At 39.9% G+C, this 288,358-nt stretch overlaps 9 protein-coding genes, 4 long non-coding RNA genes and 2 pseudogenes across 38 annotated transcripts; 8 read left to right on the top strand and 7 right to left on the bottom strand.

Moving 5' to 3' along the window:
• The first annotated feature begins 20,014 nt into the window (after window positions 1-20,014).
• LOC137249921 (protein transport protein Sec24C-like) lies at window positions 20,015-78,260 on the top strand. The gene is made up of 4 exons (XM_067782001.1): window positions 20,015-22,111; window positions 76,625-76,850; window positions 76,911-77,122; window positions 77,197-78,260. The coding sequence occupies exons 2-4, from the start codon at window positions 76,705-76,707 to the stop codon at window positions 77,292-77,294; spliced, it is 456 nt and encodes a 151-aa protein (XP_067638102.1). The 5' UTR covers window positions 20,015-22,111; window positions 76,625-76,704; the 3' UTR covers window positions 77,295-78,260.
• On the top strand, window positions 48,636-49,250 carry LOC137248546 (large ribosomal subunit protein eL8-like; the record flags this gene model as incomplete). Its single annotated transcript, XM_067779475.1, has 1 exon — window positions 48,636-49,250. A coding segment is annotated over one exon (615 nt), but the record flags the coding sequence as incomplete, so codon positions are not given.
• On the top strand, window positions 49,327-50,134 carry LOC137248545 (UDP-N-acetylglucosamine transporter pseudogene; annotated as a pseudogene).
• A 10,708-nt stretch (window positions 78,261-88,968) lies between the features above and the next one.
• RpS6 (ribosomal protein S6) lies at window positions 88,969-90,191 on the bottom strand. The gene is made up of 3 exons (XM_067778884.1): window positions 90,091-90,191; window positions 89,660-89,864; window positions 88,969-89,608 (listed from the first exon to the last, which is right to left on the bottom strand). The coding sequence occupies exons 1-3, from the start codon at window positions 90,094-90,096 to the stop codon at window positions 89,073-89,075; spliced, it is 747 nt and encodes a 248-aa protein (XP_067634985.1). The 5' UTR covers window positions 90,097-90,191; the 3' UTR covers window positions 88,969-89,072.
• A 6,313-nt stretch (window positions 90,192-96,504) lies between these two features.
• LOC137249914 (protein transport protein Sec24C-like) lies at window positions 96,505-233,959 on the bottom strand. Of its 9 annotated transcripts, none has more exons than XM_067781988.1 (10): window positions 104,694-110,058; window positions 103,555-104,156; window positions 103,264-103,490; window positions 102,974-103,203; window positions 102,631-102,916; window positions 102,306-102,571; window positions 102,068-102,246; window positions 101,879-102,012; window positions 98,188-98,579; window positions 96,505-98,128 (listed from the first exon to the last, which is right to left on the bottom strand). In XM_067781988.1, exon 1 carries the CDS (start codon window positions 108,875-108,877, stop codon window positions 107,606-107,608), a length of 1,272 nt encoding a protein of 423 aa, XP_067638089.1. In that variant the 5' UTR covers window positions 108,878-110,058; the 3' UTR covers window positions 96,505-98,128; window positions 98,188-98,579; window positions 101,879-102,012; window positions 102,068-102,246; window positions 102,306-102,571; window positions 102,631-102,916; window positions 102,974-103,203; window positions 103,264-103,490; window positions 103,555-104,156; window positions 104,694-107,605. The 9 variants fall into 9 exon arrangements, with proteins under 9 accessions (XP_067638089.1, XP_067638090.1, XP_067638095.1 ...); XM_067781989.1 differs by having other exon boundaries at window positions 103,555-104,032; window positions 104,818-110,058; XM_067781994.1 differs by lacking the exons at window positions 103,555-104,156; window positions 104,694-110,058 and adding an exon at window positions 233,094-233,959.
• LOC137247969 (uncharacterized) lies at window positions 123,116-124,694 on the top strand. Its single transcript, XR_010951968.1, has 3 exons — window positions 123,116-123,277; window positions 123,384-123,499; window positions 123,568-124,694. It is a non-coding gene; the product is annotated as an uncharacterized lncRNA (long non-coding RNA).
• LOC137249913 (uncharacterized) lies at window positions 125,059-126,661 on the top strand. The gene is made up of 3 exons (XR_010952602.1): window positions 125,059-125,257; window positions 125,810-125,888; window positions 125,960-126,661. It is a non-coding gene; the product is annotated as an uncharacterized lncRNA (long non-coding RNA).
• LOC137249912 (uncharacterized) lies at window positions 128,197-134,103 on the bottom strand. Its single transcript, XM_067781984.1, has 5 exons — window positions 133,991-134,103; window positions 130,837-131,608; window positions 130,526-130,738; window positions 130,312-130,468; window positions 128,197-130,249 (listed from the first exon to the last, which is right to left on the bottom strand). The coding sequence occupies exons 2-5, from the start codon at window positions 131,578-131,580 to the stop codon at window positions 130,125-130,127; spliced, it is 1,239 nt and encodes a 412-aa protein (XP_067638085.1). The 5' UTR covers window positions 131,581-131,608; window positions 133,991-134,103; the 3' UTR covers window positions 128,197-130,124.
• LOC137249911 (uncharacterized) lies at window positions 131,615-135,652 on the bottom strand. 12 transcript variants are annotated; one of them, XM_067781971.1, is made up of 3 exons: window positions 135,080-135,652; window positions 134,484-134,573; window positions 131,615-134,102 (listed from the first exon to the last, which is right to left on the bottom strand). In XM_067781971.1, the coding sequence occupies exons 1-3, from the start codon at window positions 135,142-135,144 to the stop codon at window positions 132,122-132,124; spliced, it is 2,136 nt and encodes a 711-aa protein (XP_067638072.1). In that variant the 5' UTR covers window positions 135,145-135,652; the 3' UTR covers window positions 131,615-132,121. The 12 variants fall into 12 exon arrangements, with proteins under 12 accessions (XP_067638072.1, XP_067638074.1, XP_067638075.1 ...); XM_067781973.1 differs by having other exon boundaries at window positions 135,041-135,651; XM_067781974.1 differs by having other exon boundaries at window positions 134,484-134,561; window positions 135,041-135,651.
• Window positions 162,474-166,720, bottom strand: LOC137248543 (uncharacterized; annotated as a pseudogene).
• Window positions 163,217-165,260, bottom strand: LOC137249910 (uncharacterized). 2 transcript variants are annotated; one of them, XM_067781969.1, is made up of 4 exons: window positions 164,866-165,260; window positions 164,625-164,806; window positions 164,393-164,555; window positions 163,217-164,300 (listed from the first exon to the last, which is right to left on the bottom strand). In XM_067781969.1, the coding sequence occupies exons 1-4, from the start codon at window positions 165,137-165,139 to the stop codon at window positions 164,242-164,244; spliced, it is 678 nt and encodes a 225-aa protein (XP_067638070.1). In that variant the 5' UTR covers window positions 165,140-165,260; the 3' UTR covers window positions 163,217-164,241. The 2 variants fall into 2 exon arrangements, with proteins under 2 accessions (XP_067638070.1, XP_067638069.1); XM_067781968.1 differs by having other exon boundaries at window positions 163,220-164,327; window positions 164,866-165,258.
• A 2,895-nt stretch (window positions 233,960-236,854) lies between the features above and the next one.
• LOC137247968 (uncharacterized) lies at window positions 236,855-238,472 on the bottom strand. Its single transcript, XR_010951967.1, has 3 exons — window positions 237,428-238,472; window positions 237,124-237,296; window positions 236,855-237,044 (listed from the first exon to the last, which is right to left on the bottom strand). It is a non-coding gene; the product is annotated as an uncharacterized lncRNA (long non-coding RNA).
• A 220-nt stretch (window positions 238,473-238,692) lies between these two features.
• On the top strand, window positions 238,693-239,760 carry LOC137247967 (uncharacterized). 2 transcript variants are annotated; one of them, XR_010951966.1, is made up of 4 exons: window positions 238,693-238,766; window positions 238,829-239,451; window positions 239,512-239,590; window positions 239,658-239,760. It is a non-coding gene; the product is annotated as an uncharacterized lncRNA (long non-coding RNA). The 2 variants fall into 2 exon arrangements; XR_010951965.1 differs by having other exon boundaries at window positions 238,710-239,451.
• A 7,049-nt stretch (window positions 239,761-246,809) lies between these two features.
• LOC137249909 (uncharacterized) lies at window positions 246,810-254,847 on the top strand. 3 transcript variants are annotated; one of them, XM_067781966.1, is made up of 8 exons: window positions 246,810-247,683; window positions 247,740-248,180; window positions 248,249-248,626; window positions 248,697-250,340; window positions 250,410-251,121; window positions 251,183-251,813; window positions 253,649-254,015; window positions 254,075-254,847. In XM_067781966.1, the coding sequence occupies exons 4-5, from the start codon at window positions 250,157-250,159 to the stop codon at window positions 250,661-250,663; spliced, it is 438 nt and encodes a 145-aa protein (XP_067638067.1). In that variant the 5' UTR covers window positions 246,810-247,683; window positions 247,740-248,180; window positions 248,249-248,626; window positions 248,697-250,156; the 3' UTR covers window positions 250,664-251,121; window positions 251,183-251,813; window positions 253,649-254,015; window positions 254,075-254,847. The 3 variants fall into 3 exon arrangements, with proteins under 3 accessions (XP_067638067.1, XP_067638068.1, XP_067638066.1); XM_067781967.1 differs by having other exon boundaries at window positions 251,183-251,347; window positions 254,075-254,838; XM_067781965.1 differs by having other exon boundaries at window positions 251,183-251,282; window positions 254,075-254,834.
• A 628-nt stretch (window positions 254,848-255,475) lies between these two features.
• On the top strand, window positions 255,476-280,989 carry LOC137249905 (uncharacterized). 3 transcript variants are annotated; one of them, XR_010952601.1, is made up of 8 exons: window positions 255,476-256,462; window positions 256,527-256,759; window positions 256,820-257,049; window positions 257,107-257,446; window positions 257,500-258,223; window positions 258,281-258,431; window positions 275,403-275,787; window positions 275,854-280,984. XR_010952601.1 is itself a non-coding variant. In XM_067781955.1 (2 exons), exon 1 carries the CDS (start codon window positions 266,743-266,745, stop codon window positions 268,198-268,200), a length of 1,458 nt encoding a protein of 485 aa, XP_067638056.1. In that variant the 5' UTR covers window positions 266,629-266,742; the 3' UTR covers window positions 268,201-275,794; window positions 275,854-280,989. The 3 variants fall into 3 exon arrangements, 1 of the variants encoding a protein (XP_067638056.1); XR_010952600.1 differs by having other exon boundaries at window positions 255,478-256,462; window positions 275,403-275,794; window positions 275,854-280,982; XM_067781955.1 differs by lacking the exons at window positions 255,476-256,462; window positions 256,527-256,759; window positions 256,820-257,049; ... (1 more) ...; window positions 257,500-258,223; window positions 258,281-258,431 and having other exon boundaries at window positions 266,629-275,794; window positions 275,854-280,989.
• Window positions 280,990-288,358: the final 7,369 nt, after the last annotated feature.

The following is a 288,358-nucleotide window of genomic DNA, read 5'->3' as shown; positions in this document are numbered from 1 at the left end:
GTGTACCCAATCACCCCTCAACTTTGTTTAGTAAAGACGCTGTCGGAATGCATGAAGATTCCGATCAGCACAGCTCAAAATATAATGGAGGTTGAAAAGGACGTGTTTCCAATCCCCCCTGCTCCAACTTTTGTTTGGCCTTATTTTGGTTACGCATCATATTTATTTATTTATTAATTAATTTATTTATTTAAAGTCGACGCAAACACAAAGCGGTCGACTAATTATTGTAATAGACAGATATATATGTACAATACAGAGCCATTCTTAAAATTAAAAAATTCAAAAAAGGTACATAGAAAATTTGTATGTGATAAACATTTGACATCGCATTGTATAAGAAAAAATAAAATTAAAATATCAGGCTAAACATAAGAGTATAGCAGTATGTAAAGCAGCAAACGAACATTCAAAGCCAATGCAGTTATACAAATCATTGTACCGCGAGCACCAATGGCGCAGGGGAATGTTTCTAGCAAAATTTTGCCGGCATAGAGGTAAATGAAAAAGCACAAAATGTCTGGACGCCCTAGCAGGAACCGCAAAATTTAGTTGACTGATTAGGTCAGGGGAGTCAATCACACCAATGATGAGCTTGTGAATGAACATAACGCCAAGTAATACTCTACGATTCTCTAGAGATGGCAAATTAATTAGAAGAAGTCTATTCCTGTATGGTGGAAGATGAGTACTTGATTCCCAGTTGAGACCTCGTAATGCAAAAATTAAAAACCGTCTCTGGACCGACTCAATCCGATCAACATGGAATTGATAGATCGGAGACAAGACACATGAACAGTACTCGAGAATAGGACGTACCAGCGAGGTATAAAGGATCTTTGTGAAATAAGGGTCATCAAACTCTTTAGCCCAACGTTTGATAAAACCTAATACACCAGTTGCTTTCTTTATAGCGGTTGAAATATGTGTGGTAAAACTTAATTTCGGATCAAAAATAACTCCTAGATCAGTTACAATAGATATCCGCTCCAAGGGGTCGCCGTTAAGTGTATAAGATGATAGGACCGGCTTCACACGGTGAAAAGTCATTTGCTTACATTTAGAGTAATTCAAAAAAAGTAAATTTGCAGTACACCAGCTTTGAAATGAGTCAAGATCGGCCTGAAGCTGATTAAAACAGAAAAAGTTCGAAGGCAGATATGTGTAACAAAGTTTTACATCATCTGCATACATAAAAACTCTGGAATGTAATATAACCTTTGGTAAGTCGTTAATGAACAGGTTAAAGAGTAATGGACCCAAATGGCTACCCTGGGGCACGCCAGAAGTTACATCAAACGACTTTGAAAGATTGTTGTTAAAGAAGACTCGCTGAGTCCTATTTTCAAGATAACTTGAAATCCAACTTAATAAAGGCGCTGGAAAACCCAGAAGATCAAGTTTGGTAACTAAGAGCTCGTGATTAACAGAGTCAAATGCTTTACTAAAGTCGGTGTAAATTACATCTGTTTGTTTGCAAACTAAAAAACCATTCATAACAAAAGACGTAAATTCAAGCAAGTTGGTAGTAGTTGATATCCGATGAACAAAACCATGTTGACAAGGCGATATTAAAGAGCTACACAAGTATTGAAGCTGGTATGTAATTATCTGCTCAAAAGTTTTAGGGATAGCTGAGAGCTTAGCTATGCCTCTGCAGTTCTCAATATTAGACCTACTACCTTTTTTATGCAAAGGTATAATAAACGATTGTTTCCAAATAGATGGGAATGATGCGGATTCCAGAGACAGTTTAAATAATTTAAAGATAGGCTCTGATAAGCTGACAGCACAGTACTTAAGTACACAACTAGGAACACCATCTGGACCCGGTGAAGATATCGGTTTCAATGCAAGAAGTTTATTAAGAACAGTATCTTTATCAATAAATGGGTTTAAAATATTATTAGAACTTTCCAAGCAATATGGATAAAGATTAGACTGGCAACATTGGGATGAATAGGTTGATTTAAAGAATTCAGCAAATAAATCTGCGATTTCGTGATCAGAATTTGCGTTTTTGCACCCATAAATAAAAGTAGATGGGAAACCAGAAGTTTTCCTTTTGGAATTAACAAATCTGTAGAAACGTTTCGGATTATTAGTAAATTGGAATTTGCAACATGATAAGTAACCTTTATAACACTGCTGGTTAAGACGATGAAAATTGGAGCGCGCCACTAAATATTTAGATAAATCAATAGCTTTACCAGATCTTTTGAAACGTTTATAGAGTCTAGATTTAATATTATCAAGTCTTAATAGTTGCTTTGAGAACCAAGGTGGTTTACCCGTGGTGGTACTGGAATAACGAAGGGGGACACAGCTTTCAAACAAAGCATCAAGAGAACTATAAAACAAGGAAGTCGCTGTTTCAACGTCTGTACACGCATAAAGACTCGACCAGTCATGGGCAGAAATCAAATTATTGAGCTCACTAAAATTCGTCATATAATTTTATTGTTATATTAGTGCTGTCGGAATGAGAGTGATTCCGATCAGCAACAGTAAATGTAGGCTAAAAATACCGAATTCCAGCGAAATTAGTTGTTGGAACTGTCTGGATTTACAGGTGGCGACTGATTTTCTTTTCCTTAGGTCCGGGTGCATTGTATTTTGCTGCTACCAATATTACCATTCCCTTTTCGCGCTCCAGTATCGGAGAAACAAACTTTATCTTATTGGAAGGGTTTTACAATGCTCCAATAAACTTGTTTTAAAAGTATTGAAGTTGTTACTACTTTTTATGTGATTAGGAAGTTCATTGAAATATTTCAGGCCCTTATAAAATGTATTTTGCTTGTCCACTTCTGTTTTGAAAAGAGGTAATCTAAAATTATTGTTTTCCCTGATTACGTATGAATGTGCATCATTTACATATATAGCTTTCGCTTTATTATCAATCTGAACCCCTAGGTACTTGAAAGTACAAGATTCCTTATTCATCGCTCTAGATATGACCATAAAATGGGTTTTATTAACATTAAGTTTAAGCTTATTGTTACAAAGCCACCTGTATAGGGAGTCCAAGTCTTCCTGCATTTTGCTCCTAGCTAACATGATATCAATTTCACTTACTTCGAGCAATGCGTCATCGGCAAACAGCCTTATTTTACTATGTTTAGCGCCGAAGATATATCATTTATATATATGTTAAATAGGACCGGTGCCAAAACCGATCCTTGTGGCAATCCAATTCCTGTCAATACCTCATCCGAGACAACCGACTCAATGGCTGTTTTTTGTCTTCGGTTACCTAAAAAGCTATGAAATCACTGCAGCTCGTTGCCCCTAATTCCAATTTTTTCTAATTTTTTAATCATTATATTTCTGTCTATAGTTTCAAATTCTCTCTTTAAGTCGATAAAAACCGCAAGTATACTTTTCTTTTGATTTAGTTCTTCTTTCCAACTCGATATTACATAATTTAAAGCCGTTTCACAAGAGTGGCCTTCTCTGAAACCGGATTGTTCTTAAATTACTATTTTATTTATTTCCAAGTAACTTATGAGCTGATTGGGCACCGTGTTGATCGGTCTCAGATCCTCTGCTTTTAATGAATTTTTTACCTTCTTTGTTGGCACTATTGTTGATATTTTCCATGCGTCGGGCACTATTCCCTCTACTAATGATTTATTTATGATATCCGCATAGAAATGTCCCATGTATGACACCGAATCCTTAATTACTCCTTCTAATAGTAAATTTGTTCCTACGATTTTATTTTTTAACCTTTTAGCTACCAATATGACATCATCAACCGTAACTTCTTGGAACTTCAGACATGTGCTAACCGTGTATTGCACACTGTCGCCACTATCAAAAGTTTCGATATCTCGATTTATGTCACCAATACTATCAACAAAGAAGGAATTCAATGCTTGAGCTATATCTTCGGGTGTTTCATATCTTATACTATTTACAATCACTGTCAGGATATTGTCACACACCTCAGTTAAGTTTACTGCTTGCTTGAGGTGTTTCCACATTAACTTCCTATCAGAAGAATTTAAGGCGATATTTTTCTCCATATACTTAATCTTTTTAATTTTGATTGGTTTCTTATAATACTTCGCAACCGTATTATATTTCGAAAATTCACCAGATCTTCTGGCTTGTGAGTGCAATTGGATTTTTAATTTGTTAATTTTGGTCAGTTCATGATCGTACCACTTATTTCTCAACCTCACTATCCTGTCTTATTCTGATGTTAATAAACCCATGCAGTGTGATAAGCAGGTATTTATATATTCAACCGAGTCATTGAGATGCATATTTTTTAATACGCTGAAATCATAGTTTCTTAATAAGTAAATGAGGTTATCAGCAGAATAATTCTTCCAACACATTGTGGGTATCATTCTCCGCAGAGGATTTCAATTACACAATTAGTTGTTGGAACTGTCTGGATTTACAGGTGGCGACTGATTTTCTTTTCCTTAGGTCCGGGTGCATTGTATTTTGCTGCTATCAATATTACCATTCCCTTTTCGCGCTCCAGTATCGGAGAAACAAACTTTATCTTATTGGAAGGGTTTTACAATGCTCCAATAAACTTGTTTTAAAAGTATTGAAGTTATTACTACTTTTTATGTGATTAGGAAGTTCATTGAAATATTTCAGGCCCTTATAAAATGTATTTTGCTTGTCCACTTCTGTTTTGAAAAGAGGTAATCTAAAATTATTGTTTTCTCTGATTACGTATGAATGTGCATCATTTACATATATAGCTTTCGCTTTATTATCAATCTGAACCCCTAGGTACTTGAAAGTACAAGATTCCTTATTCATCGCTCTAGATATGACCATAAAATGGGTTTTATTAACATTAAGTTTAAGCTTATTGTTACAAAGCCACCTGTATAGGGAGTCCAAGTCTTCCTGCATTTTGCTCCTAGCTAACATGATATCAATTTCACTTACTTCGAGCAATGCGTCATCGGCAAACAGCCTTATTTTACTATGTTTAGCGCCGAAGATATATCATTTATATATATGTTAAATAGGACCGGTGCCAAAACCGATCCTTGTGGCAATCCAATTCCTGTCAATACCTCATCCGAGACAACCGACTCAATGGCTGTTTTTTGTCTTCGGTTACCTAAAAAGCTATGAAATCACTGCAGCTCGTTGCCCCTAATTCCAATTTTTTCTAATTTTTTAATCATTATATTTCTGTCTATAGTTTCAAATTCTCTCTTTAAGTCGATAAAAACCGCAAGTATACTTTTCTTTTGATTTAGTTCTTCTTTCCAACTCGATATTACATAATTTAAAGCCGTTTCACAAGAGTGGCCTTCTCTGAAACCGGATTGTTCTTAAATTACTATTTTATTTATTTCCAAGTAACTTATGAGCTGATTGGGCACCGTGTTGATCGGTCTCAGATCCTCTGCTTTTAATGAATTTTTTACCTTCTTTGTTGGCACTATTGTTGATATTTTCCATGCGTCGGGCACTATTCCCTCTACTAATGATTTATTTATGATATCCGCATAGAAATGTCCCATGTATGACACCGAATCCTTAATTACTCCTTCTAATAGTAAATTTGTTCCTACGATTTTATTTTTTAACCTTTTAGCTACCAATATGACATCATCAACCGTAACTTCTTGGAACTTCAGACATGTGCTAACCGTGTATTGCACACTGTCGCCACTATCAAAAGTTTCGATATCTCGATTTATGTCACCAATACTATCAACAAAGAAGGAATTCAATGCTTGAGCTATATCTTCGGGTGTTTCATATCTTATACTATTTACAATCACTGTCAGGATATTGTCACGCACCTCAGTTAAGTTTACTGCTTGCTTGAGGTGTTTCCACATTAACTTCCTATCAGAAGAATTTAAGGCGATATTTTTCTCCATATACTTAATCTTTTTAATTTTGATTGGTTTCTTATAATACTTCGCAACCGTATTATATTTCGAAAATTCACCAGATCTTCTGGCTTGTGAGTGCAATTGGATTTTTAATTTGTTAATTTTGGTCAGTTCATGATCGTACCACTTATTTCTCAACCTCACTATCCTGTCTTATTCTGATGTTAATAAACCCATGCAGTGTGATAAGCAGGTATTTATATATTCAACCGAGTCATTGAGATGCATATTTTTTAATACGCTGAAATCATAGTTTCTTAATAAGTAAATGAGGTTATCAGCAGAATAATTCTTCCAACACATTGTGGGTATCATTCTCCGCAGAGGATTTCAATTACACACTTTGAAAGCAAATGAAATGGTTTCGTGATCAGAAATTCTGTGATTTTCAAGATTAGTACAGGACAGTACATCAGCATTTGCATATAATAGATCTATTCTCGTTTGGGACCTCTCAGCAATCCTTGTATTGAAATTCACCATTTGTCTCATCGCGCTACGTGAAAATATCTCATTGAGCTTAGAACTCGTTGCGGTATTAACATTCATGTTAATGTTAAAATCCCCAATTAACAAGGAGTTTGTATCACTCTCCAGTTCCTCAGAAAGTATAGCTTCCAAGTGATTTAAAAATTCGATATCACTAGAGCTTGGAGAATGGTACAACACACCTATTTGCCATTTAATGTCCAACTTTTTTAATTTAATTATAGCACACCAAACATTTAAATCAATAGATCTATTATACCTGACTTTGTACTAGATACCTTTTATTAATAGTAAGACTACACCTCCTGTGTGTCTACTATGAGAATCGCAACAAACCATTGTATAATAAGGAATGTTTTTTTTCGCATCACTAACATCCGGTGTTCTACATGCTTCTGAACATAGAACGATGTCCGGATCTAACTCTTCTATAATTCTTTCGAGTTCAGCTTTGTTGGCTAGAAAACTACAAATATTTAGGTAAATGCACTGTAAGTTAAAAGCTTTTATCCCCCGATCAGCTAGTTTTGGTGGCTATAAGCCCACGCGTTGTCTTTCCAGCTTAAGTTTCCTTAAATAAACTGGGCATTCATGACTCATGATGTTGTGTTCTGTATTAATATTTAAACCTAACCGATTATTACTATCTATGCAATTACCACATTTATTTACGGGTGCACTCTCTGTACAGTCTTCGACTTTATGTTCCCCGCTGCCTTTACTACACCTCTGTTTAGGTGTACAAGTAGCCGCTATATGGTTAAACCCTAAGCATTTATAACATCTTTTTACTGTTTGAGCATCATAAACTGGACAGCGGTCCCAACCAATATTGATTTTCTTGCATTTCAACACGTCTTCATAGTACTTGTGCTCAATCTCAATGACTGCATTGATATATGAGGCTCTGTTGTCCTTCCTTGATTTATTAACTCTTACACACCCTTCAAAAAACGCGAGTACTCCATAAATAATGTAAGGAATACTCCTTTGGGAGTATAGAAGTATTCCAAAACTAATCTGTATTCATACAAAAAATGTGCTCCAATTAACATTGCGATGTCCTAGGAGAGGAGTAGGTGATTCCACTCTCGCTTTGGTTGTGAGTAATCCATAGAGTACATGCGTGAGAGTACTTTCCAAAGTACTTTCACTGTAGTACTCCATGGGCACCCACAGAGGCTCATATGCCAAAGTACTAAAGAGGAATTGTGCCGGAAAGAATTATCGGAGTGAATTTAATTTAAAATGAAAGTAAATGAAGAGGGGCAATACAACTTTTATATTTTTTACTATGAATATTCTATGTTATCTATGTTATTTAGCATTTGCGTGAATAAAGAAACGTATATTTGTTACGGTCTGCTGTTATGGTCTACGGTTACGGTCCACTTGGGAGCGTTTTCGTGCGAACACACCTAGTGACTGGTGATTGGGCGAAAGTTGCGATACAAAAGTATCGAAAACAAGAAAAAGGCAGATCTGCGATCACTAGCGAAAATTGCCACGAGAAAAAGATACTTTGGTGTAGTGATGGACGATATGGCGATTTTGAGCTATCAGTGAAAATAGATATGGCTATTTTTGAATATCGGCTATTTTTTATAGCTATAGCGATCGCTTTATTTCAACAAGCGATTCCATACAGAACAGCGATTTTGAGCTATCAGTGAATATAGGTATGGCTATTTTTTACAGCTATGGCTATTTTTTACAGCTATGGCGATCGCTTTAATTTATCTTTAATAAGCGAATCTGCAATTATTTGTATACTTGTATATAAAAAATGAATGTTTAAGTCTTTTTACCAGAGTAGATTGTATGTTATACATTAATTTATACAAAATTAAATTTTATTAGAATATCTGAACCAAAATTGGAATAAAAAGAAAAAAGTATGTACCTTTAATTGTAAACTAATGTATTGTGAAATTCTAATTTTCTGAGATGTTATAATATATATTATTAACTGGCTGACGACAATATGTTCAGACTCGTATTACACTCAATGAGATGAAACTAGCTGAAATAAATGTATACGCATCTTTGTTTTATAAATTTTGTTAATTGAAAATTTTGATTTTTAAATGTAAGATGAATCAACCCGAAATAAATCTGTATATGTAACACCATAAAAACATGATTTATTTACTATATTATACTACACCGATGTATTCAGAAATACTCCGTATGAATTTATTCTGAAAGTTGTATTTGGATGCATAAATTTGTACAGTAAAGTGAATCAATTTTTAATGAAAAATACAGAGGAAAAATATAGCAAATTCTTCAAACTATTATAAAAATATTCTTTAGCAGAAAATTAGCCACCCACTGCAGTGCCCTAGAAATTAGCCGGAGAATTCAACCATATAAAAACCATATGACAAATTTTGAATTGCATTCTCCCAAAAACCTTAAATTTTGAGTTAATCTGTTTACAATAAGACGAGTGATATATGTTTCTATAATTCTTTTATTTTACCATCAAAAACACAAATTTTATAAAACTGTTAACGGCTACTGCCTAGAAGTATGAACTTATGAATAACACAGGCAATCAATCTTAGGCCAAATCTAAAGACCCATGTCTATTTGGCGTTACATAGTGTAATTAAAAACAAAAAAATTCAGTCATTCCATTTCTTTTATACATTTCATGAAATTAAAGTTTTAAAATTAACTTATATTGCTTGTTTAATATTTTAACAAATATTAATTATTTTATTATAAATACTTAAATATAAAATCAAAATATAACGAATTTTATATTTTATGATTGGCGTTTAAAAAGATAAGCATTTTAGCCTTTTCATCATCTAAGCGCATTCTTCTCTCGCTTAAAATAAGGCCGGCTTGAGAAAAAAGTCTTTCACAGGGAACCGATGTTCCTAAACACCCCAACTTTTCGCGAGCTATAGGAGATAGATTGGAATACTTGTAATTGTTTTTCTGCCACCATAAAAAAGGACCAGCTTTTCGTGCAATTACAGTTTCTTCTATATACCTCTGCACTTCGATAATTGCTCTTGAATGAGTTGTGCCTTGCGGTCTCTTTGATCTTTGCGTTGATTATTTTTGAGTTCGATCTTTCGCTTGTCTGTAAAAATTACCCAAACCACGTGGCTGCTTTTCTAGCCGACTTCACAATGTCGTCGTTCTAGTTCTTGCACAAGTTTGCTTTGTTCCGTTCGCTGTTTCGGAAAGTAAAGCACACAGATGAGCAATGATGAACGATATCTCACTATCGATGATTGCATCGCTGCTATTAGTATTAGAATTTCATGCTGAAGGAAAATCGCCAATCGCTATAATCGCTATTGGCGATATTCTGCCAGAGGTGATTGTCATTCAAAAGAATCGAATGAAGGAAAATAGCCAATCACTGATATATTTGGATTGCAATAGCTATAGCTATTAGCGATTTGTCAATAGCGGCGATGCAATCACCAATAGCGAAATATCGAGCCATCACTACTTTGGTGGGTCTTTTCCTTTTTGGTTTTGGAAAGAAGAGGTGGTTTTTGCAAGCGTGATGGTGGTGAAAGAACGCAGGTGGTTAAGTCGCATGTATCGAACGGGTTGAACCGAAAAAGGCAGTACTGGGTGAAAATTTAGTAAAATCAACTTTACTACGGTGCAAAAAGTCGGAAGAGTGAAGAAAACCGCAAAAAATTCTGTTGTGTCCTGGCTGGCAGTAACCTGACGACAGCAACATCGACTTTTAGGTCATCCGCTCGTTAGGAAATTGCTCTGTGCTATTGAGAAAAAGCAAATACTTTCCATATTTAAGTGAATCGTCTAGCTACATCTGCGTAACCTTCTTTTTGTGGAAAAGTGGATGGGTCTAATTAAAGAGGGTGTGAAATAATTGGTGGATATTACGTATGCGACAGCCAGGCTGGCGAAAATATAATCGAGCGAAAAATTTAATAGAGAAGGAGCCAGTCAGTCGCCAATATAGTAGGTACGCCTACAACTGAGTGCAGTAATTCGCAAAGCACAATTTCAAACTCCAAGAGACATAAGACTTATAAAAATAAAAATTTACGGCGCCACTTCAAATCCTAGAACTTTCCTGGGTAGCTCACTACGTATAATACATATTTTGGTCTTTCGTAAAGCAAATGGCGTATGCTTTTAGCTCAGATTCCATAACCGCGCTCGCTGGCTGATGAAACCAAAGAGTCGACGTTGAGCAACCACAACAACAATACTGTTGGTCAAGAAAAAAGGGAACCGCTGATACACCCTTAATAGAGTCATCGAGGACAAAGTCGAATAAAATTCATAAAACGCAGCAGGGAGGGAACGTAATAATCAGCTCCCCGGCTCATATAGTTCCAAGGCAACAACAACCAGCAGACCCAGCCGGGATACCAAGACCAGCACGAAAGCTGTGAGTTCGTTCCGGCTACGGACAACCGATTTTTTTCCTACATTTAAAATTAATAACTTATGATATATTGAGTAGGTAATACTATTTAAGATATACTTAAAATTATGTATGTACATGAGCTGTAAAGGGGTGGAATACTTGCCAGTTATACCCAGTCAGCATTTTGGAAGTGTATCAGGAAGTGGATTAAAAACGTAAGATGTAAAGTGTTCCTTGTATTCGAAAATCAATGTACCGTCGGGAGAAGGGTGTACCCTGGTTGGGAATATTCCTGAATGACCATTTGTAAGCCAAATTTTCTTTTCCCCTTTATTCGTTTTATCATCATATTGGCTATGCCATTCCATTAGCTTTCACAATATTTTTTTTTTCCTATTTAACCACAATTATCAATCTTATGAAATGTGTGTTTGGAATCATTTGGGAATATGCTTACGATTCATTTTTCCATCATATTTAGTGCGTAATCCAATATGATATTATAAACGTATTTCCTCAGCGGATGAAAGTGTCAGGAAGCTCGAAGGTGAGCTAATTAAAACCTCAGGTAATTGCCGATAGTTAACTTGAACGAGGTTCACACACGACTACAACATCCAACATTGTCTATGGTCATCCTCTTGAATAATGGTAGTGTGATGTTTTAACAAGGATAGCCCATGTGGGATGTTGAAGCCGGAGCATATCGAGCTTAAATTACCAGCGGTTCAACCACATCGGAGCTTCCGTACTACGGTTTCATACACTGTAACCTTTTTCTTTTTTTTTGACGACCTGTGCTGTCGGTCATCGTAGTCTAGGAACGGCATCCACCTTTCTTTAGGTCCAAACATATTTTTGTGTAGCTATAATTATTATTTTTTTTTTACTCATTTGTTGAGAAGTGTGAGCTTAAGAAGGCAATCGGATTTTCAATGAATAGTTGGTTCCAATTGTTTAACTAAATCGATATTTAGCTGCAAGGAATAATCAAGGCGTATTGATACATAAGTAAATTCGTCATCTAGATGCTGGGTGGGTTTGAACTCCATTTAAGAATGTTCATGCATAAAAGTTAAAGGCGTGAACTAGGGTCATTATAAAAGCGTAATTAACTACGGCATAACCAATTTGAAATCTCAGATTATTTATTTTTAAACTAAGGTTAGCATAGTTAAAGAATTAATGTCAGCGGCTGAAGCATGATAAGCCTATTAGTGCGTAAATACATACGAACTTTAAACGTAGACTAGGAATAAAAAGAGTGCTTAAATGTTTTTGAGAAGAATAAGAAGCGTAAATAAGCTTAAAATCTATAGCACTTGCGTTGTTCGCAAATATAAGGATATGCACACCTACCTGGAATTACATACATAAAAGTGCATGTGTTCATAGACATGCAAAACTTATTATAACTAATAGTAAAAGTAGGCAATTTAAAGACAGTTTCTGAAACGGTCAAACACCGATACAAATAAATGTTACATTCTAAATAATTAGGCGAATAAGTTCAGACACATTTTCTTTGTGGATAGAATAAAACTAAAATCCAGTTCAATAAAATTAAGCAAAATATACAAAAAAAAAAAGAAAAAAAAATTGAAATAAATTATAATAAAATAAACTTGGATAAGATAATAAAGTCTAGAAATAATAAAAATAAAACTAAAAGAAAAGAAGACCCAGTAAAATTAAACTAATTCTTCAAGAGAAAGCATAAACTACAATAAAATGAGATAAACTAAAATAAAATAAACTATAATAAAATAAAATACACTAAGATACAACAATTTTTTTTTTTTTTGTCTTCTACTCTTCCGCCCCTTTATTAATTATTAATAACTGTACTTACCCATAAGCTTACCACTAAAATCTACAGCTAAAAGCGTACAATAAGAATTATTCTCTGTTTTGCTAGTAGAATAGATGAAAAATCGAAATGAATTTTTGTAACCATTTTTTTTCCTTAATGTATCTTAAATAAATTGTACTATAAATGGGAATGCTGACTTCCATATTTATTTAGAAGGCATAGGGTAATGCAGGTAAGGGGCCACCGAAAATTTAGGTGCGTCGGTGGCCATGGATTTTGAGGGTGGGTATAAGCACCGGGCCTCGCAACAACACCCATGCCCCCAAGTTATATTCTGCCATTCTCTCTCTTTTATTTCTATTTTCAGCTTGTTTTTTTGACTCTTAGCTTTAGTAACCGGCCATGTCCGGTTCGGTAATTTTTTTTGCGTTTAGTTTTTTTTTGAATTTGAATTTAAATTTTTCAATGTTTAACGGTCTGTCCGTGACATCCGGCTCGACCGGATGTTGTTTTAGTTTGAATTTATGAGCGTTTTGAGTCGGTCTCTGCGCTTCTGTCAGTTTTTTTTGAATTTGACAGCTCTTGGTTTTGATAGGCATGATAGGAACTTTTTTTCTGTTTATGGCGCAGGAACAGTAAGGTTGGCAAGGACCCGCCCCAGCCGACAATGACTAGCCACTGTGCACCACCACATCATGCCGACCGCCTTCCTTACTGCTCCCCGTAGAAATTACGATTCCATAACAGATGGCGCCCAACGTGATTTTTTGCCCGAGGCGCTGTCGCGCTGGTCATTTTGGTCAACTTGTGAAGTTGACCATCCCATCAGTCCGAGGTGTGCAGCCGCAGGAGCAGCCACCGGCGTTGCGGTGGGATGGTTGGACGGATCAAGTTGTCCAGAGTGATCATCGTTGACAGTTGCTGAGGGCGCCATAACAGATGGCGCCCAACGTGGCACCTGAGGCGCTGGCCGCGAGGGTCAGTCGGGCCAACTGTGAAGTTACCATCCCACCAGTCCGAGTGAGCTGCCACCTACGTTGCGGTGGGATGGTTGTACGGATCATGTTGTCCGGGCTGGTCATCGGGGGCAGTAACTGACGGAGCCATGTGACTTAACGTCAGTTATCCGGATTTTTGTATTCACCCGATGAGGCAGTGCTGCACGCACTTAATTTTTTTGTAAGTGGGATGTTAGTTTGCCGGATGTTGTCCGTAGTCGGCTAGGAATAATTTTGTCCGCTAAACTGGGATTTTTATTTTTTTGGTAGTATTTTAAATTTTGTAACTTTTCTTTGCCGAATTTGTGTTGTTAGTGTGAGTGTGTGTGTATGCCATGAAAGGACCCCAGCTCATCCCACGTCCCAGGTGGTAAGGTTGAATACCACCTGGATTGTGACGGGTTTAGCTGGGATTCAAAGTGGCACTCCTTCCTGTCCCACCAGACTGGGGAGCGGTTTCGAAACCGCTCCACCCATTGCGGCCGAGGCAGGAGGAGTGTCCCGGGTGAATGGACGGGAGGCCTTAGCACCCCCAGCCAGTCCCAGGGGCAAGCCCCTGGAGACTGCCCCTGCGTTGCGGCTGGGCGTGTTGAGACCAACCCGTGTGTGCCTGGAGTGACCCTAGTGGCCCCAACCAGTCTCGGAGGGGGCCTTAAGACCCCCTCGCACTGCGGTTGGGAGCACTACGGACAAGTATGAATGGGTTTGTGTTTTTTTTCTGCCGCTACCCTGTGCCTTCTTGAGGAATCGAACCATCAGCATTCCCATTTATCATACAAAATATATATAACTGAGCATTTCTTTCTTGCAGCTTTGACTTTTTTCCCTAGGTACGGCATTTATGTTAGTAATTATTATTTGCGAGTGTTTTTTTGTATTTCCTCGCGCACCTTTTTTATACGTATAAATAATTTTTTTTTATCAATCACCGTTCGGTATATAAGGTGAAGGGGTGGACTTTAACTTTTTTTTCCCTCCCTAACTGCCTTACGACGCAAAAGTTTTTTTTTGATCTACTACTTGACCACTTTTTTTTTGAATATGTCGCGCGACCAGTCTTTTGGGCAACCGGGCCGGAATACTCCGTTCGGGAGTGCGGGGAATTTCCGGGGAAACCAGAACCGGAGCGTTAATAATAGGGGGGCTTCCTCCAAGGCCAGGCGTCCCTTGGTGGTGCACACCCCAGTAGGGGGACAATACGGAGATCCCGCGGTAATGAACATGGGCTCCGACCTGAATGTCCCTCGCGATAAAATGGACAGACCTGAAAGCACCAGTAATCTTAATGCGCCCCTATTAAACGCGCATGATATCTCGGGGCTAATGACCAATGTGTCGACCTATGCACCGGATGGAGCTGGTGCCTTACCATTACACCAAGGAGTTGGAAACTCTAGAGAAGCTGCAGGGGACCGGGCGAATACCCCAGGAATGCAGAACGAAGCTACTCGTGGAGACTCGTGGGTGGAAGTGCTACTCCGTCTGTTCCAGGCTTCGCAGGAGGAAATGCGGAGGGAGATGGGGTCAATCAGAAATAATATGGACCAGCTCAACGCCGCTCTCGAATCTGCGCAGCAATCAATTTATCAGAACCGGAACGCAAATAGAATGGACCGTAACCCACTTCCAACAGTAATACCGCCAATATACCCTGATCCGAGCAGCATAGTAGTGAAACCGCAAGAGTGGAAAATCGCGGTCGACGGCACTGGAAGCGTAGCGGATTTCCTTTTTAAGCTGGACACCTTGTGTGATCGCACACAATGCACGGACGAACAAATAATGGCTAGTTTCCACCTGTTTCTTTCCGGGCGGGCCGAAGAATGGTACTGGCTGTTAACGAAACAAACCCCAAATGCGACTTATGCCTTTTTGTGCTACTCATTGAAAAGAGAGTTTGGCACTTTGAAAACTGACCACGAGATCATGATGGAGATCTCCTTGCGGAAGCAAAAAGCAAGCGAGTGCTATGACGTGTTCCACACGGACATAATCTCCTTGAACGCGCGCTTAAGAGAGCCAATGTCGGAGGTTCTACTGATTGACATAATAAAAAGAAACGTCAACAGCAGCCTTAAGCTGATGCTTTTCAACGCGGATGTACGAACCCTTCATGATCTACGCGATGTAGCACGCAGAGGCGAACAAGTGCTGAAAGAAAGCAAGCTGTTGGGAGACATTTACCCAGGACGGCATGTAAACGAAGCACGCGTGACAACCCCGGACATGAGGATGGAAGGCGAGGATTGTGAAATGGATCCGCAGATAGAGGCGCTGGAATATCGACGCAACAGGAGAATCGAATGCTGGAATTGCCAGGCAATGGGCCACTCATACATATACTGCGAGGAACCCATTAGGAATCCTTTTTGTTTCAAATGCGGCCATAGGGGAGTATTAACTCCAAAATGCCCTAGGGACCATCGCAGGCAGGGAAACCAGTACCCGAGCGAGAAGGCGGGGAACCTCGTTCGGCTTCATAGCTCCCACACCAGCCAGTGCTCGAGGCGTCGTCCCATGTACTGAACCAGAGGGTGAATCTCTGCATGGAGGTGGTGAGCTTCCGAGATGCAGTAGTACCCTGGCAGAAGAACCCTCAAACGTGATAATAACTTACCCTGACAGTACGGACAATTCGAATAGTTCTGAATCCGAGAGTCAAACGTTCTCCTCAGCGATGGGCGAACCGACCAGAATTCTGCAACGCCAGCATAGGGATGTCGCTTGCCAAATGCAATTTCCACCAAACCTAGAAGAAAGGGAACATAGGTATGAACAAATAAGACATACCATTTTCGAACAATACCCGGTATCGGACAATACTTTGAAGTGTAGGAAGAGATACCACAGGAGAGTACAGGAGCGTAGACTGCTGCAAGCCACCACGTTAACGCTTACAGAGGATGAAAGGCCTCTCGTAAAGGCTAAAATTAAAGATAGTTTTCTTGTAGGGTTGTTGGACTCGGGAGCCAACGTCTCCATCTTAGGAAAAAATGGATTAGAATTCCTAGAGCATAACGGCTTCAATTATAAGCCCTTACATGCGTTCGTATATACCGCGGGCGGCAGCAAGCAAAAAATTTTAGGCTCAGTATCTCTACCGGTCACCTTTAAAAATATTACAAAGTTTATTCGTTTTTACCTTGTCCCTTCACTTCTCCAAGAAGCCTACTTCGGGGTAGATTTTTGGAGAGCATTTGCGTTAGCTCCCGAAATATTCCCAAGCGTAGAGTGCATAGAGATTAGACTTGAAAAGGAAGAGGAACTTAACCTCCATGAATTGTCACTAGATCGGAAATTAGAATTGCAAAAGGTCATCGAGACGTTTCCTTCGTACGAGAAATTAGGCCTAGGGCAAACTAAATTAGTGGAGCATCACATCGACACCGGTGATGCCGTTCCCATAAAAAGCAAACATTTCCCTCTTTCGCCACCGAGGCAAGCCGAAGCTTTTAGCGAACTAGACAGGTTACTCGAATTAGGAGTTATAGAAGAATCAAACTCCCCGTGGTGTAGTCCTGTAGTACTGGTCCGGAAACCAGGTAAAGTTAGTCTGTGCATAGATTCGAGGAAGGTCAACGCGGTGACTAAGAAGGACTCATACCCCCTTCTTCATATCAACGGCTTATTGAGCAGACTAAAGGATACGCATTTTATTAGTGGCATTGATCTGAAGGACGCGTTGTTCCACATCAAATTGACGGAGTCCTCCAAGGAAAAAACAGCATTCGCAGTTCCGGGGAGGCCTCTGTACCACTTCAATGTAATGCCATTTGGTCTGTGCAACGGACCGCAGACTATGAGTAGGCTGATGGATAAGGCAATCCCTTCGCGTTTGCGAGAGAACGTCTTTGTCTACCTTGACGACCTGATGGTATGCAGCGCTAATTTTGAAGGTCACCTGAAGTTGCTGGCGGAAGTGGCAAAGTGCTTAACCGAGGCAGGGCTGACAATAAACGTGAAGAAAAGTAAATTTTGTCAGAAGGAAATACGCTACTTAGGGTACTTGATAGGCAGCGGGTGTTTGAAGGTGGATCCGGGAAAAATAGAAGCAATGCAAAATTTCCCGATCCCTAAATCCCCTCGGCAAGTGCGTAGGTTTGTGGGCATGGCGAATTGGTACAGGGCGTTTATTACCAATTTTGCTGACTTGGCAGGTCCCTTGACCGACTGTCTCCGTAAGTCATCAGGCCCGTTCAAGCTTACCCCTGAAGCTATAGAGGCCTTCGAAAAACTAAAAGTAGCCTTGAGTTCCTCTCCTGTCTTGGCACAACCCGACTTTTCCAAGGAATTCGTAATACAATGCGACGCTTCGAAAATAGGTGTTGGCGGAGTGTTGTTCCAGGTCGATGACGAGGGCGCTGAGCATCCGATCGCGTTTGTGTCGAAAAAACTGAATAATGCTCAACACAATTATACGGTAACCGAGCTGGAATGTCTCGCCGCCATAATCAGCGTGAAGCGTTTCCGACCCTATGTTGAGGGATTACCGTTTCGTATTATCACGGACCACTCCAGTCTCAAGTGGTTAATGACACAAAATGACTTGAGCGGGAGGTTGGCGAGGTGGTCGCTCTTACTGCAAAGATACGACTTTAAAATGGAACATCGTAAGGGCACCCTGAATGTAGTACCAGATGCGCTGTCACGGTTTGATGCTGATGAGTTGACTTTCACTACCACACCCGGGGAAATAGATTTAATCTCTCCCGAATTTAGCAGCAACGAATATTTAGACTTGATTCGGACCGTCACCGAAAATGAGGAATCGCTTCCGGATTTACGAATGGTGGACGGGGTAATTTTGAAAGGAGTTAAATTTCGTAAGGGAGTGGAAGGGGAAGAAGACTCGCTGTGGCGTTTGTGGTTGCCAAAAGGGTTGACTGAGGAAGCAGTGAGATTAGCACATGACGCTAACCGGAGTAACTATGGCGGGTGGCAGAAAACCTTAGAACGCGTTAGGCAAAAATACTTCTGGCCGCAGCAGGCTAAGGACGTCAGGGACTACGTCCAGCGTTGTGATACCTGCAAATCAGTAAAACCTACTAATCAGCAGTCGCAACCGCCTATAGAAAATACCTTTGCATCCGAGAGGCCATTTCAGCGGCTATATTGCGATTTCCTAGGGCCGTATCCAAGATCTAAGCGGCGCAACCAATTTCTTTTTATAGTATTAGACCATCTTTCAAAATACGTTTGGCTAAAGCCCATGCTGAGAGCCACCACTGTTAACGTTATAAATTACTTCGCTTCCGAAATTTTTCCAGCTGTAGGGGTCCTTGAGTTTATTCACAGTGGCAATGGTAAACAGTTTATCTCAAAGGAAATGAATCAATTTTTTGCAAATTACGGGGTGAAGCACGTGAGGACGGGGTTATATTCTCCCCAAGCAAACGCATCCGAGCGCGTTAATAGAGAAATTGTTTGGAAGATTAGGATTTTCCTGAAAGATAAACCCGACCATACCGATTGGGATAAGCATATACCTGAGATTTTATCAGTTTTGAGAAGTGATTTCCATACGGCGATTCAGTGCTCTCCATACTTTGCATTATATGGCCAAAATATGGTTCAACATGCCTCAACGTACAATGTTTTAGAGAAACTCGGCAGCCTTAGGTAAGACAAGGTTACGATATTGAGCAGAGCTGACAAGTTGACTAATATTCGCGAGCTAATTCGTAGGAATTTAGATCAGGCAAAGGATAGGGGAATAAACACCTATAGCAAGCGCTTTAGGCAAGTCAACTACAAGGAAGGTCAGGAAGTTTTCCGGAAAAACTTTGCTTTGAGTAACTTCAAACAGGTTATTAACGCCAAATTCCTGCCAAAATATCTTAAGTGTCGAGAGGTCCGAAAAATAGGCAATGTATGATCTCGAGGACCTAAACGGGAAATTGATAGGTCGCTTCCATGCTTCGGATATTCGTCCACAATAAACCAACCAGAACGTTTTGCTAAATTTACAAATTGATTTTTTTTCCCACAAATTTAATTTTTTTTAGCTGTCTGGGCGTTTTGCGGTCGGGGACATCTGGCCCAGTATTCTCCCCGAGCAATGATATCATCGGTTGTTCACACGCGTACTCACCGGGAACAGCCTGGCTGTCCACGCTTGGATTGGACTAGCCTTACGGAGTTTGGACGAGTTCTCTTTATCAAAATGTCTACACATATGTTTTTTTTTGCCTTTCTGTGGGGGCGACAACCACTAGGAAGTACCATACGGAGTTTTGACGAGTTCCCCATAACAAACGTCTAATTGCCAAGACCAAGTTACGATAGTAAGCAGAGCTGACAAGTTGACCAATATTCGTGGGCAGATCCGTAGAAATTTAGATCAGGCCAAGGATAGGGGTAAACACCTATAACAAGCGCTCTAGGCAAGCCAACTATAAGGAAGGTCAGGAAGTTGTTCGGAAAAACTTTGCCTTAACTTCAAACGCATTAACGCCAAATTCCTGCCAAAATACCTGAAGTGTCGCGTGCTTCGAAAAATAGGCAATGCACTGTATGATCTCGAAGATCTAAACGGGAAATTGATAGGTCGCTTTCACGCTTCGGATATTCGTCCGCAATGAACCAGAAAGAACGTTTCTTTGCCAAATTACAATTTGATTTTTTTTATATCTACCTACCAATCGGACTTTTTTTGTGTGGGCGTTTTGGGGGTCGGGGACATCTCGCCCAGTATTCTCCCCGAGCACTGACCTCATAGGATGTTCACCCGCGTACTCACCGAAGACCGTGAACATCCTGGCAGTCCACGCTTAGGTCGGACTAGCCTTTCGGAGTTTGGACGAGTTCTCCATATCAAAATGTCTACACCTTATTTTTTTTGTTTTGCCTTTCTGTGGGGGCGATAACCACTAGAAATAATCTTTCGGAGTTTTGACGAGTTCTCCATAACAAATGTCTAATTGCCGCAAAGCCCTTTTAAACTAGGAAACAGAATTAATTCCCAACTTGACTTAACCTTTTTTTTTGATGGACCCATGTTGCCCGGCTAGCTTCGTAGTAGGACTTTGAGACTCTTATCTCAGGGGTGAGTCGTGCCCCACGTTGATTGGCATCGGAGGCCCCTGGCAGTGGCTTCCCACAGCGGATCCGGTTTCCTGTTCGCTTCATCGTCAGGTCTTCAAAGCGAAGCAGGTTTGTTACGGTTTCCTGTTATGGTCTACGGTTACGGTTCACTTGGGAGCGTTTTCGTGCGAAAACACCTAGTTACTGGTGTTGGGGCGAAAGTTGCGATACAAAAGTATCGAAAACAAGAAAAAGACAGATCTGCGATCACTAGCGAAAATTGCCACGAGTTTCCGGAAAAAGATACTTCTGGTGGGTCTTTTCCATAGTGTACCTATACAAGTGTGTTCACTAAGCGATAAACGTCAAAACTACAAACAGCCTCGCTCACCTGATGGAAATCTCAGGTCTAGAGTCGCATTTTTGGTCTCAACGACAACATTTTTGTCTACCAATCGTCTCGACTTTTTCAATTTTTCAATCATTCGGCGCATTCGGTAATGGTATCCATTTTGAATTCGCTGTCATTTTCGGTCTGTCGAATCCAGCGAGTGCCTGTCAGAATGCTTGACAGATAAGTCAACACACTTATACTTATACACTATGGTCTTTTCCTTTTTGGTTTTGGAAAGAAGAGGTGGTTTTTGCAAGCGTGGTGGTGGTGAAAGAACCCAGGTGGTTAAGTTGCATGTATCGAACGGGTTGAACCGAAAAAGGCAGTACTGGGTGAAAATTTAGTAAAATCACTTTACTACGGTGCAAAAAGCCGGAAGAGTGAAGAAAACCGCAAAAAATTCTGTTGTTTCCTGGCTGGCAGTAGCCTGACGACAGCAACATCGACTTTTAGCTCATCCGCTCGTTAGGAAATTGCTCTATGCTATTGAGAAAAAGCAAATACTTTCCATATTTAAGGAGTGGTCTAGCTACATCTGCGTAACCTTCTTTTTGTGGAAAAGTTGACGGGTCTAATTAAAGAGGGTGTGAAATAATTGGTGGATATTGCGTACGCGACAGCCAGGCTGGCGAAAATATAATCGAGCGAAAAATTTAATAGAGAAGGAGCCAGTCAGTCGCCAATATAGTAGGTATGCCTACAATTGAGTGCAGTAATTCACAAAGCACAATTTCAAACTCCAAGAGACATAAGACTTTTATAAAAATAAAAATTTACGGCGCCACTCCAAATCCTAGAACTTTCCTGGGTAGCTCACTGCGTATAATACATATTTTGGTCTTTCGTAAAGCAAATGGCGTATGCTTTTAGCTCAGATTCCATAACCGCGCTCGCTGGCTGATGAAACCAAAGAGTCGACGTTGAGCAACCACAACAACAATACTGTTGGTCAAGAAAAAAGGGAACCGCTGATACACCCTTAATAGAGTCATCGAGGACAAAGTCGAATAAAATTCATAAAACGCAGCAGGGAGGGAACATAATAATCAGCTCCCCGGCTCATATAGTTCCAAGGCAACAACAACCAGCAGACCCAGCAGGGACACCAAGACCAGCACGAAAGCGGTGAGTTCGGACAACCGATTTTTTTTTCCTGCCTTTAAAATTAATTACTTATGATAGATTGAGTAGGTAATACTATTTAACATATACTTAAAATTATGGATGTACATGAGCTGTAAAGGGGTGGAATACTTGCCAGTTATACCCAGTCAGCATTTTGGAAGTGTATCAGGAAGTGGATTAAAAACGCTCAGATGTAAAGTGGTCCTTGTATTCGAAAATCAATGTACCGTCGGGAGAAGGGTGTACCCTGGTTGGGAATATTCCTGAATGACCATTTGCAAGCCACATTTTCTTTTCCCCTTTATTCGTTTTATAATCATATTTGCTATGACATTCCATTAGCTTTCACAATATTTTTTTTTTGTATTTAACCACAATTATCAATCTTATGAAATGTGTTTTGGAATCATTTGGGAATATGCTTACGATTCATTTTTCCATCATATTTAGTGCGTAATCCAATATTATATTATAAACGTATTTCCTCAGCGTATGAAAGTGTCAGGAAGCTCGAAGGTGAGCTAATTAAAACCTCAGGTATTTGCCGATAGTTAACTTGAACGAGGTTCACACACGACTACAACATCCAACATTGTCTATGGTCATCCTCTTGAATAATGGTAGTGTGATGTTTTAACAAGCATAGCCCATGTGGGATGTTGAAGCCGGAGCATATCGAGCTTAAATTACGAGCGGCTCAACCACATCGGAGCTTCCGTACTACGGTTTCATACACTGTAACCTTTTTCTTTTTTGACGACGTTTCGGCATAAATGCTGTCGGACATCGTAGTCTAGGAACGGCATCCACCTTTCTTTAGGTCCAAACATATTTTTGTGTAGCCATAATTATTATTATTTTTTACTCATTTATTGAGAAGTGTGAGCTTAAGAAGGCAATCGGATTTTCAATGAATAGTTGGTTCCAATTGTTTAACTAAATCGATATTTAGCTGCAAGGAATAATCAAGGCGTATTGATACATAAGTAAATTCGTCATCCAGATGCTGGGTGGGTATGAACTCCATTTAAGAATGTTTATGCTTAAAAGTTAAAGCCGTGAGCTAGGGTCATTATAAAAGCGTAATTAACTACAGCATAACCAATTTGAAATCTCGGATTATTCATTTTTAAACTAAGGTTAGCATAGTTAAAGAATTAATGTCAGCGGCTAAAGCATGATAAGCCTATTAGTGCGTAAATACATACGAACTTTAAACGTAGACTCGGAATAAAAAGAGTGCTTGAATGTTTTTGAGAAGAATAAGAAGCGTAAATAAGCTTAAAATCTATAGCACTTGCGTTGTTCGCATATATAAGGATATGCACACCTACCTGGAATTACATACATAAAAGTGCATGTGTTCATAGACATGCAAAACTTATTATAACTAATAGTAAAGGTAAGCAATTTAAAGACAGTTTCTGAAACGGTCAAACACCGATACAAATAAATGTTACATTCTAAATAATTAGGCGAATAAGTTCTGACATATTTTCTTTGCGGATAGAATAAAATTAAAATCCAGTTCAATAAAATTAAGCAAAATATACAAAAAAAAAGAAAAAAAAAATTGAAATAAATTATAATAAAATAAACTTGGATAAGATAATAAAGTCTAGAAATAATAACAATCAAAATAAAAAAAAAGAAGACCCAGTAAAATTAAACTATTTCTTCAAGAGAAAGCATAAACTAAAATAAAATAAACTATAATAAAATAAAATACACTAAGATACAACAATTTTTTTTTTTGTTTTCTACTCTTCCGCCCCCTTTGTTAATTATTAATAACTGTACTTACCCATAAGCTGACCAATAAAATCTACAGCTAAAAGCGTACAATAAGAATTATTCTCTGTTTTGCTAGTAGAATAGATGAAAAATCGAAATGAATTTTTGTAACCATTTTTTTTCCTTAATGTATCTTAAATAAATTGTACTATAAATGGGAATGCTGACTTCCATATTTATTTAGAAGGCATAGGGTAATGCAGGTAAGGGGCCACCGAAAATTTAGGTGCGTCGGTGGCCATGGATTTTGAGGGTGGGTATAAGCACCGGGCGTCGCAACAACACCCGCGGCGCCCCCAAGTTATATTCGGCCGTTCTCTTTCTTTTATTTCTATTTTCAGCTTGTTTTTCTTGACTATTAGCGTTAGTAACCGGCCATGTCCAGTTCGGTAATTTTTTTTGCGTTTAGTTTTTTTTTGAATTTGAATTTAAATTTTTCAATGTTTAACGGTCTGTCCGTGACATCCGGTTCGACCGGATGTTGTTTTAGTTTGAATTTATGAGCGTTTTGAGTCGGTCTCTGCGCTTCTGTCAGTTTTTTTTTGAATTTGACAGCTCTTGGTTTTGATAGGCATGATAGGAACTTTTTTTTCTGTTTATGGCGCAGGAACAGTAAGGTTGGCAAGGACCCGCCCAGCCGACAATGACTAGCCACTGTGCACCACCACATCATGCCGACCGCCTTCCTTACTGCTCCCCGTAGAAAATGCGATTCCAAAACATATTTCTCTATACTACAGTATGTATACATAAAACCAGTTCGCGGTTGCATTTTATCAGAGTTCCCATAGTAAAATTTTATTATCAATTATTTGTATGCAATATTTTACTTTTGGCAACTCTGTTCGATCGTCATCGTGTCGTGATCACGGTCGTTAAAAAACGAGCAATGATCGGCTAATGGTGGTCCACAAACGCTTTGCAAAGGAGTATTGTTAGAGTACTCCAACATGAAGAAAATGGAACACGTAATCCAACAATTTTTGCAGGGCATTTCATTTTAGCATCTCGCAGAAACTCATTTTGGTTGGTGATCTTACCAACTATTTCCTCTTCAGGATGCTCAGTACTAATGTTAGGCAAGGTGAACACGAGGCTACGCGTATTAGACGCTGCAGGCGAAATCTGTACGCTTTGATGTCGAACACATGTACTTGAATGGAGAGCTGCACACGAGACGTAAGCAGCATGAAAACTTCATGTAGCTAAGCGTACAGCAATGTTGGTCGCTGAGCGTACGTACGCTTGAAAAAAAGGAAGAACAAGATGTTTGTTTTAATTTTTTTGTATGCAAATTTGTGTAATTAGTTAGAAAATGTTATTTTAGTTAATAAAAGTGCGTAAAAGGACATTGTTGAAGCGATTAAAAGGCTGAAAAGTTTTGGAAACGAGAAATCACTTGTTTCTCTAGTCCGCGGTGGTGTAAAGTTGCCTTTCATAATTTACAAAGGCACGGGGATGCAAACAACTTTTAATACCTATTTGCCTTTCGTTTCGGGGACGGATATACCAGAAGAAATGTAATCTCTTATTTTTTTTCAATAATGGTTTGCCTTTTGTAGCGCCGCTCGAAAGTAGCTTCGTGTGCAGATCTTGAGGCGTAGAGAAATCCAAGCTACATGTGATATCTTGTACGCGTCTATGAAGCTACACCTCGTGTGCATCTTTCCTTAGTCACCATGATTTTAGGAAAATATATTTTCGGTTCAGCTATATTGTATTTACTTTTATCTAGCCTTTCTGTTAGATTGTCCTTCATTTTATCCTTATCACTAGCTGACTTCGCACTAATAATTATTGTACCATTGTTTTTATTTTGTACCCTACCTATATTCAAATTGGATGGATCGATTTTATTCAAGTCCGTTTTTGTTTTCTCTAATGCTTGTTTAACTTTGGGTTTAATTACTATTGGGGGAATTCCCTTAGTAATATTGGCATATGAATTGACTTCTTTAGCAGAAACAGCTTTATTTTGGTTTGCAACCTTTTTAATCTCTCTTATAATTTCCTCCTTTTGCTTATTAAACGCTTCATTCGGGGTATTGATCTTATTAAGCATTTCTTTGTTTGCTTTGCAAAGACTCTCTACATGTTTAATCAACTCTAATTTTTCCGTGTTCACCCTTTTTATATTATCCACAATTCTTTTCATCTCTCTTTCGCTGTGCATTATGGATGTGCTTATCTCCCTTTTGTGTTCATTCAACATTTTTTCAAGTTCTCCCTTCTGCTCCCTTAAATTTACTTTGTTAATTTCTGAAATAGAAAGTATTTCTCTGAGGGTATCATCTACATTGCAGATATATGTCATACAACCATCGCACATAAATCTTAAAAATTGCCAGCCTTGCAAGAATTTCAAGCTATATTCGTCCATAGATGCACATGCAATTGTTTTGTGATACACTTTACCACACACACCCTCACATCGTACACCTGTCTCCCCCTTTATGTTTTTGTGGCATTTATCACACACCTCCATTCTCTTTTATTTTTCTGTTTTCACCGTTACATACATATATATATATATATATATATATATATGTCGAACTGAACAAGCAAAATATGGTAATAGTCTAGTTGAGGGGTCGACTGCTAATACGCTACCAATATCGAGAGAGGTGTCAAACGACGCGTCTGACATCAGTATTAATAATACGAAGGCGGAAAATAAAAATATTAAATCGTTCAAAAGATATTAACCAAAAACCGAAAAAAGACCCGCGGGTACCTCCGAAACCGGGGGTGGGATCCACAGTATTTTTGCGCAGAACACCTTTCGGTAGTAGTGCAGTTTACGGTACCCACCCTAAAGTTGGGCCAAGATTTTCGAGTGAGGTATCAAAAGACGCTTATTAATCTCGAGAACAATAATCCGAAGGCGGAAAAGAAAAATTGTATCTCTGTACCGAAATATTTGCAGTTGAAGTTGGCGATTTTAATGTGGTTGTTGTTGTGTTTGTACCCACAAAAGAAATCGTGCATCACCGTGGCAATAGCCATTGTTATACCACACACCCGGACTTGGCATGGCGTAGCCCAGGGCTATTTTTTATAAGCGCGGCCAAAGGCCGCCAACGCAGAAAGGTGTTCTGCGCAAAAATACTATGGAACCCACCCCCGGCTTCGGAGGGACCCGCGGGTCTTTTTTCAGTTTTTCGTTAATATCTTTTGAATACGCGTCTTTTGATACCTCATTCGAAAATTTTGGCCCAAATTTCGGTGGGTACCGTAAACTGCACTATTACCCACCTTTCTGAGTGGGCGGCCTTCGGTCGCGCTTATAAAAAATAGCCCTGGGCTACGCGATGCCAAGTCCTGGTGTGTCGTATAACCGTGGCTACCGCCACGGTGATGCACAATTTTTTTTGTGGTTACAAACACAACAACAACCACATGAAAATCGCCAACTTCAAGTGCAAATATCTCCGGATGTAGATAAAATTTTTCTTTTCCGCCATCGGGTTATTGTTATCGAGATTAATACGCGTCGTTTGACACCTCTCTCGATATTTTTGGTAGCGTATTAGCAGTCGACCCCTCAACTAGACTATTACCCAAAATATATATTAGCACAATACCATTTGAAAATTTCACTTTAATGTTTATTTGTATACAAAAACACTTTATTTTTTGAATGTTGGTACATCACCTCCCTACAAGACAGGTACGCGTTACCTAATCGATTACTTAATAGTCACCAATAACTTGTTCACCAATTATCGTTGTTGTTGTTGTTGTAGCAATGCTCGCCCCACCTAATAGCCGCGGTCAATCACAAATTGTCATCAATAGCCTCTAACGGGAGTCCAAGGAAACATGCCGTTTCAACAGGGGTGGACCATAAGGAAAGGGGTGCTAGAGGCGTTGGTTCCACATTACAATTGAAGAGATGGTTGGTGTCATGTGGGGACACATTGCAAGCGGGGCATACATTTTGTATGTCGGGGTTGATTCTGGATAGGTAAGAGTTTAACCTGTTACAGTATCCAGAACGAAGTTGAGCAAGAGTGACACGCGTTTCCCTGGGGAGTATGCGATCCTCTTCCGCGAGTTTTGGAAAATTTTCGTCAAGTACTGGATTCACCGGGCAATTCCCGGCATAAAGGTCCGACGCCTGTTTATGGAGTTCACCAAGGACCTGCTTGTGTTTTTTCACTTCATACGGCTGGTCAGCATCTCATTTCTCTCCCTGATGGGGAGTATTCTCGCCTCATTATGCAGATGGTGTTCTGGGGACATTAGAAGACAGCCCGTGGCGATTCTGAGAGCAGTATTTTGGCAGGCCTGTAGTTTCTTCCAGTGGGTGATTTTTAGGCTTGGCGACCATATGGGTGACGCGTAGCACGTAATCGGCTGGCTAATTGCTTTGTATGTAGTCATGAGCGTTTCTTTATTTTTTCCCCAAGTACTGCCAGCGAGGGATTTGAGGATTTTGTTACGGCTCTGAATTCTCGGAACAATTGCGGCTGCGTGCTCACCAAAATGTAGATCCTGATCAAACGTCACACCCAAGATTTTGGGGTGTAGGACAGTCGGTAGCGTAGTGCCATCGACGTGGATGTTCAAAATGGTCGACATTTGGGACGTCCACGTTGTAAATAAGGTCGCGGAAGATTTAGTCGGTGATAATGCAAGGTTTCGCGAGGCGAAAAAACTGGAGAAATCAGGGAGGTAGCCGTTTATTTTATTGCATAGCGCATCGATCTTTGGGCCTGAGCCTATGGCCATTATTGTGCAGTCATCGGCGTAGGAAACGATTGCGACTCCTTCCGGTGGTGAAGGTAGCTTAGATATGTAGAAATTAAACAAAAGTGGGGATAGGACACCACCCTGTGGCACCCCTTGTTTAATTCTCCTTGGTTTTGATGTTTCGTTTCTAAATTGCACCGAAGCTTGCCGACCACCCAGATAATTTGCGGTCCACCTTTTAAGACATGGGGGAAGGGTAGACCCTTCCAGGTCTTGCAGTAACGAGCCATGGTTGACCGTATCAAAAGCTTTTAATAGGTCTAGCGCTACGAGTACTGTTCTGTGGTGGGGGTATTGATTTAAACTGCAATTTATCTGGGTGCTAATGGCATTTAGCGCGGTGGTAGTGCTATGGAGTTTTCTGAAGCCATGCTGATGAGGGGCTAGCTTGGAAATAAGGGAGCAAAATGGCTTCAAGCGTCTTTGCCACTGGCGATAGGAGAGATGTCGGACGATACGACTCACCTATGTCAGCTGGTTTCCCAGGCTTTAGTAGGGGGACCACCTTGGCCATTTTCCATTTCTCAGGTATGACAAAGGTGGAAAGAGACAGGTTGAAGACATGCGCTAAATATTTGAAACCCTCTTTGCCTAGGCTTTTAAGCATCGGCATGGCAATGCCGTCTGGGCCCACTGCTTTGGATGGTTTAGCACGACCGATGGCGTCCTCAACCTCTTCAGCGGTGATGGTGATTGGTGACGCGCTTAATTTGTGTTTATGTGCGTGTCTATTGGCTCTCCGTCTATCTTTGTCGACCGTAGGATGCATTATATATTGTCGGCAGAAAGCGCTCGCGCATTTTTTCGCGTCCGACAGCACTTTGTCGCCAAAGGCGATGGAAACTTTGTCTTTGTGCTTAGTCGGATTCGATAGGGACTTTACGGTGGACCAAAGTTTACCCACACCGGTAGAGAGGTTACAACCTCTTAGGTGCTCCTCTCATTTCGACCGCTTGTGTTCATCCACAAGCAATCTGATGCGTTGGTTTATATCCCTTATTTGGGGGTCGCCTGGATCAAGCTGTCTTATAAGGTCACGTTCTCTCGCTATGTTTGCGGCCTCCGCCGGGAAGTGGGCCGGATTCGGGAATTCTCCCGGCGGGAATGAAATGTGCCGAGGCGGATTTAATGACCTTACGGAAGGCACGCTCCCCTTGGCGGGCATCAGTCGGGATAGGGAGTGCAGCAAAGCGGCTGTCTGTAAAGGATTTATATTCTTCCCACTTTCCTTTTTTGAAGTTTATGAAAGTGCGTTTTTCAGTCACGATGAAGTCGGCGGTACGCTCAAGCGAAATAAGTATTGGCAGGTGGTCGGATGCCAATGTTACCATCGGCTGCCAGTTGACGCAGTTTACGAGTTCTGCGCTCACGATTGAGATATCTGGCGAGCTGTGACAGCTTCCTACCATACGTGTGGGGGCGTCTCCGTTTATTGTGCAGAACGTCGTTTCTTCTATTTGATCCGCCAACATCTCACCCCTACTGTCCGCCCGCAAGTTTGAATGCCATAGATCATGATGGGCATTGAAATCGCCTAAGATAATGCGAATGTTGCCAGTGAGTAAGGCTCTGATATTAGGGCGGTATCCACTGGGGCAACAGGTGGCAGGAGGGATGTAGATGTTGATGATTTCTAGGTGTGCATCGCCTGACCGGACAGATAGGCCTTGACGTTCTAAGACATTGTCCCTGCGGTCGATGCCAGGATCAAATATATAATATTGCACAGAGTGGTGTATGATAAACGCGAGACCGCCTCCATTTCCGCTCTCGCGGTCTTTCCTGTGGACATTATACCCAGAGCAGGTCTGCAATGCAGATCTCGCTGTGAGTTTAGACTCTTGAATCGCAGCAATGCGGATGTTGTGCCGCTTCATGAAATCGACTATCTCCGTAATCTTCCCTGTTAGTCCATTACAGTTTAACTGCAGAATTCTGAAGTGCATAAGGGGAGACGTCGCCACTCTGGGGGTAAGTGGCGGGTGACTACGCCTGGGTTGTGGAAGGCCAAGATGCAATTGCTGTTGTGGCCCTGGGACTGGGCGTCCTTGGGCAAGCATTGGGGTACCCGGATGATTTGGGTTTGCGACCTGGCAACATGGCGCGATGAAACCCCTCGGGGGGTTGCCGTCGCGGAGACCAGAACATCTAGGAAAGTGGCACCACCCAAGGCAGGAGCTGCATTGGGTGGATGTCGCAAACCTATATATTCTGTGCTGGCAGACGGTGCAAACGGAGGTAGGGACTAAGAGTCTGTTTCCCTGACCTGCACGATTGCTGCCGGAAAAGAGGAGGAGAGAAGACGGGGGCAGGGGCTGATGCTCAGCATTGCTACCAACTTTACTACGAAGGTAGTAGTTATGAGTGGTATCACCTGTTTGAGTTGTTGGCGCCGTGGGGCCGAGCAGCAGCGGGTACTTTTTGTGGCTTGCTGAGCAGCGGGGCTGCTGGAAGGTAGTGGGGGGGGGGGGCGCTTAGGCGTAGACTACGGGACGCCGTTGGGCGTCAACAGCAAGGAGCCACAAAAGATTTATAAAAGTTACGTGGACGTCGGGTTTTGGGATCAAGCCCAGAACAACCTGTCCGATGCAACCATCCCTTGCACGAGACACACTGAACAGAGTATGACCGTCCTAAAAAGATTCTTTTCCGGCAGATGCAGCAAAACCATTCCTCAGGACCGGGGTCAGGGACGGACCCGGATTGGATTCGATGCCTTCCCGGAGTAAGAGAATATGGAGCAGTCCTGCTGCAAGGAGCTGCTGGGAGGATGACAATTTGTGGGAGGGACGAAACAAATTAGATGGGGTCACACTGAAATGACAGTCCTTGGTCAGGAAAAATCCCAAGTCGCTCCGGTACATAGAACCGACTGCCTTGGGAAGCGCACCAATTATCGTCTTAATGACTTTTGCATTGCTGTCGTGAAAAAGGTAACGCATGCGCTCAAAATAGCGTACGTGTGACTCGCTTTCTCGCTCTTACCTATTGTGTTTTCGACATTCCTTCTCGCTCGATGTTATTTACATTTTTGAGTTACTTCATCAGTTATGTTTTCGTTATCGCTAACCAAAACATATGCAACAACAACAACACGGGTAACTGGCCTATCGGTTACCCGTATCGGTTACCTTCTGTCAAATCGCTTTTTCCATGAATGAAACGCGTCCTTTATGTTCAGATAATATTTAATTATAAATAATTCATATATACAATATATTTTTACAATTTAAATTATTCCCTTATTACTCTAGTGAACTTTACATATGTGTATATTGATATGTACAAGCTAATTAAGCACAATAACGTCTATTAATAGCTGTGCCCTCTGAAACTTTCGAAGCTCAGTGATGATGCCCAATTTTTCCTGCGCTGGTGGTGTTGTTCAACATCAGTTTGCAGATCCATATGAGTTTTGTAGGGATAATACCGGAAGCCCCAATTCGTGCTATCAAAGTCGATTTACAGGTGATATTGATCCTTTGGTCTTGACCCTTTCCCATAGTATGCTTGTTAGCGCCTTATCTGTGGTACTAAAAAGGCGAGGGGATAGTTGTTGCAGTTTTCTTATAATTTGAGCAAATTTATGTTCTTCCTTCAGCTACAGCTGGAATATTTGGAATATTGCTATGCGCACATCGTCAAAATCAAATTACCTAGAATGAGAAAGAAACTAATATCAGCAAGGATAGATTAAAGTTTTTAATATATTTAACCCGAAAAGTGTTCTATAAATAGGGCTCCACAATTAGCTCTTTTCTGGGAGGCCAAAGGCACAAGGGACTCAAGGAGATTTCAGATAACTAGAATCAGGGGTACCCGAAAATACTTCACTGTTGCATTCATAGAGAACAGAACATTATAACAAGGGATAATTGATTGATGTTACGAAGGAAATTAGACGTGCTACAAAAACAAACAAATGCAGATGACTGTTTAATTCAACAACAACAACTGTTTAATTCATTATCCAAAGTTCTTGTATGGACGTGCAGTATGAAAAGTGCAAAGTACTGCTAAAACTGATTTCCCCGAGTAACCCGGGATCGAATTGATGTGACTACGCCTATCCTTCTTTAGCAGCAGGGTCTAGAACCAGTTCCCTGTTGGACAGGAAAATAAACGTTTGGTTATCTCCAAGTTGATCATATGCTATTACAGAATATACTCGTTTGCTGCATCCGACCAGTACATCCAACTTTCCCATATTTTCTGGGCTCAGCAAGGGTATCCTCCTGAATGGTGCATTTGTTGCACGCTGCTGCCTGGCCGCTCACCGAACAACACAAGACACGACGGAACTTTCCTTGGGACACCCAAGGTCACTAACGCTTCTCATGGCTCCAGCGGGTTAGGGAGCTTAGAGTATACCCGCGGTAGGCATGCCTGCGTAAGAGGCGATTAAAATACCAAATTGGTTCAGGGGGTTGTATAGCGCAACCCGATCAATGGGTTGCCAGCGCAATATATAGCTTCTCCAACCCAATTGTGAACCTCACCTACCCGTGGCGAATCCTGTTTCTTTAACAGCCGAGGCTCTGGCATGTTCCACATGTTCCTTATGGATCTACATTTGAAGGCACTTAGTTAGCTGACATCGCTTACTTAAACGGTTGATTCTAAAGTAAAAACCAAAACAAAATAGAGGTTAGGTTGAACTGGCGGGTTCATGACGACCTCACATAGGCTGAATGAGTCCGTAGTGTTACCAGAAGTTTGTTTTAACGACAAAGCTAAAAACCCTATCAACAACCAGGACATGTTATAAATTAACTCCGTCCTCTTAACAAATACCAGAAGCTTCCTAGAACTTAAGCCACTTGCTGCTTCCAGATCTGACAGCTGTCAGCTGGAGTCTTAGCCTGGCAAGCGCAGGGCACGAGCCAGAACTTAATCGATCGTTTCCACCTCCAACCCGCACTTCCTACATCTGCTATCACTGACCAAGCCTAATTTAAGGCATGTGACGCCAGAAGTCAGTGTCCAGTAAGAATACCCGTCATGAGTGTACAGTCTACAGTTTAATGATAATGAAAATATAAGAATCAGTGTTTATGAATAACATATTTTAATTAATCTCTTACAACAACGTGATCGGTGGCTACATCGCCATGTAGATAGTGTGGTGTTCCACCTGGTATAAACGTAGGTAATGTATGTGCTCAACCGTGCAAATGGACATAGGCAGTAACATTATTCACATAAACATAGCTTGGTATTTGTGCAGGTATCAATATAGCATACATTGGTCCAGTTCGGTGTGCACCAGCCACTGGTACAAACACTTTTGAATGCATAGCTTTCATATAGATTGGATGTCCAGCAGTGCTCCGGTTGTGCCAAAATGTAATGGGCTGCTCAGTCTCTTGGTACGGCTGTATAGGTATGGGCGGGTGCAATGTATTACTAGTCTGCTCAAGATCGTATGGTACATAGATGGCTCGAAGACGCCAGAGGGGTTGGAGCCAGAGTTTTCGGACCCAGAGCCAAAATATCAGTAACTCTAAAAGCACATCCGAGCATTTTCAAGCGTAAGTATTCGCCATAAGTTAGTGCGCTAAGCTGAACCTTCAGCGCTGATACGCCAATGAAACAATTGCCATACTCAGTCAGACAGTCAGGCCCCACTAAAGGCATTTGTGGCGTTCGAAATAAAGTCAGCACTGGTCCTTCAGTGAGTAGAAAAGCTAAATCAATTAGGAGCACACAACGTAGTACTGTTGCCCTGGGCCCTAGGCCACAGGGGAGTAGAGGGTAATAAGCAGGCGGACTCAGTGTTTAATTTATTGCGTCCCTCCCACAAATTGTCGTCCTCCCAGCAGATCCTTGCAGCGCGTCTGCGCCATACTCTCCTCTTCCGGGAAGGTATCGACCTCAATCCGGGTCCTTCTCCTGACCCCGGTCCTGAGAAATGAGTTTGCTGCGTTTGTCGGAAATGAATCTTTTTAGGACGGTCATATATATAAGGGCCTGAAATATTTCAATGAACTTCTTAATCACATAAAAAGTAGTAATAACTTCTATGCTTTTAAAAAAAGTTTATTGGGGCATTGTAAAACCCTTCCAATAAGATTAAGTTTTTCTCTTATTTTTTACATGATATATCCGATACTGGAACGCGAAAAGGGAATGGTAATATTGAAAGCAGCAAAATACAATGCATCCGGCCCTAAGGAAAAGAAAATCGGTCGCCACCTGTAACTCCAGACAGTTCCAACAACTAATTTCGCTGGAATTCGGTATTTCCAGCTGATATTTACTGTTGCTGATCGGAATCACTCGCATTCCGACAGCATTAATATAACAATAAAATTATATAATGTGTAACAAAAATAACGAAAATAAGGCCAAACAAAAGTTGGAGCTGGGGGGATAGGAAACACGTCCTTTTCAACCTCCCATTATATGTTGAGCTGTGCTAATCGGAATCTTCATGCATTCCGACAGCATCTTTACTAAACAAAGTTGAGGGGTGATTGGATACACGTTATTTTCAATTTCCAACATCCAAAGACATGTTTAGCTGTGTTGATCGGAGACTAATACATTCCGACAGATTAAGATAAGACCTATTAACACGTTACAATGTGATGAAAAAATTTTGGAAACAGTGGTAAAAAATCAGCTGGTAAAATATTTAGAAGATAATGTAATTATTATACCTCAACAATCTGGTTTTCGAAAAAAACATTCATGTGAAAGTGCTTTGAATTTGGTTTTAGCTAACTGGAAAGAAGACTTAAGCAGGAAAAAACACATATTAGCTGTGTTTTTGGATTTAAAGCGTGCATTCGAGACGATCGACCAAAAATTAATGCTGAAAAAGCTTTCTTGCATTGGCGTTTCTGGTATAGAACTAAAATGGTTTCAAGACTTCCTAATTAACAGATACCAAAGAACAGTGATTGGAACGTCCGTATCGGATAAAAGGGAGGTACCTGTTGGTCTACCTCAAGGGTCTGTGCTGGCACCCATAATGTTCAATATATATATTAATGATATAACTAGCTCCATTAAGCACTGTGAAATAAGATTGTTTGCTGATGATACATTGCTGATGATAAGTGGGAACAATATTACTGAAATATATGCCAAGCTACAAGAAGATCTTAACAGCGTATATGGTTGGTTATGCGTAAACAGACTAAAAGTGAATGTCAATAAAACGAAATTTATGGTTATATCTAGACGCAATTTTCAAAACAATGAGCTACAAAACTTAAATATAAATAACGAACTAATTGAAAAAGTTAGCATTATAAAATACTTGGGAATAAAAATAGATGATAAGCTGAATTTCAACGAGCACGTGGATTATACGGTAGGAAAAATAGCGAAAAAGTTATATTTTACACAACGAACCTGCAAATATTTAAATAGAAGGTATAAAATCATCGTCTACAGATCTATAATCGAACCTAATTTTATTTATTGCCCAACTATATTTTTCATTTTGCGAGATAGTCAGATATACAAGCTACAAAAGCAACAGAACCGCGCTATGAGATTCATTCTCAAAAAACGGTATGACACACCTATCAGAGACATGCTATGCTCTCTTAATTGGCTTAGAATTAGACAGCAACTTTTTTATTATACCATAAAATTTATTAAAAACATAATAGAAGGAACTTTGCCTGCGTATTTGAGGACTAATATAAAATATGTAAAAGATGTGCACTCTGTAAATACTCGTAATAAAAATGATTTTAATCTGCCGGCTTATAAAACTGAAGCAGACAAATGTAATCTGTATTATAAAGGTCTTAAATCATATAACGAACTACCGATTGATATTAAATCATGTCATTCCAATAAATTTAAACAAAAATTGTACAATTATTGCAGAACACTACCAATTTAGTGCTGGACAGGCGGACTTCCATAGCATCGATAGAAGTGCAGCGAAACTATACTGCTGTGTAGCGAAACTATACTGCTGTGTAGCGCCAAGACTTCCAAGCTCTTGTGCGCATACAAAAAAGGTTGCCGAAGCACATACTGAAACGCATCACTCGATTAACTCAGTGCATCGCCGTGCAGATGTTGCCTTCGCGCTTTACTAACATGCGTAAAATGCCTACATACTACATAATCACAACGCTTTGTTCGCATGATCTGGAAGTCTCCCATCCATAGTACTCCAAGGTAGGACATAGATGTAACTATTCTAGATTGCATAGTCCAGAAGATAATTATAAACATGTAAAATAGATTTAAGTTAGGCTTAGGAAAGCCGTAATAAATAAATACATTACATTATACATTACATTACATTACATTACATTATATAAAATACACATATAATTAAAAAATATAAGTTCCAAATTTTGTTGCCTTAAGCTGGGAGCAATGGAGGATTGGAAACGCGTCCTTTCCTACCTTCCTTAAATGAGTGGCTCCCAGACTCGCCCCTTTGTCACGCTAGTAAATATGCTGATCGGAATCGCATGGCATTCCAACAGCATATTCAATAGAAATAAGTGATTATAACAATGAATTGTACTTAGTAGTTTAAGTTTTAGGCCTAAACAGCCGTAATAATGAATAAATTAAATTAAAAAAATAATACTCTTGTCAGTGTTTCACGTGCAAGGGATTGTTGCATCGGACAGGTTGGTCTGGGCTAGATTCAAAAATCCAGCGTCCTAGTAACTTTTATAAATCTTTTGTGGCTGTTGTTGTTCAAGGCCTCATTACATTATGAGGAAATACGGCACCTGAGAACACAGCCGTATGAAGCTAAAAAACACAAGCATGTCTTCAGTGAACTCCACAAACAGGCGTCGGACCTCTATGCCGGTGATTCCTGTACTCAAAGAACAAAACTAGCAGAGGAGGAACGCACTCTCACTAGGGAAACGAGAGTAGTCACTCTAGCTCAACTTCGAGCTGTATAACGTAACAGGTTAAACTCTTACCTATCCAGAATCAACCCCGACATACAAAACATTGTCCTGCTTGTAATGTGTCCCCACATGACACCAACCATCTCTTTAACTGTATTGTGGAACCAACGCCTCTAACACTCCTCTCATTATGGCCCACCCCTGTTGAAACAGAAAGTTTCCTTGGACTCCCGTTAGAAGACATTGATGACAATTTGTGATCGGTCGCACCTATTGGATGGGACGAAGCACTGCTATAACAACAACAGCAGGTGGACAACCCGGAAAGGGAGGCAGCAACTGCATGACCCATCGATCCCGAGCCGTTCCTGGCAGTTGGCTCACTCAATAAATGCCCCTAATAGTAGAAGGGAGGGAAAAGAGAGAACACTGGCCCAATATGCCAGGCCTGAGTCAATCTAAGTTACTGTTAGGGGGTTACAGCACAACTCGATATAGGGCATTAATAGGCTTCTCAAAAAGATAACCTAAGAATCCTAACGGCTATTCTTACAAGACAATGTAGACTGAACAGTCCCATGCAAATCTGGGTATAATATCGAAAAACACATACCGATTTTGTGATGGATCAGCCGACGGCGGACCATATCCTTCTAGATTGCGGCGCAATTTCAAGACGTATGGCTCAGTCTATGGGGGCACCATGGCCAGAGCATTCCCACATTTAATCCCTCAAGCCAAGAACACTACTGGGGTTCATTAAGAAAGTCGGCTAGGATGAGATGCTGCGAAGGAGATGTGCAAGTCACTGTGCAATCCTCAATAAATTATCTATCTATCCACGTTCCGGTAACAAGCACCATTGTGGTACTAGCCCCACCATCTCGGGAACTATTGACATGACTACATTAAACCTTCTAGAGATTGAATATTAATAATGACCGCAATACGAAAGTCTGCTAAAATGTACCATTCTCCATGGAATGCTCGATATATAACTTTCCACGTTTTGAAACAGTGATGAAAAGAGCAAAATTTACTAAAAATTTTAACTGGCTGTGGGTAGTAAGGTGTTGATGTCCTCTGTTAACGCAATATAATGACAACTGCCACGCAGGGAAAATGACAAAAATCTTGTAAATCTACTGATAATAATTAATTAATTCCTCCCCTTCTATGCAGTTCTATGCATACATACATATGTATTTTTCTCTCCAAACGCTAATTAAAAAAAATCAATTGGTTTTCACATGAACTTCGAACTCTGTCGTATTTGCATTCTTCAGTTGATTATCAACAAAAGCAAGACAAATTATTTAATATGGTAGCCAATTTACTTGCCCTTTCTGGTGCGATGATTCCTGGACAATCGGGCCGGACTAGACGTGATTTTTTTTGCTTTAAGAGAGCGTGCTTAACGCGAACAATATCATGTTATGGCACACCTTTGGTGATGCAAACAATCAGACATTTCTGCTTCTAATGCTTCTAGGATAGCAGCAGCAGCTCCCGGTGGCGCCACATAAATAACAGTTGCATGCCGATCAGTTGCCTTTTTTGCTCTGGCTACCTATCCAAGTTTAATTCACATTACATTACATATATACTATTGAAATTTTTAATCAATACAAATCAATATAAATTACCGAAGCAAATACTGGCAAACCAAGATGCGCAGTTCCCCCTTTTTTAGGGAAATACATCCAACCAGTTTGGTATCGTATTCCAAAGCATGTTGGTTGTAAAGTACCTTGTATCCTTGGCAAATGACACGTGAATCTGCATTTAATTGTAGATTTCCTCTGATTTTGGCATATTCTGAGCTGCATCGCAACCCGGCGGAGATGCTATCTATTAGAATAATATAACATTTTTTTTATTATTAAAAATGCACATACGTATGAATGAAAATCAGAAAGTAAAGGAAGTAGTGCAGTTTACGGTACCCACCCTAAAGTTGGGCCAAGATTTTCGAGTGAGGTATCAAAAGACGCGTTTTAATTTCGAGGACAATAATCCGAAGGCGGAAAATTGTATCTCTGTACGGAGATATTTGCAGTTGAGGTTGGCGATTTTAATGTGGTTGTTGTTGTTTGTACCCACAAAAAAAATTGTGCATCACCGTGCGTAGCCACGGTTATACCACACACCCGGACTTGGCATGGCTTAGCCCAGGGTTATTTTTTATAAGCGCGACCGAAGGCCGCCAACGCAGAAAGGTGTTCTACGCAAAAATACTATGGATCCCACCCCCGGTTTCGGAGGGACCCCAAGGGGCTTTTTTCGGTTTTTCGTTAATATCTTTTGAACGGGTAAAAAAAGTTAACTTCCGCGTTCGGATTCTTGATCTAGACGTGAATACGCGTCTTTTGATACCTCACTCGAAAATTTTGGCACAAATTTCGGTGGGTACCGTAAACTGCACTATTACCAAAGTAAATAATGTTGTTGTTGTAGAGATAAGGACACTCCCCGTTATCGACTTTGTTGGTCCGGTAATAGTCTAGTTGAGGGGTCGACTGCTAATACGCTACCAAAAATATCGAGAGAGGTGTCAAAAGACGCGTATTAATCTCGAGACGGAAAAGAAAAATTTTTTCTATGTCCAGAGATATTTGCAGTTGAAGTTGGCGATTTTCATGTGGTTGTTGTTGTGTTGTACCCACAAAAAAAATTGTGCATCACCGTGGCGGTAGCCACGGTTATACCACACACCCGGACTTGGCACGGCGTAGCCCAGGGTTATTTTTTTTTAAGCGCGGCCGAAGACCGCCAACTCAGAACGGTGTTCTGCGCAAAAATGCTATGGATCCCACCCCCGGTTTCGGAGGTACCCGCGGGTCTTTTTTCGGTTTTTCGTTAATACCTTTTGAACGAGTTAATATTTTTATTTTCCGCCATCGGATGGTTAATACTGGGGGCCTACTCTGTATTGCGATGCGAAAGAAAAAATACGCGAAATCGCAAAATCGGTACTCTGTATCTTGACATTCGCATGTATATTTTGACTTTCGCATTCACATTTTGCCCATTCGCAATTTTTCTCCCTTTTCGCATTGCCGGCACTCTGTAAAGCGAAAGCGAATGTCAAACAGCATTCATTTTCGCATTTTTCTTGCTACAAGTAATAGGCATTCGCATTGTTCAAATATGTAAGCATTAATTGATGATTTTATAAATTGATACCTTTATATTCATTTAAATATATATAGGACAACTCAAAAAATAAAACAAACACAAAAGCAACAATTTGTAATCCTAGTGGACTTAAAATACATAAATAAATAACAATTAAATCGAAACCACTTTTTTATAAAGCATTTCTATTGGAAGTCATGTCATTTTTTATTTGTTCTCTGATACAACTAGCAATATTTCCCATTCTATGATTTTCCACGTTTTCTGTAACGTTCACTTCTTCCAGTTCAATTTCTGAACTGGGAGGATTTCTTCATTTAAATCAATCCTTTCTTCATTTAAATCGTTCCATAATGCTACAGAATCTTTTTTTTAATTTGTTCAACAAAAATTAATCGTTTGCCGAAATTGTAATCGCCTTGTTTCTTTTGTTCTCTATCTTTGAGTTTGGTCAGTGATGCATACTCAAGCAAAAAATTTGCGAAAAATTATAAAAGCGCCATTGTTAGCGATGCGATAGCGCTACAGAGTTCCAATTACCTTTCGCATCGCAATTTATTTTCGCATCGCACTGCCTTTCGCATCGCAATACAGAGTAGGCCCCCTGATGTCAAGACGCGTCGTTTGACACCTCTCTCGATATATTTGGTAGCGTATTAGCAGTCGACCCCTCAACTAGACTATTACTGTTGGTCCTTTGCCGGATGCAGATCGGATACGTTCCGGGAACAACTAAGGTACTAGCCCGAACATATCGGGAGCGATTTAGTATTACATGAAACCTTGTAGGCCATCCCGTCGATTCTATACAACTTAATATGGTAACGATTTAAAAGACGGTGCACCACCTAATTTTTATAAAAAATTATCAAACGAGGAATGAAAAGACGCGCCTCGAACTCCGTTTTTATTATTATTTGATATTTTTAAATTAGGTGGTGCACCGTCTTGTAAAACGTTACCCTTAATATTATTTTGGGCGAAGGCCGCCAACGCAAAAAATGGTCTCTGCAACAAAATTTTTAATTTCCGTCACATGTCACAACTAAAATAACCATAATATTATTTTGGGCGAAGGCCGCCAATGCAAAAAGGTGTTCTCTGCAACAAAATTTTTAATTTCCGTCACATGTCACAACTAAAAGCACAAGATATTTTTCGTTGTATACAATACTATTTTTTCTCCGTTTCAAAGTTTCCCGGAATAATTAATGAACTGTCATTTCGATGACAGCATGAAACGTCGATGGGTTAGTGGAGAGCGAAAAAAGCTTTGAATGTGTGGGTGAACTAGTTACCTCCGTTGTTGTTGTTGTTGTTGTAGCAATGCTCGCCCCACCTAATAGCCGCGACCGATCACAAATTGTCATCAATATCCTCTAACGGGAGTCCAAGGAAACTTGCCGTTTCAACAGGGGTGGACCATAAAGAAAGGGGTCTTAGAGGCGTTGGTTCCACATTACAATTAAAGAGATGGTTGGTGTCATGTGGGGACACATTGCAAGCGGGGCATACATTTTGTATGTCGGGGTTGATTCTGGATAGGTAAGAGTTTAACCTGTTACGTTATCCAGCTCGAAGTTGAGCTAGAGTGACTACTCTCGTTTCCCTAGTGAGAGTGCGTTCCTCCTCTGCTAGTTTTGTTCTTTGAGTACAGGAATCACCGGCATAGAGGTCCGACGCCTGTTTGTGGAGTTCACTGAAGACATGCTTGTGTTTTTTAGCTTCATACGGCTGTGTTCTCAGGTGCCGTATTTCCTCAAAATGCTTACGGGAATGACTCCTTAAGTCCCTAGGCGGTGCTGGTTCATCAATCAGATGTCTGTTGGAATGCCCAGGTTTCTGGGTATTCAACAGGAACTGTTTGGTCAGCATCTCATTTCTCTCCCTGATGGGAAGTATTCTCGCCTCATTATGCAGATGGTGTTCTGGGGACATTAGAAGACAGCCCGTGGCGATTCTGAGAGCAGTATTTTGGCAGGCCTGTAGTTTCTTCCAGTGGGTAGTTTTTAGGCTTGGCGACCATATGGGTGACGCGTAGCACGTAATCGGCTGGCTAATTGCTTTGTATGTAGTCATGAGCGTTTCTTTATCTTTTCCCCAGGTACTGCCAGGGAGGGATTTGAGGATTTTGTTACGGCTCTGAATTCTCGGAACAATTGCGGCTGCGTGCTCACCAAAATGTAGATCCTGATCAAACGTCACACCCAAGATTTTGGGGTGTAGGACAGTCGGTAGCGTAGTGCCATCGACGTGGATGTTCAAAATGGTTGAAATTTGGGACGTCCATTTTGTAAATAAGGTCGCGGAAGATTTAGTCGGTGGTAATGCCAGGTTTCGCGAGGCGAAAAAACTGGAGAGATCAGGGAGGTATCCGTTTATTTTATTGCATAGCGCATCGATGTTTGGGCCTGGGCCTGTGGCCATTATTGTGCAGTCATCGGCGTAGGAAACGATTGTGACTCCTTCCGGTGGTTAGATATGTAGAAATTAAAGAAAAGTGGGGTTAGGACACCACCCTGTGGCACCCTTGTTTAATTCTCCTTGGTTTTGATGTTTCGTTTCTAAATTGCACCGTGTCACGTACACATACGCGAATGCATATGTGTACCCTTGGTAGGATCTCAAGACGGTTACCCTGGCTAGCTCAGAACTTCGGGTCGCGATTCTTAACCCTGCCGCCTTGAGAAGGGTGCATATTCTGGGTCATTCTTAACGGTTGTTGGCATGAGTTTCTCCCACAGGATGCCCTCCCTTCCTTGAACCGCTCCTTTTCCGGTTATACTTACATGCAGTTCCCTTCAGCTTCTGCTCCAACCATCCGAATACCTACGTCCCTTTGATCATCTTCCCCTCCCCTGTTGTTCGGCCTGAGTGCGTCGGAAACCGGCAATGGGAAAGGCGCACACGGGTCGACCTCGGGTTGATGGGTTTCTCGAAATGGAATAAAGAAACACAAGAGGATTTCCTCGTTATATTATTGTATTTAATTAGAAAGTAAAAGGAAAATATACAATTGGTATAATGTTACCTTAATGTCGCAGAAATGACGATGGTGATCCTGGGCGTTGTGAACTGCTTGGCGGTCGATCATAAAAGAGGCCGGTTATCCCGTTGAGGACAACCGCTAAGCCACGAAAAAGTCCTCTGGTGTTAAGGAGGGGAAAGCCCACACATACAACCACCCCCACATATACGTGCATGGGTGCTGACAACCTGCACACGCACACGTGCATGTGTATGAAACGCATGCATGTGCATGCACGAACACAAATGTAGGCGTCAGTGTGGGTGGATGGAAATATTATTAAAACATTAGGGAGGGGCGCCGTCAATCAGGTAAAAGTTAGGCATTGGGCCTAAACATGCCGCCCCCTTGCGGTACGCAACGTCACAGTCCGCCAAGGATCACCGACCGCGAAGAAGAGGGAAAAAAATAAAAAACTTATAACTAACATAACCTAAAGACGGCCAGTCCGCCGGCTTGGCAGCACGCACGATGAGTTGCATAGCGTGCATGCATGAGTGTTGATGCCTCGGTCATTCGCCACTCTTCCCGTCCTGGTTAGAGGTTGATGAGCCATGGTTGCCTAAAGCTAGGGATAAAGAAAAGCAGTAAGAAGATATATGTATGTGTTGATATATCTTGCCGTTTAAAAAGACTCCATTTATTTAAAAAAAAAACGTACTATTTAAATGTATGAACTTAAACAATAGGCTAACATGTTGAAGACTCCAGGCTGGTTACGTATGAAACAAAAGATTTTTTTTTCACTCCATAAATAAAAAATATAAATAAATAAAACATGTAATATATTCTAATTTACGAATTAGGCTTCTGGCCGTAATGAATATATAATAATAATAATAATAATAAAAAGTAACCCCTAAGGTGTAGTAGTACCCACCCAATTACAGGGTTTTAATGTTTAATTGGGTTTAACTGAATGAGGTTAGGAAGATGCAAAACCTTTTCAATTAGCTCCTGCGGGAAAGTCAGATCGGCTGGGTTCCCGAGAGCACCCACCCGAATATGGTGCTCTGCGCAAGCAGGGGTCCGAACGAGGGCGGCAAAACTCCTGGTGTTATCACCTCGGCATATACGTCGGCGCCAAGAACCAGCCGGATCGGTTTGGAGGCATAAAACTGCGGGTCTGCCAGGCGGATATGCTCGTAGGGAGTCGCTGTGCTGGAGTCGATACTGTGCGATGGAATGACGCGCTGAAAATCGCAGATGCACACCGCATGCTTCTTCACCGTCTTGCTGTTTCCGTATTTTCCGCGGAATCGGATAAAGCAGCCGAGCTCTCCGGCGGCGTGGGTGGTCGGCAGTGCTAAGTCCTGCGCCAGGCTGCTGTCGATCGTTGTGCGGGGGGAGCACGCATCAATAAGTGCACGAATAAGATGTAATCGCCCCCCGGCTTCCACCTTCACGATCGCAGTCGGCGTAAGAATAGCCATCGGTCGCAAGATGGAACCCGAGGTAGTGTTGCTGATGGGATTACCGTTACGGAATGTCGTACGGAGAGGTAGCTGGCGCGGCCGTGGGGCCAGTCTACGCTCTTGGGTGCTGTCGTTGTGAGTGGAATTACTCGTGCGATATCGCTGGCGTGGCCGAATGGCCAGTCGACGTTCGTGGATGATTGGATGACTTTGCGTGTGTCGTTTATTGAGTGAGCGGGAAGGCCGTAGTTCCGCGCCACTCTGGCTCCGTCTTTCATGGGCTAACAGGGGTCGGAACGGCCGTGGGTCCGATCACCCGATGTACGGTTGTGGCGACTTTGTGGTTGCTTCTGCCTGGTAATTTTCCGGTGCGTCGCGATAAAAAGCTGACTCTGAAGCGTGAATGGATAGCATTTCATCTGTCTCTTCTCCTGCGTGGTGGGACCTACTCTCTCTGGATGCCCGTATCATTTCGCGCTGTTCCTCTTCCTCCTCTTCCACTTGCTGTGCCCAACTTTTATAGGGCTCTGGTTGTCGTGGAAGATCTTCCATAGGTAAATGTAATGTAGTGTGGTGTGGTGTGGTCGACCACATCGTCGACACCTGCCGGCGCTGGAACAATTTTTAGCGCGATATACCATCGATAAACAATTTTGGCAATAGTTAAGGCGGATGATCTCGCGCAACCGCTGTAGAGGGGTCTTCGCCCCGAATGGGATGTTGAGCGTCACATAGAGGGCACGGCTTGGGGTAGCGACCGGCCTGGCGTTCGGTTCTTTTGCGCAACGATGCTTAGCGAGTCATTCTATGCAGAGTGTGAAAGAAAACAAAAGGAAACTCGTTTTACTTATAATGACAGAGTCACGCGTTCTGTGGCGAGTAAGACCTAATTTGATTATCGACGTTAGGCAATTTTATTAGCGCGTGTGTAGGGGGAAAAACATCTGTTGCTGCAAAAAAAATATTTGGCGCACATTATGTCCATGGCCTCTTTCCCTGCACGTTATGTGCCTGGGTCTTTAGTGCCTTATTTTGTGTCACCCGGTAGCGTTTTAGTTAAAGCCTTCCGCGATTTACAACCAGATTGACTGAATTTTTGTATGTGTGCGTGTCGGGTATTTGACGTTTGCCCCGCGACTATCAAATAAAAAGCCATCAATCAACATTTGCGTTGAGAAACCGTAGCGTTCGGACGTGAATATGTCGTCACCGGATGATGACTTTTTTTTACTTGCAACTACAGCAGTTTTTTTAAATAATAAAAAAATTAATAAAAATTTTATTAAATAATAATAAAAGCTTTACATTCCATAAAGCTGGTAAACATTGATAATTTTCAATAAATTTTAATATAAATTGCTGTTCTTCCGCGCACTTTTTCATTTTGAATGTCGAGACAAACTAAATACAACACTGCGTTTTGTCAATCACACCCCGCGACTATAAGCCTTCCGCGATTTACAACCAGATTGACTGAATTTTGTGTGTGTTAGTGCAGTCGGGTGGCTTCGTGACACACGTATTTGTTGTCGGCTACACGTTGATGAAAATCAAAAATTTTTGATTTTTTCATTTGACGCTAGCTTATTTGATAGTCGCGGGGTGTGATTGACAAAACGCAGTGTTGTATTTAGTTTGTGTCGACATTCAAAATGAACAAGTGCGCGGAAGAACAGCAATTCATATTAAAATTTATTGAAAATTATCAATGTTTAGCAGCTTTATGGAATGTAAAGCTTTTATTATTATTTAATAAAATTTTTATTAATTTTTTTATTATTTAATAAAACTGCTGCAGTTGCAAGTAAAAAAAAGTCATCATCCGATGACGGCATATTCACGTCCGAACGCTACGGTTTCTCAATGCAAATGTTGATTGATAGCTTTTTATTTGATAGTCGCGGGGCAAGCGTCAAATACCCGACACGCACACATACAAAAACTCAGTCAATCTGGTTGTAAATCGCGGAAGGCTTTATCAAATTAGCTAGCGTCAAATGAAAAAATCAAAAATTTTTGATTTTCATCAACGTGTAGCCGACAACAAATATGTGTGTCACGAAGCCACCCGACTGCACTAACACACACAAAATTCAGTCAATCTGGTTGTAAATCGCGGAAGGCTTTTAGCCACGGGCACACTAGTGCTGCAGAAAAATTTGCATTTACGATTTTCGGTTCGCACATTCTGGTACCGAACCGGGTAGAAAGTGTATAGCGTGGGTTCTTTTGATTCGCTGTTATTTGTGTTGTTGGTGCTAAAAACCAACAATTTTCCTGCCCGCCACAAAAAATGTTTGGACAGCAAAATTTTATGCGATATAAAGGAAAATTTTATATTTTTATTTCGCTGTATCTGCCAGAAACAAATTTTGCTGTATCATCGATACTTCGTAAATATCGTTTTTTTTTTTATAAATAAGTGGATTGACGGTATTCGGCCCCTTATTGACCTTATTGATTCCGGTTCGTCTTCTGTGTCCCGAACCATGGCTGTTGACAAGAGGTGTAGGACACCTTACCTAGATCGCGTCCTAAACAATCGGACTTGTTGCGCTTAAGGATCCCAATCGTGATTCCCGTGGATCGCTTCCAACGTGTTCACGGCCGGAGGAAAATGTTGTACGAGTGGCAACCTTTCTTTGTTCATTCAGAAATGTCATTCATTCATGAAATATGGATACACACATATTGAATGAATTTACATCCGGATGAGTATAACGTGATTTGGTAAGTATATTGATAAATTCTTATAATGTCTTCCTCTTGTACAGCTCTACTAATTTCTTTTTTATTTTTTATTTCGTTTCAGGTATCTATTTAAGCAATGCGCCCCAAAAACAGCAGCACCCGCTGAAAGTTCGCCCAAAGACAAACAAAAAACCATTTGCTCTGCCTGCGGAAAGGGCTCCTCACATTTGGGAGAAATCAAGAGAAAAAATGTCGACACTTTCCGAGTGAGCATTACCCCAGAAGCTGGACCCATTGAATCCTTACCAGCAAAGCATACAAACAGCGCTATGGCCAATGAATCATCGCCGGCACGCTGCCATAAGATATTAAAATACCGGTTGTACCGCAAAATTTTGGGTTTTTTTTTTTTTTGAGTTCTTGGGTGTGCAAATATTCCTAACCTGTAAAATACAAACCATTTGACATGTCTCCCTTATGGTTTGCAAACCGCTTCGATTTCTGGTGGGTACATTTCAAAGGTAATTAAGGTTCAATAATCATTCGCAAGAGTATGTCCATACGTAAACGTTCGCAGCCAAATAATTTTTCTAAAAGTTTCCTCTTTGCCTAAACAACCCTAATTGTAAAACACCCCAGTTGCCTTATGCAGAGAGCAGTCGTCATTCCAGCCGGCAGCACCAACTGAGCAGATGTTTGTCGGACAGCTGCCCATATGCGAATTGGCAAATTTCAACAATACGTGCAATACCTTTTTGACAAGCAGAGAGAAAAGCAGCTCTTAACTTTGAGCAGCTAATAAAATCTTTCAATTTAAAATGTTTCAATTACATCGCGTTCAGAAAGCAATCTGAAATGGTGGCGAAGAAGCCCAGGCCAAAGAAGAAGCCAGTTACCAAGAAGGTTGCGTCGCACCGTTGGCCGTCAAGAAACCTGTTGTAAAGAAGGTGGTTAACCAGCTCTTCGAAAAGCGTCCCAAGAATTTCGGCATAGGCCAGAATGTCCAACCTAAACGTGACTTATCTGGTTTTGTAAAATGGCCCAAATATATTCGTGTTCAGCGCCAAAAGGCTGTTTTACAAAAGCGTTTGAAGGAACCTCCACCAAATCATCAATTTAGCCAAACTTTAGATACAACAACTCACGACGTTGATCCATTGGAGTTGGTGCTGCTTTTGCCTGCTCTTTGCCGTAAAATGGGTGTACCTTATTGCATCGTGAAAGGCAATGCCCGTTTGTGTTTGTTAGTGCGATGCAAGACCTGCACAGCTTTGGCGCTGACAAGTGTCGAGGCCAACGATAAGGCTAACTTTGCTAAGTTTTTGGAAGCAATAAAGAAGAATTATAATGATCGTCATGATGAGATCCGTAAGCACTGGGGAGGTGGTATTCTCGGCTCTAAGGGTTTGGCACGCATTGCTAAATTGGAGCGCACTAAGGCGCGTGAATTGGCACAAAAACAAGGTTAAACATGTAGAGATATTTGTAATTCTATGTTTGCTAAGTATTTTTAAATGCTGAATTTTGCCAAGCAGTACCAAATTAATGGCAATGGAAAAGTAAATAAAATAGCTTATACTCGACTTTCATGAAGTAATTTGTTTGTAAACTTTTCGAAAAGAATCGCGTTAAGTTTTTATATAAAAAGACGTTTTATCTATAGTAAATACACAAAAGTTGCAATAGAGTCAATTTACGTGTCTGCTTCTGCATCTGGATGCAGCTACCTATCAAGTCATTTATCAACTAAAAGTACTCACCACAGCTATGCTTGCCGTAATCATACTGCGTCGGCGTCTCATCCAGACACAATGGGGTGCGCTAATACTACTAATTGCAGGCGTTGTTATGGTACAACTAGCACAAATGGTCGACTAGACTAAGGTTGGTGGTAAAGAACAAACAAGCGGTCGTGAACAAAATCGTTTACTTGGTTTATGGGCTGCACTTGGTGCCTGTTTTCGATACGGTTTTGGCGGTATATATTTTGGGAAAAAAATCCTTAAAGGTGCCGATATATCGGTATGGGTGCGTAATGCACAATGAAGTTTATTGAGTATACCATTCGGTATACTAACATGTTTCGTTATTGATTGACGTCAAATTTGGAAAGATGGTTTCTTCTTAGGTTATGATTTATTTATGGGGTATTTAATATTTTTACAAGCTGGTGATGGCCTAATTGTTGCTGTTGTTGTTGAATATGCTGATAACATATTAAAAGGTTTTGCCACATCATTAGCAATTGTTATATCGTGTATAGCTTCACTATATATTTTGATTTTAAATTTAACGTTAAGTTTTGCTGGAGGAGCAGGCTAAGTGATTGCATGAATATTCTTATGGGTCATGACCCTAAAAATCTGGACAAACAAATTCAACAACGACAGCTCCACAAAGATCGTCGGCACTTTTAGAGGCTGAGGAAAAACTCTTGCCTGGAGTTTGAAAATAATGGGAGTTTAGTGACACCGTGGGCCAGAGTATGAAGTCGAACATTTTTATAAAGTTTCCTTATTTAATAGCGCAAATGTTAATGAAATGCAATTTCGAGTAATCACAGTTCGGTATTAAGAGCCGTTTGCTAAGAAATAATTTAGGCAATTCACAAGGTATCCTATTCGCCGTATGTGGTCCAATTTTATAGTGGAAACCCTGAAAACAATCCAAATCTTAAAATTGTGCTTGGATACACTCTTGTGAATTGCGCAATCATAGACAAATAATGTAGGGCGCGATAACCTCGGAAGAGATTCTAAGCCGAGCTTCTCTTTCAATTTGCGTCGTGCTCCTATTCTTTTGTGCCGACTCTGCACAACATCTGCAAGGCAGATGAGTCCTCTTTGAGCGTTTCTCAAGGCAGACGTACGCGCGGGCGCTTGCCAAACACTGCCGAGGGGCGACCCAACTTAGAAAACTTTCCTTCTAATTGAAGAAACTTGTTGTTGCAATGATCATTACCAGTTAATGATTCACTGAATGCAATAGTGAGTTTATCATATCGATTGCAGCATGTGTCACTGCCAAATCTTTACGGCGTAGAGCGGCTACAATTTTAGGGCCAATAATTTCGCGGAAGACTGGTAAAGTTGTAAATGCGCCATATTTAACTTTACTCGCAAGTAAACGTCTAAGTGCATGAAAAATTGCTTCAATTTCAAGAATGTTCAATTGGGATGTTGGATCCAATTGCTCTAAGGAGCACGGCGTAACTTCAAGTATTGTGGGTAAGCTGATGCAGGACCAATGGTATTTATCAGCAGAGAAACGTTGTGAATTGTTAGGCTTATCAGCAAACTTTTTATAATATTTTAGTATCGAACAAAGTATGTCCTTGCGATACTCCGATGTAAAGCGCATAGAATCAACGCGTTCCTCCTTTTTTATTGGCAACAAAAATTCATTGGGGATATTTGAAGTTTTATTGGGTGCCGCCGAAACAACATCTGAGTATGTCCAACGATTTTTTAAATCCAACTTATCTGGATTATATGTGGATATTGCTGTACTATTTGGTGCTAATAAGGAACGTGCAGCGAAGGAGCTACGTGAATCGATTGATTTCGAAATCGCATTGACCAATATCTCCGGGCCTGCTGAAAAACGTCTCAACACCAATGAGCTCTATAATTTTCGCGCCATAAAACAGTTACAATATCCCTATGTACAACGGTTGGAGTACACAACCGCTTTATTGCCTTCCAAAATCCCAAGTAACAGAAGGTGAACCTGTCAATCTCTCAGTGCCTAGTTTCTTTGATGCTTTAGGTCAATTGTTGGAACGTCCACCAAATCGTGTAATTGTCCATTATATGATGTGGCGTATTCATGCTTTCTCTATCGTATTCCTATCGGAACAATTCGGTAAGCGTCAATGACCATATGTAACGGCTTTGACTGGATGTTCTGTGGCAGATGCGAAACTGCATGAGGGTTCTGGTGACTTCGCTTGGGATGAGCGAGTGAATTGTGGGATGTTTTTTTGAAAATTTAAAATATAATGGGCCGAATGTCTTTAGGTTCTGTAGCAGATAGCGGATCTGCGTTAGGATTGTTGGATGGCCGCGTTTCGGGTGAACGAGTGAAATTTGCGTTGACTTTTTTTGAAATTTGTTTAAAAATTTAATGGGCCGAATGCCTTTGTTTTCTGTGGCAGATGGGGATCTGCATTAGGGTGGTTTATTGGCCTCGTTTCGGTGCACGAGTGCTGGGGTTTCGGACATCCCTTTTTCTCGACGGAACTCTTCCCTCTTTCTGTTAGGGCTTCCCCCGTCTCCGTCACCGCGAGAGCATAAGTGTAGGGGATTGTGTGGCGAGCCCGGGGATTCCGTTGTGGCACATTGTGATTTTTTTTTTTTTTTTTTAATTAAAAAATAGAGGGTCGAGTGCCTTAGGGGGGTTGGAATCTCCAGTGGGAGCCTCACACGGTGAGCCCATATGTAGGAGTATAGAGTGTTAGGTGTCCGTTCACGTGATGAGCCCGAGGATTCCGGGGTTGGCACTGAGTGCCCAGGGTGGTTGGAATCCCCGGGAGCCTCACACGTGGAGGCTGGATTACATAGGGTGATTTGGAAATTTTTCGCTCACGTGGTGAGCCCGCGGATTCTGCTGTTGAATACTAAGTGAGAAGGGTGGTTTGGAGTCCGTAGTGGGAGCCTCACGGTGAGTCGCGGCGTAGGGGTAGCGGAGTGGATAGATTATGCGATAGAAAGTTCGTTTTGGAAAGGAGGGCGAGGAACGGAGGGATGGTTATGAGGAGCCCTGGGTCTTCTCGCAGTCCATCTCCTCCGTTGGAAGAAGGATCAATTTGACCAAAGGCCGTCTGACTTGACCCTTCTCGGTTATGAGGTCGACTACACGAACTCGGTTGTCTTCGCCGGGGTGTACGTTGACGACTCGACCTAACCTCCATTCGTTGGGAGATAAGTTGTCCTCCTTGATGACAACTAGATCATCCACTTTCAGATTTTGTTTTGTGTATGTCCACTTCACCCGTTTTTGAAGCTCGGAAAGATATTCGGTTTTCCATCGCTGGCAGAAGGTTTGATGGAGGGCCTTGAGCTTCTGCCATCTGTTTATTATAGAGGCCGGGCTTTCGTTCACATCCGGTTCTGGCGGCGCCAGAAGATGGCTGCCCGTTAGGAAATGTCCTGGGGTTAGTGGTTCCAGGTCCGTTGGGTCATTCGACACTGGGCTGAGAGGGCGCGAGTTGAGGCACGCCTCAATCCTGCACAAAAGTGTTTGGAACTCCTCCATAGTATATTTGTGGGGAGAAGCGATCTTTTTGAAGTGGCTCTTGAAGCTCTTCACTCCCGCTTCCCACAGGCCGCCCATATTTGGCGCGGCGGCGGGAATAAAATGACAGCTCAATGCTTGATGGCTATACTTTGAGACTGTTTTGTCTCGGCTTTCGGCCAGAAAGGCTTTAAATTCGGATCGTAAAGATCTTGATGCTCCGAGAAAGTTTGTACCATTGTCGGAGTAGATGTTTTTCGGACATCCTTTTCTCGCGATAAAACGCGAGAAGGCTGCGAGAAAGCATAGGGTGCTGAGGTCACTAGTGGCCTCCAAGTGAATGGCCTTAGTGGAGAAACAGACAAAAAGGCATACGTAGCCTTTTGACAGTCGACATCCCCTTCCGCGGTAGCTTTTGATGTCGAAAGGCCCCGCAAAGTCTACCCCGGTATTTGTGAACGCGCGGGTAAAAGTAGTCCCTTCGCAGGGAAGGGTACCCATAAGTTGGGACTGTGCCTGCTTTCGGTGAATAATGCAGGTTTTGCAATTGTGGATGATGGCTCTGATCATGGTCTTGACATTCGGTACCCAGTATTGGGTTCGAATAAGACGGAGCATGAGCTGGTTCTCGCCATGAACGGAGTCATGATGAGCCATCACAACTGTAAGGCGAGACAGCCTACAATTGTAAGGCAAGATGATCGGATGCCGCTCGTTGTATGCCATGTCTTTTGAAGCCCCTAGACGCCCCCCTGTTCTAATAATATCATCTTTGTCGATATATGGGTTGAGTGACAGTATTTCACTCTTTCGATCGATAGGTTCCCTATTTTTCAATTTTAAATATTCTGTCCCGTAAAATTGTTTCTGGCAGACTCGTATTAATGCTTGAGTCGTTGCCTTAATCTCATCGGCTGAGATTATACACGACCTTTCGTGGAACATTGCTTTAGTTTTTTGGTGAGTTCGTTTATAAAATCTCCTAACATAAGATAGAACCTTTAAAGCCCTGGGTAAATTTTAAAAACGGTCGAGAATATCTACATGATCTACCCTTGTCGTGGCATATGTTTGTGCCCTTTTCTCCTCAACGGACGTTTTGTATTCGGTCTCTTGTGCTGGCCAGTGGGAATTGTCTTCTTGCAGCCAAGAAGGCCCCTGCCACCACAACGAATTGTTGACCAACTCTGATGCAAGTAGTCCTCTGCTTCCTAGATCCGCTGGATTATATTCCGAGTCCACGTGAAGCCAGTCCTTGCTACCGACCATATCGATGATCTTAGTGATTCGGTGTGTGACGAAGGTTGACCAGGAACAGGGCGGCTTTCTTATCCATGCGAGTACGATGGTTGAATCCGTCCAGAGGTGAACTTTTGCTGGCCCCAAATGAATGTTTCGGAATATTGATTCCATGATTTCTGCGAGCAGCACGGCGCCGCAAAGTTCTAAACATGGTAGTGAGATGGTTTCCCCTGGGGCTACTCGGGTTTTCGCTAGCAAGAGATTTGTGAAAATTTTATCGTCCCTTTTTACGCGCATGTAGATTGCTGCTGCATATGCCTTTTCCGATGCATCGCAAAAACCATGTATTTCGATGTCGTCCTCGGGCGTAAAATTTACCCATCGCGGTATCCTAATGTTATCTATTTCGTTATAGTGTTGGGTGAAATTTTCCCACCGTTCTAAGGTAGTTGGGGAGACAGGTTCGTCCCACCCGGTGCCCTCTAACCAGATATGCTGCATTAGTATTTTTGCCACTATGACCATTGGTGCAAGCCAACCTAAAGAAAAGTCGAAAATTTGGCTATAGCGGATAGGATTGCGCGTTTGGTGATGTTCTCGCCATTTTCTAAAGCTCCTGCGGTAAAGTAAAACATGTCTGAATGTGCGTTCCATCGTATTCCGAGTGCCTTCACCGAGCTAGCCTCTTCAAACGCTAGGAAGTCCTCGCTGAGCAAATCCGTTTATTGCTCTGATGGTTGACGCTATTGTATGCCCTCCAGATAAAACGTCGTCGACATACATAAAAAAATAAATAAATGTAAGGCGCGATAACCTCCGAAGAGATCTAAGGCCGAGCTTCTCTTCCAATTTGCGTCGTGCTCCTCTTGATTTTTCCCTACAAATTGGCCGGACGGGACCTACATGTTTTATGCCGACTCCGAACGGCATCTGCAAGGCAGATGAGTTTTCACTGAGAGCTTTTCATGGCAGAAATACAATCGGAGCGCTTGCCAGACACTGCCGAGGGGCGACCCCGCTTAGAAAAATTTTCTTCTAATTGAAAAATCTTATTTCTAAAATTTTGATGTTGCTTTGCCCGGGAGTTGAACCCAAGGCATACCGTGTGATAGGCGGAGCACGCTACCATCACACCACGGTGGCCGAACATACATACTTTCTCGTAATATACCCGATGATATTGGGTGCGTATTTTCTACATCATCAGCCAATTGTAGAAGTGACCGTATCGCGAGGTAGGGGGCGCAGTTTACACCAAATGTGACAGTCTTTAGTTCGTAAAGACTGATGGGTTCGTTGGGGGATGTTCGATGGACAATTCTTTGAAATTTGGCGTGATTATCGGTCACCCAAATCTGCCTATACATCTTTTCTATGTCGCTATTAAAGACAAAGCGGTACAGTCTGCAACGTAGAATTAAAATGGGCAAGTCTGCTTGGAGTACTGGACCTGGGTGGAGTATGTCGTTTAGACTAGTGCCATTTGTCGTAGGACTTGACGCATTGAAGACGACGCGCACCTTGGTAGTTGTACTTTCCACCTTTACAACGGCGTGATGGGGCAGGAAATAATTATCCGAATCGTCGGATGGTATATTATTCTTGATTTTCCCGAGTGTTTCGTATTCTGACAACACCCGAACATACTCTTTTCCTAAATCTTGGTTTTTCAGTAATCGCCCCTCATTTCTGAAGAATTGTGAACATGCGCGCTTTAGGGACGGTCCTAATTTAATATTCTCAGGGTAATCCTGCCTGAATGGTAGCGAAACTGTATACCTCCCATTTTCATCACGTTTTGTCGTTTCCTTAAATAACTGTTCGCAATACCTTTCTTCTTCATTAAGCATTTTATTTTTGGGAATATTTTCTATCTCCCAGAAAGCTTTTAATTGGTTGTCCAATGCAACCTCGTTGTAAAATGACACGATGCTCTTCGTTGGACTCGGTGCTTCAACTCGACCGGTTAGTATCCAACCGAACACTGTCTCTTGGGCCAGAAGTGTATTAAGTACATTCTTTTTCAGACCGCTCATTATAATTTGGGGATATATGTCTCCACCAAGTATGAGGTCTACATCTTCGTTGACGTAGAACCTCTTGTCTGCCAGAACCAAGTCTGGGAATGCCTGCATAGTCATCGTGTTGATATGGCAGGATGGCAGATTCCCAGTAAGTTTGGCTAGAATCAGAACTAGAGTAGTCAAGCTGAAGCATAGATCCACTGGTGAACGTAATTCGATGGTGGATGCCTCTCTAACTTGAGCAGATACTGCATTGGTGATGCCCGACACTTGGGCATCCATTTTCCTCGCCGGCAAATTGATTCTGCGTTTCAATCTTTCTGTCATGAAAGAACATTCAGACCCTGCCCGCGCGGAGAATTCGGTACCATTATGGTGAATGAGTACGCGAGCAGTTCCTAATAGCACGCCTGTGCTGGAATTGGCATGACAGGATTTTACATTCTGGTTTGCAGATTGTCGCGCCTGTGCTGATGTGGTTGGGATATTATCCGCATCTTTGAAAGGATTGCGTACAGCCGTGTGCTGGGATGTATCCGCATGCAGGAGCGTGTGGTGACGAGAGTGGCATTTGGAACAGTTGTAAGAACTGGTGCACTTCGTCACGGTGTGACCTGGGGATAAGCAATCCAGGCAGCCACCTGTGGATTTAATAAATTTAATCCTTTCTACTGGGGGCGTAATCTGTGTTCAGGGGATTTACACATTTTACAAATCGATTTTATTGTTTGCTTGGATACTTTGGTTTGAAAAGCACCAAGTCTTTTCGTAGGGGTTTCTGACGATTGTCGCGACGCGTTTGGTTTTTGCACTTTCGTAGTGGCATGCCCTGTAAAACCAGACACTGTTTCAAGTGTCTGAAACCGATTAGACAGGAATTTATCCATATCCTCCCACTTGGATATGTCCATTTTATGGTCTATACTTTGCTCCCAAAGAGCCAGCGTGCTCTCTGGTAACTTGGTTGAGCATAGATAAGTCAGGATTGCATCCCAATTGGACGTGTCAATTTTGTGGCATTTGAGGGACGAAATACAATTATTTATATCATTTTGCAGCTTTTTTATTGAACTGCCACACTCACTTTCTACCTTTTTTAAGTTGAATAAAATTTGTAGTTGTGTGTTAACTAAGATACGTTTGTTCTCGTATCTTTCACACAAGTTTTTCCAGGCCATCTCGAAGCCTTCATTTGTGTGAGGGCATTTTTTAACGATATCTTTCGCTTCGCCCTACGTTTTGTTGTTGAGATGGAATAACTTTTCCACCCCTTTCAAGCTGGAATTGTTTATATAAAATGCCGTGAAAAGGCCGCGAAAAGTTGGCCAAGACAGATAAAATCCCCTTTAAAAACTTCCGTGTCGCAAGCAGGGAGGCGAATTTTATGCCCATGAGGTTCTTGCTCAGGGTTGACGTTCTTTTCATCCTTCTTGTATTTTTCTGCCTCAGCAGATATAGACGCTAAGCATCGCATGTAGATTGCGTATGCTGCTTTTTGCTTCTTTCTTATCGCCATAACGTTATCCCCTGATACGTCATCAGATCCTAGTAGCGAATGAAACGCAGACTTTACCTTCTTCCACAAGGACCGCAACTCTTCCTGCTGTATCGCAAGGGTGTGTTTGCTATGGTCGCTTTCCGGAATAAGGCTGTAATCTGTATCAAACTCTGCGATTGATTCTACCAATCTGATCTAGGTTTCCATGGTCTTCTTTGAATTTATTAACGAAATAATTGCCGATTAGAGAAATGGAACGAATATAGTAAAAATACCTGCCCAGCCGTAAAATAACACTATTGAAATTCGAAGTTTATTATTTATTTTGTTTATTGCAGACTTTGTCAGAGTAGCGACAACGAAAAAAGGGTTTGTTTTATGGACATTTGTCACAGCAGCGACAACAGGAAAAGATTTAATGTACAAACGTTTTGTCTCAGCGGCAACAACAAAAAAGGGGACCACTCGCCACCTCCACAAATAATGGGTGTATTTTTAGAAAAGTGAAAAAGTGCGTGCGATATTCGAAACCAAGCGCAAAAAAAGTGTGAAAAGTGTTTAAAAAGTGAAGTGAGCACCGGATTAATTAATTAAATTGAACTTAATTTCATGTTTGTGGTGTGCAAAAAAACAACAACAAAAACCTGTTTAGTATGGTGCGGAAAGTGAGGTTAGGTTACCCTCTTCCTTGTGTTGTGTCTGGAAAACCTTACCACTGGTGGGGGGATACACCAGATAATCACAAGGACTGAAATAAAGGCTAACAAACCAAGTTATTTAACCTTTGAAAATAGAAAAACAAATTGGTGCTCACTAAATAACTTCACTGTTTTCACTTTTTTTTGATTTTAATTTTTCGCGCACTACAAGGGTTTTTTCTTTATTTTGCAAAAAAACAACACTCAAAAAAAAAGTGGCAAGAAATATAACACTTACTTCTTATTTTGTCGTAAGAAAAGTTGATTGTGCTGTGCTGTGGTTGGCGAATATTCTGTAGCTCTGGTCACCTATGTACAATATAAAACTCCAACTTTCTCCTTGTCAATTTTTGGCTGCTGTGATCTGCTGTGGCAAAAATTTTTTGTGGCAATCCTCTGGCAAATTGTGTAGTATGGAAATGTGCTGTGCAGGTTGATATGTGGACTGTAATTTGTAGGTGCTTTTAGTTCCTTTTTCGGGGAGTAAGGACCAATGTACGGCCTGAGTGCGTCGGAAACCGGCAATGGGAATGGCGCACACGGGTCGATCTCGGGTTGATGGGTTTCTCGAAATGGAATAAAGAAACACAAGAGGATTTCCTCGTTATAATATTGTATTTAATTAGAAAGTAAAAGGAAAATATACAATTGGTATAATGTTACCTTAATGTCGTAGAAATGACGATGGTGATCCTGGGCGTTCTGAACTGCTTGGCGGTCGATCATAAAAGAGGCTGGTTATCCCGTTGATGACAACCGCTAAGCCACGAAAAAGTCCTCTGGTGTTAAGGAGGGGAAAGGCCACACATACAACCACCCCCACATATACGTGCATGGGTGCTGACAACCTGCATACACACACGTGCATGTGTATGAAACACAGGCATGTGCATGCATGCACACAAATGTAGGCGTGAGTGTGGGTGGCTGGAAATATTATTAAAACATTAGGGAGGGGTGCCGTCAATCAGGTAAAAGTTAGGCATTGGGCCTAAACACCTGTATTAAAAACTTAGCTCAACCTGTGCATTTCGAATTTTTACATTATAAAGTAATAGTAAAGTTTATTTAGAAACATAAGTTTGGGGTTACATTCATACAAATATATATGTCTTTAAAACGATTTCAATTGCGATGTACCACCACCGAAAGGGGTAAATAACGGGGGTTTTCTGAGGCAATTCGCCCGAAAAGAATCTGACTCCCTACCTAAAAGAGCTATCTTAAGAAGGCCTACAGTTTCTCTAAGCTGATAATATGTATATATATTTTTCAGCTCACTTGTCTTTAATAACCCTCGCTACTAACAAATTTTGGAGGAGTTACACCACTGTGCAATAATACAAAATTTTTCACAATCTCATAAATTAACTAAAAATTGACACCACTAATTCTATATTACATGGAATCGAAACGTTCAATATTTCAAATAAATCGGTCTATATCAGCGCCTGAATGCCAACTATTCCCAATGCGGCCCTTATAATTTTTCCTTTACACATTCGGAGTGTGATAGCCGTGATTGTCGGGATTATAGTGATCGACTAGGCTGTGGTAAATTGGAAACTTCTAATACGGTGAGCTTTTATAGACGGTGCAGGTATACCCCGTTCTCGTGGACGCAAAACTGGTATATCATCGACATTAGACGAACTTACGTATCCGATTTTTAGGGTGTGTGTGTGCGGACTCGCTTATGCCAAATACTTTTGGTTGTGCTCGCCAGCAGACCTTTGAAATGTATTTTGTTACCGTATATGTTGAGTCTTCAGGGTATTCCACTTCCCTTACGCTGGCCTCCTCACTTGTTTGTTGCAGCTCCTTTGCTAATAAAGCCAGACTCTTACCGTGTGATGCAGGGTATTCCACTTCCCTTACGCTCGCCTCCTCACTTATTGGTTGTTGCTCCTCCGACAGGAGTTGATTACTGGTAATTAATTTATATGTATATATTTTTTTTTATTTGGTGGCCGTTTAACGTGATCGCGTTTCTTTGTTACGCGTATTTCTGGTGTTCGAGCATATTTTTAATTATTTTGCTTGAGCAATATTTCTTCGGAACTTGCAAAAAAAAATAATTTTTGTTTCTTACTAGATAATTGGCACGCGCACTTTTGGCTTTTTCTTAGCCGCACACCATTCGCACTTTCGTCAAAATTCACGTCCGCCCCAAGCTGAATCTTAATTACAATCTCCCGCTATTTCTCTTGTCTGCTCCTTTTATAGATTTTTTTTTTTTTTGTCATAGCCGAACGTTTCACCTAACGTTTCTTATTATATTCCTTCCGACCAATCACATAAGCGCGCATGGCGTGATCCATCTGTCACCCTTCTCCCATCGAACTCTCCAAACCCAACCTTTCAATATGGTAACACCCCCTTGGATCGAAAGCTCTTTTTTGTCATTTTGTTTTATTTGACATTTTAACAAACTGCGTGAAGTTAGCTGCGTTTGGGTAAGTAGAATTTGTTTTGATTTTGCCATTCTGAAAATAATTTAATAATTTTCTTTTTCTTTTAGGTTCCAGAGCGAGGCGAACAAAACAAAAGTCTACGATATTTAGTAGCGCTGCTCAACGTGGGGAACATCCACCCTGACAACCGATGCCTGCCGACCGCCCAGATAATTTGCGGTCCACCTTTTAAGACATGGGGGAAGGGAAGACGAGCCATGGTTGACCGTATCAAAAGCTTTTGATAGGTCTAGCGCTACGAGTACTGTTCTATGGTGGGGGTTTTGATTTAAACCGCAATTTATCTGGGTGCTACTGGCATTTAGCACGGTGGTAGTGCTATGGAGTTTTCTGAAGCCATGCTGATGACAGGCTAGCTGCAAATTTGCTTGGAAATAGGGGAGCAAAATGGCTTCATGCGTTTTTGCTACTGGCGATGGGAGAGATAGCGGACGATTCGACTCTCCTATGTTAGCTGGTTTCCCAGGCTTTAGTAGCGGGACCACCTTGGCCATTTTCCATTTTTCGGGTATGACAAAGGTGGAAAGAGACAGGTTGAAAACATGCGCTAAATATTTGAAACCCTCTTTCCCTAGGCTTTTAAACATCGGTATGGCTATGCCGTCTAAGCTCACTGCTTTGGAAGGTTTAGCGTGACCAGTGGCGTCCTCAACCTCTTTAGCGGTGATGGTGATTGGTGACGCGCTGAATTTATGTTTATGTGCGCGTCTATTGGCCCTCCGTCTATCTTTGTCGACCGTAGAATACATTATATATTGTCGGCAGAAAACGCTCGCGCATTTTTTCGCATCTACAGCACTTTATCGCCAAAGGCGATGGAAACTTTGTCTTTGTGCTCAGAGGATTCGATAGGGACTTTACGGTGGACCAAAGTTTACCCACACCGGTAGAGAGCTTATAACCTCTTAGGTTCTCCTCCCATTTCGCCCGCCTGGGTCAAGCTGTCTTATAAGGTCACGTTCTCTCGCTAAGTTTGCGGCCTCCGCCGGGAAGCGGGGCCGAATTTCGGGAATTCCCCCCGCGGGAATGAAACGTGCCGAGGCGGATTCAATGACCTTGCGGAAGGCACGCTACCCTTGGCGGGCTTCAGTCGGGATAAGGACAGCAAAGAGGTTGTCTGTAAAAGATTTATATTCGTCCCACTTTCCTTTTTTGAAGTTTATGAAAGTGCGTTTTTCTGTGACGATGAAGTCGGCGGTACGCTCGAGCGAAATAAGTATAGGCAGGTGGTCGGATGCCAATGTTACCATCGGCTGCCAGTTGACGCAGTTTACGAGGTTTGCGCTCACGATTGAGATATCTGGCGAATTGTGACAGCTTCCTACCATACGTGTGGGGGCGTCTCCGTTTATTGTCCAGAACGTCTTTTCTCCTATTTGATCCGCCAACATCGCACCCCTACTGTCCGCCCGCAAATTTGAATGCCATAGATCGTGATGGGCATTGAAATGGCCTAAGATAATGCGATTGTTCCCAGTGAGTAAGGCGCTGATACTTGGGCGGTATCCACCGGGGCAACAGGTGGCAGGAGGGATGAAGATGTTGATGATTTCTAGGTTTGCATCGCCTGACCTGACAGATAGGCCTTGACGTTCTAAGACATTGTCCCTGCGGTCGATGCCAGGATCAAATATATAATATTGCAGAGAGTGGTGTATAATAAACGCGAGGCCGCCTCCATTTCCGCTCTCGCGATCTTTTCTGTGGACATTATACCCAGAGCAGGTCTGCAATGCAGATCTCGCTGTGAGTTTAGTCTCTTGAATCGCATCAATGCGGATGTTATGCCGCTTCATGAAATCGACTATCTCCGTAATCTTCCCAGTTAGTCCATTACAGTTTAATTGCAGAATTCTGCAGTGCATAGGGGGAGACGTCGCCACTCTGGGGGTAAGTGACGGGTGACTACGCCTGGGTTGAGGAAGGCTAGGACGCAATTGCTGTTGTGGCCCTGGGACTGGGCGTCCTTGGGGTACCCGGATTATTTGGGTTTGCGACCTGGTGCGATGAAACCCGTCGGGGGGTTGCCGTCGCGGAGACCAGAACATCTAGGAAAGTGGCACCACCCAAGGCAGGAGCTGCATTGGGCGGATGTCGCAAACATATATATTCTGTGCTGGCAAACAGTGCAAACGGAGGTAGGGACTAAGAGTCTGCTTCCCTGACCTACACGATTGCTGCCGGAAAAGAGGGGGGAGAAGACGGGGGCAGGGGCTGATGCTCAGCATTGCTACCGACTCTACTACGAAGATAGTAGTTATGAGTTTCCACTCTGCTGTTTTAGTTGTTGTCGCCGTGGGGCGCGAGCAGCAGCGGGTACTTGTTGTGGCTTGCTGAGCAGGGCGTAGACTACGGGACGCCCTTGGGCGTGAACAGCAAGGAGCCACAAAAGATTTATAAAAGTTACGTGGACGTAGGGTTTTGGGGTCAAGCGCAGAACAACCTGTCCGATGCAACCATCCTTTACACGAGGCACACTGAACAGAGTACGACCGTCCTAAAAAGATTCTTTTCCGGCAGATGCAGCAAAACCGTTTCTCAGGACCGGGGTCAGGAGACGGACCTGGATTGGATTCGATACCTTCCCGGAACAAGAGAATATGGAGCAGTCCTGCTGCAAGGAGCTGCTGGGAGGATGACAATTTGTGGGAGGGACGCAACAAATTAAATGGGGTTACACTGAAATGACAGTCCTTGGCCGGGAAAAATCCCGAGTCGTTCCGGTACATAGAACCGACTGCCTTGGGAAGCGTCTTGAATCATCTCCCTAAGCATTATGAGGAAATACGGCACCTGATACTCAGCCGTATGAAGCAAAAAAACACAAGCAGGTCCTTAGTGAACTCCACAAACAGGCGTCGGACCTTTATACCAGAAATTGCCCGGTGAATCCAGTACTCAAAGAACAGTACCCAAAACTTGCGGAAGAGGGACGCATACTCCCCAGGAAAACGCGAGTCACTCTAGCTCAACTTCGTTCTGGATAGTGTAACAGGTTAAACTCATACCTATCCAGAATCAACCCCGACATACAAAATGTATGCCCCGCTTGCAATGTGTCCCCACATGACACCAACCATCTCTTTAATTGTAATGTGGAACCAACGCCTCTAACACCCCTTTCATTATGGTCCACCCCTGTTGAAACAGCAGGTTTGCTTGGACTCCCGTTAGATGATATTGATGAAAATTTGTGATCGGTCGCAACTATTAGGTGGAATGAAGCACTGCTACAACAACAACAACATCTGCAACCATCTTTTACACCCCGCAAGAGTATTACCGTCTGAGGCAGTTTCTTTTCCTACACTTACAGCAGAACCACAGCTTGGGAGCAGGATTTGGTTCAACATGTTCACAGATGAGTCCAGCTGCAAGAGCTGCTCCGAGGATGACAATTTTTAGTAGGGACGCAACAAATTAAATGGGGTTACACTCACAACAACAGACCTTGGTCGGGGAGGTAAAACCGGCCAGCCGGTACATACAACCGGTTGTCGTGGGAATCGAGATAGTATCTACCTCGACATACATAATGTATGTCCTGCTTGTAACGTCTCCACATGACACCAACCATCTTTTCAATTGTAATGTGGAACCAACGTCTCTAGCAACCCTTTTCTCCGGTCCAGCCGGAAATTGTAAGTTTCCTTGGACTTAAGAGAATATTGATGACGATTTGTGAGTAGTTAAACCTATTGTATGGGGAGAAGCACTGCTACAATTCCTGCATGTTAGGTTATAAATAAAATAATTTAAAAAAATGTTTAAGTTAAACGGTTTTATTGAAAACAATACTTACTTTCAGTAATAATACTACTAAAAGATAGAAAATAATTAGGTAAGTCCTTGGTACTAGTCATCACACTCCTCATCAATCTAGGGCGTTGACCAGACAATGAAATAAAAGTGTTGGGCGCGTGAAATTTCTAAAAATGTGAGGCGTAGCATAACCTGATTAAGGTTCAGTTGGTCTTACTTATGACTATCAATGGAAATTTTACGCGCCCAACGCTTTTATTTTTCTGGTCAACGCCCTAGATTGATGAGGAGTGTGATGAATAGTACCTAGGACCTACCTAATTATTTTCTATGTTGTTGTTGTAGCGATAAAGTTGTTCCCCGAAGGCTTTGGGGAGTGTTTTCGATGCGATGGTCCTTTGCCGGATACAGATCCGGTACCACAGCACCATAGAGGTGATAGCCCGCCCATCTCGGGAACGATTTATGTGGCCACATTAAACCTTCAGGCCATTCCCTCCCCACCTACCCCCAAGTTCCATGAGGAGCTTGGGGTCGCCAGAGCCTTGTCTGGTAGGAAACACGATTCGCCGCGGATAGGTGAGGTTGACAATTGGGTTTGGAGAAGCTATATATTGCGCTGGCAACCTGAAGGGTTGCGCTATACAGCCCCTTGAATCTGGTATTTTAGTCGCCTCTTACGACAGGCATACCTACCGCGGGTATATTCTGATCACCTGTCAGGGTGTCTCACTATAGGGAAAGGGAGAGATATAGGCTATGATGGTTGCGATTGAATGTAGGTATAGCAGAAAAATTATAATGAAAAAAAACGGCAAAGGTAAACGGTATCGGTGATCGATTCTGTCGATATAAAAGGGGGTAACTGTAGGGCGAGGATTGAATGTATTTCAGCAGACAACTAAAAGGTATCAGCTATTCGCAATTTCGAATGTCCAAAATCAGTTAAAAAGACACAAAAATTTATTGGGATGTTAACTACCACCATCGGTACATATCAAAATTAGCGGAGTTTACGTCAAAATTATATGACTTAATAAATCAGACGAGTAAAAGACGTGACAATACTTTAATTTGGGATGACATATCAAATAAGGCTTTCGAGAGCATTAAAGAAAAGTTTGCCTCTACGATATTGTGGAACCACTTCAACAAAGATGCAAAACTTTCTTTAAACGTAGATGCTTCTAACATAGCAATTGGTGGTGTCATACATCAAACCTTTAATGGGATTTCAGAGCCTCTTGCTTTCTTTTCAAAAAAACTTTCTTCATCTGAAACTAAATACAGTGCGTTTGAAAGAGAGCTACTAGCTATTTATTTAAACATTTCAGATACCTTTTACAAGGGCGAAATTTTATAGTTTTCACTGATCACAAACCTTTAATATTTGCTTTAAATGCAAAGACGGAACGAAGCCCCAGGCATACTAGGCATATGGAGTTTATTGCACAGTTCACTACTGATACTCAGTATATAAAAGGTAAAGAGAATGTTGTAGCTGACACATTATCTCGAGCTTTTGAAGTCGAAGCTATTAAAAATACAGAATTAAATTTCAAAATTTTGCAATTTGAGCAAAGTCAAGACAAAGAATAAAATGAGTTAAAATCTTCAGATAAATCACATCATTTTAATTTATTGTTGTTCCATTATTAAATTTTAGTATTTGGTGCAAAATGACAGGTGAAAATCCTAGACCATTTGTACCGAATAATTTACGAAAGATAGTGTGTAATATGCTACATGCGATTACACATTCTGGGGTCAGAGCTACTTACTTACTTACTTAATTGGCTAAACGGTTATGGCCGTCCAACAAGGCACGCCAGTCGCTCCTTCGCTCCGCCAACCGGCTCGTTTTCCACCTGGCCTTCCAACGGAGTGGGGGCCGCCCTCTACCTCTGCTTCCATAGGCGGGTTCCGATAGAAACACTTTATTGGCCGGAGCATCATCTTTCATTCGCATAACATGGCCTAGCCAGCGCAGCCGCTGCGTTTTAATTCGCTGGACTATGTTGATGTCTGCTTATAGCTCGTACAGCTCATCATTAAATCTTCTTCGGTACTCGCCATCGCCAACGCGTAGAGGTCCATAAATCTTTCGAAGAACTTTTCTCTCGAACACTCTCAAAGCCGCTTCATCTGCTGTTGTCATGGTCCATGCTTCTGCCCCATATAGCAGGACGGGTACGATAAGTGACTTGTAGAGCATGATTTTCGTTCGCCGAGAGAGGACTTTACTTTTCAATTGCCTACCTAGTCCAAAGTAGCATTTATTGGCAAGATTTATTCTTCGCTGGATTTCAGTGCTGATGTTGTTGCTAGTGTTGATGCTGGTTCCCAAATAAACGAAGTCTTTTACTATTTCGAAATTATGGATGCCAACAGTAGCGTGGTTGCCAAGGCGCGTATGCGCTGACTCTTTGCTCGATGACAGCAGGTACTTTGTTTTGTCCTCATTCACCATCAAACCCATCTTGACCGCTTCTTTTTCCAGTTTGGAGTAAGCAGAACTAACCGCGTGGGTATTTAGGCCGATGATATCAATGTCATCAGCATATGCCAGTAATTGCACGCTTTTATAGTATATTGTTCCAGTGCGGTTAAGTTCTGCAGATAGTATAATTTTCTCCAGCATCAAATTAAAGAAATCGCATGATAGGGGGTCACCCTGTCTGAAACCTTGTTTAGTTTCGAACGGCTCGGAGAGGTCCTTCCCAATTCTGACTGAGCTGATGGTGTTGCTCAACGTCATTTTGCACAGCCGTATAAGTTTTGCGGGGAAACCAAATTCAGACATAGCGGCAAATAGGCAGCCCCTTTTCGTGCTGTCGAAGGAGGCTTTAAAGTCGACGAAGAGGTGATGTGTGTCGATTCTCTTTTCACTTGTTTTTCCAAGATTTGGCGCATTGTGAAAATCTGGTCGATGGTAGGTTTACCAGGTCTGAAGCCGCACTGATCCTCCTGAAGGTCCAATCAGCCGATCACGGTGGGCTTCAATCGTTCGCACAATACACTTGAAAGGACCTTATATGCGATATTAAGGAGGCTGATTCCACGATAGTGGGTGCATTTTGCAGTATCCCCCTTCTTGTGGACTGGGTGAAGAACACTTAAATTCCAACCGTCGGGCATGCACTCATCCGCCCATATTTTGCTGCTGCATGCGCCTTACCAACTCCTCGCCGCCGTACTTGAATAGCTCCGCAGGCAATCCATCAGCGCCCACGGCCTTGTTGTTTTTCAATCTGGTTTTTGCTATTCTAACTTCGTCATAATCGGGGGGGGGGGGGGGGGGGGGGACACATATATTCCATCATCATCGAAAAGGCCAAAGAACCCTGCTGGTTTGTGGTAATAATGGTATCAAAGGCGAGAGGAGGTAACCAGGAATAGGATTTGGCGGAGTCGAGAAGCCGAGGCATCCAGCTAACCCGGCACTGTGGGCTTTGCTTTCAATACAAATATCATACTGAAGTTTTGAGTATTTGGCATTTTTAAATCGGAGCGAGTTTAAAAGGTAAGTCCTGAGTGAACGAAACCTTTTTTTTTCAAAATCTTTCAATTCCTTCCGCGCCAATTCGGGGTTCACATTCGGCTATTTCAGCCACCAATTTTCGAATGATTCTGACCCAACATAATGCGTATGCGAGTACAGAGTCCATTAGAGAAAATCCCAGTAATTTTCTTTCAAGTTTTCCGTTTCTTTAAAAGATTTTTTTGTTTAAATTTATTAATTTTTTTGGGATTAAATCGTGAATGTTTCACAACGGCCCTAATGCCGGCGCGCCCAGTCAAATGGCCTCATGGTAAGGAAAGCCCAATTGGTGTGGAAGCCTTCAAAGCTTCAATAGGCGCCAAATGGTAAATACAGCTCTTGTTACTACAGGGATCATACCCTCTCCAAACAAACAAAAGCTTTCGTAAGCGCCAGAGAGACCTTTTTACAACATCACCAACGTGGATTTCAGCAGCTATGACTGCAACCAATGATATAAATTTTATGGCAGCGCATCCGAAAAGTGCAAAACTTATGGTTCAATTATATGGTTGGCTCGTCTCATCAGCTGATTTTATTTATTTCATTGCATGGCCGAAGGGATTGTCAAAAGGAGATGGCAAACTCAAAATGAAACTAACACATGGCAAAATTTTCTTACACATACAAAAACTGCTAAGTTTTATGTTTCCATTCCATACCATTCGCACCAACACCAATACACAGATTTTGAAAATTTGAACAGACATATTTTGTTGCTTTACAGATGAGCCAACCATATAATTGAAATGGCAAAACCGGAAGGACCTGAACCAAAAGCAGTCCAGTATTCGGTCATATTTATATTGAACAATTTTTAAATTAATATTATGAAATCGTAGCCACAAGTTGTCTATAGGCGTTTATATTTTATCATATACTTGCTAAAGTTAAGGTTGGAAAAAATCTCAATTTGTGTAAACGGCAGTCTTGAGGTCGGATACAAGAGAAAAATATACCAAACGTGTAAATTGATTCTAAAGGAGTTTTTTTTACTGCGCAGAGGCAGATACAGACATTTCACTTCCAACAAATCCCCTCAGCCATGTTAAAAGAGCTCTTTTAGGTAGGCATTACGGTGTTTTAGGTAGCTGAAAATTTTTACTCAAGTTGAGTGTGGAGTCGTTTGGTCTACTTTTGGCGACTGATAGGCCCGTAAGAAGTATACAATTTATCTAATACATTGATGCATACATTTTTGATTTATATCAAAAGAATATCCGTATGTAAATATGTATCGAATTCATGTTTGTATAATTGGCTTTTTTTTGTGTAAATTACACGTCCTGTAAATTTTCGTCCAAAGTCCAAAAACTTACGAGCAAAAATTTACTTTTTAACGGTGCATTCACTTTGCGATCCGACATTTTGTTAAAATTTCCATAAATAGTTTTTTTTGTATATACATTTTTAAACTTTATTGTATGTAATCGAATACAAACATTTTTGTTAAGGTGTTATAAGATTTGATTAAAATCTTTATTATATGCATGTATTTTTTATTAAGGTCAAAAAAATTTACAGCCTTGTTTTTTTTTTTTTTTTTTGTATCCTTAAGACACATGTCCTTTTTTTTTTTTGTTTGATTTAAGATTTTTATGGAATTTGAAATAATTTTTCTTTTAGAGCCTCCTGCGATTTACAACCAGATTGACTGAATTTTTTTATGTGTGCGTGTCGGGTATTTGACGCTTGCCCCGCGACTATCAAATAAAAAGCCGTCAATCAACATTTGCATTGAGAAACCGTAGCGTTCGGTCGTGAATATGTGTCATCGGATGATGACTTTTTTTACTTGCAACTATAGCAGTTTTATTAAATAATAAAAAAAATTTATAAAAATTGTATTAATAATAAAAGCTTTACATTCCATAAAGCTGGTAAACATTGATAATTTTTAATAAATTTTAATATGAATTACTGCTCTTTCGTGCACTTGTTCATTTTGAATGTCGACACAAACTAAATACAACACTGCTGTTTTGTCAATCACACCCCGCGACTATCAAATAAAGCGCCAAATACATGACACGAACATTTCCGCGAACATTCCGCAATCTTGTTCGCAGCTTTGGCCATACACCATACGAACTTTTGGCCGAACATTAGTTCTCTTTCAGACAGCGATGAATACGGACAACAATTGTGCTGCAGCAATATTGCTCGCTGTGGCAATTAAGCGTAAAAAAAATTTATACATTTCAATAAATTCACTCAGAAATTTTTTATTGTCCATTTTACTTTTCCGCGCACGTCTGTTCCGTTCAGAAATTACTACGATTATAAGCTATTCCGCCATACACGCACGAACAGTTCGCGCAAATGTTCGCCAAAAATTAAAATATTTTGATTTTTGGCGAACATTTGCGCGAACTGGCAAACACCACCATACACGATAGAAACGGTCGCAGAAACATGACATAACGGGAATGTTCGCGGAAATGTTCGTGTCGTGTATTTGGCGCTTAAGCAAGCGTCAAATGAAAAAATCAAAAATGTTTGATTTTCATCAACGTGTAGCCGACAACAAATACGTGTGTCACGGAGCCACCCGACTGCACTAACACACACAAAATTCAGTCAATCTGGTTGTAAATCGCAGGAGGCTATTACCATCTATAAAATTATACATAAACCTACCCTGTAAAAATCGTGTGACCAAAAACGCACACAGCCACACGAATTTTTGACAGGGGTGACGATTTGGAATGAAAAATTCTCCAAATGAAATAGCGTGTTAACAAATTTAGCTTTGCCACAATGTATCGTGCTCTCTCGCACCTACTATATTCATTGGTATTGTGAAATATGTAATTTTTGTGTGGAAACAAATTTTCATCGAGTCCGCCATTTTCCGCGAATTGAGCTGCAGGCCTGTGCTAATTTAATTAAATAAAAACAACAAGCAACAACAACAACCGAACAATAACTTTATAGCTGGTCAATATGGTGAAACTGCTAAGCCGCCGCCTCAAGCCAATGCGCCAAATTCCATGGATTCGCCATCGCCTCCAGCAACGACACCGCCAGGGAAAGCTGTACCTGGTGGTCCCAATCAGATGACTATAAATAGGGCAAATATACCTAGCTTGCCTCATACTTTGTGTTTAATAAACTTTGTTATTTTTCTAGACTGGTCAAACACAAGTTTCAGCTACACCACCAACATCAAGTGCAGGCGGTGTTGCAGCTCCATACCAGCACACAGGTGAATAGCAAATGCCACCGCAATCGTGTCCAATGCCACGACAGTCTGGTCTAATGCAGTCACAATCCGGTCAAATGCCTCCTCAACACCATATGCACCAGCCATTTGGTGGCCATGAGAAACATGGTCCTCCAGGTATGCCGCCCGCATCAACTGGACCAGGTGGGGCGATGACACCACATCCAGTTATACCAAGGTATATACCACAACAGCAACCGGGTTATGCAATGCCACGATAGAAGCAGCAACAACCTCCCCAGGTTAGCTATCTGCCAATGCCACAAAATCCGGGCTATCCACCACAACCTCAACATCCAGGTTATCCTCTACAACAACCAGGTGCACCACGTGGTTACATGGGTCAAATGATGCGACCAACACAACCTGGACAGACGCCAATGCTCAGTCAACCACCCAAGCCGGGTCAACTCCCAATACCCGGACACGTCCGGACGTCCTAGTTATAATGTATGCTAATACAACTAATAATTTACAAATTTGCTGATGATTACTTTTGTGTTATTTTCTTTAGCAACCACCTGCACCTGTTACTGGTAAATATCAACAGCCGCAACAGTATGATCAAGCCCAACGCCGTTTAGATCCCGATCATTTTCATTTCATTTCATTTATTTATTACGGCAAAAAAGCCTAATTCATAAATTAAATTATATTACAATTTACTATCTTATTGCTAAGGTTTTACAATATTCATAAAGTTTTGCTTTAAAAGCTCCGATTTCATTACAACTTTTTATATCTATAGGCAGTTCATTGAAACTTTTTAGACCTTTATAAAAAATATTTTGCTGATCTATTTCAGTTCTGAATAAAGGCAGTTTGAAATTGTGTTTATTCCTTGTATTAATGTTATGTGTTTGCTTAACTAATACTACGTTTTTACTTAGATATTCAGGTACATTTTCACTTTTAATATTAAATATAAACTTCATAGCGTGAAAAAAAATCTTTTGCTTTACACTTAACCAGTTCAAACTTCTCAGCATATCAGCCGTACGAGTATCTCTAGGTTTTTTAAGAATAAATCTCATACATCTGTTTTGCATCTTTTGAAGTTTATCTATTTCTTTGTCTAACACAATGAATAGAATAGATGGGCAGTTTACAAAGTGCGGTTCTATAATGGACTTATATATAATTATTTTGTACTTTTTTTGAATATATTTAGATGTTCTCTGCATAACCCCAATTTTTTTCGCAACTTTCTGGACGGTGTAGTTTATATGTTCTTCAAACTTGAGTTTGTTATCAATTATAATTCCCAAATATTTTATACTGTCAACTTTTTGTATGCTTTCATCATTTATTTTTAAACCAATTATATCCTCATTAACGTTCCTCCTTGTTATTATCATAAATTTCGTTTTATTTATATTAAGTTTCAGTCTATTTCCGCACAACCATTTATACAGGTTATACAGTTCATGTTGTATTTTAGAAAGTGCAGAATTAATATTATTCTCACTAATCATTATTAATGCATCATCAGCGAATAGTTTAATTTCACAACCTTCAATAGCGTTAACTATATCATTAATATAAATTAAGAACAGTATCGGTGCCAAAACTGAGCCTTGTGGTAACCCTATGGGTACTTCCAATTCATCAGACATCACGGTATTTATAACCGTTTTCTGTCTCCTCTGCTTCAAATAGCTGCGAAACCAGTCAAGTTCTATACCAGTTATACCAATACGTTCCATTTTTTTGATTAAGATCTCCCTATCCACTGTTTCAAAAGCTCGTTTGAGGTCTAGGAAGACTGAAACAACCACTTTTTTTATTTAACTCTTCTTTCCAGTCATGTATCACCAAATTAAGAGCTGTCTCACATGAATGTTTCTTTCTAAAGCCTGACTGCTGGTGGGCTAGTATATTATTATCTTCAAGGTATTTCGTTAACTGGTTCTTAACATAAGCTTCAAGTATTTTACAATCACTAGGCAGGGTGTTTATGGGTCTAAGTTCTTCAGGTTTTACTGTCTTTTTAACTTTTTCCACTGGTATCACCGTTGACGTTTTCCACTTTTCTGGTACAAGACCCTCTTCTAGGCTGTTATTGATTATTTGTGCGTAGAAATATCCTGTATACGATATACAGTCTTTAAGTACTCCATCAGATATAAGTTTTCTGCCGCCTATTTTATATTTGAACTCTTTCAGAATATTAATAACTTCATCTGTTGTTATTTTGGCAAACTTTAATCTAGAATTGACTTGTACATCACTTAGTGCTACACGGCAAGGTTCTATGATGTTATTAATTTCTATTACGCTATTTATAAAGAACTTATTTAGACCATTTGCCAGCTCAGTTTCCTTTTCTACCATCATACCATCTATTATCGCCTTTTTAATCCCTTCGTTATCTCTCGTTAAGCAAACCGCTTGCTTAAGATGTTTCCACATTTCTCTGGCGTTATTTTCATTCATTTCGACTTTATTTTCCATATATTTAACTTTCTTTATTTTTACTAGCTTTTTGTAGATACGATTTATATTTTTATATTCGTTCCAATCACCTGTTTGTATCGCAAGCTTATAATTATTATATTTGCATTTATTCATTTGCGCCAGTTCTCTGTCGTACCATTTATTCATAAGCTTGATATGAACTTCTTTTTCATACGTTAAACTTTCCATAGCTTGCATTATTATGTTGTTCACTAATTCGACTTTCTCATCAATTAGTAGGTTCATTTATGTTGAAGTTACATGATCTCAGGATGCTTATTAAGATTTCACTATTATATTTATCCCAAGCTGTGATTTTCTTGGTCATTCTCATCTGGTATGATTTAGACGTTTTAATATTGAACATTATTGTTTCGTGATCTGAAATTTTGTATGCAGGCAAATTATTGCACTGTATTTCATCTGAATTTGAATATAATAAATCAATTTTAGATGCACTTGCATCTGTAATTCGAGTATTAAATTCTACTTTTTGGGTCATACCCATCACAGAAAATATTTCATTCTCATATTCTCGTTGATATGTAGTATGTAGTTCATGTTTATATTAAAATCCCCGATTAGTATATTACATTTACTTCTTTCAAATTTATCGATTAATATTTCATTTAGGTACTCGATAAACGCTGCATCACTTGTGCTTGGTGAATGATACAGAACCCCTATTTGCCACTTTTTATCGACCTTTTCCAATTTTATTATAATGCACCATAAGTTCATATTGACACTAGCATTATAAATTACATTTATCTCCACTGTCCTATGAACATACACTAGTACTCCTCCTGTATGCCTGCTGTGCGAGTCGCATCTAACCATATTATACGATGCTATTTCTAATTCGTTGTCTTCAACATCTTTCGTTGTACACGTTTCCGAACATAATATGATACTTGGTGTATGTACTTCAGCCAACACTTCCAGTTCACATTTGTTTGATACTATGCTGTTAATATTCAAGTATATGCACTTAAGTTCATTGTGTCTAGTCTGCAGTCTTTCTTTGTATCGAATTTTCTTCAGCGGTATCTCATTGAATTGTGGCGGGCTTATCAGTGCGTCGGGTGTTCGCTGCTAGTATCCTAGCCTTTGTTTTTTTGCATTCAAGTGCTTTAGGTAGACTGGGCACTGTCTGCTATTGCACGAGTGATTGACATCTAGTCCTAGATTTAACTTCTCATTTGCCTTTATGCAGTTTATACACTTGTTTGCTGGTTGTTCATTACATTCAATGGTCTTATGCTTACCCAAGCATTTGGTACAAACTTCCTCGTTTTTGCATTCAGTCGCCTTGTGATTGTATCCTCTGCATTTGAAACACGTTGTCACATCAACGCCATCGTAAACTTTGCACCTTTCCCATCCTACGTTGAGCTTATCCAATTTTAAAGCATTAGTAAACATTTCCTCGTCCACCTCCAATATTGCGTTGTAATAGTTTTTGTTGCTAGTTTTAACATTATATTGCTTAATAATTTTTATTTCACCCTGTTCTAGGCATTTGTTTTGCTTTCTTAGACACTCGATCAGGTCATCTCTATTCTTTTCAAACTGCATGCCTGTTATAAATAATTTTGGTTTATAGTCACGTGGTATCTTTATTTCATATTCATCACTTATTTTTTTATCCATAATTTGTTTAATCTTATTTCTTTCATCTTCATTAATACTATCGATCACCATAATACCATTATGGCCCGCTTTAATGTCTATTATCTTTAGCTCGTTAGGGTTAATTTTATTATTTAGATCTTGCCTTGTTCTTTCACTAGTTTGTTTTGCCTTCGGTTTAACAATAATAGGAGCCCGTTTCTTAAGCTCTGGAACGGCCCTAGCTGTGTTTTTATTTTCACCCGTTCTTAGAATATTTGCATATGTTTGTTGTGGTATCCTATCGTTTTTCTCCTTTACTATTGTTTTTATTTCACTACAAAATTTCTCATTCTCCCTCCCCACTACTTCAGCTTGATTTTTTATTTTCTCTGCTATCTCCCGCACTTTCTTAATTTCAGCTGCATTTTTAATATACATTTCTTGATGCATTTTTAAGGTCGCCAAACGTTCATTGTATTTTTCCTCCATTGTTTTCATTAACGGCCGCATCTCTTTTTGGTTGGTTTTTAAAGCTTCTTCAAATTCGTTTTTGTATTCTTTTAAATAGCCACTGTTCCTATTAACACTCTCTTGCATATCTCGCAATACCAGATCAATATTATGTATGTATGTAATACACTCTTCGCAAATAAAATTCACCATTGGATGTGTTCCTATTACAGTAGCTTTATAGCTATCCAAGCCGGAACATTTTGCTGCCGAGTGGTATACTTTCGCACACACACCCACACATCTAATTCCCGTCTCCCCGCGAATTGCAAGTTTGCACTTGTCACACTTATTTTCGCTTTCAGACATATTGCCTTTGCTATCGTTTTCACTATGCCGTTTTCGTTTTGTGTTAATTTGTAATTATATATGCATATGTATGCGTTTCTATTCGCTAGACTTGAGTCACTTTCTCACCGGTATAAAATTATTAAATATTTATATGGTATTTCACTAGGTTTTGAATCGTTATTGATATTAGATTTTGTTAAATTAAAAGTGAACTGATCTTCTTACAGAGTCTCTATCTCACATATTTGTCACTTTTAATAATTATTCAAAGGGTTTCACCATTTTTGCAAACAAAATTCAACGAACGATCTTAAACACGTCCTTACCTCTCGACTTCTCGCTAATGTCCAGATGCCAAATCCGATAAGCGTTATCATTGAAAGTCAAAATAGCGCTGGTGGTGCTTTTATTACTAATGAACAGGGTTTATTACCACCATTGGTGACCACAAAATATGTGGTAGAAGATCAGGGTAACTCCTCGCCACGTTACGTAAAGTATCGATAATCGAAATTAATGTTTTGTTTGGCAATTACATTGATCTTTCTTCTTTGCAGGTCGTCTTTGTATTGCATACCTGCAACAGCTGATTTATTAAAAACAACAGCTTTGACCATTACACTTACCGTCTCACAAATGGCACGCACGGTTGAGGGTGAATATGAGCCACCCATTGTAAATGTTGGTGCATTGGGTGCAATTAGATGTAATCGTTGCAAGGCTCATATACAACTTGTAGATGCTGGTCGTCGTTTCCAATGTATAATGCGTAAGTAACAAGAGATGGTAAAAAAAATATTTCACTTTTACTTGTGTTCATTGGTCCGTATTTTTTCTCAACAGTGCCAACTGCATATTTCCAACATTTGGCCCACACCGGACAGCGTGTCGATAAATATGAACGTCCTGAACTTGTATTGGGTACAAGAGTATTTGTGTAAAAATGTTTGGGTACCGGTAGCTCTTCTTATGGATTCGCATTTTCGTTGGAAGCAGTAAGGAAGGCGGTCGGCATGATGTGGTGGTGCACAGTGGCTAGTCATTGTCGGCTGGGGCGGGTCCTTGCCAACCTTACTGTTCCTACGCCATAAACAGAAAAAAATTCCTATCATGCCTATCAAAACTAGCTGTCAAAAGCGCAGAGACGACTCAAAACGCTTATAATTTAAAATAAAACAACATCGGGCCGAACCGGATGTCACGGACAGACCGTTAACATTCAAAAAATTCAAATAAAAAAAAAAAACTCCAAAAATAATCTAACGCAAAAAAAAAAAATTACCGAACCGGACATGGCCGGTTACTAACGCTAAGAATAAAAAAAAACTGAAAAATTAAAATACAAAAAGAAAAGGGCCGAATATATATAGGGGCGCCGCGGGTGGTGTTGCGACGCCCGCTGCTTTGCCCACCCTCAAAAACCATGGCCACCGACGCACCTAAATTTCGGTGGCCCCTTACCTGGTAACCCTACGTGCTTTCTAAATGAGCCAGAACACCAGCATTCCCATTTTAATTACAAAGTTTATTCAAATTTTCATTATTATTAACGTATGTATGCTACAAAAAAAATTTTACGGTAGTACAGGTTTCTTAACCAGGGCTACCGCCTAGGCTCCAAAGCCAAAACAAGGCTGCTTATAGCATCGTCCCAAGACAACTTCAGAACAAAAAAAAATGTTGAACTACGAGCAGCTATTTACGCTATGAAAATGTATGTAAGTGCGTGTAGCATATAAAGGGAGAGAAAAAAAATGATCCAACAGTTTCCCACTTTATTGGGCCGAAATTGAAAACGAAATCTAATATGAATATTTAAGTCTGGCTAAGTTTGTCCTGTTGGGGGTTCCTTTCTTTTCTCTCACTTTTGCTCGTAATATTTCAAGCTATACCTATATTTATGTCACCCCCTTTTTTTTTGATAAGGGTTATAAACGCTTGGTGTGAGAAAAAAAAATGTAATTAAATGTGCTTATGGATAGTAAATATACTACATACAAAGTAAAAAAACATATTTTAGGGCTATAAAGTTTGGATACAAATTCCGATAATTGGGGCCCCCTTACAAAATTATTATGTTGTTGTAGTAGAACTTATTTTGAGTTTAACAAAATATCAAATTGGTATAACGCATAGTATAATGACACTAACATGTAATATGTACTAGGAAAATTTGTTATAAAAGCAATTAAGATTAAATTTGGGGTAAATCATACTCCTCGAAGAAATCGTTTCACATATTCAAGTAAAACGTAAACTCTTAAATTCATAGTAAATCATACTCGTCAACGAAATCGTTTTACATATTTGAGTAAAACGTAAACTTTTAAATTTATAGTAAAATTAACGGAATCGTTTTACATGCTCAGGTAAAACGTGAACTTTTAAATTTATAGTAAAATTAACGAAATCGTTTTATTTGTTCAGGTAAAACGTGAACTTTTAAATTTATAGTAAAATTAACGAAATCGTTTACATGTTGAAGTAAAACGTAAACTGTTTTGCATTTACCAGTCAGTGCTGGTATTGTTTTTTTTTTTTCATTTTTTTTTTTTTACTTCTAAGTTAATTAAACCTCTTTAACTTAACTTACGTTACGTCTACTTTTTTAACTTTACTACAAGTGGATGCTGCTTGCTCTCTTTAACTTAGGTATATGCATGTATGTATGTATTACATGTTACGATTCTATACTAGGGTTGTAGCCTTAAATTTGAATATGTTTGTATATTAATACTATATGTTGTTGCAGAGTTAAAAGAAAACAAGTAAGGAAGGCTAAGTTCGGTTGTAACCGAACATTACATACTCAGTTGAGAGTTATGGAGACAAAATAAGGAAAATCACCATGTAGAAAATGAACCTAGGGTAACCCTGGAATGTGGTTGTATGACATGTGTATCAAATGGAAGGTATTAAAGAGTATTTTAAGAGAGAGTAGGCCATAGTTCTATGGATGGACGCCATTTAGGGATATCGCCATAAAGGTGGACTAGGGCTGACTCTAGAATTTGTTTGTACGATATGGGTATCAAATGAAAGGTGTTACTGAGCATTTTAAGAGGGAGTGGGCCTTAGGTCTATCGGTGGACGCCTTTTCGAGATATCGCCATTAAGGTGGACCAGGGGTGCTCTAGAATGTGTTTGTACGATATGGGTATCAAATGAAAGGTGGTAATGAGTATTTTAAAAGGGAATGGGCTTTAGTTCTATAGGTGAACGCCTTTTCGAGAAATCGCCATAAAGGTGGACCAGGGGTGACTCTAGAATATGTTTGTACGATATGGGTATCAAATGAAAGCTGTTAATGAGTATTTTGAAAAGGAGTGATCCTTAGTTCCATAGGTGGACGCCGTTTCGAGATATCGCCATAAAGGTGGACCAGGGGTGTCTCTAGAATGTGTCTGTACGATATGGGAATCAAATAAAAGGTGTTACTGAGCATTTTAAGAGGGAGTGGGCATTAGGTCTATAGGTGGACGCCTTTTCGAGATATCGCCATTAGGGTGGGCCAGGGGTGACTCTAGAATGTTTGTACGATATAGGTATCAAACGAAAAGTGTTACTGAGCATTTTAAGAGGGAGTGGGCATTAGGTCTATAGGTGGACGCCTTTTCGAAATGTCGCCATTAGGGTGGGCCAGGGGTAACTCTACAATGTGTTTGTATGATATGGGTATCAAATGAAAGATGGTAATGAGTATTTTAAAAGGGAGTAATCCTTAGTTCTATAGGTGGACGCCTTTTCGAGATATCGCCATAAAGGTGGACCAAGGGTGACTCTAGAATGTTTGTACGATATGGGTATCAAACGAAAGGTGTTACTGAGCATTTTAAGAGGGAGTGGGCATTAGGTCTATAGGTGGACGCCTTTTCGAGATATCGCCATTAGGGTGGGCCAGGGGTGAATCTAGAATGTGTTTGTACGATATGGGTATCAAATGAAAGGTGGTAATGAGTATTTTAAAAGGGAGTAATCCTTAGTTCTATAGGTGGACGCCTTTTCGAGATATCGCCATAAAGGCGGACCAAGGGTGACTCTAGAATGTTTGTACGATATGGGTATCAAACGAAAGGTGTTACTGAGCATTTTAAGAGGGAGTGGGCATTAGGTCTATAGGTGGACGCCTTTTCGAGATATCGCCATTAGGGTGGGCCAGGGGTGACTCTAGAATGTTTGTACGATAGGGGTATCAAACGAAAGGTGTTACTGAGCATTTCAAGAGGGAGTGGGCATTAGGTCTATAGGTGGACGCCTTTTCGAGATATCGCCATTAGGGTGGGCCAGGGGTGACTCTAGAATGTGTTTGTACGATATGGGTATCAAATGAAAGGTGGTAATGAGTATTTTAAAAGGGAGTAATCCTTAGTTCTATAGTTGGACGCCTTTTCGAGATATCGCCATAAAGGTGGACCAAGGGTGACTCTAGAATGTTTGTACGATATGGGTATCAAACGAAAGGTGTTACTGAGAATTTTAAGAGGGAGTGGGCATTAGGTCTATAGGTGGACGCCTTTTCGAGATATCGCCATTAGGGTGGGCCAGGGTGACTCTAGAATGTGTTTGTACGATATGGGTATCAAATGAAAGGTGGTAATGAGTATTTTAAAAGGGAGTAATCCTTAGTTCTATAGGTGGACGCCTTTTCGAGATATCGCCATAAAGGCGGACCAAGGGTGACTCTAGAATGTTTGTACGATATGGGTATCAAACGAAAGGTGTTACTGAGCATTTTAAGAGGGAGTGGGCATTAGGTCTATAGGTGGACACCTTTTCGAGATATCGCCATTAGGGTGGGCCAGGGGTTACTCTAGAATGTTTGTACGATATGGGTATCAAACGAAAGGTGTTACTGAGCATTTTAAAAGGGAGTGGGCATTAGGTCTATAGGTGGACGCCTTTTCGAGATATCGCCATTAGGGTGGGCCAGGGGTGACTCTAGAAGGTTTTACGATATGGGTATCAAACGAAAGGTGTTACTGAGCATTTTAAGAGGGAGTGGGCATTAGGTCTATAGGTGGACGCCTTTTCGAGATATCGCCGTTAGGGTGGGCCAGGGGTGACTCTAGAATGTGTTTGTACGATATGGATATCAAATTAAAGGTATTAATGAGGGTTTAAAAAGCGAGTGGCCCTTAGATGTATATGTGAAGGCGTTCTCGCGATATCGACCAAAATGTGGACCAGGTGATCCAGAAAATCATCTGTCGGGTACTGCTAATTTATTTATATATGCAACACCACTAACAGTATTCCTGCCAAGATTCCAAGGGCTGTTGATTTCGCCTTGTAGAACTTTTTCATTTTCTTCTACCTAATATGGTATGTGTCTCACCCATTTTACAAAGTTTTTTCCAAAGTTATATTTTGCGTCAATAAACCAATCCAGTTACAATGTTTCATCCCTTTTTTCGTATTTGGTATAGAATTATGGCATTTTTTTCATTTTGCGTAATTTTCGATATCGATAAAGTGGGCGTGGTTATGGTCGGATTTCGGCCATTTTTTATACCAAAATAAAGTGAGTTCAGATAAGTACGTGGGCTAAGTTTAGTAAAGATATATCGGTTTTTGCTCAAGTTATTGTGTTAACGGCCGAGCGGAAGGACAGACGGTGGACTGTGTATAAAAACTGGGCGTGGCTTCCACCGATTTCGCCCATTTTCACAGAGAACAGTTACCGTCATAGAATCTATGCCCCTACCAAATTTGAGAAGGATTGGTTTTTGTTCGACTTATGGCATTAAAAGTATTCTAGACAAACTAAATGAAAATGGGCGGAGCCACTCCCATTTTGAAATTTTCTTTTATTTTTGTGTTTTGTTGCATCATATCATTACTGGAGTTGAATTTTGACTTAATTTACTTATATACAGTAAAGATATTAAATTTTTTGTTAAAATTTGAATTAAAAAAAAATTTTTTTAAAAAGTGGGCGTGTTCTTCATCCAATTTTGCTAATTTTTATTTAGCACATATATAGTAATAGTAGTAACGTTCCTGCCAAATTTCATCATGATATCTTCAACGACTGCCAAATTAAAGCTTGCAAAACTTTTAAATTACCTTCTTGTAAAAGTGGGCGGTGTCACGCCCATTGTCCAAAATCTTACTAATCTTCTATTCTGCGTCATAACGTCAACCCATCTACCAAGTTTCATCGCTTTAACCGCCTTTGGCAATGAATTATCGCGTTTTTTCGGTTTTTCGAAATTTTCGATATCGAAAAAGTGGGCGTGGTTATAGTCCGTTATCGTTCATTTTAAATAGCGATCTGAGATAAGTGCCCAGGAATCTACATACCAAATTTCATCAAGATACCTCAAAATTTACTCAAGTTATCGTGTTAACGGACGGACGGACGGACGGACATGGCTCAATCAAATTTTTTTTCGATACTGATGATTTTGATATATGGAAGTTTATATCTATCTCGATTCCTTTATACCTGTACAACCAACCGTTATCCAATCAAAGTTTATATACTCTGTGAGCTCTGATCAACTGAGTATAATGAAAGAACAAGGTTGAGGCTACAAATACGTATATTTAGTCAGTATCGGAACGAACTCCCAGTCGCTAGGTGTGTTCGCACGAAAACGCTCCCAAGTGGACCGTAACCGTAGACCATATCAGCAGACCGTAACAAACCTGTTTCGCTTCGAAGACCTGACGATGAAGCGAACAGGAAACCGGATCCTCTGTGGGAAGCTACTGCCAGGCGCCTCCGATGCCAATCAACGTGGGGCACGACTCACCCCTGAGATAAGAGTCTCAAAGTCCTACTACGAAGCTAGCCGGGCAACATAGGTCCATCAAAGAAAACTAAGTCAAGTTGGGAATTAATTCTGTTTCCTAGTTTAAAGGGCTTTGCGGCAATTAGACATTTGTTACGGAGAACTCGTCAAAACTCCGAAAGATGATTTCAAGTGGTTATCGCCCCCACAGAAAGGCAAAACAAAAAAAAAGGTGTAGACATTTTGATATGGAGAACTCGTCCAAACTCCGAAAGGCTAGTGGTTATCGCCCCCACAGAAGGCCAAAAAAAAATATTTGGGTAGTCAATGGGAACGCTGACATCCCATTCCCCGAAGGCACTCAGGCTACAAAAAAAAAAAGAAAAAAAACACAAACTCATTCATCCTTGCCCCTAGTGCTCCCAACCGCAACGCATAAGGGGGTCTTAAGGACCTACCTCTGGGACTGGTTGGGGCCACTAGGGTCAATTTCCTACACACACAGATTGGTCCCAACTCACCCAGCCGCAACGCAGATGCGGTCTCTGGGAACGCGCTAGTGGGACTGGCTGGGGGTGCTGAGGCCTCCCGTCCATTCACCCGGGACACCCCTCCTGCCTCCGCCGCAATGGGTAGAGCGCTTCAAGAGCGGCTCCCCAGACTGGTGGGACAGGGAAGGGTGTCACTTTGAATCCCAGCTCAACCCGTCACAATCCAGATGGTATTCTGCGGTACCACCTGAGACGTGGGCTGAGCTGGGGTCCTACCATTCGCTCACACACTCACACCAGACAACACAAATTCGGCATAAGAAAACTAAAAAAAAACTATAAAAAAAATTGTACAAAAAAAACCCAATTTAGCGGACAAAATTATTCCTAACGGACAACATTCCGGTAACATAAAAACCCCAATTACAAAAAAAATAAAGTGCGTGCAGCACTGCCTCTTCGGGTGAATACAAAAATCCGGAGGACTGACGTGAAGTCCCGTGGATCCCTCAGCTACCGGAGACGATGATCACTCCGGACACCCTGATCCGTCTAACCATTCCACCGCAACGCAGGTAGCTGCTTCTGCGGCTGCTCACCCCGGACTGGTGGGATGGTCAACTTCACAGTTTGACCAGGGGTGACCCTCGCACCCGGCGCCTCAAGAACCACGTTGGGCGCCATCTGTTATGGAATCGCATCTACGATGGAAGCAGTAAGGAAGGCGGTCGGCATGATGTGGTGGTGCACAGTGGCTAGTCATTGTCGGCTGGGGCGGGTCCTTGCCAACCTTACTGTTCCTGCGCCATACACAGAAAAAAATTCCTATCATGCCTATCAAAACTGGGTGTCAAAAGCGCAGAGACGACTCAAAACGCTTATAATTTAAAATAAAACAACATCCGGCCGAACCGGATGTCACGGACAGACCGTTAACATTCAAAAAGTTCAAATTCAAAAAAAAACCTCCAAAAAAAATCTAACGCAAAAAAAAAATTACCGAACCGGACATGGCCGGTTACTAACGCTAAGAATCAAAAAAAAGCTAAAAAATTAAAATACAAAAAGAAAAGGGCCGAATATATATAGGGGGCGCCGCGGGTGGTGTTGCGACGCCCGGTGCTTTGCCCACCCTCAAAAACCATGGCCACCGACGCACCTAAATTTCGGTGGCCCCCTACCTGGTAACCCTACGTACCTTCTAAATGAGCCAGAACACCAGCATTTCCATTTTAATTACAAAGTTTATTCAAATTTCATTATTATTAACGTATGTATGCTAGAAAAAAAAATTTTACGGTAGTACAGGTTTCTTAACCAGGGCTACCGCCTAGGCTCCAAAGCCAAAACAAGGCTGCTTATAGTATCGTCCCAAGACAACTTCAGAACAAAAAAAAATGTTGAACTACGAGCAGCTATTTACGCTATGAAAATGTATGTAAGTGCGTGTAGCATATAAAGGGAGAGAAAAAAATGATCCAACAGTTTCCCACTTTATTGGGCCGAAATTGAAAACGAAATCTAATATGAATATTTAAGTCTGGCTAAGTTTGTCCTGTTGGGGGTTCCTTTCTTTTCTCTTACTTTTGCTCGTAATATTTCAAGCTATACCTATATTTATGTCACCCCCTTTTTTTTTGATAAGGGTTATAAACGCTTGGTGTGAGAAAAAAAAATGTAATTAAATGTGCTTATGGATAGTAAATATACTACATACAAAGTAAACATTTGGTTTAATGGCCTTTTTTTTTTTTTGTTATTCACAAAACATATTTTAGGGCTATAAAGTTTGGATACAAATTCCGATAATTGGGGCCCCCTTACAAAATTATTATGTTGTTGTAGTAGAACTTATTTTGAGTTTAACAAAATATCAAATTGGTATAACGCATAGTATAATGACACTAATATGTAATATGTACTAAGAAAATTTGTTATAAAAGCAATTAAGATTAAATTTGGGGCTAAATCATACTCCTCGAAGAAATCGTTTCACATATTCAAGTAAAACGTAAACTTTTAAATTCATAGTAAATCATACTCGTCAACGAAATCGTTTTACATATTCGAGTAAAACGTAAACTTTTAAATTTATAGTAAAATTAACGGAATAGTTTTACATGCTCAGGTAAAACGTGAACTTTTAAATTTATAGTAAAATTAACGAAATCGTTTTATTTGTTCAGGTAAAACGTGAACTTTTAAATTTATAGTAAAATTAACGAAATCGTTTACATGTTCAAGTAAAACGTAAACTGTTTTGCATTTACCAGTCAGTGCTGGTATTGGTTTTCTTTTTTTCTTTTTTTTTTTTTTTTGCTTCTAAGTTAATTAAACCTCTTTAACTTAACTTACGTTACGTCTACTTTTTTAACTTTACTACAAGTGGCTGCTGCTTGCTCTCTTTAACTTAGGTATATGCATGTATGTATGTATTACATGTTACGATTCTATACTAGGGTTGTAGCCTTAAATTTGAATATGTTTGTATATTAATACTATATGTTGTTGCAGAGTCAAAAGAAAATGAAAGAACAAGGTTGAGGCTACAAATACGTATATTTAGTCAGTATCGGAACGAACTCACCGCTTTAACCGCTGATATTCGTTGTTGTAATCGGGATGGCCACCGTGGTGTGATGGTAGCGTGCTCCGCCTATCACACCGTATGCCCTGGGTTCAACTCCCGGGCAAAGCAACATCAAAATTTTAGAAATAAGATTTTTCAATTAGAAGAAAATTTTTCTAAGCGGGGTCGCCCCTCGGCAGTGTCTGGCAAGCGCTCCGATTGTATTTCTGCCATGAAAAGCTCTCAGTGAAAACTCATCTGCCTTGCAGATGCCGTTCGGAGTCGGCATAAAACATGTAGGTCCCGTCCGGCCAATTTGTAGGGAAAAATCAAGAGGAGCACGACGCAAATTGGAAGAGAAGCTCGGCCTTAGATCTCTTCGGAGGTTATCGCGCCTTAAATTTATTTTTTTTTTTATTTTTTAATCGGGATGGCCGCAGGCCTATGTTCGCTGCCCTGCGGTTGTTGTTGTAGCTGGTATTGTTACGCTGGTATCGTTGTAGCCTGAATGGTCGTGGCTGATAAGGTTGCGGCTAGTATTGTTGTAGCCGGTATGGTCGTAGCTGATAATGTTGCGGCTAGTATTGTTGTAGCCGGTATGGTCGTAGCTGATAAGGTTGCGGCTAGTATTGTTGTCGGTGGTACCGCCTGGTGTTGGTGTTAACATAAGTGACCGCAGGCCTATGGTCGCGGCCCCGCTACGTGCGTTGCAACTGGTGGTGGCGGTACGTCTGGTGGATGTTGCGCCCGTGGCTGGCGCTAATGAAGGGGTTGGGGGAGGTACTACCGATGGTGATGCTAGTGGTAATAGTAGGCGCCGTTGGTGGTGGTTGGCGCTTCGGGCCGAGGTAACCGAATGAACCGGGTGGCGAGAAAGCTTCGTGCTGCCCTTTACGAGCCGGATGACTTGGCCAATTTGACGTTAGTTGTATTACGCGGCAGCGTAATGCTGGCCCTGGAGGCGGAGGTGGTGTCGGACGCTTTTCCGCAGGTGGTAGTGTTCTTCGTACACGTAGAGGAAGGGGTATATCTCACTATGTGTGACTGCGAACGCCGACCTACTTCAACTGGATCTTGTGTCCACACAACACAACCGGTGTAAGGTTTATTACCACCCAAAATAGACGCGTAGAAACGAGATTTGTCGGAATGAACGGTTTCGGTACTTTGTGCTATCGACTCTTTCCTAGTTTCTGGACATTTACCTGCTTACGCGCACAGCGGGCGAGGATGTTTTGTGATTAGTTGAGTATCGTTGGGAATGCGCAGTTGAAGTGAGCAATAAGGTTACTGAAGCAGTATATTAACTGAGCTTGACGCCTTTCCTGTTGAAGTTGTGCCCCTAGATATTATATATAATCCTTTTATACAATCGTAGGGCCGCCAAAAATTTTGCTCACGCAATTTACCAACCTTCCTCCTTTTTTTCCGCCAACATCTCACCCCTACTGTCCGCCCGCAAGTTTGAATGCCATAGGTCGTGATGGGCATTGAAATCGCCTAAGATAATGCGATTGTTGCCAGTGAGTAAGGCCTCGATTTTAGGGCGGTATCCACTGGGGCAACAGGTGACAGGAGGGATGTAGATGTTGATGATTTCTAGATTTGCATCGCCTGACCGGACAGATAGGCCTTGACGTTCTAAGACATTGTCCCTGCGGTCGATGCCAAGATCAAATATATGATATTGCACAGAGTGGTGTATAATAAACGCGAGGCCGCCTCCATTTCCGCTCTCGCGGTCCTTCCTGTGGACATTATACCCAGAGCAGGTCTGCAATGCAGATCTTGCTGTGAGTTTAGTCTCTTGAATCGCAGCAATGCGGATGTTGTGCCGCTTCATGAAATCGACTATCTCCGTAATCTTCCCAGTTAGTCCATTACAGTTTAACTGCAGAATTCTGAAGTGCATGAGGGGTGACGCCGCCACTCTAGGGGTAAGTGACGGGTGACTACGCCTAGGTTGTGGAAGGCCAGGACGCAATTGCTGTTGTGGCCTTGGGGCTGGGCGCCCTTGGGCAAGCATTGGGGTACCCGGATGATTTGGGTTTGCGACCTGGCAACATGGCGCGATGAAACCCGTCGAGGGGTTGCCGTCGCGGAGACCAGAACATCTAGGAAAGTGGCACCACCCAAGGCAGGAGCTGCATTGAGCGGATGTCGCAAACCTATATATTCTGTGCTGGCAGACGGTGCAAACGGAGCAGCAGCGGGTACTTGTTGTGGCTTGCTGAGCAGCGAGGTTGCTGGAAGGTAGTGGAGGGGCACTTAGGCGTAGACTACGGGACGCCCTTGGGCGTGAGCAGCAAGGAGCTACAAAAGATTTATAGAAGTTACGTGGACGTCGGGTTTTGGGATCAAGCCCAGAACAACCTGTCCGATGCAACCATCCCTTGCACGAGACACACTGAACAGAGTATGACCGTCCTAAAAAGATTCTTTTCTGACAAATGCAGCAAAACCATTTCTCAGGACCGGGGTCAGGAGACGGACCCGGATTGGGTTCGATACCTTCCCGGAGTAAGAGAATATGTAGCAGTCCTGCTGCAAGGAGCTGCTGGGAGGATGACAATTTGTGGTAGGGACGAAACAAATTAAATGGGGTCACACTGAAATGACAGTCCTTGGTCGGGAAAAATCCCGAGTCGCTCCGGTACATAGAACCGACTGCCTTGGGAAGCGCAATGTATGACCTACATGTCTATTGCAATTTTACACCCGTCTCTTTGTGCCAACCCTGTTGAACCTGTAAGTTCCTTTCGACTTCCGTTGGAGAATATTTATCAAGCACTGCTAGGAAATAGAAGCAAGATCCAAATTAAGATTTTTCAATATTTCTTTATTTCTCCGCCTAAAACAATGTTTTAAGGTAATATTAAAATCATTCCCCTTAATTTGGATTTACTATTCTAAAAAAACCAATCACTTTTTGTCACTTGAAACAGAACTCTTTGACTCTCTTACTGAAGCAGATCGTCTTCTCTTAGCTTCTTCACGCTTAGCCTTTGACTCCTTCTTACGCTGTGCTAACAATTTAGCATAATCAGCAGCTGCTTCTTTAGATGCAGTTTGACGTTTCTTCTTCAAAGCAATACGTCTTCGTTTTCTTTGCAACACTACTGGGGTAACGAGACGTTGTATTTTGGGAGCTTTTGATGTAGCCTTCTTATTGTCCTTAGCAGGCAAAGGCCGACGTACCACAAAACGACGCACATCGTCGTCCTTTGTTAAATTATAAAGTTTGCGGATTTTGCTTGCTCTTTTAGGTCCGAGCCTGCGTGGAACTGTTGTATCAGTAAGACCGGGCAATTCTTGTTCTCCTTTCTTAACAATTACAAGAGCCAAAACCGACATATTGGCATCGACAATGCAACCTCGAACAGATTTTCTCTTCCTCTCACCAGTGCGGCGAGGCCTGTAGCAGGAATGACCTTTTTTCAGCAACAAGCGAACACGACCTAGAATAGGACAAATTAGTTTTTTTCAATATGAATAAAATAGTTTCTTGCCGTGAGAGAGGACCCCCTGTTTCATTGGGAAGCCCTGTTTGTCGTTGCCACCAGCAATGCGAATTTGGTAACCCTTCCACTCATCTCCAAGAACGTCCGCTTCGACGATTTGGCCCATACGCTTCTCGTAGAAGATACGAAGCTTATGCTCATCCACTACCTCAAACAGCTTTTGACATCCTGTGGCCGGGTACGACACATTGAGCTGAAAACATTTAATATATATTAAAAACTTTCCTGCAACATATAATAATAAAGTTCAAGTTCTTCAAGGAGGGTGAAACAAATCACGTTATATCCCTGTGATCATTTGCTAAAAGACTGTATTGTTTGACATGAACTTGGAAATGTTTATGAAGCATAATTTAACAACTATATTGACGAGAAAGTTGGAGCTACAAAATCATATTTTATCAAAAATATTCAGACACCTTCATTTTTAATCCAAATTCATTGAACACCGCACAGAAAAGGAGAAAGCAAAATATTTTCGGAATAGGAGTGGATTTCGCGCAGTCAAAGCCATTCACAATAGTCGTATTCCGAATACGCAACTGTTGAATTCTAATTTAACCCATGATCATTGTTTACTATATAGCAGAGCTGTAAAAAGATTGAATAAATTGAGTGTGCATTCTCTCAGCATTCTTTTAAAAATTTGTGACTTTTTGATTGCATATTATAAATCTCCATTCCTGAATGGCTTAAAATACTTTAACTCAAAGCTAAATTGTGTGTGTTATTGAATGGTAAAATATAATTCAATATAGAGTGTGAATGTAGGAACCATTCCCAATCTTTAATGAATGTAAACTTGAAATGAATGCAGCCTTTTTTTTCCATTCAGTACCAAATACTTTTTCCAAAAAGTAATTTTTTGTATACTTTCGTTGCCATCAGATATGTTAAATCAATTTAGGAGTTGTTGCAAAAAAGGCGTAAAATTGGTCAATAGCAAAAATAGCCCCTTCTAATTATTCAAGTAGTTTAATATTTAAGAATTCATGAGCTTAACACCGGCTTATAATTATTGAATATGGATTATTATGTTTGTTTAAGAGCAACTGAAAAGTAAGAAACATTTACTGGTATATTGCGACGGTACCATTTCGAAAACAAATAAACAAGGTGTCCGAACATAAGACATACAAGAAATAGTACTTCATAGCAGATTTTGTATACCTCGTAATTGCGTTGACTTTTTTAATTAATCGTCTGAGATCAAAAAATGTTAGGCTCTTGTGAGTTGATTGGTTTCCTTTTTAGGTAAATCTCGCGGATAACTCGCTTACATAAAACTATAGGGCTCTTGTTTATATAAAGTATTCAAAAGGCATGAAGATATAGTCGAATTTGGCTGAAACTTCGCAAAGACAATCTATTGCTTTCTTGCTATATGTCAATATGTTACTACTTATTTTGCTATTGTTGTAAAATGGATTTTGTGAATGAACACATTGTGCATTGACCAAATAGAGTAAATTGTGGATATTTTTTGTCGATAATATAACAAAAACAAATACTAGAGTTTAAGTCATTTAAATACATCAAAGTGCATAGGTCCACTGGCGATTTCGTTGGAGCTTCCTAATTCTGAGAATTTCGATAAACATATGTCTATTTCCATGCCATCGTCCTACGGTGATTCAGGCTTTTTCTATTCACCTGATTCACCTTCCCCGTTTCCTTCATCTGTGACACAAAAAAAAATGTTCCATTGGGAGAAACTCTTCAGAGGTTATTAATTTCCCTCCCCACAAAGAGATTGACTGGCTCCATCGGACTACAGTTTTTTTATAGTACGGCGTTGGTAAAAGATTGAAGAATTGTTTTGGTTGAATTCTATATTATTTGAGCAGATTTGTATTCAAAGTTAATTTCCTTGCTATCAAAAAGGCTACAACTACCTATAGAGCCTACTTTAAATGGCTGTAATTACAAACTATTGTGTTTAGAAGAATATTTTTCTTAGAAAATAGGATATTGCTATTGCAATTTGCAAACTCACAAATCAGTATAGATACAATATTTGACCATATACCGCTAGGAAGAATATATGGAGGAACTTAAGAGCTTTTATAATGTATTACCTTTTCTTCAATTGTTTAATCACCAATTGAGGACGTGCAAATGTAGGCTAGTACTTTTTAATGCAAGCCTTTGCTATGGCACATTGGCAACACTGTTGTTGTTGTTGTTGTTGTAGCGATACGGTTGCTTCCCGAAGACTTTGGGGAGTGATCGATGTGATGCTCCTTTGCCGGATACAGATCCGGTACGCTCCGGTAACACAGCACCATTAAGGTGCTAGCCCGACCAACTCGGGAACGGTATATGTGGCCAAATTCAGACTTCAGGCCATCCCCCCTCCTCTCCCCCAAGTTCCATGAGAAGCTTGGGGTCGCCAGAGCCTCTTCTGTTAGTGAAACAGGATTCGCCGCGGATAGGTGAGGTTGACAATTGGGTTTGGAGAAGCTATATATTGCGCTAGCAACCTGAAGGGTTGCGCTACACAGCCCCTTGAATCTGGTATTTTAGCCGCCTCTTACGACAGGCATACCTACCGCGGGTATATTCTGACCCCCTAACCCGCTGGCAACACTCATTTAGAACGATGACAATTTTCGGAACAGAGATGTTGAAATATTTGTAATTTGCTTTTTTTATTATTAAATTTTTAGGAAAATTTCAATATGAATACTTTTCCAGTTAACTTCTTTGTACTTTATTGTCATTTAAATATGGAAAAAACTGGTCACCACGGACAATAATTAAATTTTTGTGTTGATATTTTGAAGTGGCTTTAATTAAATGCAGCCATGTGATATTTGAGCGGGTTTTGTGCATGTACGACATTTTTCATAATTGATTGGTACTAGAAAAGTGTGTGCACACTCAGCAAAGGCTGCATTCATTTGAATGCTTATTCTGTGTTGAAAAATGTTTGTGTTTCATTCAATTACTTCATTCTTTCTTCGAAGAGTTAAGGAGTGCATGCTTATTTTTGTGCGTAGTAAGAAAATGTTGCCAATGTTCATTTTGAGTTGGCCATTTTTTCTGACAATCCTTACTCCAGTGAAATGAAAAAAAAATAAAATCAGCTGGTGAGATGAGCCAACCATATAGTTGAGCCATAATAGCACTGAAATAAATATGTGGACATGTGTGTATACATAAAAGATTTCGCCATATTTAAAACCAAAAACACGGAAAGAGTAAACAACTTGAAGAAAATTAAAGGAAAATAAATAGTTTATTTACATGCGGAAATATTAATAATTCTATCAGTATCTTCAACATTTCTTCTTGTTATCAAAAACATATTTTGTGCCAGCTCTCATATAGTTGATACAGATCGTTCCAATGAGATTTGAGCCTGAGCGAGAGCTCGATAACTCAATGGAACCCCCTAAATATAATTTGACACTTCAAGTCTTAGCGCAGTACGCCTTTGACCATTGTGAATGATAACTAAGTGTGATATCTTCTGCAAAGTGATTGGATCACCTGATTTGTAATTGACTATCGCTGTCTCATTCTGTATCTCTTTCTATCACCCCTGTCAAAACTCTAAAAAGTAGCCATATTGAACATCCTGTCAGGCAGTTGACAGATAAGATATCACACTTAGTCATCATTCACAATGCCTTTGACATTATTTATTTATATTTCGATTTTCGAAAACAAACAGTTGCCAAAAGTAGATGGAACTTTTATTTATGTTTGCATCATTGTGAATTCATAAAAGTGAAAAATCTTTCTATTCTTCCATTGCCATACCGACCTGTCAAATAATAGTTGACAGGGAAATAGCTGTCGCAAATTGCTAGAGAATGGAATATAGGTTTGTTTTTTGCTCGCGGTTATTAAATTCAACAGCCATGAATTGCCCATTTGTGTCTCAAATCAGCTTTTCTTTTAAATGTGTATACTGAAAATCAGACTACATATTTCTATTCATTTCTAAAATCTAGTTAACAGATAAAATCTGAGCAGCCAGTTAAGCAAACATTTTAAAATATGTTAATAATGCAATAAAAAAGTCGTCTACAAAAATTTTTGAAAAACACTATTGAGCAAATAATTTAGGTAATCGAACAGCGATTGAACAGGTGATTGGGCTGTTTACTATTGTGAACGTTTTTGTCAAACATTCGCCACTTGTATGAATTCTTTTGCATTATGAATACACAATGGTTTGAATGTATGTTACCGTGCTGCCACTTTGCATGGTTCTGCCACGTTTAGCAAAACTACAGGTAGCAAGAAGCAATTAGCGTTCCGTTGCAAACCGTCATAAACTACACGAAGTACACCTTCGATAACAGAAGGTAAGGAATACATAGTCAAACATATCTGAAATTCGCCACCATTCAACATTGGGGATGAAAACAAAGTAATCTGTTTGTTTCATCACAGGAGACCCACATCTTTTAGATAGGGTAACGTTTTACAAGACGGTGCACCACCTAATTTTTATCGAAAATTATCAAAGGTGGTATCAAAAGACGCGCCTCAACCTCCGTTTCTAGAATCCGAAAGTAAAAATTTAAATTTTTAATTCTGTCAAAAGATATAAGCAAAAAATCGGTTGAAATTTTCACGTGGTTGTTGTTTTTTGGCAGATTTGTTGTACACACACATACTAGTGCAGAAAGGTGTTCTGTTTGGAACACATAATACATACATGAATAGAAAGCGACCTATAAAAAAAATCGTCGCCAGGTGGCGCAATGATTGAGATATTCACAAAAATCATATTTGTTTTCCGATTTCGCTCATATTTGGAACACTAATACATACAAGAATAGAAACCGACCTATGAAAAATATCGCCGCTAGGTGGCGCATGGATCGAGATATTCACAAATATCGTATTTTTGGTCCGATTTGGCTCATATTTGGAACACATAATACAAACATGAATAGAAAGCGAGCTATGAATAAAATAAATAAAAAAAATTGTTAAGTTAAACGGTTTTATTGAAAGCAATACTTACATTAAGTAATAATAATACTAAAAGATAGAAAATAAAATAATTAAGAAAATTGTTTAAGTTAAACGGTTTTATTGAAAACAATACTTACATTATGTAGTAATTATATTAAACGATAGAAACTAATTAGGTAGGTCCTAGGTAATAGTCATCACACTCCTCATCAATATAGGGCGTTGATTTAATTGTCTGATTAAATAAAAGCGTTGGGCGCGTGAAATTTCTAAAAAGGTGAGGCGTAGCATAACCTTATTAAGGTTCACTTGGTCTTATATATACTATCAATATAAATTTGACGCGTCCAACGCTTTTATTTAATTATCTGATGCAAATAAATATAGTTGGTAAAAAGCAATAGAAGTAGCAAATTTGCCAGTCAAACAAACCACCGCTGTATAGCTAAATTATTAGCGCAGCATGCCTAATGCGTACTGATGATGAAGGCTTAGCACCCTTCGAAATGGATCTATCTGCGCAGCTATGGCAGGTTGTCTGAAAAATTTTCTACTTACTATTCCAAAAACAAAATACAATTTTTCAAATTTAGAAAAAATTAAAAAATAACAATAATTATCATTAGAAAAAAAAATTATTGTTCTGGCCTTGAGCTCGATTGGAACCTTGAATGATTTATCAATAGACCGATAAAAACAAAAACAATTGTTAATAAACCATGAGCACTTGGTAATGTCAAACAAAGTAATTGACATTAAACAAAAATGCAGCATTATGAGTGATTTGCACCAGATGGCGCAACACTGAATAAATATAGTTGGTAAAAAGGAATAGAAGTAGCAAATTTGCCAGTCAAACAACCCACCGCTGTACAGCTAAATGGTTAGCGCAGCATGCCTAAAGCGCACTGATGATGAAGGCTTAGCACCCTTCGAAATGGATCTATCTGCGCAGCTATGGCAGGTTGTCTGAAAAATTTTCTACTTACTATTCCAAAAACAAAATACAATTTTTCAAATTTAGATAAAATTAAAAAATAACAATAATTATCATTAGAAAAAAAAAATTATTGTTCTGGCCTTGAGCTCAATTGCAACCTTGAATGATTTGTCAATAGGCCGATAAAAACAAAAACAATTATTTTATTTAATAATTACACTTTTACGTGAATCGATTTACTAGTCGAGTTTTTGACGTTGAACGATGAATTTTAAATTGGGTTAGGTTGCGTATATTCATAGGCTTACGAAAGTGTACGTTTTCTTGGTGTCCTCACTATGTTCAGCCACAATAATAGATCATGGCATGGTTAATAAATTCATCATAAAATTAAAAAAAAAATGCTCTAAGGAATTATGCAGTTCTGTACTTATCGGGTATTTGTAAACTTATTGCTTCCTATTTCCACTAATATTTTCCAAAAAATTGCAAAGAAACAACACAGTTAACGGATGTCAACTCGATTTGGGAGCAAAATGGCTGCAATTGTCAAAAAATTTGTCAGCCGAGCAAACCTACCCTGCAAAAACGCTCCACGTCATTTTACTAGTCATTTTACGGTCATTGTGACTTTCTGCAGCGGTTATATTCATAGTCATTTTTGCATGGGCGGATTAGGTTTTGTGACCAAATTTTCCGTTTCGTTCCTATTAATGTGATAGTGCATTCCGCTCCCACCTATAGGAAGTGAGCATAGTACTGTGCTGCTCACACACGTCACAATGCTCGTCAAATGGCGGTCATTTTTCCGTCATTTCACTCTACATTTTCGAGTCATTTGACAATCAATTTTACTGCGGTTTTACCATTTATATAACCGCCATATAACGTGAATTTTACCTGCAGATTTACTCTACATGGAGCAGCCATATGAATAAAATATGAACCAAAAAAATTGAATTTTCAATATTTATTATTTTCAATATTATTATATATGTACATGAAATTGGAACTTATACTAATCCAGTTCATATAAAACAGAAGAACTTTAATAATAAATAAACTCGCTTAATTGGTTTTTGTTTTCCAATTGAAATCTCTTCTAAGCGAGCAAAAAAATAATATTAAGCTTTAGAAAAAACTCCAATTATTTGAATGATCTACAACTTAAAGCTTAGTATAAATTCAGATCAAAAATATTCAAAGGTGTCGTGGAATCCGATTGCTCTCGTAATTGAAGAACTTAAAAATGTACGACTATTAATTGAGTCAGACTTATTATTGTTCTAAATCTAATCATTCAAGCAATAATTCTGCAACCCTTAGCAGGAGTATTGATTGGTTTCAAATCTAATTCCGACAGCAATCGTATCACGACATCCCTTATTATATATGCACATGAAATTGTAACTTAAATTAATAAAGTTCATATAAAGAAAAGTAAGTATTTTAATAACAAATAAACTCGCTTAATTGGTTTTCGTTTTCCAATTGAAATCTTTTCCAAGCGAACAGAAAATAATTTTAAGCTTTAGAAAAAACTGCAATTATTTGAATCAATTTAAATCTACAACTTAAAGCTAATTAGAAATTCAGATTAGATTTACTCTTTTTTTTCAGATCAAGAATATTCAAAGGTGTCGTGGAATCCGATTGCTGTCGTAATTGATGAACTTAAAAATGTACGACTAGTAATTGAGTCAGACTTATTATTGTTCTAAATCTAATCATTCAAGCAATAATTCTGCAACCCATAGCAGGAGTATTGATTGGTTTCAAATCTAATTCCGACAGCAATCGTATCACATCCCTTATTATATATGTACGTGATATTGCAACTTAAATTAATACAATTGATATAAAGAAAAGTAAGTACTTTAATAATAACATAAACTCTCTTAATTGGTTTTTGTTTTCCAATTGAAATCTTTTCTAAGCGAGCAGAAAATAATTTTAAGCTTTAGAAAAAACTCCAATTATTTGAATAATCTACAACTTAAAGCTTAGTAGAAATTCAGATTAGGTTTACTCTTTTTTCAGATCAAGAATATTCAAAGGTGTCGTGGAATCCGATTGCTGTCATAATTGATGAACTTAAAAATGTACGACTTGTAATTAAGTCAGACTTATTATTGTTCTAAATCTAATTATTCAAACAATAATTCTACAACCCATAGCAGGAGTATTGATTGGTTTCAAATCTAATTCCGACAGCAATCGTATCACATCCCTTATTATATATGTACGTGATATTGCAACTTAAATTAATACTGTTGATATAAAGAAAAGTAAATAATTTAATAATAAATCAACTCTCTTAATTGATTTTTGTTTTCCAATTGAAATCATTTCCTGTGCATGCACATCGCTAACCTGTGTTGGCAAAATATATGATTATACTGTCTTCGATAGATAGTCAGACGAGCCGCTACTCGGCGAAGTAGAGATGACCGTTGTGTCGGTGGCAGCTGTTACAACAGCAGTTTCTAACTTTACACCATCCGTACGGTGTGATGAAAGCTTCACTGCCTTTTCCAATTGCTTGGCGCTAGCAATTTTTGCTGTTTGTAACGGTTTAGCTGTAATGCAAACATATAGATGGGTTAAAGTGGTTTTCGTATGTTATTCAACAACTCACCCTATACCATCATCACAGCCTCCTCATCGATTTTGAATATGTGTACTGTTTCAGTATTCAGACCCAGTTCGTTTGGTGCAATATTTTCGATTTGATGAATATGTATACTATCCGTTAAGCAGACAATTAGGTGCAATCGATTCATTCATATACTGTGGGTATTTGAGCCGTAGACGCAATGGCAGATATTTTGATTCTTTTTGAAGTGTAACATTTGTAAACAGTTGGGTTTCTCTGCTGTCACCATCACCACTAGACACTAGAGAGCTATTGAAGAAACGCTCGACCAAGATAATATGTGAGATTTACACGCATAGATTTCTTCCACCTTTTCACAGTTATTGATGGAGAAAATGCGAAAGCCATATTTACCATCCAATACCGAAATAGAACTGTAGAGGAAGAAACATTTTATAAAATTTAATAAAATCAAAAAAGGATAGTTGTGCTAAAATGGGGTAACGTATTGTATGTTAAAGTATAGCGAAGTCTCAGCGGCTTTGTCCTGGTGAAAATTGAGTTTGAATAGGTTTTATTCTTCATTCTTGGAAACATGTATGAAGGTACCTGGTAAGATATTAAAAATCCTCAACGCTTTTTTTGCTATAACTTAAAAAACTCATATTCAAACTTCTGCTTAACTTCTACATATCAATAGCTACCTTTACCACCAGGAGTCACTATTGCTTCTACGCCTATGCTATTGTTTCCTACATCGATGAGCTTTGTAATAAAATAAACAGCTATCTCCCCAATCTCTCCAGTTTTGTCGCCTCGCGAAACCTGATATTGTCACCAACCACCTCTTACACCCTAAAATTTTGGGTGTGACTTTCGATCAGGATCTACATCTTGGAGAGCATGCACTAGCAATTGCAACGAAAATCGTCGTTGGTGTGAGGGCTTAGCCGATCTCCATAGCGCCCGACTATGAGGAGGAGCTGTTTAGGACTGGCATCTACACCGTTTCGCCTCATAGGAGGGCGGCGGGATGTCGGTGACCAAGAACTGCCAACCCCCTAATCCAGGGTGTTATGCGGACCGTGCCCATTGGACGATTTGTAGCCAGGGGATAAATTCGGCTGTATTCGAACGGAGCCTTCCCGATACCGGACCACCTCGGGAAGTATTGATGGCCTTACCACAGTAAGGGGCGCTGCTGTGGCTGACGGTTCTTTCCCCGTATATAATACTGGACCGCTGAGCCCGCCTTGTCGGGCTGGTGGTCGTACGACCAAGATGAACGACTCATTACCTAATTTTCATAAGGACGAAGGCGACAAGCCTGCTTTCAAGAGGCAGAAAGGGCCCAGTCCCAGAGCCGTGACGCAGGGCAGTCCCATAGACAAGACAAGTAGGCCCAAAGCTGTAAAACAGATGGGTCCCAATAGCGAGGTAGCAACTACCTCGAAGGCTGCGAGTCAGAGGGAAGGGCCAACTATGGAAGTAGGAGATAAGCCAAAGGGAGATAACGCTAAGACTCCGACTTTCTCGAAGGTGCTAAAGGGAGCTAAGACTCCGGCTTTCTCGGAGGTGCCAAAGGGAAATAACACTAAGACGCCGGCTTTTCCCGAGAAGATAAGTGATGTAGCAAAGCAGTCACTGACTGTGGCGCTGGTTGATCGTAGCAGTCCTTTCGAACAGATGACTAGTGGAAGGTGGAGATCTGTAGAAAAGGAGCTTATTAGCTTAATGCTTAAGATGATGCGGGAATAACCAAGTAAGCTCCTTCCAACCTTTGATTCGGGGGATGGTATAACGGTATGAAGATGATAGCGTGCGACAACATCGCGAGCTTGCGGTGGCTGGAGGAAGTGGTTCCAAACCTCCAAAGGCAGGGCACGAACGCGCGTTTTGAGATGGTGGATAAAGCGCAAATCCCCAACGTACCAAAAGTTAAGGTATGGATACCATGCGTGATGAAGTCGGAGGATACACTGCGACTTTTGCAGAATCATAATCCGAACTTACCGACACAGGATTGGAAGGTACTTACTGTATCTCGGCCTACGGAGGAAGGTCAGTTATACATCTTCCAAATAAACAAGCAGGCGGAGGATATATTGTACGCGCAGCTTAAAAAATGTCCTTAGGTACAGGCAAAATTTATATGCGACTCAGGAAAAGAAGTGGCGGGTATTAAAGTCCTAACACGCTGGACGTAGGCGAAGTCGAAAAGGACCTCAAAAGCCTAAGGTAAAAAAGACAGGTGGAGGTAGCCCACGTCACCCCGAATGTATTAGAAGGGGACCAACAGCCAGATGGTGCTGTGAGTCGCACAGAGGAACACCCGGCACAACAGGTACAAGAGGCTGAAGGGGGCTTCGAACACTCTAAACCAAAAGGGCTAGTGGAGGACGACGACGTCACGATGAAGGTGCTGGAGGGGGACAAGCGGCCCATTGGTGCTGCGAGTCCTACAGATAAACCTCCAACACAGTAAAGTGGCGTCGAGCGAACTCCTCCTCCTAACGCGCTGATACAGGAGCCGTGGCTTCCATCGGGAGGAAAGGTTTCTGGAATTAGCGCGCGCGGATTTGGCGTTTACTATGCGCAAACGGAAGGACGGGTGCGAGCTGTAGTAATGGTAAGGAAACAACTGCATTCATATATGCTGCCTAATTACACTACTGAGGACCTCGTAGTGGTGGTGAAATCGCCGGGCTCAGATGGTACATGTCCGGCCATGCTACAAGTTTCAAGTAGGGCGGTGGTGGGATGGCTTAAAATAATATTCGATGGGTGCATAAACTAAATCATGTACCGCACTCTTGGAGAACTGCTCGTGTAGCTTTCCTACCAAAGGCGGGGAAGATCGGTCACGTGTATCCCAAAGATTATAGACCCAATAGCTTAACATCATTTCTGTTCAAAACCTTTGAGAGGCTGATAGATGTGTACATAAAGTCCAACGTGGATGAAAAGCTGCTCTCCACAACACAACAGGCGTACACCAAAGGCAAGTCAGTAGACACCGCATTGCATAGGGTGATAATAAGCATAGAAAAAGCCCTGGAATATAAGGAATATGCTCTAGAAGTCTTCTTAAGCATTGCCGGGGCTTTCTAAATGGGCGATTATTGATGGTCTTAATTACGTTAAAGTACATCCAGCCTTACCCAGATGGATCGACTGCATGTTAAACTGCAGTAAGATTACATCGCAATGGGGATTGTACGCGGCCACGAAATTAGTGGACAGGGGCACTCCGGGTGCTATCACCTCTGCTGTGGACGCTGGTCATTAACCAACTGCTTAGGGGATTCTACGAGGGACCAGAAAAACTTACGGTTTACGCAGATGACGTTGCATATGGTCTTGTTTACAAAGAGGTACAAGGTCCCTAATTGGACCAGGGCTAAGTTAGGAGGGGCGACCCTACGGGGAAACCTTGCAGAAAATATCTAGGAATGATCCTAGACAGTAAGCTGTCATGGAAGCTCAACGTGGAGGAGAGGGTGAGGAAGGCTTAAACGGCACTTTATGCATGTAAAAGAATGCAAAAGAACCGGCATATACGACCAGAAGGAACTCGATGACGATGCCTCAAAACTAACAACCAAAAGCAATAAGTATCATTTCACTGACACAAATTTTATAGTTTTTTCTTCCGGAGTTGGACACAATCTTTTCATAATTTTACTTAACAATTTAAGATTAGAAATTTTTTTCAATTTGTATTTTGACTTACCAGCAACAACAGAATCATGTTTAATTGTACGCCGCACAATCATTATAGCATCATGTAACGAAGCTCAGTTTCTTTCAAAAATTGTTCGGCACCGCCACGTAAAATCAATGTATATGTTCTAGCATTAACGCAACCTTTAAATAATTATAAACTATAAAAATGAAGTTAATGTCAAACCCACTATCAAACCTTGGAAAATGTTGAAATATTCACCACCACCTTGACGTTCTTCAAAGTAATCACATTGACCCAAAACACTTGAATTAATATCATTAGCTGTAGTCATAACAGCTCCACAACAAGCTTTCATTGTACGTTTCAAATCTTCTTCTGGTACACTAACAGAACATTTCACGATCTGCAAAATACTGTGTACCAACATCACCAATTGGTAGTTTAGAAAACACAACATTGGCGCCTTACTTACCTATTTTATTGTACAGGAGGCGCCATTCAGCATTAACAATTTTCTGATACTCTTGGACATTGGAGGACATTGCTGTGGCAGAGCATTTTTCCAATAAAGCACTTTGTTGTTCCTTTGATTGGCGCTTCCACATGTACAGCCATGTCATATTTTGGTCATGCATAATTATAATGCTTTACGTATAGCTTTAATGATGATACGTGCATGCACGCCTTCCTCAACATATGGTTTAACTTGTTTTAAGATTTCACCTGCTTAAAGTACTACTGAAGTGGTGAAGAGAAACATTTTTATTCTACACATTCTAATATTACAAAAAACTTACCTCAGCATTTTGAAATTTGGCGATGTCTACTAGAGTTTTACGGCTGGATTCACAATATCCAATAGTTTCATAATGGTTGCCCCATCATTTGAAATTGTGGCCTTACCACTGGAATCAACAATATGCGAGGCATTGATGTGGATATGAGTTGAGGTTTACCATGAGAGCTATCGGTACCCAAGCATTTTTTACACAAATACTCATGTATCCAATACAAGTTCAGGACGTTCATATTTATCGACACGCTGTCCGGTATGGCCCAAATGTTGGAAATATGCAGTTGGCACTGTTGACAAAAAATATGGATCAATGAACACAAGTAAAAGTGAAAGATTTTTTTTACCATCTCTTGTTACTTTACACATTAGACATTGGAAACGACGACCAGCATCTACAAGTTGCTATTGAGCCTTGCAACGATTAGATCTAATTGCACCCAATTCACCAAAATTTACAATGGGTGGCTCATATTCACCCTCATCCGTTCGTGCCATTGGTGAGGCGGTAAGTGTAATGGACAAAGCTGTTGTTTTTAATAAATCAGCTGTTGCAGGTATGCAATACAAAGACGACCTGCAAAGAAGAAAGATCAATGTAATTGCCAAACAAAACATTAATTTCGATTATCGATACCTAACGTAACGTGGCGAGGAGTTACCCTGATCTTCTACCACATATTTTGTGGTCACCAATGGTGGTAATAAACCCTGTTCATTAGTAATAAAAGCACCACCAGCGCTATTTTGATTTTCAATGATAATGCTTATCGGATTTGGCATCTGATCGGGATCTAAACGGCGTTGGGCTTGATCATACTGTTGCGGCTGTTGATATTTACCAGTAACAGGTGCAGGTGGTTGCTAAAGAAAATAACACAAAAATAATCATCAGCAAATTTGTAAATTATTAGTTGTATTAGCATACATTATAACCAGGACGTCCGGACGTGTCCGGGTATTGGGGGTTGACACGGCTTGGGTGGTTGACTGAGCATTGGCGTCTGTCCAGGTTGTGTTGGTGGCATCATAAAAGCCATCAATAACAAGTGCCAAGAATATATCCGCGGCATACCTGCCGACCAAAATGATTCAAGGGGTTGTGATTGCCAACCTCACCTACCCGTGGCGAATCCTGTACCTAACAATTTGGTGTGAACAATTGGTGCCAGTTAACCCTCTGAAATAATCGGCGCAATTGTACGCCATTGTGTTGGCATTAATTAGGCAAAATGCAAAAACTTTTCATCCTCCTCGCGTGACCATTCTGTCTTCTTTAAGCTAGGATCAAGCCATTCGTACCAGCGTGCCTTACATTGCTTGGCAGATTTGCGTTGCAGCAGTGATACAATACGTGACCACTGGTTTTTGCCATATTTCATTACAGCTACTTTGAGGATTTCATCCTGAAAGTTATCAATAGTTAATAAACGGCCAAGAGTAACCAGTCGCGTCAAATGCTTCCTCAGTGTTTCTCCACACACCACCTTTTATCATTATTCGCGGCATGGTGCTATATAATTGTGAATTCTTTCGATGAGCACAAAAATCAAATCAAACATTTTTGTCGAAATAAACAGCAAAAATCATTGTATATTAAAGACTTTGGGAAAATTTTAGAATAGCACCCCCGAGTTCGGGGTAAAACTTGGTAACAAATGAAAGAGGGAGTTCTCCCGATCACAAATATATATATTTTAAAGTGCGCAAACTTATAATTTAAAAGTTATTTGTTGTTAAAGTTTGCAAATTTAACAAATTTCTATAGAACTTTAAATTACAATTTACACATCTTTCAAAACCTTAATCCACATACATATCTATATAAATTGGCAACGATAAACTTAAATTGCATTTTAGTATATTTCACATTTCATTTTTGCATTGTTTTCACTTATTATAAATGTTTTTATTAAATCAATCGCGCTTTTGTAGCAACATGCACATATATATATATATATATACATATATTTTATTGATGACATTACAAAGCTGTGCTGCCACATATATATACGTATACACATATAAAATTTGTATAGAAATTTGCAAACTTTAACACCAAATTACTTTTAAATTATAAGTTTGCGAGCTTTAAAATATATATATATGTGATCTGGAGAACTCCCTGTTAATTTTAAATATTTCCGGAGATATTCCATTTAAAACTCTCAAAATTGAAAAAATTTTCGACCACCAAATGTTTTGCTGTCTCTGCTGAATTAGAAATGGCGGACTTTTTTGCACGCAAAAATTACGTATTTTCCTATCCCTATAAAAATAATAGGTGCGAGAGAGCACGATACATTGTGGGAAAGATAATTTGTCAACATGCTATTTCATTTGAAGAATTTTTCATTCCAAATCGTCACCCCTGTCAAAAATTCGTGTGTTTGTGTGCGTTTTTGGTCACACGATTTTTGCAGGGTAGTGTGATTGAGTCGTGAACTTAACCACAAGTTGCAGCTCCGTTTAATGCCCTTTAAGTCTGGTTTTTCAGTACATGTTTAAACTCCAGTTAAATTTGACTTGAGTTTTAAGCTGCAGACATTGGTGCGTTATCGGTAACCTTATAACAGCGGATTCGACCAACCTTAGAATCAATGCAATCGATTATTGGCGCCGCTAAGGTCGTAACCGTATCCATAGTACAAGGTTTACAAGAATAATATGTATGAGAGGGAAACAATTCCTTTCTCTTTCTAACACACTGCCGTTTGACCCTTCGGTCAGTGTCAAACTATTGTGGAACTCAGTGGAACCTGCGTGGAACGTGCGTTTGACACTGAACGAAGTGTCAAAATTACCGAGGTTTCAGTAGTAGAAAGCGACGCAGGGAGGAGCGGAATATCAGATATGGGTTGCTGTGATGGTAACTTTTTTTGAACGAATTTAGTATGAAAATGTAGTGTACCTATATGGATCCTACAGAAAATTATACAAAAGTTTTGAATTGGGGTATTTGAGGACGCGTAGTTATTCCAGTATTAAGAATACAAACACGGATGCTAAGTTTTTATTGCTGCAATAACCCGTCCAAAAATGTATAAAGAGAAATGAAAAGACGCGTTTTGTCCTGTTATCAATAGTCCAAAGGCGAAAAGAATTCGAATTATTGGAAGCGAGGCAAAAACGCGCCTATTAATACCTCCCCCGACGGTTTTGGATGTGTTTTAGTAATCGTCCCCGGTAATAAAGTATCACAATTTGTTAATTTAAATTATCCAAAACATATGGATTTTAAAGATGTAATTAAGTGCTCGATTGAAAGTTAATAAGGATATTTCTTTGTAATTTTACGATAAAAATTTTACGCAGTTTTCGTTAGCAGCTATTACACATTTCTTGGACCTAAGAAGTACAACAGTGCCAAATAGCATCCACAAAAAAAAAACGAACAAGAACAAGCATTTTATCAGATGAGCGTGGCTGTTTATGTGTGTGCTGTTACATATCCTACTTGTAGACCCGTACTATGACCGTATTGTAGCCAACCAATTGGTTTTTGGTTTTCCGCCGTAACGATAAACAGCTGATACGTTAGGGATACGACTACAGCGATACGACAAACGGCACCAATGACTCCGCCTTAAAATTGTCACTTTGTTCGATAACATAAATATTAGGGGCCCACCCTAAAGTTGGGCAAAGGTTTTCGAGTGAGGTATAAAAGGACGGGTATTTACTTTTTACGGGTCTAGATTAAGAAACCGAAAGCGGAAGTTAACCTTTTTCACCCGTTTAAAAGTTATCCGCGAAAAACTGTCCCATTGGGCACGTTTTTTTCCGGCACAATTACGTTACTGTAGGCACATGAATCAATTAAATTCGGATATTTGGTTGTCACGTACACGTTGCCTTGGTTCCCGATGGTGGCCCTAGCTAGCTCAGTACATTTGGCGGGCCGTGGTTCTCAACCCGCCATCTTGGAACCGGACGCACACATATATTTATTTCCTTCCGTTCAACCTCTTCGGATTCACTTGCCCACCGCACCACAGGAATCCCACCCAACCTTGGACCGCTCGCATCATGTAACCTATTCCGCGGTCACCCTAATGCCATGCTCCATACCCCTACTTACCTCCTCATCATACCATCCTTACATCCCGCCCCAAAAGAATTTAGCAAGCCATATTACTTCTCTTTTCAATTCAATAACGCATTTTTAATAGACATAATCTTAAAATCTATACACTAGTGAAATAAAATCTTTTACAAAAAAAATCAAGCTTCGTTTAAATTCAATAATATTTTTCTTCAAACAACTTAATTTATATATACATTAATGCAAATTTGAGTTTAACACATATGGGTTCTTTCTTCAAACATATAAAAGTAAAAATAAACGTATTACAAACAGTATTTATGAACGTGTAAACAGGCCTATAAATATAATCAACCTAAAAAAAAATCAAAATATGCACATAAATCTCAAAATTTCAAATACAACGATCTAGGACCAAGATTCTTTTCGACTATATTCTGGGTCTTTCTGTCGCCAAATCACCAAACTCTTATCTACTCAAGTGGAGTTATATAAAAAAAGAGTTTTTAAACACACCCCAATTCCTCGACTAACTCACGGCATCCTCTACCTAATAGACTAACTGATGCACCTGTGTCCAGTAGCCCTCGTTTTTGGACACCATTTATTTCGATGTCCGCGTACACCCGTGGGTCATCTCGGTCTGCCCTTTTAACAGTGGCAACAACTGCTCGACGTAGCATCTTCCGGTTTCGAAATCGATCCCTTGCCTTCAGTATCTTACGTGACACCCTGCGACGACCTAGTAACACGCAGTCTGCAAAGATTCTTTCGCGGGCTTCTTTGTACCTCCTCATACGTTCTTCAAAGGACAGTCTAGCCGCGTTATTTGTTTTGTTATTAATACTATCATTTGTTGGTTTTGGCTTTATCAGTAATTTCTGCTGATCGCCCCCTCTCACGAGATCTACCTCTAATGTGTTTGTCGACGCGTCTACTCTAGCGGGAATTGTGTGGAGCGCGATACCCCCGCTAACATCGCGTTCCGTTTCGCGTTCCCCGATAGGTTACATATTGGACACTTCGGCGTGATGACGTCCGCCTTCCCACACTTAAAATAAAATATCCGCCTCTGAAGCGACATGCAGTCGGTGAATGCATGTCCTTCGACACCGCAATTCCAACAAACTAGGTTTTTACGACTTTCTTGGTCACGAGATGATGGGTGTTTGGTAACGCGCTGATAACGGAGCTCCTCCACGGAGACTTGACCCTCATCTCCGGGTGACTCCTGCTCTTCCGGCGAAGTATCAATTATTTCGTTCACCTGGTATGAACGAAGCACAAATCCGCCTTGAGGAACTCGATCCCTACGAGGAAAACACCTTTCGACTTCCTTACACTCCATACGGAGTTGCTCTATGGAGTAAACTGCAATGGGGTATACTAATTTGGCCAACGATTCCCGCAAGTTCCCTTTGACAAGCCGAACCATTTCGTATTCGGGTATGGGGTTCCTTAGCCGCGAACGCAGTATGCCGACGGCGTGAAAAAAGTCATCAATCGTCTCTCCGGGTTTTTGTTTACGCTCAGTGATCTCTCTCATTAGATCGAAATCCGTTAGCTGAGATCCGAACTGCCGTTGTAACGTGAATTGTAAGCTTGTCCAGTCTAAGTTGCGGTTTGTTCGGATGTACAACCAGTACCATTCGCGAGCCTCTCCACTTAGCAGCCGATGAAAGTCCCTAATGATCTCAGCCCACGAACACCCATACTGCTCTTTCAAATACTCAACCCTAAATACAAAGTCCTCTATGGTCATGGAATCGCGGTGACCCTGATAACTGATCCCCCACTTTTCTATGTTCATTTCAGTTCGGTAGGTACCAGCCCTGTATTGAGGTTCAGGTAGTAATCTCTGTGAGGAGGAACGATGGTCTGCCGCTGCAGAGCCTAGGATTGGACGCTGATTTGTTTGATTGTTGAACGCCGGTAAAGGACCTATCGCCGATCTAACAGGATTATTATTATGTGCATTAAGATTGTTGTTCACGTTTTCATTAACGCTTTCCTTTTCAGGTATCGAACGCCTCGACTCTGCTGACTCGCTGCTAATATTATGCCTCCTTTTTTTGTACTGTATTCGTTGCCTATTTGCTTGACTGTTAGCTCCCACGTCGACACTGGAACTGCGTACGGTTTCAAAAATCGCTTGCATGCCTGCGCGCATTTCAATTAAAAGGGCTTGTTGAGTTTCCGCCATCATACTTTTTATTATTGGTGTTATTTCCTCACGTATGTTTGGTGTTATAGGCCTACTGACCTAAGGGTCAGATGCCGGATGGCCGGATGAGTACCGATTGGGTAACTTGGGCTTGACCATATTGTTTGGGTACTGTCCCCGTACTAGTTGTAACTGCTTGTATAATACCTTGTGGTGCACACTGCCCACTACTGCCTACATTTTCATCCCCTTTGTTTTTCGTTCCTTCGAACCTATCTGAGAGGTCGATGAATGCGGGATCACCCTCATTCATTTGCTTATTTGCATCTTCTGCTGGCATGTTGGCTGTTTTTGTTCTTGCTCGTGTATTACGGGCCGGTGGCAAGTGATTCATACGAATGATTCAAAAAAAAAATTTGGACTTAAAAAAAATCTTTGTGTACGAGGCACCAAAAAAAAACAATGTAAATGTGTATATATATAAAATAATTCTCTATGCAACCCTAAAAGGGAAAACTATAGTACAAAGCACAAAAAGTATGCTAAATCCTATGAGCCTTGAGTGTCTACGGACACACCTTCTCGTACTAGCGCTTTAAAAAGATCAAAAGAAAATTTATATATAAAAAAATTTAAACCAATATAAAATATATGTAAAAGGGGGGAGGGGGTAAAACCCTATGCGAAATTATATGAAACAACGTATTAAACGAAAAAGGAAAAAAAAAAGATTTGGTAATAAGCCAAATGTAAAGACCATGTCGAGATGACTGCGTATGTAGTATGTATGTATATTAGATCCTATAAAAATTGAACCTCGGCTAGCATACACCACTGTATCAGCGCCACTCGTAGTAAAAAAAAATCCAATTATATCGGTAATAAAGTAGAGAAAAAAATCTTGATGTAATCAAAAGAAAATAGAAAAAATATATGATCTAAGGAAAGTCCATGCACTTGAAATTCTCTCTGAATTGACTATTCGCAAATATGCACCCATATATTAACAAACCGTGTAATATACAAAAAAACATGTATTAATAAAAAAAATATTTATATATATAAAAAAACTATAAAATAGGATATCTGTATATGTGTATGTTCAATCCTATAGGTACTGAATCTTATAAAAAAATATATATATATTGGTATAAAAATATTGAAGTAAAACAAAATATCAAATAGCCACGTAATCTCGATATAATCTCAAAATGGAGAACAAAATACAAGTATGTTCAATGCTACGAACACGCACCCACGTATTAGCGCTTCATACAAAATCAATCAAAAAAATGTATACAAAATATATATATATATGGATAAAAAAAATGTTTGTATTGATGAAGATGTGTGAATATAGTATATCTGTAGGTTAAAACCTATGCTAAATGAATGTTCATAAACTTATAATGACGTATTAACGTAACACGTACACCAAAAAAACTCAAACCTTTGTAAAAAATGACTCCAAAAAACCAATACCAAAATTAAGATAAAACTCTCCGATATAAAAAAAAGTATAAAAAAATTTAATAATTTAGAATGTTATGAGTTGGCGGGAGTTCGGATGGCCTGACTACATGAGGAGGCTTAGGGTTCTGGAGCATATTTGTTCGTTCCTGTGTGGGTTGGTATGTGAATCCTCACTGATAAACTAAATAAACGAAACAATTCAAAAAAAAAAAACTATTTTATGCTTCACAACACCTACCATTCGCGATGTAGTTGTGGTCACAAAATCTACTACTTGTGGAACAACAAAACTCTAAAATCTCTGTTTTGGCTTTCACATTTGTAGCCATATTTCTGAAACTAAAACTCTATATAAAAACAAAGTGAAGAAAAGAAAGAAATCTAAAATAAAATTTTGTGTTGTAAAATGTCGATGCAAATAGATGTTTGGTGTCTATGCAACCGTTGGGTTATTGTATCAGATCTGGTGGGCTTGCTCCTAACTACTGGTGCAATTAAACTTTGTCAGAAATACACAAGCAAGTCACCTAACTAGCTCAGATGCCCGCTGACACCATAACCTTTTTTCAAATGAAGGTTTTTTTTTTGAAAGCTTAAATACATTTGTAAGTGCAAGATTAATTGAATAAAAAAAAAGATAATTATATCTTTGTATTTCTTCTATATGTTACTGCAGAATATTTTATTTCTTGAGAGGGCGCCAATTCAAGCTTCATTTCATGCGCTCTGTTGAATTATAAAAAAAATTATTTCTCGGGCGCTATAAGAAATATAGCGGCCCCTTCACGTGTTTTAACTTGGGCGCCATTATAAATATATGTCACGTACACGTTGCCTTGGTTCCCGATGGTGGCCCTAGCTAGCTCAGTATATTTGGCGGGTCGTGGTTCTCAACCCGCCATCTTGGAACATAATTATATTTCCTTCCGTTCAACCTCTTCGGATTCACCTACCCACCGCACCACAGGAATCCCACCCAACCTTGGACCGCTCGCATCCATGTAACCTACTCTTCGGTCACCCTAATGCCATGCTCCATACTCCCACTTACCTCCTCCTCATTCCATCCTTACATCCCGCCCCAAAATAAATTAGCACGCCATATTACTTCTCTTTTCACTTCAATAACGCATTTTAATAAACACAATCTTAAAATCTATACACGAAGGAAATAAAATCTTATACCAAAAAAATCAAGCTTCGTTTAGATTAAATAATTTTTTTCCTTCCACCAAACTAATTTATATATCTATATGCAACATCGAGTTTAACAGGTATGTGTTTTTTTCCTCACAAAAAAATTTATATTTACACAAACATATAAAAATAAAAATAAACGTATCAAAAAAGTATTTATATACGACAGGCATATAAATATAATATACCTAAAAAATCAAAATGTGCACATAAATTCCATATAAAAAAAATCTATGACAAATATTCTTTTGGACTATACTTCTGGGTCTTTCTGTCGCCAAAATCACCAAACTCTTTTCTACTCAATTGGAGTTATATACGAAAAAAAAGTTTTAAAACACACCCTAATGCCTGCCTAAAATAGCTCTTTTATGTGGTGATTGGGGGGGCTTATTGGTGCAGGGTTTATACCCATTCTGCAAAAAAAAGGTAAAACAGAAAAAAAAACAGCCTAATTAATTGTTTTGGCATATTTTCGTGACTGATAGACGCCTTACAATTTTATAAATTTTGGTTTAATACGAATATTACGTTTAAGACAAAAAAATTGATAAGTTTTATAGTGACTCGGCTATGCATCTATGCATCTCAAAGCGAAATTCAAAATTTTATACAATTTACAATTTGGGATAAGAAAAAAGCAATTTTTAGACTACCCTGACCCGAGGTAGGTCACTCCAACCAAAAAAAAACTGTGAACATAAGTGCTTTGCGTGGATATAGCTTTTCTCTCCAAACCGGTGTTGGACCCACTCAGGGTACCTTTTTATAAGCGCGGCTTAGATGCCCGCTAACACCATAACCGTTTTTCAAATGAAGGTTTTTTTTTTAAAGCTTAAATACATTTGTAAGTGCAAGATTAATTGAATAAAAAAAAGATAATTATATCTTTGTATTTCTTCTAGAGGTTACTGCAGAATATTTTATTTCTCGCGAGGGCGCCAATTAAAGCTTCATTTCATGCGCTCTGTTGAATTATAAAAAAAAATTATTTCTCGGGCGCTATAAGAAATATAGCGACCCCTTCATGTGTTTTAACTTGGGCGCTATTATAAATATATGTCACGTACACGTTGCCTTGGTTCCCGATGGTGGCCCTAGCTAGCTCAGTATATTTGGCGGGCCGTGGTTCTCAACCCGCCATCTTGGAACCGGACGCACACATAATTATATTTCCTTCCGTTCAACCTCTTCGGATTCACTTACCCACCACACCACAGGAATCCCACCCAACCTTGGACCGCTCGCATCATGTAACCTACTCTTCGGTCACCCTAATGCCATGCTCCATACTCCCACTTACCTCCTCTTCATTCCATCCTTACATCCCGCCCCAAAAGAAATTAGCACGCCATATTACTTCTCTTTTCACTTCATTAACGCATTTTAATAAACATAATCTTAAAATCTATACACGAATGAACTAAAATCTTATACCAAAAAAATCAAACTTAGTTTAGATTAAATAATTTTTTTTCTTCCACCAAACTAATTTATATATCTATATGCAACATCGAGTTTAACAGGTATGTGTTTTTTTCCTCAAAAACAAATTTATATTTACACAAACATATAAAAATAAAAATAAACGTATCAAAAAAGTGTTTATATACGTATTAACAGGCATATAAATATAATATACCTAAAAAAATCAAAATGTGCACATAAATTCCATATAAAAAAATCTATGACAAATATTCTTTTGGACTATACTTTTGGGTCTTTCTGTCGCCAAAATCACCAAACTCTTTTCTACTCAATTGGAGTTATATACGAAAAAAAGTTTTAAAACACACCCTAATGCCTGCCTAAAATAGCTCTTTTATGTGGTGAGGGGGGGCTTATTGGTGCAGGGTTTATACCCATTCTGCAAAAAAAAAGGTAAAACAGAAAAAAAAATAGACTAATTAATTGTTTTGGCATATTTTCGTGACTGATAGACGCCTTACGATTTTATAAATTTTGGTTTAATCGAATATTACGTTTAAGACTAAAACGGATAAGATTTATAGTGACTCGGATATATATCAATGCAAATCAATGTGAAATTCAAATTTTATACAATTTACAATTTGGGATAAGAAAAAAGCAATTTTTAGACTACCCTGACCCGTTTGTTAATTTCTATCTACCATAAAAAGTTTTGTTGTTATATGGTGAATTTTTTTTTAACAGAATTCTGGTGCATGGCAGAGGAATTTAACAGAATTCTGGTGCGTTGCAGAGGAATTTAACAGATTTGCAATTTTCCAGAGAAATAACAGAATTCTTGTGTTTGGCAGAGGAATTTAACAGAATTCTGGTGCGTGGCAGAAGAATTTAACAGAATTCTGGTGCATGGCAGAGGAATTTAACAGATACCCTGACTCGTTTGTTAACTTCTATTCACCATAAAAAGCTTTTGTTCATATTACATTAGGGGGCTCATGATAGCATATAAACATATAAACATATAAACTTATAAGGTGTAAAATTATATCCATTTACACACGCTGTTATATGAACGTACCTAGTAATACTCTTGATAAACTTGATTGTTTTTCAGCTGTATTATTGCCAAAAAAAATTTTTTGATTGTTATACAAATTAAAAAATACCAAGATTAAGTGAAAAATCAAAATTAAAACGCCTTTACTTGCTGATGTTGGAGATTTCTGATGAAAATTCCGGCTGTAATGTCTGCAAGGTTGCATTCCTTTGAGTTTACCGCGTTTACACAATGAAATGTGCGCGTAAATTTATACAAATTGTGTAAATAATTTTTCATACAAAATTTGACAGCTCGTGCGTAAACTAGATAAATTTATACGTTTACACACTTTATAAGGCATTTATACGGTTACATGAGTCCCCCTATTATTGTGAACTTTTTGCTGAGTGCTATAAAGAAGTAGGTCGCTCCAACCAAAAAAAAACTGTGAACATAAGTGCTTTGCGTGGATATAGCTTTGGGGTCTCCAAACCGGTGTTGGACCCACTCAGGGTACCTTTTTATAAGCGCGGCAGAAGGCCGCCAACGCAGAAAGGTGTTCTGCGCAAACATGCTGTGGGTACCACCCCTGGTTTAGGAGGTACCCGCGGATAATTTTTCGTTTTTTTTGTTCATATAATCTCAACGAGTCAAAAAATTTATTTTAATGTTGCTGTTTTAATAGCGTACTCCGCCTAAACATATGAGGCTCTATACATCCGAGTGGGCCAAGGTCTGAATGAAGCCCAACGCGGGGACGACCCACGACCTGACACTGTCTCCTGCTTCGCGAGCTATGCCGGGCATTTGTGTATGTACTGGAAATTGGACCTCCCCGGACGACTTGACCCTCATCGCCGGAGAGAGATTTATAGGAAGTATTATTATATATAAAACTCGCATATAAGCGAGTTACTTTATGGAAATTTTGTTTATCTTTCTTTCAGGTTGGCTGAAATCATCGATCGGTTATTGCTCTCCGGACGACTTGACCCTCGTCGAGATAGTGAGTGAGTGAAGGAGGACTATTGTTTGAGGTCCTTGGCATGCCACGCACCTAAGCTTCTTCCCGACAACGTTTCCAACAGGTACATGTTTTTACCTAACGCTCGCGTTACTCGGCACTTAACGAACTTTTTGCGCTTATATATTTCTTGTCCGGATAGAAAGCGCACTTTAGGGATTCTTTTGTTGTACCGCGCGGCGTTTGTTTCATAGGTTTCGTGTAAGTTTTCTTTAATTTTCTCTCTCAATCTCATTCTATCGCTGTCGTTCAGCAACAGTAATTCGCTGTCGTTAAGGGAACTTAGTTTCCGAGCCAGCTTATAGTCTGCGCCGCTGGTGAATATGTTCATGCCAAATAAGGCGAAATATGGCGACACACCCGTTTCGGAGTGTATGGCGCTGCGCAACGCGCAGTCAAAATTTGGCAGATATAGGTCCCAATCCCTCTGGTCTGTTTTTAAATATGAACGGATAGCAGCCAAGACCGATTGGTTGACCCGCTCAGCGGTAGTTGATTGGGGCGAGTAAAACGCGGTTTTCAAGTGTTTAACGCAGTACATTTCTGTCATTTTGGCAAAATGTTTGGAGGTAAACTGCTGCCCATTATCCGAGTGTATTATTTCCGGCACACCAAACTTATGAAAGATTTCGTCGGTGAGGAACTTCACGACGTTGGTGGCCGTAGCCTCGCGCATTGAATTTAAAAATGTGAACTTAGAAAAATGATCCACAACTCGTTTGGTCCTAGGGTATTTGCCTAAAAAGTCTATATAAATTTTCTGAAAGGGTCGTTCGGTAACTACCTCCGATCCCACACCAGGTTTCAAAATAGCGTTACTGGGCATGCTTTCCTTACAAAGCTGACAGTCGCGGACGTAGTTTCGGACTTGTAATACTATGTTTGGCCAATAGTATAAGCGTCGCAAGCGATGCAAAGTTTTTGCCATACCGCCGTGCGCAGCAGTTTCGCAACAGTGCGCATTCTCGATTAAGGTCGATGTCAATGCTGCCGGCACCCACAACTTCCATTCGTTTTCCTCCAATTCTACATCTTTTGCAATCATTTTTTTTGAAAACAAACCCGTCTTTGACTTTCAGGTCCGGCAGCCGCTCAGCATTTTTTTGTATCGTGCCTATCAAATCTAAATATTCCTCCGACTTTAACTCTACCGTATCCATTCCCGCTATCGATGATTGAGCTAGCTCCTCGACGCACCGTGACAGTGTATCTGCAACCACATTTTCAGAGCCCTTCCGGTGCTCTATTCTAAAATTAAATGCTTGAAGGTGCAAAGACCATCTCGCTAATCTACCACTCAGATCTTTTAGCGACATGAGCCTCTTAAGACTGGCGTGATCAGTCAACACTGTGAACGGCATCAGCTCAATGTATGGGCGAAACTTTTGCACCGCCATCACAGCCGCGAGGCATTCCTTCTCGGTAGTGCTATATTTGCGTTGGCAATCGTTTAGTTTCTGAGAGAAATAAGCAATAGGGTTTTCGGAATCATCGTGATTTTTTTGAAATAACACCTATGCCATAATCAGAGACGTCACATTGAACCCAAAAACGTTTAGTAAAATCCGGGTGCCTTAGAGCAGGCGCACAGGTAAGCGCCCTTTTCAATTTATTGAATGCCTCGACTGCTTGAGGTGTCATCTCGAATTTGTTTGTCTTCTTAATGATATCGGTCAACGGGCCGCAAAATCTTTAATGAACCGTCTGTACCAACCGGCCGTTCCTAGGAAGCTCCGAACTTGCTTCACGGTTTTCGGTACCGGGATGTTCACGATTGCTTTTACCTTGTCGGGATCAGTCTTTAACATGCCCCCACCCACAATATATCCTAGATATGGCAACTCCTTGAAACAAAACTTTGACTTTTTTAACCCTATTGTTAATCCTGCTTCTCTCAGACAAATGGCGACTTCTTGCAACGTATGCAGATGCGAGTCGAAATCGGGAGCGATTATAAGTAAATCGTCCAAGTATATAAAGACGTTTGCCTTCAATCTCTGTGGTATGACTCGGTCCATCAATCGGCATAACCGTTGCGCCGCATTGCACAGTCCGAAAGGCATGACCACGAACTGATATAAGGGACGCCCCGGGACTGTGAAAGCGGTGTATGGTTTACATTTGTCTTCCAGTTCTATCTGCCAAAAAGCAAACTTAAGATCCACGCTACTTATAAAATTGGTATCATCTATGCGACTAATTATGCCTTCGATATTCTGCAGCGGGTAAGAGTCTTTAATGGTCTATGCATTCAATTTTCGGGCATCTAAACAAAACCTATTTTTACCGGGTTTACGTACTATAATTGTCCGATTATTCCATGGGCTCTCACTTTCTTCAATTACCCCCAATTCTAACATTTTCTCCATTTCTGTGTAAACTATGGATTTCATTGCAGGTGATAGTGGGTAATTGCGATTTTTTACAGGAACTACATCTTCCACGAGTTTAATGGAGTATTTTTCCAGCGGCGTGCGACCTAAACCATCTTTTTCAAACGTCTTGAAACTTTCGACGACCTGATTTAAGCGCTGTTGTTGTTCTGCCGTGAGATCATGCAGCACACGCCGTTCGTAACTTCGAAAAATCGATTTCGTTTACATCTATGACATTTGGGGCCAATTGAAAAACGCGCCAGAAGTCTATCCCGAGATAAATGTTTTGTGCAAGGTATGGACATAAGTAAAGCGTTATATTATTTTCTAAATCTTTGTATTTGACAGGTATAGTCAGCTTTCCCAATACCATATGTGCGCCACCACCTGCAGTTGTAACCTTTGAAATAAAACGTTCGATAGGTACCCCTAACTCCTCGACTAACTCACGGCATCCTCTACCTAATAGACTAACTGATGCTCCTGTGTCCAGTAGCCCTCGTTTTTGGACACCTTTTATTTCGATGTCCGCGTACACCCGTGGATCATCCCGGTCTGCCCTTTAACAGTTTCAGCAACTGCCCGACGTAGCATCTTCCGGTTTCGAAATCGATCCCTTGCCTTCAGTATCTTACGTGACACCCTACGATGACCTAGTAGCACGCAGTCTGTAAATATTTCTTCGCGGACTTCTTTGTACCTCCTCATACGTTCTTCAAGTGACAGTCTAGCCGGGTTATTTATTTTGTTATTTATAGCATCATTTGTTGGTTTTGGTTTTATACGTAATATCTGCTGATCGTCCCCTCTCACGAGGTCTTCCTCTAATGTGTTTGTCGACGCGTCTACTCTAGCGGGAATTGTGTGGAGCGCGATACCTCCGCTGTCATCGCGTTCCGTTTCGCGTTTCCCGATAGGTTATATGTATATTGGGCACTTCGGTGTTATGACGTCCGCCTTCCCACACTTAAAACATATGCGCCTCTGAAGCGACATGCAATCGGTGAATGCATGTCCTTCGGCACCGCAATTCCAACAAACTACGTTTTTACGGCTTGCATGGTCACGAGATGAGGGATGTTTGGTAACGCGCTGATAACGGAGCTCCTCCACGGAGACTTGACCCTCATCTCCGGGAGACTCCTGCTCTTCCGTGATGTAGCCACAATTTCGTTCACCTGGTATGAACGCGGCACAAATCCGCCTTGAGGAACTCGATCCCTACGAGCAAAACACCTTTCAACTTCCTTACACTCCATGCGGAGTTGCTCTATGGAGTAAACCGCAATGAAAAATAAATAAAAAAAAACCGCAATGAGGTATACTAATTTGGCCAACGATTCCCGCAAGTTCCCTTTGACAAGCCGAACCATTTCTTGTTCGAGTATGGGGTTCCTTAGACGCGAACGCAGTATGCCGACAGCGTGAAAAAAGTCATCAATCGTCTCTCCGGGTTTTTGTTTGCGTTCAATGATCTCTCTCATTAGATCGAGATCCGTGAGCTGAGATCCGAACTGCCGTTGTAACGCGAATTGTAAGCTTGGCTAGTCTAAGTTGCGTTTTGTTCGGATGTACAACCAGTACCATTCGCGTGCCTCTCCACTCAGCAGCCGATGAATGTCTCTAATGATCTCAGCCTACGTACACCCATACTGCTCTTTCATATACTACACCCTAAATACAAAGTCCTCTATCGTCATGGAATCGCGGTGACCCTGATAACTGATCCCCCACTTTTCTATATTCATTTCAGTTCGGTAGGTACCAGCTCTGTATTGAGGTTCAGGTAGTAATCTCTGTAAGGAAGAACGATGGTCTGCCGCTGCAGGGCCTAGGATTGGACGCTGATTTGTTTGATTGTTGAACGCCGGTAACGGACCTATCGCTGACCTAACAGGATTATTATTATGTGCATTAAGATTGTTGTTGACGTTTTCATTAACTCTTTCCTTTTCAGGTATCGAACGCCTCGACTCTGCTGACTCGCTGCTAATATTATGCCTCCTTTTTTTGTACTGTGTTATTTCAGTTACCTCCGTTTTTAGGATTCGAAAGCGGAAATTAAAAATTTTATTTCTGTCGCAAAATATTTACAAAAACCCACAAAATGGCCCGAGCGGGTCCGAAATATGAGTCCCGATCCACGTTTTTTTGCACAGAAGATCTTTCTGTGTTGGCGGCCTTTGGCCGTGATTTGTAAAAATAACCCTTGGTGGATCCAACGCCTTTCTGCATTACTGTGTACAAAAAATCCGGTAAAATACAACAACCTCATGAAAATTTTAAGCAAAATGATATGACAGAAATTAAATTTTTAATTTTTGTTTTCGGATTCTTAAATCGGAGGTCGAAACGCGTCCTTTGATACCAACTTTGAAAATTTTTGTTAAAAATTAGGCGGTGAACCGTCTTCTAAAACGTAAAATTTTTTCAAAACAACTGCAAAGTTGTATGAGACAACTGCTTGTAATCAGTTGTAAGATTTTGACGCGTTTGACAACTACACTAACACAACATTGTAAACGGTAATGCCACAAAAAGTTGTTAGACTAGACAACTCAACCGTCATTTTTTTTTGACAGGTTGAGTTGTAATCTGTAATACCAAATTGCGAAATTTCAACCCAACCAGAGTTGAGTTGTAAACGGTAATAGGGGCAAATTTCTCAACCCAAACAGAGTTGAGTTGTAAACTGTAATAGGGCAAATATCTCTGAAACTAATCTGTCTATATAAAAAAAAAAAACTGAAAAAAAAAGAAATCTAAAAATGAAATTTTGTGTTGTAAAAATGTCGATGCAAATAGATCATCCTCATGTTTGGTGTCGATGCCACCGTTGGGTTATTGTATCAGATCTGGTGGGCTGGCTCCCAACTACTGGTGCAATTAAACTTTGTCAGAAATACACAAGCAAGTCACCTAACTAGCTTAGATGCCCGCTGACACCATAACCTTTTTTCAAATGAAGGTTTTTTTTTGAAAGCTTAAATACATTTGTAAGTGCAAGATTAATTGAATAAAAAAAAGATAATTATATCTTTGTATTTCTTCTATATGTTACTGCAGAATATTTTATTTCTTGAGAGGGCGCCAATTCAAGCTTCATTTCATGCGCTCTGTTGAATTATAAAAAAAATTATTTCTCGGGCGCTATAAGAAATATAGCGGCCCCTTCACGTGTTTTAACTTGGGCGCCATTATAAATATGTGTCACGTACACGTTGCCTTGGTTCCCGATGGTGGCCCTAGCTAGCTCAGTATATTTGGCGGGTCGTGGTTCTCAACCCGCCATTTTGGAACATAATTATATTTCCTTCCGTTCAACCTCTTCGGATTCACCTACCCACCGCACCACAGGAATCCCACCCAACCTTGGACCGCTCGCATCATGTAACCTACTCTTCGGTCACCCTAATGCCATGCTCCATACTCCCACTTACCTCCTCCTCATTCCATCCTTACATCCCGCCCCAAAAGAAATTAGCACGCCATATTACTTCTCTTTTCACTTCAATAACGCATTTTAATAAACACAATCTTAAAATCTATACACGAAGGAAATAAAATCTTATACCAAAAAATCAAGCTTCGTTTAGATTAAATAATTTTTTTCCTTCCACCAAACTAATTTATATATCTATATGCAACATCGAGTTTAACAGGTATGTGTTTTTTTCCTCACAAAAAAATTAATATTTACACAAACATATAAAAATAAAAATAAACGTATCAAAAAAGTATTTATATACGTATTAACAGGCATATAAATATAATATACCTAAAAAAATCAAAATGTGCACATAAATTCCATATAAAAAAATCTATGACAAATATTCTTTTGGACTATACTTTTGGGTCTTTCTGTCGCCAAAATCACCAAACTCTTTTCTACTCAATTGGAGTTATATACGAAAAAAAAGTTTTAAAACACACCCTAATGCCTGCCTAAAATAGCTCTTTTATGTGGTGATTGGGGGGGGCTTATTGGTGCAGGGTTTATACCCATTCTGCAAAAAAAAAGGTAAAACAGAAAAAAAAACAGCCTAATTAATTGTTTTGGCATATTTTCGTGACTGATAGACGCCTTACAATTTTATAAATTTTGGTTTAATACGAATATTACGTTTAAGACAAAAAAATTGATAAGTTTTATAGTGACTCGGCTATGCATCTATGCATCTCAAAGCGAAATTCAAAATTTTTACAATTTCAGATTTGGGATTAAAAAAGGACAATTCTTAGACTACCCTGACTCGTTTGTTAACTTCTATTCACCATAAAAAGCTTTTGTTCATATTACATTATTGTGAACTTTTTGGTGACTGCTATAACGAGGTAGGTCACTCCAACGTTAGGGCAAATGGTAGGTGAGTAAACAAATCCAATTTGATGCAGGTTTCCGAGATGCAATAAAAGGATTTAAAGGTGATGAAATTGCAATATCAAAATATGATGAGATGCAATTACGCTTTATTCGATGAAAATGTTGTATGGTGGCATTTGTGTAAAAATGGTGTTGAATTTGTAAAAATTGTTGATACTCGCAACAAATTGATATTGAAGTTGCGAAAAAAAAATTGTTGCATTTAAAAACAAGATTGTTGAAGTTGAAAAAAATTGTGATTTGTAAAAATCCGTGACTTTAAAAAATTCGTGATTTGTAAAAAATTCGTGATTTGTAAAAATTCGTGATTTGTAAAAATTCGTGATATGAAAAAATGTGATTTGTAAAAATTCGTGATTTGTAAAAATTGTGATTCCCTGGCGCTTTAAAAAGGCTTCACTGGCCACCTCCGGTTCTCACTACGAGAATGAAATCTCAATTAGCGCCAATTACATTTTTTTATTCAGACTCCCAAAGCCAATTTGGTGTTCACGCGCCTTATGTCACACATAATAATATTATATTGCCCTCATACCTACACGCAATATGAAACGAATGTATCCACAAAAAGTTAGTATTTTAATCAAAAAAAAATCAAAAAGATAGTAATTTTTAGAATTTGGGATTACGCAGAAAAAAACAATGATTGAGTGGGAATCTTCACCCAGGAAAATCCGTGCCTGCGGATTTATTGAAGAGGCTGGTGACCGAAGTCGAAATTGAGGTCGCGTGAACCCCAAACGGCGCGAAAGTCTATATGATAAAAAAAAATCTTTATACTTTAAAAACTCACCCGGTGAGCAAATATTCCAAATCCTTATGCGGCAAAGAAATCCTGTCCTGGGGGGTTGGGTTTTGTGTCGCCTTTTAACATTACCGACCGAAACCGCTTTTTTAATTGAAGGCAATTTGCCTTATATAAAAAAATAAAAAGTTATTGTTTTCGGCACTACACTGATCCTTTCTGGATCTCCGCGCACAGGGAATTTCTTTAAAGAATTTATTCACAAACAAAAGTAAAAATGTATTTTCTTTTATTCGGAAAGCGGCGCGCGCACTGTAGCCCGATATGCTGATATATGTTACTTTACTTTTGTTCTCCTCCAGTTGCCCCTTTTATACTATCCAACCCGCTGAAAAAAACCGTTTCCATTTGCCGTTTCCCACGGTCTTTCTTTTGTCTACCGCAACCATGACCACCCTATATCTATCCCTGTCCTTATTCTCACCATATTATGCCCGCCCATCTGGCAATCTTCCAAATAAAGCTTTTTTCGTCATTGTGAACTTATGTGAATTCACAATGGTGCTTTTGGGACATTTCATTTGACATTTCTCGTGTTTACATTTTTGGTAAACACGATTTCTATAAATTTTATTTATGATAAAGTGTAGTTGAGGGATCGACTGCTACCCACAACATGTCGAGAGAGGTGTCAAAAGACGCGTCTTAATCTCGAAAACAATGCTCCGAAGGCGGAAAATAAGAATTGTATCTCTATCCGGAGATATTTGCAGTGTAAGTTGGTGATTTTCGTGTGATAGTTGTTCTGTTGGGTACCCAACAAAAAAAAAAACTGTGAAAATAAGTGCTTTGCGTGGATATAGTTTTGGTCTCCAAACAGGTGTTGGACCCACCCAGGGTGATTTGTTATAAGCGCAGCAGAAGGCCGCCAACGCAGAAAGGTGTTCTGCGTAACCATACTGTGGATACCACCCCTGGTTTAGGAGGGACCCGCTGGTAACTTTTCGGTTTTTTTGTTCATATATTCTGAACGAGCCAAACATTTAATATTGTTGTTTTAACAGCGTACTCTACCTCAACATGTGAGGCTCTCTACATCAAAGCGGGCCAAGGTCTGAATGAAGCCCAACGCGGGGACGACCCACGACCTGACATGGTATATTAATGTAATTTGATATACACGAATTAATGAAAAAATAACTTTGAATTTCACTTAAGGCTCCATTACTGATACTTAGCATAGACTTGACTTTGCGTAAACTTGGCAACTTATCCACGATTATACTCCACTTAGCGCATACAATCTGGCATCATAATCAATAAATGTCAATTTGTATGACAAAATGTAAAAAATGAAATGGAAACAAACAAATGGCATCTCAAAATATAAACGTCACTTAGAACTTACATAGAAAATCAAAATTCAACAGACTTCTAAGTCAAGTTAAGTGTTGCTAAGTTTTGAGTAATCAGTAACATGCAATGTTCATTTAACAGAACTGTAAGGACAGTTCTCAAGAAGTCAAGTCAATTCTATGCTAAGTATCAGAGTAATGGAGCCTTTATTTATTCTTATTAAGGATAACCAAATATCAAAAAACTCCTATTTCCTTGTTGAAGTTAAACACATGAACACACACGAATGGTGATAAGTAGTGAAGCCAGCTCAGCAACAATAGAAATTACTTATGCTTTTCTCTAGTCGGAACAATGCAAGGTGGTCAAAAGGTGGTCGAAATTGTCAGGGGTGGATGCTCCCCGCGTTGGGCTCAGGACGTTTTCTTTTCGCGACAGCTACTCAGCATTGATGCTATGCTTAAACAAACGGATTGTACTGAAAGCGCCGGTGACCAATCCTCTGTTAATATGGAAAGGCAGATATGTCCATTGGAGTAGACGTGCGGATGAACGGGTATACTATTGCCAATAATGACGAAGGATATTTATTATTAAATTCGAATAGCAATTGAAAATGTTCGCCTTCGTATAGTGTACCCTCGAAACCGGCAATATTTATTTTCCATTCTGATAAATTTTGTCCTATGCTATCGGTATCAACGGTAACGCCCGGTGGCGGTTCCTTTATCAATCACATGAACTCTTTATACAGTCTTCGCTCCGATGGCGACATTGATGACATTCTCTCGAACTTTTGGCTGTTCTTTTTTGTTGCTGCTACACTACTGGCGGAAATGTGAACGTATTTTAATAATTAATTTTTCTTTATTTTTATAATACAATTCTTTGTTAAATTTTTAGTATATTTTCAATTGTTGACAATCACGAAAAATTTCTTTGGTATTATTTTTTTACTTGGTTTGTTTTGCTTGCGTGTTCCTATGTCAAAATGATGGCGGACAACAAAACAAACAGAACTTAACGAAACGAACTTTGATAGGGTTGCCGGATGTAGCATAAAGACTGGTATAGAGACAGATTGCAGCAACAAAAAAATTGCTATACAGGAATCGCAAACGATTAGCGGATAAGGAATAAAGAGATTAACGTTAGGCGATTAGGGCGAAGAAAGAAGATATAAAAGGGGGTGACACAGGTTAAAATGAAGACAGTATGAAGTGTTAAAGTTCTGGCATACGACTGCCTCCGCGAACGGTGTAATAAAGTTTGTGCTTGGTGTGAAATTGTTGTCGTGCGGTTTTTAAAAAATAATTTAAAATATAAAATTTTGTGGTTCCGGCAAGGAGGTTAAAGCAAGGGAGACGAGGATCGGAGTTCCAGGGCAGCAGATGGAAGGTGAGCAGAGTTAGATAGCTTAGAGAAGTAGGAGTATGTGCGTATATATGTATATACATATATGAGTACATATAGGTAAATGTAAGGAATTGTGTGTAATTTGATAATAATTTTGGATTAAATTGGGGTAATCAGCATTTTTTTTGTACATTAATTTTTTTGTATAGTTTGTCGCGGTTCTAAACGAAATTTTTGCGCAAAAGTCAAAATAGTTTCAACCAAAATTAAGATTTTAATGCCTGTTGGTTCAAATCGTCCTACTTATGATAGATTTTCTTTTAAATTCGAATTTTTATAGCGAGAAAACCAATCTCCAGAAAATTTATTGTCCACCTAATTTTATAGCTCAATCATTTATTTTTTTGCTAAAGTAAAGCTCTGATGGAGTAGATAAAGGAAAGAAACAGGGATCCTGTATATAGGACGTTGGGAATATTTGAGTTAAATTTTTAATATGCGCGCAAATCGGCAGGTACATATATACGCACGTAGGAAGTTAGTTACTGCAATTTACGAAATCCTGAAATTTTAACTAAATCCTGTGTGTCATAGGAAAGAGGATTAGTGGCGATTCAGGAAGAGTGACTGGAGTGAGAATTGTGTTGTTGTAAAGCGAACAGTGCGGCCACGTGTAAGTCCCAAAATAAATATTTTTTTTTTTTGAGTTAATCGGTTTTGTGATGAAATCTTATTGTTTTATAGTGTGCCCGGAAATTTTGGCGTGGAGGGACTAGGCACAACTCGCCGGAAGTCGTTATTTCCAACTAACTTTTATATATATATATATATATATACGTATATCCCGTTAAATAATTTTTATGCATCCGATGAGCCCAAAAACAAATGAGAGGACCTAGGGAAGACGTGCCGTTTAAATATACATGTATATAAATTTTTGTTTAATGCACTAAGGCAGGAGAATACCGTTAATGGTATGCCTCGTGATTTTTACCAGAAAACCAAAGCGATTTTTTTAACAATCTTTCTGAGCACCTATTTTGTTTTGTGGTGTACACTCGACATGGAGATGAGATCAAAATTTGAATTTCTCTACTTATACCGTTTTGCTGTAATAGCCAACTCCAAATCAAAAATTAATATTTTTGTGCATATCCGGTTTCGCCGTGAGACTCCAATATAAGACACAAAGGCCAATAAGAAGCAGCGCAAAATCCCCCAATAAGTTGGTTGCGGATTTTACTTATATTTGTAATCTCTTTGTTACGGCAGTAATAACGAGCGAACGAAAGTAAAAAAACGCACATCATAACATGCCATTTATTCACTTTTATATTGTGTACAGCAAAGTTTTAATATCTATAATATAACATATGGTATAATAAAATAAAAGGTTTTGGCAAAACTAGAAAACTTACTCTTCCTTTGATTCCTTCGCACGTTCATTATAAAATGAAATTAAATTTGTGGAATACATATGTATAAGTGATGCTTCTTTAAATTTTATACATTAACGAAACTAACTATAGTGATGCCATCTTAAAATAATCAAAGTTTTCAAAGTATACTATCTTAGCAAATACGATAGAGAAGTGTATAATAAAATGTAAATCTAAGTTTAATCGGCAACACTCTTTATGCATATACATATTTTTTTTGTAGTTTTTAGTTTTTCTTTGTGTTATTACGTTTTTTTTTATTGCGTACACGCATGCCCACACGCATATATCAAAAAATTATTACATTTTTCTAAATTTTTGCGATACGCATCTTTTTAGTACAATCAAAGAAATTAAAATTATTTTATATTAAATAATAAATAAATAATTTTAATTTCTTTGGTAGATTTTTTGACAGCCAACCACCTTTGAGTTGGTAGCACTCATGGCTCAACTATATGGGGTTGACCCGTCTCTACAGCAACATTATACCTTTGATCAGATGGTCAAAATCAGCGTGTTGTGTTAGACGAATGGAATGGAATGAAAACATAAAACTTGGCAGCTTTTGTGTGTAGTAAGAAAATGTTGTCAATGTGTTGGTTTCAATTTGAGTTTGCCATCTTCTGACAATCCCTTCTCCAGTGAAATGAAAAAAATAAAATCAGCTGATGAGATGAGCCAACCATACAGTTGGTAGCACTGAAATAAATGTGTGTACATATGTGTATACATAAAAGGCGAAATCTTCTAAAAGCAAGAACACGGAAAGTGTAAACAACTTGAAGAAACTGTAAGGAAAATAAATAGTTTGTTTACGTGCGAAACTTTTTAAATGTTAATAATTCTATCAGTATCTTCAATTTTTGTGTACGTATCTTCTCCTTATCATTGTGAATGATAACTAAGTGTGATATCTTCTGCATTGACGTCAAAATTCCAAAGTGATTGGATCACCTGATATGTATTTGACTATCGCTGTCTCATTCTGTATCTCTTCCTATCACCCGCTGAAGATAGGCGCCGCCATATTGAACACCCTGACACCCTGTCAAAACGCTAAAAAGTAGCCATATTGAACATCCTGTCAGGCATTTGACAGATTAGATATCACACTTAGTTATCATTCACAAGGCTTGTTATTTTCAACAAAACAGGGGCCAAATCGTAATATCCGTGATCGTATAACTCCCCAGCAAAAATGTGCCCGTAAATTGACTAGGAAAATGACTAACAGCTGTGTCGATGGAACACGTAAATCGTTAAGTAGCATTTGTACAGGGCAGCGGTAACTTTCGTGACCAGTCCATTTCGTCGTACCTATTTATGTGATTGTCCATACTGCTCACACATATACGGTTTTAGGTTATCGAAATGTAAACAAACTATAGTGCTGTACTGTTCTTACATTCACGTTCTGGCAATCATTTTTTGAGTTATATACCTGTAACTTTACGAGTATTTTTACGTTAATATGACCGTCATTTGACTAGTGTTATGACCGTTTTTTTACTTGGATTATACTGCTATATAAATAAAATATTTCTTTAATTCAAATCTATTAACATTTCTTTTATTAAACATTTTTACAATATATTACATTATTTATAATAGTTGTAAATTATTAACTATAAGTCTTAAGGAATAGTTTTTCAGTCTTGTTGGTGACCCATAAATACAAATTTTATTGTATGCGATTGTATGCATACAAAGTTAAGGGAAACTTAAATAAATTAATTAATGATATAGAAAACAAAAGAAAAGAACTAACAGAACTATTTGTTGCAGTAAACCATCAAATCGTGAGTAGGCAATTCACAATTTGGGTAAGTTGACTTGTAATTCGCCAATTTTAATGCTATAACTTTTTTATTTTAGTTCAGAAAGCTGCAATTGAGGTTCGAAAGTTACAATTGAAGTTCAAAAATTTCAATTCAAGTTCAGAAAATTAAATTCAAGCTCAGAATTTCAATTTGTAGTTCAGAAAATTAAAATTGAAGTTCAGAATTTCTGTTTGTAGTTCAGAAAATTATAATTGAACTTAAATTGTTATTTTCTGAACTTCAGTTGTAATTTGCTGAACTGCAGTTGAAATTCCTGAGCTTCAATTATAATTTACTGAACTTCTATTGAAAATTGTGAACTTCAATTGTAATTATTTGAACTTCAATTGAAATTTCCGAGCTTTCAGAACTTCAATTGCAACTTTCAAATTTTTTTTACATAAAATGAACAATTTAACATTTTATTGACAGTTAAATTGGTGAATTGCCTACTAGTGGTTTGAAACCACTTACATTCGTATTGGCGCTTCTCTATATCATTAATATAACAATATCTTTTTAATAATTCAATTAATACACAAATATAAATTTTTTCCCTTTACATTTTAGAACTGTGTACAAAAATATGTAATTTTACATATCACAACCTAAACCAAAAAGTATTTCAACTCATAATCAGAGAAGATTTGTGTTGAATGTTGATTTATACCACGAAAATAACAAAATTGGTAACAAAACCAGGCTAAACGATAACGTTAACTACCAAAAAAAAAGTTATTTCACGATGCTTTCATGGATCGATTTACACTTAAATACCGATCTGAAATTTTTTTAAGTTTTCATATTTTTTAGTTTAAAATGCGATATATGCATTCTGTGGCATAATTTTAGATTGAATGTACTTCATGCAATTTTCTTTCTTCGTGATTTTGCAATAATAAACGTAGGTACTCATAGTAATTTTTTGTTTTGAATTATGTGATTACAATATTTATAAGGACTATTTAGTTGATGGTATTGGTACTGTCAGTTAAATTCATCAGCAATTATTTATATTCAAAATATTTTTTTGTTATACATCTATTTTATAAATTTTGGTTAAAAATTATTGACAAATTCGTTGCAATTAGATTGCTTTAAAAATCTTTGCAAACTTTGTGCGATTGTTGAATATTCAGGCAGGTTCTGAAATTCGAGTATTATTTTAATTAGAGCATAAAAAGCTTAGTAACGTAGGAAAAAACTTATAATTATTTCAGTTAAGTTCATCACAAATATTTATATTCAAAATACTTTTTTCTTATACATCTAGTTTATAAATTTTTGGTTAAAAATTATTGACAAATTCGTTGCAATTAAATTGCTTTAAAATTCTTTGCAAACTTTGTGCGATTGTTGAATATTATTTTAATTAGAGCATAAAAAGCTTAGTAACGTAGGAAAAAACTTAGAATTATTTCAGTTAAGTTCATCACAAATATTTATAGTCAAAATACTTTTTTGTTATACATTGCATTTAAATTGCTTTAAGAATCTTCGCAAACTTTGTGCGATTGTTGAATATTATTTTAATAAGAGCATAAAAAGCTTAGAATAGGAACGTAGGAAAAAAAGAATTATTAGGTTCTTATATAATTTTTAATCAAGATTATTTCAGTGTGTCTTGTTCGTTTGTTGTAGGTAGGTTTATGCTGTTTCAGAGCTGGATTTATGGGTCAGATACCGCCTTTGTTTATGCCGATTGTGGCTCAGCGTTAAACACCGTCTCATGCTGTCTTCGAAGTAGATCCTGCCTTGCAGTTTGAAAACGTCTAAATTAATAGGAATGGACAATGTTAGTAATAACATTTTAAAACTATTTAAATTACACTACCAAAAAGTACGCTGTTCACGAGTTTCAGTTTAGATAAAGATCGTTTGCCCTGTACTCCGTCCCAGTTAAAATTGAAAAGAACGTTGTCAGAGAAAAGTTTTTTCATTACTCCAATAATGTCTAATGATGCACCTTGCAGCATAAAGATATATGATTTCTAAATGAAAACCACCAATTTAAGTTATGAAACACAATTAAAAATATTCAAAAATACCATTGATTCTTGATAATCATCTGAGTCCAACTTTTTCTCAATGTCATAAACTGAATCCAGCGATGTTAGTGGCATAACGATAGAGAGCTCGGTGTGAGTATCATTTTCCGTTTCTCCGCTGATACGGCATACTATTTTGTGCGTTTTCTTAATCAGAACTTTTGAGTCACGCATGACCTTATAGATAGCCATGACTTCTGCCAATTCTGGAAGCTGAAATGATAGCATAAATAATAATTAAAGAGAATCAAGGTATTGCGGCTACAATTGCTAGGGTTTCACAAATAACAGTTCAATATTTCACTACGCACCTTTTCTTCAATCTTAGTCAATCTAAATTCCAGGTCGATATGCTTCTGTAATATTGTTTGTAGTATTGCCATTATATTTTCGTTTGTTGTAGGGAATGTCCCTTCGTTGGTTAAGGAAGTAGCCGCATTATTCAAAACGGTACTCGTTGTATTTAAGGAAGAGTGAAAGGACGCGCTGTGTTGTGCTACATCGATGAAATCGGCGTTTGCTGAATCGGAATTGGAGGGAAGTAAATCAATCAATTTGTTGTGTTTTTGGTTGGTACTAGAGCTGGACGAATTATTGAAATTGTTGTTTATAGCTTTTGAGCTAGATGGAAACGGTTCGCTGTGTAGTGCTACATCGACCAAATGCGCATTTGTTGCATTGAAGCCCTTTGACAAGTAAAACTTTCGGAATTTTGGCGTATATGGTTCGCTGGTTGTGGCGCTAGACGGATGACGGAGATTGGCGTTCTTTGCATATAATTTAGATGGAAACGGTTCGCTGCGTTGTGCTACATCCACGACATGGGGGTTTGTTGCAATATAATTCGAAGCAAATTCATCGACCAAATTGGCATTTACTTTGCCCTTCACCAGCTTTACCTTTTTAATTCTTAGTTGGTTGGCTGTAGAGCCAGACGAACTATGCAAATTGGCGTTATTTGCATACAATTGAGATGGAAACGGTTCGCTGTGTTGTGCTACATCCACGAAATAGGGGTTCATTGCATTGGGAGCGGAGGGAAGTACATCTACCATACCCTTGAATGTTTGGTTGGTAGTAGAGCTGGAAATATTTAAAAAGGCGTTGCTTTTCCTATTCGAAGTAGAGGTATACATATTTATGTCTTCTTCAAATATGTCCTGGCTCGCCATTCTTTCTGATCATATGTTCTCCATGAAAAAAAAGAAATACAATTACGAGTAGCATTTATAGTAATTTGTTTGAAAATATATGAGGAGGTCCTCACTGTAGGGTTATTATTTTTATTTAACTTTGTGTTTAAGTTACTTTGAACTTTGTAATTTTTGAATTTTTACATCAAGAAGATATTATGTATGTGACTATTCATATTAATAAAAAATAATAAAGCATACTACACTCGCCAAAACGTAACATTTCATTCATATGTGAATTCGAGTAAATTGATAAAGTTAATTTTACCATTGATGCCTTAGGAAAGCTTCTTACGAATATAATATATATATATATTTTCCAAAATAAACATTTTGGAAATGTTACGTTTTGGTGTGGACCTCCGCATGTCATCAAATTGGAGCAAGCGATAATATAAGAATATTAGTTAGAAAATTTGTGAAAAAGGTTATGAAGTAAGGGTATGAGAAGATATTTATTTTCAAAAGGAATACAAAAATACTTATGTTCAATATCTTCCCAGGAAATTTCAAGTCTCATTTCATCCAACCTACTTCCAACCAATATACCAAGGGCTGAAAGTGACTCAAGTGGTGCTTCGTAATAATTATCGACTTTAAGAAATGCGTTCGCTACTACCACGTCCTTTCCCGATTCGTTTATTGTTTCTATTATTTTTATTGGACCTGTCCCCTTACTAAAGAAATATGAATCCTTCTCTTTTTTTGGATCAATAATAAGAGAACCATATTTTGATGTTTTTTTTATTTCTAGGCATTTTCTCTCCTGAAGGCGAAAATAAAGTTGCTGCAAAATTTGATTGGGCTTTTTTATCAACTTTTTCAGGAATTGCATAAAATTTTCAAATTTGTATGCAGAGAATTGATCCAAAGTCCCATTATCTCTGGCACACGCAGGCAAATGCAACAAACAGTGGATGTTAAAGCTAATTAAATCGTCACCGTAAATTTCACCAAAGAGGTTGACAAACTCGTCTAACATTTCTTGTACAACATTGGTCTCGGTTTCGCAAAATGTTCCACAAGAAAGGATTCGTATGCTGGCATGTAAAAGAAGGAAATGATAATACAAATTATCATCAACGCAACCTTTTAAAACAAATATCCCAGAATAAAGTAAAAACTGTCTGTACTCTGTTGATTTCCAGTTTTTATTTTCTTCTAAATTTCTGCAAACTCTTCCGAATTCTGAAGGGACGTAGGAAGATATATAGTCAAACCTTGTATTCATTTCAGCAATGTTTCCCTTTGTCACGCCTAGATCAACAAGATGCATTGGATCTAGGGGGAATTGGGATACCATACGAAAGTTTGCTGCCTCAAGCACACTTTGTTGTTGTAAGTTATGGTGTTCCTTGTCAAGTCTGTTCTTAAAGGATAAGTCGGTTCGCAACTCACATATCTGTTTTGAGAATGACAATCTTGTTCCTATACGTTCTCCCACCTGGCAACACTTAGGACAACTGTGTTTTCCGCTATGTCCTTGTACTCCAGAAATAAAAGCTCGTGCGGGTGAATCGCATATAAATAGATGAACATCAAACCGTTTCAAATCGGGGAATGAGCCTACTTTCAAGCCATTTGTCCTTAATAGACTAACTTCCTCCGCGAAGTCTTTCAAAAAACCGTTTGCGTTTGTTGGTTTTTGTTTTCCTGAAAAACACGCAATCAAAAAAGGACGCTCAATTGCATTACCGACAATTGATCCTAGAATCGGCCATAGCACTCTCTTCGTACTTTCAAATGGTTTGAGACCATCAATTCCCACATCTATTAATACTTGTGTAGCGTTTTTTAGACTAGGAAACAACCTTGACTCGAAGTAGGACTGAATGCCATAGTATGCAAACTCACCACCGAGAATATTCTGTACTTCCACACTATTTTTGGGTGTTTCAAGAATTGTCTGTGCCGACAGCGGCAGATTTTTCACCCCAATAATTAATAAGGTCCGAACGAGATCATTTAATGCTTCTTGGGTAATATTATGTCGCATGGCCCATGACTTTATATAATAAAATTTTTCTGCAGTCGAAAGTTCAGAAGGGAAGCTGTCGAACGTATTCTCAGCATCTGTTGCACATTCAGAAGATTCCTGACGGCAGAAAGAGCTTTCGGAGGTGGTGTCCCACACATCTGTCGCAACTGCATTAAAATCAGCATCTGCCCGAGCAAATTTTGAAATATTGGCGTATTCGGCTACACTGCGCTTAAATTCTTGATTTTCCTGACTGCAAAGGTTATAAAACGTTCTTCTCTTCATATTTCTTACCTGATATAGGACACGTTCAGAAACACAAAAATAGCGCGGACCCAAACACGCGAGCGTAAAAATTCTGCTTCCACTGCTGATATACTTAACCTTTTCCAAAGTATATGCTTGCCTAAATATTGAATAAAAAAATGTAAATGTTAGCCAAATCACTGTGTAGGGGCGACTCTGCTTAGAAAAACTTTTGAAATTGAAAAAACTTGTTTCTAAATTTTTGATTTTTTCAGACTCAACTTTATGGACTTGAATAAATTATAAACCATGTCCCTCAAACAATCGTGCCTCCCTTCAACCTTGAATTATCTAACTCTACACTGGATACAACAATATCCGAGCCAAGCAACTAATTGATGAGATTGTGAATTGAAAGTATATGTTATTTATAAGCTGCCCGAAGCCTTCAGGCTTGTTGCAGTTGCTAACGCCATATCTTTGGCCATTGTGGTTAGCATTATTAATCTGCAAACCACCTCTAACCTTTTGGTATGCATACTTTTTTGTGTGTCTGTCCACCATAGTCAAGGACTTTTCACCTCCTTCTCCACGTTGAGATTCCATGAAATCTGAATATCTAGAGGGATTACTATATACTTTTAAACTATAAGTTTGCGCACTTTAAAATATATATATATATTTGTGATCGGGAGAACTCCCTCTTTAATTTGATATCAAGTTCAACCCAGAAATCGGGGGGTGCTAAACTAAATCGCTGCCTTGATTTCATATTATAATGTAAGCATACGTGCTGGCATCCAATTTAGGTGCACTCGGTGGGCGCATTTTCCTTTTCCCTTCATCTTTTTGTGGGCCTTGTGTAGTTTCAATCTTGGGCTTCCTCTCCACACTAGATATAAAATTTCACTTTGTAAGAAAGCATGGCAGCGATTTAGTTTAGCACCCCCCGAGTTCGGGGTTAAACTTGGTATCAAATGAAAGAGAGTTTTCCCGATCACAAATATATATAACTTAAAGTGCGCAGACTTATAGTTTACGAGTTATTTGATGTTAAAGTTTGCAAATTTAGCAAATTTCTATAGCACTCTCACTTACAATTTACACATCTTTCAAAACTTTTATGCTCATAAATACCTATATAAATTGGCAACGATACACTTAAATTTCATTTTAGTATATTTCACATATAATTCTTGCATTGTTTTTACTTAATTTAAATGTTTTTATTAAATAAATCGCGCTTTTGTAGCAACATTCACATTTATGTATGTATATATTTTATCGATGACATTACAAAGCTGTTAATTTTGTCTCCACTTTCTGCGTAGCCGACAATTTCTTAAATTCTTCATCTGAACGACGAGCTACTTGTTTGAAATTATATGCTGCCTGCAAATTATCTGTACAATTTACTTGTTTGAAATTATATGCTGCTTGCAAATTATCTGTACAATTTATGCATATAATTTTTGGAAGATTATCAATTGATGTTGCGTGCAACTATGGTAAACGGAATGGCTGATTCGCAGAAAATTTTTGTGACGTATTTGAGGGTACATAGCATGTAAGAAAAGGCAAGCATATATGTATCGGGCATTTCAATTAGGCCATCTCATTCTGCCATACTAACAATTGTGGAACAATGTGGGATATTTTGTTGTTGGTCGCCATCTTTGGTCACTAGATTTTTGCTGGGTCGTCACGTAAAAATATGATTTTCGGATTATGACATACGTGAACGTACTACTTCGATCGTAATTTTGGAACTGAACATACGTGACGAGTGACTGAACGTACACGTTCCGTTCCACTTTAATTCGAACACAAGCTGGCGATCGTATACACACAAATTTCGTAGAAAATGTAAAAAAATTTAAAATAGATGAATAAGTTACACATTATAACAAATTTCAAACTGTTATTATTAACAAAGGTCGAAATAAAACAAGCTTAATCCAAGCCAAGAGGAAATATTGGCGGAATTAATGCCGACCCACCCACTTTGGTATCGGCTTGCTTCAAATTTAACTTCTCCAGAAACTAACTAAAAGCTTCTTAAGTTAAGCGCAATCTCTTCAAGAAACTGCAATAATTTTTTGTTACAAGGATACAATACACAAATGATATGTTTGCGCTTTGTTCAATAAGTCCAAAGGGTTACTGCACTTTCTTAACCGCCTTTGGACTATCTTTTTGTTGCCTTCGCAATTACTGGAGCTAAAACAAAGCAATAGAACTTTATCCATCGCAGTTATTTGCTTTATTTTTTATATTTTGGCAACCAATTTGACAATTCAAAATCTATTGTGAGCTAAAAATACAATCCAACCTAATGTGCATCGTAGCATTTATTGTGAATTGAAAATAAAGTACGTTCCTTTTGCTATCGTATGTTATAAGGGCGAATTAATGGTGACTTATAACCGTAAAGCCATGACCAGATAAAACAGCTGATCACACCTACCTTTTGGAAATCAATGTAATAGATAGGTAGGTAGGTAGGTTGAACTGGCCGGTCCATGAGGACCTCACATAGACTGATTGAGTCCGTAGTGTTACCAGAAGTTTGTTTTAACGACCAAACTGAAAAACCCTATCAAAAACCAGGACCTATGTTATAAAATAACTCCGTCCTCTTGGCAAATACTAGAAGCTTCCTAGGACTTAAGCCACTTGCTGCTTCTAGATCTGACAGCTGTATCACTCCTAATAGCTGGAGTCTTAGCCTGGCAAGTGCAGGGCACGAGCACAGAACGTGCTCGATCGTTTCCTCCTCCAACCCGCACTTCCTACACCTGCTATCACTGACCAAGCCTAATTTAAAGGCATGTGACGCCAGAAGGCAGTGTCCAGTCAGAATACCCGTCATGAGTCTACAGTCCTCTCTTTTTAATGATAGAAGCAACTGTGTTAGTCTAAGGTTGTAAGACCTACACATAATCTTCGACACTTTACAGCCCCGCGCTTGAACCCACGCCTTTTCTGCTTGGTCGATCATGTGCACCTCTCGCATTCGCTTAATCTCGCCCTATCTAATTGGGACGTCTACGGAGCAAGCTTCAAAGGATGCGCCCTTTTTAGCTAATTCGTCCGCTTTTTCATTCCCATCTATTCCCATATGCCCTGGGACCCAATATAGATGTATGCTTCTCCCTGTCCCGATTCTCCTTACACTCTAACACGCATTTAGATGCTGTGCTATGCGAGATTATTGCCTTAATTGCTGCTTGACTGTCAATATAAAAGTTAACACGGTTGCAGCTTAAGCTATTCTCTTCCAGGGTTTCTACTGCTTTGGTTACGGCTAATATTTCCGCTTGGAAAACGCTACAGTAATCCGGCAGCCTGTAGGATCTGCTTAATTCCGGATCAGCGCAGTATACCGCAGACCCTACTCCTTCCACTATTTTGGAACCATCGGTGTACACATGTATCGCCTCGTCCGCCATTTGCGCACCCTTGCGCCAACCGTCCACCTCTATTGTGGCCTTAAGATCTCCCTCAAAGTGCAGGTAGGGAATCATGTAGTCTGTTCGTCTTGTGACTGAGGACGCTATACTACTATGGCCATATGGTCGGCGCTCAAGCTGCCCCGAAGCATCGAGCCTGGTTGCGGTCGTTAACGCTTTGTTCTTTGCTACCAGGTCTACAGGTGGAATGTGCAGAATGGCATACAGTGCAGCCGTCGGGGTTGTTTTCAGGGCTCCCGTAATGCAAAGCATCGATAGTCTGCATACCCCCTCTAATTTTTTGAGGTATGTTGTTTTTTGTGTGGCTTTCCACCAAACAAGAACTCCATAGTATAGAATAGGGCTTACAATCGCTGTAAAAACCCAATGAGAAAGAGAGGGCGATAGGCCCCACGTACACCCCAGCATTCTTTTACATGCATAGAGTGCCGTTGAGGCCTTCTTGACCCTCTCCTCCAAGTTGAGCTTCCATGACAGCTTACTGTCTAGGATGATTCCTAGATATTTTGTGCAAGGTTTCTCCTGTAAGGTCACCGCTCCTAACTTAGGCCTGGTCCAATTTGGGACCTTGTACCTCTTTGTAAACAAGACCATATCCGTCTTCTCCGCATTGACTTTCAGCCCGACATTAGATGCCCAGGTATGAATATCCCGAAGCGCCCGATCCATCAAAGAACTAATCTTTGGAATGCATTTTCCACTTATGACAATTGCAACGTCATCTGCGTAAGCCGTAAGTTTTACGGGTCCCTCATCGAATTGCCTGAGCAGTTGGTTGATGACCAGTGTCCACAGCAGAGGTGATAGCACCCCTCCCTGTGGCGTGCCCCTGTCCACTGATTTCGTGGCCTCGTACAATCCCCATTGTGATGTAATCTTTCTGCAATTTAACATGCAGCCGATCCATCTGATTAAGGCAGGATGTACTTTAATGTAATTAAGACCATCCATAATCGCCCATTTTGCAACATTATTGAAAGCCCCGGCAATGTCCAAGAAGACTCCTAGAGCATACTCCTTATACTCCAGGGATTTCTCTATGCTTATTACCACCCTATGCAATGCGGTGTCTACCGACTTGCCTTTGGTGTACGCATGCTGTGTTGTGGAGAGCAGCTTTTCATCCACGTTGGACTTTATGTACACATCTATCAGCCTCTCAAAGGTTTTGAGCAGAAATGATGTTAAGCTAATGGGTCTATAGTCTTTGGGATACACGTGACCGATCTTCCCCGCCTTTGGTAGAAAAGCTACACGAGCAGTTCTCCAAGAGTGCGGTACATGATTCAGTCTTATGCACCCATCGAATATTATTTTAAGCCATTCCACGACCGCCCTACTTGAGACTTGTAGCATGGCCGGGAATATACCATCTGGGCCCGGCGATTTAAACTTAGAAAACGTCTTCACTGCCCACTCGATCTTGGTATCGGTCGCCAAGCCCGGCACCACTAGCTCCGTGATCGAAGTGTGAGTGATGTCTGCTGGTTCTTCTCAACCGTCTCCCGATGGGAAATGTGTATCGAGAAGCACCTCAAGGGATTCCTCACTATCACGTGACCATTCCCCGTTCTCTTTCTTTATTAGTCCCTGGACTATGTTTCCCTTTGCTAGGACTTTTTTCAACCGTGCTGTTTCACTGGAGCACTCTATGTCCGTACAGAAACTTCCATGAGTTTCTCTTCGCCCTGGTAATTTCACGCTTGTAGATCCTCAGTAGATCCCTGTACTCGTCCCGACACGCTTCGCTTTCCGCGATCTTTGCGAGTTTAAACATTTCTTTTACCTGTCTTCTTAGAAGACTCAGCTCATTCCTCCACCATGGCGGCTTTGCTTTTCATCTGAATCTTCTTAGAGGGCAAGCTTTGTTATACGCAGTCATAAGCGTCCTTGTTAGGAATTCATTCGACTCCTCCAGTCCCTCTACATTAGCAACCTCTTTGGGTTGTCCCAGTTTCGTTTCTACATGTTTCTGGAATTTAGTCCAATTCGTTGCCCTAGGGTTTCTAAAGGTTCCTCCCTTCTCTACCCTCTTTAGTGGGATGCTGAAGCTTATATACGCATGGTCTGAGAAGGATGGTCTATCGAGAACCATCCAATCATACCTTGATATATCACGCTCGGAGCTCAATGTAATATCCAGAACATTGCTGGATGTTGGACCAATGTATGTAGGAACATTTCCCCTGTTGGCTATCTGCAAATTGGTTTGCAGGATGTAACAAAATAGAGATTCGCCTCTCTTGTTCGTATCTGCTCCTCCCCACGCATTGTGGTGCGCATTTGCATCTGCGCCTATGACCAACCGCCCTTTGCGCCCTTCCTCCTGTACTAGCCTTTTGCACTCCATCGGTGGAACCTCCGCAGCATGGGCCATGTAGCAGGACGCCAGGATAAATGCCTGCTTATTCTTTTGCTCAACGGCCACCGCTACGAGATCCTCGGTGGTGAAATTAGGCAGCATATATGAATGCAGCTGTTTCCTTACCATTACTACAGCTCGCACCCGTCCTTCCGTTTGTGCGTAGTAAACGCCAAACCCGCGCGCGCTAAGTCCAGAAACCTTTCCTCCCGATGAGAGCCACGGCTCCTGGATCAGCGCCACGTCAAACGAACCCTCCTCAAGGGTTAGGAGGAGTTCGCTCGACGCCACTTTACTGTGTTGGAGGTTTATCTGTAGGACTCGCAGCACCATTGGGCTGTTTGTCCCCCTCCAGCACCTTCGTCTTGACGTCGTCGTCCTCCTCTTGCCCTTTTGGTTTAGAGTATTCGAGGCCCCTTTCAGCCCCTTCCTCTGTGCGAGTCACAGCACCATTTAGCGGTTGGTCCTCTTCTAGCGCGTTCGTGGTGACGTCGGGGACCTCCACCTGTCTTTTTTCCCTTAGGCTTCTGAGGTCCTTTTCGACTTCGCCCACTTCCAGCGTGTTAGGATTTTTATCCTCGGGACTTCTTTTCCTGAGTCGCATGTAAATTTTGCCAGTGCCAAAGGACATTTTGCCAAGCTGCGTGTACAAAATATCCTCCGCCTGCTTGTTTATTTGGAAGATGTAGAACTGACCATCCTCGGTAGGCCGAGATACAGTAAGTACCTTCCAATCCTGTGTCGGTATGTTCGGATTCTGATTCTGCAGAAGTCGCAGTGTATCCTCCGACTTCATCACGCATGGTATCCATACCTTAACTTTTGGTACCGTGGGGATTTGCGCTTTATCCACCACCTCAAACCGCGCGTTCGTGCCTTGCCTTTGGAGGTTTGGAACGACTTCCTCCAGCCACCGCAAGCTCGCGATGTTGTCGCACGCTATCATCTTCACACCATTATACCATCCCCCCGAATCAAAGGTTGGAAGGGGCTTACTTGGTTGTTCCCGCATCATCTTAAGCATTAAGCTAATAAGCTCCCTTTCCACAGATCTCCACCTTTCAGTAGTCATTTGTCCGAACGGACTGCTACGATCAACCAGCGCCACAGTCAGTGACTGCTTTGCCACATCACTCATCTTCTCGGGAAAAGCAGGAGTCTTAGTGTTATCTCCCTTTGGAACCTCCGAGAACACCGGAGTCTTCGCGTTAACTCCCTTTAGCGCCTCCGAGAAAGCCGGAGTCTTAGCGTTATCTCCCTTTGGCTTATCCTACTTCCGTAGTTGGAACTTCCCTCTGACTGGCAGCTTTCGAGGTAGTTGCTACCTCGCTATTGGAACCCATCTGTCTTACAGCTTTGGGCCTACTTGTCTTGTCTATGCGACTGCCCTGCCTCGCGGCTCTAGGACTGGGTCCTTTCTGCCTCTTGAAAGCAGGCTTGTCGCCTTCTGCCGAACGTTGCCTCTTCATTCTGCCATTCGACGCTTCTTTCTCCTCGTACCGGTTGCAGAACCGAGGGTTTCTCGCAGCAAACCTTTTGAACTGCCTTCAACCTACTTCTACCGCTTCATGGGCCCATTCCAAGCGCTCGATCTCCACTTCTGTTGGGTCGACCACTGCTCCCAAGCGTTGTACAATTCTTAGTGCTGCACGGTACTGCGAGAGAGCTCTTTTACTTCCTCTGCTCCGTACCCTTCTCCACTCTTCTACTCCGTTTTCATTTGTGTGCTTCTCCAACACGGAGTTCATTGAATCAGCACTACTCTCGCTCCCCGAGTCCGACGCATCGCTTAATTCGTATTTGTCGTCCTTGGATTGCGATTCAGTCCTCCTCTTTACATCCTCCTTATTACATTCAGGTAATGAGTTGTTCATCTTGGTCGTACGACCACCTGCCCGACAAGGCGGGCTCAGCGGTCCAGTATTATATACGGGGAAAGAACCGTCCGCCACAGCAGCGCCCCTTACTGCGGTAAGGCCATAAATACTTCCCGAGATGGCCCGGTATCGGGAAGGCTCCGTTCGAATACAGCCGAATTTATCCCCTGGCTGCAAATCGTCCAATAGGCACGGTCCGCATAACACCCTGGATTAGGGGGTTGGCAGTTCTTGGTTACCGACATCCCGCCGCCCTCCTATGAGGCGAAACGGCGTAGATGTCAGTCCTAAACAGCTCCGCCTCATAGTCGGGCGCTATGGAGTTCGGCTAAGCCCTCACACCAACGACAAGGTGCCTACCCTAGTGAGGGAAATATATATAGATAAATGGTGCCATACCATAACGCTAACTCCCCTGCAAAAATTGTTGGATTACGTGTTCCATTTTCTTCATGATGGAGTACTCTAACAATACTCCTTTTCAATTTGTTTGCGGACCACCATCAGCCGATCATTGCCCGTTTTTTAACGACAGTGATCACGACACGATGACGATCGAACAGAGTTGCCAAAAGTAAAATATTGCATGCAAATAACTTATAATAAAATTTTACTTTGGCAACTCTGATAAAATGCAACTGCGCACTGGTTTTATGTATACATACTAAAGTGTGTATAGAGAAATATAAGTTTTGTCAGGGTGTGGGTGTTCCCCGCGTTGGGCGTACCTTGGCCCGCTCGAGTGGTACGGCCGAACTCTCAGGTCATTGGCAAAAGTACCTAGAAAGACGAAATAAAAAGGTATGCAAAAGTAACAATCCTTAGATTCATTTTTCGAAGCAAGTGTACTTCCCGTAAACTCGACATCCCAAAGTCCCAACATCTCGTCCTCTACGCCTCAAAGCCGGAGCCTCCTAAGATACACACTGAAATAAAAATAAAGAAAGAAAACAAAACACTTTAATTATTGAGGGCATGAAAGCGTAACACTTATCTAAGTGCACTATTTTTTTGTGTTGGGTAAGAAATGCACGAAAGTTACAACAACCACATGAAAGTTGGCAACATCAACTGCAAATGTTTATAAATGAAATTTTAATTTTTTTATTACATGTTATTGTGCCTGAGGCATGTAGTTGTCGCTGGACACCTTTCCCGATATTTTTGGACGCTTTCAGCAGTCGACTACTGCTCCAAAACTCCAAGAATTTGTGGATATCGTTGATCCCTACGCCATGGAACCATAGGGGCAAAGTGGCTTCTTCCAAGCCGCCCCAGATGCGCAATGTAGGGCCTATAAACCGCACTGCCCTTTTCACAACAAACACTCGCGCACTAAATTTATTTTTATTTAAAATATTCAATATTTAATAAAATACCGCGGACATTAATTCGTACGATATAAAAAAAAACAAAAGGTAAATAAATAAGAGAACTGTCAAACATGGGGTATATTCACAATAGAGGAATTGGCAAAAGCTCTTTTCCAAGGGCTGCCAGTTAGCCATCGAGAGTGGTGAATATAGGAAAGAGATGAATATAGAGTGTAGATGGTTGCGATTGATTCTGAAGGATGACAATACAAAACGGTATAGGAAAACGGTGCCGGAGATCGATTCCAACGATATAAAAGGGGGTTACTGTAGGACATGTAAAACTATTGTATTATTGAAAAGCAAGCAAAGCGGTAGTGTGCGGGTGTTCAAAGTGGTGGCGGGAAAGTTGAATAAACGAAATCGGTGAAAATTTAATTTAAGTAAATTTCCTGTGCGCGCAAGGTCCAAAAGGACGAAGTCGTAAATTTTTTTTTTGTTAACGAAGTGTTGGCCAAAAGGCCCTAGATTTCGAAAACTACTCCGGAATCTGGGCAATAATAGTAATGCTAAAAGCCTCAAGTTTCTACAAGTATCTGTGGTAATAATGGTAATGCAGCGGTAAGTCACGAGAAGATCCTGTGAAAGGGTGGAACAAGAAAGTGGAGACACACCTAAGGAAAGCCTGATCCTTTTTTTTGTACATATATGCGGCATAACCAGCCACTTACCGTTGTAATCTTCGAGAGACGATCGAGCCGAAGGAGACTGTCCGGAGCGCACTACAAACGTTTTGGTAAGTTCCAAAAGAACAAAAAAGTGTTATTTTTTTTTTTTTTTTTTTGCGTCAAATTGGCGTTCACATTCGGTGACCACAATCACCACAAAATAGTCAAGTGAAAATCCCACTTTCTGTTTCTAAAAACTTTCTTTTGTATAATTTTCTGGTAAAAATAATTTTTTTTGTGGGGGATAGTTTCCATTTTTGTTCACAGCCACCCTAGCATGGGTGAAGCCAATTTATATTTCACATACGGACGTTCCAAAACGCGTGAACGCCAAATTGGCGGATACTCCATCATAAATTCGCGCTAATCAATTTTTCGTTCCTCCAGTGGGAAGAACATTCCTAGTTACCTGATACATGCCAGCGCCAGGAAATTATTTTCAACAGATCTTCCAAATTATTTTTAACTGATCTCATATGATATTTCAACCGATTTCACGTCTTAAGATTTTTACCATCAACCGATTTCACGTCTTAAGATTTTTACCATCAACCGATTTCACATCAATAAGGAACCGATAAGCGAGGACAATAACCACCACGTAGGAATCTGGCCACAGTGCTGGCGAGAATATAGCTACCGGAAATATACCAACCAACATAATTTTTCGAATTAATAGCATATATGTAGATATAATAGCCATTTATATTTCTGCCTTAAGTTTTGTGTGCGACCTAATATATGATGTGTAAATTAATGTAGAACCTATACTATTGAATGTTGCCTATATGAAGAAGTGCCAATCGCTCACCGGAAGCACCAAACGAAGAAATTTTGCCTAAATCAACCTGGTTGGAAAGACACCAGTTCGAATGATTCCCCCTCAACCCACGTAAAAGAGCTCTTTTAGGTAGGCTTTAGGGTGTGTGATAACTTAGAATTTTGCTCGAATTGGGCCTACGAAGGTTTGGTTTTACTTTGGTGACGAAAGGTCCGAAATATACTTACAGTCTTTATATACACGTGCATATAAGTTTTTGTGTGTAACACTGTTTATATATCTGAATCATTCGTTGTATATTTCTTTTTTTTGTTGGCCTAAGGATTATATAATGTTCAAATTGCGAGATCGAACTTTTTGTCACATAAATAAGAGGGGTAAAGAGCCTGGTGTAAGTTTATTGTTTTTTTTGAAATCCATATTGAACATATATTTAAATAATTTACTTATTCGATAGTTTTTTTTTTGTATTGTTTGTTCCGAAAACATAATTACATAACATATTATTGCGTCATTTTTTTTTGTGGAAATAGTGTGAGTAATGTACAATCTCCGTATACCGCATACATATTCCATTTTAAATAAGTGAATGCGCATTTAAGATACGTGGTTAGTTAGGAATCGGAGGCTGTTATACTACCTTGTATAGTTATAAGAAATTTAAATAAATATGTTAGAACTAAATTGAACTGAAAGAAGAAATAAAAATGGTTTGCTAAATTTAATTGGTTGGGGAGGGGTGAAGATGGCATTAGGGTAGGTAGAAAGAGTCATTTGGAGTGGAGAAAAAGGGGACTCGCTGCCAGGCAGAAACTCGAGCGGTCCAAGGTAGGGTGGGCTTTCTGCGAGGGAGGTGCACGGATGTAAGTATAATGATGATTGTGACATCCGCCCCGCATCAAGGTGGACAAGGGTTAAGGGCCCCGACCTCTCGCCCTGAGCTAGCTGGGAGACATTCCACCTTGATTGCGCAAAGGGGCGGATTCACCTTCTAACAGGTGTACGTGACAATTATTATTAATATGGCGCCCAATCGAAAGCATAGAGAGGGGGGCCGCTATATTTAGTATAGCGGCCAACCAAAAGAAATTTTTTTTAAATACCATATACATATGTATGGTGATAAAGTAAAATGTTATCGTGAGGATTGTACAGCAGCGCCGCTGATTGAAATAGGCGCCCGGCAATGAGCAAATTTTAAATTCGAAATCAACATCTAAGTCGTTAGTAGTAGCAAAGCTCATTTCATATAAATATATTTCAATTTTTATATTATAAATATACATATTTTTTCACGTATGCAATCATCGACTTAAACGGGTCTGGCCGTATGCGACCAACACCCTGTTTCGGTGACTTATTCATGGTGTTTGATCCGAAAATTTAAATGCACCGAGACAGAAGTTGGAAGCAGATGGCAGACCCTAGCAATAGCCCATAGATGGCATAGCCGCATTAGGGTGGCCGACTATTTGCATCTTTTATAATTTACTAAAAATTATTTTTCTTTCATTACAATACAATCAATCTTTTTTTTTGTAGCTTCAGATAAAAGGGAAGTCCTTATTAAGTTTTTTTGTTAATATGTTGCTCCGTAATTATGGAAATTATACATTATGACCTCAAGCGGTCAGCTGCATAAAGTTAGTGTTGCATAATGTATGCGAATTTTAGAACAGATCCACATATAATTTTTTTTTTGGAATACTGAAGTGCATACACCCTCGTAGGAACGCAAGAGTTTGCTCCAATGACTCCTAGCATCAAAAATTTTTTTTTGATAGGCCTGAATGTTATCTGAACCCACCCAAACCTATATATGTGAAATTTGAAATTGTTAATACTTTTTTGGAAAACAATTTGAAGTCAAAGAGTTTGACATAGAATTCAAATTATAAACAATTTTCTTTGAGGGAACATCCAAAGTAAATAGTTGAAACTGATCTTCGAAAACGAACGAAATTAAACGATAAATTTTTTTTTTTGCTATAAACATCTTGTTTGAAAACAATTTTTGCGATCAGATTTGAAATCGAATTGCCTCCTTTTTTTTTGCGGGAAACAATTTAAAGTCAAATATTCTGAAATTGAATTGAAATTATAAATAATTTTTTTAGGGGAAACAAGTTAAACATACGGATAGGATTTTGGAAGTCGAAGTAGCGATCGAAGTTTTTTTTTGAAATTGAGCGGAAATCAGATTAATTTTTTTTTGCGAAATAAATCTAAAAAAAAAAATAGACGGTGCGATAGGGGTAAAACACCAATCGTATGGGTCGCTTTGAACCTTATAACACCCGATACAAGACTAAACAATTAAATAAACTAAAATCATCTAATATGGCGAACTCTTACGACACTACCTTTATAGATCTTTCTGATCGGTTCGGGGGCGGTAACACAGCCGTAGCCGCAGGCGGAGAGAGTAGGCAAGCGAATACTGATAACCTTTCAGCAGAGCCAAAGAAGAACACCGGTACGATTTCGAAAGCGTCGAGAGAGCAATCGCAACCATTACCAGCTCCACCGTCTAACCTGAATTTCCCACCACCTACTGTTACCAATACTGTCGAGCTAAATCGTGCTTCTGTAAGCAACCCTCGGGGGCTTAGGGATGAGTTAGCACCAATTTTAAAAGAATTGATGGTCGAGGCGAAACAAGCGATTCTGACGGAAATTCGTGAGAGTTTACCGGAATTAACTAGGGCAACTCCAAATATGGGTACAGCGTTAGAGCCGTCAGGGGGTAACGATAGGGCACGTAACCGGAACAATAAACGACGAAGACACAATTCGAGTATTGAATCTCGTAATTCTAGGCGCTCCGTCGATTTAGCTACGCATGCCGACATAAATAATGGTAACGGTAACAGAGACAACAATCACCACATGAGTAGTGCAGCAGCCTACACGCGCAACAACCCACCACCAGTTCGTCAACCACAAATTGTCGAGGAAGGACTGAGGAATAGGGAACTTGCCAGGCCTGAGATTAAGGTAGAAAAATGGGGACTAGATTTTAAAGGGCACCGCGATGAGATGCCGGTGGAAGATTTTATGTTTCGATTAGAGTATTTAAAAGGTCAATACGGGTGTACATGGAATGAAATAATACGCGATTTCCATCGATTGCTGAGCGGTGAAGCACGCGAGTGGTACTGGCTTTATATAAAGTCGCACGGCAGAGTCGATTGGCCGAGTTTACAGCTCGCGCTGCTACGCCAATTTTCATCACAACGTACAGATTTCGAGATCCTCAGGGAATTGACAGAGAGGAAGCAAAGGCCTTGAGAAAATATCGACGAGTATTTTCACGCAGTTGGTATTTTACGTTCGCGACTCAAAAATCCGATACCCGAATACGAGATAGTACGATTAGTAAAAGGGAACTTGCGCGAATCGTTATCTAAAATGGTCTACCCTATTTCGGCATATTCCTTAGACCAATTACGAATGGAATGTAAGGAGGTCGAGCGATGCTTTCCGCGCCGTGACCGCATGCCGTTGAGTACTTTTACGCCACGCACACAATATGTGAATGAAGTTTACCAATCTGAAGATGATGAGCGTTTTACTCCCTGAGATGAGGGTCAAGTCACCGTGGAGGAAATACGTCATCAGTCTTCAAATAAGCAGTCGGGCGTTCGCAGAAACGTTTCATGCTGGAATTGTGGCGCTGACGGCCACTTCTTCACCGAATGTATGTCGCTTCAGCGGCGCATTTTCTGTTACAAATGTGGCAAACAGGATGTTATTACTCCTAAATGCCCAATGTGTAACCCAGCGGGAAACGCGTTGAGGAACGCGATTGTGACGGGGGAATCGCGCTCCACCCAAACCTCGTCAAAGTAGACGCGTCAACAAATACAGAACCGTATATCGAATCAGCAATTACAACTGATATTTGCATTTTCAATAAAAACACAAAAACCGTAAAGCCCTCAAAGACAGGAAAGGAAAATACGATATCCTATGAAGAACGACTTAGGAAATACCTCGAAACTCGGGAAAGAATTTTTGCAGAAAGCATTGTTATGGGACGTCGGGCAGTTTCGCGTAAAATTCAGAAGGCAAGGGAACGATTTAAAAAGAGGAAAAAACTCCGACAGAAGGTAGTGGCATCTATTAGGAAAATAAGTACAACAGACCCGCGTGTGTATGCGGATATAGATATAAAGGGCATACAAACACGCGGCTTACTAGATACTGGCGCCTCCGTCAGTATTCTAGGCCGTGGCTGTCGGGAGTTTGTAGAAGGATTAGTTCCTATCGAACGTTATGTGTCTTCTGTCACAACTGCAGGCGGCCGCAGACATAATGTCTTAGGCAAAATAACGTTACCGGTAAAGTTTAATACAGCGGAACAAAAAATTACATTTTTTTTATGCCCATATCTCGAACAAAAGATCTACCTCGGAGTCGACTTTTGGAGGGCGTTTCAGTTGGCACCTGAAGTTATTACCGTGGATGAAATAGATCTAACAAAAATAGAGCAAGAGTTGGTATCTGACGAAGACAGGAACGAACGTCGGGTTTTACACTGTTTAACGCCAGAGCAGAAAGAACGTTTAGAAAAAGTAGTAAAAGAGTTTAGGACATATGAAGATCACGGGTTAGGACGAACTAGCTTGGAAAAGCATACAATAAAGTTAGTCGACGAAGCAGTACCTATTAAGGAGCGACATTATCCTCTTTCGCCGGCAATGCAAGCCATCGTATATGAGGAGGTCGACAAAATGTTGGAGTTGGGCGTTATAGAGGAGAGTGAGAGCCCCTGGAGTAACCGAACGACAGTGGTGAGGAAGCCGGGGAAAAATCGCTTTTGTTTAGACGCTCGTAAACTAAACGCCGTCACTGTAAAAGACGCGTACCCCCTACAAAATATAGAGGGTATACTAAGTCGCATTGACGACACACACTTTATAAGTAGTGTCGACCTAAAGTTCGCGTTTTGGCAAATCGAGCTAGACGAAGCTAGTAAACCTTATACCGCGTTTACCGTGCCTGGACGTCCACTCTACCAATTCGTTACAATGCCATTTGGATTGTGCAATGCGGCCCAAAGACTATGTCGCCTAATGGACCGTGTCATTCCACAAAGACTAAAGTCAAATGTTTTTATCTATTTGGATGACTTATTAATCATCGCTCCTGACTTTGACTCACATCTTCGAATTTTACAAGAAGTCGTCATCTGCTTAAGAGACGCGAACTTTACGATTGGGTTGAAAAAATCGAAATTTTGTTTTAAAGAATTGCCATATTTAGGTTATATTGTAGGAGGCGGGATGTTAAAGACAGATCCTGAGAAGATCAAAGCAATACAGAAAATCCCTGTTCCAAAAACGGTAAAAGAGGTGCGCAGTTTCCTCGGAACTGCAGGATGGTATAGGAGATTTATAAAAGATTTCGCCACAATGGCAGCACCTTTGACAGATTCGTTGAAGAAGGGGAGAAAGTTCGAAATGTCTGAAGAAGCAGTGGAAGCATTCAATAGCTTGAAGAGAGCACTCACAAGTGCTCCAGTTCTCAGACACCCTGATTTCTCAAAAAGATTTTTCATACAATGCGATGCATCTGATTATGGTCTGGGTGCAGTACTCTATCAAAAAAAAAGTGATGATGCAGAAAAGCCAATCGCATAATTTTCACAAAAGTTCAACGAATGTCAAAGAAAATATAGTACAACGGAGAAGGAATGTCTTGCGGCGGTGATGGCCGTCAAGAGATTTCGACCATATATTGACTTAATGCCCTTTACAATAGTGACCGACCACGCTAGCCTTAAATGGCTAATGTCTTTGAAAGATCTAAATGGGAGACTTGCGAGGTGGTCATTACAATTACAAGCTTTTAATTTTGAAATAGAACACCGTAAAGGTGCAGAAAATATAGTGGCCGATACGCTCTCGCGTTGTATAGCAGAGATTACAGAATCCCCAATAGCAAATATGGACACAGTTGAGTTCGAATCGAAGGAATATAAAGAATTAATCAACACGATAGAAAACAATACAGATAAGTTGCCTGATCTAAAGGTAGAAGGCGGCATGGTTTTTAAAAAGTTTTTGTCGAAAAACGTAGAACTAGAAGAGAATGAGTGGAAATTGTGGGTCCCTGAAGCCTTGACGTCAACTCTCATTGAAAACGCACACTGTCCAGAGATAGCTGCGCATGGGGGTATGGCGAAAACTCTACATAGACTTAGGAGGTTGTACTATTGGCCTAACATGGTGGTACAGATTCGCAACTTTGTGCGAGAATGCCAGATCTGTAAGGAAACAAAACCGTGTAATGCAATTTTAAAGCCAGGGATCGGAAAGGAGGTGGTAACAGTCCGCCCATTTCAGAAATTATATATTGACTTTTTAGGCAAATATCCGAGGTCGAAACGCGGAAACTGTTTTATTTTTATCATTATTGATCATTTCTCAAAGTTCATTTTTTTGAAGGCAATGCGCGAAGCTACCGCGAGCAATGTGGTTAAGTTCTTAACCGAAGAAATTTTTCATAAGTTCGGCGTACCGGAAATCGTACATTCCGATAACGGTAAACAATTTGTATCCAAACAGTTCTCGGAACTATTAGAAACGTACGGGGTTAGACACCTAAAAACAGCTTTTTATTCACCGCAATCGAATGCCGCCGAAAGGGCAAACCAATCGGTGTTAGCTGCGATCAGATCATATTTAGAAAATGACCATAGGGATTGGGATTTATACCTAACCGAGATTGAGTGTTCTCTTCGGAGTGCAGTGCACTCTGCGACCGGAGTGTCGCCATACTTTGCACTTTTCGGATTCAATATGTTCACGAACGGCGCGGATTATGCCCTCGCAAGGAAACTGAGTTGTCTTAATGACAATGAAATGTTTGTGCTTGATCATAGTGACAGGCTTAGATTAATGCGCGAGAAAATAAAAGAGAATTTGCACGAAGCGTATGAGAGCAACGCGGCGCGTTACAACAAAAGGATCCGCGAAGTACAATTTAAGCCCCGTCAAGAAATTTACAAACGGAACTTTGTACTTAGCGACTTTAAACAAAATGTAAACGCTAAATTTTGTCGCAAGTTCACTAAGTGTCGAATTACTAAGGCGCTAGGTAACAATATGTACTTGTTAGAGTCGTTGGCAGGGAATAGTTTAGGGGCCTGGCACGCGAAGGACCTTAAACAATAAACGAATCCTAAAGAACCTAATTCTACAGAACCTAACCCTTAATAATTAACTTAATACTAGTTAACCCTGAACTAAATAATTTACGGGTGAATAACTTAAAACTACATTATTGGATACTAAATAACTTAATACTAGAAAGCGCTGGGATGACCTGAAAAAAGAACAAAATGTAATAAACTTTAAATAAATATATTTCATTACTTGCGGAATACCACCTCGTCGATGAGGGTCAAGTCGGCGGGGAAGGACGTGTCCAAAAACCACTCGTTCCAAGTTTACCTAAAATGAACACAAAAAACACACACAAAGTAATAACTCTTATACACAGATTTTAAAATTGTATACTTCCCGTAACATATGCCCGGCTGAGCTCTCGAGGCAGGAGACGTTGTCAGGGTGTGGGTGTTCCCCGCGTTGGGCGTACCTTGGCCCGCTCGAGTGGTACGGCCGAACTCTCAAGTCATTGGCAAAAGTACCTAGAAAGACGAAATAAAAAGGTATGCAAAAGTAACAATCCTTAGATTCATTTTTCGAAGCAAGTGTACTTCCCGTAAACTCGACATCCCAAAGTCCCAACATCTCGTCCTCTACGCCTCAAAGCCGGAGCCTCCTAAGATACACACTGAAATAAAAATAAAGAAAGAAAACAAAACACTTTAATTATTGAGGGCATGAAAGCGTAACACTTATCTAAGTGCACAATTTTTTTGTGTTGGGTAAGAAATGCACGAAAGTTACAACAACCACATGAAAGTTGGCAACATCAACAGCAAATGTTTATAAATGAAATTTTAATTTTTTTATTACATGTTATTGTGCCTGAGGCATGTAGTTGTCGCTGGACACCTTTCCCGATATTTTTGGACGCTTTCAGCAGTCGACTACTGCTCCAAAACTCCAAGAATTTGTGGATATCGTTGATCCCTACGCCATGGAACCATAGGGGCAAAGTGGCTTCTTCCAAGCCGCCCCAGATGCCCAATGTAGGGCCTATAAACCGCACTGCCCTTTTCACAACAAACACTCGCGCACTAAATTTATTTTTATTTAAAATATTCAATATTTAATAAAATACCGCGGACATTAATTCGTACGATATAAAAAAAAACAAAAGGTAAATAAATAAGAGAACTGTCAAACATGGGGTATATTCACAATAGAGGAATTGGCAAAAGCTCTTTTCCAAGGGCTGCCAGTTAGCCATCGAGAGTGGTGAATATAGGAAAGAGATGAATATAGAGTGTAGATGGTTGCGATTGATTCTGAAGGATGACAATACAAAACGGTATAGGAAAACGGTGCCGGAGATCGATTCCAACGATATAAAAGGGGGTTACTGTAGGACATGTAAAACTATTGTATTATTGAAAAGCAAGCAAAGCGGTAGTGTGCGGGTGTTCAAAGTGGTGGCGGGAAAGTTGAATAAACGAAATCGGTGAAAATTTAATTTAAGTAAATTTCCTGTGCGCGCAAGGTCCAAAAGGACGAAGTCGTAAATTTTTTTTTTGTTAACGAAGTGTTGGCCAAAAGGCCCTAGATTTCGAAAACTACTCCGGAATCTGGGCAATAATAGTAATGCTAAAAGCCTCAAGTTTCTACGACAAGTATCTGTGGTAATAATGGTAATGCAGCGGTAAGTCACGAGAAGATCCTGTGAAAGGGTGGAACAAGAAAGTGGAGACACACCTAAGGAAAGCCTGATCCTTTTTTTTGTACATATATGCGGCATAACCAGCCACTTACCGTTGTAATCTTCGAGAGACGATCGAGCCGAAGGAGACTGTCCGGAGCGCACTACAAACGTTTTGGTAAGTTCCAAAAGAACAAAAAAGTGTTTTTTTTTTTTTTTTTTCTGCGTCAAATTGGCGTTCACATTCGGTGACCACAATCACCACAAAATAGTCAAGTGAAAATCCCACTTTCTGTTTCTAAAAACTTTCTTTTGTATAATTTTCTGGTAAAAATAATTTTTTTTGTGGGGGATAGTTTTCATTTTTGTTCACAGCCACCGTAGCATGGGTGAAGCCAATTTATATTTCACATACGGACGTTCCAAAACGCGTGAACGCCAAATTGGCGGATACTCCATCATAAATTCGCGCTAATCAATTTTTCGTTCCTCCAGTGGGAAGAACATTCCTAGTTACCTGATACATGCCAGCGCCAGGAAATTATTTTCAACAGATCTTCCAAATTATTTTTAACTGATCTCATATGATATTTCAACCGATTTCACGTCTTAAGATTTTTACCATCAACCGATTTCACGTCTTAAGATTTTTACCATCAACCGATTTCACATCAATAAGGAACCGATAAGCGAGGACAATAACCACCACGTAGGAATCTGGCCACAGTGCTGGCGAGAATATAGCTACCGGAAATATACCAACCAACATAATTTTTCGAATTAATAGCATATATGTAGATATAATAGCCATTTATATTTCTGCCTTAAGTTTTGTGTGCGACCTAATATATGATGTGTAAATTAATGTAGAACCTATATTATTGAATGTTGCCTATATGAAGAAGTGCCAATCGCTCACCGGAAGCACCAAACGAAGAAATTTTGCCTAAATCAACCTGGTTGGAAAGACACCAGTTCGAATGATTCCCCCTCAACCCACGTAAAAGAGCTCTTTTAGGTAGGCTTTAGGGTGTGTGATAACTTAGAATTTTGCTCGAATTGGGCCTACGAAGGTTTGGTTTTACTTTGGTGACGAAAGGTCCGAAATATACTTACAGTCTTTGTATACACGTGCATATAAGTTTTTGTGTGTAACACTGTTTATATATCTGAATCATTCGTTGTATATTTCTTTTTTTTGTTGGCCTAAGGATTATATAATGTTCAAATTGCGAGATCGAACTTTTTGTCACATAAATAAGAGGGGTAAAGAGCCTCTGGTGTAAGTTTATTGTTTTTTTTGAAATCCATATTGAACATATATTTAAATAATTTACTTATTCGATAGTTTTTTTTTTGTATTGTTTGTTCCGAAAACATAATTACATAACATATTATTGCGTCATTTTTTTTTGTGGAAATAGTGTGAGTAATGTACAATCTCCGTATACCGCATACATATTCCATTTTAAATAAGTGAATGCGCATTTAAGATACGTGGTTAGTTAGGAATCGGAGGCTGTTATACTACCTTGTATAGTTATAAGAAATTTAAATAAATATGTTAGAACTAAATTGAACTGAAAGAAGAAATAAAAATGGTTTGCTAAATTTAATTGGTTGGGGAGGGGTGAAGATGGCATTAGGGTAGGTAGAAAGAGTTATTTGGAGTGGAGAAAAAGGGGACTCGCTGCCAGGCAGAAACTCGAGCGGTCCAAGGTAGGGTGGGCTTTCTGCGAGGGAGGTGCACGGATGTAAGTATAATGATGATTGTGACATCCGCCCCGCATCAAGGTGGACAAGGGTTAAGGGCCCCGACCTCTCGCCCTGAGCTAGCTGGGAGACATTCCACCTTGATTGCGTAAAGGGGCGGATTCACCTTCTAACAGGTGTACGTGACAGTTTCTTTATCCACGCAAATGCTAAATAACATAAGAATATTCGTAGTATAAAATATAAAAGTTGTATTGCCCCTCTTCATTTACTTTCATTTCAAATTAAATTCACTTCGATAATTCTTTCCGACACAATTCCACTTTAGTACTTTGGCATATGATCCTCTGTGGGTGCTCCATGGAGTACTACAGTGAAAGACTTTGGAAAGTACTCTCACGTATGTACTCTATGGAATACTCACAAACAAAGCGAGAGTGGGATCACCTACTCCTCTCCTAGGACATCGCAATGTTAATTGGAACACATTTTTTGTATGAATACAGATTAGATTTGGAGCAGTCCTATACTCCCAAAGGAGTATACCTTACATTATTTATAGAGTACTCGCGTTTTTTGAAGGGTCGATTACATTGATTTCCATAAGGTTGGTGTGATCAGCTGTTTTACCTGGCCTCGAATCGTAATATACGATCACGGATCGGCAACCATACGAAAGAAAATTACGTGATACGTCAAACGTATAAACAAAATGGGATTATAACATACGATAGAAACGGAACGTATTTTCTTTTCAATTCACAATAAATTTTACGGTCCACATTAGTTTGGATTGTATTTTAAGCGCACAAAAGATTTTGAACTGTGAAATTGGTTACCAAAAATAAAAATAAAAAGGAAATAACTGCGATGGACCCAATTTTATTGTTTTGTTTGAGCTCCAGTAATAGCGCAGGCGAGGAGAAGTTAGTCCGAAGGCGGTTAAGAGAGTGTAGTAACTCTTAGGACTTATCGAACAAAGCGTAGGCATATCATTTATGTATTATTTCTGTGTAAAAAAAGTTATTGCAGTTTCATGAAAAGATTTTGCTTAACTTAAGAAGCTTTTAGTTACTTTCTGGAGGAGTTAAATTTGAAGCAAGCCGACACCAATGCGGGTGGCTCGCCATGAATTCAACCAATATTTCCTTTTGGCTTGGATTAAGCTCGTTTGAATTCGACCTTTGTTAATATGTAATAAGAGTTTGAAATTTATTATATTTTTTGTTCATCTATTTTAACAATTTTCTTATATTTTCAATTTTGTGTTCGAATGAAAGTGGTACGTAACGTGTACGTTCAGTCACTCGTCACGTATGTTGCGATCACAAATTACGATCGAAGTAGTACGTTCACGTATGTCATAATCCGAAAATCATATGTTTACGTGACGAGGTATACAATCACGGATGTTACGATTTGGCCCCTGGTTATGGCTTTATGGTTATAAGCAGTCGCATTAGAGTGACCAAATTTCTTATTTTTGTTAAGCTGAAATTAATTGTTAAGAAAGTTATTGTGATTATGTTAGGTATATTGTATCGTTGTCCTCTATATGGTAAGCGATTCTGTCCATAAGGAATGTTAATCTTGAAGACCTTTTTTTTAGAAATTCTTAAAATTTCATACATATATACATACATAGGTAGGGGTAAAACCAACTAAGAGAGCTCGATTAGGTAGGATCCCTTACCCTTAACCTGGAAAATTTTTAAATTCATTTGTTCTTGTTCTTTTTTTTTTATTGAATGATCGGCAGGACGTTTCATCATAGTCAAGAGTTTTTAGCCTAAATAATAAGATTCGTTTTTTATTATGATTCATTGTCATTCTTTTTATAATTTCAATATATTTTGATTTCGATGTTAAAAAGTTAAAATGCGGAGTTAAGCACTTTTTGGGCGGGAGGTGAAGATGGCGTGATAGAGAGGTAAGTGGAGGGGACGGAGCATGGCAAGAGGGAAACCGCTGAAGGTAGGGTACATGAAACGAGCGGTCCAAGGCGGGCGGGCTTCCTGAGGTGATGTGTGTGAGGCTGATAGGATGGATGATGAGAGGAATAAATATGTGTCCGTACGGCTCCTTGGTGTTAGGGTTGAGGACCACTGCCCCTCTTATACTGAGCTAGTCAGGGGACCCCAAGGAGCCAAACAATACGTGCACGTGACAAAATGAAAAGCCCAGAGATTTTTTCAGTTAACGAAAAAAGCGCTATTTTCATATTTTATGATCTGCCCTATCACACAATCCATCGTAGCAAATTTTCGAATGTAAATGTCCGCTCCGAATCGGAGCGATTTTTTATCATGCAACTCATGTGAATTCGAAAGAGTTGTTGCCGTATGCAAATTTTAAATTTTGACGTTTCGAAATCAGATGTTTTGCAATAAATTGCAATTTCAATAAATACAAGAGTAAATAAATTTAACTAAACTAAAATATATATTGGAAAAACTAAGTTTTTAAGTGTTATGGATTCTTCGTTGATATTTTCTATAATGCTGGTGGAGGCGGAAGGTGAAAGAAATAGATCGAATATGAAAATTCAACGAAAAATATTAAGGGACGCAAGCAATCCGCTCGATGTCGAGGACACAATGTAAGTACAGGAATAACTTCATAACTTCATAGGTTAGCTTTATTTTATGAAACAGGTTTACTTAAAACAAGTAAGGAAGGCTAAGTTCGGGTGTAACCGAACATTACATACTCAGTTGAGAGCTATGGAGACAAAATAAGGAAAATCACCATGTAGGAAAATGAACCTAGGGTAACCCTGGAATGTGGTTGTATGACATGTGTATCAAATGGAAGGTATTAAAGAGTATTTTAAGAGAGAGTAGGCCATAGTTCTATGGATGGACGCCATTTAGGGATATCGCCATAAAGGTGGACCAGGGCTGGATCTAGAATTTGTTTGTACGATATGGGTATCAAATGAAAGGTGTTACTGAGCATTTTAAGAGGGAGTGGGCCTTAGGTCTATCGGTGGACGCCTTTTCGAGATATCGCCATTAAGGTGGGCGAGGGGTGACTCTAGAATGTGTTTGTACGATATGGGTATGAAATGAAAGGTGGTAATGAGTATTTTAAAAGGGAATGGGCTTTAGTTCTATAGGTGAACGCCTTTTCGAGAAATCGCCATAAAGGTGGACCAGGGGTGACTCTAGAATATGTTTGTACGATATGGGTATCAAACGAAAGGTGTTACTGAGCATTTTAAGAGGGAGTGGGAATTAGGTCTATAGGTGGACGCCTTTTCGATATATCGCCATTAGGGTGGGCCAGGGGTGACTCCAGAATGTGTTTGTACGATATCGGTATCAAATGAAAGGTGGTAATGAGTATTTTAAAAGGGAGTAATCCTTAGTTCTATAGGTGGACGCCTTTTCGAGATATCGCCATAAAGGTGGACCAAGGGTGACTCTAGAATGTTTGTACGATATGGGTATCAAACGAAAGGTGTTACTGAGCATTTTAAGAGGGAGTGGGCATTAGGTCTATAGGTGGACGCCTTTTCGAGATATCGTCATTAGGGTGGGCCAGGGTGACTCTAGAATGTGTTTGTACGATATGAGTATCAAAAGAAAGGTGGTAATGAGTATTTTAAAAGGGAGTAATCCTTAGTTCTATAGGTGGACGCCTTTTCGAGATATCGCCATTAGGGTGGGCCAGGGGTGACTCTAGAATGTTTGTACGATATGGGTATCAAACGAAAGGTGTTACTGAGCATTTTAAGAGGGAGTGGGCATTAGGTCTATAGGTGGACGCCTTTTCGAGATATCGCCATTAGGGTGGGCCAGGGTGACTCTAGAATGTGTTTGTACGATATGAGTATCAAATGAAAGGTGGTAATGAGTATTTTAAAAGGGAGTAATCCTTAGTTCTATAGGTGGACGCCTTTTCGAGATATCGCCATTAGGGTGGGCCAGGGGTGACTCTAGAATGTTTGTACGATATGGGTATCAAACGAAAGGTGTTACTGAGCATTTTAAGAGGGAGTGGGCATTAGGTCTATAGGTGGACGCCTTTTCGAGATATTGCCATTAGGGTGGGCCAGGGGTGACTCTAGAATGTTTGTACGATATGGGTATCAAACGAAAGGTGTTACTGAGCATTTTAAGAGGGAGTGGACATTAGGTCTATAGGTGGACGCCTTTTCGAGATATCGCCATTAGGGTGGGTCAGTTGTGACTCTAGAATGTTTGTACGATGTGGGTATCAAACGAAAGGTTTTACTGAGCATTTTAAGAGGGAGTGGGTATTAGGTCTATAGGTGGACGCCTTTTCGAGATATCGCCATTAGGGTGGGCCAGGGGTGACTCTAGAATGTGTTTGTACGATATGGATATCAAATTAAAGGTATTAATGAGGGTTTTAAAAGCGAGTGGCCCTTAGATGTATATGTGAAGGCGTTCTCGCGATATCGACCAAAATGTGGACCAGGTGATCCAGAAAATCATCTGTCGGGTACTGCTAATTTACTTATATATGCAATACCACTAACAGTATTCCTGCCAAGATTCCAAGGTCTGTTGCTTTCGCCTTGTAGAACTTTTTCATTTTCTTCTACTTAATATGGTAGGTGTCACACCCATTTTACAAAGTTTTTTCCAAAGTTATATTTTGCGTCAATAAACCAATCCAGTTACCATGTTTCATCCCTTTTTTCGTATTTGGTATAGAATTATGGCATTTTTTTCATTTTTCGTAATTTTCGATATCGATAAAGTGGGCGTGGTTATGGTCGGATTTCGGCCATTTTTTATACCAAGATAAAGTAAGTCCAGATAAGTACGTGGACTAAGTTTAGTAAAGATATATCGGTTTTTGCTCAAGTTATCGTGTTAAAGGCCGAGCGGAAGGACAGACGGTGGACTGTGTATAAAAACTGGGCGTGGCTTCTACCGATTTCGCCCATTTTCACAGAGAACCGTTACCGTCATAGAGTCTATGCCCCTACCAAATTTGAGAAGGATTGGTAAATTTTTGTTCGACTTATGGCATTAAAAGTATTCTAGACAAACTAAATGAAAATGGGCGGAGCCATGCCCATTTTGAAATTTTCTTTTATTTTTGTATTTTGTTGCATCATATCATTACTGGAGTTGAATTTTGACTTAATTTACTTATATACAGTAAAGATATTAAATTTGTTGTTAAAATTTGAATTTAAAAAAATTTTTTTTAAAAAGTGGGCGTGTTCTTCATCCAATTTTGCTAATTTTTATTTAGTACATATATAGTAATAGTAGTAACGTTCGTGCCAAATCTCATTATGATATCTTCAACCACTGCCAAATTACAGCTTGCAAAACTTTTAAATTACCTTCTTGTAAAAGTGGGCGGTGCCAATCCCATTTTCCAAAATCTTACTAATTTTGTATTCTGCGTCATAACGGCAACCCATCCACCAAGTTTCATCGCTTTATCCGCCTTTGGCAATGAATTATCGCATTTTTTCGGTTTTTCGAAATTTTCGATATCGAAAAAGTGGGCGTGCTTATAGTCCGATATCGTTCATTTTAAATAGCGATCTGAGATGAGTGCCCAGGAATCTACATACCAAATTTCATCAAGATACCTCAAAATTTACTCAAGTTATCGTGTTAACGGACAGACGGACGGACGGACGGACGGACATGCCTCAATCAAATTTTTTTTCGATACTGATGATTTTGATATATGGAAGTCTATATCTATCTCGATTCCTTTATACCTGTACAACCAACCGTTATCCAATCAAAGTTAATATACTCTGTGAGCTCTGCTCAACTGAGTATAATTATCGCTTGAATAAGGCGGCCTTTTTGTACGTCTTAAGTATCCAAATGGGAATGCACGCTCACAGAGGCCGTGCTCCATCTCTTCGCTCCATCGTTTGTCTTCCGTATTACGTTTTTTTACGGAGGGTGGGTACCAGCATGAAGTGGGAAAGGACTTTGACATTCCCATGGCTCAATCCACATTTTGTGGCGTATTAAAAGACGTGTTATCCACTCTTCAATGTGATCTATGTCCTCAGTGGGTGAAACTTAATTTGAGCAACGAAGAAAAAAGACAAGCAAAGATGGACTTTTATCAAAAATATGGATTTTCTGGTGCGATTTTATGTGCAGACGGAACACACATTAAAATTGTTGCGCCGGCTAAAGACAAATTAATCGTAAAGGGTACTATAGCATCAATGCTATGACTGTAAGTCTCGCAAAAACTGATATTTCAAATATCTTTATAATTTTTTATTTATTGCAGATATGCGATAATAAAATGAGAATTCGTTACGTGAATGCGCAGTATCCTGGCAGCAACCACGATGCTCATATTTGGAACGTAAGCAGCGCGCGAAATTTTTTTGAAAATAAATACCTAAACGCGCGAACGAAACACTTGGCTTTTAGGTATGTGCATACACATATAGACAGTTTGAATAATTTTTTGCTAAAATAATTTTATTTATTCCACAGGAGACGCTGGATACGCTCTAGAGCCATGGGTAATGACACCTTTTCGTTCACCTACAACAGGAAGCGCCGAAGGAAACTACAATAAAATACATGCAAAAGCGAGAAATACTATAGAAAGGACCATAGGTGTATTTAAGAACCGCTTCAGATGCCTTCTGGGTACTCGTGAGCTTTATTATGAACCCATGAAGGTTTGCCAAATAGTGAACGTTACCACAGCATTGCACAATATTTGTATCCATTATCGCGTGGCTGCTAATTTTTCAGTAAATGTTGAAGAAAACCATTTTAATCAAACGTATGAAGCAATGTTTACTATATAGTTTGGCAGCTTAATTCGAGGTTATGTTGCGAATAGAGTGGAAGGCACTCGCAGGCCGTAAAAATAGGCATTCGAATGGAGTGGAATGAAGAACAGTAGGAAGACCAGAGTTGCATTGGATCAATCATTGCATCAATATTAAAGATAAATTTAGAAAAAATAATTAAATTTTTGAGTATAAGCAAACATTTTCTTTCAATTACTGCAATTAAGGTGTCCTAGATGCTATATATTCCAAAATTATAACATTTTATGTCTGTTTAAAAATTTAACTTCAATTTCCCTAAGATTTCCGTAATATGGCCATTAGTGATGTTTGTGTGTGTGTGCAAATTTTGAGCGATCAGCTGTTAGTTGCGCTACTTGGTAAAGTTTACAATGGTATGAAGCTTCTCCTTCAACATATACTGATGCAGCTATTCGGATAAGGGAATCTATATCCTCAACATTAACACGACTATAATATTCAATTAAAAAATAGCAAGACTTATATGTATTAATTCATTTACACTTTTTTTATTGAAACTTTTGGTATATAAATAAAGCTATGTACATATACATATACGTATTAATTCATTTACACTTTTTTATTGAAACTTTTGATAGGCACTTGTATTTAAATAAAGGAATGTACATATACATACTTACATATGTATAAATTTCAGTGTTTTTTTGAAATCACATTTAAGCTTTTTTCTCCAACTAATAACATTTGTTTTTTATTGAATTTTTAGCATTGATCAAATCTTCCATGGATTGGTTGTGTCTACGAGTTTCTTGCACTTCGGCATCCTTTAGGTCACAGTGCTTTTCCATTGCCCGGTATAAGCGTCGTATACCGGAACAAATATCTTCCAGCTTTTGTTCCTGTATTGAATAGTGTGCTATGGTCTTTTCCTGAAATTCCTTTGAAGCACAAAACGGTCTTGAAGTACTTCTGCTGTATTTGTATCAGTTGGCTTGCGCGCAGAGGAAACACGTCTCGGAAGTGCTGGACTGCGGCTTGATGACGTCATTGACACGTCAGCCTCGATCTCATTTTCAGAGTCGGCTGCAACAGGTAGCCCAACGCTCACAGTGTTTTCAATTCCATCCGTGCTAGTCTCTAGTGCTGTCAATCGGATGACAGCTTCCTCCATTTCATTAAAATGGTGCTGCCTGTTTCGACGGACACCAGTAGCTGTCTGTTCTTTTTTGTTTTCCGCTAGCTTCCTTTTAATATACGCCTTCCAGTCTAGCCATACCTAGTAAACACGATATATATACATATGTATATACACACAAGCAAGGCACATTAAATTACACATTTTACCTTTTTCCAGCTAGTGATGTCTTTTTGAAGTGGGCCCATGCTGTTAAACTCCTCCGCCAAACGTTCATAAATTCATTGAATTTGTACATTGATTTCAATGAAAATATTCATTAAAAACGTGCCAACGAACAAAATCATAATAATTTAATGATCGATATTCATAAATTGTAAAATTTATGAACGTTATTTATGATTATGAAAGAAATTAACGAACGCTGTTCATAAAAATATTATGAACGGGTTCATAAAATTGAATGACATTTTTCATAGATTTTGTGAATTTATCCGTAGATTTTAATGAACATATTCATATTGTATATGAATTAATTCGTAGATTTTAATGTATTTTTTCATAGACTTTAATGAAAATATTTATAAGCTTTATGAATCTTTTCAATAATTTTCACCCCCCAAAAAACCAGCAAAATCTTTTATTTGTTTACAAATTCATTTTATTAACCCTCAACTACATTCGTGGGGTAGCTTTTACCCCAATACAATTTTTTACATATTTTTCAAGGTACTTAATTAAAAAAATAAGGCAAATCTTACAAATACTAGATAAAAAAAACTGATTTCATTTATCACATTGCTTACATATTTCTATTTCCTTAGAATGAGTTTTAAAAATATATATATATTTGTACATACAGGCAAGCGATAATTAATAAAAACCAAATACATAAAATAAGTCTCCTCTAATCCATAGAAATTTGTTTATAAGTGCCAAGAAAGAAATTTCAATAATGGTGCTCAATTTTTACAAGACCTAAAATAAAGTGGTTTCACTCTTCAAGCTCTGGAATCAAAATATTGATTTTGGGGGTTATTTTGCTTATTATTGTGCTTTAATAAATTAATATATTTGAATAAATGTCCAAAAAGTAGTACTCGCTTTAGGATACTCAACATTAAATAAGTGGAATGATTTAAAACATACACCGACGCATCGATGAAGGTTCGTAAATAATATTTTGGTATCATTCAAGTATAGGAAAAACTGATCGAATTTTGCATAGTTTTTGTCGCCCAGCGCTAAAATTAGAGGCTGAATGCTCTCACAACGTTGCTGCAAAAAATGTATGATCCTCGAGTTGTTGAAGAGTTTGTCCAACGAAAGCAAACGACTCTTGTGAATCTTTAAAAGAGAATCTGCAGATATCTTTTTTTGCCAGCGTTCGTTTTTCTGACTACTTTAACTGTAGGATAAAGAGATTGTGTTCGGTCTAAAAAATTAAAAATTGTGTGTTTATGTATATGTGTGTATATTATGCATCCTCTTAAGAAATACCTTTTTCTAAATCTTTCTCCGAAATGGAATTGATTATAAATTTTGTTGAACTATCTTTCAAAACTCCAGGCTTCTGCAGGAAATGAAATAACCTCAATAGTTCTTGTTGACAACTAAGAAAATTGTGGGTATTTGGGAACATTACTGTGAAATCAAGATCGATCTGAAAAAACATTTAAAGTTTTTGTTAGTAAATTGCAAACACAAAACCTATGATTTAAGATTTATTCACCAGACTATATCCATCAGATTCCTTATATTCTGGCCACTCGCGAAATATTTGGTGTATGTTTTGAAATTTTGTTTGATTTATTCTATAATTGGCGTAAGCTTGCCAAGCGTTTTGAAACTCCTCCGCAGTCAAATTGTTGAACTTCACACGCTGAAGCATTTCTTCAGCACCAATTTCCGGAACTTGAAATGAAATAAAAATTATACAAACGAAAATTTATGTAATATACTGCAAAACCTACCGTTTTTCTCGACCTCTGGAGATTCCATACGACGCTGTTTAGCTTCCGAACTGTAGCTTTTGATGCTTTTTTTCATGTTGCAAAATTTGGTGTACAGTTTTCCTCTCTTTTCGGTTCGATAGAAACTTAATTTCTCGTTTGGGAAAATTTCCAGAATTTCACCTTCTAAGCAGTAGCTACTTTGAAGTGACATATGGATGTCGTAAATCCTTTTCAAATGTCGAACAAAACCGTCAATACTTTCATATTCCTTCTTACACAAAGCACAGATCATTTTATTTAACAAACAAATTTTTGCAGTTCTACTTTACCTTTTTTCACTCAACAACTGATGATGCGAAATTCAGTGGCGTTAACTTTTGAAAAATTTCCCTCTTTTTGTGTAGTTCTGCAGCCTAAACACTACGGGATTTGCAACTTTACCCGGATTATTTGCACAAAAGAATTGATTGGCAATACTAACACTATTAGTTGTATGAATACATTCTTTGATTTTATGAAATGTTTCATAAACTCAATGAATAATTTCATAGAAGTTTATGAAAAGCATTCATAAACATTGTTCATAAGGCATAAAAACTGAATTTTGTTCTAAGACTACTTCATGAATTTGCATCCATTACCTTTATGAGCATTTTCATAAATTTCTATGAAATTATTCATTTAATTTATGAAAAATTCATTAAAATCAATGAACTTATTCATAAAACCAAGAGCAGAATGTTTATGAACGCTTTTCATGGAAAATTAATGATTTATTTTTATCCGTGTAGAGCACTTTGAAAAGCCGTGTGCCATAGAGGGCTTTTCTTGCAGCAACTCCAGCAAAGCCGCATACTGTTGCCTTGTTGTTTTTTGACAAATTAAATACTGACTACGCGTTTATTCAATAAATACTTACATTTTTATAATTTTTTCAATTTGTTTTAATTTATTTCAATTTTTCGTGGATTGTCCGCTTACAAAAACTTGTCGTAGAAAAATTGTGGGAAATTTGACAATTTGACATTTAGAGTGTGTTCAGTGAATGCTATTCTCCGAACTTCGAATTTACGTTCGGAGTTGTTCGAAATGCATGAATGCTTTTGTAGTAACTTCTCCGAAAAACAGTATACGATGGAGTGCGTGATAAGGCCGGATATGATTTAAGCCAGAGGGGTAGGGAAGAGAAGAGAAAAGAAGAGGACAGCATGAAAGGAAGTGTTGTACCAACGTAATAAGGCGACACGGTCCGGCAGCGTCAACGACTATACAAATAAACGAACAATCTGGTATCGCCCGTATAGTGAACAGCAGCCAACTTTACAAGAATCGAAGAAAAAGCCACCGAGAAAAGACACCAAATTTTCAGTACTTGGTTTTACTTGGTTACTCAGTATTTTACTTTGCCTTTTCGATTTATTGAACTTTGACTAATCTAAATGTTTTATAATCGTTATAAATGTAACCTCATTCGTTCCGTTTCATTAAATGTATTAAAGTTTTTATTTGCCGGTCGTCACACAACATTCTGAAAATTTGTCCTTTCCGCGGTACATTCTGCTGACTTCGTACAACAGCCATCTTGGCGATAAATCTGGGGCAATCATCACACACACTGGAAATTTAAATTGCATAAAATTACACAATAAAATACATAAATTTATTGTTTTATCATAAGTCGAACCTCTGCTAATCTTTCTTTGTTACAGCGGTCGACAACGTGTAACATAAATTTGTCAACGTACAGTCGTCGCCGCATAGAAGCGTCCAGAATTTCAATTTGAAAATCACCATCATCGATTTCATAGCAGCCATTTTGCAACTTCGGCTCCGAACAGATTAAGCCGAAATTTTTGGAAATTTTTGCCGCCATCCAATAAGCAAATTAGAATTTTCGCCAATCATAGCCATAATTCTGCACCTAACCTTAACTAACGAAACAATTTTTTACGCCAGTAAATCGTCGTCAACGATGCAAAACGTTGGTGGTTCAGTATACTCCAAAACATACAATTTATTAAATCCGCCGCCATAAAATTGTCCAACTACAATAATTGTTTATAACACGCCATCGATACAGACATTTGATTAATGCTAACTAGATTAAAAATGAGTCAAAAACGTCGCGCGAATTCGGAGGGAGAGTCAGAACTGAACAAAACTGTTATACCAGCAGCGGAATCCCCCGCTGTTCAATATCAAAGGGAGCCCAGTGATATAGCAGCGCTATGCGCTTCCATAACAGCGTTACGAGATTCAATCAGCGAGCTCCGAAACGATACAAATATTCAGCGAGCGGACATTCAACAATTACGTCAACGTATTGAAGTCGACCAAGCGGAAGCTGCGCCACAAGGTACACAGACGATCCAGTCAGGGCAGGGACAGGAAGTAGGTGTTTCTGCACATCGCCATCAATCATCGTCTTCAACAACGTCTCAACCACAGCCAAATTACGCACCAGTCCTAATGGATAGCGCCGCAACAAGACTATATCCACTACCTATATTTGAAGGGAGCGCAGAGGACTGGCCCTTGTTTATTTCTTGCTATAGTGATACTACGACCGAGTTTAATTACAACCACAGACAAAACCTTATTCGACTCCAAAAAGCATTGCAAGGTGAAGCAAGGCGTGTGGTTATATCACTTCTAATATACCCCGAAAACGTGCCTAGCGTATTGGACGAACTTCAATTCAACTTTGGCCGACCAGAATTGTTGGTTCGCTCCCGACTAAACAAAGTACAGAGTTTCCCAAACATTCCAGAGAATCGTCTTGACATGGTCTTGGAGCTAGCCTCAAAGGTACGTAATATAGTTGCATTCCTTAAATGCTCTAAATGTGAACATCACCTTGCTAACCCAACATTGTTAGAGTCACTATTATTAAAACTACCCCCATCAAAGCAATTTACAGGCGGGCCGCCGAAAGTGCGTCGTATCCAACTGTGGAGTGTTTCGCGAAATGGCTAAGTGAGTTAGCCAGAGTAGTAGCCCTGATGCCAAAGGTTGCCGACAGAAGTGCTATCGTACCAGCCACACGACCCGCCAGTCAATCAGCCAATAACAGGCAAGCCATAGCAGGAGGTGGTAATCGCCGACTACTACATACACAGGAGATGCCCATTGCTCGTAAACAAAAAGGTGCGTTATATGTAGTCAAATGCATCAGTTAACAGAATTTCGTCAGTTTGCGTCCAATAATGTCAATGAAAGGTGGGCTGTGGTAAAACGTCACCAGTTATGTTTCTGTTGTTTGGTCAAAGGCCACAATCTACTGAAATGTCAGGAGCGTAAAGCGTGTGGTATTAACGGATGCGAACGTAAGCACCACCAGCTCCTAAATGCCCAAAACGAGTCTTGTCATAAGGCTGGCAAAGGCCAAGTAGAACGCATGTACAATTGCCGTCAAGACAGTCAATCAATTTTATTTAAAATCATACCCGTAACATTGATAGGGACCGAGGTAAGATGGATATCTACGCCATGATCGACGAAAGTTCTTCGATTTCGCTTATCGACGATAAAGTTACCAACAGCCTGGGTCTACAAGGCCAATCATCATTGCTATCGTTACAATGGTATGGTGAAAATAGAAAAAGTAGAAATTCGGGGGCAAGTCGACAGTCAAACATATACAATTAAGAATGTACGATAAAGTTTCACATCAAATCTTACTATCTAAACTTGAGTATATTGGATTTCACTCTGTATTCTTATCTTGGTTAAATCGTATCTATCGAACCGGTCTCTATGTGTTGAAATCGAGGGCTGGAAGTCCCTACCTTTTTATGCAACGTCTGGAGTTCCTCAGGGTAGCATTCTCGGGCCTTTGTTGTTTGTGCTTTTTATAAATGATATTGGTTCCTGTTTTTTTTCGTCCTCTTTCCTTCTGTATGCAGCTGATTTAAAGTTATTTCATAAAGTTAATGGCGAGTCGGATTCCCTACTCCTACAAAATGACCTAAATAATCTTATTGATTGGTGTAATGCCAATAATCTCTTCCTCAATGTGAATAAATGTTTCCACATGTCTTTTACTAAATCATCTAACTTATATTCCACCCTCTACGATATCGCAGGTGCTCGACTGGTTTCGGTTAATGAATTTATTGACTTAGGTGTTGTTTTTGATTCCTCTTTCTCTTTTGTCTATCATATCTCTTATATGCTTCCCAAGGCTTACAGAAACCTTGCCTTTCTTCGTATATATGCAAAAGACTTTAAGGATCCTTATACAAGGAAGGCTCTTTATACATCTCTCGTTCGTTCAAAACTAGAATACGCCTCAATTGTTTGGAATCCTATCTATAGCTGCTATGCTGCCAAAATTGAAAGGGTTCAAAGAAAATTTACTCGTTTTTTCTATTTTTACTCAACTTTGACGACTCAATTCCATCCTATCACTCGCGCTGCTTACTCATAAATCTCCAACCTCTCGAATCCAGAAGGATAGAACATCTGCTAATGTTCGTCTATGATCTAATAGTTGGCTATCTTGATTGCCCAGTTCTCTTAGCGAAGGTGTCATTTAATGTACCTAGTCGGAGTCTTCGAACATTTTTTTCCATTTTACAAGAGTGCTTGCAGGGCTAATTATTGTAATTTTGACCTAATTTTTCGGGCACTAAATGAATTTAATAGACTCTCAGGGAGGTTTTTTATTGATTTTTCTTTGTCGAGAAGCATCTTCAAGTCAACTTTGCAAGAGTTCCTATAATCTTTACTTGCATTACCTTTTATACTCAGTTGAGCAGAGCTCACAGAGTATATTAAGTTTGATTGGATAACGGTTGGTTGTATATATATAAAGGAATCGAGATAGATATAGACTTCCATATATCAAAATAATCAGGATCGAAAAAAAATTTGATTGAGCCATGTCCGTCCGTCCGTCCGTCCGTTAACACGATAACTTGAGTAAATTTTTAGGTATCTGGATGAAATTTGGTATGTAGGTTCCTGAGCAATCATCTCAGATCGCTATTTAAAATGAACGATATCGGACTATAACCACGCCCACTTTTTCGATATCGAAAATTTCGAAAAACCGAAAAAGTGCGATAATTCATTACAAAAGACAGATAAAGCGACGACACTTAGTAGATCAGTTGAACTTATGACGCAGAATAGAAAATTAGTAAAATTTTGGACAATGGGCGTGGCACCGCCCACTTTTAAAAGAAGGTAATTTAAAACTTTTGCAAGCTGTAATTTGGCAGTCGTTGAAGATATCATGATGAAATTTGGCAGGAACGTTACTCCTATTACTATGTGTACGCTCAATAAAAATTAGCAAAATCGGAGAAGGACCTCGCCCACTTTAGAAAAAAAAATTTTTTTTAAAGTAAAATTTTAACAAAAAATTTAATATCTTTACAGTATATAAGTAAATTATGTCAACATTCAACTCCAGTAATGATATGGTACAACAAAATACAAAAATAAAAGAAAATTTCAAAATGGGCGTGGCTCCGCCCTTTTTCATTTAATTTGTCTAGGATACTTTTAACGCCATAAGTCGAACAAAAATTAACCAATCCTTTTGAAATTTGGTAGGGGAATAGATTTTATGACGTTAACTGTTTTCTGTGAAAATGGGCGAAATCGAATGATGCCACGCCCAGTTTTTATACGCAGTCGTCCGTCTGTCCTTCCGCATGGCCGTTAACACGATAACTTAAGCAAAATTCGACATATCTTTAATGAACTTAGTTCACGTGCTTACTTGAACTCACTTTATCTTGGTATGAAAAATGAACGAAATCCGACTATGACCACGCCCACTTTTTCGATATCGAAAATTACGAAAAATGAGAAAATGCCACAATTCTCTACCAAATACGAAAAAAGGGATGAAACATGGTAAGGTAATTGGATTGTTTTATTGACGCGAAATATAACTTTAGAAAAAACTTTATAAAATGGTTGTGACACCTAGAAGAAAATGAAAAGTTCTGCAGGGCGAAATAAAAAACCCTTAAAATCTTGGCAGGTATTACATATATAAATAAATTAGCGGTATCCAACAGATGATGTTCTGGGTCACCCTGGTCCACATTTTGGTCGATATCGGGAAAACGCCTTCACATATACAACAACCACCACTCCCTTTTAAAACCCTCATTGATACCTTTAATTTGATACCCATATCGAACAAACGCATTCTAGAGTCACCCCTGGTCCACCTTTATGGCGATATTTCGAAACGGCATCCACCTATAGAACTAAGGTCCACTCCCTTTTAAAATAGTCATTAACACCATTCGTTTGATGCCCATATTGTACAAACAAATTCTAGGGTCACCTCTGGTCCACCTTTGTGGCGATATCTCGTAACGGCGTCCACCTATGGAACTAAGGATTACTCCCTTTTAAAATTCTCATTAACACCTTTCAGTTGATACCCATATCGTACAAACACATTCTAGAGTCAACCCTGATTCACCTTTATGGCTATATCCCTAAATGGCGTCCACCTATAGAACTATGGCCCACTCCCTCATAAAATACTCTTTAATGCCTTTCATTTGATACACATGTCATACAAACACATTCCAGGGGTTCCCTCGGTTCATTTTCCTACATGGTTATTTTCCCTTATGTTGTCACCATAGCTCTCAACTGAGTATGTAATGTTCGGTTACACCCGAACTTAACCTTCCTTACTTGTTATTTTTTGTTTTCGCTAGTCATGTTACTTACGTTATTCGTTGTGGTTTTCAGTTGATTATTTGTTTATGTATTTATTTGCTTTTGTATTCTAGTCTGTAAGATTGTTTAATCATAGACTGAATAAATTATACATACATACATACATATATGCAATCTTAATCTGCCAACCCAGTCATTCAATAAAAACAGTTTTGATTATCTGACATCAGTACCACTGCCAAGTTACGTGTCTGTAAAGCCCGATCTTCTGCTAGGCCTGGATAACTCCTTCCTAGGTATTGCGCATGAAACAGTCTACAAAGGAACTAACCAACTGGTCGCCGCCAAAACAAAGTTGGGTTGGGTAACTACGGACCGTCAGGAAAGTATGCCAACAGCGAGAGTGGGGTGATGGTGGTGAGAGAACCAACAACGATGAAGCAGCTACATAAAATGGTAGAAGAGTACATTACGGGTGATACGCTAGTCCGAAGCTCATCACACAATACCACAATTGAATCTGACGATGATAGCAGAGCCAGGAAAATTCTCTCTGATACCACAAAATTTGACGGAGGTAGATATGAAATAGGTCTATTATGGCGCGAAGACGACGCCAAGTTACCCGAAAGTTACGACATGGCACGAAAACGTTTGCACAGTATTGAGGCTCGCATGAAAAGAGATGGCGAATTTGCAACTAAATACAAGCGTGATAATAACAAATATATAGACAAAGGATACGCCAGACTGCTTTCAGATGAAGACGCTAATAAAAGTAAGCCAACACATCATAAATGTTCATAAGTCGGAGAAATTGCGCATCGTATTTGACGCGGCGGCAAACATATCAAACGTGTCACTCAATAGCACTCTGCTTAAAGGCCCAGAGAAGGTACAATCATTAATATCAATTCTGTTTAAATTTCGACAGGGAGTCATCGCCGTTGATGGAGACATCAAGGAAATGTTCCCCCAAATACGAGTCAGATCGGAGGACCAAGACTCTCAACGTTTTTTGTGGCGAGGGGACGACTAAAGCTAGCCAGTTCGCGTTTATGCTATGACGTCAATGATCTTTGGAGCTGCATGCTCACCGTGTTGTCCAGAACATATAAAAAACTTAAATGCCGCCAAATGCCAAAAGGTGTCGACGCAGTCTTGAACAAAACTTAAGTTGATGACCTTGTCATTAGTATTAACGATGTTAAAGAAGCTGAAGCAACCGTTCGTGAAGCCATTGAAACAACGCCGCAGCCGGGTTCCGACTACGGAAGTTTATAGCCAACGATAAATTGTTGCAAGCCAGCCTTACTGGTGAAAGTAATACGCAGGGAACGGTTGTTAATATGGAAAAACAAGCAGCCACCGATAAAATACTCGGCATGTTTTGGAATACAGCAACAGATACGTTCAAATTTGAGTTTAAATTCCTAAAAGTAGCCAAAGATATTCTGCGTTGGCAGCGGCCGCCGACGAAGAGAGAATTGTTGGGCATTGTAATGTCCATTTACGATCCATTCGGATTTTGGTCACATGTCACTATAATGGCAAAATTAATTTTACAATCAGCATGGAAAGAAAACATAACGTGGGATGAGGAAATGCCTCCACAGCTTTCCACACAGTGGAATATCTGGTGGTCGAAGTTCCAGTCTGTCAACTCATTATCGATCCCGCGCTGTCATTCGAGATTGCTACCAAAAGCCGAAAACATTCAGTTACATATTTTTGTTTAGGCAAGTACAAGTGCGTACGCTGCTGTCACTTACTTACGCGTGGAATTGGAAGATACAGTAGAGGTGTTATTGGTGTGCGCCAAGTCGGTATGTGCTCCAATCAAGCCAATGACAGTTCCACGATTGGAACTGCAAGCAGCAGTTCTCGGGTGCCACCTAAAAACATTAATAGAAGAAAGTCACGAGTTTCGGATCAACAGTATGACATTTTGGTCGGATACATAGACAGTTATTCTGTGGATACGTTCCCACTCACGATCATATAAGCCATTCGTAAAACATAGGATTGCAGAAATTCTGACAACAAAAACAGTCAGTCAATGGCTCTGGGTGCCAACAGCCTGAAATGTAGCAGACGATGCTACACGAGTCATGTCAATAATACGTTTCCGCAGAACACCCGTTGGGTTCGCGGACCTGAATTTTTATACCAGAATGAGGAACACTGGCCTCAAGAAACTACGTTTACGTCCGTCGAATGTAGCAGCGAACAACAAACTAGGCGACACTTGTTATTTTGTGGAACAGGTGAGAAGTTTAACAATTTTAGTAATTTCTCCTATTTTCTTAAACTAGTGAGAGTGGTTGCCTAGGTACGCCGTTTCATTAACAACGCCAGAGGTGATAAGCTTACAGACGAACTACGAGCCGACGAGTTAATCGCTGCCGAAAATCTGATATGCAAATTGGTACAAAGGGAAGTATATCAACGTGAAATCATATTGCTGCAAAAGAAAAGGGTCATACCTAAAGATAGTACTATGTACGCATTGACGCCATATTTGGATAATGATGGTTTACTACGAATCTATGGAAGAATCGATGCAGCTTACTGCTTGCCAATGTCTGCGCGTCGTCCGATTGTTTTGCCATCGAATCACTACGTCACTAAATTACATCACATAAAGCGACACCACCAGACCGAATGTCTAACAATCAACAAAATTTGTCAGCGTTATTGGATCCCAGCAATTCGCAACGTTTTAAAGTTCGTTAAGAAGAGATGCCCAGAGTGCATATACGATAGAGCAAAACCGGCCGTACCACTAGTGGGTCAGCTGCCAGTTGTTATGGTCCACTTGGGAGATTCATCCTTTGAACGTACTATTTGGCTAGTGATAGGTAAAAAGGTCAGGATTCACCCTCACTCATGTCTGCCTGGGGTGTTTAGAACAATTTTTTTTGCCAATTTCGTGCGGGTGGCATCACCAAAGATTCTAATGGTGTGGGAAAAGTCCACTAACTGCAACCACCATGGCGTAACTATACAAGGTAACAGTTGATTTGTAGTTTTTTAAAGGATTTGACACATGAATTGCGGCGCAGGACGATTTTGACATTTGTCCACCGATTAACCAAAAACAAACTACATAAAACTTTTAATTATGGTCGTAGGTGTGTCATCGTAGCTACCGCCTTGTATGGTTCCACCATAACAACCACAGTTAAATCAGACCATTTAACTGAACTTTTCCATGGCGCAGTCGCAATAGGAGTGCAATTTTTTTTTGTTCTACCGCCATTCCGCGTGCTGAGCATATTGCAATTAAAAAGAAAAGTGGTATTGACAGGATCGGTAGTACCGAGGACAGAACCAATTAAAACGAATTTTGGCTCCTTGCTGTACAGTTGTGAACATTGTTTACTATATAGTTTGGTAACTTATTTTGAGGTTATGTTGCGAATAGAGTGGAAGGCAGTGGACTAGGCAGTCGAATGTCATATAATGAAGGAATGGTGTTCGGAGATTTTTCAAAGTTAAAAAAAAAAAAATGATAAAAGCTTTAATATAAATAAAACTATTGTTTTAATAACAACAAAAACGCCATACATATTCTGTATACATAAATTTGTAAGGATTATCTCACTTTAAAATTTGAATTACATAATCTAAAGTTTTTTTTTGAAACTGAGTCGAGAACTGTGCGTGTGAATGTGCGAATTTTCACCGATCAGCTGTTAGTTGCGCTACTTGGTAAAATTTACAATGGTTGTGAACGCGCATAAAACAGATAAAGTGCTTACTACGAATCGTTCTTCGGAAATTTTGATTATTAAAATAAAACCACAGTAAGTTGATAGCGCTAAAATGTGCAATAAATACAAATACATATCAGACAATTGCTACTTTCATGATTTTATGTGGAAGTTTGCTGCAATTTACAAAGCTTCTTTGATAAAACGTGTGGGCAAGGTGAATAGAATTTGATACGATTAGGAAGAGCGGAAAGTGTTATTTGTGTTAGCAATTTAGTGAGCTCCGCCATTAAGACTCAAAAACGTTTTAACTAGGAAGTTGTATGTATTTAGAACCTCCTATTTTATACATAATGGCAATATCTGTTGAGGTTAAGTGACTTAGCGGGATGTAAAACTTCGTCAATAATTCCTATTGCCAACCAACCGTGCAATTATTGCGGACCATCGGCGAATCTAAATCGTTACGCTGAACACTAAACATAAAGAAATCTTCCTGCCACATCACGCCACGACCACGCAGCTTCTCGATTATGAAATTTCTGTACCGTGTGGGAGCCATCCAAGAACAAAATTTAGGTAAGTATATATGAGCACGATTGGGCATGATTCTGCTAAGAAGGGAAGAATATACTACCTACATTCCTTGTCGGCAAATCATAGCGCAAGTTGTACACAAGGTTCTACATACACAATAATCAGTTGAAGGGAATTGCGTTGCATCGCCTTGTTTCATCGAGAATACTCGGCTGCAGTCTTATTTACTTACTTAATTGGCCTTAACCGTCTAAACGGTTATGACCGTCCAACAAGGCGTGCCAGTCGCTCCTTCGCTCCGCCAACCGGCGCCAATTGGTCACACCAAGGGAGTTTAAATCGTTTTCCACCTGGTCCTTCCAACGGAGTGGGGGCCGTCCTCTACCTCTGCTTCCATAGGCGGGTTCCGATAGAAACACTTTCTTGGCCGGAGCATCATCTTTCATTCGCATAACATGGCCTAGCCAGCGCAGCCACTGCGTTTTAATTCGCTAGACTATGTTGATGTCTGCGTATAGCTCGTACAGCTCATCATTAAATCTTCTTCGGTACTCGGCATCGCCAACGCGTAGAGGTCCATAAATCTTTCGAAGAACTTTTCTCTCGAACACTCCCAAAGCCTCTTCATCTGCTGTTGTCATGGTCCATGCTTCTGCCCCATATAGCAGGACGGGTACGATAAGTGACTTTTAGAGTATGATTTTCGTTCGCCGAGAGAGGATTTTACTTTTCAGTTGCCTATCTAGTCCAAAGTAGCATTTATTGGCAAGATGGGTTCTTCGCTGGATTTCAGTGCTGATGTTGTTGCTAGTGTTGATGCTGGTAAATAAACGAAGTCTTTTACTATTTCGAAATTATGCCTGCCAACAGTAGCGTGGCTGCAGTCGCATATATATAAAAGATCCAAAGCGACCTGACCGTAAGCGCCACTTATTTTACTTGTTTTCTCTCCCCAGGAGCACCCAACTACCACCACCAACCACGCCTACCAAAAACCGGCAACGACGCCGGCCAACGCAACAATTGCCGGCACACCAACGGCAGTGACATCCAAAGGCAGAGGCCCATCTATACGGCCTCCTGCAACCCCATCAGTGTCAACAAAAAGGCAGAGGCCCACCTAAACGGCCTCCTGCACTACCAACAGTGACAACAAAAAGGCAGAGGCCCACTAAACGGCCTCCTGCACTACCAAAAGTATTAACAAAAAGGCAGAGGCCCACCTAAACGGCCTCCCGCAGCATCGGCAGTGACATCAAAAGGCAGAGGCCCATCTAAACGGCCTCCTGCAACCCAAACAGTGTCAACAAAAAGGCAGAGGCCCACCTAAACGGCCCCCCGCAGCATCGGCAGTGACAACAAAAAGGCAGAGGCCCATCTAAACGGCATCCTGCACCACTTACAGTGACAACAAAAAGGCAGAGGCCAACTAAACCGACTCCTGCTGCATCGGCACTGGCATCATAAGGCAGAGGCCCACTAAATGGCCTCCTGCATCACCAACAGTGACAACAAAAAGGCAGAGGCGCATCTAAACGGCCTCCTGCAGCATCGGCAGTGACATCATAAGGCAGAGGAACATCTAAACGGCCTCTTGCAACCCAAACAATGTCAACAAAAGGGCAGAGGCCCACCTAAACGGCCTCCTGCAACCCCAACAGTGACAACAAAAAGGCAGAGGCCCACCTAAACGGCCTCCTGCACCACCTACAGTGACAACAAAAAGGCAGAGGCCACCTAACCGGACTCCTGCAGCATCGGCAGTGACATCATAAGGCAGAGGCCTACTAAACGGCAAGGCAGTCGGTTCTATGTACCGGAGCGACTCGGGATTTTTCCCGACCAAGGACTGTCATTTCAGTGTGACCCCATTTAATTTGTTTCGTCCCTCCCACAAATTGTCATCCTCCCAGCAGCTCCTTGCAGCAGGACTGCTCCATATTCTCTTACTCCGGGAAGGCATCGAATCCGATCCTGGTCCGTCTCCTGACCCTGGTCCTGAGAAATGGTTTTGCTGTACCTGCCGGAAAAGAATCTTTTTAAGATGGTCATACTCTGTTCAGTGTGTCTCGTGCAAGGGATGGTTGCATCGGACAGGTTGTTCTGGGCTTGATCCCGACGTCACGTAACTTTTATAAATCTTTTGTGGCTCCTTGCTGTTCACGCCCAAGGGCGTCCCGTAGTCTCCGCCTAAGCGCCCCCCCCCCCCCCCCCCCCCCCCACTACCGCCCAGCAGTCCGCTGCTCAGCAAGCCACAACAAGTACCCGCTGCTGCTCGCGCCCCACGGCGCCAGCAACTCAAACAGCAGATACCACTCATAACTACTACCTCCGTAGTAGAGTTGGTAGCAATGCTGAGCATCAGCCCCTGTCCCCGTCTTCTCCCCCCCCCCCCCCTTCTTTTCCGGCAGCAATCGTGCAGGTCAGGGAAAAAGACTCTTAGTCCCTACCTCCCTTTGCACCGCCTGCCAGCACAGAATATATAGGTTTGCGACATCCGCCCAATGCAGCTCCTGCCTTGGGTGGTGCACTTTCCTAGATGTTCTGGTCTCCGCGACGGCAACCCCCCGACGGGCCACGTTACCAGGTCGCAAACCCAAATCATCTTGGTACCCCAATGCTTGCCCAAGGACGCCTAGTCCCAGGGCCACAACAGCTATTGCGTCCTGGGCTTCCACAACCCAGGCGCAGTCACCCGTCACTCACCCCCAGAGTGGCGGCGTCTCCCCTTATGCACTTCAGAATTCTGCAGTTAAACTGTAATGGACTAACTGGGAAGATTACGGAGATAGTCGACTTCATGAAGCGGCACAACATCCGCATTGCTGCGATTCAAGAGACTAAACTCACAGCAAGATCTGCATTGCAGACCTGCTCTGGGTATAATGTCCACAGGAAAGATCGCGAGAGCGGAAATGGAGGCGGTCTCGCGATTATCATACACCACTCTGTGCAATATTATATATTTGATCCTGGCATCGACCGCAGGGACAATGTCCTAGAACGTCAAGGCCTATCTGTCCGGTCAGGCGATGCAAACCTAGAAATCATCAGCATCTACATCCCTCCTGCCACCTGTTGCCCCAATGGATACCGCCCTAATATCGGGGCCTTACTCACTGGCAACAATCGCATTATCTTAGGCGATTTCAATGCTCATCATAATCTATGGCATTCAAACTTGCGGGCGGCCAGTAGGGGTGAGATGTTGCCGGATCAAATAGAAGAAACGACGTTCTGCACAATAAACGGAGATGCCCCCACACGTATGGTAGGAAGCTGTCACAGCTCGTCAGATATCTCAATCGTGAGCGCAGAACTCGTAAACTGCGTCAACTGGCAGCCGATGGTAACATTGGCATCCGACCACCGGCCCATACTTATTTCGCTCGAGCGTACCGCCGACTTCATCGTCACTGAAAAACGCACTTTCATAAACTTCAAAAAAGGAAAGTGGGAAGAATATAAATCCTTTACAGACAACCGCTTTGCTGCCTCCCTATCCCGACTGATGCCCGCCAAGGGGAGCGTGCCTTCCGTAAGGTTATTAAATCCGCCTCGGCAAATTTCATTCCCGCCGGGAGAATTCCCGAAATCCGGCCCCACTTCCCGGCGGAGGCCGCAAACTTAGCGAGAGAACGTGATCTTAAAAGACAGCTTGATCCAGGCGACCCCCAAATAAGGGATTTAAATCAACGCATCAGATTGATTGCTTGTGGATGAACACAAGCGGGCGAAATGGGAGGAGCACCTAAGAGGTTGTAACCTCTCTACCGGTGTGTGTAAACTTTGGTCCACCGTAAAGTCCCTATCGAATCCGACTAAGCACAAAGACAAAGTTTCCATCGCCTTTGGCGACAAAGTGCTGTCGGACGCGAAAAAATGCGCGAGCGCTTTCTGCCGACAATACACAATGCATCCTACGGTCGACAAAGATAGACGGAGAGCCAATAGACACGCACATAAACACAAATTCAGCGCGTCACCAAACACCATCACCGTTAAAGAGGTCGAGGGCGCCATTGGTCGTGCTAAACCATCCAAAGCAGTGGGCCCAGGCGGCATAGCCATGCCGATCCTAAAAAGCCTTGGGAAAGAGGGTTTCAAATATTTAGCGCATGTCTTCAACCTGTCTCTTTCCACTTTTGTCATATCCGAGAAATGGAAAATGGCCAAGGTGGTCCCGCTACTAAAGCCTGGGAAACCAGCTAACATAGGTGAGTCGTATCGTCCGATATCTCTCCTATCGCCAGTGGCAAAGACGCTTGAAGCCATTTTGCTCCCTTATTTCCAAGCAAATTTGCAGCTAGCCCCTCATCAGCATGGCTTCAGAAAACTCCATAGCACTACCACCGCGCTAAATGCCATTAGCACCCAGATAAATTTCGGTTTAAATTAATACCCCCACCATAGAACAGTACTCGTACCGCTAGACCTATCAAAAGCTTTTGATACGGTCAACCATGCCTCGTTACTGCAAGACCTGAAAGGGTCTACCCTTCCCCCATGTCTTAAAAGGTGGACCGCAAATTATCTGGGTGGTCGGCAGGCATCGGTGCAATTTAGAAACGAAACATCAAAACCAAGGAGAATTAAACAAGGGGTGCCACAGGGTGGTGTCCTATCCCCACTTTTGTTTAATTTCTACATATCTAAGCTAACTTCACCATCGGAAGGAGTCACAATCGTTTCCTACGCCGATGACTGCACAATAATGCCACAGGCCCAGGCCCAAAGATCGATGCGCTATGCAATAAAATAAACGGCTACCTCCCTGATCTCCAGTTTTTTCGCCTCGCGAAACCTGGCATTATCACCGACTAAATCTTCCGCGACCTTATTTACAACATGGACGTCCCAAATGTCGACCATTTTGAACATCCACGTCGATGGCACTACGCTACCGACTGTCCTACACCCCAAAATCTTGGGTGTGACGTTTGATCAGGATCTACATTTTGGTGAGCACGCAGCCGCAGTTGTTCCGAGAATTCAGAGCCGTAACAAAATCCTCAAATCCCTCGCTGGCAGTACCTGGGGAAAAGATAAAGAAACGCTCATTACTACATACAAAGCAATTGGCCAGCCGTTTACGTGCTACGCGTCACCCATATGGTCAACAAGCCTAACAACTACCCACTGGAAGAAGCTACAGGCCTGCCAAAATACTGCTCTCAGAATCGCCACGGGCTGTCTTCTTATGTCCCCAGAACAATATCTGTATAATGAGGCGAGAATACTCCCCATCAGGGAGAGAAATGAGATGCTGACCAAACAGTTCCTGTTGAATACCCAGAAACCTAGGCATCCCAAAAGACATTTGATTGATGAACCAGCACCGCCTAGGGGCTTAAGGAGTCATCTCCGTACAAGCATTGCTACAACAACAACAACAACAAAAAGGCAGAGGCGCATCTAAACGGCCTCCTGCAATACCAACAGTGACAACAAAAAAGCAGAGGCCAACTAAACGGCCTCCTGCAGCATCGGCAGTGACATCATAAGGCAGAGGCCCATCTAAACGGCCTCCTGCAACCCAAACAGTGTCAACAAAAAGGCAAAGGCCCACCTAAACGGCCTCCTGCAACCCCAACAGTGACAACAAAAAGGCAGAGGCCCACCTAAACGGCCTCCCGCAGCATCGGCAGTGACATCATAAGGCAGAGGCCAACCCAAACGGCCTCCTGCAATACCAACAGTGACAACTAAAAGGCAGAGGCCCACCTGTAGCATTATGCGACATACCCATCTATGTAATATACTTGCGGCATTACGCATCATGAACTTCTATGCCAAATACATTTTAGTAATTCTCATATTACAATATTATCCAACATAAATTATTGAACTAACCCAGCGGTTAGCTAACATCAATGGAATGCCGAATATGAAACCATTGTCCGTTCACAGCTAATAAATTTTGCTTATTATTTACATACAAACAATTATGGGAACTAACCAAAATACTCGCATCGATCTGCTGACGTTGCGAACAGGCACACAAATTTACATGTATGCATAGCATTAACCAAATTACTTGCGTTGATCTCCTGACGTTGCTAATAACGTATACAAATCTACATGTATGGAGTCATGCATACAAATCTACATGTATGCAAACCCTGTATACAAACTTACATGTAGGCATACCCCATTACCAATGTACATATTTTTAGTTTATTAGTATTAAGATAATTACGAATGTATAGGTTAAGAAAATAACTATATAAAGAGAAAGAATTTATTTAATAAAGGCAATGATTTTCAGACCACAGAAGTCTTCACTCCTATTTAGTCAAAGTAAATATTTCACACCTAAACGGCCTCCTGCAGCATCGGCAGTGACATCATAAGGCAGAGGCCCACCTAAACGGCCTCTTGCAGCATTGGCAGTGACATCATACGGCAGAGGCCCACCTAAACGGCCTCCTGCAGCACCGGCAGTGACATCAAACGGCAGAGGCCCCACCCAAACGGCCTCCTGCAGCATCGACAGTGACATCATAAGACAGAGGCCCACCTAAACGGCCTCCTGCACCACCAACAGTGACAACTAAAAAGTGGGGGCCCACCTAAACGGCCTCCTGCAGCACCGGCAGTGACATCAAAAGGCAGAGGCCCACCTAAACGGCCTCCTGCAGCATTGGCAGTGACATCATAAGGCAGAGTCCCACCTAAACGGCCTCCTGCAGCACCGCCAGTGATATCATAAGGCAGAGGCCCACCTAAACGGCCTCCTGCAGCATCGGCAGTGACATCGTAAGGCAGAGGCCCACCTAAACGGCCTCCTGCAGCATCAGCAGCGAGATCATAAGGCAGAGGCCCACTAAGCGGCCTCCTGCACCACTAGTATTGACATCAAGGGCAGAGGCCCACCTAAACGGCCTCCTGCAATACCAACAGTGACAACTAAAAGACAGAGGCCCACCTAAACGGCCTCCTGCAGCACCGGCAGTGACATCAAAAGGCAGAGGCCCACCTAAACGGCCTCCTGCAGCATCGGCAGTGACATCATAAGGCAGAGGCCCACCTAAACGGCCTCCTGCAGCATCGGCAGTGACATCAGAAGGCAGAAGCCCACCTAAACGGCCTCCTGCAGCATTGGGAATGACATCGTAAGGCAGAGGCCCACCTATACGGCCTCCTACAGCACCGGCAGTGACATAAAAAGGCTGAGGCCCACCCAAACGGCCTCCTGCAGCATCGGCAGTGACATCATAAGGCAGAGGCCCACCCAAGCGGCCTCCTGCAATACCTACAGTGACAACTAAAAGGCAGAGGCCCACGTAAACGGCCTCTTGCAGCATCGGCAGTGACATCATAAGGCAGAGGCCCACCTAAACGGTCTCCTGCAGCATCGGCAGTGACATCAGAAGGCAGAAGCCCACCTAAACGGCCTCCTGCAGCATTGGCAGTGACATCATAAGGCAGAGGCCCACCTAAACGGCCTCATGCAGCACCGGCAGTGACATAAAAAGGCAGAGGCCCACCCAAACGGCCTCCTGCAGCATCGGCAGTGACATCATAAGACAGAGGCCCACCTAAACGGCCTCCTGCATCACCGGCTACGACAACGAGAACAACATCTAATGGGTGAGTTCGTTCCGTGATACGGAATTGTAAAATCTTTAGTCACATGTGTCTAAGGCTAGATAAATATATAACAAAACAAAGAAGAAATTTGTAATTATTCTAACACATTGCGCCAAATTTTTACAATGGTTTCGATCAATCCATTGTATGAATTTCTATAATGAGAATAATTTTTTTGTTATAAATATAATGAATGCTTCCATGTATGTATAGGGTATGTACGTACATTAAGTTGCCGTAGATTTGGCTTTACACATCTATGAATATATTTTTATTTAAATTTAAACATTTAAATCACATACCTGTAAGATATATATATTTATATTAGTAATCTGCATATAATATTAATATTACAATACCTATTAATTGCGTTTGGGGGAAAACTTTTTTTCTGTATTCTAATATCTGGTTTTGATTTGATAAGGTTCATATGGCTTAACAAAATCTCCGAGTTAGCTTGTGATAGGGAATTTTATATTTACTTCACCTTGTCTGAGAAGTTGATGAAGTCAACTAATATTCGAAATTATTAATGAGAATTCTCCGCCGGGTTGTGTTCTAGATTTTCGTCAATACAGAAACTACAAAAATTTATTAAATTTTTATGAAGCCTTTTTTTTGAACTCCTAAATTTTTTTTTGCAATTGATCTGAAAATCTAAATTAAAGCATAGTAAAATAAAATAAAATATAGTAAGATAATGAAATGATAGTAATATTAAGATAAAATAACATAAACTACAATAAAATCAACTAAATGTTCAACCACCTATAAACTAAAATAAAATAAAACGAAATAAACTAAAATAAAATAAAATAAACTACAATAAAATAAACTATAATAAAATAAAATAAGGTAAACTAAAATACAACATTTTTTTTTAAATATACTCCTCCGCCCCCTACTTAATTATATCTATGGCCTTCCGCTAACTTTACAACTAAAATCTTTTTTTTTGTTGAAAAGTATATGTAATTAAGCCAGATTCCCTCACATTTTGAGATATACCTAACCTTGAGTGTTTTTTTTTTTTGCTTAGGGTTTCCCCTATACACCTTTTTTTTAACTTTCAGCTTTTTCCATTCTCATTTTCCGCGTTTGGTAACCGATCATTTCCGGTTCGGTTAATTTTATTAATTTTTTTTGCGGTTAGATTTTTTTTGAATTTCGTTCTTGAATAGTTAACGCTCTGCCCGTGGCATCCGGTTCGACCGGATGTCGTTTTATTTTGAAATTATAAGCGTTTTGAGTTGTCTCTGCGCTTTTGTCAGTTTATTTAAAGGCATGATATGACCTTTTTTTGTTTATGGCGCAGGACAGCAAGGTTGGCAAGAACCCCGCCCAGCCGACATGACTAGCCACAGTGCATCACGATATCATGCCGACTGCCTTCCTTGCTGCTCCATTGTAGATGCGTTTCTATAACAGATGGCGCCCAACGTGGCACCTGAGGGCCTGGTTGCGAGGGTCATTCCGGGTCAATTTGTGAAGTTGACCATCCCGAGGTGAGCAGGAGCAGCCACCTGCGTTGCGGTGGGATGGTTGGATGCATCAGGCTGTCCGGAGTGGTCATCGTGGGCAGTAGCTGAAGGAGCCATGTGACTGCACGTCAAGTACTCCGGGTTTTGCATTTCACCGATGAGGCAGTGCTGCACGCACTGGATGTTGTCCGTAGTCGGCTTAGGTAAGATTATATGTCCGCTAATTGGGGTTTAATTATTTTTTTTTTTAATATCTAAATTTTTATAACTTTTTCTTTTGCCGAATTTGTGTTGTCTGGTATGAGAGTGTGAGCTTTTCCGGGCCTCGCAGCAATAAATGCGGCGGGAGATGGGGAGGATTCGAAACAACATGGACCAGCCCAACGCAGCTCCCGAGTCTGCTCAACAATCAATGAATTTTAATAGGAACGCGATTAGAACGGAACGTAACCCACTTCCAGCGGTTGTAACCCCAATGAACCCTGCTCCGAGCAACATAGTAGAAAGACCCCAGGAGTGGAAAATATCGTTCGACGGTACTGGAAGCGTTGCGGATTTTCTCTTTAAGTTAAACACCCTGTGTGAGCGTACACAATGTACTGACGACCAAATCATGGCTAGTTTCCACCTATTCCTTTCTGGGAGGGCCGAAGAGTGGTACTGGTTGTTTACGAAACAAAACCCAAACACGACATATGCATTTTTGTGCTATTCATTAAAGAGAGAATTCGGTACTCTGAAAAGTGACCACGAGATCATGATGGAGATCTCCATGCGTAAGCAGAAGCTAAGTGAGTGATATGACGTGTCCACACGGACATAGTCTCCTTGAATGCGCGCTTAAGAGAACCAATGTCAGAGGTCTTGTGGTATTACCGCAATACAAGATATTTGTACTTATGTACATGCCAGAATAGGTCTAGCTTGAAATGCATAAGCAAATGAATTTCACTTTCAAACACACACAAATTACTCATAGCGACACAGTCATAGCGGCATAGCTAAGTTACATTGAACCCAGCGGGGAGCCATATCCATTTACCCATAAACATAACTGATTGACAGCGTCTGTTTGTCGATGAGACTGACCAAACATTATTACATAGTTAGGTAATAAGAATATTGCACTGAATAGGTATATAGAAATAGAATGTAGTTATTTTTAGTGTCTAAGTATTATACAAAAATATTGTAATAGTATTGTAAGAAAAATTCCTATAAAAAGGGAAAGCATTTGTTAATAAAAATTTATCTAAATCTGTTGTCTGCGCTGAACATTAGCGCCAGCAAAAATCCTTTTGTTTTAATTCAACAGGCATACTTTACATGGCGATCCTGCCACTGTTTTAATTTCAGTTAATATGTTCAGTTAATACTTTACAGTCTTACTGATTGACATCATAAAGAGGAACGTCAACAGTAGCCTTAAACTGATGCTTTTCAACGCGGAAGTGAGAACGCTTCGTGATCTACGCGATGTAACACGCAGAGGAGAACAAGTGCTGAAGGAAAGCAAGTTATTGGGAACCACTTACCCGGGACGGCACGTGAACGAGGCCCGCACAATAACCCCGGACATGAGGATGGAAGGCGAGGACTGCGAAGCTGACCCACAGATAGAGGCGTTGTAGTATCGACGCAACAGGAAACCGGACTATTCAGAAATCCAGTGCTGGAATTGTCAGGTTATGGGGCACTCTTATATCTACTGCGAGGAACCCATTGGGAATCCGTTTTGTTTTAAATGTGGGTATAAGGGAGTACTTACTCCAAAATTCCCTAGAGACCATCGCAGGCAGGGAAACCAGTACCCGAGCGAGAAGACGGGGGAACCTCGTTCGGTGTCCTAGCCCCCATACCAACCGGTGCTCGACGCGTCGTCCCGTGCGCTGAACCAGAGGGTGGGTCTCTCGCAGGTACAGGGCTGCAGGGAGGTGATGAGCTTCCGAGGAGGAGTAGTACCCTGGCGAAAGAATAGCCAAAGGTAATAGTAACTTTCCCTGACAGTACGGATAATTCCAATAGTTCTGAATCAGATAGTCAAACGTCCTCATACGCGATGGGCGAACCGACCAGAATTCTGCAACGCCAGCATAGGGACCCCGCTTGCCAGACGCATCTTTCACGTAATCTAGAAGAAAGGGAACATAGGTATGAGTAAATAAGACGCGCGATCTTTGAAAATTAACCGGAAATCAATCAGAAAATATTTTAAGGTGCAGTGAAAGGTATCACCGGAGGGTACAGGGGCGTAGATTGCTGCTAAACCACCACGTTAATTCTTACAGAGGATGAAAGGCCCCTCGTTAAGGCACAAATCAAAGATAGTTTTATTGTGGGGTTGGTGGACTCGGGAGCCAACGTCTCCATCCTGGGGAAGAATTGTGAAGAATTTCTAAAAGATAACGGCTTCGATTATCAACCAGTATATGCGTTCATATATACCGCGGGTGGCAACAGGCAAAAAATCTTACTATCTTTACCGGTCACCTTCAAGAATACCACAAAGGTTATTCGTTTTTACCTTGCTCCTTCACTTCCCCAAGAAGCTTACTTCGGGGTGGATTTTTGGAGAGCATTTGCGTTAGCTCCCGAAATATTCCCAAGTGTAGAGTGCCTAGAGGTTAGCAATAAAAAGGGCGAAGAACTTAATCTCCATGATCTGTCACCAACCCGGAGAAGAGATTTACAGAAGGTCATAGAGGCGTTTCCTTCCTTTGAAAAGTTAGGTCTGGGGAAACAAAGTTAGTGGAGCATCACATTGACACTAGTGATGCTGTTCCTATAAAAAGCAAACATTTCCCTCTTTCGCCACCGAGGCAAGCCGAAGCTTTTAGCGAGATAGACAGGCTATTCGAATTGGGAGTTATAGAACAATCGTACTCTCCGTGGTGTAGTCCTGTGGTACTAGTCCGGAAACCAGGTAAAGTTAGGTTGTGCATAGATTCCAGAAAGGTCAACGCGGTAACTAAGAAAGACTTATACCCGCTGCCTCATTTTAACGGCTTATTGAGCAGACTGAAAGATACGCACTTTATTAGTGGCATTGATCTGAAGGACGCGTTCTTTCAGATCAATTTGACGGAGTCCTCCAAGGAAAAACTAGCATTCGCGGTTCCGGGGAGGCCTCTGTAACACTTCAAGGTAATGCCCTTTGGTTTGTACAATGGACCGCAGACTATGAGTAGGCTGATGGTATTCAGTACGAACTTTGAGGACCACCCGAAGTTGCTGGCGGAAGTGGCAAAGTGTTTGACCGACGCAGGTCTGACAATAAACGTAAAGAAAAGCAATTTTTGTCAGAAGGAAATTCGATATTTAGGGTACTTGATAGGCAGCGGGTGCTTGATAGTGGATCCAGGGAAAATAGAAGCGATTCAAAACTTTCTGATCCCTAAGTCCCCTCGGCAGGTACGGGGTATTGGTACAGAGCATTTATTACCAATTTTGCTGACTTGGCAGGTCCCTGACCGACTGCCTTCGTAAGTCATCAGGCCCCTTCAAACTTACCGCTGAAGCTATAGAGGCCTTCGAAAAAATTTAAGTAGCCTTGAGTTCCGCTCCTGTCTTGTCCCCACACGATTTTTCCAAAGAGTTTGTAATCCAATGCGACGCTTCCATAATAGGTGTTGGCGGAGTGTTGTTCCAGGTCGATGTTGAGGGCGCTGAGCATCCAATCGCGTTCGTTTCGAAAAATCTGTATAATGCTCAACGAAATTATACAGTAACCGAGCTGGAATGTCTCGCCGCCATAGTCAGCGTGAGGCGCTTCCGACGCTATGTTGAAGGATTACCGTTTCGGATTATCACGGACCACTCCAGACTCAAGTGGTTGATGACGCAAAAGGACTTGAGCGGGAGGTTGGCGAGGTGGTCGCTTCTGCTGCAAAGATACGACTTTAAAATGGAACATCGCAAAGGCACCCTGAATGTAGTACCCGACGCCCTTTCGCGGTTTGATGCCGACGAGTTGACTTTCACTGCCACACCCGGGGAAATAGATTTAGTCTCTCCCTAATTTAACAGTAACGAATATTTAGATTTGATTAGGACCGTCACCGAAAACGAGGAGTCGCTTCCGGACTTACGAGTAGTGGATGGTGTCATTTTCAAGAGGGTTAAATTTCGCAAGGGGGTGGAAGGTGAAGAGGACTCGCTAACCGCTACACGCCAACCAGAGTTACCATGGTGGGTGGCAGAAAACCCTGCAACGAATTAGGCAAAAGTACTTCTGGCCACAGCAGGCTAAGGACGTCAGGGACTACGTCCAGCGTTGTGACACCTGCAAAGCTGTAAAACCCACTAATCAGCAGTCGAGACCGCCTATAGGGAGTACCTTTGCATCCGAGAGTCCATTTCAGCGATTATATTGCGATTTTTTAGGGACTTATCCGCGATCCAAACGGCGAAATCAATTTCTTTTCATAGTTCTGGACCATTTTGCAAAGTATGTTTGCTTAAAACCCATGCAGAGAGCCACAACTGTTAATGTTATAAATTACTTCGCTTCAGAAATTTTTCCAGCTGTAGGGGTCCCTGAGTTTATTCATAGTGACAATGGTAAACAATTTATCTCGAAGGAAATGAAACAATTTTTAGAAAGTTATGTGGTGATATACGTGAGGACGGGGTTATATTCTATTCAAGCGAACGCCTCAGAACGAGTTAATAGAGAAATTGTATCTAAAATAAGAATTTACCTGAAGGATAAACCAGACCATACCGATTGGGATAAGCATATACACGAAATTTATCAGTTCTAGGAAGTGATTTTCATACGGCGATTCAGTGCTCTCCATACATTATTTGGTCAAAACATAGTTCAACATGTATCAGCTTACAATATTTTGGGAAAACTCGGCAGCCTTAGGGAAGACCAGGTTACAATAGCAAATAGAGCCGATAAGTTGACTAATATTCGTGAGCAAATCCGTAGAAATTTAGATCAAGCAAAGGATAGGGGAATAAACACCTATAACAAGCGCTATAGGCAAGTCAACTACGAGGAAGGTCAGGAAGTTCTCCGGAAAACCTTTGCTTTAAGTAACTTTAAACAGGACATTAACGCCAAATTTCTGCCGAAATATCTTAAGTGACGAGTGCTCCGAAAAATAGGCAATGCGTTGTATGATCTCGAGGACCTAAACGGGAAATTTATAGGTCGCTTCCATGCTTCGGATATTCGACGACAATAAACCAACAAGAACGTTTTTTTGCTAAATTTACAAATTGATTTTTTTTTTAAACCTTCAAATTTGATTTTTTTTTACCCTGTCTGGGCGTTTTTGCGGTCGGCGACATCTCGCCCAGTACTCTCCCCGAGAAACGATATTCATAGGGTGTTCACACGCGTTCTCACCGGGAACAGTGAACAACCTGGTAGTCCAAACTCGATTTGGACTAGCCTTACGGAGTTTCGACGAGTTTTCCTTCATTAAAATGTCTATATATTTTTTTTAGGTCATTCGGTGGGGGCAATAACCACTAGAAAATACCATACGCATTTTTGACGAGTTCTCCATAACAAATGTCTATCCGCTGTAAAGCCTTTTAACTAGGAAACAAAAGTACTTAACCATTTTCCTCAATTGATTTTTTTTGATGGACCTTCTGTTGCCCGGCTAGCTTCGGGGTAGAACTTTGAGACTCTTATCTTAGGGGTGATTCGTGCCCCACGTTAACCGACCTTGGAGGTTCCTGAGGGTGGCTTTCCACAGGTGAACCGGTTTCCTGTTCGCTTCATCGTCAGGTCTTCAAAGCGAAGCAGGTTTGTTATGGTCCACTTGGGAGATTAACCCTTTGAACGTACTAGTTGGCTAGTGATAGGTGAAAAGGTCAGGATTCACCCTCACTCATGTCTGCCTGGTGTGGTTAGAACAATTGTTTTTTGCCAATTTCGTGCGGGTGGCATCGCCAAAGATTCCAATGTTGTAGGAAAAGTCCACTAACTGCAACCACCAGGGCGTAACTATACAAGGTGACAGCTGATTTGTAGTTTTTTATAGGATTTGACACATGAATTGCGGCGCATTACGATTTTGACATTTGTCCACCGATTCACCAAAAACAAATTACATAAAACTTTTAATTATGGTCGTAGGTGTCACCGTAGCTACCACCTTGTATGGTTCCACCATGGCAACCAGAGTTAAATCAGACCATTTAACTGAAATTTTCCATGGCGCAGTCGCAATAGGAGTGGAATTTTTTTTCGTTCTACCGCCATTCCGCGTGGTGAGCATATTGCAATTAAAAAGAAAAGTGGTGTTGAAAGGATCGGTAGTACCGAGGACAGAACCAATTAAAACGTATTTTGGCTCCTTGCTGTACGAATCGTTCTTCGGAAATTTTGGATTATTAAAATAAAACCACAGTAAGTTTATAGCGCTAAAATGTGCAATAAATACAAATACATATCATGTCACGTACACGTTGCCTTGGTTCCCGATGGTGGCCCTAGCTAACTCAGTACATTTGGCGGGCCGTGGTACTCAACCCGCCATCTTGGAACCGGACGCACACATATATTTATTTCCTTCCGTTCAACCTCTTCGGATTAACTTACCACCCGCACCTCAGGAATCCCACCCAACCTTGGACCGCTCGCATCATGTAACCTACTCTTCGGTCACCCTAATGCCATGCTCCATACTCCCACTTACCTCCTCCTCATTCCATCCTTACATCCCGCCCCAAACGAAATTAGCACACCATATTACTTCTCTTTTCACTTCAATAACGGATTTTAATAAACATAATCTTGAAATCTATACACGAATAAAATAAAATCTTATACCAAAAAAATCAAGCTTCGTTTAGATTAAATAATTTTTTTTCCCCCACCAAACTAATTTATGTATCTATATGCAACATCGAGTTTAACAGGTATGTGCTTTTTTCCTCACAAAAAATTTATATTTACACAAACATATAAAAATAAACGTACTAAAAAAGTATTTATATACGTATTAGCAGGCATATAAATATAATATACCTAAAAAAATCAAAATGTGCACATAAATTCCATATAAAAAAAATCTTTGACAAATATCCAAATCACCAAACTCTTTTCTACTCAATTGGAGTTATATACAAAAAAAAAGTTTTAAAACACACCCTAATGCCTGCCTAAAATAGCTCTTTTATGTGGTGATTGGGGGGGCTTATTGGTGCAGGGTTTATACCCATTCTGCAAAAAAAAGGTAAAACAGAAAAAAAAACAGCCTAATTAATTGTTTTGACATATTTTCGTGACTGATAGACGCCTTACAATTTTATAAATTTTGGTTTAATACGAATATTACGTTTAAGACAAAAAAATTGATAAGTTTTATAGTGACTCGGCTATGCATCTCAATGCGAAATTCAACATTTTTACAATTTTAGATTTGGGATTAAAAAGAACAATTCTTAGACTACCCTGACTCGTTTGTTAACTTCTATTCACCATAAAAAGCTTTTGTTCATATTACATTATTGTGAACTTTTTGGTGACTGCTATAACGAGGTAGGTCACTCCAACCAAAAAAAAACTGTGAACATAAGTGCTTTGCGTGGATATAGCTTTGGGGTCTCCAAACCGGTGTTGGACCCACTCAGGGTACCTTTTTATAAGCGCGGCAGAAGGCCGCCAACGCAGAAAGGTGTTCTGCGCAAACATGCTGTGGGTACCACCCCTGGTTTAGGAGGTACCCGCGGATAATTTTTAGTTTTTTTTGTTCATATAATCTCAACGAGTCAAAAAATTTATTTTAATGTTGCTGTTTTAATAGCGTACTCCGCCTAAACATATGAGGCTCTATACATCCGAGTGGGCCAAGGTCTGAATGAAGCCCAACGCGGGGACGACCCACGACTTGACACTGTCTCCTGCTTCGCGAGCTATGCCGGGCATTTGTGTATGTACTGGAAATTGGACCTCCCCGGACGACTTGACCCTCATCGCCGGAGAGAGATTTATAGGAAGTATTATTATATATAAAACTCGCATATAAGTGAGTTACTTTATGGAAATTTTGTTTATCTTTCTTTCAGGTTGGCTGAAATCATCGATCGGTTATTGCTCTCCGGACGACTTGACCCTCGTCGCAACGCGCAGTCAAAATTTGGCAGATATAGGTCCCAATCCCTCTGGTCTGTTTTTAAATATGAACGGATAGCAGCCAAGACCGATTGGTTGACCCGCTCAGCGGTAGTTGATTGGGGCGAGTAAAACGCGGTTTTCAAGTGTTTAACGCAGTACATTTCTGTCATTTTGGCAAAATGTTTGGAGGTAAACTGCTGCCCATTATCCGAGTGTATTATTTCCGGCACACCAAACTTGTGAAAGATTTCGTCGGTGAGGAACTTCACGACGTTGGTGGCCGTAGCCTCGCGCATTGAATTTAAAAATATGAACTTGGAAAAATGATCCACAACTCGTTTGGTCCTAGGGTATTTGCCTAAAAAGTCTATATAAATTTTCTGAAAGGGTCGTTCGGTAACTACCTCCGATCCCACACCAGGTTTCAAAATAGCGTTACTGGGCATGCTTTCCTTACAAAGCTGACAGTCGCGGACGTAGTTTCGGACTTGTAATACTATGTTTGGCCAATAGTATAAGCGTCGCAAGCGATGCAAAGTTTTTGCCATACCGCCGTGCGCAGCAGTTTCGAAACAGTGCGCATTCTCGATTAAGGTCGATGTCAATGCTGCCGGCACCCACAACTTCCATTCGTTTTCCTCCAATTCTACATCTTTTGCAATCATTTTTTTTGAAAACAAACCCGTCTTTGACTTTCAGGTCCGGCAGCCGCTCAGCATTTTTTTATATCGTGCCTATCAAATCTAAATATTCCTCCGACTTTAACTCTACCGTATCCATTCCCGCTATCGATGATTGAGCTAGCTCCTCGACGCACCGTGACAGTGTATCTGCAACCACATTTTCAGAGCCCTTCCGGTGCTCTATTCTAAAATTAAATGCTTGAAGGTGCAAAGACCATCTCGCTAATCTACCACTCAGATCTTTTAGCGACATGAGCCTCTTAAGACTGGCGTGATCAGTCAACACTGTGAACGGCATCAGCTCAATGTATGGGCGAAACTTTTGCACCGCCATCACAGCCGCGAGGCATTCCTTCTCGGTAGTGCTATATTTGCGTTGGCAATCGTTTAGTTTCTGAGAGAAATAAGCAATAGGGTTTTCGGAATCATCGTGATTTTTTTGAAATAACACCTATGCCATAATCAGAGGCGTCACATTGAACCCAAAAACGTTTAGTAAAATCCGGGTGCCTTAGAGCAGGCGCACAGGTAAGCGCCCTTTTCAATTTATTGAACGCCTCGACTGCTTGAGGTGTCATCTCGAATTTGTTTGTCTTCTTAATGATATCGGTCAACGGGCCGCAAAATCTTTAATGAACCGTCTGTACCAACCGGCCGTTCCTAGGAAGCTCCGAACTTGCTTCACGGTTTTCGGTACCGGGATGTTCACGATTGCTTTTACCTTGTCGGGATCGGTCTTTAACATGCCCCCACCCACAATATATCCTAGATATGGCAACTCCTTGAAACAAAACTTTGACTTTTTTAACCCTATTGTTAATCCTGCTTTTCTCAGACAAATGGCGACTTCTTGCAACGTATGCAGATGCGAGTCGAAATCGGGAGCGATTATAAGTAAATCGTCCAAGTATATAAAGACGTTTGCCTTCAATCTCTGTGGTATGACTCGGTCCATCAATCGGCATAACCGTTGCGCCGCATTGCACAGTCCGAAAGGCATGACCACGAACTGATATAAGGGACGCCCCGGGACTGTGAAAGCGGTGTATGGTTTACATTTGTCTTCCAGTTCTATCTGCCAAAAAGCAAACTTAAGATCCACGCTACTTATAAAATTGGTATCATCTATGCGACTAATTATGCCTTCGATATTCTGCAGCGGGTAAGAGTCTTTAATGGTCTATGCATTCAATTTTCGGGCATCTAAACAAAACCTATTTTTACCGGGTTTACGTACTATAATTGTCCGATTATTCCATGGGCTCTCACTTTCTTCAATTACCCCCAATTCTAACATTTTCTCCATTTCTGTGTAAACTATGAATTTCATTGCAGGTGATAGTGGGTAATTGCGATTTTTTACAGGAACTACATCTTCCACGAGTTTAATGGAGTATTTTTCCAGCGGCGTGCGACCTAAACCATCTTTTTCAAACGTCTTGAAACTTTCGACGACCTGATTTAAGCGCTGTTGTTGTTCTGCCGTGAGATCATGCAGCACACGCCGTTCGTTCCTATCTTCCGCCGTCACCATCTGCTGCTCTAACTTGGAAAAATCGATTTCGTTTACATCTATGACATTTGGGGCCAATTGAAAAACGCGCCAGAAGTCTATCCCGAGATAAATGTTTTGTGCAAGGTATGGACATAAGTAAAGCGTTATATTATTTTCTAAATCTTTGTATTTGACAGGTATAGTCAGCTTTCCCAATACCATATGTGCGCCACCACCTGCAGTTGTAACCTTCGAAATAAAACGTTCGATAGGTACCCCTAACTCCTCGACTAACTCACGGCATCCTCTACCTAATAGACTAACTGATGCTCCTGTGTCCAGTAGCCCTCGTTTTTGGACACCTTTTATTTCGATGTCCGCGTACACCCGTGGATCATCCCGGTCTGCCCTTTAACAGTTTCAGCAACTGCCCGACGTAGCATCTTCCGGTTTCGAAATCGATCCCTTGCCTTCAGTATCTTACGTGACACCCTACGATGACCTAGTAGCACGCAGTCTGCAAATATTTCTTCGCGGACTTCTTTGTACCTCCTCATACGTTCTTCAAGTGACAGTCTAGCCGGGTTATTTATTTTGTTATTTATAGCATCATTTGTTGGTTTTGGTTTTATACGTAATATCTGCTGATCGCCCCCTCTCACGAGGTCTTCCTCTAATGTGTTTGTCGACGCGTCTACTCTAGCGGGAATTGTGTGGAGCGCGATACCTCCGCTGTCATCGCGTTCCGTTTCGCGTTTCCCGATAGGTTATATGTATATTGGGCACTTCGGTGTTATGACGTCCGCCTTCCCACACTTAAAACATATGCGCCTCTGAAGCGACATGCAATCGGTGAATGCATGTCCTTCGGCACCGCAATTCCAACAAACTACGTTTTTACGGCTTGCATGGTCACGAGATGAGGGATGTTTGGTAACGCGCTGATAACGGAGCTCCTCCACGGAGACTTGACCCTCATCTCCGGGAGACTCCTGCTCTTCCGCGATGTAGCCACAATTTCGTTCACCTGGTATGAACGCGGCACAAATCCGCCTTGAGGAACTCGATCCCTACGAGGAAAACACCTTTCAACTTCCTTACACTCCATGCGGAGTTGCTCTATGGAGTAAACCGCAATGAAAAATAAATAAAAAAAACCGCAACGTGGTATACTAATTTGGCCAACGATTCCCGCAAGTTCCCTTTGACAAGCCGAACCATTTCTTGTTCGAGTATGGGGTTCCTTAGACGCGAACGCAGTATGCCGACAGCGTGAAAAAAGTCATCAATGGTCTCTCCGGGTTTTTGTTTGCGTTCAATGATCTCTCTCATTAGATCGAAATCCGTGAGCTGAGATCCGAACTGCCGTTGTAACGCGAATTGTAAGCTTGGCCAGTCTAAGTTGCGTTTTGTTCGGATGTACAACCAGTACCATTCGCGTGCCTCTCCACTCAGCAGCCGATGAATGTCTCTAATGATCTCAGCCTACGTACACCCATACTGCTCTTTCATATACTACACCCTAAATACAAAGTCCTCTATCGTCATGGAATCGCGGTGACCCTGATAACTGATCCCCCACTTTTCTATATTCATTTCAGTTCGGTAGGTACCAGCTCTGTATTGAGGTTCAGGTAGTAATCTCTGTAAGGAAGAACGATGGTCTGTCGCTGCAGGGCCTAGGATTGGACGCTGATTTGTTTGATTGTTGAACGCCGGTAACGGACCTATCGCTGACCTAACAGGATTATTATTATGTGCATTAAGATTGTTGTTGACGTTTTCATTAACTCTTTCCTTTTCAGGTATCGAACGCCTCGACTCTGCTGACTCGCTGCTAATATTATGCCTCCTTTTTTTGTACTGTGTTATTTCAGTTACCTCCGTTTTTAGGATTCGAAAGCGGAAATTAAAAATTTTATTTCTGTCGCAAAATATTTACAAAAACCCACAAAATGGCCCGAGCGGGTCCGAAATATGAGTCCCGATCCACGTTTTTTTGCACAGAAGATCTTTCTGTGTTGGCGGCCTTTGGCCGTGATTTGTAAAAATAACCCTGGGTGGATCCAACGCCTTTCTGCATTAGTGTGTACAAAAAATCCGGTAAAATACAACAACCTCATGAAAATTTTAACCAAAATGATATGACAGAAATTAAATTTTTAATTTTTGTTTTCGGATTCTTAAATCGGAGGTAGAAACGCGTCCTTTGATACCAACTTTGAAAATTTTTGTTAAAAATTAGGCGGTGAACCGTCTTCTAAAACGTAAAATTTTTTCAAAACAACTGCAAAGTTGTATGAGACAACTGCTAGTAATCAGTTGTAAGATTTTGACGCGTTTGACAACTACACTAACACAACATTGTAAACGGTAATGCCACAAAAAGTTGTTAGACTAGACAACTCAACCGTAATTTTTTTTTGACAGGTTGAGTTGTAATCTGTAATACCAAATTGCGAAATTTCAACCCAACCAGAGTTGAGTTGTAAACGGTAATAGGGGCAAATTTCTCAACCCAAACAGAGTTGAGTTGTAAACTGTAATAGGGCAAATATCTCTGAAACTAATCTGTCTATATAAAAAAAAAAAAATTAAAAAAAAAGAAATCTAAAAATGAAATTTTGTGTTGTAAAAATGTCGATGCAAATAGATCATCCTCATGTTTGGTGTCGATGCCACCGTTGGGTTATTGTATCAGATCTGGTGGGCTGGCTCCCAACTACTGGTGCAATTAAACTTTGTCAGAAATACACAAGCAAGTCACCTAACTAGCTTAGATGCCCGCTGACACCATAACCTTTTTTCAAATGAAGGTTTTTTTTTGACAGCTTAAATACATTTGTAAGTGCAAGATTAATTGAATAAAAAAAAAAGATAATTATATCTTTGTATTTCTTCTATATGTTACTGCAGAATATTTTATTTCTTGAGAGGGCGCCAATTCAAGCTTCATTTCATGCGCTCTGTTGAATTATAAAAAAATTATTTCTCGGGCGCTATAAGAAATATAGCGGCCCCTTCACGTGTTTTAACTTGGGCGCCATTATAAATATGTGTCACGTACACGTTGCCTTGGTTCCCGATGGTGGCCCTAGCTAGCTCAGTATATTTGGCGGGTCGTGGTTCTCAACCCGCCATCTTGGAACTTAATTATATTTCCTTCCGTTCAACCTCTTCGGATTCACCTACCCACCGCACCACAGGAATCCCACCCAACCTTGGACCGCTCGCATCATGTAACCTACTCTTCGGTCACCCTAATGCCATGCTCCATACTCCCACTTACCTCCTCCTCATTCCATCCTTACATCCCGCCCCAAAAGAAATTAGCACGCCATATTACTTCTCTTTTCACTTCAATAACGCATTTTAATAAACACAATCTTAAAATCTATACACGAAGGAAATAAAATCTTATACCAAAAAAATCAAGCTTCGTTTAGATTAAATAATTTTTTTCCTTCCACCAAACTAATTTATATATCTATATGCAACATCGAGTTTAACAGGTATGTGTTTTTTTCCTCACAAAAAAATTTATATTTACACAAACATATAAAAATAAAAATAAACGTATCAAAAAAGTATTTATATACGTATTAACAGGCATATAAATATAATATACCTAAAAAAATCAAAATGTGCACATAAATTCCATATAAAAAAATCTATGACAAATATTCTTTTGGACTATACTTTTGGGTCTTTCTGTCGCCAAAATCACCAAACTCTTTTCTACTCAATTGGAGTTATATACGAAAAAAAAGTTTTAAAACACACCCTAATGCCTGCCTAAAATAGCTCTTTTATGTGGTGATTGGGGGGGGGGCTTATTGGTGCAGGGTTTATACCCATTCTGCAAAAAAAAAGGTAAAACAGAAAAAAAAAACAGCCTAATTAATTGTTTTGGCATATTTTCGTGACTGATAGACGCCTTACAATTTTATAAATTTTGGTTTAATACGAATATTACGTTTAAGACAAAAAAATTGATAAGTTTTATAGTGACTCGGCTATGCATCTATGCATCTCAAAGCGAAATTCAAAATTTTTACAATTTCAGATTTGGGATTAAAAAAGGACAATTCTTAGACTACCCTGACTCGTTTGTTAACTTCTATTCACCATAAAAAGCTTTTGTTCATATTACATTATTGTGAACTTTTTGGTGACTGCTATAACGAGGTAGGTCACTCCAACGTTAGGGCAAATGGCTAGGTAGGTGAGTAAACAAATCCAATTTGATGCAGGTTTCCGAGATGCAATAAAAGGATTTAAAGGTGATGAAATTGCAATATCAAAACTGTGATGAGATGCAATTAAGATTTACTTGATAAAAATGTTGTATGGTTTTGATAAATTGGAGATCGAATGTGTATCGAATTTGTAGAAACGATACGGAATTTGTATAAAACGATGTTGAAGTTGTAAAAATTGTTGAATTCGTAAAAATTGCGATTTCGTGGCGCTTGAAAAAGGCTTCACTGGCCACCTTCGGTTCCCACTACGAGAATAAAATCTCAATTAGCGCCAATTACAATTTTTTTTATTGAGGCTCCCAAAGCCGATTTGGCGTTCACGCGCCTTATGTCACACATACATATGTTAATATTATATTGCCCACATACCTACACGCAATATAAAATGAATGTAACCACAAAAATTATTTTTTTAATCTGAAAAAAAAATCAAAAAGGTAACAATTAGAATTAATGCAAGAAAACAATAATTGAGTGGGAATCTTCACTCAGGAAAATCCGTGCCCGCGGATTTATCGAGGAGGCTGGTGACCGAAGTGGAAATTGAGGTCGCGTGAACCCCAAACGGCGCGAAAGTCTATAGGATTAAAAAAAATCTTTATAATTGAAAGACTCACCAGGTAAACAAATATTCCACATCCTTATGCAACAAGGAGATCTTGTCCTGTTGGTTGAATGCAGCGTCGCCCTTTCCTTAAAAATTACCGACCGAAACTGCGCTTCTCATCAAAAACAATTTGCCTTATATCAAAAATTTAAAATTTCTTGAAATTATTCGGCACTACTCTGATCCTTTCTGGATCTTCGCGCACAGGGAATTTTTTTAAAAACTTACTCACAAACAAAAATAAAAAATGTATTTTCTTTTATTTGGAAAGCGGCGCGCGCACTTTAGCCCGATATGCTGCTATATTTTACTTTACTTTTGTTCTCCTCCAGTTACCCCTTTTATACTATCCAAACCGCTGAAAAGAACCGTTTCCATTTGCCATTTTCCACGGTCTTTCTAGTTGAGGGTTCGACTGCACACTTCGTTTTGTGACGTCGTCGCGTAAAGTTCGGTTGTACCCACAACTCAACCGTGTGTTATAAAGCGACTCTACTTATGCGGTTGAGAATAAAATGGCGGATTAGTGCGAGTCGAAATGACAAAAATTTAATAAAAAATATTTATAAATACTTACGAATTGTGCGCGTTATCAGTTCGTCATAAAAATATGTAAATTGTGCAAAAAGTTTCAACTGCTATCGGGCAAAAATCTTAAAAATCATTAAAATAAAAATACGCACTTTGTGCAAAAATATACATATAATTGCTATCGGGCAAAATCAAATTTAACATAAAAATGTTAATAAATACAATAAACATATAAACAAATTTAATTTAAAATTAAAGGGGAAAAAAGCATATAAGTAAAACTTTCGTTTTATACATATATATAACTTTATGATACCATCATCAAAGTGAAACAAACGAAACATGTAACGGGGTAGTGATTACCTTATATATAAATTACAAAAATACATATAACGCCACCGAGGACAAATAACGGGAAACAAAATATCCTCATATTTTAATGTACACATGACTAGAGCAAATATTAATTCTATAAAATATAACACTAAATACGAAAGAAACACTTTTACAAAAATAATAAACACGAAAAATAATTATTATAATTTAATTTAAAATACGCAAATTAATGGATAATTAATAACCTAGGACAATTTGAATATAACATGGCGTGGTGCCAAGAAAAAACCGAATGTAAATGAAAATAACCTGGCGTGGTGCCATTTAAAATACCATTTTACAAATCGCAGATAGTTAAATACAAATAGCATGCTGATACACATGGTTCTGGCCATTTGGCATTACCATTGTGTACTAGTGGATCCAAACTTACATACATACATTGGAAAGTTAATCCAGAAATTAATCATTTTTGCATTGGAAAATAACCTGGATCTGGGACTTTCACATATAAGAAGGTCCTCCTCCATGCAATCAAATCCCGAAATCTCCGAAAAAATGTCGAGAGGGGTGTCACAAGATGCGTCTTAATCTCGAGAACAATGCTCCGAAGGCAAAAAAAATTAAAATTGTATCTCTATCCGCAGATATCCGGAGATATTTGCTATTGAAGTTGGTGATTTCCATGTGATTGCTATATGGCGTCCCCACCAAAAAAAAACTGTGAACATAAGTGCTTTGCGTGGATATAGTTTTGGTCTCCAAACCGGTGTTGGACCCACTCAGGGTACTTTTTTATAAGCGCAGCAGAAGGCCGCCAACGCAGAAAGGTGTTCTGCGCAAAGATGCTGTGGATACCACCCCTGGTTTAGGACGGACCCGCGGATAATTTTTCGTTTTTTTTTTTGTTCATATAATCTCAACGAGTCAAAAAACTTATTTTAATGTTGCTGTTTTAATAGCGTACTCCGCCTAAACATATGAGGCTCTATACATCCGAGTGGGCCAAGGTCTGAATGAAGCCCAACGCGGGACGACCCACGACCTGACACTGTCTCCTGCTTCGCGAGCTATGCCGGGCATTTGTGTATGTACTGGAAATTGGACCTCCCCGGACGACTTGACCCTCATCGCCGGAGAGAGATTTATGGGAAGTATTATTATATATAAAACTCACATATAAGCGAGTTACTTTATGGATATTTTGTTTATCTTTCTTTCAGGTTGGCTGAAATCATCGATCGGTTATTGCTCTCCGGACGACTTGACCCTCGTCGCCGGAGAGATAGTGAGTGAGTGAAGGAGGACTATTGCTTGAAGTCCTTGGCATGCCACGCACCTAAGCTTCTTCCCGACAACGTTTCCAACAGGTACATGGGTTTACCTAACGCTCGCGTTACTTGCCACTTAACAAACTTTTTGCAAAACTTTGCGTTTATATTTTTATTAAAATCGCTTAATACGAAGTTGCGCTTATATATTTCTTGTCCAGGTACAAAACGCACTCTACGGATTCTTTTGTTGTACCGCGCGGCGTTTGTTTCATAGGTTTCGTGTAAGTTTTCTTTAATTTTCTCTATCACTAATCTCATTCTATCGCTGTCGTTCAGCAACAGTAATTCGCTGTATTTAAGGGAACTTAGTTTCCGAGCCAGCTTATAGTCTGCGCCGCTGGTGAACATGTTCATGCCGAATAAGGCGAAATATGGCGACACACCCGTTGCGGAGTGTATGGCGCTGCGCAACGCGCAGTCAATCTCTGGCAGATATAGGCCCCAATCCCTCTGGTCTATTTTTAAATATGAATGGATAGCAGCCAAGACCGATTGGTTGACCCGCTCAGCGGTAGTTGATTGGGGCGGGTAAAATTTCCGGCACACCAAACTTATGAAAGATTTCGTCGGTGAGGAACTTCACGACGTTGGTGGCCGTAGACTCGCGCATTGAATTTAAAAATGTGAACTTGGAAAAATGATCCACAACTACAAAGATATAGGCATTGCCTCGTTTGGACCTAGGGTATTTGCCTAAAAAGTCTATATAAATTTTCTGAAAGGGTCGTTCGGTAACTACCTCCGATCCCACACCAGGTTTCAAAATAGCGTTACTGGGCATGCTTTCCTTACAAAGCTGACAGTCGCGGACGTAGTTTCGGACTTGTAATACTATGTTTGGCCAATAGTATAAGCGTCCCAAGCGATGCAAAGTTTTTGCCATACCGCCGTGCGCAGCAGTTTCGCAACAGTGCGCATTCTCGATTAAGGTCGATGTCAATGCTGCCGGCACCCACAACTTCCATTCGTTTTCCTCCAATTCTACATCTTTTGCAATCATTTTTTTGAAAACAAACCCGTCTTCGACTTTCAGGTCCGGCAGCCGCTCAGCATTTTTTTGTATCGTGCCTATCAAATCTAAATATTCCTCCGACTTTAACTCTACCGTATCCATTCCCGCTATCGATGATTTAGCTAGCTCCTCGACGCACCGTGAAAGTGTATCTGCAACCACATTTTCAGAGCCCTTCCGGTGCTCTATTCTAAAATTAAATGCTTGAAGGTGCAAAGGCCATCTCGCTAATCTAGCACTCAGATCTTTTAGCGACATGAGCCTCTTAAGACTGGCGTGATCTGTCACCACTGTGAACGGCATCAGCTCAATGTATGGGCGAAACTTTTGCACCGTCATCACAGCCGCGAGGCATTCCTTCTCGGTAGTGCTATATTTGCGTTGGCAATCGTTTAGTTTCTGAGAGAAATAAGCAATAGGGTTTTCGGAATCATCTTGATTTTTTTGAAATAACACCTATGCCATAATCAGAGACGTCACATTGAACACAAAAACGTTTAGTAAAATCCGGGTGTCTTAGGGCAGGCGCACAGGTAAGCGCCTTTTCAATTTATTGAACGCCTCGACTGCTTGAGGTGTCATCTCGAATTTGATTGTCTTCTTAAGGGTATCGGTCAACGGGCCCGCTATCGCCGCAAAAACTATAATGAACCGTCTGTACCAACCGGCCGTTCCTAGGAAGCTCCGAACTTGCTTCACGGTTTTCGGTACCGGGATGTTCACGATTGCTTTTACCTTGTCGGGATTGGTCTTTAACATGCCCCCACCCACGATATATCCTAGATATGGCAACTCCTTGAAACAAAACTTTGACTTCTTTAACTCTATTGTTAATCCTGCTTCTCTCAGACAAATGGCGACTTCTTGCAACGTATGCAGATGCGAGTCGAAATCGGGAGCGATTATAAGTAAATCGCCCAAGTATATAAAGACGTTTGCCTTCAATCTCTGTAGTATGACTCGGTCCATCAATCGGCATAACCGTTGCGCCGCATTGCACAGACCGACTGTGAAAGCGGTGTATGGTTTACATTTGTCTTCCAGTTCTGTCTGCCAAAAAGCAAACTTAAGATCCCCGCTACTAATAAAATGGGTATCATTTATGCGACCAATTATGCCTTCGATATTCTGCAGCGGGTAAGCGTCTTTAATGGTCAATGCATTCAATTTTCGGGCATCCAAACAAAACCTATTTTTACCGGGTTTACGTACTATAGTTGTCCGATTATTCCATGGGCTCTCACTTTCTTCAATTGCCCCCAATTCTATCTAAACCATCTTTTTCAAACGTCTTGAAACTTTCGACGACCTGATTTAAGCGCTGTTGTTGTTCTGCCGTGAGATCATGCAGCACACGCCGTTCGTTCCTATCTTCCGCCGTCACCACCTGCTGCTCTAACTTGGAAAAATCGATTTCGTTTACATCTATGACATTTGGGGCCAATTGAAAAACGCGCTAGAAGTCTATCCTGAGATAAATGTTTTGTTCAAGGTATGGACATAAGTAAAACGTTATATTATTTTCTAAACCTTTGTATTTGACAGCTATAGTCAGCTTTCCCAATACCATATGTGCGCCACCACCTGCAGTTGTAACCTTTGAAATAAAACGTTCGATAGGTACCCCTAACTCCTCGACTAACTCACGGCATCCTCTACCTAATAGACTAACTGATGCACCTGTATCCAGTAGCCCTCGTTTTTGGACACCTTTTATTTCGATGTCCGCGTACACCCGTGGATCATCTCAGTCTGCCCCTTTAACAGTTTTAGCAACTGCTCGATGTAGCATCTTCCGGTGTCGAAATCGATCCCTTGCCTTCAGTATCTTACGTGACACCCTACGACGACCTAGTAGCACGCAGTCTGCAAAGATTCCTTCGCGGGCTTCTTTGTACCTCCTCATACGTTCTTCAAGTGACAGCCTAGCCGGGTTATTTATTTTGTTAATTAAAGCATCATTTGTTAGTTTTGGTTTTATACGTAATATCTGCTGATCGCCCCCTCTCACGAGGTCTTCCTCTAATGTGTTTGTCGACGCGTCTACTCTAGCGGGAATTGTGCTGTCATCGCGTTCCGTTTCGCGTTTCCCGATAGGTTATATGTATATTGGACACTTCGGCGTTATGACGTCCGCCTTCCCACACTTAAAACATATGCGCCTCTGAAGCGACATGCAATCGGTGAATGCAAGTCCTTCGGCACCGCAATTCCAACAAACTAGGTTTTTACGACTTGCTTGGTCACGAGATGAGGGGTGTTTGGTAACGCGCTGATAACGGAGCTCCTCCACGGAGACTTGACTCTTGTCTCCGGGAGACTCCTTCCGGCGATGTAGCAACAATTTCGTTCACCTGGTATGAACGCGGCACAAATCCGCCTTGAGGAACTCGATCCCTACGAGGAAAACACCTTTCAACTTCCTTACAATCCATGTGGAGTTGCTCTATGGAGTAAACCGCAATGAAAAATAAATAAAAAAAAACCGCAATTGGGTATAATAATTTGGCCAACGATTCCCGCAAGTTCCCTTTGACAAGTCGAACCATTTCGTATTCGGGTATGGGGTTCCTTAGACGCGAACGCAGTATGCCGACAGCGTGAAAAAAGTCATCAATCGTCTCTCCGAGTTTTTGTTCAGTGATCTCTCTCATTAGATCGAAATCCGTGAGCTGAGATCCGAACTGCCATTGTAACGCGAATTGTAAGCTTGGCCTGTCTAAGTTGCGTTTTGTTCGGATGTACAACCAGTACCATTCGCGTGCCTCTCCACTCAGCAGCCGATGAATGTCTCTAATGATCTCAGCCTACGTACACCCATACGGCTCTTTCATATACTACACCCTAAATACAAAGTCCTCTATCGTCATGGAATCGCGGTGACCCTGATAACTGATCCCCCACTTTTCTATATTCATTTCAGTTCGGTAGGTACCAGCTCTGTATTGAGGTTCAGGTAGTAATCTCTGTAAGGAAGAACGATGGTCTGCCGCTGCAGGGCCTAGGATTGGACGCTGATTTGTTTGATTGTTGAACGCCGGTAACGGACCTATCGCTGACCTAACAGGATTATTATTATGTGCATTAAGATTGTTGTTGACGTTTTCATTAACTCTTTCCTTTTCAGATATCGAACGCCTCGACTCTGCTGACTCGCTGCTAATATTATGCCTCCTTTTTTTGTACTGTATTCGTGGCCTATTTGTTTGACTGCTAGCTCCCACTTCGACACTGGAACTGCGTACGGTTTCAAACATCGCTTGCATGTCTGCGCGCATTTCAATTAAAAGAGCTTGTTGAGTTTCCGCCATCATACTTTTTTTTATTGGTGTTATTTCCTCACGTATGTTTGGTGTTATAGGCCTACTGACCGTAACATTAGTTGCGAAATTGTGACCCGGAGGGGGCGCGGAAAGGGTAATGACGGTGGCCGGATGAGTACCGATTGGGTAACTTGGGCTTGACCATATTGTTTGGGTACTGTCCCCGTACTAGTTGTAACTGCTTGTATAATACCTTGTGGTGCGCACTGGCCACTACTGCCTACATTTTCATCCCCTTTGTTTTTCGTACCTACGAACCTATCTGAGAGGTCGATGAATGCGGTATCACCCTCATTCATTTGCTTATTTGTATCTTCTGCTGGCATGTTGGCTGTTTTTGTTCTTCTCGTGTATTATGGGCCGGTTGCGAGTGATTCATACGAATGATTCAAAAAAAAAAAATTGTGGACTTAAAAAAAATCTTTGTGTACGAGGCAACAAAAAAAAATGTAAATGTGTATATATATAAAATAATCCTCTATGTAACCCTAAAAGGAAAAACTATAGTACAAAACACAAAAAGTATGTTAAATCCTATGAGCCTTGAGTGTCTACGGACACACCTTCACGTACTAGCGCTTCAAAAAGATCAAAAGAAAATTTATATATAAAAAGATTTAAACCAATATAAAATATATGTAAAAAGGGGGGGGGGGGAGGGGGGGGGGGGGGGGGAGGGGGTAAAACCCTATGCGAAATTATATGAAACAACGTATTAAACGAAAAAGGAAAACAAAATTTGGTAATAAGCCAAATGTAAAGACCATGTCGAGATGACTGCGTATGTAGTATGTATGTATATTAGATCCTATAAAAATTTAATCTCGGCTAGCACACACGGCTGTATCAGCGCCACTCGTAGTAAAACAAAAATCCAATTATATCGGTAATAAAGTAGAGAAAAAAATCTTGATGTAATCAAAAGAAAAAAGAAAAAATATATGATTTAAGGAAAGTCTATGCACTTGAAATTCTCTCTGAATTGACTATTCGCAAATATGCACCCATATATTAACAAACCATGTAATATACAAAAAAAACATGTATTAATAAAAAAAATATTCGATATAATCTCAAAAAGGAGAATATACGACAAAACAAATTACCAGTATGTTCAATGCTATAACCTTGAGTGTCTACGAACACGCACCCACGTATTAGCGCTTCATACAAAATCAATCAAAAAAATGTATACAAAATATATATATATATCGATTAAAAAAATGGTTGCATTAAGAGGTATGAATATAGTATATCTGTAGGTTAAAATCCTATGCTAAATGAACGTTCATAAACGTATAATGACGCAATACGTACACCAAAACAATCAAATCTTTGTAAAAAAACTGACTCCAAAAAACCAATACCAAAATTAAGATAAAAACTTTCCAACATAAGAATATGTATAAAAAAATTCAATTATTTAGAATATTATGAGTTGGCGGGTGTTCGGATGGCCTGACCACTTGAGGAGGCTCAGGGTTCTGGAGCATAGTTGTTCGTTCCTGTGTGGGTTGGTATGTGAATCCTCACTGATAAACTAAATAAACTAAACAAATTAAAAAACACTATTTTATGCTTCACAACATCTACCATTCGCGATGTAGTTGTGGTCACAAAATCTACTACCTATGGAACAACAAAACTCAAAAATCTATGTTTTGGCTTCCACATTTGTAGCAATTGCCCCTATTACGGTATACAACTCAACTTAGTTGGGTTGTAATTAAAACAACTCAACCTTCAGGCAACTCAACTCCTGTTTGGTATTACGAATTACAACTTATTTCAGTTGAAGTTGAATTGGTGCTGCCAACCTAAGAAAGTGATGATTTGACAGATAAATGGACAGCTGATCAATTTGTGGCGAAAATTTAAGCATTTGCAAAAGTAATTTTGTTATTACGAGATATTATATGATATGAAATCTATTTCATACTGGCGAAAATGTTGGTGATTAACATGTCGCGAATGCGGAAAACATTCGCGTGATCATTCCAATCCCTTGGAACTACCAAGCACCAAGTAAGAAAATGTTTAAGTGACAAATGATGAGCTTCAAATGAAGTTATTTTGCAGATTTTAACGGAAGCATTTAACTAAACAAAATTAAGGACCAATTCCGCAAACGCTCTCGAGGGAAAGCTGTACCCCTATTTTAAAATCATGCGCCACATTCAGATTCCAGCTATCACAAATGCTGTGGAAATGATTTTGGTGTTGGAATGGTTTTAGATATTATTGAGAAGCATTTTGAGCGAAGTGGATTAAAACCCAAACAGCAAAAATTGTATCTTACTCTAAAACAGGATGCCCAGGAGTAGTGATTAGTAACAATGGGACTCACGTTCGCATAATTTCACCTATCTTGGCTGCATCCGAACTGCGCCCAGCCCAACTTCGGAATATCGCTCCATAAAGTCAAAAAGTTATTCAACGTAATCCTTCGTTTAAACGTTGTTGTTTCTATAAATGTGCACAAAATTGTTGATTATTGTTTGATTAAAAAATGTTCCAACTAAGGGCTTACATTTTTTTTGTATCGTTTTATGAGCCTGTGCACCATCTAACTCTCATCAAAGGTGGATCAAAAGAAGTGTTTCGATCTCCGTTTTGGTAAAAGTCTAGTTGAGGGGTTGACTGCTAATACGCTACCAAAAATATCAAGAGAGGTGTCAAACGACGCGTCTTGACGTCAGTATTAATAATCCGAAGGCGGAAAATAAAAATAACTCGTTCAAAAGATATTAACAAAAAACCGAAAATTGACCCACGGGTCCCTCCGAAACCGGAGTTGGTATCCATAGTATTTTTGTGCAGAACAACTATATCCACGCAAAGCACTTATGTTCACAGTTTTTTTTTTTGGTGGGGACGCCATATAGCAATCACATGGAAATCACCAACTTCAACAGCAAATATCTCCGGACAGAGATACAATTTTCATTTTTTTTGCCTTCGGAGCATTGTTCTCGAGATTAAGACGCATCTTGTGACACCCCTCTCGACATTTTTGTGGGTAGCAGTCGATCCCTCCTTTTTTTCGGAATTTGATTGCATGGAGGAGGACCTTCTTATATGTGAAAGTCCCAGATCCAGGTTATTTTCCAATGCATAGAATGATTAATTTCTGGATTAACTTTCCAAAGTATGTATGTACGTTTGGCTCCACTAGTACACAATGGTAATACCAAATGGACAGAACCATGGTACAATTACCAGGTAAACGCATCAGAGTTGCATTTTACATGTTTTTTCATTCGAAGGTGGTCATAAAATGTCAAACTTTGTTTATGTTTACATTTTTTGTTTATATACGTTTGATGTGAAAATTTCTTACTACGCAGTGGTCTTTCAATGTTTTGCAAATTTTTGTAAGAAAAGAAATAAGAATTTACTTGTGTTTTGTGTATATTTAAATATGGGAAAGTGTTTTTTGTGCAATATTAGAAGGGAGAAAGCGGGTGTGAAGCTTTTCACAGTCCCGCAAGATCCAAGGAAGAGGAAAAATTGGGAAAAAGCTTGTGCGTTAAGTTTCCGCAAAATGGCTTCATTTACTCGCTCCATTTTCAAGCCTCTGACCTTATTGTGGGAGCGAAGAGAGTAAATTTGATGCCCAACTCCACTCCGTCGCTATATTTACCGGCTTTTATGTAAGTATTCACTTTCCCGATTGGTGCAAGATATAAAATGAAATATAATTTTATTTGTGACTTAGGAGTACTAATAAAGAGTTTGTTAAAAACGAAAGTTGTCTCGTCGCCCCAACCGTAATTCCTACGGTGATCTACCAAAATTTCGGACAATACTTTCGCCGCTACAAAGTGAACCTTTCATCATTTCTAACATGAAAGAAAAGTAAGATAATATATGCAAGTTATTTGATAAAGTCCCTTCTACATGTTTGGTTTTTTTGTTTAAGTGACACCTTTGGAGCGAAAAGCCAATACTTGGCACGGAAAAACTGCAGCACACAACGGATATACATAATGTTCAACAAATAAGCTGTGAAACCCAGACGCAGTAAGTTCCCGTAGTTTATTCACTTTACATTTTAGTCTTTCTAATACCTCATATAAATTTAAATTATTTAGTGAAATATTACTCCAGTGCGCAATGGAGTCAGAAATTACCCGCTTGAGGGTGGAAAATCTTAAGCTACGTGAGGAGAATGAAGAATTGAAAAGAAAAATTGCCAACACCGCCATCGTAATGTCTGCCGTGGAGTCTGTTTTTACAGAAGGACAGATGCAGAAGATGTTGCTACGTGGTAAGTGTTTTCCGTTACCTTGTATTGTATATATACTAATTCGCATGCGTAGAACTTGAGAGTAAAGTACCATAACTTTTATTTGTGTATAGAACTTGGGGTTGGGCTTAAAACCATTTATGTATTCAATATTACAAAATAGTCCCCAGCCAGTATTTTTTGAAAGTTTTGATCAAAAAATATTTAAATATCATACCCCAAGATTATTAAAAGCGTTCAAATTTAAAAGCATTTTCTGTTCGAAAATTAACGTATCGTCGAGAGAAAAATGTACCATAAATGTGATTATTCTTGAATAATCATTTATGATTCCTATTTCGAAACGCTTTTTATTCATATTTGATATCATTGTAAAATTGAGCTTTAATAGTTTTACGCCTCGATTCTAGTGTGGTAACAACATTCTTCGCCACGGTAACGAAATCATGTGGAAAATTTTACACCCTTTTGGTATTCTATCCGCGAAAGTAGCCGGATAATTTTTTACCCACAAAAGTAGGTGGTTACATCGAAATAACCACACAACAGCTGTTGTTTAGAAAAAGGCAAAACTAAACAAGTAAGGAAGGCTAAGTTCGGGTGTAACCGAACATTACATACTCAGTTGAGAGCTATGGAGACAAAATAAGGAAAATCACCAGGTAGGAAAATGAACCTAGGGTAACCCTGGAATGTGGTTGTATGACATGTGTATCAAATGGAAGGTATTAAAGAGTATTTTAAGAGAGAGTAGGCCATAGTTCTATGGATGGACGCCATTTAAGGATATCGCCATAAAGGTGGACCAGGGCTGACTCTAGAATGTGTTTGTACGATATGGGTATCAAATGAAAGCTGTTAATGAGTATTTTGAAAAGGAGTGATCCTTAGTTCCCTAGGTAGACGCCGTTTCGAGATATCGCCATAAAGGTGGACCAGGGGTGTCTCTAGTTGTACGATATGGGAATCAAATGAAAGGTGTTACTGAGCATTTTAAGAGGGAGTGGGCATTAGGTCTATAGGTGGACGCCTTTTCGAAATGTCGCCATTAGGGTGGGCCAGGGGTGACTCTAGAATGTGTTTGTATGATATGGGTATCAAATGAAAGATGGTAATGAGTATTTTAAAAGGGAGTAATCCTTAGTTCTATAGGTGGACGCCTTTTCGAGATATCGCCATAAAGGTGGACCAAGGGTGATTCTAGAATGGTTGTACGACATGCGTATCAAACGAAAGGTGTTACTGAGCATTTTAAGAGGAAGTGGGCATTAGGTCTATAGGTGGATGCCTTTTCGAGATATCGTCATTAGGGTGGGCCAGGGGTGACTCTAGAATGTGTTTGTACGATATGGGTATCAAACGAAAGGTGTTACTGAGCATTTTAAGAGGGAGTGGGCATTAGGTCTATAGGTGGACGCCTTTTCGAGATATCGACATTAGGTTGGGCCAGGGGTGACTCTAGAATGTTTGTACGATATGGGTATCAAACGAAAGGTGTTACTGAGCATTTTAAGAGGGAGTGGGCATTAGGTCCATAGGTGGACGCCTTTTCGAGATATCGCCATTAGGGTGGGCCAGGGGTGACTCTAGAATGTGTTTGTACGATATGGGTATCAAATGAAAGGTGGTAATGAGTATTTTAAAAAGGAGTAATCCTTAGTTCTATAGGTGGACGCCTTTTCGAGATATCGCCATAAAGGTGGACCAAGGGTGACTCTAGAATGATTGTACGATATGGGTATCAAACGAAAGGTGTTACTGAGCATTTTAAGAGGGAGTAATCCTTAGTTCTATAGGTGGACGCCTTTTCGAGATATCGCCATAAAGGTGGACCAAGGGTGACTCTAGAATGTTTGTACGATATGGGTATCAAACGAAAGGTGTTACTGAGCATTTTAAGAGAGAGTGGGCATTAGGTCTATAGGTGGACGCCTTTTCGAGATATCGCCATTAGGGTGGGCCAGGGGTGACTCTAGAATGTTTGAACGATATGGGTATCGAACGAAAGGTGTTACTGAGCATTTTAAGAGGGAGTGGGCATTAGGTCTATAGGTGGACGCCTTTTCGAGATATCGCCATTAGGGTGGGCCAGGGGTGACTCTAGAATGTTTGTACGATATGGGTATCAAACGAAAGGTGTTACTGAGCATTTTAAGAGGGAGTGGGCATTAGGTCTATATGTGCACGCCTTTTCGAGATATTGCCATTAGGGTGGGCTAGGGGTGACTCTAGAATGTGTTTGTACGATATGGATATCAAATTAAAGGTATTAATGAGGGTTTTAAAAGCGAGTGGCCCTTAGATGTATATGTGAAGGCGTTCTCGCGATATCGACCAAATGTGGACCAGGTGATCCAGAAAATCATCTGTCGGGTACTGCTAATTTATTTATATATTCAATACCACTAACAGTATTCCTGCCAAGATTCCAAGGGCTGTTGATTTCGCCTTGTAGAACTTTTTCATTTTCTTCTACTTAATATGGTAGGTGTCACACCCATTTTACAAAGTTTTTTCCAAAGTTATATTTTGCGTCAATAAACCAATCCAGTTACCATGTTTCATCCCTTTTTTCGTATTTGGTATAGAATTATGGCATTTTTTTCATTTTTCGTAATTTTCGATATCGATAAAGTGGGCGTGGTTATGGTCGGATTTCGGCCATTTTTTATACCAAGATAAAGTGAGTTCAGGTAAGTACGTGGGCTAAGTTTAGTAAAGATATATCGGTTTTTGCTCAAGTTATTGTGTTAACGGCCGAGCGGAAGGACAGACGGTGGACTGTGTATAAAAACTGGGCGTGGCTTCCACCGATTTCGCCCATTTTCACAGAGAACAGTTACCGTCATAGAATCTATGCTCCTACCAAATTTCAAAAGGATTGGTAAATTTTTGTTCGACTTATGGCATTAAAAGTATTCTAGACAAACTAAATGAAAATGGGCGGAGCCACGCCCATTTTGAAATTTTCTTTTATTTTTGTATTTTGTTGCATCATATCATTACTGGAGTTGAATTTTGACTTAATTTACTTATATACAGTAAAGATATTAAATTTTTTGTCAAAATTTGAATTAAAAAAATTTTTTTTTTAAAAAGTGGGCGTGTTCTTCATCCAATTTTGCTAATTTTTATTTAGCGCATATATAGTAATAGTGGTAACATTCCTGCCAAATTTAATAATTATATCTTCAACGACTGCCAAATTACAGCTTGCAAAACTTTTAAATTACCTTCTTGTAAAAGTGGGCGGTGCCACGCCCATTGTCCAAAATCTTACTAATTTTCTATTCTGCGTCATAACGTCAACCCATCTACCAAGTTTCATCGTTTTAACCGCCTTTGGCAATGAATTATCGCATTTTTTCGGTTTTTCGAAATTTTCCATATCGAAAAAGTGGGCGTGGTTATAGTCCGATATCGTTCATTTTAAATAGCGATCTGAGATGAGTGCTCAGGAACCTACATACCAAATTTCATCAAGATACCTCAAAATTTACTCAAGTTATCGTGTTAACGGACGGACGGACATGGCTCAATCAAATTTTTTTTGGATCCTGATTATTTTGATATATGGAAGTCTATATCTATCTCGATTCCTTTATATATGTACAACCAACCGTTATCCAATCAAACTTAATATACTCTGTGAGAGCTCTGCTCAACTGAGTATAAAAATAGCGAATTGTAAGCGGAAATAAGTAAAGTTAATAGTAAAAAAAGTGTTGCCTCTTGCTATATATTATATATTTGTTTACATTATGTTCTTTTACAGAATAAATTACAATATAACTATGTCAAATCTTATGCATGTATGTACATATATACCAGGCATGCTTAACGAACGAAACGATATCATTTCGTTACGATAATCAACGCTAATAAACGAAACGAAGTCACTTCGTTTCGTATATTAACGTTAAGATCGTCAAATTAACGTTAATTTGACGTTCTTAACGTTAATAAACGAAACGAAATGACTTCGTTTCGTTTATTAACGTTGATTATCGTAACGAAATGATATCGTTTCGTTCGTTAAGCATGCCTGATATATACACATCGTCTCGTTTATTCATTAACCTCGTACCTACGATTGACACATTTTCGGTAAAGCCATGGTGGAACCATACAAGGTGGCAGCATGGTGACATACCTACAAATATAAATAAAAATTGCATGTACTTTGTTTTTGTAAATTCGATGGACGAATGTCAAAATCGTACTGCGCCGGAAGTTGATGTATCAAATCAAATAAAAAAGTTTATATTCAGCTGTCGCATGCTGCCACTTTGTATCGTTCCGCCATGGATAAAGCGAAGAAACCCAACTTTTAAATTTCACCACAGACACTGGTGAGTTCTTCGGTGATGACAGCGTTTCCACTTTGGCCAGAATCACGAATAAAAGAACTGGTAACGATTTTCGGTTACATAATGTTCTGGGTACTATTTTACCGGTAACGCTCAGAATCGGCCCGTTAGAGTAATATTTGACTGCTTTTCACAGTCATTTTCTGATCATATTCGTGAATATATTTCAATCGTTTGGTTGAGATTTTTGAATCATTTTTGAATGCCATTATAATGCATTTATTCTTCATATCTCATTCAAAATAGGATACTACATAATAATCTTATTTCATCAGGGAAGAAAGCATGCGAAAGTGAGCTATTCGAACCACAGCTAACTGGCAAACAAACTTGGCCGATATACACCTGCGACTACAACTTCCAACATCAGCATTATCGTCTGCATCTTAAAATACGGATACGATACGGGATGTTGACGCCGTATCCAGGTATGTCAAGATAGTTTCATTTACCTGGGGTTCAAATAGCTCACAACCTATGTATTGTCCAATCATTAAGTATTTTCTGGGAAGCTGAAGGAGAGAAATGGTTGGGGAAATCTTCGTTCACGAGCAGCATTACATTATTTTTGTCTTTGCTTCATGAAAAAATATGTGTATGCGAAAAAAATAAGATTTTTAATGAAAAGTAAAATTTCAATAAGTATAAAATTCATTATTCAGTCAACAAATATATTCATAAAAGATTCAGAAAGCTGAATGAAAAATGATTATAAATTTTTGATCACCTTAAGTAAACATATTTGATTCAAATATGATTCCAAAATGTCATTGAAAAACTATATCCAGTTTTTGTTCATCATAAGCATATTTGATTATTCTTTTTGTTGGGTTGATGGTGAATGAGGACAAAACGAAGTACATGCTGTCATCCAGCAAAGTCAGCACATACGCGCCTTGGCAACCACGCTACTGTTGGCAGCCATAATTTCGAAATAGTAAAAGACTTCGTTTATATGGGAACCAGCATCAACACTAGCAACAACATCAGCACTGAAATCCAGCGAAGAATCAATCTTGCCAATAAATGCTACTTTGGACTAGGTAGGCAATTGAAAAGTAAAGTCCTCTCTCGGCGAACGAAAATCATACTCTACAAGTCACTTATCGTACCCGTCCTGCTATATGGGGCAGAAGTATGGACCATGACAACAGCAGATGAATCGGTTTTGGGAGTGTTCGAGAGAAAAGTTCTTCGAAAGATTTATGGACCTCTACGCTTTGGCGATGGCGAGTACCGAAGAAGATTTAATGAAGAGCTGTACGAGCTATGCGCAGACATCAACATAGTCCAGCGAATTAAAACGAAGCGGCTGCGCTGGCTAGGCCATGTTATGCGAATGAAAGATGATGCTCCGGCCAAGAAAGTGTTTCTATCGGAACCCGCCTATAGAAGCAGAGGTAGAGGGCGGCCCCCACTCCGTTGGAAGGACCAGGTGGAAAACGATTTAAACTCCCTTGGTGTGACCAATTGGCGCCGGTTGGCGGAGCGAAGGAGCGACTGGCGCGCCTTGTTGGACGGCCGTTTAGATGGTTAAGCGCCAATTAAGTAAGTAAGTTTTGTTGGTTTTTATGAAATATTAAAATTTAGTCATTAAAGGATTTCAAAAATTATTCCAAAAATTGATCGAAAAATGCTTTTTAGTTTTTCATCATCAAAGGTATTCATATTTGATTATTTCTTTTGTTCAATTGTATGATAACTCATTACTTAGTCAGAAAGAGTAATCAAATTGTATTGATATGTCGGGAAATTCAAAATTGAATCACCTAAATGCTGAGTGGGTTACCGATGCCCAAACAACATATAGTTTTCGGTGCATACGCTCACGGCAAACACCTCTTCTTTAACTTGAATAGTGTAATTATTTAGTTGTAGTAGCTCCACAAGTCCTAAAACAGTAATCTGTTAGCTCGCCCACATAGCCATGTTTTACTTTGTGTATGTATATCTCTATAAAAAGAAAAAAATAGGTTTGTGTACTCGAGGGATAAGCTTACATAGATTAATCGTTTGAGCTACTCACGAATTCTATTAGCGATCTAATTCCTGACCGATTGCAGAACTTTCAAAAATTCTTGCTTATTGTATATGAAATATTGTTATTCATTTGCATATAAATAAAAAAGTGTATGTTCGGTTGCAACCGAACATGATACACTCAGCTGTAGGTTTTCGAAAAGTCCCCTCCCTCGGTTCAGAGGTTAGAATAATTCACCACAGGTTAAGTTTCCAAAGGAGAAGAAAATGTGGGGAAAATAGATAGGGAATATTTTTTATTACTACCTTTGTTCAACTCTTTTATCTCAATATGCGCTTTTTTATTTGTTAGACAAAACCATAAGATGGAAGTGGAATGACATATCGAAGGCAATATGCCTTCACTCCTCTGGACCCAGAGATTATAGGCATTTATACCAAAATGGGTTTCCACTTCCACGTGTTAGCACTCTGCAAAGATGGTGTCAAAAAGTGTCTGTATGTGAAGGTATATTGCATATCTCATTAGACCTTATGCGCAACATAAGACGGACCATACATGATACAAAAACCATGCGCAAATATAAAACGACGAAATTGGTGCAAATGAAAATTTTGACATACACGGCACAAAAACACTGCGCAATATTCATTTTTAAAGTAGCGCAACAAATGAAACATGTGTTTTAATTGTGTAAAAAAGGCACTAATTGCATAAAAAAACCACTCTTTATTTTCCACAGTGTTGGTAATTCACGGTATAAGTCGAAAAAATCGCACAAGAAGATTTTATTTTCCATTGTATTTATAATACATATATATATTTTAATTGCAAGACCAGCTCAACTCATTGCATCACTGCGCAATATTCATTTTTCAACTAGCGCAACAAATGAAACATGTGTTTTAATTGTATAAAAAATTATTTTGTATTATTAAATTTGTGTGAATTCCTGTTACAAGCTAGGGATGGTCCTTACGCCTTCGATATTAACATTTTTTAACAATAATTACTGATGTTATATTATCAGGAACCACAGGTAAACTGTGTAAGATTCACCATACACGAAGAAAAAAGCATGTGCAATATTTGCAGTCATGCGTAAATATCAAAATCGTTTTGATTTTAGCGCAGTTCTCTGCGCAAATAGCGCAACCGGTGCACACACCGGTCAAATCCTTGTGCAAATTGGTAATTGGCACAAGGATACTTGAGCCGTGTAATTGGCGTATAAGTGAACTTTCGGCACAAGAAAGAGTGTGTGTATTGGCATTCGATGAGATGAAAGTGGCTGAAGTGTATGAGTACGAATCCAATGGAGACTTCGTGAGGCAACCGGCGAAGCTTGTACAAGTGGTAATGGCACGGGGGTTGTATAAGAGCTGGAAACAACCAGTCTTTTATGATTTCGATTGCAAGATCGATGCTAAAATTTTCAAAAGTATAATATTATCGGTACAGGGCGCTGGCTTTCTCGTCGTTGCAACAGTTTGTGATATGGGAACGTCAAACCAAAGTTTGTGGAGGAACCTTGGTGCTCTATAGGTAAAAGTCGCGTTCCAAAAATTTAAAGTTCCTTCCTGCTACATCATACATTTATAGATCGACCATGGTTTCCTAATCCAGAGTACGCAGAAGAAAAAATTTTCACCTTTGCTGACGCTCCACATTTATTAAAACTAATAAGGAATCATTATATTCAAACCGGCCTGAAATGGAACGGAAAAATTATTAACACTCGTGCTATAGTAGATATGATGAAGCATACCTCTCAAAGTGATGTGTCTATAGCATGGTACAATTACCAGGTAGAAGCATTAGCGAAAATGCAACCCTCCCGTGTATTTTGTTGTTGCCGATTGTACATAAACTGTCAATCGTTCTTTCAGTTTCTTCTGTCAAAAGTGATGGTAGAAGAAAAATATCACATATAATTTTCGTCAACAAAGCCAAAACAAAAAAAGAAAAAAGTTGGTTTGCTGATGAAGCTGGAGGAAAAAGGCATTTTAAATGGAAAATAAAGGTAATTAGCTGATTTTTAAATGATATATTTTTAATTTATTGCTATTATTTATTTACATATAGCAGCTGAATCACTTCTTCAACGTTTCCAGCGCATCAACTCTTGGTAATTCTATACGACAGCATGACACTGATAATATGTGTCCATAAATATCGAGAGAGGTGTTAAAGGACGCGCATTGACCTCGACAACAATAATCAGAAGGCGGAGGTAAATTGTTTTGTGTTGGACAAGAGATATTTGCAAAAGAAGTAGAAAATTTTCAATTGAAAATTTTTATGTGCGCGTTGATGTTGATGATATTATGTACCCACAAAAAAAATTGTGGACATAAGTGTTTTGCGCAGATATAGTTTTGGTCTCCAAACCGGTGTTGGACCCACCCAGATTAATGTTTTATAAGCGCGGCCGAAGGCCGCCAGCGCAAAAATACTATGGATCCCACCACGGTCTCGAAGCACTCCGGGGTCATTTTTCGGTTTTTTGGGAATATATTTTGAACGAGCAAAAATTTTTCTTTTCCGCCTTCGGATTATTGTTATTGGATTTGGTGCTGCATGTTATCTTGCACTCAAGGAAATGGAATATGATAAGAAATTTATAGATTTTCTGTCGAAACGTTTATATGATCGCATCACTTCAAGATTATCACATGGTATATGTAATGGTGATCCAGAGCAAAGGTATAGTGGTTTATTAAATTTATCATTACTTATGGCCTTAAAAGATGTGGCGTTGTCTAGTGCCTCAGCATGTACTTCTGCATCACTTGGAACTGATGAGGATTTGGCACATAGTTGAATAAGGTATACGAGTTTACCGTAATGAATTGTTTAGTTAATTTGAAAGTAATTTATTTTTAAATTTTTATAGATTTGGTATTGGTTGTTTTACCACCATTGAAGAGGTCGATTATATTACCGATACCTGCATCAAACATGTCGAACGTTTACTTGAAATGTCTCCATTATGGGAGATGGTTCTAGAACCAATTGATTTGAAAAATATCCACTGGTTACAACATTAATTTTGTTTATGATATATAAATAAGGGACCGTTTTGTATTGTATGCATCTTTTAGTGTATGTATTTATATTCCAAAGCAGTTTAATATAAAGTGAGATACAACTTTTTAGGAATTATATTGTTCCTACATTATCTGCCTAAGGTCGTTATTTTGTAGTATTAAAATTATATTGGGAAATGCTATTGCTAAATGTTTTTTGTAGTGGACCTTATTTTCAATACATGTATGTATGAGTGTTAACGTTACTGTCTCCAAGAGATGTTGAAAATTTGTGATGAGATTGTATATAAAATGCTGAGTTAATAGTATGTTCATGAATAAGTACTGATTTATTTTAAAATTTCATGTATTTTGTAAAGTAAAAATTAAGTAATTTAGTAACCTAATAAATATCGAAGATACATATATACATAATAACGTTTAACGTTGGAAACTCGTCGTGTCGGTATTTGAGGTGCAGATTTCTTTGAAGAATATGTACTCCATGTCTTTAGATGTAATCTTTTTTAATTAATGTTGATGTTTATCTTAATTTTATTTTATTTTATCTTAATTTAGTTTATTTCATTTTATTTTATTTTATCTTAATTTAGTTTTTCAGGTTAGTTGAAGGAAAACTAGAAGTAAAAAAACAAGTATTCATGGAAGTTTATTGGCAACTTCCCTGTTCGATGAATCATATGTGACTCATAACAGTGTATTAGAATGAGTTCATGAGTCACCTGTGACTCATTTCGTTATACAACTTTAATGACACTGTCTTGGTACGAACGTGTCGTTATATATATTGGTGAGATCTATGTGAGCGTATATCCAAAAGACCCGAAGAAAAGTGAAAGAAAATTTCGAGAAATGTTCCTCTTTTTTTCTAACGCCCTTTTCTCATTTTCTTCAATTTCTTGGTTATAATTGTAACTTCAATTAAACAAAGGAGCGTACTTATACACGCTTTTGGCATTTATGGATCAATTTAAATTATTTTTTATAGTCCTATATGTTCACCTGGGACTCCTTGAACGTGGTACACAAGATTGGTTCTGCTACGTTCCTGAGTCACATTTGAATCACCGAAATAAAATAGTCAAAATAAGGTAAATATATGTCAAATCATTTATAAACCTAGTATTCTATACTATGCATTCATATCGTTCAATTAAGCAATACACAAATCAATGGGCGTATGGCATTCTCAAGGCGCTTCATCTAAAGCAGCGCATTCATAATGCTATTGAACTCAATTTAATGTATTTTTTTAAATGTTTATGCTTATGGCCTATGCAAATGTAAATGTATGTGTGTAATTTGCTTTAATCTAGTGAGTTTACCACTTTCTATAATTTAAACGTCTAAAGCAGCGCATTCATAATGCTAGTGAACTGAAATTAAAGTATTTTTATTTATGCTTATGGCATATGCAAGCGCAAATGTATTTGTGTAATTTGCTTTATCTAGTACGTATGCTACTTTCTATAATTCTAAAATACTAAAATTTTTGTTTTTTGTGATTTTTACATTCTCCTACGATCAAATTTGGTTTTGGAATCTCTCAATTTAGTAGATTATAGTGGTCCGTAGTACGGAACGAACGCACCCATTGTTCTAAACGATGTGGTATTGTATTGGTGTTACCGGTACTGTTGCAGCGGGCCTATGCTGGTCGGCCCTGCTGGGGTTGTTGTGGCCGGCGTTTGTTGCTGTACCCGGCTTTCGTCAGTGGGCCTATATGAAGCGGCCTTGCTGTTGTGTTAACTGGTGGTGGTGGTAAGCTTGGTGGTCGTGGTGTGTCTGGGTAGGCGCTGCTGGTGGTTGCGCGCGCAGTAATGATGCCAGCGCGCGGTTTCGTTGGCACTATTGGTGATGGTTGCGCGTCGAAGCGGTTATTGGGGCCACTGGCATTGGTGGTTGGCACAGATGGCGGCGTTTGCGCTCGAGGGTGGTGCGTCGAAATAGTTGAGGTTGCGCCTGGCAGCACTGGCACTTGGTGCTGGCGCGGATGATGGCGGTTGCGCTCGAGGGTGGGGAGTGCAGCAGTATGTACGTCTTAAAGATTTCTTTTTATATATTCAATTTCTGTCGTGCTCGATATGACGATGCGTTTTTGAGGATGACTGCTGGATGTGTGCTCTGAGACTAAACAAACGAGCAACTTTATATATATAGATGTGTGTATATTTCCTCAATGAACGAGTTTCTGTCCACGAGACGACTTTGCAACTAAAGTCAATGAAAAGTGTGTTTTTGGTTGTGGTTGTTTTCGACGTACCGGATGTCCCTGCTTCCCTTCCTTCAGCGCGAATAAGGAACCGGCGTAAAACAGACCAGAGATTTACTGTTTCCTATACGTACGAGCTACAGCTGCTCCCTTTTTCTGAAATGAAATTTTTTTGTGGCACAGATGAAGGAAAACTGGGAAGGTGACTCAGGTGAATAGAAAAAGCCTGCGTCGCTGTAGGACGATGCCATGGAAATAGACATATGTTTATCGAAATTCTCGGAACTAGGAAGCTCCGACGAAATCGCCGATGGACCTATGCACTTTGATGTATTTAAATGACTTAAACTCAAGTATCTGTTTTTGTTATATTATCGACAAAAAATATCCACAATTTACTCTATTTGGTCAATGCACAATGTGCTCATTTACAAAATCCATTTTACTACAATAGCAAAATAAGTATGACATATAGAACTATTTTGACATATAGCAATAAAGCAATAGATTGTCTTTGCAAAGTTTCAGCCAAATTCGACTATATCTCCATGTCTTTGGAATACTTTATATAATCGAGAGCCCTATGCTTTTATGTTAGCATGTTATCCGCGAAATATGCCTAAAAAGGAAACCAATCAACTCACAAGAGCCTCAAGTTTTTTGATCTTACACGATTAATGAAAGAAAAATTAACCCAATTACGAAGTATACAAAATCTGCTATGAAGTACTATTTCTTGTATGTCTTATGTTCGGACACCATGAAGATGATTTAAGACTTTCTAGTTTTATAATGATTTAATATTCAATTATCATGTCTGTTTAAGAGAAACTGAAAAGAAACATTTACTGGCATATTGCAATGAATTAAGGCAACTGCAGCTTCACCGTGTGATTCGCGGCTCGAATCTCGGTGAAACCTTTGATAACATTCGAAATTGCCTGATGATGACTACGCGGCGGTTTTTCAAAATGGTGCCTTCGCAATATGCCAGTACATGTTTCTTTCTTTTCAAACATCGCGATTGAATATTCAATTGTTATAAGCCGGTGTTAAGCTCATGAATTCTTGAATATTAAACTTCTTGAATAATTAGAAGACGATATTGTTTCTATTGATCAATTTTACGCCTTTTTTGCACCCACCCAACTCCTAAATTAATTTAACATATCTGATGGCAATGAAAGTATACAAAAAAATAACCTTGGGGAAAAAGTATTTAGTACTGAATGGAAAAAGTTGTGCGTTCATTTCAAGTTTACATTCATTAAAGATTGGGAATGGTTCCTACATTCACACTCTATATTGAATTATATTTTACCATTCAATAACACAAACACTTTAGTTTTGTGTTAAAGTATTTTGAGCCATTCAGGAATGGGGATTTATAATATGCAACCAAAAAATAAATCTTTTTTAAAAGAATGCATACTCAATTGATTCGATCATTTTACAGCTCTGATTTGCACTTTGTTAGACGATGGCAACATATCTTTTGACAATTGCTTTCGCCTTCCTGTTTAACGTAAAGTAAGAAACGTAAAGGCCAAACGAAAATGATGGAGAACACCATTGCTAAACGAAATCGTTTGGAGCTATTGGTCGCAATACAGAATGAAGCCCTTACATTTTTTAATTCTTTGTTACGGTCTGCTGCTATGGTCTACGGTTACGGTCCACTTGGGAGCGTTTTCGTGCGAACACACCTAGTGACTAGTGATGGGACCAAAAAGTTGCGATGTAAAAGTATCGAAACAAGAAAAAAAAGATCTGCGATCACTAGCAAAAAAGATAGCCATGAGCCATGAGTTTCCGGCTGGAAAAGAGCAAGAAGCAAAATTTTTAGAAAGGAACTAAAGAACCAGTAGAAAGCACGAGTTTCCGGCTGAAGAAGTGTCAAGAACAAAAAACCAACTCTCGAACAATTAAAATTTAATTGGCTAGTATAACCGGAAAATAGAAATCGTCGATTTTTCCATGTAAGTTCAGAGGAATTTTTCGGTGGGTGCTTTACAGCTTTTCGTTGCCGTCGTTTAAAAATTGCCCGAACATCTCAGCAACTTGAGCGGCACCCGGCTTTTAATTGCGAATATTCATACTTAGGTTAAAAAGTTAAAGGAAAAACCAACAACAAAGACAAGAAAGCAAACGTTCAGGCTGAAAAACTAATAAAGCAAACGCGTTAAACATTACGTCCAAGAGCAGCGCTTAGCAGCAGCATCCACATAATCCATTTTTGTTGGCTAAAATCGCATAGTTTCAAGGTCACTATAAAGAAGTTCACAGCATTTGCGGTTAAATCAATAATCCCATCAACATCATCATCATCGGTTGTGTTGGATACTAGTTCGGTTGTAGTACTGACTTCAATTACGGTTCCGGGTTTTCCTTCTGGCTCTAGCCAGGAGGCTTTTGTAGCAATTTCAGCTTTAGGTTGGATCTTGTATTGGTACCTGCTACGGTAAAAGTTCGGCTTGGAATATTTCCGTTTTCAACTCCAGTATCGGTTATATTCCAGTTTTTTTCTTGTCATCATATGGATGATATAAATAATCCAAAAGTAAATCTATAGCATGTAAAACAATTGTCTAGCAATATTTTCTCTTCGCAAACTGTTTGTGGCCCTGATAAGGACAGCTTTTCGTAGGTATAATTGTTTAGCATTTTTTTCTCTTTGTTGACTAGTGGTGGCCCTCATAAGGGCCGTTTTGCGTATACTTGTATAGCATATTTTCGCTCTTTGTAAACTAATGATGGCCCTGAAACTAGGGGAGGTTACTGCGTCTGGGTTTCACGGCTTATTCGTGGTACATCATGCATATCCGTTTGTGTGCTGCAACTGTTCCGTGCGAAGTATTGACCTTTCGCTCCAACGGTGTCACTTAAAAAAAAGCGAACATGTAGAAGGGATTATTTATCCTTCGTCTTTCCTTCACGTTGTAGCGGCGAAAGTATTGTCCGATATTTTGGTAGATAACTGTAGGAATGACCGTTGGGGACGATGAGACAACTTCCGTTTTTTGCAAACTCTTGATTAGCACTGCTAAGTCATACATAAAATTATATTATATTTTTTATCTTGCAACATTCGGGAAACAATATTTATATCAAAGACGGTAAATATAGCGATGGAGTGGAGTTGGGCATCAAATTTACTCTCTGAGCTCCCACAATAAGGTCACAGGCCTGAAAATGGAGCGAAAAAGTTAAGCCATTTTAGGGAAGCTAACGCCACAAGCTTTTTCCCAATTTTTCTCTTCCTTGATCTTGTGGGGTAATTCTTTACTTTAGCTCACAACTGCAAAAACTCGTGCAAAAATATCGGGAGGTGTCAAAAAAATGCGTTTTGGACTCAGGACGACGAATCAGAAAGCAAAATTAAAAATTTTATTTCTGGCAAAAAATATTCCCAAAAAACTGAAAAATGGCACCGGAGCGCTCCGAAACCGGGGGTGGCATCCATAGTATTTTTGCGCAGGTAATAGCCTAGTTGAGGGGTCGACTGCTAATACGCTACCAAAAATATCGAGAGAGGTGTCAAACGACGCGTCTTGACATCAGTATTAATAATCCGAAGGCGGAAAATAAAAATTTTAGTTCGTTCAAAAGATATTAACGAAAAACCAAAAAAAGACCCGCGGGTTCCTCCGAAACCGGGGGTGGGATCCATAGTAATTTTGCGCAGAACATCTTTCTGCGTTGGCGGCCTTCGGCCGCGCTTATAAAAAATTACCATGGGAGATCAAATCTATATCCACGCAAAACACTTTTACCCACAGTTTTTTTTGTGGGTACGCAACACCATCAAAATTACAACAGCCACATGAACTTTGTAAATATATCTGGAAAGAAATAAAATTTTCAAATTCCGTTTTGGGGACCACGAACTGGGTCCAAAGCGCGTCTTTTGACACCTCTCCCGATATTTTTGGACGAGTTTTAGTAGCTGTGAGCTAAAGTAAAGAATGACCTAATAAATTTTCACATCAAAAGTAAATAAACAAAAAATGTAAACATAAACAAAGTTTGACATTTTATGACCACCTTCGAATGAAAAAACATGTAAAATGCACCTCTGATGCTTTTTCCTGGTTATTGTACCATGGTATATAGCATACAAAGTGAAAGAGGAGCACCTAGCAGTGAAAGGCGTAAGTAAGAGTGCTGTAGTAAAAGTGGTTATTCGTCCGGAATTTTTTGTTTTATCGTCCAGAATGAAGTATAATAGTGAAAAATGGCATATGAAAAAAAAACACGTACAGAAATTTCTTAAATGTTTGTACTGAGTTTTCCGGATGAAGGGCCAGAGCAAGTTTATTGGGAAGGCATTTATGTATTTAAATTTTTCCTTTATATAAATTAGGCAAACAAAAAGTAAAGCTAGCGGCAGAGTTATTCTCCAGTACTACCGCAAACGCCATACGGCGCTGCCACCAGCTAGGTATGGGCGTTTGCAATGCGGTTGATACAGCGGATTTAATCGAGCTAGTGAATGTTTGGTTCGATGTGGTTAACTCATTTGTAGAGAACTACCACTACCCGGGAAAAGTAAAGTATTGAATAAATATATTACAAACCGTATACAAAAAGTTTTTCCTAAAGGAGCCATTTGGCCTCAACCTCCAGCAGCAGAAAGAAATCCTACAAAGGATGGATAAATTTATGTCAGAAGTGGTAATACCGGTAATTCCCAAAGAAGGAAAGGCACAAACTGAAAAAACGGACATAGAAATATTTCAGAACGGTGTGTTGATGACCACTAGAGCTCTGCCAATGTTCTACGAATACCTGCAATCAACGTATAATTTCAAATATATTGCGACTCGCCGCCTAAATCAAGATTTACTTGAACATGTTTTCGGGACCATTCGTAGTAATGGGGGTCTTAATGATCATCCTACACCGAAAGATTTCCGATATAGGCTTCGTAAATATATACTGGGTAATATTTCGTGCTGATTGTACCATATTTAATTTTCACTACTTAAATATTCTTACAGCAAGAAATACTAAAAATTTAGATAACACTGAAAATGTACAGCATGACTCAACAGAATGGCTCAATACATCGAACCCTGACGATTTTCTCCCGATTGAGCCAAACCCTAACGAGCTCAATGAAGCGGAAGGTGAAGACCATGAAATTGTTGACGCGCTAAGCGGTATTAATATACACTGCGATATTGGCTTTCTGCAAGAAGACGCATTAGCGTACTTGGCGGATTATATAATCCGGAAGCAGAATCTCAACCAATATGAGGATACAAATGCCACGGTATATCCTTATACCGATCTTGTATCAAAGGGTCTTTTGAAGAAACCTTCGTTTCACTTCATGAATGGCATAAAGAGTTTAGAAGCTGTATTTAACAACGTGAACTCAACTGAAATGGCATGTTTCAAAAATTTGAAACAGTACTTGGTTGACCAGAGCACATATGTGGACCTTCCAGAAAATGTAAAAAGATTTTTTTTCAAGTGCCCAATCTTTTTCCGAATACGGAATTTGAATAACCGCTTAAAGGTAGAGAAAGCAAAGTCGCGAGTAATGCGAAACAAAAAAATGAGTAAAGTAACTCTATAATCTGGTAAAAGAAAGATTTAGAATTATTTTACTCAAATAAAAATTATATCTTTATTTCAGCACAACCCTGACGATAGGAAAAACGGCCCTTATCAGGGCCACCACTAATCACCAAAGAGAAAAAATTGCTAATCAATTATACTACGCAAAACGGCCCTTATCAGGGCCACCAGTAATCAACAAACAGAAAAAATTGCTAATCAATTATACCTACGCAAAACGGCCCTTATCAGGGCCACCAAGAGAAAAATTTGCTAGACAATTATGTTTTAAATATTATAAATTTACTTTTGGATTATTTATATCCTCCATATTATTAAAATTATAGTTATTTTCAGGGCAATACATAGAAAAAGGGGATGACAAGAAAACAAAACCGGAGTATAACCGATACGGAAACACTCCAAACCGAACTTTTGCCATAGCAGGTACCGATACCAGATCCAGCCTAAAACCGAAATTGATACAAAAGCCTCCTGGTTGTTAGAGAAAAGACGAATTTAATTTGTTGTGAAAATGTCATATTTCGCAGTTTTTTCAAACATTTTACGAATTAATACATCAAACATTCTTTCTGTGAAATGAAATTGTGATATTTTAAATTTATTGTGAAATCAAGAAGTATGTATCAACAACATATTAATAATAAATATCAATCTAATGTTTACACGGAAATGAGTTTTAGTCTCAGAAAAACATTTTGTGAGGAAGCTCCAAATTGATTACACAAAAAAAAAATAATTGAAAGAAAAACATGCCCTCCTATATAGTAAGCTGGCATTTTCATTAATCTTCATACTACATGCATATTATACATATGTATGTACACATTTTTGTTGCATTAAAATGCATCGAACAATTTGTTAAAGATCTTTGATTTAACATTCATATATATACTAAAATAATTAAATGATAATTTTGTTAAGAAGTAATCCCTAAAATATCAAGAAACTAAAAATATTAAGCGTGTATATAATCTTCCAAATGCTTCACGTTGCCCCATTGCCGCATATAGACCCGGTAACAAGCACCATTTACCATAATAAATAAGTTTTGAATTCGAAATTATCAAGCGTTTAATTAAATACTGTTTAATATTATTTTAAAATTGATGACTGCATATGTTATTTATATCGTCCATTATATCTTTAAATTTTCTGTATAATTGTTTAATTTGTAGACTGATAAATAAAGTTAAATAAATTAAATAAATAATATGTGCGACTTAAAAATTTAAACTTTTTTCTACTTAAGACTATTTTGCATAGAAATATATTATGTGGGTACTAACAACAAAAAGGATTCAAATAATACAATAAGGCGGCTCATTGCTGATCTTCTACATCCATATCTTCATCCATTGTATTTGTTCTTCTAAACACGTAACAGCTTCGTTATACGAAAAATTGTACTTATCCTTGAATATGTGAACCAGTCACTCAGGCATTAAGGCATTGGCAAATAGCGTAGATTACTTTAAATATAAAAAAAGGTTAAACGTTTTATGTACGAAGTTAAGATGGCCCAAGCTTATTAAAACTGGCAATTGGAAGAACGAATCCCTGGAAAAGGATCCACGGCAGTTATATTGAAAAGCTCTGAGAAGATTGATGGGGAATTGAATCGGATCCTGTAACTATATGGATCTAGGTATATGACGCCTTTCTATTTTATCTCCATTTTAAGTGGCACTATTAACTCATAAAAATATTTTTTGGAACAGTTAAGCTAGTTCAGAGTAGTTTGTTCCTGAAGTTGTTTTTATTGTAACTTAATAAGCACTCCCAAGATTAGAGGTGTAGGTAACCTATGATCTAGCCGATGCTTAAAAGCCTAGGGAAAGAGGGTTTCAAATATTTAGCACATGACTTCAACCTGTCTCTTTCCACCTTTGCCATTCCCGAAAAATGGAAAATGGGCAAGGTGGTCCCGTTACTAAAGCCTGGGAAACCAGCTAACATAGGAGAGTCATATCGCCCGATATCACTCCTGTCGCCAGTAGCCAAGACGCTTGAAGCCATTTTGCTCCCCTACTTCAAAGCCAATTTGCAGCTAGCCTGTCATCAGCATGGCTTCAGAAAACTCCATAGCACCACCACCGCGCTAAATGCCATTGGCACCCAGATAAAATGCGGTTTAAATCAAACAACCCACCGTAGAACAGTACTCGTTGTGCTAGACCTATCAAAAGCTTTTGATACGGTCAACCATGGCACGTTACTACAAGACCTGGAAGGGTCTACCCTTGCCCCATATCTTAAAAGGTGGACCGAAAATTATCTGGGTGGTCGGCAGGCATCGGTGCAATTTAGAAACGAAACATCAAAACCAAGAAGAATTAAACAAGGGGTACCACAGGATGGTGTCCCATCCCCACTTTTGTTTAATTTCTACATATCTAAGCTACCTTCGCCACCAGAAGGAGTTACCATCGTTTCCTAGGCCGATGACTGCACATTAATGGCCACAGGCCCTGGCCCACAGATCGATGAGCTTTGCAACAGAATAAACGCATACCTTCCTGATCTCTCCAGTTTTTTCGCCTCGCGAAATCTGACATTATCACCGACTAAATCCTCCGCGACCTTATTTACAACATGGATGTTCAAAATGGTCGACACGATGGCACTACGCTACCGACTGTCCTACACCCCAAAATCTTGGATGTGACGTTTGATCATGATCTACATTTTGGTGAGCATGCAGCCGCAATTGTACCGAAAATCTAGAGCCGTAATAAAATCCTCAAATCCCTTGCTGGCAGTACTTGGGGAAAAGATAAAGAAACCCTCATTACCACATACAAAGCAATTGGCCAGCCGATTGCATGCTACGCGTCCCCTATACGGTCGCCAAGCCTAATAACTACTCACTGGAAGAAGCTACAGGTCTGCCATAATACTGATCTTAGAACCGCTGTCTTCTTATGTCCCCAGAACACCATCTACATAATGAGGCGAGAATACTCCCCATCAGGGAGAGAAATGAGATGCTAACCAAACAGTACCTGTTGAATACCCAGAAACCTGAGCATCCCAACAGCATCTGATTGATGAGCCAACACAGCCTAGGAACTTAAGGAGTCATTTCCGTAAGCATTATGAGGAAATACGGCGCATGAGAATTCAGCCGTATGAAGCAAAAAAACACAAGCAGGTCCTCAGTGAACTCCACAAACAGGCGTCGGACCTCTATGCCAGGAATTGCCCGGTGAATCCAGTACTCAAAGAACAGTACCCAAAACTTGCGGAAGAGGAATGCACACTCCCTAGGGAAACGCGAGTCACTCTAGCCCGGCTTCGTTCTAGATACTGTAACAGACTAAACTCCTACCTATCCAGAATCAACCCCGCCATACAAAATGTATGCTCTGCTTGCAATGTGTCCCCACATGACACCAACCATCTCTTTAATTTTAATGTGGAACCAACGCCTCTATCACCCCTTTATTATAGTCCATTCCTGTTGAAACAGCAAGTTTCCTTGGACTCCCGTTAGAGGATATTGATGACAATTTGTGATCGGTCGCTCCTATTAGGTGGGGCGAAGCACTGCTACAACAACAACAACAAGCCATCGAATATTCTAAATCATCTAAAGCAGTAGGCCCGTCCCTGAGTGCCTCGCAAATTGAAACTGGCGAGGGTGGTACCGCTACTAAAGCTTGGGAAACCAGCTAACGTAGGAGTTTCATATCGTCCTAACTCTCTCCTATCGCCACTAGTAATTTCACCATAAGCCTGCGACTTGCCAATCATCAGCATGGCTTTGAAAATTGCTTACCACCACTGCTCTAAATGACATCAACACACAAATAAATTGCGAAATGAACCAAGACCCCATTATAAAACAGTACTCGTAGCGCTAGACTTATCAAGACCTTTGACACGTCAACCACAGAACGTTGGCTCTAGACTTTGAAGTGTCTATTCAATCTAAAAGGTGGTCTGCAAATTATCTGTCTGGTCGGCGGGCATCGGTGCAGTTCAGGAACGTAACATCAAAACCTGGAAGTATTAAACCAAAACCTCGACGGTCTTGTTTACAACGTGTATACGGCAAATTTCGGCAATATTGGACACCCATGTCGATGGCATTACGTTACCAACTGACCTACACACAATAATACTGGGTGTGGCGTTGAATCAGGACCTACAACCTTAACAAATTTTCAAGTACCTTGCCGGCAGCAAAAGTGTTTATCGCTACAACAACTAAAATCACCAACAATCTTTTCAATTACAATGTGGAACCAACGCCTTTTACATCCTTATCTCTTAGCAAATTTCCTCTAACTCCAAGTTTTCCGTAAAAGGATATTGATGTGTGAGTGATCGCAACTTTTGGATTGGGTGAAGCACTGCTACAACCACAATAAATTTAGTGGTGTTATGGATACAGGAGTCCCTTCCGGATATGAATTCGCTAAGCTCAGGTACGAGACCGACTTCCGAGGGAACCCATTTTGCACCCCTCGAATCTTAGGGCATGTGTGTTTTAGTTGCCTTTTACGACTGGAATGTTCTACCATGGGAATGTAGTTAGGCCCTTAGCCCGGTGGTGACCAGAAGGTTCGATCAGGGCAATTCAGAACGTTCGCTTGAAATTCGGTGATTCGAAGTCATTTCTGACAAAAGACATAAAATATTAAAAAAGTGAAATCTGGGTGGGGTCTGCCTTTCTTATTTTAATATGATTGGTTTTATAAGGGATCAAAGGGCAGATAATTTTTTAAAAAACATTAAACAGGATATACATATTTGGAAGAGCCAAGGGTTCGAACTTCAAAAAATCCATTGCCCAGAAAAAGTTAGTTTGTCGTATAATGAAATATAGATATATTTTACATACCAATAAAGTGCCTTTTGTGTTTTTTCATACACTTCACCAAGTTTGAGCATCATTTTATATTGATTTATATAGTACATAAGTTCAATAACAAAATAATGATTAATGCCATTATAACCGGTAACTTTTGGCTTTGAGCGCAACTTATGGAAAACTTCATCCAGCTTATGTTTATTTTTAGAAAAAGTATTTAAAATTTCATTAGCGGATATATCATTCATTGATCTGTTATAAAGCGAAATTCTAAACTAAAATATTCATTGGCATAATATGATAAATAATCAAATATATGTACTACTCACAATATTTCAACATGATTTCAACCTTTTTTGGCACTTCTATTAAAACTTTGAATATATTCTCCATATTTTCATTAAATCTCATATGTGCCTTTTCCCTGCGTTCATTATCTGCAATTTCTTCGGTTGTTGGATAAACAAAACGACTACGCCGCCTCTGCTGCTTTAGTTTCTTTCGCCTCCGAATATTTACTCGTTTTAGATGCATTTTTCGACGATTTAACTAATTTTCAGGTTTCTTCTTACTCAGCCATTTACTCATGGATTGCTTCTCTTGCTGACATTTGCGTTCACTTTTCCTTTCTTCACGCCTCCGTTTTTAGGTAATTATATTATTAGGGTAATTATTAGGTAATAGTCATCCAATAATTTTCATTTTACAGTTTTGTAGCTCCGTTATATCATGAAATTCTGATAATTTTACCGCTTTTCTTGTACTTATGATAATTTTGCCGCTTTGCATCTTCATTTTATCATACAATTATGATAGTAGCTTTAGAGTAAATTAGATTTTAATATTTCACATTATTAAATTTTCTATTTTGTTAATTTTGTTAGTCAACCACTAATATTCTTTTTACAGTTATGTTGCTCCGTTATATCATGATTTTACCGCTTATTTCTCCATTATATCATACGATTATGATATTAGCAAAGTATATTTGATTTTAATCTTTCACATAATTACACAATTTTTTTTTATTAATAAACGAAAGTTTATTTAAATATCTAAAACATAATTCTTTTATCTAACACAAAACATATTTTCTTTACACGACACTACTACATAAAACGAATATGTACTTATTACGCGGACATTTCTAAAAAACCCCTTTTTTCGGTTTCACCAACTTAGTTACTTAACGAAATTGACATACAACAACCTTATCAGCTGTTTTATACATAGTCGTATTTTTTGCTACTCTTTAGTTTCACGCAACCCAATACAATTGAAGTATTCTCAGTTACGGCTGCCAGCTGCGTATTGGCAACTTTTGATAAAAGTATAATAAAAATAATAAATTGTGCATAAAGTTCAAAACGCATTATATAAATTGTCAACTTTTGCCTAAAACTGGATTTAAAAAAAGGAAAATATTAAAGGAAACTTTTGTGCGACGGGTATTTACATTGCGGCATGTGTTAGCTGCTTAGGCACATCTAGGAAAAAAAATATCTGCTCAATTTGTGCACGTGCTGGAATATTTGTGAATTTTAGAATTTATTGTATTTATTGCAAATTTAGGATATTAAAAAAGCAGCATGAGCAAGAAAAGCAAAACCAAGTCCGGCAATCTGGGACGAGCATTGATAAAAAATCGCTTCGGGCATCAATTCCGCCGTAAACGACACTATGGTAAACAAAAACTGCATTTGGATAAACAATGTTTAAGCTAAAATTTATTGGTATATTCGTCTGGCCAGCGATGGTAGCTTGGTGAGTGCGTCACCTACAGAGAAACCTTGGCGTAGCGTGAAGAAAGAACGTCGTGAGAAATTGCGCAAGAAGTTCTCGCATTTGGATAAGCACTGATGCCATAAAACCCATCAAGGATTGTAATTCTAGTAGCACTGCATAGATCTTCGAAAGACAGTTTCTTTTATTTTTGTTAAAAAGGAAACCCTATTGTAAAGCAGTCTGGATTCGGCTGGTGCAGAATCCACTTTTAAATGAATTACCCTAAACTATGTATTGTGGATATGCTATTAACTGTGTAAATATGAACATTAAATAGTTTTTAAATGATAACTGTACAAAACCTCGTTTCCGCTTAGTTTTTATTTCCACGAGGGGCGACCCCGCCCCAACTTGATATTGCATCGCTTTCCAGGAGGATATGTTTAGCCGTATGCGCTTATCGATCACAGAACCCGCAGGTATCACGATTATTTGCCCAATTTATGCATGTGGCTGTTGAGTCTGCAATATCTTTTAAGAAACCTGTTAAAATTCTAATTTTATTTTTTGAAAGGCGTATGATTGCTCCTATAGCGATTAAGACTACATCCTCCTGCAGTAACTTAGATTGTTCAGAGTGCGCCAGTGTTCTTACATATCTGTCTACCAGCAATATATGCCACCTTATTTTTATTATTTTTTTAGCGAACTGGCAGCTTCCGCTTGGGACCAATAGGCCGTACAGTAGCTCCCTCTCTCGCTAGAACGTTCGCCCGCTTATTACCATCCACTTACCCCTCTGTGGCCTAAAACCCACGCCCGCAGTACTACATTGTGGGTTCGTAGTTCGTTCAGCTCATATTGTGGCTTCGGGCCCGAAGACACCAGCTCAAATCGCCGCTGATGTTTTCGATTACCACCATAAGATCTTGTGTAGACATGGGATGCTCTCTAGCCTGGTTGCATCCGTAGACAAGATAACAGTCTCCGCATTCCACTTAGATAGATAGATATATAGATGTTGTGAGGTCAAGCACTGCGACCTATTGGTCTATTGTGCCCTCATTCTCTTAACAACACCTCATCCAAGCCGAGTTCTCTGAGAAAATCCAGAATGCTTCTCGGCTTCAGAGAGTGTATGTTACTATTTCCTACTTTCGATGATGCTAGCACGCCAAGTCTTCGTCTAGCGACTGCATCGCATTCCCTCAGGATGTGTTTTGCAGTCTCATCTTCGCGATCACAGAACCGACAGAGGCTACTAGACGACATCTCCCCAGCGGGTTAGGGGGTCGGAATATAACCGCGGTAGGTATGCCTGTCGTAAGAGGCGACTAAAATACCTGATTCGAGGGCTGTGTAGCGCAACCCTTCAGGTTGCCAGCGCAATATATAGCTTCTCCAAACCCAATTGTCAACCTCACCTATCCGCGGCGAATCCTGTTTCACTAACATACGAGGCTCTGGCGACCCCAAGCTCTTCATAGAACTTGGGGGTGGGGAGGGAGGGATGGCCTGAAGGTTTAATGTGGCCACGTAAATCGTTCCCGAGATGGTCGGGCTACCGGATCTGTATCCGGCAAAGGACCATCACATCAATAACACTCCCCAAATCCTTCGGGGAGCAACCTTATCGCTACAACAACAACAACAACAACTAGACGATATACCCAGTGGCCTTTGAGTATACCTGTTAAAATACTAAGGCTACTTTTTGGGAGTTGTACCCTCCTATTAGTGCCTTTGCCTGCCGAAGTCCTGGACTTTCGCGCCAGTGTTGTTCTCTTAGGCACACCTCTTTTTGTCTAAACTCTTCCCTTATTGTACGTGACTCTATTGGCATGATGGGCTCGGGTCCTATTGGCTTTCCGGCCGCTGTCAACCTGGCAAGGTCGTCCGCTCGCTCGTTACAATCTACTCCTCTGTGTCCAGGTACCCATGCTGCACACCGGCTTATGGCGACAACTGGTAGGGATATTTTGGTTCGGGGGCGAAAGATCTCCGCTCCTATGCCCTCCGGTGTCTTCGAGCCATCGGTGTACCATATTATTGTGTGTTCCTGGTGAAGCGCTTCAATCCTGGAGGTGTCCCGTGTACACTTGTTCCCAGCTCTATTTTGGAGCGCTTCTCAAACTTAATTATCTTCCTCGTGTCATCTGTGGGAAGTTGGATGAGTGAAATCTGCTCCCTCAGCTTCTCCATGTTGTCGTTTTGTCGAAAGCCCCTCTATGTCCAAAAATGCGCATAGAGTTACCCCCCGCACTAAATTGAAAGCAGCTCTCGACAAATGTACGTTTTCTATTCCATTTGTTGATTACTTGTAAGCAATTATATTCATTTTATATTTACTAAATATCTCACCATGTTTTCATTTGTTGGTTTTGGGAATTTATTGGGTTACTTTTTTCTTAATAAAAAGATATTTGCATTTATTTAAAAGTAATAAGTTTAGACAGGAGCTTTCTCAACCAATTTGAACCAATGACCGCATTCGCAGCGTTTTAATGTACCTTTTTGCAGCCACATCCATTGCACATAAGTTTGATCTTCTTCGCCTGGAAATAATATAAAATAATTGTTTAGTATGTTAAAAAAATAGTTTTTGTTCGCTTGTGCTATTTATTCTTCACTCACAGATGCAACCAACAATACGTGCATCAAATGCGAATGGTTCATATTGGAGTTTTCTTTGGTGCCTGCGCCACGTTTGAACACTTTTATGTCGAAAGGATTATCGTTGCCAGCAGCTTCGGCTAAAACTTCACGCCTTTCAATACCGGTTGCGTGCTTCAGAGGATCGTTCATCACTGAAATTGGAATTCAAAATATTTAAATTAGTTATTTATAACGGTTTAAAGAACATATTATTGATCATTAATAACTTCCTGCTTCACAAAAACTGACTACAATTGGAACATCAAGTCTTCTCCCAACTTACTGGAGATCTCCCCTTCCTTTTCCTAAATTACGGATGCTGATGGAAACACTTTCTTGATCAGATCGTGTTCATCCATTCTCTTAACATCACGTAGGCCGAAGGTTTGGGCTTCGGTGAACTATGTTCGAATCAGCCTAAAGCACATCATTAAACCCTTTTCGATAACCTTTCTATAGAATACTTGGAAGCCGTTTGATTTTTGTTCTTCGTAGAATTTTACTTTTAACTTGCGTCCTTGGCACAAAGTAGCACTTTAACAATGCAATAGATTTTTGGGATGAGACTGGATTTATATACCGACAATGTGAAAAAAAAATACTGAAAAACGTATGCTGGGGTGGAATCCATCGTATTTTTGCGCAGAACACCTTTCTGCGTTGGCGGCCTTCGGCCGCACTTATAAAAAATAACCCTGGGTTACGCCATGCTAAGTCCGGGTGTGTGGTATAACCGTGGCTACCGCCACGGTGACGCAAAAATTTTTTTGTGGGTACAAACACAACAACAACCACATTAAAATCGCCAACTTCAACTGCAAATATCTCCGGACAGAGATAAAATTTTTTTTCCGCCTTCGGATTATTGTTCTCGAGATTAATACGCGTCTTTTGATACCTCACTCGAAAATCTTGGTCCAACTTTAGGGTGGATACCGTAAACTGCACTACTACCCGTTTTTATACTGAAGAGCTCGACGATGTTTGCGCCGAACCGGTTATTTTGGGTGCCACAAGTTTAGCTGGCGTCGTCTCAACAAAATCATCACTTTCAGAACCAAAAGTTTCCGTACGAGATCTTTTGATCGCTTTTGGTTCTTGAAATTTTCACTCTCAGAGGCGGATACTTCATAACGTATTGGTTTTACAGGCGAACGGTACGAACGGCGTAGTTCTGGATTTCGCCTCGGATTTGGTTTCTGCTTCCTGTTTGTTCTTCTCTCCGCTGCATTTATTAGATTTGTAAATTTTTGGCTTATTAAATCTATATTATCACTTTTTATTGACAACAAAATACATGTCAGTTTTCTTCTTCCGTCACTTTTGACAGAAAAATTGAAAGAACGATTGACAGTTTATGGTCAAGCGGCAACAATAAAATACACGGGAGGGTTGCATTTTCGCTAATGCTTCTACCTGGTAATTGTACCATGGTTCTGGCCATTTTGTTGTTGCCGATTGTACATAAACTGTCAAACGTTCTTTCAGTTTCTTCTGTCAAAAGTGATGGAAAAAGAAAAATGTCACCTGTAATTTTCGTCAACAAAGCCAAAACAAAAAAAGAAAAAAGTTGGTTTGCTGATGAAGCTGGAGGAAAAAGGAATTTTTAATGGAAAATAAAGGTAATTAACTGATTTTTAAATGATATATATTTAATTTATTGTTATTATTTATTTACATATAGCAGCTGAATCACTTCTTCAACGTTTCCAGCGCATCAACTCTTGGTAATTCTATACGACAGCATGACACTGATAATATGCGTCCATAAATATCGAGAGAGGTGTTAAAAGACGCGCATTGACCTCGATAACAATAATCAGAAGGCGGAGGTAAATTATTTTGTGTTGGACAAGAGATATTTGCAAAAGAAGTTGAAAATTTTCAATTGAAAATTTTCATGTGCGCGTTGTAATGTTGATGATATTTGTACCCACAAAAAAAAATTGTGGACATAAGTGTTTTGCGCAAATATAGTTTTGGTCTCCAAACCGGTGTTGGACCCACCCAGATTAATTTTTTATAAGCGCGGCCAAAGGCCGCCAGCGCAAAAATACTATGGGTCCCACCCCGGACTCGAAGCACTCCGGGGTCATTTTTCGGTTTTTTGGGAATATCTCTTGAACGAGCTAAAATTTTTCTTTTCCGCCTTCGGATTATTGTTATTGGATTTGGTGCTGCATGTTATCTTGCACTCAAAGAAATGGAATATGATAAGAAATTTATAGATTTTCTGTCGAAACGTTTATATGATCGCATCACTTCAAGATTATCACATGGTATATGTAATGGTGATCCAGAGCAAAGGTATAGTGGTTTATTAAATTTATCATTACTTATGGCCTTAAAAGATGTGGCGTTGTCTAGTGCCTCAGCATGTACTTCTGCATCACTGGAACCTACGTGCGATTGGAACTGATGAGGATTTGGCACATAGTTCAATAAGGTATACGAGTTTACCGTACTGAATTGTTTAGTTAATTTGAAAGTAATGTATTGATAAATTTTTATAGATTTGGTATTGGTTGTTTTACCACCATTGAAGAGGTTGATTATATTACCGATACCTGCATCAAACATGTCGAACGTTTACGTGAAATGTCTCCATTATGGGAGATGGTGCTAAATCCAATTGATTTGAAAAATATCCAATGGTCGCAACATTAATTTTGTTTATGAAATATAAATAAGGGACCGTTTTGTATTGTATATATATTTTAGTGTATGTATTTATATTCCAAAGCAGTTTAATGTAAAGTGAGATACAACTTTTTAGGAATTATATTGTTCCTATTTTATCTGCCTAAGGTCATTATTTTGTAGTATTTAAATTATATTGGGAAATGCTATTGCTAAATGTTTTTTGTATTGGACCTTATTTTCAATACATGTCTGTATGAATGCTAACGTTACTGTCTCCAAGAGATGTTGAAAATTTGGGATGAGATTGTATATAAAATGCTGAGTTAATAGTATGTACATGAATAAGTACTGATTTTTTTTTAAATTTCATGTATTTTGTAAAGTAAAAATTAAGTAATTTAGTAACCTAATAAATATCGAAGATACATATATACATAATAACGTTTAACGTTTGAAACTCGTTGTGTCGGCATTCGAGGTGCAGATTTCTTTGAAGGATATGTACTCCATGTCTTTAGATGTAATCTTTTTTAATTAAAAAAAGCACGGGTGGGTTGAAAATTTCAAATGAGTCACTATGCCACAGAACTTTCGGGTTCAGCGCCATTGCATGGTTGTTTTGATCCAATTTTTCTTTTGGCTCCTCTGTTCGGAACCGATTTCGCTTTCGGTTTAATTTTTGGATACTAGTTCGGTTGTAGTACTGACTTCAATTACGGTTCCGAGTTTTCCTTCTGGCTCTAGCCAGGAGGCTTTTGTAGCAATTTCGGCTTTAGGTTGGATCTGGTATCCGTACCTGCTATGGCAAAAGTTTGACTTGGAATATTTCCGTTTTCAACTCCAGTATAGGTTATAATCCAGTTTTTTTCTCTTGTCAACATATGGATGATATAAATAATCCAAAAGTAAATCTATAGCATGTAAAACATAATTGCCTAGCAATATTTTCTCTTCGCAAACTGTTTGTGGACCTGATAAGGGCCGCTTTTCGTTGGTATAATTGTTTAGCATTTTTTTTTCTCTTTGTTGACTAGTATATATACTTGTATATACTTGTCTAGCATATTTTCGCTCTTTGTAAACTAATGGTGGCACTGAAACTAGGGGAGGTTACTGCGTCTGGGTTTCACAGCTTATTCGTGGTACATCATGCATATCCGTTTTTGTGCTGCAGCTGTTCCGTGCCAAGTATTGGCCTTTCGCTCCAACGGTGTCACTTAAAAAAAAGCGAACATGTAGAAGGAACTTTATTATTTATCTTTCGTCCTTCCTTCACGTTGTAGCGGCGAAATTATTGTCCGATATTTTGGTAGATAACTGTAGGAATGACCGTTGGGGACGATGAGACAACTTCCGTTTTTTACAAACTCTTGATTAGCACTGCTAAGTCATACATAAAATTATATTATATTTTTTATCTTACAACATTCGGGAAACAATATTTACATCAAAGACGGTAAATATAGCAATGGAGTGGAGTTGGGCATCAAATGAGCTCCCACAATAAGGTCACAGGCCTGAAAATGGAGCGGAAAAATTAAGCCATTTTAGGGAAGCTAACGCCACAAGCTTTTTCCCAATTTTTCCTCTTCCTTGATCTTGCGGGGTAATTCTTTACTTTAGCTCACAACTGCAAAAACTCGTGAAAAAATATCGGGAGAGTTGTCAAAAAAATGTGTTTTGGACTCAGGACGACGAATCCGAAAGCGAAAATTAAAAATTTTATTTCTGTCAAAAAATATTCCCAAAAAACTGAAAAATGGCACCGGAGCGCTCCGAAACCGGGGTGGAATCCATAGTATTTTTGCGCAGGTAATAGTCTAGTTGAGGGGTCGACTGCTAATACGCTACCAAAAATATCGAGAGAGGTGTCAAACGACGCGTCTTGATTAGTAGTCAGTATTAATAATCCGAAGGCGGAAATTAAAAATTTTAATTCGTTCAAAAGATATTAACGAAAAACCGAAAAAAGACCCGCGGGTACCTCCGAGACCGGGGGTGGGATCCATCGTAATTTTGCGCAGAACACCTTTCTGAGTTGGCGGCCTTCGGCCGCGCTTATAAAAAATTACCATGAGAGACCAAATCTATATCCGCGCAAAACACTTTTACCCACAGTTTTTTTTTGTGGGTACACAACACCATCAAAATTACAACAGCCAAATGAACATTTTTACTTTGTAAATATATCTGGAAAGAAATAAAATTTTCAATTTCCGTTTTCGGATTCGTGGTCCTGGGTCCAAAGCGCGTCTTTTGACACCTCTCCCGATATTTTTGGACGAGTTTTAGTAGTTGTGAGCTAAAGTAAAGAATTACCTAATAAATTTTCACATCAATAGTAAATAAACAAAAAATGTAAACATAAACAAAGTTTGATATTTTATGACCACCTTCGAATGAAAAAACATGTAAAATGCAACTCTGATGCTTTTACCTGGTTATTGTACCATGGCCAGAACCATGTGAATCAGCTTCCCTACAAGAATACTGACTATCATCTGATTGTCAGCAATGTCAACCTAACGATCAGCGCCTCATAAAAACTTTCTATCACAAACTTAAGGGGACTTGCGCAAATGTGATGTAAACAACTGTGTACGTGTGAGTTGTTGTCTCTTTCTTATACACCAACATGGCCTACTGATTAAGTATATAGCCGTACTGCTCACTCTCATTCATTTTCCTGGATCAGTGCTGACACTCTAACTATCAAAAAGTGTCATAAATGATAGTTTACTGTAGATATCAGGTTTGACTGTTATACTATCATAAATGACCATTATTATATTCCGCCAAAAATGAAACAATGCTTTTTGCTTTTTATTTACTTTATTTCATTACGTTTTTATACTCAGTTGAGCAGAGCTCACAGAGTATATTAAGTTTGATTGGATAACGGTTGGTTGTACATATATAAAGGAATCGAGATAGATATAGACTTCCATATATCAAAATAATCAGGATCGAAAAAAAATTTGATTGAGCCATGTCCGTCCGTCCGTCCGTTAACACGATAACTTGAGTAAATTTTGAGGTATCTTGATGAAATTTGGTATGTAGGTTCCTGAGCACTTATCTCAGATCGCTATTTAAAATGAACGATATCGGACTATAACCACGCCCACTTTTTCGATATCGAAAATTTCGAAAAACCGAAAAAGTGCGATAATTCATTACAAAAGACCGATAAAGCGACGAAACTTGGTAGATGAGTTGAACTTATGACGCAGAATAGAAAATTAGTAAAATTTTGGACAATGGGCGTGGCACCGCCCACTTTTAAAAGAAGGTAATTTAAAACTTTTGCAAGATGTAATTTGGCAGTCGTTGAAGATATCATGATGAAATTTGTCAGGAACGCTACTACTATTACTATATGTACGCTTAATAAAAATTAGCAAAATCGGGGAAGGACCACGCCCACTTTTAAAAAAAATTTTTTTTAAAGTAAAATTTTTACAAAAAATTTTATATCTTTACAGTATATAAGTAAATTATGTCAACATTCAACTCCAGTAATGATATGGTGCAACAAAATACAAAAATAAAAGAAAATTTCAAAAAGTTCTACAAGGCGAAATCAACAGCCCTTGGAATCTTGGCAGGAATACTGTTAGTGGTATTCCATATATAAATAAATTAGCAGTACCCGGCAGATGATTTTCCGGATCACCTGGTCCACATTTTGGTCGATATCCCGAAAACGCCTTCACATATACATCTAAGGGCCACTCGCTTTTAAAACCCTCATTAATACCTTTAATTTGATATCCATATCGTACAAACACATTCTAGAGTCACCCCTGGCCCACCCTAATGGCGATATCTCGAAAAGGCGTCCACCTATAGACCTAATGCCCACTCCCTATTAAAATGCTCAGTAACACCTTTCGTTTGATACCCATATCGTACAAACATTCTAGAGTCACCCCTGGCCCACCCTAATAGCGATATCTCGAAAAGGCGTCCACCTATAGACCTAATGCCCACTCCCTATTAAAATGCTCAGTAACACCTTTCGTTTGATACCCATATCGTACAAACATTCTAGAGTCACCCCTGGCCCACCCTAATGGCGGTATCTCGAAAAGGCGTCCACCTATAGACCTAATGTCCACTCCCTCTTAAAATGCTCAGTAACACCTTTCGTTTCATACCCATATCGTACAAACATTCTAGAGTCACCCCTGGCCCACCCTAATGGCGATATCTCGAAAAGGCGTCCACCTATAGACCTAATGCCCACTCTCTCTTGAAATGCTCAGTAACACCTTTCGTTTGATACCCATATCGTACAAACATTCTAGAGTCAACCTTGGTCCACCTTTATGGCGATATCTCGAAAAGGCGTCCACCGAAAGACCTAAGGCCCACTCCCTCTTAAAATGCTCAGTAACACCTTTCGTTTGATACCCATATCGTACAAACATTCTAGAGTCAACCTTGGTCCACCTTTATGGCGATATCTCGAAAAGGCGTCCACCTATTGAATTAAGGATTACTCCCCTTTAAAATACTCACTACCACCTTTCATTTGATACCCATATCGTACAAACACATTCTAGAGTCACCCCTGCCCACCCTAATGACGATATCTCGAAAAGGCGTCCACCTATAGACCTCATGCCCACTCCCTCTTAAAATGCTCAGTAACACTTTTCGTTTGATACCCATATCGTACAAACATTCTAGAGTCACCCCTGGCCCACCCTAATGGCGATTTCTCGAAAAGGCGTCCACCTATAGACCTAATGCCCACTCCCTCTTAAAATGCTCAGTAACACCTTTCGTTTGATACCCATATCGTACAAACACATTCTAGAGTCACCCCTGCCCACCCTAATGACGATATCTCGAAAAGGCGTCCACCTATAGACCTAATGCCCACTCCCTCTTAAAATGCTCAGTAACACTTTTCGTTTGATACCCATATCGTACAAACATTCTAGAGTCACCCCTGGCCCACCCTAATGGCGATTTCTCGAAAAGGCGTCCACCTATAGACCTAATGCCCACTCCCTCTTAAAATGCTCAGTAACACCTTTCGTTTGATACCCATATCGTACAAACACATTCTAGAGTCACCCCTGCCCACCCTAATGACGATATCTCGAAAAGGCGTCCACCTATAGACCTCATGCCCACTCCCTCTTAAAATGCTCAGTAACACCTTTCGTTTGATACCCATATCGTACAAACACATTCTAGAGTCACCCCTGCCCACCCTAATGACGATATCTCGAAAAGGCGTCCACCTATAGACCTCATGCCCACTCCCTCTTAAAATGCTCAGTAACACCTTTCGTTTGATACCCATATCGTACACACATTCTAGAGTCACCCTTGGTCCACCTTTATGGCGATATCTTGAAAAGGCGTCCACCTATAGAACTAAGGATTACTCCCTTTTAAAATACTCATTACCATCTTTCATTTGATACCCATATCATACAAACACATTCTAGAGTCACCCCTGGCCCACCCTAATGGCGACATTTCGAAAAGGCGTCCACCTATAGACCTAATGCCCACTCCCTCTTAAAATGCTCAGTAACACTTTTCGTTTGATACCCATATCGTAAAAACATTCTAGAGTCACCCCTGGCCCACCCTAATGGCGATATCTCGAAAAGGCGTCCACCTATAGACCTAATGCCCACTCCCTCTTAAAATGCTCAGTAACACCTTTCATTTGACTCCCATATCGTACAAACACATTCTAGAGACACCCCTGGTCCACCTTTATGGCGATATCTCGAAACGGCGTCGACCTATGGAACTAAGGATCACTCCTTTTCAAAATACTCATTAACAGCTTTCATTCGATACCCATATCGTACAAACATATTCTAGAGTCACCCCTGGTCCACCTTTATGGCGATTTCTCGAAAAGGCGTTCACCTATAGAACTAAAACCCATTCCCTTTTAAAATACTCATTACCACCTTTCATTTGATACCCATATCGTACAAACACATTTTAGAGTCATCCCTAGTCCACCTTAATGGCGATATCTCGAAAAGGCGTCCACCGATAGACCTAAGGCCCACTCCCTCTTAAAATGCTCAGTAACACCTTTCATTTGATACCCATATCGTACAAACAAATTCTAGAGTCAGCCCTGGTCCACCTTTATGGCGATATCCCTAAATGGCGTCCATCAATAGAACTATGACCTACTCTCTCTTAAAATACTCTTTAATACCTTCCATTTGATACACATGTCATACAACCACATTCCAGGGTTACCCTAGGTCCATTTTCCTACATGGTGATTTCCCTTATTTTGTCTCCATAGCTCTCAACTGAGTATGTAATGTTCGGTTACACCCGAACTTAGCCTTCCTTACTTGTTAATTTTGTACGTGATAAAAGCATACGTGTTTTTTATTTGTTTAAAATAAATAGTTTTATAAGAATTCGAGTTCAGAATGTTCAATTTAAATTCAGAAAATAACAAAACAACAGAAGAGCGCTTTCCTCATGCGGAAACACATTTAAAAATGAATCACCACTAACCACTATTATTTTTCGCGTATCAATTTTTTGAGTGCGCCCCACACATTCCGACAGCTTTTGGTATTTTTTAATATTATTTTCGATTTTTTTTTCTTTTAGCATGGAGCTTTGAAATGATCTCTTTTTCATTTTTTAAACTTTTTTTTATATGGTTTTCGTCGGTTGAAAATGGCGGAATTTAAAAAACAACAAAACAACAGTGATAATCATTTGATTGTCATATGACAGTCAGTTTGAGTCCTTTTTCATGATTATAGGCTGTCGTTGGGTACATGCGGACATGTGTGAGCGAACAAAGGAACATACATAAATTTGAGTATCAATGTTTACGTCATCGCAGGATCAGCATTGTCAATTACAAGTGTGAGTGTATTAGTAAAACTATCAGCGTTTCTTGTAGGGTTGCTATTTCCCTGCAAAAATCGTGTGACCAAAAACGCAAACAGCCACACGAATTTTTGACAGGGGTGACGATTTGGAATGAAAAATTGTACAAATGAAATAGCATGCTGACAAATTTTGCTTTCCCACAATGTATCGTGCTCTCTCGCACCTATTATTTTCATAGGGATAGCAAAATACGTCATTTTTGCGTGCAAAAAATCCGCCATTTCTAATTCTGCAGAAAAGTGGAAAATTTTTTCAATTTGTGTGATTTACATTTTGCAGAAATTAATATACGCATTCTTTAATATTTTTTGGTCTACTAAAGTGTGTTTTAGCAAAAAAACTCATATCAATGTGTGCATGTTTATAAAGAAAGAAAGTGAAATATGTAATTGCATAGTATAAATAATCGTGAGCAATTCTAATGCCGAATAGTAAATTTTGATTTCCACATACATACAAGAAAAAAATTCTTGTTACCATTAAGATTTATTATCCAAAATTGAAAAAACAGATTAGAAAATTCGGTGTAAAAAAACGGCTATGTGTGCAATAAAATAGCCTCTCTTGTTGAGATACCCCTCCATGGTCTCCATTAATTATTGTGACGGAGGTGTGTTTGCAGCAGCAAAGTGAACCCAAACAGTGTAGGTCGTGGTGGTTGTTGTTCGTGGTCCGCATCAACTGGACCAATGACGCCACATCCAGTTATACCAAGGTATATACCACAACAGCAACCGGGTAATGAAAGGCCACGATAGCAGCAGCAACAACCTCCCAAGGCTGGCTATCATCGTTGATTTATAAAAAAACAGTGTTGTGCATCTTTAATGCTTAAATATTTCCTCTGTTGAAACAGTTTCCACGATTCACTGTTCAACGAAAGCAGCAGCCAGCGTATGCCACCACCGAACAGCTGATAACAAAAACTTGGATACACAGCAGTTTAAAGCCAAAATGGAAGTTGAGGAAATATCTGAAAATAAGGTAAATATATGTTTCGCGTTATTAACAAAATCGCCCTAAATTTTATGAATTAACAGATCGCTACGAACGACAAAGCACCCGAACGTGTGATCAAAGAAAGCACTACAGAAATTATTGCCGGCGGGGCCGTATTCTACAATCCAGTACAAGAATTTAATCGTGATTTAAGTATTTCAGTACTTAATGTATACTCAAAGCGGTTGATAAGAGAGCGGGAAGCGGCGGCGCATAAAAATCCACAAAATACAAAGGAAAGCAAGCAATGCTAATGACAAGAAACCATACACGGCTGGTGGTGTAAAATACGACGATGGACTGCGAATATTGGAAGCGCTTGCTGCAACAGGTTTACGTAGCATAAGTTATGCAAAAGAAGTAGCAGGCGTGCGTGAAATTGTTGCAAATGATCTATCTAAGGTGGCAGTAGATTCCATTAGCGTAAATATGCGAAACAATGGAGTGGAACATTTAATTGTGCCAAGCGAAGGGTATGCAATGTAGGTTTGATATACGAATCAATAGCTAGTGATTTAACTGTAATAATCAATAATAAATTTCGGTATAGGACTCTCATGTACCTTTCAACTTCATATGAGAAGCGTTTCGATGTTATAGACCTAGATCCTTATGATTGTCCGAATCGCTTTCTGGATGGCGCTATACAATCACTGACGAGTGGGCGTTGATTACTTGTAACTGCGAATGATATGGCTGTGCTGGCAGGCAATACGCCTGAAGCCTGCAATGCCAAATATAGTTCTGTGCCTTTGCGTATGAAATGCTGCCATGAGATGGGATTGCGTATACTATTGCATTGCATTGAAACGCACTCTAATCGTTATGGAAAATGTATTGAGCCATTTTTGAGCATTTCTGCCAATTTTTATATACGCGTATTTGTGCGTATGCATAGTAGTCAAGCGAAGTGTAAATATAGCATGAGGTTGGTATACAGCATTTTGGCCTTTTACCACAATCCAATTACTTACAATATCTTTATATTATGAACACAGCAAACAATGAATGGCATTTCAATGCACTGGTTGTGATACCTATACGCTACAGCCTATGGGTATTGTAAAAAGCAAGATCTCAGATAAAGGCAATGCGGAAGAAAATTTCGGTATACCAACTGGACCAAATGTTAATACAAATTGTGCGCATTGCGGTGATAAACATCATGTAAGTTTCAACTATCCCACTTAAGTATTTAAACTCGAATAAATCAAATTTTTTCCTTCTTACTTAATTGGTGCTTAACCGTTTAAACGGTTATGTCCGTTCAAAAAGGCGCGTCAGTCGCTTTTTCAGAGGGTTAACTGGCACCAATTGTTCACACCAAATTGTTTCTTATATTCCCAAATATAGATGGGCGGTCCACTTTGGTCGCATCCCATACATGTTCCAACGTTTGTTGAAGAATTACTACAAATCATAGAAGAAAAACCGCTAAGTGATTTGGACACACAACGTCGTTTAAAAGGTGTGTTATCGGCGGTATGCCTGAACTTGTATTGGGTACATGAGTTTTTATGTAAAAAATATTCATCATATCCAACATCAATACCTCGCATTCAATTGTGGACGCTGTACGCACCACATTGGGTTCACGTAATATTGACAAGCATATTGTTGATTCGAGTGGTAAGGCCACAATTTCAAATGATGGGGCAACCATTAAGAAACTATTGGATAAAATAATAACACAACGTAGCGTGCTCAAGTGGTATAAGCTTATCTGGAAAAGATATTTCGTAACGAAAACCCTGGAAGATTACCGCGCCTTGTCCGCTGTGGTTCAACAAAATATAACTTGGATGTTTGTTGCTCTTTTTCAATTTTTCTGAATACAAATGTCTGGATTGGAAAAATTTCAAGCAAATAAAGCTTGGCGTGCAAAAGTCAAGAAATTACTTGTCATGCAACGGTAAATGCTTATAAATATATCATTAAAATTGCATGCTTGTTTATGATGAGCCATTCGAGTGAGCATGGAGATGGATGTTTTAAATACTGTAGAGTTAATTGGCTTACTATATAAGAATTTGAAATTTTTCCAAATCTTTGACTAAAGAGTAGCTACTAGCTTGTAGAACTTTATTACTTTACTTTTAAAAAGATAAATCACTTTAGCATGGTAATATATACCTATTATTAAAAATTAATACAAACAATATCTTCAACATTTTTTTCTCGATTCACGAACACATTTAGAAAGGCCTGCTAAAGAGCCGGTATCTTGCCAACGCTTTAGCTTGGATTTAGAGGAGGATCTACAAACTTTGTTAGAAGCACGCGCAGCTCCTCATGTAGCGAATGTGGATCAACACGAAAGTAATGTTGCTGTTAGCGGAAATGCAATGAACAAACTATTTCAAATGGAGGATGAAAATAAATCCAACAATGCAAACACTATAAAGAGGATTCCTTATAATTTTTCAATTAAGGCATCTTGTGACGAAACTATATTCGAATGCCAACAGCAACGTACTCTAATGAAAGTTTTATGGCTTTGGAAAAAATGTGTGATAAAACAGCATCCGATCCTGACAGCACACTATTTAAGTACATACATAGCGAGAACAAGGATATGGTTAAAGAAGATGCTAAAAAGCGCAGCGCCGATGGAAACTATTTTAAAATCCCTTGTAAACAAGGTAAGTGAATATACAACATATTGAAAGTTGATAAGATTGCGTGGTATAAATTTAATAATATAATCTTAGAACTACAAGAAATAGATGAAGAAGCACAATCACTGCAACGTCTTTTGCATGACTTATGCGTACAGGAGCAGCATCAATTGGATAATGAAACTCCTTTAAAAAGTATTGATGTAACACTACTAGAAGATATTGAAGCGCCATCTAAAATGTGGGACTCCACAATAGTGGGCGATACCACTTTACAAACTTCACCTTTGAAAATGGTGAGACTTCTCAGACCATCTACTATACTAGAGGAAAATTGCGAAGATTAGTCTAATAGTTCTTTGGGTGGTGTTGATGCATCATCACACATAAGCTTTCAAAGCGCTCAAAAAGGCAGTGAAACTTCAGCGACAACAAGCTTTTAAAAAAAAAAGCTTTACCTATGCTCTAAATCTATGCCGTCATATACGTACTCATACCGGTGGAAAACCATACAAATGCGAATACTGCGAATGCACCTTTGCTGTAAGCGGTCCAGTGCTGTCGCATTTACGTACACATCTGGGCAAAAATATTCATAGATGTGAGTTTTGCCCATCAACTTTTCCTCACTTTACGGAGTTACGTACGCATTTAACTACGCACAAAGACGAAGATCCAGAAACGCGGGAGCGAAATATGACAGCCTTAAAGGAGGAGGAGGCTAAATTAAAGCAAAATTTGGCCACTAAAATTCAGCAGCCGCCAAAACCCAAACGAAAATATACGTGCAATTTCTGCAACAAGGGTAAAGGTTTATAAGACTGCGATTGTAAATGATATTCATTTTACTGATCGTTAATTCACAGATTTTACAACTTCATCTAAGCTAAAGCGCCATATACGTATGCATACCGGCGAGCGACCATACTCGTGCTCAGAGTGTGGGGAATCATTCTCATTGAAATCGTAAGAATATACAATAGGGTTCAGAGTTTGAACGGCCGGCAGTTAAAAATGGATTTATTTTAAAAGTTAATAAAAAAACTTATATCTAAACATATCCGTAAAACGAAAGGCACAAAAACAAAAGCTCAGTAAAAATGGGACAACTAAATGAAACCTTCTATCCATATCGCCTGCTGATTGGAATATCACCCGGTTGTTGTTGTAGCAGTTAGGTGGGGCGAAGCACTGCTACAACAATATCACCCGGTCTCGGTGCCGTTTCGAAAAGCACCTTTCTCAGAAAACATTTGAATAACCCCGTATATTAGAAAAGCCCTATCACAGAATTCGGTTGAAGAATGCCCTAACTCAGATTTGGCTTCAAAAATGACCGATCTGAGCTCAAATACAACACATTTTGACAATAGCTGGAGTGTTTATGAAACAAATTCTAAGATAGGGCGTTCTTCAAACGAATTCTGAGAAAGGAAGTTTTTGGAACGGCAGCCGAGATTTGGTGATATTCCACTCAGCAGCCGATATGAATATATGGTAAGTCTCATTTTTACCGACCTTTCCTTTCCTTTTTAAAAATGTGCTTAACAAAACCTTTTTCTTTTAATGCACTCTTAAAATGAATCCTTAAGCACTGTAACGTTAACAACTTTTTCATACTTGTTTTTTGATTTGTATTAAGAGTGGCGATTTTAATATTAGAACGGCTAATTTAGACAATTAAAATAACAAAAATTACTACAAAGCCAAATTTTAGTGAGGACCTCTAGTTTACCATAAAAATATTAAAATTAAAAGTCCCCATCTATCCTATTCGAGCTAAAAAAAATTACTCGAGGTCAAAGGACATTGCCTTAATAGCACCGCAGAAAAATTCCTCCAATTCTTTTCTCCTAGAGAGAACAATAATTGGTGAATATGAATTTCGAATCTTCGAAGTCAGCCGATTTGCCAATTGAAATTTTGTTGCGCATTTCTATTTTTGTTAACAAATTAAAAGTTTAGTTATTGTTGCGAATTTGTTTAAAATTGAGAAAAAAAAATATAAGCAAAGCAACAGGGAGCAACAAACGAATGATGCAACCATCTTTCACACGTTGTTATTGTAGCAGTGCTTCGCCCCATCCAATAGGTGCGACCGATCAGAAATTATCATCAATATCCTCTAACGGAAGTCCAAGGAAACTTGCTGTTTCGACAGGGGGGACCATAATGAAAGGGGAGTTAGAGGCGTTGGTTCCACATTACAATTAAAGAGATGGTTGGTGTCATGTGGGGACACATTGCAAGCGGGGCATACATTTTGTATGTCGGGGTTGATTCTGGATAGGTAAGAGTTTAACCTGTTACAGTATCCAGAACGAAGTTGAGCTAGAGTGACTCGATTTTCTCTGGGGAGTATGCGTTCCTCTTCCGCGAGGTTTGGATACTTTTCTTTGAGTACTGGATTCACCGGGCAATTCCTAGCATAAAGGTCCGACGCTTGTTTATGGAGTTCACCAAGGACCTGCTTGTGTTTTTTCGCTTCATACGGCTGGGTTCTCAGGAGCCGTATTTCCTCAAAATGCTTACGGAGATGACTCCTTAGGCCCCTAAGCGGTGCTGGTTGACCAATCAGATGTCTGTTGGGATGCTCAGGTTTCTGGGTATTCAACAGGAACTGTTTGGTCAGCATCTCATTTCTCTCCCTGATGAGGAGTATTCTCGCCTCATTATGCAGATGATGTTCTGGGGACATAAGAAGACAGCCCGTGGCAATTCTGAGAGCAGTATTTTGGCAGGCCTGTAGCTTCTTCCAGTGGGTAATTTTTAGGCTTGGCGACCATATGGGTGACGCATAGCACTTAATCGGCTGGCTAATTGCTTTGTGTGTAGTCATAAGCGTTTCTTTATCTTTTCCCCAGGTACTGCCAGCGAGGGATTAGAGGATTGTAGGAGGAATGTAGATCCTGATGAAAGTCACACCCAAAATTTTAAGGTGTAAGACAGTCGGTAGGGTAATGTCATATGGTCGACATTTGGCGCGGCCATGTTTTAAATAAGATCACCGATGATTTGGTTGGTTACAATATCAGGTTTCGCGAGACGACAAAACTGGAGAGATTGGGGAGATAGCTTTTTAGTTTATTACAAAGCTCATCGGTGTAGGAAACCATAGTATAGGTGTAGAAGCAATAGTGACTCCTTCTGGTGGTAAAGGTAGCTATTGATATGTAGAAGTTAAACAGAAATTTGATGAATATGAGTTTTTTTTAAGTTATTGCAAAAAAGCGTTGAGGCTTTTTAATATCTTACGAGGTACCTTCGTACATGTTTCTAAGAATGAAGAATGAGACCTATTCAAATTTTATAAAATGTTTCTTCCTCCACAGTTCCATTTCCGTATTGGATGGTAAATATGGCTTTCGCATTTTCTCCATCAATAACTGTGAAAAGGTGGAAGAAATCTATGCGTGTAAATCTCACATATTATCTTGGTCGAGCGTCTCTTCAATAGCTCTCTAGTGGTGATGGTAACAGCAGAGAAACCCAACTGTTTACAAATGTTACAATATATCAATTACGTCTACGGCTCAAATACCCACAGTATATGAATGAATCGAACGCACCTAATTGTCTGCCTAACGGATAGTATACATATTCATCAAATCGAAAATATTGCATCAAACGAACTGGGTCTGAATACTGAAACAGTACACATATTCAAAATCGATGAGGAGGCTGTGATGATGGTATAGGGTGAGTTGTTGAATAACATACGAAAACCACTTTAACCCATTTATATATTTGCATTACAGCTAAAGCTTTACAAACAGCAAAAATTACTGGCGCCAAACAATTGGAAAAGGCAGTGAAGCATTCATCACACTGTACGGATGGTGTAAAGTTAGAAACTGCTGTTGTAACAGCTGCCACCGACACAACGGTCATCTCTACTTCGCCGAGTAACGGCTCGTCCGACTATCTATCGAAGACAGTATAATCATATATTTTGCCAACACAGGTTAGCGATGTGCTTGCACAGGAAAAGATTTCAATTGGAAAACAAAAACCAATTAAGAGAGTTTATGTTATTATTAAAGTACTTACTTTTCTTTATATCAATTGTATTAATTTAAGTTGCAATATCACGTACATATATAATAAGGGATGTGATACGATTGCTGTCGGAATTAGATTTGAAACCAATCAATACTCCTGGTATGGGTTGCAGAATTATTGCTTGAATGATTAGATTTAGAACAATAATAAGTCTGACTCAATTACTAGTCGTACATTTTTAAGTTCATCAATTACGACAGCAATCGGATTCCACGACACCTTTGAATATTCTTGATCTGAAAAAAAAAGAGTAAATCTAATCTGAATTTCTAATTAGCTTTAAGTTGTAGATTTAAATTGATTCAAATAATTGGAGTTTTTTCTAAAGCTTAAAATTATTTTCTCTTCGCTTGGAAAAGATTTCAATTGGAAAACGAAAACCAATTAAGCGAGTTTATTTATTATTAAAGTTCTTCTGTTTTATATGAACTGGATTAGTATAAGTTCCAATTTCATGTACATATATAATAATATTGAAAATAATAAATATTGAAAATTCAATTTTTTTGGTTCATATTTTATTCATATGGCTGTTCCAGGTAAAGTAAATCTGCAGGTAAAATACACGTTATATGGCGGTTATATAAATGGTAAAATTGATTGTCAAATGGCTCGAAAATGTAGAGTGAAATGACGGAAAAATTACCGCCATTTGACGAGCATTGTGACGTGTGTGAGCAGCACAGTGCTATGCTCACATCCTATAAGTGGGAGCGGAATACACGATCACATTAATAGGAACGAAACGGAAAATTTGGTCACAAAAGTTCATCACGCCCATGCAAACATGACTATGAATATAACCGCTGCAGAGAGTCACAATGACCGTAAAATTACTAGTAAAATGGCGTGGAGCGTTTTTGCAGGGCAGCCACACGAATTTTTGACAGGGGTGACGATTTGGAATGAAAATTTGTGCAAATGAAATAGCATGTTGACAAATTTTGCTTTCCCACAATGTATCATGCTCTCTCGCACCTGTTATTTTTATAGGGATAGCAAAATACGTCATTTTTGCGTGCAAAAAAATCCGCCATTTCTAATTCAGCAGAGACAGCAAAACATTTGGTGGTGGAAAATTTTTTCAATTTTGAGAGTTTTAAGTGGAATATCTCAGAAAAGATTTAAAATTAAGAGGGAGTTCTCCAGATCACAAATATATATATTTTAAAGTGCGCAAACTTATAATTTAAAAATTATTTGGTGTTAAAGTTTGCAAATTTCTATACAAATTTTATATGTGTATACGTATATATATGTGGCAGCACAGCTTTGTAATGTCATCAATAATATTATGTATGTGGATTAAGGTTTTGAAAGATGTGTAAATTGTAATTTAAAGTGCTATAGAAATTTGCTAAATTTGCAAATTTTAACAACAAATAACTTTTAAATTATAAGTTTGCGCACTTTAAAATATATATATTTGTGATCGGGAGAACTCCCTCTTTCATTTGATACCAAGTTTTACCCCGAACTCGGGGGGTGCTATTCTAAAGTTTTCCCGAATTCACAATTCTATAGCACCATGCCGCGAATTATGATAAAAGCATTTGACGCGACTGGTTACTCTTGGCCGTTTATTAACTAAATTGATAACTTTCAGGATGAAATCCTCAAAGCAGCTGTAATGAAATATGGCAAAAACCAGTGGTCACGTATTGCATCAGTGCTGCACCGCAAATCTGCCAAGCAATGTAAGGCACGCTGGTACGAATGGCTTGATCCTAGCATAAAGAAGACAGAATGGTCACGGGAGGAGGATGAAAAGTTTTTGCATTTTGCCAAATTAATGCCAATACAATGGCGTACAATTGCGCCGATTATTTCAGAGGGTTAACTGGCACCAATTTTTCACACCAAATTGTTAGGTACAGGATTCGCCACGGGTAGGTGAGGTTGGCAATCACAACCCCTTGAATCATTTTAGTCGGCAGGTATGCCACGGATATATTCTTGGCACTTGGTATTGATGGCTTTTATGATGCCACCAACACAACCTGGACAGACACCAATGCTCAGTCAACCACCCACGCCGGGTCAACCCCCAATACCCGGACACGTCCGGACGTCCTGGTTATAATGTATGCTAATACAACTAATAATTTACAAATTTGCTGATGATTATTTTTGTGTTATTTTCTTTAGCAACCACCTGCACCTGTTACTGGTAAATATCAACAGCCGCAACAGTATGATCAAGCCCAACGCCGTTTAGATCCCGATCAGATGCCAAATCCGAGAAGCGTTATCATCGAAAATCAAAATAGCGCTTGGTTGCGTGGTGCTTTTATTACTAATGAACAGGGTTTATTACCACCATTGGTGACCACAAAATATGTGGTAGAAGATCAGGGTAACTCCTCGCCACGTTACGTTAGGTATCGATAATCGAAGTTAATGTTTTGTTTGGCAATTACATTGATCTTTCTTCTTTGCAGGTCGTCTTTGTATTGCATACCTGCAACAGCTGATTTATTAAAAACAACAGCTTTGTCCATTACACTTACCGTCTGACCAATGGCACGCACGGTTGAGGGTGAATATGAGCCACCCATTGTAAATTTTGATGAATTGGGTGCAATTAGATGTAATCGTTGCAAGGCTCAATAGCAACTTGTAGATGCTGGTCGTCGTTTCCAATGTCTAATGTGTAAAGTAACAAGAGATGGTAAAAAAAATCTTTCACTTTTACTTGTCTTCCTTGATCCATATTTTTTCTCAACAGTGCCAACTGCATATTTCCAACATTTGGGCCATACCGGACAGCGTGTCAATAAATATGAACGTCCTGAACTTGTATTGGGTACATGAGTATTTGTGTAAAAAATGCTTGGGTACCGATAGCTCTCATGGTAAACCTCAACTCATATCCAACATCAATGCCTCGCATTCAATTGTGGCACTGTACGCACTACATTGGGTTCACGTAGTATGGACAAGCATATTGTTGATTCCAGTGGTAAGGCGACAATTTCAAATGATGGGGCAACCATTATGAAACTATTGGATATTGTGAATCCAGCCGTAAAACTCTAGTAGACATCGCCAAATTTCAAAATGCTGAGGTAAGTTTTTTGTTATATTAGAATGTGTAGAATAAAAATGTTTCTCTTATCAGGTCGGCGATGGCACCACTTCAGTAGTATTTTCAGCATGTCAAATCTTAAAACAAGTTAAGCCAGATGTTGAGCAAGGCGTGCATGCACGTATCATCATTAAAGCTATACGTAAAGCATTACAATTATGCATGCTAAAATATGACATGGCTGTACATGTCGAAGCGCCAATCATAGGAGCAACATAGTGCTTTATTGGAAAAATGATCTGCCACAGCAATGTCCAAGAGTATCAGAAAATTGTTGATGCTGAATGGCGTATTCTGTAGAATAAACTAGCTAAGTAAGGCGGCAATGTTGTGTTTTCTAAATTACCAATTGGTGATGTTGCTACACAGTATTTTGCACATGAACAGCACGTATCATCATTAAAGCTATACGTAAAGCATTAAAATTATGCATGCTAAAATATGACATGGCTGTACATGTCGTAGCGCCAATCAAAGGAGCAACATAGTGCTTTATTGGAAAAATGATCTGCCACAGCAATGTCCTCCAATGCCGAAGAGTATCAGAAAATTGTTGATGCTGAATGGCGTATTCTGTAGAATAAACTAGCTAAGTAAGGCGCCAATGTTGTTTTTTCTAAATTACCAATTGGTGATGTTGCTACTAGAAGAAGATTGGAAACGTAGAATGAAAGCTTGTGGTGGTGCTGTTATGACTACAGCTAATGATATTAATTCAAGTGTTTTGGGTCAATGTGATTACTTTGAAGAACGTCAGGTTGGTGGTGAACGTTTCAACTTTTTCCAAGGTTTGACATTAATTTCATTTTTATAGGTTATAATTATTTAAAGGTTGCGTTAATGCTAGAACAAGTACATTGATTTTACGTGGCTGTGCCGAACAATTTTTGGAAGAAACTGAGCTTCGTTACATGATGCTATAATGATTGTTCGGCGTACAATTAAACATGAGTCTGTTGTTGCTGGTAAGTCAAAATGCAAATTGAAAAAAATGTCTAATCTTAGGGCCTCATTCTCTATTACGAAACGAACTTTCGATGCGGATCAGAGACGAATCGCTAGTGTATTTGCACTATGTTAAACAATGGCAACTTATCACTTGACAATTACTTTTGCCTTCCTGTTAGCTAGAAAGGTAAAGACCGAAAGAAAATGATAGAGAATACCATTACTAGACGAAATCGTTTGGAGGCGAATCGTTCGTCTGAGCTATCGTTCGCAATACAGAATGAAGCCTTTAAATTGTTAAGTAATATAATGAAAAGATTGTGTCCAAATACCCCCCAGCGGGTTAGGGGGTCAGAATTTACCCGCGGTAGGTATGCCTGTCGTAAAAGGCGACTAAAATACCAGATTCAAGGGGCTGTGTAGCGCAACCCTTCAGGTTGCCAGCGCAATATATAGCTTCTCCAAACCTAATTGTCAACCTCACCTATCCGCGGCGAATCCTATTTCACTAACAGACGAGGATCTGGGGGGTGGGTGGGTGGGTAGGGAGGGAGGGATGGCCTGAAGTTTTAATGTGGCTAGCACGGGCTAGCACTTTAATGGTGCTGTGTTACCGGAGCGTACCGGATCTGTATCCGGCTAAAGGACCAACACATCGATAACACTCCCCAAAGCCTTCGGGGGAGCAACCTTATCGCTACAAAAACAACAACAACATTGTGTCCAAATCCCGAAAAAAAACTATAAAATTTGTGTCAGTGAAATGATAATTATTGCTTTTGGTTGTTAGTTTTGAGGCATCGTCATCGAGTTCCTTCTGATCGTATATGCCGGTTCTTTTGCATTCTTTTACATGCATAGTGCCGTTGAAGCCTTCCTCACCCTCTCCTCCACGTTGAGCTTCCATTACAGCTTATTGTCTAGGATCATTCCTAGATATTTTGTGCAAGGTTTCTTCCGTAGGGTCGCCCTCCTAACTTAGGCCTGGTCCAATTAGGGACCTTGTACCTCTTTGTAAACAAGACCATATGCAACGTCATCTGCGTAAACCGTAAGTTTTTCTGGTCCCTCGTAGAATCCCCTAAGCAGTTGGTTAATGGCCAGCGTCCACAGCAGAGGTGATAGCACCTGGAGTGCCCCTGTCCACTAATTTCGTGGCCGCGTACAATCCCCATTGCGATGTAATCTTACTGCAGTTTAACATGCAGTCGATCCATCTGGGTAAGGCTGGATGTACTTTAACGTAATTAAGACCATCAATAATCGCCCATTTAGAAAGCCCCGGCAATGCTTAAGAAGACTTCTAGAGCATATTCCTTATATTCCAGAGCTTTTTCTATGCTTATTACCACCCTATGCAATGCGGTGTCTACTGACTTGCCTTTGGTGTACGCCTGTTGTGTTGTGGAGAGCAGCTTTTCATCCACGTTGGACTTTATGTACACATCTATCAGCCTCTCAAAGGTTTTGAGCAGAAATGATGTTAAGCTATTGGGTCTATAATCTTTGGGATAAACGTGACCGATCTTCCCCGCCTTTGGTAGGAAAGCTACACGAGCAGTTCTCCAAGAGTGCGGTACATGATTCAGTTTATGCACCCATCGAATATTATTTTAAGCCATCCCACGACCGCCCTACTTGAAACTTGTAGCATGGCCGGACATGTACTATCTGAGCCCGGCGATTTCACCACCACTACGAGGTCCTCAGTAGTGTAATTAGGCAGCATATATGAATGCAGCTGTTTCTTTACCATTACTACAGCTCGAACCCGTCCTTTCGTTTGCGAATAGTAAACGCCAAATCCGCGCGCGCTAAGTCCAGAAACCTTTCCTCCCGATGGAAGCCACGGCTCCTGGATCAGCGCGTTAGGAGGAGGAGTTCGCTCGACGCCACTTTACTGTGTTGGAGGTTTATCTGCATGACTCGCAGTACCAATGGGCTGCTTGTCCCCCTCCAGCACCTTCATCGTGACGTCTAGCCCTTTTGGTTTAGAGTGTTCGAAGCCCCCTTCAGCCTCTTGTACCTGTTGTGCCGGGTGTTCCTCTGTGCGACTCACAGCACCATCTGGCTGTTGGTCCCCTTCTAACGCATTCGGGGTGACATGGGCTACCTCCACCTGTCTTTTTTCCCTTAGGCTTTTGAGATCCTTTTCGACGTCCACCGTGTTAGGACTTTAATACCCGCGACATCTTTTCCTGAGTCGCATATACATTTTGCATGTACCTAAGGACATTTTTTCAAGCTGCGCGTACAATATATCCTCCGCCTGCTTGTTTATTTGAAAGATATATAACTGACCTTCGTCCCTAGGCCGAGATACAGTAAGTATCTTCGAATCCTGTGTCGGTATGTTCGGATTCTGATTCTGCAAAAGTTGCAGTGTATCCTCCGACTTCATCACGCATGGTATCCATACCTTAACTTTTGGTACCGTGGGGATTTGCGCTTTATCCACCATCTCAAAACGCGCGTTCGTGCCCTGCCTTTGGAGGTTTGGAACCACTTCCTCCAGCCATCGCAAGCTCGCGATGTTGTCGCACGCTATCATCTCATACCATTATACCATCCCCCGAATCAAAGGTTGGAAGGAGCTTACTTGGTTATTCCCGCATCATCTTAAGCATTAAGCTAATAAGCTCCTTTTCTACAGATCTCCACCTTTCACTAGTCATCTGTTCGAAAGGACTGCTACGATCAACCAGCGCCACAGTCAGTGACTGCTTTGCCACATCACTCATCTTCTCGGGAAAAGCCGGCGTCTTAGTGTTAGTTCCCTTTGGCACCTCCGAGAAAGCCGGAGTCTTAGCTCCCTTTAGCACCTCCGAGAAAGTCGCAGTCTTAGCGTTATGTTCCTTTGGCTTATCTCCTACTTCCATAGTTGGAACTTCCCTCTGACTCGCAGCCTTCGAGGAAGTTGCTACCTCGCTATTGGGGCCCATCTGTCTTACAGCTTTGGGCCTACTTGTCTTGTCTATGGGACTGCCCTGCGTCGCGGCTCTGGGACTGGGCCCTTTCTGACTCTTGAAAGCAGGCTTGTCGCCTTCGCCGAACGTTGCCTTTTCATTCTGCCATTCGACGCTTCTTCCTCCTCATACCGGTTGCAGAATCGAGGGTTTCTCGCAGCAAACCTTTTGAACTGCCTTCGACCTACTTCTACCGCCTCATGAGCCCATGCCAAGCGCTCGATCTCCTCTTCTGTTGGGTCCACCACTGCTCCCAAGCGTTGTACATTTCTTAGTACTGCACGGTACTTCGAGAGAGCTCTTTGCTCCGTACCCTTCTCCACTCTTCTACTCCTTTTTCATTTGTGTGCTTCTCCAACACGGAGTTCATTGAATCAGCACTACTCTCGCTCCCCGAGTCCGACGCATCGCTTAATGCGTATTTGTCGTCCTTGGCTTACGGCTCAGTCCTCTTCTTATCATCGTCCTTATGAAAATTAAGTAATGAGTCGTTCATTTTGGTCGTACGACCACCAGCCCGACAAGGCGGGCTCAGCGGTCCAGTATTATATACGGGGAAAGAACCGTCAGCCACAGCAGCGCCCCTTACTGTGGTAAGGCCATCAATACTTCCCGAGGTGGTCCGGTATCGAGAAGGCTCCGTTCGAATACAGCCGAATTTATCCCCTGGCTACAAATCGTCCAATAGGCACGGTCCGCATAACACCCTGGATTAAGGGGTTGGCAGTTCTTGGTCACCGACATCCCGCCGCCCTCCTATGAGGCGAAACGGCGTAGATGCCAGTCCTAAACAGCTCCTCCTCATAGTCGGGCGCTATGGAGATCGGCTAAGACCTCACACCAACGACGATTTTCGTTACAATTGCTAGTGCATGCTCTCCAAGATGTAGATCCTGATCGAAAGTCACACCCAAAATTTTAGGGTGTAAGAGGTGGTTGGTGACAATATCAGGTTTCGCGAGGCGACAAAACTGGAGAGATTGGGGAGATAGCTGTTTATTTTATTACAAAGCTCATCGATGTAGGAAACAATAGCATAGGCGTAGAAGCAATAGTGACTCCTGGTGGTAAAGGTAGCTATTGATATGTAGAAGTTAAGCAGAAGTTTGAATATGAGTTTGTTACGGTCTGCTGCTGCGGTCTACGGCCATGATCCCCTTGGGAGCGTGTTCACGCGAACACACCTAGCGATGTGGTGAAAGTGGCGATAGAAAGAAAAATATCGAAAGGAAGGGAACAGACAGACCGGCCATGAGGAAGAAAAATTTTTCTCTTCTAGCAGGAGTTTCCGCCCGATACACACCAGAAAAGTGATATTTGCTATATCTTTGCAGAAAAAGAAAAAAAAAAAAAAAATATTACCGAAGTTACAGAAAGATATCGGCAACGTTATCAATCAATCTGCAGGAAAATAAAAGTGATCAAAAAGGACAACATTTGGCAATAGTTTTATAATACATTTCTTTGCTATTAACTATAAAAAGCCGCACTTCCATTTTATGTTCAATCAATCATACCTTACTAAGTATAAAATATACGAATTTTGCTGAACGCATTAAAAACAGCGAGGAGTCTCACTACAATTGAAAAATTTGTTCACACATTTGCAAGCGGTTATGTGTACATGAATGTGGATGCAGTAGAATTACAACCACCTGTGGCAAACACCTTATATGCTCATGGGCCCGTTGAATCGGCAACAACAACAAACCGGGGAAATTTTTTTTGAATTAATTGCAACTTTATAAAATCGATTTTGTATTGGATACGTAAAACGGTCTTTGGCAACATGAACGTATTGGCACAAATAACCAAATGGTAAGATTCAACAACAACAGCCAATGAATTGAATCGGCAGTATCAGCAACATCAACAACAGCAAGTTCAACCGCAGCAGCAAAGGCCGCTACCTATAGGCCCAACGAAATAAGCCGGGCACACCCAGAGCCGGCCACCTCAACCAGAACAACTACCGCAATAACCACATAAAGGGGTGAGTCCGTTCCAAAGCCCCTTGAGTGGAGCTTACATACACTCCTAGGTACACGTACATAAGGGTGGGCACACGAAACATGATATACGACACTAACACTATTTACATCTAATCGCCACCCATTTACACGTATGATTAGCTACCTAAATTGGGTATAGTTATATGCATATATAGACATATGCCCCATTAGAGTGCGCGTCGAGTGCAGCCACCTAGAAAATGTACCAAGGTGCGTAGTGAGTAGGGGTATATGTACATATAAGCATATGACCACTTAGGTTGCACATATGTATGCAACCCCCCTTATGAAATACTTGCCTAAGTTTAGTCAGCTGGAGAATGCCAGCCGTTGTATTACGTTTGAATTCCACCACTATTGTACCTTTGCGTTAAATACGCAAAACTAATGCTATGCTTTGTGGTAACCCTAAATAAAATTTCGCATATGTCCTGGCTATGCCAATTTCGTATAGAATTTTCTGACTAAGATTAGGTAAGGTTTGCATTAACGAAAGACAACCAAGAAGGCATACCCAATTTGGAAATTTCGGATTATTAAATTTAAAATCAAGATAAATACAATTAAAGATTTGATATCAGATGCATATGCATGATGATAAATACCTTGACTATGTATGTATATTTAGCCTTAAAGGACTAGACATGCCAATTTGTATGTTATATACACATACTTGAAATGTAAAAGTTAAATATAATATTTAAAAGGTGTCAGATTATTTTTATTTGTTCTTATTGAAAATTAGTGTATTCATACATACATATGTATATTGGAGTTTTCTGTATTTTTCAACTTCGCAAGTAAACATGTTTTAGATGATTAATTTAGGAAAGTCGGTCTGTATTTCCCCGATGGTATAGCGCGCCTAGTATTTATTTATTTTTTATATATTTTAAATTTTAAATAAAAGCCTAATTTACACCGTACACCTAAATAAAAATGTAAATCTTAAGTACAGACGTTGAAGTATTGCGTCAAACGCTAAACGTTTATTGGTCAATTCTAACCTGCATATGTTTCAGGGTATTTTGAAGTAAGTTCGTGGTTTAAAACGAGAGATTTGTAAGAACAAATAGGTCTGTCCTTACGTATATTTAAGCATATTCATTTAAAACAATGCTATTCGACATATGCCCACAACAAAGTGAGCAGGTATAAGGAAGCTTCCATGTATACCCCTGCCTACCCTCCAATTGGGATGGTCTACTTTTTTTTTGAATTCAGTACCAAAGTAAATATGACCTGGATCTAAATCAAGTTTATATCAAAAGGAATGAATATATGTACATACTTTTTTTTCTTACTAATCACTCCTAGTGAACCTCCTTTTTGTACGGCATCATTTCGCTCACTTTAATGTACCTAGCTGTAAACTTATATAAATTAAATCATAATCCTAAGTAATAAGCCGTAATGAAAATGAATTATAAATAAATTTGTAATTGAAATGGGAATGCTGGCGTCGCCAATTATTTAGAAGGCATAAGGTAAGACAGGTAAGGGGCCACCGAAATTATAGGTGCGTCGGTGGCCATGGTTATTTGAGGGTGGGTTAAAGCACCGGGCGTCGCAACACCACCCGCGGCGCCCCTCTGTATATTCGGCCCTTTTTGTGTATTTCCCTTTTGTTTATTTGCCTTTGTATTTCAGCTTTTTTTTATTTCATTTTTCAGATTTAGTAACCGGTCGTTTCCGGTTCGGTTAGTTTTTTTGATCGTTAGTTTCTTTTTTTTGACAGTTTTTTTTTGAATTTGAATTTTTTTTTAAATGTTGGAAAGTCAACGGTTTGTCCGTGGCATCCGGTTCGACCGGATGTCGTTTTAGTTTTGAATTTTAAGCGTTTTGAGTCGGTCTCTGCGCTTCTGTCGGGTTTGTTTTGAATTTGACAGCTGCTCGTTTTGATAGGCATGATAGGAACATTTTTCTGTTTATGGCGCAGGAACAGTAAGGTTGGCAAGGACCCGCCCCAGCCGACAATGACTAGCCACTGTGCACCAACATATCATGCCGACCGCCTTCCTTACTGATTCCACTGTAAATGCGTTACCATAACAGATGGCGCCCAACGTGGTTTGGTGCCCGAAGCGCTGTCGCGCTGGTCATTTTGGTCAACTTGTGAAGTTGACCATCCCATCAGTCCGAGGTGTGCAGCCGCAGGAGCAGCCACCTGCGTTGCGGTGGGATGGTTGGACGGATCAAGTTGTCCAGAATGATCATCGTTGACTGTTGCTGAGGGCGCCATAACAGATGGCGCCCAACGTGGTTCCTGAGGCGCTGGGTGCGAGGGTCACTCCTGGTCAACTTGTGAAGTTGACCATCCCACCAGTCCGGGGTGAGCAGCCGCAGGAGCAGCCACCTGCGTTGCGGTGGGATGGTTTGACGGATCAGGGTGTCCGGAGTGATCATCGTCTCCGGTAGCTGAGGGATCCACGTGACTTAACGTCAGTTATCGGGATTTTTGTATTCACCCGTTGAGGCAGTGCTGCACGCACTTTATTTTTTTTGTAAGTGGGTTTTTTTTTATTTTCCCGGAATGTTGTCCGTTAGTCGGCTTTGGTACATATATGTCCGCTAACTGGGTTTTGAATTTTTTTTTGCTTAAAGTTAATAGTTTTTTTTAAATTTTTTTTTGCCGAATTTTGTGTCGTCAGTGTGAGTGCGTGTATGTATGTGGAAAAAGAACCCCGGCTCATCCCACGCCCCAGGTGGTAGTTTAGAATACCACCTGGACTGTGGAGGGTTGAGCTGGGATTCAGAGTGGCACTCCTTCCTGTCCCGCCAGACTGGGGGAGCGGTTCCGAAACCGCTCCACCCATTGCGGCGGAGGCAGGAGGGGTGCCCAGTAAAAATGAACGGGAGGCCTCGACACCCCCAACCAGTCCCAGGGGCAAGCCCCTGGAGACTGCCCCTGCGTTGCGGCTGGGCGTGTTGAGACCTACTCGTGTGTGCCTGGAGCGGACCCTGGTGGCCCCAACCAAACTCGGAGGGGGGGCCTTAAGACCCCCCTCGATTGCGGTTGGGAGCACTAGGGCCAAGTATGAATGTGTTTGTATTAAATTTTTTTTTTTTTGCCTAGCCTACTGCCTTCTAGTGATGGGATGTCAGCGTTCCCATCACCACCTACATTGTTCATATAAAATTTATAGATAACTAACCGTTTTCCTTTCAGCTTTTGAAATTTTTTCTCTATTTTGGTGCGATCATTGATAAATGATTGCATTAATTCTCGCACAATTTTTTTTATATATAGATATATAAACTTTTTTTCCTCTTTTAACAAACCATCTTCTGGGAACAGAAGGTTTTTTTTTTGAATACTATTTGACAAAGAATTTTTTTTCTAACGGATTATGTCGCGTGACCAGTCCTACGGGCAAACGGGCCGGAACACTCCGTTCGAGAGTGCGGGCAGTTTACGAGGGAACCAGCACCGGGGCGGTGCTAATAGGGGGGCTTTTTCGAAAGCAAGGCGTCCTTTGGTGGTGCATACCCCAGTAGGAGGATCCTACGGAAATCCCGCGGGGACTCATATAGGCCCAAACCGGAACGACGACCGCGACAAATTGGACATACCTGTAGGCACCAGCAATTTGAATGCATCGCTGCTAAACACACACAACATCTCGGGGATAATGACCAATGTGTCGAACTATGCACCAGATGGAGCGGGTGCCTTACCACCAAATCAAGAGGTTGGAAATTTTGGGGACGCTACCAGCGATCAGGCGAACCTCCTAGGAATGCAGGACGAAGCCACTCGTGGAGGCTCGTGGGTGGACGTGCTACACCAACTGTTCCAGGCTTCGCAGGAGGAAATGCGAAGAGAGATGGGCTCAATTAGAGCCAACATGGCCCAGCTCAACGCCGCTCTCGAATCCACGCAGCAAGCACACCAGCAACACAGGAACGCAAGCAGGATGGACCGTAACCCATTGCCATCGGTAGTACCGCCAATGTACCCGACTCCAAGCAGCATAACAGTAAAACCGCAGGAGTGGAAAATCGCATTCGACGGCACTGGGAGTGTAAGCGATTTCCTCTTCAAATTAAACACCTTGTGTGAGCGCACACAATGCCCTGACGAACAAATAATGGCCAGTTTTCACTTATTCCTTTCGGGACGAGCCGAAGAATGGTACTGGCTATTTACCAAACAAAACCCAAATGCGACATATGCCTTTTTGTGCTACTCCTTAAAAAGAGAGTTTGGCACCTTGAAAACGGACCACGAGATCATGATGGAGATCTCCATGCGCAAGCAAAAGGCAAGTGAGTGTTATGACGTGTTTCACGCGGACATAATCTCCTTGAACGCGCGCTTAAGGGAGCCGATGTCAGAGCTTCTACTGATTGACATAATAAAAAGGAACGTCAACAGTAGCCTTAAGCTAATGCTTTTTAATGCGGACGTAAGGAACCTCCATGATCTGCGCGATGTAGCACGCCGAGGTGAACAAGTGCTGAAAGAGAGCAAGCTGCTGGGAGCCATTTACCCAGGACGGCATGTAAGCGAGGCACGCGTGACAACCCCGGACATGAAGATGGAAGGCGAGGACGGCGAGATAGATCCGCAGATAGAGGCGCTGGAATATAGACGCAGCAGAAGACCGGACTACTCGGGAATCCAGTGCTGGAATTGCCAGGGAATGGGGCACTCCTATATATATTGCGAGGAACCCATAAAAAGTCCTTTTTGTTTTAAATGTGGGTATAAGGGTGTATTCACTCCTAAATGCCCTAGGGACCATCGCAGGCAGGGAAACCAGTACCCGAGCGAGAAGATGGGGGAACCTCGTTCGGCTTCATAGCTCCCACATCAGCCAGTGCTCGAGGCGTCGTCCCGTGCGCTGACCCAGAGGGCGAATCTCTGCATGGAGGTGGTGAGCTTCCGAGGTGCAGTAGTACCCTGGCAGAAGAACCCTCGACTGTAATAATAACCTTCCCCGATAGTACTGACGATTCGAATAGTTCTGAAGCCGAGAGTCAAACGTCTTCATCCGCGATGAGCGAGCCGATTAGAATTCTGCGACGCCAGCATAGGGATGTCGCTTGTCAGACGCAACTTTCACCAGACCTAGAAGAAAGGGAACATAGGTACGAACACCTAAGACATACCATTTTTGAAGACTACCCGGTATCGGAAAATATTTTGAAATGTAGGAAGAGATACCACAGGAGAGTACAGGAGCGTAGACTGCTGCAAGCCACCACGTTAACGCTTACAGAGGACGAAAGGCCTTTAGTAAAGGCTAAAATTAAAAATAGTTTTCTTGTAGGGTTGTTAGACTCGGGAGCCAACGTCTCCATCTTAGGGAAAAATGGAGTAGAATTCCTAGAGGATAACGGCTTCGAATATCAGCCCTTACATGCGTTCGTATATACCGCGGGCGGCAACAAGCAAAAAATTTTAGGCTCAGTATCCCTACCGGTCACTTTTAAAAATATCACAAAGATTATTCGTTTTTACCTTGTTCCCTCGTTGCTCCAAGAAGCATACTTCGGGGTCGATTTTTGGAGAGCATTTGCGTTAGCTCCCGAAATATTCCCGAGCGTAGAGTGCTTAGAGACTAGGCTTGAAAAGGAAGAGGAACTTAACCTCCATGAATTGTCACCAGAACAGAAATCAGAATTGCGAAAAGTCATCGAGACGTTTCCTTCGTACGAGAAGTTAGGCCTAGGGCAAACTAAATTAGTGGAGCATCACATCGACACCGGTGATGCTGTGCCTATAAAAAGCAAGCATTTTCCTCTTTCGCCGCCGAGGCAAGCCGAAGCTTTTAGAGAACTAGACAGGTTACTACAGTTAGGAGTTATAGAAGAATCCAACTCCCCGTGGTGTAGTCCTGTAGTACTGGTCCGGAAACCAGGCAAAGTCAGGCTGTGCATAGATTCGAGAAAGGTCAACGCGGTGACTAAGAAGGATTCGTACCCCCTGCCTCATATCAACGGCTTATTGAGCAGACTGAAAGATACGCATTTTATTAGTGGCATTGATCTGAAAGACGCGTTCTTCCAGATCAAATTGACAGAGTCCTCGAAGGAAAAAACAGCATTCGCAGTTCCGGGGAGGCCTCTGTACCACTTCAAGGTGATGCCATTTGGTCTGTGCAATGGACCGCAGACTATGAGTAGGCTGATGGACAAGGCGATCCCTTCGCGTCTGCGAGAGAACGTCTTTGTCTACCTGGACGATCTGATTGTATGTAGCACTAATTTTGAGGATCATCTAAAATTGCTAGCGGAAGTGGCGAACTGTTTGAGAGATGCAGGTCTGACAATAAATGTGGAAAAAAGTAAATTTTGTCAGAAGGAAATACGCTACTTAGGGTACTTGATAGGCAGCGGGTGTCTGAAAGTGGATCCGGGAAAAGTAGAAGCAATACAAAACTTCCCGATCCCTAAATCCCCTCGGCAAGTGCGTAGGTTTGTGGGCATGGCGAATTGGTACCGAGCGTTTATTACCAATTTTGCTGACTTGGCAGGTCCCTTGACCGACTGTCTCCGCAAGTCAGCAGGCCCGTTCAAGCTTACCCCTGAAGCTATAGAGGCATTTGAAAAACTAAAAGTAGCCTTGAGTTCGGCGCCTGTCTTGGCCCAACCTGACTTTTCCAAAGAATTCGTAATACAATGCGACGCTTCCAAAATAGGTGTTGGCGGAGTATTGTTTCAGGTCGATGATGATGGCGCTGAGCATCCAATCGCATTCGTGTCGAAAAAGCTGAATAATGCTCAACGCAATTATACAGTAACCGAGCTGGAATGTCTTGCAGCCATAATTAGCGTGAAGCGTTTCCGACCCTATGTCGAAGGATTACCTTTTCGGATTATTACGGACCACTCCAGTCTCAAGTGGTTGATGACACAAAAGGACTTGAGCGGGAGGTTGGCGAGATGGTCACTCTTACTGCAAAGATACGACTTTAAAATGGAACATCGTAAGGGCGCCCTGAAGGTAGTACCAGACGCGCTGTCGCGTTTTGATGTTGACGAGTTAACTTTCACTACCACACCCGGAGAAATAGATTTAGTCTCTCCCGAATTTTGCAGCAACGAATATTTAGACCTAATTCGGACCGTCACCGAAAACGAGGAATCACTTCCGGATTTACGAGTGGTAGACGGTGTAATCTTCAAAAGAGTTAAGTTTCGTAAGGGGTTGGAAGGGAAAGAAGACTCGCTGTGGCGTTTATGGTTGCCAAAAGGGTTGACTGAGGAAGCAGTGAGATTAGCACATGACGCTAACCGGAGTTACCATGGCGGATGGCAGAAAACCTTAGAACGTGTTAGGCAGAAGTACTTCTGGCCGCAGCAGGCTAAGGACGTCAGGGACTACGTCCAGCGTTGTGACACCTGCAAAACGGTAAAACCCACCAATCAGCAGTCGAGACCACCTATAGGGAGTGCCTTTGAATCCGAAAGGCCATTTCAGCGGTTGTATTGCGACTTTCTAGGGCCGTATCCGAGATCTAAGCGGCGAAATCAATTTCTTTTCATAGTACTAGACCATTTTTCAAAATACGTTTGGCTAAAGCCCATGCAGAGAGCTACCACTGTTAACGTTATAAATTACTTCGCTTCAGAAATTTTTCCGGCTGTAGGGGTCCCTGAGTTTATTCACAGTGACAATGGTAAACAGTTTATCTCGAAGGAAATGAACCAATTTTTTGCAAACTACGGGGTGACGCACGTGAGGACGGGGCTATATTCTCCCCAAGCGAACGCATCCGAACGCGTCAACAGAGAAATTGTTTCTAAGATTAGGATTTTCCTGAAGGATAAACCTGACCACACTAATTGGGATAAGCATATACCCGAAATTTTATCAGTTTTGAGAAGTGATTTTCATACAGCGATTCAGTGTTCTCCATACTTTGCATTATATGGCCAAAACATGGTCCAGCATGCCTCAACGTACAGCATTTTAGGGAAACTCGGCAGCCTTCGAGAAGACCAGGTTACGGTAGTAAGCCGAGCTGACAAGTTGACTAATATTCGTGAGCAGATCCGTAGAAATTTAGATCATGCCAAGGATAGGGGAGTAACCACCTATAACAAGCGCTCTAGACAAGTCAACTATAAGGAAGGTCAGGAAGTTTTCCGAAGAAATTTTGCCTTAAGTAACTTTAAACAAGGCATTAACGCCAAATTCCTACCCAAATACCTGAAGTGTCGCGTGCTTCGAAAAATAGGCAATGCATTGTATGATCTCGAGGACCTAAACGGGAAATTGATAGGTCGCTTCCATGCTTCGGATATTCGTCCGCAATGAACCAACAAGGGCGTTTCTTTTACCAATTTACAATTTGATTTTTTTTCTATACCCACCAATTGGACCTTTTTTGTCTGGGCGTTTTGGCGGTCGGGGACATCTCGCCCAGTATTCTCCCCGAGCAGTGACCTCATAGGTTGTTCACACGCGTACTCACCGAGGACCGTGAACACCCTGGCAGTCCACGCTTAGGTCGGACTAGCCTTTCGGAGTTTGGACGAGTTCTCCAGATCAAAATGTCTACACCTTTTTTTTGTCTTGCATTCCAATGGGAGCGATAACCTCTAGGAATCATCTTTTGGAGTTTTGACGAGTTCTCCATAACAAATGTCTAATTGCCGCAAAGCCCGTATAACTAGGAAACAGAAATTACTCCCAACTTGACTTAATTTTTTTTTGATAGACCTATGTTGCCCGGCTAGCTTCGTAGTAGGACTTTGAGACTCTTATCTCAGGGGTGAGTCGTGCCCCACGTTGCTTGTCGTCGGAGATCCCTGGCAGTAGCTTCCCACAGAGGATCCGGGTTCCTGTTCGCTTCATCGTCGGGCCTTCTAAGCGAAGCAGGTTTGTTACGGTCTGCTGCTGCGGTCTACGGCCATGATCCCCTTGGGAGCGTGTTCACGCGAACACACCTAGCGATGTGGTGAAAGTGGCGATAGAAAGAAAAATATCGAAAGGAAGGGAACAGACAGACCGGCCATGAGGAAGAAAAATTTTTCTCTTCTAGCAGGAGTTTCCGCCCGATACACACCAGAAAAGTGATATTTGCTATATCTTTGCAGAAAAAGAAAAAAAAAAAAAAAATATTACCGAAGTTACAGAAAGATATCGGCAACGTTATCAATCAATCTGCAGGAAAATAAAAGTGATCAAAAAGGACAACATTTGGCAATAGTTTTATAATACATTTCTTTGCTATTAACTATAAAAAGCCGCACTTCCATTTTATGTTCAATCAATCATACCTTACTAAGTATAAAATATACGAATTTTGCTGAACGCATTAAAAACAGCGAGGAGTCTCACTACAATTGAAAAATTTGTTCACACATTTGCAAGCGGTTATGTGTACATGAATGTGGATGCAGTAGAATTACAACCACCTGTGGCAAACACCTTATATGCTCATGGGCCCGTTGAACCGGCAACAACAACAAACCGGGGAAATTTTTTTTGAATTAATTGCAACTTTATAAAATCGATTTTGTATTGGATACGTAAAACGGTCTTTGGCAACATGAACGTATTGGCACAAATAACCAAATGGTAAGATTCAACAACAACAGCCAATGAATTGAATCGGCAGTATCAGCAACATCAACAACAGCAAGTTCAACCGCAGCAGCAAAGGCCGCTACCTATAGGCCCAACGAAATAAGCCGGGCACACCCAGAGCCGGCCACCTCAACCAGAACAACTACCGCAATAACCACATAAAGGGGTGAGTCCGTTCCAAAGCCCCTTGAGTGGAGCTTACATACACTCCTAGGTACACGTACATAAGGGTGGGCACACGAAACATGATATACGACACTAACACTATTTACATCTAATCGCCACCCATTTACACGTATGATTAGCTACCTAAATTGGGTATAGTTATATGCATATATAGACATATGCCCCATTAGAGTGCGCGTCGAGTGCAGCCACCTAGAAAATGTACCAAGGTGCGTAGTGAGTAGGGGTATATGTACATATAAGCATATGACCACTTAGGTTGCACATATGTATGCAACCCCCCTTATGAAATACTTGCCTAAGTTTAGTCAGCTGGAGAATGCCAGCCGTTGTATTACGTTTGAATTCCACCACTATTGTACCTTTGCGTTAAATACGCAAAACTAATGCTATGCTTTGTGGTAACCCTAAATAAAATTTCGCATATGTCCTGGCTATGCCAATTTCGTATAGAATTTTCTGACTAAGATTAGGTAAGGTTTGCATTAACGAAAGACAACCAAGAAGGCATACCCAATTTGGAAATTTCGGATTATTAAATTTAAAATCAAGATAAATACAATTAAAGATTTGATATCAGATGCATATGCATGATGATAAATACCTTGACTATGTATGTATATTTAGCCTTAAAGGACTAGACATGCCAATTTGTATGTTATATACACATACTTGAAATGTAAAAGTTAAATATAATATTTAAAAGGTGTCAGATTATTTTTATTTGTTCTTATTGAAAATTAGTGTATTCATACATACATATGTATATTGGAGTTTTCTGTATTTTTCAACTTCGCAAGTAAACATGTTTTAGATGATTAATTTAGGAAAGTCGGTCTGTATTTCCCCGATGGTATAGCGCGCCTAGTATTTATTTATTTTTTATATATTTTAAATTTTAAATAAAAGCCTAATTTACACCGTACACCTAAATAAAAATGTAAATCTTAAGTACAGACGTTGAAGTATTGCGTCAAACGCTAAACGTTTATTGGTCAATTCTAACCTGCATATGTTTCAGGGTATTTTGAAGTAAGTTCGTGGTTTAAAACGAGAGATTTGTAAGAACAAATAGGTCTGTCCTTACGTATATTTAAGCATATTCATTTAAAACAATGCTATTCGACATATGCCCACAACAAAGTGAGCAGGTATAAGGAAGCTTCCATGTATACCCCTGCCTACCCTCCAATTGGGATGGTCTACTTTTTTTTTGAATTCAGTACCAAAGTAAATATGACCTGGATCTAAATCAAGTTTATATCAAAAGGAATGAATATATGTACATACTTTTTTTTCTTACTAATCACTCCTAGTGAACCTCCTTTTTGTACGGCATCATTTCGCTCACTTTAATGTACCTAGCTGTAAACTTATATAAATTAAATCATAATCCTAAGTAATAAGCCGTAATGAAAATGAATTATAAATAAATTTGTAATTGAAATGGGAATGCTGGCGTCGCCAATTATTTAGAAGGCATAAGGTAAGACAGGTAAGGGGCCACCGAAATTATAGGTGCGTCGGTGGCCATGGTTATTTGAGGGTGGGTTAAAGCACCGGGCGTCGCAACACCACCCGCGGCGCCCCTCTGTATATTCGGCCCTTTTTGTGTATTTCCCTTTTGTTTATTTGTCTTTGTATTTCAGCTTTTTTTTATTTCATTTTTCAGATTTAGTAACCGGTCGTTTCCGGTTCGGTTAGTTTTTTTGATCGTTAGTTTCTTTTTTTTGACAGTTTTTTTTTGAATTTGAATTTTTTTTTAAATGTTGGAAAGTCAACGGTTTGTCCGTGGCATCCGGTTCGACCGGATGTCGTTTTAATTTTGAATTTTAAGCGTTTTGAGTGGGTCTCTGCGCTTCTGTCGGGTTTGTTTTGAATTTGACAGCTGCTCGTTTTGATAGGCATGATAGGAACATTTTTCTGTTTATGGCGCAGGAACAGTAAGGTTGGCAAGGACCCGCCCCAGCCGACAATGACTAGCCACTGTGCACCAACATATCATGCCGACCGCCTTCCTTACTGATTCCACTGTAAATGCGATACCATAACAAGTTTTTTAAGTTATAGCAAAAAAGCGTTGAGGATTTTTAATATCTTACCAGGTACCTTCGTACATGTTTCTAAGAATGAAGAATAAAACCTATTCAAACTCAATTTTCACCAGGACAAAGCCGCTGAGACTTCGCTATACTTTAACATACAATACGTTACCCCATTTTAGCACAACTATCATTTTTTGATTTTATTAAATTTTATAAAATGTTTCTTCCTCTACAGTTCTATTTCGGTATTGGATGGTAAATATGGCTTTCGCATTTTCTCCATCAATAACTGTGAAAAGGTGGAAGAAATCTATGCGTGTAAATCTCACATATTATCTTGGTCGAGCGTTTCTTCAATAGCTCTCTAGTGGCTAGTGGTGATGGTGACAGCAGAGAAACCCAACTGTTTACAAATGTTACACTTCAAAAAGAATCAAAATATCTGCCATTGCGTCTACGGCTCAAATACCCACAGTATATGAATGAATCGATTGAACCTAATTGTCTGCCTAACGGATAGTATACATATTCATCAAATCGAAAATATTGCACCAAACGAACTGGGTCTGAATACTGAAACAGTACACATATTCAAAATCGATGAGGAGGCTGTGATGATGGTATAGGGTGAGTTGTTGAATAACATACGAAAACCACTTTAACCCATCTATATATTTGCATTACAGCTAAAGCTTTACAAACAGCAAAATTGCTGGCGCCAAGCAATTGGAAAAGGCAGTGAAGCATTCATCACACTGTACGGATGGTGTAAAGTTAGAAACTGCTGTTGTAACAGCTGCCACCGACACAACGGTCATCTCTACTTCGCCGAGTAGCGGCTCGTCCGACTATCTATCGAAGACAGTATAATCATATCTTTTGCCAACAGAGGTTAGCGATGTGCTTGCACCAAAGAGGATAAATACAATAAGAGCCATCACTCGTTATTTTTTAGGCATTTACTCGATGTATACTGAGAGGTAGTCGCTACTTTTTTTTTGGGCGAGATGCTTATAAATGTCTTCTATACATTTTCATGGGGTTTTGTGTTTATTTTTCCAACTGTATTTAACTAACTTATTTAATTCTCCTTCCAAAAATCACAGTTGCGCAAGGGGCCTACACGGCATGGATAAATGCGAGAAAATTAAAAATGTGCCTCTCAGAAAACATTCGGCATAAATTTTTTCAATTTCCAGCGAAATACTCGCCACAAAATAACGAGTGACGGCTCTTATTGTATTTATCCTCTTTGCTTGCACAGGAAAAGATTTCAATTGGAAAACAAAAACCAAATAAGAGAGTTTATTTATTATTAAAGTATTTACTTTTCTTTAAATCAACAGTATTAATTTAAGTTGCAATATCACGTACATATATAATAAGGGATGTGATACGATTGCTGTCGGAATTAGATTTGAAACCAATCAATACTCCCGCTAAGGGTTGCATAATTATTGCTTGAATAATTAGATTTAGAACAATAATAAGTCTGACTTAATTACAAGTCGTACATTTTTAAGTTCATCAATTACGACAGCAATCGGATTCCACGACACCTTTGAATATTCTTGATCTGAAAAAAGAGTAAACCTAATCTGAATTTTTACTAAGCTTTAAGTTGTAGATTATTCAAATAATTGGAGTTTTTTCTAAAGCTTAAAATTATTTTCTGCTGGCTTAGAAAAGATTTCAATTGGACAACAAAAACCAATTAAGAGAGTTTATGTTATTATTAAAGTACTTACTTTTCTTTTTATCAATTATATTAATTTAAGTTGCAATATCACGTACATATATAATAAGGGATGTGATACGATTGCTATCGGAATTAGATTTGAAACCAATCAATACTCCTGCTAACGGTTGCAGAATTATTGCTTGAATGATTAGATTTAGAACAATAATAAGTCTGACTCAATTACAATTCGTACATTTTTAAGTTCATCAATTACGACAGCAATCGGATTCCACGACACCTTTGAATATTCTTGATCTTGAAAAAGAGTAAACCTAATCTGAATTTCTACTAAGCTTTAAGTTGTAGATTATTTAAATAATTGGAGCTTTTTCTGAAGCTTAAAATTATTTTCTGTTCGCTTGGAAAAGATTTCAATTGGAAAATAAAAACCAATAAGGCGAGTTTATTTATTATTAAAATTCTTACTTTTCTTTTTTATCAACTGTATTAATTTAAGTTACAATTCCATGTACATATATAATAAGGTATGTCGTGATACGATTGCTGTTGGAATTAGATTTGAAACCAATCAATACTCCTGCTAGGGTTTCAGAATTATTGCTTGAATGATTCGATTTAGGACAATAATGAGTCTGACTCAATTACTAGTCCTACATTTTTTAATTCATATTTTACTTTAATACTTTCAAATTCAATTACGACAGCAATCCGATTCCACGACACCTTTGAATATTATTCTTGATTTGAAAACAAGAGTAAATCTAATATGAATTTCTACTTAGCTTTAAGTTATAGACTTAAATTGATTCAAATAATCAAATTTTGTATTCGAAACCATGTAAACAACTCAAATTATACATGAATATAACACACTTCTGAATTGTCCAAATGTAAAGTTAGCTGCAGCAGCAATATAGCTCAAAGCAATTAATTTTTATTTATTTATTTATTTATTCAAAAGCTAAAATTATAATATGAAATTATAATATGGATATAAAGCCATAGCAATTTCATGAATATATGAGGCTCCAAGATGCAAAACCAGATGAATCCATGATATGTAAAACTTAGAAAAGCACAAAAAAGCTGAAATTTTGTAAATTGTTATGAATTTTCAACACGGGTTTTTAGAATGTTGCTAGGCGATGCAATATTGTCGCAATTTAAATATTATTTTAAAATTTTTAAATATCTGGTTTGGCATCTAGGCGCCTCATATATTGGCCCCTATTATGAGCATTATTCGATCTTCGATCTTCGCTGGCTATCGAACATCGAAAATCAAATTTGAAATTGGTATTATGACAACTCATCTCTGTCGAAATTTTCGTTGATTATCTAATTTTCAAGCGAATAGAAATTTGTTGTCGATGCTGTATCGAATAGAAAAAGGATTGTTTAAAATGTAAGTTTTTTGTATTTATGTTCTACTTTTTTACTACCTACTTGTAATTTTAAACTATTTGGTTTAATTTTATATAGGTCGAAGGTCGTGAGTACAAAACAACAGCTTGAAAGACCGGTTTCAATTATGGAACCAAATCCCCATATAGCAAAGGTACTTGCACATTATAGAAATGCAACTTTGCTTGATGCAGCTCAGCCTGCTCGTAATTCAATTTTATTCATCTTTCATAAATAAAATTTTCCAAGACATTCAACACGTCTGATAGTACCACAGACACAGTCGGCTGGGCAAGTCCGAGTGCATTTTCGTTTCCAACGCTCAGTTGGTAGGATCCCTGAGCACAAAATCGGAGAACTGTTGCCAAAATTAAAAAATATTAGGAATAGACTCGGCTCTTGTGCATTGCTGCAGCAGTTCATCTGTACTGGACAACAAGTCCATGAACGCTTCTTTGGACAGTCTGAAATTTTGAATAAATCTGTAAACAAAACTTATAATTTCAACAATTTAACAACTTATTTAGAAAGCTACACTTACGTGGTGGAATTCATTTCCAAAGGATTTGAAGCATCTCACCCGTCTTCTACTTCTGGCTAGCTCCAGTAAGCTTTCCTCTTCATCTGACGAATCATCAAACCACAATTCCGCTGTAGTCATACTTTTATTTTTAATATTTACATTTAATAACTAGTTCTGCTTTTGTTTATTTATTTTATTTTATTTGACAGAGTATTGGAAATGAGCTATTGTTAACTTTTGAATTTATCGAAATTCACAATACCCTGCAAAAACGCTCCACGTCATTTTACCAGTCATTTTACGGTCATTGTGACTTTCTGCAGCGGTTATATTCATAGTCATTTTTGCATGGGCGGATTAGGTTTTGTGACCAAATTTTCCGTTTCGTTCCTATTAATGTGATCGTGTATTCCGCTCCCACCTATAGGATGTGAGCATAGTACTGTGCTGCTCACACACGTCACAATGCTCGTCAAATGGCGGTCATTTTTCCGTCATTTCACTCTACATTTTCGAGCCATTTGACAATCAATTTTACTGCGGTTTTACCATTTATATAACCGCCATATAACGTGTATTTTACCTGCAGATTTACTTTACCCGGAGCAGCCATATGAATAAAATATGAACCAAAAAAATTTAATTTTCAATATTTATTATTTTCAATATTATTATATATGTACATGAAATTGGAACTTATATTAATCCAGTTCATATAAAACAGAAGAACTTTAATAATAAGTAAACTCGCTTAATTGGTTTTTGTTTTCCAATTGAAATCTCTTCTAAGCGAGCAAAAAAATAATATTAAGCTTTCGAAAAAACTCCAATTATTTGAATAATCTACAAATTAAAGCTTAGTAGAAATTCAGATTAGGTTTACTCTTTTTTCAGATCAAGAATATTCAAAGGTGTCGCGGAATCCGATTGCTGTCGTAATTGATGAACTTAAAAATGTACGACTATTAATTGAGTCAGACTTATTATTGTTCTAAATCTAGTCATTCAAGCAATAATTCTACAACCCTTAGCAGGAGTATTGATTGGTTTCAAATCTAATTCCGACAGCAATCGTATCACATCCCTTATTATATATGTACGTGATATTGCAACTTAAATTAATACTGTCGATATAAAGAAAAGTAAATACTTTAATAATAAATAAACTCTCTTAATTGGTTTTTGTTTTCCAATTGAAATCTTTTCCTGTGCAAGCACATCGCTAACCTGTGTTGGCAAAAGATATGATTATACTGTGTTCGATAGATAGTCGGACGAGCCGCTACTCGGCGAAGTAGAGATGACCATTGTGTCGGTGGCAGCTGTTACAAAAGCAGTCTCTAACTTTACACCATCCGTACATTGTGATGAATACTTCACTGCCTTTTCCAATTGCTTGGCGCCAACAATTTTTGCTGTTTGTGAAGCTTTAGCTGTAATGCAAATATATAGATGGGTTAAAGTGGTTTTCGTATGTTATTCAACAACTCACCCTATACCATCATCACAGCCTCCTCATCGATTTTGAATATGTGTACTATTTCAGTATTCAGACCCAGTTCGTTTGGTGCAATATTTTCGATTTGAAGAATATGTATACTATCCGTTAGGCAGACAATTAGGTTCAATCGATTCATTCATATACTGTGGGTATTTGAGCCGTAGACGCAATGGCAGATATTTTGATTCTTTTTGAAGTGTAACATTTGTAAACAGTTGGGTTTCTCTGCTGTCACCATCACCACTAGAGAGCTATTGAAGGAACGCTCGACCAAGATAATATGTGAGATTTACACGCATAGATTTCTTCCACCTTTTCACAGTTATTGATGGAGAAAATGCGAAAGCCATATTTACCATCCAATACCGAAATAGAACTGTAGAGGAAGAAACATTTTATAAAATTTAATAAAATCAAAAAATGATAGTTGTGCTAAAATGGGGTAACGTATTGTATGTTAAAGTATAGCGAAGTCTCAGCGGCTTTGTCCTGGTGAAAATTGAGTTTGAATAGGTTTTATTCTTCATTCTTAGAAACATGTACGAAGGTACCTGGTAAGATATTAAAAATCCTCAACGCTTTTTTGCTATAACTTAAAAAACTCATATTCAAACTTCTGCTTAACTTCTACATATCAATAGCTACCTTTACCACCAGGAGTCACTATTGCTTCTACGCCTATGCTATTGTTTCCTACATCGATGAGCTTTGTAATAAAATAAACAGCTATCTCCCCAATCTCTCCAGTTTTGTCGCCTCACGAAACCTGATATTTTCACCAACCAAATCATCGGTGACCTTATTTAAAACATAACCGCGCCAAATGTCGACCATATGGCATTACCCTACTGACTGTCTTACACCCTAAAATTTTGGGTGTGACTTTCGATCAGGATCTGCATCTTGGAGAGCATGCACTAGCAATTGTAACGAAAATCATCGTTGGTGTGAGGGCTTAGCCGATCTCCATATCGCCCGACTATGAGGAGGAGCTGTTTAGGACTGGCATCTACGCCCTTTCGCCTCATTGGAGGGCGGCGGGATGTCGGTGACCAAGAACTGCCAAACCCCTAATCCAGGGTGTTATGCGGACCGTGCCTGTTGGATGATTTGTAGCCAGGGGATAAATTCGGCTGTATTCGTGTGGCCTTACCACAGTAAGGGGCGCTGCTGTGGCTGACAGTTCTTTCCCCGTATATAATACTGGACCGCTGAGCCCGCCTTGTCGGGCTGGTGGTCGTACGACCAAGGTGAACGACTCATTACCTAATTTTCATAAGGACGATGATAAGAAGAGGACTGAGCCGCAAGCCAAGGACGACAAATACGCATTAAGCGATGCGTCGGACTCGGGGAGCGAGAGTAGTGCTAATTCAATGAACTCCGTGTTGGAGAAGCACACAAATGAAAAAGGAGTAGAAGAGTGGAGAAGGGTACGGAGCAAAGAGCTCTCTCGAAGTACCGTGCAGTACTAAGAATTGTACAACGCTTGGGAGCAGTGGTGGACCCAACATAAGAGGAGATCGAGCGCTTGGCATGGGCTCATGAGGCGGTAGAAGTAGGTCGAAGGCAGTTCAAAAGGTTTTCTGCGAGAAACCCTCGATTCTGCAATCGGTATGAGGAGGAAGAAGCGTCGAATGGCAGAATGAAAAGGCAACGTTCGGCGGAAGGCGACAAGCCTGCTTTCAAGAGGCAGAAAGGGCCCAGTCCCAGAGCCGCGACGCAGGGCAGTCCCATAGACAAGACAAGTAGGCCCAAAGCTATAAGACAGATGGGCCCCAATAGCGAGGTAGCAACTACCTCGAAGGCTGCGAGTCAGAGGGATGTTCCAACTATGGAAGTAGGAGATAAGCCAAAGGGAGATAACGCTAAGAATCCGACTTTCTCGGAGGTGCTAGAGGGAGCTAAGACTCCGGCTTTCTCGGAGGTGCCAAAGGGAAATAACACTAAGACGCCGGCTTTTCCCGAGAAGATGAGTGATGTGGCAAAGCAGTCACTGACTGTGGCGCTGGTTGATCGTAGCAGTCCTTTCGAACAGATGACTAGTGAAAGGTGGAGATCTGTAGAAAAGGTTAATAAGCTCCTTAATGCTTAAGATGATGCGGGAATAACCAAGTAAGCTCCTTCCAACCTTTGATTCGGGGGATGGTATAATGGTATGAAGATGATAGCGTGCGACAACATCGCGAGCTTGCGGTGGCTGGAGGAAGTGGTTCCAAACCTCTAAAGGCAGGGCACGAACGCGCGTTTTGAGATGGTGGATAAAGCGCAAATCCCCAAGGTACCAAAAGTTAAGGTATGGATACCATGCGTGATGAAGTCGGAGGATACACTGCGATTTTTGCAGAATCAGAATCAGTCGCGGGTATTAAAGTCCTAACATGCTGGACGTGGGCGAAGTCGAAAAGGACCTCAAAAGCCTAAGGGAAAAAAGACAGGTGGAGGTAGCCCACGTCACCCCGAATGTGTTAGAAGGGGACCAACAGCCAGATGGTGCTGTGAGTCGCACAGAGGAACACCCGGCACAACAGGTACAAAAGGCTGAAGGGGGCTTCGAACACTCTAAACCAAAAGGGCTAGGGGAGGACGACGACGTCATGATGAAGGTGCTGGAGGGGGACAAGCAGCCCATTGGTGCTGCGAGTCCTACAGATAAACCTCCAACACCGTAAAGTGGCGTCGAGCGAACTCCTCCTCCTAACGCGCTGATCCAGGAGCCGTGGCTTCCATCGGGAGGAAAGGTTTCTGGACTTAGCGCACGCGGATTTGGCGTTTACTATGCGCAAACGGAAGGACGGGTGCGAGCTGTAGTAATGGTAAGGAAACAGCTGCATTCATATATGCTGCCTAATTACACTACTGAGGATCTCGTAGTGGTGGTGAAATCGCCGGGCTCAGATGGTACATGTCCGGCCATGCTACAAGTTTCAAGTAGGGCGGTCGTGGGATGGCTTAAAATAATATTCGATGGGTGCATAAACTGAATCATGTACCGCACTCTTGGAGAACTGCTCGTGTAGCTTTCCTACCAAAGGCGGGGAAGATCGGTCACGTGTATCCCAAAGATTATAGACCCAATAGCTTAAGATCATTTCTGCTCAAAAACTTTGAGAGGCTGATAGATGTGTACATAAAGTCCAACGTGGATGAAAAGCTGCTCTCCACAACACAACAGGCGTACACCAAAGGCAAATCAGTAGACAGCGCATTGCATAGGGTGGTAATAAGCATAGAAAAAGCCCTGGAATATAAGGACTATGCTCTAGAAGTCTTCTTAAGCATTGCCGGGGCTTTCTAAATGGGCGATTATTGATGGTCTTAATTACGTTAAAGTACATCCAGCCTTACCCAGATGGATCGACTGCATGTTAAACTGCAGTAAGATTACATCGCAATGGGGATTGTACGCGGCCACGAAATAAGTGGACAGGGGCACTCCGCAGGGAGGGGTGCTATCACCTCTGCTGTGGACGCTGGTCATTATCCAACTGCTTAGGGGATTCTACGAGGGACCTGAAAAACTTACGGTTTACGTAGATGACGTTGCATATGGTCTTGTTTACAAAGAGGTACAAGGTCCCTAATTGGACCAGGCCTAAGTTAGGAGGGGCGACTCTACGGGAGAAACCTTGCACAAAATATCTAGGAAGGATCCTAGACAGTAAGCTGTCATGGCAGCTCAACGTGGAGGAGAGGGTGAGGAAGGCTTCAACGGCACTTTATGCATGTAAAAGAATGCAAAAGAACCGGCATATACGATCAGAAGGAACTCGATGACGATGCCTCAAAACTAACAACCAAAAGCAATAATTATCATTTCACTGACACAAATTTTATAGTTTTTTTTTCGGGATTTGGACACAATCAGGCCTGTTCTGGATTCCGATTCCGATCAGTTTTTTCGGAATCGAAATGGATTGGTGTTCTCAATTTCGATTCCGACCAAAAATTATCGGTTTGAAAAGTATTGCCTCTGAGCAGTCGGAATGGAAATGAATTGGCAGATTATACACAAATGTTGCGATATTTGTCTTTCAAATAATTTTTTTTAAATTCTTCATTTTATTTGGAAGAGTTGTGTGTATTTTTGGTTTAAATTTGAGTTAAATTGGCATAATAAATCTTTCTTTAAAAACTTCTATCTAACTCTAACTTCTATATAACTCTGAGCATAAGTGTTTTGTGTGGATATAGGTTTGGTCTCCAAACCGGTGTTGGACCCACCCAGGGTACTTTTTTATAATCGCGGCAGAAGGCCGCCAACGCAGAAAGGTGTTCTGCGCAAACATTCTGTGGATACCACCCCTGGTTTAGGAGGGACCCGCGGATATTTTTTCGGTTTTTTTGTTCATATATTCTGAACGAGTCAAACAACTTATTTTAATGTTGCTGTTTTAATTGCGTACTCCGTCTAATCATATGAGGCTCTATGCATCCGAGCGGGCCAAGGTCTGAATGAAGGCCAGAAAATCAGACAATTGCTACTTTTATGATTTTATGTGGAAGTTTGCTGCGATTTACAAAGCTTCTTAGATAAAACGTGTGGGAAAGGTGAATAGAATTTGATACGATTAGGAAGAGCGGAAAGTGTTAGTTGTGTTAGCAATTTAGTGAGCTCCGCCATTAAGACTCAAAAACGTTTTAACTAGGAAGTTATATGTATTTAGAACCTCCTATTTTATACATATTGGCAATATCTGTTGAGCTTAAGTGACTTAGCGGGATGTGAAACTTCGTCATTAATTCCTATTGCCAACCAACCGTGCAATTATTTCGGACCATCGGCGAATCTAAATATTTACGCTGAACACTAAACATAAAAAAAATCTTCCTGCCACATCACGCCACGACCACTCAGCTTCTCGATTATGAAATTTCTGTACCGTGTGGGAGCCATCCAAGAACAAAATTTAGGTGAGTATATATGAGCACGATTGGGCATGATTCTGCTAAGAAAGGAAGAATATACTACCTACATTCCTTGTCGGCAAATCATAGCGCAAGTTGTACACAAGGTTCTACATACACAATAATCAGTTGAAGGGAATTGCGTTGCATCGCCTTGTTTCATCGAGAATACTCGGGTGCAGTCTTACTTACATACTTAATTCGTTTTCCACCTGGTCCTTCCAACCGAGTGGAGGCCGCCCCCTACCTCTGCTTCCATAGGCGGGTTCCGATAGAAACACTTTCTTGGCCGGAACATCATGTTTCATTCGCATAACATGGCCTAGCCAGCGCAGCCGCTGCGTTTTAATTCGCTGGACTATGTTGATGTCTGCGTATAGCTCGTACAGCTCATCATTAAATCTTCTTCGGTACTCGCCATCGCCAACGCGTAGAGGTCAACAAATCTTTCGAAGAACTTTTCTCTCGAACACTTCCAAAGCCGCTTCATCTGCTGTTGTCATGGTCCATGCTTCTGCCCCATATAGAAGGACGGGCACGATAAGTGACTTGTAGAGTATGATTTTCGTTCGCCGAGAGAGGATTTAACTTTTCAGTTGCCTATCTAGTCAAAAGTAGCATTTATTGGCAAGATTGATTCTTCGCTGCATTTCAGTGCTGATGTTGTTGCTAGTATTGATGCTGGTTCCCAAATAAACGAAGTCTTTTACTATTTCGAAATTATGCCTGCCAACAGTAGCGTGGCTGCAGTCGCATATATATAAAAGAACCAAAGCGACCTGACCGTAAACGCCACTTATTTTACTTTTTTTCTCTGCCCAGGAGCACCCAACTACCACCATCAACCACGCCTACCAAAACCGGCTACGACGCCGGCCAACGCAAAAATTGCCGGCACACCAACGGCAGTGACATCCAAAGGCAGAGGTCCATCTATACGGCCTCCTGCAACCCCAGCAGTGTCAACAAAAAGGCAGAGGCCCACCTTAACGGCCTCCTGCACTACCAACAGTGACAACAAAAAGGCAGAGGCCCACTTAACGGCCTCCTGCACTACCAAAAGTATTAACAAAAAGGCAGAGGCCCACCTAAACGGCCTCCTGCAGCATCGGCAGTGACAACAAAAAGGCAGAGGCCCATCTAAACGGCCTCCTGCAATACCAATAGTGACAACCATAATGCCTCTGCCTCTGCCACCTAAACGCCCTCCTGCACCACCTACAGTGACAACAAAAAGGCAGAGGCCAACTAAACGGACTCCTGCAGCATCGGCAGTGACATCATAAGGCAGAGGCCCACTAAACGGCCTCCTGCACCACAAACAGTGACAACAAAAAGGCAGAGACCCGCCTAAACGGCCTCCTGCACCACCTACAGTGACAACAAAAAGGCAGAGGCCAACTAAACGGCCTCCTGCAGCATCGGAAGTAACATCATAAGGTAGAGGCCCATCTAAACGGCCTCCTTCAACCCAAACAGTGTCAACAAAAAGGCAGAGGCTCACTTAAATGGCCTCCTGCAACCCCAACAGTGACAACACAAAGGCAGAGGCCCACCTAAAAGGCCCCTGCAATACCAACAGTGACAACTAAAAGGCAGAGGCCCACCTAAACGGCCTCCTGCAATACCAACAGTGACAACTAAAAGGCAGAGGCCCACCCAAACGGCCTCCTGCAATACCAACAGTGACAACTAAAAGTCAGAGTCCCACCTAAAGGGCCTCCTGCAGCATTGGCAGTGACATCATAAGGCAGAGGCCCACCTAAATGGCCTCCTGCAGCACCGGCTACGACAACGAGAACAACATCTAATGGGTGAGTTCGTTCCATGATACGGAATTGTAAGATCTTTAGTCACATGTGTCTAAGGCTAGATAAATATACAACAAAACAAAGAAGAAATTTGTAATTATTGTAATACATTGCGCCAAATTTTTACAATCGTTTCGATGAATCCATTATATGAATTTCTATAATGAGAATAATTTTTTTGTTATACATATAATGAATGCTTCCATGTATGTATAGAGTATGTACGTACATTAAGTTGCCGTAGATTTGGCTTTACACATCTATGAATATATTTTTATTTAAATATAAACATTTAAATCGCATACCTGTAAAATATATATATTTATATTAGTAATCTGGATATAATATTAATATTACAATACCTAATAATTACGTTTGGGGGAAATTTTTTTCTGTATTCTAATATCTGGTTTTGATTTATACGTATACAAGGTTCATGTGGCTTAACAAAATCTCCGAGTTAGCTAGTGATAGGGAACTTTATATTTACTTCAACTTGTCTGAGTAGTTGATGAAGTCAACTAATATTCGAAATTATTAATGAGAATTCTCCGCCGGGTTGTGTTCTAGATTTCCGTCAATACAGAAACTACAAAAATTTATTAAATTTTCATGAAGCCTTTTTTTTGAACTCCTAAATTTTTTTTGATCTGAAAATCTAAATTAAAGCATAATAAAATAAAATATAGTATGATAATGAAATGATAGTACTATTAAGATAAAACAACATAAACTACAATAAAATCAACTAAATGTTCAACCACCTATAAACTAAAATAAAATTAAATAAAACGAAATAAAATAAAATAAAATGAAATAATAAACTAAAATAAAACAAAATAAACTACAATAAAATAAACTATAATAAAATAAGGTAAACTATAATACAAAAATTTTTTTTAATATACTCCTCCGCCTCCTACTTAATTATATCTATGGCCTTCCACTAACTTTGCAACTAAAATCTTGTTTTTTTTTTTGAAAAGAATATGTAATTCAGCCAGATTCCCTCACATTTTGAGACACACCTGTTTTTTATATTAGTTTGAATAAGCCTTAGTATAGGGTTAGTCGAATAACATGTGTTGGCATGTACGTAATGAATAAGCTTTCACTGCATTGTTTTGGATAATGAATTATAAATAAATTTGTATTATAAATAGGAATGCTGATGTTTCTTCTCATTTAGAAGGCACATAGGGTATTCAGGTAAGAAGCCACAGAAATATAGGTGCGTCGGTGGCCATGGCTTTGAGGGTGGGATCAGCACCGGGCGTCGCAACAACACCCGCGGCGCCCCCTATGTATATTCGGCCCTTCTCGCCTTTTTTTTAACTTTCAG

This window comes from Eurosta solidaginis, chromosome 4 (genome assembly GCF_040869045.1).
Source record: "Eurosta solidaginis isolate ZX-2024a chromosome 4, ASM4086904v1, whole genome shotgun sequence".
Taxonomy (NCBI): Eukaryota; Metazoa; Arthropoda; class Insecta; order Diptera; family Tephritidae; genus Eurosta; species Eurosta solidaginis.
This window is presented reverse-complemented; position numbering and strand designations above follow the sequence as displayed.

Bases quoted from the DNA above. Each gene is read 5' to 3' on its own strand.
- LOC137249921 (XM_067782001.1), top strand. From the start codon at position 76,705: ATGCCAAATCCGATAAGCGTTATCATTGAAAGTCAAAATAGCGCTGGT. The intron at 76,851-76,910 runs GTATCGATAATC...TCTTCTTTGCAG, and splicing joins TCCTCGCCACGTTACGTAAA to GTCGTCTTTGTATTGCATAC. The intron at 77,123-77,196 runs GTAAGTAACAAG...TTTTCTCAACAG, and splicing joins TCGTTTCCAATGTATAATGC to TGCCAACTGCATATTTCCAA.
- RpS6 (XM_067778884.1), bottom strand. The intron at 89,609-89,659 runs GCAAGAAACTAT...GTCCTATTCTAG, and splicing joins ACAGGGGGTCCTCTCTCACG to GTCGTGTTCGCTTGTTGCTG.
- LOC137249914 (XM_067781985.1), bottom strand. From the start codon at position 108,877: ATGATGGCGGAAACTCAACAAGCCCTTTTAATTGAAATGCGCGCAGGC.
- LOC137249912 (XM_067781984.1), bottom strand. From the start codon at position 131,580: ATGGTAGATGTACTTCCCTCCGCTCCCAATGCAATGAACCCCTATTTC. The intron at 130,739-130,836 runs GTGCGTAGTGAA...CTATCATTTCAG, and splicing joins TGACTAAGATTGAAGAAAAG to CTTCCAGAATTGGCAGAAGT. The intron at 130,250-130,311 runs GTAGTGTAATTT...CTATTAATTTAG, and splicing joins CGTGAACAGCGTACTTTTTG to ACGTTTTCAAACTGCAAGGC.
- LOC137249911 (XM_067781971.1), bottom strand. From the start codon at position 135,144: ATGCAAGAATTATATGTGAAATATACTAAAATGAAATTTAAGTGTATC. The intron at 134,574-135,079 runs GTATTTATGAGC...AAAAGTATATAG, and splicing joins ATCGTTGCCAATTTATATAG to TAATCCCTCTAGATATTCAG. The intron at 134,103-134,483 runs GTATGCATACCA...TTCAATATTTAG, and splicing joins GTGGACAGACACACAAAAAA to GCAAGCATATACTTTGGAAA.
- LOC137249910 (XM_067781968.1), bottom strand. From the start codon at position 165,139: ATGATCTGTGCTTTGTGTAAGAAGGAATATGAAAGTATTGACGGTTTT. The intron at 164,807-164,865 runs GTAGGTTTTGCA...TTTCATTTCAAG, and splicing joins TCCAGAGGTCGAGAAAAACG to TTCCGGAAATTGGTGCTGAA. The intron at 164,328-164,392 runs GTATTTCTTAAG...TTAATTTTTTAG, and splicing joins GGAGAAAGATTTAGAAAAAG to ACCGAACACAATCTCTTTAT.
- LOC137249909 (XM_067781966.1), top strand. From the start codon at position 250,157: ATGCCAACAGCAACGTACTCTAATGAAAGTTTTATGGCTTTGGAAAAA. The intron at 250,341-250,409 runs GTAAGTGAATAT...ATATAATCTTAG, and splicing joins TAAAATCCCTTGTAAACAAG to AACTACAAGAAATAGATGAA.
- LOC137249905 (XM_067781955.1), top strand. From the start codon at position 266,743: ATGTCGCGTGACCAGTCCTACGGGCAAACGGGCCGGAACACTCCGTTC.